General features: G+C 50.5%; 3 protein-coding genes, 1 long non-coding RNA gene and 1 other non-coding gene across 10 annotated transcripts in view; 3 read left to right on the top strand and 2 right to left on the bottom strand.

The window, feature by feature from the left end:
- The window catches only part of LOC139009056 (sphingolipid delta(4)-desaturase/C4-monooxygenase DES2-like), a 16,539-nt gene extending 7,206 nt beyond the window's left edge, over positions 1-9,333 (top strand). The window contains exons 2-3 of the mRNA XM_070412981.1: positions 6,298-7,040; positions 8,884-9,333. Of these exons, the coding sequence (XP_070269082.1) occupies positions 6,298-7,040; positions 8,884-9,030 (890 nt within the window). The 3' untranslated portion in view covers positions 9,031-9,333. The remainder of the gene's footprint in view (positions 1-6,297; positions 7,041-8,883) is intronic.
- Positions 9,334-10,617: 1,284 nt separating this feature from the next.
- Positions 10,618-129,122, bottom strand: EVL (Enah/Vasp-like). 3 transcript variants are annotated; one of them, XM_070412959.1, is made up of 14 exons: positions 128,708-129,122; positions 53,517-53,685; positions 45,454-45,631; positions 27,070-27,133; positions 23,649-23,704; positions 22,740-22,969; positions 21,950-22,071; positions 19,133-19,193; positions 17,546-17,609; positions 16,252-16,318; positions 16,095-16,157; positions 12,874-12,940; positions 12,439-12,496; positions 10,618-11,087 (listed from the first exon to the last, which is right to left on the bottom strand). In XM_070412959.1, exons 1-14 carry the CDS (start codon positions 128,710-128,712, stop codon positions 11,050-11,052), a joined length of 1,242 nt encoding a protein of 413 aa, XP_070269060.1. In that variant the 5' UTR covers positions 128,713-129,122; the 3' UTR covers positions 10,618-11,049. The 3 variants fall into 3 exon arrangements, with proteins under 3 accessions (XP_070269060.1, XP_070269054.1, XP_070269068.1); XM_070412953.1 differs by lacking the exon at positions 128,708-129,122 and adding an exon at positions 101,243-101,364; XM_070412967.1 differs by lacking the exons at positions 16,095-16,157; positions 128,708-129,122 and adding an exon at positions 101,243-101,365.
- LOC139009060 (uncharacterized) lies at positions 11,098-21,932 on the top strand. 2 transcript variants are annotated; one of them, XR_011471260.1, is made up of 4 exons: positions 11,098-11,220; positions 11,786-11,865; positions 20,987-21,281; positions 21,396-21,932. It is a non-coding gene; the product is annotated as an uncharacterized lncRNA (long non-coding RNA). The 2 variants fall into 2 exon arrangements; XR_011471259.1 differs by having other exon boundaries at positions 20,987-21,932.
- An 11,537-nt stretch (positions 129,123-140,659) lies between the features above and the next one.
- On the bottom strand, positions 140,660-286,951 carry EML1 (EMAP like 1). Of its 3 annotated transcripts, none has more exons than XM_070412933.1 (23): positions 286,847-286,951; positions 198,521-198,703; positions 189,564-189,699; positions 178,880-179,014; positions 171,227-171,255; positions 170,335-170,391; positions 167,727-167,856; positions 164,429-164,578; positions 163,114-163,183; positions 160,926-161,036; positions 160,045-160,140; positions 158,401-158,535; positions 157,568-157,667; positions 156,416-156,570; positions 154,989-155,114; positions 154,354-154,485; positions 151,479-151,546; positions 150,214-150,302; positions 145,845-145,942; positions 145,662-145,749; positions 144,290-144,385; positions 142,714-142,844; positions 140,660-142,174 (listed from the first exon to the last, which is right to left on the bottom strand). In XM_070412933.1, the coding sequence occupies exons 1-23, from the start codon at positions 286,872-286,874 to the stop codon at positions 142,049-142,051; spliced, it is 2,469 nt and encodes an 822-aa protein (XP_070269034.1). In that variant the 5' UTR covers positions 286,875-286,951; the 3' UTR covers positions 140,660-142,048. The 3 variants fall into 3 exon arrangements, with proteins under 3 accessions (XP_070269034.1, XP_070269024.1, XP_070269043.1); XM_070412923.1 differs by lacking the exon at positions 286,847-286,951 and adding an exon at positions 242,980-243,107; XM_070412942.1 differs by lacking the exons at positions 170,335-170,391; positions 286,847-286,951 and adding an exon at positions 242,980-243,106.
- On the top strand, positions 147,295-147,403 carry LOC139001459 (small nucleolar RNA SNORD67). Its single transcript, XR_011470026.1, has one exon. It is a non-coding gene; the product is annotated as a small nucleolar RNA SNORD67 (small nucleolar RNA).
- Positions 286,952-287,198: the final 247 nt, after the last annotated feature.

Raw genomic sequence — 287,198 nt, 5'->3', positions numbered from 1 at the left:
GTAAGTGCACACACCTGCTGGAGCCCTGCTTCCCAGCCCCTGAGCACCTGCCGCCTCCTCACCCCGAGGTGGCCATGTGCCCCCATCCCCAGGGCAGACCCCACCTCCATGTGCCCCCAGGGCTGTCAGAGTGGGCACCTTGGGGACGGGTGGTGAGGAAGCAGCCCAGAGAGGGACAGGGCCTTGCCCAAGGGCACACAGCCGTGGGCCTGAGCCTGGCCGCAGTGTGGCTCTCCTGAACCGGGACTGGATTCTCAGGGCGCTTTGCCCGAAGCAGCCCGGCCCCGGAAATAGCTCCTCTGGGGGCTGAGGCTCATTCCACCCTCCAGAGGGGCCCCTGGAAATTAGGTGTTTCACCTGGTGGTGGAACCTGTTTCCTCCGCTCTATGATGGCGTAGTCCCCTCCTGGGTGTGTGTGTGTGTGTGTGTGTGTGTCAGACGCCGGGCATGCGGCCCTGCTGGCCTCTGCGTCCAGGCCTGGTCCCGGCTTGCATCCTGCAGACCTGGACTCGGAGGTCCCGAGGTCACAGCTGGCTCTGCCAGCCTTTCCCTGCCTTGTCTGACGTTCTCCGGGCCTCTCTGGGTCTTAGACCCTCCTTTCTGAGCTGTGCTGGACAGGGTGACTTCTAGCAATGCTGTCACTCATGGCCAGCGGCTCTGGCCGGGCCACTGCCGGGAGCCGTCTGCACGGGCGTGTTGTCTGTGGTTCCAGGTGACCATCCACGCTTGCCCTGGGCTCTGCAGGAGGCGGGCAGGGCCTAGCCCCGCTGCTCTGGTCCTCGGGGCAGGAGGCCTGGGCAGGTCCCCCCAGGTTAGCTGAGGTCCCACGGGGCAGAGCCTGGGCAGGGCTCCTCCTGGGGCAGCTGCGGGGTGTGGTTCTGGTTCTCTCCCCCTCCCCACTCACACCCCCTCTCCTCATCTGCCTTCCCTGAGCCCCTGGAAGAGGCCCTCCTGTCAGGCCAGCACTGCTTGCCTTGTCCATGACCCCACCCTGGTGTCCTGCCCCTTCATGCCCACACACACCCTCACCACCTCACCTCTCGGCCATGTCACCCCTGGCTGTGCCAAAATGGCTCCTGCTGGGACCCCTGTGACGTTGCCAAGTTCAGTGGGCCCCTGTCTTGTCTTCCTGTCTGTGACTCTCCTTGACCTCCCCCAGCTGACACCCCTGAGTCCATGGCTCCAGTTGCCCCAAGCCCTGCCCTGCCCAGTGACCTCAGCCGGGGTCTGTGTGGCTGGTGGTCCTCGGAGGGGCTCCCCGGGCGGTCCCCGGGCTCCCCGGGCGGTCCCCAGGCTCCCACCTCGTCAGGGAACCGGAAGCTCTGGAATTGAAGAGGTTAGATATTTGTTTCCCTTGAGTGAGGATTGAGTTTCCGCCTGGCAGGCGTGGGTGAAGGGATGGGAGGTGGGGTGGGGAGTCAGCGGGCTCCTGGTCACAGGGCTGTTAGGATGGTCCAGAGGAGCCCTCGTCCTGGAGGGGCCTTCTGGGGTCTCCACTGGAGGGCTCCCAGCCTCACTTCCCAGCACGATGGGTGCCCGGCCCCCCCATGCTTTTAGCCACGGCACCCGGGACCACGCCGTAGGCCTTAGTGCCTGTTCTGCAAGGCTTCCCCGAGGGCTGTGCTGGGCCTGCGGACTTGTGGGGGCTCCTCCCTGCTCTGTGGGGGAAGGTGCTCTCAGGCCCAGTGAGGTGACCGGGAGCTTACACTCTTGGGGGTCGCCCCTGAGCTGCCAGCATCCAGCTGCCTCACCCCTTGGCCTGCATTTTTTAAAAAAAAAATATTTTATTGATTTTTTGAGAAGAAGGGAGAGGGAGAGAGAGATAGAAACATCAATGATGAGAGAGAATCATTGATTGGCTGCCTCCTGCACAACCCCTACTGGGGATCGAGCCTGCAACCCAGGCATGTGCCCTTGGCCGGAATCGAACCCGGGACCCTTCAGTCCGTAGGCTGACGCTCTATCCATTGAGCCAAACCAGCTAGGGCCCTCAGCCTGCATTTTATTGCTTCCAGCAGGATGGCCAGGTCCAGGGACCCTCTGGGCCCGGGAGCAGAGGTAAAAGCAACGTAGGCCAGATGGTGAGCAGCACGCTGGTCCCAAAGGTCAGAAAGGGGCTGTGTGTGCTCTCAGGCCCGAGAACTGTGTGTCATAACCGCAGTCACAACAGCTCTGGGGGCTCGGAGGCTCAGGCCGGCCTCGGAGGCGCTGAGCCCCAGCGGGGAGGTGGGGCGGCTGGGGGAGGGGCTGGGAACCTGGCACCCCGTGCCTGAGCTTCGTGGGAAACTATTGGGAGAGGGGGAAGGGGCAGCAGTCCCCCGAGGGTGGGCTGGGCAGGGAAGGCCCCGGGGGGTCTTCTCCTTCGCTCCCACAGGCAGGACGTATTATCTGCTCGATGGAGGCCCGGAAGCCCACTGTCCAAGGTCACCGCTGGCAGCTCTGTGCCTGCCCTGGCCCCTGGGGGGCACAGGAGTGGCCCGTGTGCTGGCCTGGATCCCAGAGCCAGGGTCCTCTCAGCTGCCCCAGAGCTTGCGAGTCAGTGCTCACCTGGCGCAGGTGTGGCCTGCCCCGCCCTCCTGCCTGGGCTTGGCCTCCTTCCAAGGGGAAGCAGGGGAGGCCCACCCTGTGGAGGCTGGTGGCTCGGTTGGTTCCCAGGTGCGCCTTGGCAGGTGAGCGCCTGGCCCCCAGGTGCCCGAGGGGGGAGGCTGCTGCCCAGAGGCCACGGCTGGTGAGCGGGAGGCTGGAGCCTCTGGGTCTGTGGTCCCCGCCCCACAGCCAGGTATGCAAAGGTACAGGGCACTTTGCCTGCGATTGCCTGGCTCCGGCTGTGGGCAAGGGCTGTGGGCGAGGGCATTCCTGATGAGGAGGTGGCTGGTACTTCCTCCTGGCCCCCGCCATCACGGGGAAACCTGTTTCCCTGCTGGATTCCCACCCGCAAGCCCCCATCCTCCGCTGGAGGCACCCATCTTCCTGGGCACACCCTCAGAAGTTCACTGTGACCCCTTTTGGGGCAGGAATAAGCTGGGATGAGGCCTGCCCCCTGCCCCGCTCCCAAGCGGGGTCCACAAGTTGTCCACCTGCCTGTGTCCCCCATCCCTCACCTGGGTCTTTTGGTCTCTCTCGCCTCACCTGGTGGGATGATGCTGGGGCGCCGAGCACCCAAGGGGACCTCTGGCCTTTCCTGGGCAGCTAGCTGACCTCCCACTGTGCAGCCACGGCCCAAGCAGCCACCGTGGGGCAGGCCTGGGAGAGCAGGTAACCAGCCTGGTATTGCCTCAGCACGGTCCCCGCCGTCTCCCAGTCCTAAAGCTTTCAGGAGCCGTGACCATCTGCAGTGCTGGTCGGGCATGTGCGTGCGCCTGAGCCCTGCCTCAGAGGGCGCATGTGCTGCCCAGCCATCGCCACGCGCAGCATAACCTGAGCCCTGCTCCCCCCTGGGCTTCCTGTGCGTATCCATTCCTCCTGCCAGTGACCGCGTCTGTGGTTCAGAGACGGCTCCTTGGAGCTGAGGTTACTTGCTTGGAGCTGAGAAGTTTTTTAAAAAGACAAGAACAAAACCAAAACATAGTTAAAATGGCAAATTTTATGCTCTATATATTTTGCCACAATTAATTCTAGAGTGAGAAGGAGAGACAGAGAGTGAGAGTGAGAAAAAAACATTGGTTTGTTGTTCCACTTACTGATGCATTCATTACTTGCTTCTTGTATGTGCCCTGACCTGGGATCAAACCCACAGCCTTGGAGTATGGGGACAACGCTCTACCAACTGGGCTCCCCGGCCGGGGCTTATATTCTTTTAGGGATATATTTAGGAGTGGAATTGCTGGGTCGTATGGTAATTCTATGTTTAACTTTTTTTTGAGGAACCATCAAGTTATTTTCCACAGCGGCTGTACCGTTTTTTGTGATCTTACCAGTAACGTACAAACAAGGGTTCTGATTTCTCCACATTGTCGTCGCTTGTTACCTTCTGCTTTTTACATGTAGCCATCCTCGTGCGGGTGAAGCAGTGTCTCATTGTGGTTTGGATTTGCGTTTCCCTAGTGACTGTGACACTGAGCATCTTCCCATGTGCTCATTGGTTAGTTGCACGTCTTTGGAGAAATGCCTATTCAAGTCCTTTGCCGGTTTTTACATTGGGTGGTTTGCCTTTTGTTGTTCAGTTGTAGGAGATCTTTACATGTTGTGGATTCAAGATTCTTGTCCAATTCTAGCCGGTTTGGCTCAGTGGACAGAGTGTTGGCTGTGGACCAAAGGGTCCCGGGTTCAATTCCGCTCAAGGACAGGTACCTTGGTTTCAGGCTCCTCCCTGGCCCCGGCCCTGGTCGGGGCGCGTGCAGGAGGCAACCAATCGATGTGTTTCTCTCATATCAATGTTTCTCTCTGTCTTTCCTTCTCTCTTCCACTCTCCCTAAAAATCAATGGGAAAATATCCTCAGGTGAGGATTAACCAAAATAAACTAAATTAAAATAAGATCCTTGTCCAGAGCTGGGATTTGAACCCACTCTGGACGCTGCTCCCTGGGCAGAGGTGGCCTGTGATTCTAGGATTCGGGGACCCCGATACCCCCCAGCATCTTCCAGCAGATGAGGGCTGTCCTGCTGTCCGGGAGCCAGGACCTGCCCGAGGGGACAGACACTGAGAGGCGCGCTGTGTCCTCGCCGTCTCGCACTGGGACACCACGGCCCACAGAGGTGGGAACGAACCCATGGCCACAGAACTCCGATTGTGAGCCCGAGTCTTACCTCTGGAACAGACTCCCTTTGCCATGTTGCTGTGTTTCTCTTTGCATACTCCCAGGGACAGGCAGCTCACCACCTCTGAAACAGCCTGGCCTATTGCTGGGTGGCTCTGACAGAAAGGATGCTGTAGCCGGACACCCTGGCTTGTCTTAGTCACTGGAGAGACGTAACTACACCTTGAAGGCTGGCGTCCCCATGCCAGAGGCACCTTCTCAAGAGGGAGGCTGGGGACATGCCCTCGGTGCTGGCTGAGCCCAGGCATCACCCTGAGACGCAGTCTCCTCATCTGTCAATGGCACACAGGATGGCAGGAGGGAGGAGGGCCTTGGGTCGGTTGAGCTGGGCTGTCATATCCTTCCGGACCAAGCACAGAGGGGGAGCCACTGCCTGGGTCACTCGAAGGAAAGAGCTGGGCAGAGCTGGGCAGGACTCAGCCTTGGCCTGGCCATTTCCAGTCGGGGCCCAGCCTCTGCTGCCGTCCTGGGACCCTCTTCATGGGACAGCCTGGGAGGGTGAGCCTGAGGCTGCCCACTCACTACTCAGGAGGGTGGACACCGCCTGTCCTGAGGGGACCCTGGGACGAGCCCCACCCTCATAGCCTCAGTTTCCCTCTCTATGCATCGTGGGCGCTGAGTGCCCACCTGCTGTGCCCGGGGAGGCGGGACGGAGCAGACCTGGTGGGCGTCTGTCACCCTGTCCGTCCCTGTCCTGGACGTAGCACCCTCCCCGGCCTGGCCCTGCCGGCCCTCCTGCCCGCAGCTGCAGAGGTTCTAGAAGGCACGGCTGTCTTGATAGAGGGTACGCCCCCCACACCCCTTTCCCCCGTTCCTGCAGGGCTTGCTGCTTCTGGGCCGGGAAGGCCCCCATGGGTTTGGCCAACCCCAACTCTCATTGTTTTTTCCTTTTCTGTGAAACAAAACATAGAAAATACAAAAGATACTATACCCCTCCCCCCCCAAATAAACACATTCAACATTTTATGGCACTTCCTTCAGATCTTGTTTTAAGAACTGAAACACTTGAGAGCAAGCCTGAGCCCTCCATGTGCCCCTCCCCCAGCCGCCTGCCCCTCCCGGGTTCCCGATATGCCTGGTCCACCCGGTCACAGTCCGCTGCACCGTGTGTGAGGTTCACTGGTGCAGCCGGCAGCTCCTGGCTCTGCAGCTGCTTTGATTTCTGATTACATTTCAGTGACCTGTGGGGACACCTGCTCTTTATATAGGCTGATGGCAAAGCCCCCCACCCCCGGGAAGTCTCCCCAGCGCCCCCAGGCGGTGGGGAGGAGGCAGGTCTGCCTGTCTGGGTGCCCATAGGCCCGGCTGGTCCTAGGTCCAGAATCACACGCAGGGCAAGGTCTTAGCATGATCCTCGAGGGCGAATTATCCCGTGTCACTGCCCAGGGGCTTAGTGGATGGCGGAGGAGGACTGGAGGGAAGCCAGTGGGACAAACGGAATGAAGGGAGGAAGGGAGGGAGGAGGGGAGAGTGGGCATATGGCTGGGGGCCTATGCGGCCGCACCCCCCTCACCACCTTCTCTCCTGGTCCTACCTGCAGCCAAGTACCCGGCCATCAAGGCCCTGATGCGGCCGGACCCTCATCTCAAGTGGACGGTGCTGGGGCTGGTGCTGGTGCAGCTGCTGGCCTGCTGGCTGGTTCGGGGGCTGGCGTGGCGCTGGCTGCTCTTCTGGGCCTACGCCTTCGGCGGCTGCGTGAACCACTCGCTGACGCTGGCCATCCACGACATCTCGCACAACACGGCCTTCGGCACGGGCCGCGCCGCCCACAACCGCTGGTTCGCCATCTTCGCCAACCTGCCCGTGGGCGTGCCCTACGCCGCCTCCTTCAAGAAGTACCACGTGGACCACCACCGCTACCTGGGCGGCGACGGGCTGGACGTGGACGTGCCCACGCGCCTGGAGGGCTGGCTCTTCTGCACGCCGGCCCGGAAGCTGCTCTGGCTGGTGCTGCAGCCCCTGTTCTACTCCCTGCGGCCGCTCTGCGTGAACCCCAAGGCCCTGACGCGCATGGAGGTGTTCAACGCCCTGGTCCAGCTGGCGGCCGACGCGACCATCTTCGCCTTCTGGGGGCTCAAGCCTGTGGTCTACCTGCTGGCCAGCACCCTGCTGGGCCTGGGCCTGCACCCCATCTCCGGCCACTTCGTGGCTGAGCACTACATGTTCGTCAAGGGCCACGAGACCTACTCCTACTATGGGCCCCTCAACTGGATCACCTTCAACGTGGGCTACCACATGGAGCACCACGACTTCCCCAGCATCCCCGGCTGCAACCTGCCCCTGGTAGGTGGCCGCGTGGGCCGGGGCGCAGCGGTGAGGGGTGCACGGTGTCTGAGGAGGCGGGAGGTGTGGCGGGGTGGACCTGGGGCCAGGCTCTGACCTCCTTTTCCTTTCCTGCTGATCATGGGGTGGCCACGTTCTCAGTTGTGGTTCCAGGGCGAAGGGAGAGGCCGCACAGGAGTGGGGCCGGGCGTGCGCCCGGAGAGTGACAAGGTGAATCCCGGCAGGGCAGGGGCTCAAGGCGCATTAACCATTTAGACGCTTAGTGTAAAGCAAACCTGATTGAGCCCAGCTATGGCATGTACTGGCTGTGCATCCTTGGGCAAACTGCTTGCCCTCTCTGTGCCTCTGCTTCCTCTTGTAAAACGGGGCAGCGGTAGTGATAGTGCGTGAAAAGTACCTCCCCTTCTTGGGTCCTGACTCCCTGTCCCTCCGCATTTCTTGTCACTGCCCGTGACTTTCCAGGGGCCCCACATGGCGGAGAGGACAGGGAGGGTTCTGTGACCCAAGGGGCTCGGCCTGAGTTGGTGCAGAGTGGAAGCCTCCGGGCTGGTGGCTCTGCCTTGGGAGGCCTGCGGATGGAGAATTTCTGAAGGAGGAGGGAGGGCAGGGCGGGGAGGAGGAGGAGTTCAGTCTGGTGTGGGTGGGATAGAAAGAGCTGAGGTGCCCCTCGGGGCAGGAGAGGGGGCAGTGGGGTCTTCTGTGTGTGCATGGTGTGCACATGCCTTTAGGGGTTTGCATGTGTGCCTATGAGTGTGCCCGGTGCGTACATGTATGTGTGCATGTGGTTATGTGTGAGCGTTTGTCTGGGTGTGCAGGTGTTTGCGCCCTGGCCTGTGTGACCGAGAGTCTGACAGCCCCGACTCTCCTTCCCTCCCCTCCCCCTCCCACCCTGCTGAAGGCACTGAGGTCCGGCTCACTTAAGCCTCACCACAAGCCGATTTGGCAGGTGCCCGCCTACCCATTATCCCCATTTCACAGATGAGAAGGTAAAGGTCCAGAGGGGAGGAGCCTGTCGCAGGAAGCAGCAGAGCCAGAACCTAGACTCGGGTGGTTGTGAGAGTGTCTTTACTTCCGGGCAAAGTGAATGGCCCCGTGCTTGCGCCCGTGCAGGTCACCTGGTCTCCCCGAGCCCGTCTGCAGCTATAACGCAGGCCCGGAGCACTGGTGTGCCCAGCGTGCCCTCCATGGGGGTGGTGGTGCTGCGGCTGCTGCAGGTGCTGAGGCAGGGAGCACTTCCTGGAGGAGGTAGCTGAGGGTGTTGTGAGCAGGCAGGGGTGAGGAGCTGAAGGGGCACAGGGGTGAAAGATAGGCATTTGGGAAACAAGTACTGAGGCTGAGAGGTGGGCAATGGGGGGTGTGGTGGGAGCCAAGGCAGAGGGTTGGCCGGCTGGGGAGGGCACTGGAAGCGGGTGCGGAGCATGAATGACCAGGCCAGGCTGTGCCTCAGAACCGGGCAGGTGCTGGAGGGAAGACAGCCGGCCTCCCCCGGCTCCTGGGTCAGAAGCTCCAGCACAGCCCAGAGACAGGTGCATATGAGCCTGGGCAGGGGGCAGAGACTGTGCCAGGGCTAGTGGCCAGCACCAGCCAGCCTCCTGCCAGGCTGAGCTGGACACAGGCACCCTGGGGATGACAGGGTGTGTGTCTCTGTGTACACACGTGTCTGTGTGTACACGCTCATGTGTCACCGTGTACATGATCACGTGTTTGTGTACCCGCGTGTCTGTGTGTACACGCTCATGTGTTTGTGTACCCACGTGTCTGTGTGTGTACATGCTCATGTGCACGTGTGTGGCAGAGGCCTGTCTGTGCCAAGGCCTGGCCTCTGACCCCCGCCTCCCCGCAGGTGCGGAAGATCGCGCCCGAGTACTACGACCACCTGCCGCAGCACCACTCGTGGGTGAAGGTGCTCTGGGACTTTGTGTTCGAGGACTCCCTGGGGCCCTACGCCAGGGTGAAGCGGGTGTGCAAGCTGGCAGGGGACGGCCTGTGAGCTGGGCCGCTGGCGCCGGCCCGTCGCTGCGGAGCTGGTGGTCACGGCCCTCAGCCTGGTGCTCAGAACTCCGTGGCTGCCTTTGGTCCTGGACCCCTGAGCTGCTGCTTGTCCCCAGGTTCCGGTACTGCGCCGGGACAGCGGACACAGGCTCTGCACGTGGACTCGCTGCTGCCTCTGGCCAGGCCGCCCTTTCTGGGCCTCCCGGGGCGCCCTGCCCCTGCGCTCTGTGCACAGCCTCCATGGGGCTGACTTGTCTGGTGGGCCCCTGCCCTCAATTAAATATCAGCGTTTCTTTCCACATCCACGACGTGCTTTTGAGGGGTCTCGGCCCCAGCCTGGGCCTGGCTGCCTGGAGGCGGTCCCCACCTGCTCCCGCTCCTGCTCCCACGCGTGGGTGCTTAGCAGCATTTCCTGAGGGCCCTGCCTTTGTGGGGGGCAGCCTTTGGGGGTGTAGGCAGCAGAAGGCTCCGCATTTTTGCCAAGCCCATGTGTCCCGAAGCCCTCCCTCCTGTTCACCCTGCTGGGTGCTGCCAACATGGCCTCCCCTCGGTCCATGTCTGCTCCAGCCCCCACCCCCGCCCCCCACCCCCCAATCCAGCCTCGAGCCTGCACCCTCGTGGGAAGCCTTCGGAGGCTTGAGGGTTCAGGCTTCACACCGTGGGGTCTGTCCCCCCAACCAGCTGAGATGTGGGACTTGAGATTCTCACAGACCAGGGGCCACAGGTGGCTTGGCAGACAGGTGACTAGTCAGAGGGAGGCGGGTGGGTGTCCCGTGTCTCTGTGAGGGGGACATGGCTCTGCCTGACTTTGGTGAGGCCGATGGCACGGCTGACCTCGGGAGTCATCCTTCCTGTCCGCCCTGGGCCCCCCTCTCCCAGCCCCGAGACTGCAGGCCTCCTGGACCGGGAGGTGGGAGGGAGCAGGAGAGCAGCTGATGCGGGCAGCCTCTCAGAGACCGGAGCCTCAGGCCCACCTCCTGGCGGGCAGATCAATCCCCTTCCCTTCAGAGCTGAGGACACTCAGTGGGATGAATATGTCCAGAGTCTGATCAGGAAAATCGGTCCATCATCAGCCAGACTGGGGCCTGCCCCACCCCCCATCCTCCCGTGGCCCTCATGCGGCTGGGCACACTGCTGTGTCTGGTGGCCGCGGCACGGTCACTGGATTTCCAGGCCTGCTCACGGGCTAGGCTGAGTCAGACCCTCCCTGGCTGGTCTGAGAAGGGCTGGCAGGTGCCTCAGGGGCATCCCTGTGGGGGCTCAGCAGATGCCAAGCCAACTAAGCGCTGGAGGGAGGAGAGGTTTATCCTCCCGGCCCTGCTGGTCAGAACGCACGCGACTCCCTCTGATGTTCCAGGCCAGGCTGCCTCTCAAGGCCACGTCCCACTCCCCTGTGGGTGTGGCTCCGTGGCCACCCCAGGCCCCCAGGAAGTGCCTGAACTGCCTGCTCACCCTCCCGTCCGTCCCAGCTGCCCCACAAGGCCCCCATCTTGTCCTGGTCACCACTGCCGGGAGACCTTCCCCCACAAGGGGTGCCCAGCCAGGAGTGACCAAGAGGAGGCGAGAGAGTGAGCGGAAGCCGGGGTGTGGACAGTAAGCGTTTATTACCACGTGGACACAGACACCGAGGGGCGTGGACAGACTTCACACCGTGACGCTGGGAGGAGCTGCTGGCACAGTGCGCCAGGCCCAGGTGCGAGGGGCACCCAGGAGGAACTCGGAACCACCTAATGAAGCGTGTGGTTTGGGGGTATCTTTTCTATAAACCAAAAGAAATGTACACTTAAATAGACAAATATAAAATACAAAAAAAGGCGAGTAGACCTGGTGTTCTGTGTCAGGTAGAATCTAAAAAAATCCAGGAATTGAACTTTTCCCTCATTTTAATATTTTCTCACAGGTTAAGACTTAAGTGAAACACATCCTAGCTTCAGTGCGTGCTCGGTGGCTGGAGGCCTGGCTGTGCTCCTCTGTCCCCGCCGTCCGTCAGGGGGCCGTGGCTCGGGCCCTGCACGCTCTACGAGGTGCTGATTCCGCTCAGCTCCTGCCTGATGGCTGAGGACAGGAGGAGAGGAGAGGGCAGCTCAGCTGTGGTGGGAACCAGCCCACCTCCTCCTCCGCAGGGCCTGCCCACCTCCGGTGAGGTCGCTCCAGCGCCTCTGGTCTCCTGAGACCCAGGCTCGCAAAGGTCAGAGGCCCTGGTGAGGTCTGGGGGGCTCCCCTGCACCCCTAGCTGGCAGTCTTGGTAGAGGCCCGCTGGGGTGGGGGCAGTGGCTGCAGGCAGCCTTGGAGCCGGGAGGGGCAGGCAGGCACCAGGAGCCCCAGGCAGGTCTGGGCAGGTGGGCACCTCCCCAACCCCCTCCCTGTCCTGAGCTCTTCCCCCAGGAGGGCAGAGATTCTGCTTCCTCCTGTCCCCACCCCGAGGATTTCCCCCAAATCTGGGCCTTTCCCTGGACCGGGCCTGGAGCCAAGGCCACCAGAGAAAGTCCGATGAGAGCTGGGCCTTGTCAGATGAAAGGCTGCTTCCGGCCGCAGAGCCCGGACTCCTGGGGCTGCTCACAGCCGAGGCAGCTCCACCTGTGCCCGCAGCCCACTGCCCCACTGCCCGCTCCCTCCCACACAGGCTGCTTCCAGCCCAGGTAGCCCCTCCTGGGGGTCGCCCAGCTATGAAGCCGAGTTAATAGTTGGCCCGTCTCCGTCCTGGCTCCAGCTCCTTCTCGCTGTCTCTATTCATTAACTCCTTATCTGTCCAGCTCAGGCCTGCGGAGACCTGACAAACAGGAACCCAGTGTTCTCCGCTGGGACCAGGACAGGGTGTGGCTCGGTCACCCAGGTAGGCTCTCACGCTCACCTCCTCTCTCTCCAGAGTTCCGGCAGCCCTCTGCCACCCCGCTGTGACTTCGTCCCCCGCTGGTGGGGAGCGGGTGGGGCCTGAGGCGCCTCCCTGCTGTCCCGGGGCCGAGCCAGCCCCGCCGAGGGCCCTGTCCTCCCCTCTGGCTCCAGATCTGAGCCGCTGTATCAAAGGCTCGGTGGGGGCCCGGGCGGGTGTGACTCACTGTGGCCAGGCCCTGCCCTCTGGAACCTGGCTCTTTGGGGGAGCGCCACCACCTGCTCCCTCAGCCCAGGCCACGCAGCTGGGAGCCGGGTCAGGGCCACAAAATGGCTCTGCTTCCTGGGAGGGGTGTATACTTAGCCAGTCCCTTCGCCATCTGAGCCTCAGTTTGCTTGGCTAGAGAATGGGGAGGGCCTGTGGGCTGTTAGGGGGAGAAGGAAACCTCCGAAGCACAAAGCCAAAGGCCTCCGGGTCCCTGGATGCCTCCCGGCCGGGCCGCCCTGGCTCTGCCGCTGTGCGGCTCTGGTGGCGGCGGCTCTGCCCTCCCTCAGGACCAGGGTGAGCCCGACTCACCATCGATGATCTCCTCCTTCACTTTGTGGAGCTCTCGGACCACCTCCTCCAGGATCTCCTGTGGGAGCAGAGCCTCAGAGACAGGGACGGGAAGGCGGCCTTGCGGGGGTGAGGTGTTGGATGGGGTGGGGGTGTCCTGGGCCTCCCTCCGGAGCCACAGCCCCTGCCTCACCCTCACACATACCCCGGAGCTGGGGGGAGGATGGTGTGCCCGGGGGATGGGACACCCTGGCCGGCCCTACCTGGCCTCCAGCACCTCAGGCCCTTCTGGAGTGGCCGGACGGCAGGGGATGTTTATTTCTGCGATGGGGGGCAGGGGTGGGCCTGGGGCAAATGCTACGACCCCCTCCACTGCTGGCTCCCTGACTGAGGGCCCCACTGGGGTGGTCCCAGCCCCGGGCTCCTTCACAGCCTCTCAGCAAAGGACACACTCACCTGCTTCATCCGGTCCAAATCGAAGGCATCCAGGGCCACGTCGTTCACACTCCCGGCCGGCTTCATCCTGGGGAGAGGACGGTGGGTGCAGTGAGGCAGGTGGCGGGGCCTGGCAGGCACGCACCACACCGGGGACCGAGCCTGAGCAGGGACCTGGGCGCACCAGGGCCTCCTGCTTGGGGCGGGCCCTGCGGGATGAGACTGCCCCTTCCCGTGGCCCTTCAAACCCTCTTTGCTTGTATCTGTGGCCGCTCCTTAGCCACGCGAGGAGGTTTCTACCGCCGCCTCCAGACCTCGGGATGCTGTGACCATGTTTCCCAGCCAAGAGTCAGGGTTCAGGGTCCAACTGAGGAGCTGCTCCCTGAGCTGAGAGCTCTCGCAGGCGGCAATGCCCATGCGGCCTCCCTGGGAAAGAAAACACTGACAAGCTAGTCCTCGGCGCGCGCTCTATGTTCCTGGCAAACGGGAAACCAGCAATGGCGGCATTGAGGACAATGCGAATCACAAAACCTGAGCAGCAAACACCCACTTAAAGGCCTGACTGCAGGCAACGCCCTTGGACATGGCTTTGCTCTTTGGAGGCCAAGGTTTCCGTTTCCTGGGCTGCGTCTTTGAGAAGTTTCTGAACTAAAGCTGGTTCGAACTGTAATGTCTCTTCCACATGAATCTTTCCTGGAAAATCTTAGCAAAACACCCGATTTCTCTCCCCACGTGGACAGAGAGGCGGGCGGGGCCTGCGTGTTCTGGGCAAGGACGTGGCTGAACCACTGCAGGGTCCGTGGACGTGACGGCTGGTGGACACACTGTGACCGTGATCGGTTGGATGAGAGCGTGTGGTGAAATCGAGGTCCACTGTTATACATGGCCATGGAGAGGAGGCGTGAAAGCTACGGTGCTGTCGCAGCCTCACTGGGAAACAGCACGGAGGCTCCTCAGACAACGAGAAACAGCCAGCAACCCCACATCTGGGTTTTATGTGAAGGAGATGCAACCGCTGGAGGAGGGAATCTTGACGAGGTACCTGCACCCCCGTGTTCGCTGCAGCATTAGCCACAGCAGTCAGGACACAGAAGCCGCCAAGTGTCCGTGGACAGACGGGTGGGTAAGAAGACGTAGAACATACACATGTGGGATTATTCAGCTGTGAGACAGAGGAAGCCACGATGTGTGGCAACATGGATGGACTAGAGGGCATGAGGCTGCTGGAATAAGCCAGGCAGAGAAAGACAGACACGGTATAATCTCACTTGTATATGGAATCTAAGAAAAAAAACCAGACTTATCGAAACAAAGAATATGTTGGTGGTTGTCAGGGGCTGGGGGGACGGGTGAGGGTGGTCCAGGGCACGCACTTCCGGTTAGCCAATGGATGCGCTCTGGGGATGGTGACTGGGTGGCAACATTGCATTGTGTGCTTGAAAGTAGCTAAGGAAGCAGATCCTGAGATTCTCACCACACACACCGGTAACTGGGCGAGGCTAACTGACCTCCCTGTAATCACTGCACAACGTACGCGCATGTCAGATACCACGCTGTACGCCTTGCACCTGCACAATGGGAGACGTCAATTGTAACTCAACACAGCTGGGAAAATCCCGCTGCCTGCCGTGCAAAACTTCGGTGGCCCAGGGCACAGAACTGAATTAAAACGAACGAATAAATTAAATGCTCCCCACCCCTCCCAGATGAACTCAAGAGAGAGGCCAAACGTGGTCCCAAATGAGTTTGTAAGTAACTGTGGGTACAGCCTGGAGACCCCCAGGGCCATCACACCCATCCTGGAGGTTCAAGTCCCTGTTGCAACGGAAACCTTCCGGGTCACCTGGGCCAACTGCCTCACCTCTGTGCCCCCGTTCTCTCCATACGAGGTATGTACACCCAGCAGCCCCAGATGGTGGCACTGTCACACCCCGTGAGCGCAGGGACGCCCCTGCCGGAGGGACGGACCGCGCTAGAGAAAGGATCTGTCTCAGGGCTGGAGAGTCCCCTTCTGAGGGGGCACGGGCAGCCCGCCCTTCCTCCAGCAGCAGGAAGTGACCACTGTGCCCCGGACACCCTGCCCCTCCATGCACCTCCCTTCACAGCCGAGCGAGCTTCCCCAACAGCTGACAGCCCAGCGCCTGTGTCAAGGGTGCGTACCTGGGCCTGCACAGAGTCCAATCACGAGACACCTTCCTACCCACTGCCCTTCCTCTTTCCTTCCCACTTTGTAGCCACAGGGCCTCAGCAGTTCCATGCCTCTGATGGGAAGGCGGTCCCCCCAATCTCAGAGCCACCCAGATGCCACTCTGAGGGAGGCCTGCCCAGCCCATTCGCTACAGCGCCTGTCCCCAGTGCTGTCTCCCATGTGACCCTCCGAGCTTCCCGAGCACCTGTCAGAACCCACAGCCGTCCAACCACAGGCCTTCCCAGCAGAGATGAGGTCCCTGCAGGCAGGATGAGCAGGACCCCGCCCAGACCTGGCAGACACTGGCCCTGGACAAGCCCTGGCTGTCCCTGAGTCCTCTCCCTGCTCACCGAGTGTGTTATCGACCCTCCGGCCAGGGCCAGGCCAGCGTGCCCTGCTCATCCCCCGTTTCGCTCTGCAAGACCAGCCTCAGATGCCACCTGCTCTGCCATACGAGGGGCTTCCCTCAATCTTGGTGGTCAATGGAGACATTTCTTACCCGGGTTCTGGAGCCTGCGGTTCAGGTCAACTTGGCCTCTGGTTACTATGAGGCTGCTAGTCTCTGACTTTTGGGGCTTCCTCAGTTTCAAATATCCTATCCTGTTACCATACCAGCTCTTGGTTTGGGAAACATGGTCAGCATCCGCCAGGGAACCTGGCTGTGCGTGCTGTACTCGGAGGAAGGCGAGGAGGCGGGGCGCTGGGCCAGGCCCCGCATGGCTGAGCTGTGGGGCGCCGCTGTGGCTAGTGAGCACTTCCTGTGTCCAGCTCCTGTCCACACAGCTGTCCACACGGCCGCCCGTGAGGCAGAGGCCGACAGACTCTTCACGGAGTGGGGGTGGGGTGTGCCCAACGACACAGCCCGGAGCTGGGACTCCCTTCAGCTCCGCTCACGCCCCTTCGGGCAGGTTGCCCTCCCGCCCGTCTCTCCCTCCCCGAGACGGAGGAGGAGCGGTCCCCAGCCAGAGCACCGTTAGACGACAGGACAGACACAGGGTCTGGTGTTAGTCACGGGCAGGGGACAACGGAGGCCCCAGAGAGGGCCGTTCGGTACCTAGAGTGAGGCTGCGACTGAAGGGGGCTCTTAGCTTCGGGGCTCTTGGCCACGGACGGGGTTCTAGGGCAGGGGAATGAAACAGACACGTGAATGGGCACTGTGGCGGCCTCGGCCCCACCGACGGCGCAGCTCGGGCCTCCGCGGGGCCGCTCACCTGGACAGCAACGAGGACACGGGCTTCTCCACGGAGTTGCTCCGCTCCCAGGGCTTCCGGCCGGCCTCTGTCAAGTCACATCAGGACGAGGAGTCTTAGGGTTGAGAGGACCCAGGCCCCCGCCCAACATCCCTGACAGGAGGGTCCCCGCTCCCCCCGTGCCCTTCAGGAAGCTCTGCTTTGGGGGAGCTGATGCCTGGCTTGTCCTCAGTCCCCCTTGGGCCCAGGCAGCTCTTGCAGGCTGTGGATGACCCTGCTGTCACCCGTGTCTCCCCGACTCAGGACCTGGCTGGCCTTGACGTGTGGTCTGGTTTCGGGCCTCACCATGAAAGCCCACCTTCCTTAAAGTGCGAACCAAGCGCCAGGGAGCTCTCAGCTACGCCCTCTGCTGTCGGAGTGGCGCCAGCAGGGGGGAGCGGGCAGAGAAAGCCACGCCAGGGGCTCGGCCAGCCTGAGGCCCACGTTTGCTTTTGGGGGCCAGGCCCCTGGGGCCCCACGAGCACCTGCTGTCCTCTGACTCGTTGGTGCTCCCCACAGGACAGCTGGCCCTTCCCTATCCTGGGCGTGAGGGCTGGTTAAATTATTAAATTATATTTCCCTTTTGTCAAGAGATCTGTCAAAATGAATTGAATTCACTGACTTTGTGGATGAGCAGAGAGGCAGAAGGGAAAATGCCCAGGCAGCAGAGAGGCCGACCGCAGGTCAAGGCAGGTCTCCTGAAAGCCACCCCGGGGACCTGCTGGCACAGGAGCTGGGACACATCCACGCTGCAGGCGTGTGGCCCTGAGCAAACCATGTAACTACACTGAGCTACGACCTCCTACACTGGGCCAACACCAGCCCCGTGGCCTGGCGGGAGGTATTTACACACTCATTCACCGAGAGCCCACGCGGCATCCCACGGAGCTGTCCCGCCAGGGAGGCAGATGCGCTAACAGAGCGCCAGGCCACGAGGCGGGGCAGGTCGGAGCCCCTGCCCTGGACAGGCTGGCAGGCAGCGCTCCTCTCGTGTGAGGAAGACAGGGCTGGGTGGGTGGGCTCTGTGGCCTGGCAGCTCCGATGCCCACAGGCAGCCATCCCCTGGACGCTAGCACTCTTTGCTCTGGCCACCAAGGGAGCCTAGGGCTCACCAGAGTGGTGGCTTTGGGGGAGGTGGCAGGGAGGCCCCTAGCGCAGCCCCTCTGGCTGTCTCTGCTCATTCGTAAAGTGAGGCGGAGGGACTGGATCATGTTCCTGTGGGAGTGCCTCCTGCTCTGAGACCCTGGCCCGCGCAGGCGGGCAGGGCACCTCTTACCTGAGGAGTTGGGTGGCTGGCTGGCTGCTCGGGTACCCGGAGATGGAGAGGTGCTGGGCTCTTCCTAAAATGGGAGAAAAGCTTGGCCGTCAGTCTGCTTACGAAGGCTGTTGGGCTGTGACCAGGGCCATCTAGAAAACGCTAGGTTTTTTCTTAGGGAACATATGTTACTTTTATAATCGGCAAAATAATGAGTATTATTAACAAATGAGCCCTAACCGGTTTGGCTCAGTGGATAGAGCGTCGGTCTGCGGACTCAAGGGTCCCAGGTTCTATTCTGGTCAGGGGCATGTACCTTGGTTACGGGCACATCCCCAGTAGGGGGTGTGCAGGAGGCAGCTGATCGATGTTTCTCTCTCATCGATGTTTCTAGCTATCCCTCTCCCTTCCTCTCTGTAAAAAATCAATAAAATATATTTAAAAAACCAAAAAACCCAAATGAAACCCCAAGTCCGGGTGGGAGGTGGTCTGGCCCATGGAACCAGGGAAGGAGAGGGCTGCAGGGAGACACAGGCTCCTGCCTAGTGGGGCAGACTCTACGGCTGCACCAACCTGATGCAGCCACCAAGGGCCCGACCCTCCGCACAACAGCGGCCTGAGCTCCTGGGTGTGCCCGCCACTCCCGGCCCACGAGCAGCTTCTGCCTTGCTGTCCACTGTGAGGGGAGTAGCCAGGTGGGACCCACCTAAGGGACCGCTGCTCTTTGGGCGGCTCCGCCTCTGATGGCTGATGTGAGGACCAGATGTCTGGGTGACCTAGAGGGTGCTGTGGCCACCCACAGCCCACTTCCCAGGGACCAGGCTGGGGGAGGCTGTGGGATGCTTCACTTGTCCTTCACCAGAGAGGTGGTTCTGAGAATCTATCCTAAGGTATCTCTGTCCCCATCAGCCCACAAGTTCATGAACACTGCTGCCAAAATGTGTTCTAAACGCTAGGTCTGTCCCTCACCCCTCTGTGGAAAGTCTCTGGAGTCACCTGGCGGGAGGTGGAGGCAGCGTGATAGGTGGGTGGGCAGAGCCGCCTCCCGGGCCCTCGGCCTATAGTGCTTTTGCCGACGCTGCTCCCTGCGCTGCGTTCTCTGCTCTGGTCTCGGCCTTGAGGCTCAGGGCAAACGGTGCTTCTCGTGGATGCCCCAGGAGGGCTTTTGGGGCTCCTCCTTCAGCTCCCAGGGCCCCTGGTGCTCCTTTTCTCTCTACCCTCAGTATTTCCTGTGTCCCCTCCCTCGAGGGCAGAGGCCACATCCTGTCCATCTCTGGAGCCCCAGCACGTGCATGGCCTGGCCCACGGCAGAGCTTCTCTGCCAGTCGCACAGCTGGTGCGGCTGCCTGGCCGGCGTGCCACAGGGCTGTGGGTGGGACTGGTCGTTAGAGCCTAACTGGCTGGTGCCGTGCCGTGGGGATGACAGTGAGTGCTCCGCAGGCCCTCCTGTCGTCCTCCTCCTGTCCCCCTGCCCATCGCTCCTGCAGATCACCTGGGGACGTACCTATCATGTGCACCAAGTGCACCGCATGCCCCAAGGCCTGGCGTGGGGCCAGAGAGCCTTCCCGGGTATTCACGCAGGTGGGGGTGCGAGGGGTGCTTGCTCACCGTTTGGCTTTCGTCTTCCTTTTTATCAGCCGGCTTGTCTGTCTGGGAGGCTGCTTTTCTCCTAACACAGAGCAAGAAGCAGCAAGTCAGCTCTGGGAGGTTCCGCACCCACCCAGACGCCTCTGTGTGGACACACTTGGTCCTCAGAGGATGCCGTGGTGGGATCGGACCCATTCTGAAGCCCCTTCTGGTCTGTGGCGAAGTGTCCAGATCTTCTGTGCTGGTCCCATGACCCTGGACACGAAACTGGCCTGGCCACATGGGACGGGAGAGGAGCCCGTCTAGGCCACGGGAACATTTCGTCTGCGGGCCACTGCCTGGTGAGCAGACCCCCTTGCAGGAGGAAGGAGGGACCCTTTTTGTTCTACCCAGCATGGACCACCACTGAGAACGGACATGCTCAGGAAAGGAAAGACTCTGAATAGCCGAGCTGATGCCTCTAGACAACTCATGTATTTCCCACGAACTTCAAAATCTCACCTAAGTGGCTGCCAATATGTGAGATGGGAAAAGGCAGCTTTGAAATAACGCCCGACTCCCAAATCTACACACGTAGACCTTCGATATTCCCCAAGACCTGCTGTTGGGACCTTCAGCTCTATGAAGCCGCCAGTGCACACAACTCTTAGATCTGGGGGGTGAGCAACCCATCAAGAAGGAAGCTGATGCCTGGCCAGTGTGGCGGTCATGGTTCAATTCCTGGTTGGGGCACATGGCCGGGTTGTGGGCTTGATCCCCAGCAGGGGGCATGCAGGAAGCAGCTGAGCAATAATTCTCTCTCATCATTGATGTTTCTCTCTCTCTCCCGCTCACTTCCTCTCTGAAATCAATAAAAAAAAATATTTTAAAATGAGAAAAAAGGAAGCCAGCCCCGCAAGTGGTGAGGGGCTGCAGGTTGGCCGTCACCAGTGGGGTGACGGAGCCCACACATTTGGCCCCTCAAGCCACACAGGGCTCCTTCTTCAGATGTCTCGTCTCAGGGAGCAGGTCCACCCACCTATCGCTCCTCAGACACCATCTTCCTCCCCACACAGCCAGGCAGGTCGCTTCTCCCCCTGCTTTATTTCGAATCTGTGTTTCCCTGTCTCACTTTGGACAACTGGTGCAAGCCACCATCATCGCTTCCTGGACGCCGGTGGTGTGCTCCCTGGCCCACCTGCTGTCACTCTGCTCCCACCCTAAGCAGGCCAGGCCACCCCAGCCCGGTGGCGCTGCATGGAGGGCGCAGAGGGAGGAGGCAGTCGGCCATTACCTGCATGAAGAAGTGGGCTCCGCCACATCCACCTCTTGGTGGACGTCAAAGAGCAACTCAAGTAATCCTGCCGAGTTGTGCAAATGTGTTTGTTCTCGGTAGAGCCCACCAGCATCTGGCGTCCCACCCGCTCTTGGCAATGAGCCTTTTCCGGTTCTCAGGAACTTCCTCTCCCTTTGGTCTAGGGGCCATCTAGGCCAAGCTGTCATTGTTAACGTGTTGGTTTTGGACTCGGGGGAAGAGTGAATGTTTTCTTTTTGAAAAACACCTTGTTTTTCCAGGAGGCCCCGTTCACCTCTCTGAGATAGAATCCAACGCACCTGCGAGGAGGCTGTGTTCTCCACTCCCAGGGCTCAGGGTGCGGCTCAGCCTTCCCAGGCACTGACCCCTCCACCCTCTGCTCTTGTTTTGCCTGGATTGCTGTTCTCTCCCACCTCAGCCCCAGAAGTGTTCTTGTCCTTCAAGGCCCAGCACGTGTGGAACCTCCTCTGAGAAGCCCTCCCGGCTCTCTCCCCCAGGGAGCTGTTCCCACCATGGTGCAGCCGCGGTCACCCTGCACCCGGTCACTGTCTGTCCCCTCTTGGTTTCCTCTATATGCTCAGGCTCCGCTGCAGGCTCAGGAGGCCTTGGGCAGGAAGTACTGGCTCTGCCCCAGCTGAGAAGCGACAGACCAGCTACCTGCACGCTGGGGCCTCTGCTCCCACCTCACCCTCACAGAGCCGAGCAGATTTAAGGAGGTGAAACAGGACATGAAGACCCCGGGCACACAGAGAGCTCGCACTCAGCTGACTTGGAGGGCAGAGGGAAGAGCCCGGAGGGTAACAGCAGGCAGGAGAGGTCCCGGCTGGAGCAAGGTCCCGGCCCTGGCTTTTCTTGGACCACAGAGGCATCCGACAGGTGAGCCATGACACTGGGACCTGTCAGGGCATTCCTGCCACCACGCCACATTAACGAGTAAAATCAAGTTTTGCAACCCTTCCGAGGAACTGTGTGATCTCTCCACCTGCTCAGGTTTCATCTGGGGAACAACTAAGAGCCGGTGACAGGCTAGTGGCCTTGGGCAAGCTGGAGCCACACCTGCGGGTGTGGGCAGAGACGTGGCTGGCAGGCCGCAGGGCCCAACAGGACACGGATGGAACTGTTCCTCCACCTCAGGGTGATGTCCTTCGGGCTCTGGCCACCTCACAGTCCCCTTTCCTGTGTCCTCCATCACGGCCCTCACGTGGGGCAGCCACACCGCCCAGTCCTGGCCCACACCTTGTTTGTGTTGGGATCCTAAGTGCAGGGAACACTCCTCATTTCCCTCTGAAACTATCACCCAGTTTCTCCCTTCTCAGGATGGCTGTACTTGAAAGATGCTTCAATACTTGTTACACTGAAGTTCACGGACCCCTTTCGGCCTGACGCCTCAGACTGACCCCAGGAGAAGAGGAAACTTAAGGGTTGTCCGCCTGGCTGAGCCCAGGTGACAAGGCGTCCTGGGCTCAGGCAAGGGCTCCCCTTCGGTGCTGGGGCCGCTGAGGTGCGCAAATACCCCGAACGCCCTAAAACCCCTAAACCCCTACCTCTTGGCCAGCAGCTTGTTCATCTCTTCCATGAGGCCTCCTCCTCCGCCCCCACTGCTCGCCCGATTGGCGTCAGACTTGGAGGTCCCGCTGGGACTGGAGCCTCCGGACGCATCTTCGGGCTGCGGGGAAGGACCAGTGTTTAGTCTGCTGTCGTGGTGGACGTCACTCGAGGGGATCATGGGGATGTGTGTGAGTGTGGACGTGTGATTCCCATGATGCAGCGCAGAAGAGGCCCGAGGGGTCGAGTCCCATCCCCCCGACCCACAGGTGACAAACAGAGAGGGACCAGGCCTGGCCGGTCACAGTCGATGCTCTCCTGGCGCCCAGCATGACCCGAGGGGAGGAGACAATCCTTGGGATGGAAGCCGGCCTCCCATCAGAGGTGTCCGAGCCCCGGCCTCGGTCCAGGAGCTCTGCCTTCCAGCAGTGGGCGGAAGGAAGGGCTCAGGAAGTAAGGCTGGGCCTGAGGGGGCTGGTTTCCATGAGAAGCACTGATGGAGGGATGGACCCGGGGCCCAAGTCCTAACTGCGCCGGATGAGGGAACCACTTCCTGCCCTGCCGTGAAGGTCACCGTGAGGATCACAGCAGGTTACAAAGCTGCAAGCGGCTCCTGGTCTACCCAGTGCCGTCCTGTCCGGTTCTCACTGAAAACAGCCGGCAGAAGTGGTGTCCAGATTGGGGAGGGCGGGGCTTTGCTCGGGGTGTCAGGGACAGGGGAAGGCTCTGTCCATTCGGCAGTTAGAAACTGGCCCCCAGCCCATCCGGCCTGTGCTCAGGGACGCTTACCCGCTGGACCCTCCTCAGCTTGGCCCCCGCCAGGGCAGCAGCCAGGCCTGACACGGAGCTCTCGTCGTGGCTGGCGCCCTGGGCTCCTCCGGCTGGCAGTGGGGGTGGGGGAGGGGGAGTGGCCCCTGTGGGTGGCGGTGGGACAGGGGGTGGGGGCGGGGGTGGAGGCCCACTACACGAGAGGGGGGCGCTGACTGCAGATGAGGGGTGCCCCGGTGGGAGGGTGGGTCCTGAAACACAACAGAGGGGCTCAGTTAGTCCCTAGCCCTCACTGTGCTTCCTGGGAGGGAGGAGGGACAGGTCAGCCTGCAGCTCTGAGGGAGCAGGGACAGCTCAGGCTGCCTCTTCCATCCCCTTGGGGTGAGCTTGGCCCTGCTCCGGTCACTCCCTATGCCAGTCCCCTGGCTGGACCCACAGTGTCTAATACCCCTTGAGCTCAGCTACCTTTGTCCTGCTCTAATGGTGGGTCTCCAGGGGGAGGAAGGTCTTTGGTGGCTCAGACTGTACCCTTTTCTCCTGTGTCCCTTCTCTGTGTCTTGCACCACCCTAGGCACCAGCAGACGCTGGTCCCTGAGATGCGACTGTGAGTGACCCTTGGCCTTTGGGGACTGTGGCAGGTAACTGTGGGTCACAGGGCTGACTGGGCCGTATCTCAGGGAGCAATGCTGAGTGCTGGTCAGTCCCCTGTCCCTATCTCCCCTCAACATCCAGCACCAGAGGCTGATGGGAGGAGCCACCAAGCTGAGCTAACCGCCCACTCTCTCCTGTTCTCTGGGTCCCCCACTGTCATCGAAGGTGACTGGCACACTGAGACCTATGTAGCTCTTCACAGAGGCCCGATGCGCACGGCACCACCTCGGTGGGGAGCTGCTACTGAGCAGTATGGGGAGCAGGCCTGCAGGCTCTCACCTGTGGCTGAGGTTCTTCTCTCTAGAGACTCCTGGCGCTGCTGCTCCATCACTTGTCTGAAAAGCAAAAGAACCAGGGGGTCCACGGAGCACAGGCTGCAAAGCTGGGTTTTGCTGGCTCTTTCTGAAGACCCACTGTGCGCCCTGGGCTGGGGGAGAGGGGCTCACAGTGAGCTTCCCTCATCCCCTCCCTGGCTCTGATGGCCACTGGGCTTGCCTCCCCCACTTAACAGAGGTGGGGCACGTGACTGGTCCATGATCTCCAAACAGGTGGGTGTCGGCAGCCTCCTGAGTCTCAGGCACCCCTAAACAGGGAGCCCCCCACGAAGGCTCGGGCGCCATGTGGACGAGTGACCACACTTTCCTCTAGGCTGGATGGGCCCCCTGGCTTCTGTGCCTGTCCCCACAGCACCTGGCTAAGACCCGGAACAATTCCCAGGCGCTGGGGGTTGTCAGAAGCGGACACTCCGCGGGCACGTGCTCATTCTTTTCAGCACAGATGTAGCCGCAGGCCTGGCCTCCACGGCAGGGCCATGTGGTGCAGGCCGTGCAGGCTGTGAGCCTCGTGGGGAACCCACACCGAGCTCCTGACGGCAGAGCACTTCGGGCACTCTCACAGGCCGGTCAAGTGAGGACACTGACCCACAAACACGTCCGCAGAATCTGGGACGGTGGCGCTGGAGCAGGAGGGGGCTCAGGAATCATGTGGACCAGGGACGGCAGCAGCCTCACTGGTGTGTGCCCACCCTAAATGCCTGCTGTGCAGCAGGGGGCAGGCGCTTTGATGCCCACCTGTCTCAGGGGAGGCTGAACTGGAGGCCAGCAGTGTGTCTGCATGGCAGGGGGGCTGTGGGCCGTGAGTCTGTGCCCTGTGCACGGCGAGCTGGCCTTTCTCTGGTGCTTGGCACCGGGTCCCACACTCAGTAAGTACAGCTGCTCACATCTTAGAGGAAGGTCACAGTTTACTGCAAAGACCATTCAGAGGGAGGGAGCTTTCTGGTTCCCATTCTGGGGTTCCTGGCTTTGTGGGCCTCCGATTCTTCTCTATAAAATAAGCATACTATCACCTGTCCTAGGGAGTTCTTTTAAGAGTTGTACCTAAAAAATAACAGAAAAGACCCTTTGGCATTAAAGATGTCTGAACAACTCCCAGCAGCAGCTCCATTAGCCTCTCCTTCTAAACTGCCGAGACATCACCCCACACTCCACCCTGCCCAGCAGAATTCATACTTAGAAGCCCTCAGTAAAATGAGGTGTTTGGAAGTCTTTACAAATCGGGTTGTGCTTATCACAGCTCATGGTGCAGGCTCCGTCAGCCACCTCTCCCTGTGTGTGAAGTGGCAGGCACCAGCAGGGCCCCTGCTCTGTAGTTTGCCTCCTGCAGTTCACAGACAGACTTCCAGGGGCGCTCTGGCCTGCGGACAGTTGACTGCTGGCAACACTGACTGCCTGCAGCCAGGGGCCTTGGACTTGGGTGGTGGGTTAAGACAATGCAGCGTGGTGATGTTCCACCAGTTCTGAGAGCCAAGGGAGGGTCTGTTTAGGCCCACATGCCCCAGTGCATTCTCTCGCAGTCTGGTAGGGCTCACTCCTGACCTCTGGGACCTGGCGGGCGGCTGAGCTGGGCTGGACCAGGTACTTGGTTCTGCCTCTAACTCCTGCCTCCTTTGGGCAAGCCCCCCCAGTGCCCTGAGGGCAGTGGGGGGTTCAATGGGGCAGAGCCCTTGTGAACAGTTGCTGTTTTCCTGAGAGGCCAGAAGACAGGCCTGAGGAGTCAGTCAATATGGGAGTTCGTGCAAAGGAGTCTGTCCAGGGAGCGTTCCCTCCCCCACTCATTGCTTGACCTGAGCAGAGTGAGGACTAAACTAACACTGTCATCCTCACAGCACAAAGGACCTGGAGGGTATTGTGCTCAGTGAATACTCAAATACCATGATTTCACTTATATGCGGAATCTAACAAAAACATACACGAACAAACAAATTAAAACAGACTTACAGACACCGAGGACTGATGATGATGCCAGAGGGGAGCGGGCTGGGGACTGTGTGACAAAGGTGAAGGGACCGAGAAGTGCAGCTCGGTAGTTAAGAACAGTCACGGGAATGTAGAGCACAGCACAGGGAGCATAGGCAGTCACACTGTAGTAACTGTATGCTGCCAGGTGGGTTCTGGGAATACGGAGGGGACCACTTTGTAAATTACATGATTGCCTAACCACTATGCGGTACATGAAACTAATACAAAATACTGATGTAAACTTTAACTTAAAAATAAAATAAAAATAGACACAAAAAAAGAATGAAAACAAAAATAAAAACAAAAATAAAAAAATCCCTGTCATATTCAAATGGGAAACTAAGGCCTGGGAACTGCCGAGGGTCCTAAGTACACGTCAGAGCAGTGCGCTCAGAGATCCTTCTCTCCCGGGGGAGGAAGAGGCTGGAGAGAACACCCTGAGGGAGCCTCAGGCCAGGCGAGGCTGGGACGTCCCTCCCACCCCAGCCTGGGGCCCGACTGGCATCTAGCCACAGCCCTTGGGGTTCTGGCCTTTCCCAGGAGCTGGGGAGCATGGTGGGGACCAGGCCTACCTCCTGGCGCAGCTCCCACAAGTGGGATGCAAAGCCTCACAGAGAGGCAGAGCCCCGCAGGGCATGGCCGCCCAGGTTCAAGCCCTGGCCCTGCCTTTCCTGGCAACGTGACCTGGGAGGCCACGCCCTCCTTGGCCACCAGGACCTCTGCTGTAACGTCAGGACAACAGCACTGCCCTTCCTCCCAGTTCGCACACTGTAGGAGCAGCTCAGAGCGGGTGGGGTGCCATCCTAGGGCCCGTGCCCCCCAGGAGCTGCCTCCTCCACAGGCTGGCCGCACAAGGACATCGCTGCGGCCCTGGCCCTGGCTCACACAGCGCTCTCATGGCCTCCGCCACTTTAACCTTCCCGGGAGCTGAGTGGGCAGGGGGCTGAGGTCATCCAGAGAGGCTGTGGCCTGCCCAAGGCCTCCTGGGTAGGGCCAGGTTTCAAGAGGCCTTCACACAGAGTGAGGGGAGACGGCACAGGACGGTGCCAAGGCCAGGGCCTCAGTCAGACAGACCCGGGCAGCCTTGGCCACGTGACCCAATCCCTTCCCATCATGCCGACTACCTCCTCATACACCTGGAAGGCGTGTTAGCTAAGAGCACAGCCCACAGGGCACTGCCTGGTTCAAGAGGGCTGCGACGGGAGGCCTGGGGCTCTCTGTGAAACCACGGCGCTCACCCCCCTGGCAAAGCAACAATGGCCTGGCTCCCTCCTCCTCTCTGCTCAGGCCTGCTCCCTGTCCTGGCGGGCGGCTCTCGGAGTCCTGGCCCTAGCTGCGGCGTGTCCTGCGCTGGCTGAACGGTGCCCTGGCCACTTGGCTGAGCCCTGCTGTGGGGGCGTTACCTTCTCTGGATGTCCATCTCATCAGGAGAGGGGCCATTCTGCACCTGCCGCTGGGTGGACGGGCCTGTGGGGCAGAGAAGCACAGAGTACGGTGGTTAGTGGAGAAGAAAGGCCCCGGCAAACACACCTGGACCTGTCTTTGTCCTCCTGGTCGGTCCCATGAGGCGTCCTTGACCTTTCGACAGGGGTTCTGACACCTGTGTAATAGCCGGCCCTATCTCAGCCTCTCAGTCACCTCTCACCCTTCCTGTGGCTCTTCCGTCAGAGCCAATAAGTGGGATGGCGTTTTCACATGGTGCAGATCACCCCTTCTGGCTACCGATGCCTCTCTAACCACATTTGCCGTTTCCACTTCCTCACTTGCCACTGTCCCCCGAAGCCACTGTAACTAAAATCGCCAGTGCACTTACTTGGCGTCATCAAACCCCGAAGACCCATTTCTTCCGACTTTTGAGCAAAGGAACAGCCCTAGAGCAGGTAAGTGTCAGAGCCAGGGTTAGCCCTGGGCTGCCTGCACCTCTGGGTCTGCAGCTGTGGGGGAGGAGTGGCCGGTGGAGGCAGAGCTGTCACTGTGGAGCCTCCCAGGCCATACCCTTGTCCTGGACCCTGAAGGCAGGGCCTGGAGCAGGGGGAGGCCTGCCCATGACCCATGTCCACATGAGGCTGATGCTGTCACATTTATAAGAAAAGCCAGGCTTCTGCCCCGACCCAAGAAAGAGCTGATTGTTCCTTCCCCTTGCCAGCTCAGGTGTCATGGGAAGTGTGGAGTCTCAGCGAGGGGGCGGGGCTCGAGCGGGTCTCTCTCTTGCTGACTAGGTGGGGCAGGGGCTTGTCTCCTCCCCAGGAGGAGGTGACAGCATCAGCCTGCGACAAAACCCACCCGGTGCAGAAGGCCTCTGGAGGGGCTTCAGGCAGAGGAGGGGTGAGCGGGCTGTGCCCTGGATCAAGGCCCTGTGGGGTAGGGTACCAGGATCTCAGAGCTGAAATGGACCCTCTGATTGCGGGCAGCCTCCTGCCCAGCACAGGAACCTGTGTGCCTCCTGGGCAGGTACTCGGGTGCACCCCACTGCCTCCCAGGTGAGCAAGGGCTTTCTTACTCTGAGGTGCCAAACCCACCCACCCTCGAAGGCCCTATTTCCTCCACCATGTGGCGCAACATGGTCTGAATGCTTTTCTCTGCTTGACAGACCTTTCCAGACCCTCCATTAGCCTCCATATCTGACAGTTTCAGACTTTGCTGTCTGGGGCCCCGGCATCTATCTGCTTCTGGCATGGTTTCCCGGAGCCATGCTTTGTGGCTTGCCCGCCCTGCGATGGTGGGTGGGGCCAAGCTGGGTGGGAGGAGGAGAGGCCGCCCAGCACTCGAGGAAAACTCCGTGGTGGACCTGCCAGGCCTGCTCGGGGGCAGCAGGGGAGAGGCCTGCGGATTTTTTTAGAGGTGACTAACGATGTCTGGCGTGGTGGCCTGGCTGTAGTAGGAAATGTGTTATTTTCTTTCCCTATCTCTAAATACTTTTTTCCCCTTTATTTAACACATAATTATGTGCTCTAAAACATTTATTTTCCTGACTATAAATGACATGTAATATATGTTCAGTCTAACAGACATTAGAAAATTTGAAAAGTTTAACAAAGAAAAGAAACATTCTCAATTAAGAAGATCCGGAGGGACAAGCTTTTCCCTCGCCCAGCGGGCCAGGCTCAGGTCCCGGGAGCCTCCCTGGTCATCAGGAACATGAGAGCACCAATGACAGCGGCAGCAGCTCTCCTCAACGCCCTGATTCTAACTCCCAGCCCTACCCGACAGCGCCGCTTGTACCAGGCAAGGAAACAGCCCAGAAAGGGGGAGTGACTCGCTCAGGGCCTCACAGACGGCAGGCGGTGAAGCCAGACTCAAACTACGTGCCAAACACACTTTCTTTCTTAAACTCAACCACACTGCGGGGTCGGATGGAGACCGGCTTGAGGAGGAAGAACACAGGAGAAGGGGCGGCTGGCCCGCTGACAAAGAGCAGGACCACAGGGTCGTAGCCTCAGGGGTGCACAGCCTCTGCCTGGTGTCCACGCAGCAGACAGGGGTCCCCCAGCTCTGACCCACCCACATCCTGGCCGAGGTAGGAGGGAGGGCGTCCTAGCCCTGGTCTCTGCTGCTGAGCCCACGGCCTGAATCTGGAGGCTGAGGCCCTGTCCCAGAGACCCTGTCTAGCGCCTGAAGCCCACCATACCCTGGCCAGGCCCCGCCCTAGGACCGAGATCTCACACCTGGGCAATACTAGCTGTTTGAAGGTCTCTGCGTCTGCTGCACTGGTCTGGTCACAGGAAGTGTTGGCCACCCTTTGTCAGGACCCCAGATGGCAGCCAGCTGTCCACACAGTGGTCTGTGCTGATCCTGTGCTTGGGTCCCTCATCGGCCTGTAGAGCTCGGCTCCTCCCAGGCCCCCGCCAGCCTGTCGTCCAGAGGTGGGGGATCTAACAGGGGCTCTCGCTGTCCCCAGGGGCTCTGGCCCCTGTACTTGAGACATGCTTTAAAATTAGACAGCTGGCATCTTAGCACAGAGGGAAGAGACAACACTGGGTTGCATAAGGCCTTCCATGAATTCTGTTCAAACTAAGAAATGTTAGTCTGCTTTGAGCTCTGAGTGTCCAGAACATTGGTACAGTCCCTCCCTGTGGAAGGGTCTGCCCAGTGGCCCACGGTACCTGCAGCAGACGGCCTCCTGGCTGATTCCCCCCACTGGCCTGGCTGCCCCCTGGCAGAGGCAGGGTGGAGGGACTGGGAGAAGGATTGCTCCCCCAGAACTGTCTGGGATCCCTTGGGAAACTGCTGGTACAGACATATGTAAGTGCTTCCCCAATGAGAAAATCTCAGGGTGGGGCACTGGGTGACTGGTGGCCACTTCCCTGTCCCGGTGTTGAGTCACCTGCATGATTCCCTGGTGGAGCATCGGAAGCCAGGGAGGAGGCCACAGGCTCTCCTGTGTCACGGAGTCACCTCTAGTCACGTCCCACCTCCAGGATCCAGGCGAGGGAGCGGGTGGGACCCAGCTCCACCTCCTCCCACATCTCGTCAGTTACCGAGTCCCATAGCTGCTGTGTCTGAGACCCCGACAGAGTCCATCGCCATGTGGCTGCCTCAGCATCTGCCTCCTGTGATGCCTCGATCTACCTCAGGAGCCTTCTCCACCTTCCCTCCTCCTGTCTGCTCTCCACACTGACAGTGCAGACTACGCTCTGGAAACATAAGCCTGACCTTTACGGGGTTCAGTCCGAGCTCCATCGAACAAGATTCCAGCCCACACTGCAGCCACTTCTCCTGGGCCCGCCTCCGCACAGACCTGCCTCTCTCCTAAGCCCACCAAATGCCCGCTCCCAGCTGGACCCCCCACCCCGGAGGGACACAGAGTGAGTGGTGGTGGCTCTGAGAGGTGAGGGGGCTGGCCCAGTGCCATGGGGCTCATGATGCTGGCCTTGGTGTCATGAGCTTGCTGAATCTGGGAGCTGACTGAAGTCGGGGGAAACAACACTGGGGGAGTGGGTCGCTGGGCCAGACTCCAGCCATGAGCCCACCTGGGCCGGGGCTGACCCCGAGCCACAGATGGGGACCCAGGCGAGAGTCAGCCTGGCTGACCGGAGGCACTGACGTGGGCCAGACTGAAGGAGGCAGTGGGGCCAGGAGGTCTGAAGTCACCTCTGTGTTGGTCAGTGGTGTGTCCCTACCTGGATCGCCCTGAGGCCTGGGGAGGCAGCCCTCAGTTTCTCACCTGTGAGCAGGTGGTAATGAGCTCAGGCAGCCTCCCTAAAGGCTTCCATCCCTATCTCTGCCATGATCTGACACAGGATCCCACCGAGAGGGATGATCATGCCCAGGACAGCTGCCCTTGTCTAACGGAGAGGGGCGGGGAGAGCAGAGCAGGCTGGGCTCCAGGAGAACGCTGCAGAGCTGGGGCAGGCAGGAGGCAGGTGGGCCCAGGTCACGCTCGCCGTGCAGGGACTCTGCCAGCGCTGGGCCCTCGTCCCAGGACACAGCCTGTACACCTCCACAGAGCCTGCCTTTTACGCTCCAGGGATAGGACTGTTCTGTTCTCCAGGTTCCCAGCACCCAACTGCGTTCTTGGCCTCTGGTCAATGCTCAGTAAATATTTGTTGACAATAAATGACTGGGCCCTGGGCGAATGGTCTGCGCATCTCCAGCCAACTGTGGAGACGAGGGCAGGTGACATTTGTACAGCTTTTCTCACCGCTGGAAACTGGTTGGGCTGGGACTGTGCCCCATAAGCCTCGAGAGCAGGTGAGACACTGCAGGCCACTGGTGGAGACACTTGGAACATACATACAGTGGGAAGGGAAAGGGAAGAGAGAACTCAAGTTTATTGGGCAGTTTACAGAGAGCCCTCATGGAATCCTCACACTCATCTCCATTTTCTCCACGAGAAGCTGGAAAGCTGGTAACATAAGTCACCAGTGAAACCAGCTCCAGCCCCAGAACAGAGGCTCTGAAGCCAATGCCCTCCACTGCTGCGTGTGACCCCAGGGCACTGAAGCACATGCTGGACTTCCCTCCAGAGGAAGGAAGGGTGGGCAGAGAGGTGGGGAGAAGCAAGGGTCCTTCAGAGGGTCAGGAAGGGCTGAGCACATGAACCATGTGGGAGAGAGGGAGGGGAGGGGTGGGGTGGGGCGGGCAGGAGCCACAGCCTCTCAGCACCTGCTGGCCTCTGGAAGTGAGGCTGTGGGTCTGCCTGATGCTGCCTCCCGCCTGTCCTTGCCCTGGTGCTCCGTCCCTGGAGCGCGTGGGTGAGGTGTGTGCAAATGAGTGCCTGTCCCAGGCTCTCGGGCTGCCCTGGTCTGGCCTCTGTGCAGAGGGCTGAAGGTGTGATGGGACTTGATCACAGAGGGGAGGGCGGTTCTAGCCGCCAGTGGCTTCCTCCCAGTGCGCTGAGACCCACCTTGCTAGCACTGCCCCCAGCGGTCCCTGCAGGACCCGACAGACGGTCAGTCTTTCCAGGGTTGGTGGCTTGGCGGCCGCTGGACAGTGAGAACAGTGCTTGTGCCCCTCCAGACCGCTGCTGCCCCTCACTCCCGTTCCCAGTCCCTCCCCATTCCTGGCTGGCCTCTTCCGGACTGTTCCAGTTTGTACAGACCCCCGCAGAGGGAACTTGGAGCCAGGAGACCCCCGTTTTTGCTGGAGTTCTGCCACAAGTAATTATGGGGAGCCCCTCTCTGGGCCTCAGTTTCCTATAAAATGAGAAGGGTGGAACCAAGGCCATTGGGTTCCAAATCTCTGCAGTGTGAAGGGACAAGGAAGAAAATGTACCAGAATGGTAACAGTGGCTATCTCTGGACTGCGGGATTACTTCCCTCTTTTCAACTTCCACATCAGGCAAATGAAGGATGCCCTACCTTATACTAAAGACAAATGGCAGAGTCCCCACAGAGGGAAGAGCCTTCTGGGACCCCAGCCCCGTGAGACTGGCGGGCGCAGGGCACAGCCTGCAGTGGGCCACTGCTGACACCTCCTCCTGAGAAAGGCCATCCTCCTGCCTACCCATTAACATTTATGAGGCTCGGGGACACCGGCCCCCCGCTCCTCTGGGACAGAGGGACGGCCAGGTTTCGAGTTAGCCTCCATAGGAAAGGCATCCCCTGGGCCTCCGGAAGGGATGGAACCTGAGCTCCCAGGAGCTCCCGAGACAAAGGATCCAGCACCTGCTCTGTGAGGCTCGATGGGATTTCTGGCCAGCACACGACAGCCACCTGGTCGGGGCTGGGCAGAGGCCCAAGCCCCGTGGCTCCCCTCCCCCTCCTCTGCCATCTCTCTGGCTGGCTCCTCTCGTTTATCAAGAAGGCCCCTCCATTTTGGACTGACTTACAGCCACACTTGGACATGGGGGAGGCAGCCTTCCCAGGCCAATTCCCTAGCACGTCTTCCTCTCTCATTTCCAGGTTCCTGCTGCCAAGCGAGCAAGTGACCATGCGGGAACGGAGCCTGTGATCTGGGCCTACAAATCAGAGCCACCCTGCCAAGGCCACACAGGAACTGGTGGCAGAGCTGGGACCAGTGCCCAGGACGAATGTCACCCAGTCCAGGGCTGTGTCTACTCTAGCATGCAGTGCCCAGGAGCACCCCCCTGCCCCCAGCTTAGCAGCAGACACACTCCGACTGCCTCCCTTGTTGAACACCAGGTTCGTGGCTTGTTTACGTTCCCCGGGGTGTTTAGTGTCCTCTCTGCCCGGTCCTCACTACTGAGTTCCTGAGTGCAGGCTGCAGTGGGCTGGAGTGGGAAGCAGCCTGGTTAGCTCAGACCAGCAGTCATCTGATGCATCACCCACTGCAAACCCACGGGAGGTCTGCACCCTGCCCCCCGGGCCACCAGTGTCCGTGCAACCCCAGGGTGACCAATGGCTGCATGACCTGTGGGCCTGGGAGGTCAGCATGTGCAGAGGCAGAGACTCAATCCAGAGGGACTAAAGCCCAAGGCCACAGTCAGGAGCGCCTACCTGGTGGCTAGAGGAAAGTCCTTTCCCTGGGACAAGGGCGGCAGGAGGCCGCTGTGCCACCCCGGGGCCAGCAAGCAGCACTCCCTCCTCGAACCTCTCCTTGTACAGAGGATCCTGAGGGAGGAACACATCCTAAACGCTGGGGGAGCAGCAGGAACCCAGGTCTCCCAGCTTCTAGGCTGGGACACGGCCACCAGCCTGTATGGCTCCCCTCAGGCTCTATCAGGCCAGTGAGTTTCCTAGTGAAACTGTTTCTTCCTTTCCCAATAAGCTCAGTTCAGGACACACAACAAGCCTTTAAAAGAATCTCAAACGGAACGAAGTGCAATAAAAACTGGCCACCCCCTGACTGTGTGACAAAGCTCCTGCGCATCATTTTTTTGATTAATCTGCTCAACTATCCAGGGCAGGGCCCATTAGACCTATTTATAGATGGGGAAACTGAGGCTCGGACAGGGCGACTGACTCACCCAAGGCCACTTGCGCCTCAAGTGACTGGAGCTGCTGGGACAAGAGCCCTCATGGCCCGAGGCCCCGTCCGCACGCTGCTGTTTCCGCCCGCCCCTCCTGCAAGGCCTGCGTGTAAACAGCTTCCAAGCCCCTCTACCGGTCAGTGGCAGGTACTTGGCCCCGAGGTCCAGAGTGCATGACCCTCCCCCCACTCCCACCCCAACCCCCAACAGCTGGGGCGGAAGGAGGGGCCCTGGGGAGCAGGAAGGAGGGAGGCGCCCGTCACCTACAGTTCACTCTGCAAAGCACGGTGCAGTCGCAGTGGCAGAAGCAGAAGCAGTGGAAGGTCCACTCCCTGCTGACCATTACGGGCAGGCCCCTGGGCGCAGTCCGGGAGGCGCGCTCCTCGCATCCTGGCCACTTACCTCTCCTTCCTCAGCTGCCTGGCTCCTGCAGTGGGAAACCGATCCTCGGGCGCCCGTCAGATGGGCTTCACGCTTCAATCTTTAATGCGGCTTCCCATCTAACCTATCAGAACCCTCCTGTCTACCCGATTCCAGGGAGCCCTGGGGGCCCGGGGGAGGGTCTGCCAGAGGAAACCTCCTGCCACGGCTCTCCTCTGGTCCCCTGTGGGCGATGGGATGAGACAGGTGGGCGTGGAGCCAAAGGGAACAGGTGACCGGCCAAAGGAAGAACCCCGGGCACTGTTCAGCTGGGCTACCCCTTCCACCTTGGGCCATCCAGGCGTCCCTTCGGGCTGTTCCTTGGCCTACCTTTCCTCACCATCGTACCCGCTGCTATCCTAACCTGCTCCAGAGAGCCCTGTTTGTTTTTTTTACCAGCACGACCAGCTCCAAGGCCCGCAGGAAATGGATCCCTCAACCTGCCAGGAAGCTCATCTGCACTTCCCCAACTGGCAAACCCACAGGACCCACAGGAGTAACTCGGGTCCAGGCTGGGCTTCTGTCCCCCTGGAGCACTCCCGGGTCCTCTCCCAGCCCCCTGCTCTGTCCTAAGGATTGCACTCACTGCCCACACGGAGCTGCAGTTCACCCCCCTGAACCGTGAGCTCCTCGACAGGGAAGCTCAGGGCCTGGCACAAAGTGCGCAGAGAATGTCTGTGGGACATGCCCAAACTCGGCATCACCTCCAGGTCTCCCTGTCCGACACCACGTCAGCACCTCACAAAAGCCATGGCTGCTTCCCAGTCCACTGTGGTTTCTCCTGCTCTCCGCCCTCTACTTGTCCCCAGAAGACAGAGACAGCAGGAAGTGCTGTTTCTTCCACAGACTGTCTTTCAGGTCACCTTCTCTGCCCTGCCTAGATCCCAGACACATGCTCTCCTACTGGGGGTCTTCCGACAGCCCTCACCTGGTCTCTCTGCCATAGGCTCGTACCTTTGAGCCCCTGCTTTCACATGAAACAGAAAGCTTAGCTCCTCCATGCTGTTCCCCAGCCAGGAAACCAGTGGTTCCCGCTGGTTCCCCTGGGAAATCCTGCTTTGGGACCTGAGGCCTCCTACACTCTGAGTTGCCTGGCCCAGCCCCCACTGCCTCCTTCAGCCCTGTGTCCCCACTAGCGACCTGCTGGGGCCAGGCACCATCTCCCTTAGTCTTTCCTCGTGGATACTGATTGCGCCCCCTTCACCTCCCTGGTCTAAAATGCAACTGTGCAAAACACGAATGAGTCTGTAAGGCACAACGCTGGACTTTAAAGGAATTTGGGGAGCCCCACCCCCTGCCTAGAAAGGTCATCTGATGGCTGGCATCTCCTCTCCCAACTCATGGTTCACACGGGCCCTGCCTATCCAAATCCTTCCCCAGACAATTAGCATATTGATTCTAGTGGGCTCTACACCTTGAGCAGAGTCACTTTCCCTCCCTGGGTCTTAATCCACGCCCCTCCCCGCCCCTGGGCTGTGCTGGAGAGGAAGCATCAGATGCTGGCAGCAGCAGCGCCCACCGCCTACTGACTGCTCACCAGGCTCCAGGCACTGATCTGAGAACGTGGACTGAAGCCATTTAGAGCTAAATGGAGCCTTGGCTCTGTCAGTTACTCTCTGACCTTGGGCAGGTTACTGAACCTAACTCTGTTTCATGTCTGAAAATTAACCAAAGCACCACTTGTCTTGGTGTGTGGATCAATGGCACGCTGATCAGCCTAGAGTGGATACAGTGCAACTCGACAATCCCTGTCTCTTTCCCTGCTCAGCAGTTCTGAGTGGTTAGCATTTCATGGTAAATGCTGTCTATTAAGTTCTCATAACACATCGCACGAAGGGGCCAGGAGTGGCTATCGTTACCCCACTGGGCCACGGATGCCCAGAGAGAGGAAAAGCTTGCCTGCATCAAATTAGTGAGTGACAGCCGGAACCAGGCCAGGGCCTGCAGCCTCAACCCCATGCGGTCCCAATAGCTCCCTGTCTCTGTGGAGCCACCTCTACCACGGGTTCTGTTGTGAAAACTCCCAAAGGAGAGGCCTCAGTGTGGTGCCCAGTGGTCAGACATCCAACTTGAGACCCGCCTGCCAGCAACGGGCCACTTGGCCTCCAGGAGCGGCACAGGGACATGTCAGGAGGAAGGCGCTGGAGAAACTGAAAGTGAAGCTGTAACCAGACCTGGGACGGGGGCTCAGCAGATCCCTGTGTTAATTCTCCATCACTGCCCACCAGAGAAGCTGTGCTGGACGGGGTCACAGACTCTCCTGCCCTCCCAGGTGGGCAGTGCCCACCCAGCAGGGCTAAGACCCTGGCGGAGCTGGATGCCCAGGAGGAGAGTAACGACATTTCAACATCAGTGTGTGCAAAAGGGGTCAGGAGGGACAAGTGCCACTGAAACCGGGCGCTGGCTCGGTGTGAGCCCAACTCTGCCGGGTCCGACGTGCCGAGCCAGTTTCTCCATCTCTAAGATGAGGGTCTTGGCTGATATGGCCCCAGGGCCCTTTCTCATACCATGAGCCTATGAGTTTGTTAATGAAATGTATTTGTTTCTTCAACAAGTACTTATTCCCAATTTTTACTCTAATGGAGGGAAGGTATTTCCAGAACAGATCTCCAAGAACATGCTGGTAATGATGCTGGCCACACCTGCTCTGCTAGAGGCCCGTGCACTCCCTGACTCTACTCCTGAACTGGAATGGCCCTTCCAACTCAGGGGTGGGCACCCCAACAGCTTGGTGTGCTCTGGGGGTATGTGGAGAAACAGGGAGAATGCTGACCACCCTTCTACGCTTAATGGTCAATAGTTCAAAACAGGGAAATATTCATAGAGTAGAAATAAAATCTGCATGAGTTTTTACAACACAAGACTTTCAAGGGCTCAGGAGACGGGGTGTCACTTTAGGCCACACACACACCAGACAGAAGAAAGGCAGGCTGACCGGGAATCAAACCAGCAACCTTTCATGCTGGTTCAACCACCTGAGCCATATTCACCAGGGCAAGACCTGCTCCTTTTCTTAAGGAGCATGGGAGTTAGCCCTGGGGGTGTCAGCACTTTGTCCCACACCCGTCACGACTCGCCATGCAGAGGGGTGAGAGCCTAGGAAAGTGTCTCGGACTGGGTGCTCCAGCAGCAGCCTGATTTCTTATGGTGCTGACAGCTTAGAAACCATGTTCCCATCTACTTTATCATCCCAGCGTCACAGCTTTGTAGGTGGCTGTTAGGTTCATTTTAAAGCTGAGGAAACTAAGGCTCGGGTGGTGAAATGGCTTGCTCAAGGCGTCAGAGCTACTGTGTGTCATGGCCTGGAGCATGGGACTGGCACCCTGTCATCTGCCCCCTGAGTCTGTGTCATTTTGTCAGTCACCGGTGTTGCCCATAGCCGCTCACTGTGCCCAACCCAAGGCTCATTAAGCAGGCCTGGCGAGACAGCATTTCGTGGGAACCATTTGCTATCTCACCACCTGACTGGGCGTGGTGCCCAGGCTGACCTATGGAAAACTAAATGCCCCAAAGACTTCTTCCGTTAGTGCCAGGGAGAGATCCCGGGGCTGCTGGAAGGAGGTACTTCTCCAGGGGCGAGGGAAGCGCACACCCCCCAGCATCTTTAAAGGAAGACAATGGCGGCAGCAGGGTGTTCAGAAGGTAGGAGTCCCCAGGAGGGACACAAAGTCCCACCAATGTGCAGAGGGAGACCCCAAGGGTCAGGCAGAGCTTCTTCTGGGACCCCCAAACCACCGAGATCTGCTTGTTCCACCAGAATCCTCCTTACCATCTGGTCCTCCCCACCTACCCTCAACCCTGCAGGCTCAGGCCAAGCCCTGCTTTCCTCACCCCACGTCCCAAAGCACAGGCTGCGGCATCACCCCAGGAACTGGTATGGTTAACTTTTCAAATATTAAAGAAAAAGAGTAGCCCTAACTGGTTTGGCTCCGTGGATAGAGCGTCAGCCTGCGGACTCAAGGGTCCCAGGTTCGATTCTGGTCAAGGGCATGTACCTTGGTTGCAGGCACATCCCCAGTAGGGAGTGTGCAGGAGGCAGCTGATTGATGTTTCTAATTCTCTATCCCTCTCCCTTCCTCTCTGTAAAAAATCAATAAAATATATTAAAAAAAAAAAGGAGTAACTTCAAGTAGCTACAGTCATTTACAGCTGACAAAGAACTTTCATAAGCATCAACTCCTGCCACCCTCACAACAACCCTGTGAGGTAGGTATGACTAACCGATTGCACAGATGGAGAAACTGAGTTTCTGGAAGAAGTGACTTGTCCAAGGGCACACCCTGCACAAGCTTTACTTGAACCGAGGTCTGAGTTCATGTCTGATGTACGCACACCTCGGGGCCACAGCAACCCCAGGTCCGTGGACACTGGGCTGCTGCTGGCTGGGCAGGTGCGCTCCGTCGTCAGGGGTGGTGCGAGTTGGGCCAAGGTGACGGGTGCGATTTCTGTGTGAGACAATTCTATGTGCCATGTCCCTCAATCACAGATAGCACCCCTCACCTTGCGCCCAGGTTCAGGCTTGAGTGCTGCTGCTTCAGGAATGTCGCCTTGGTCTTCAGAGGATGGTGTGATGGCAGGAAGCGCCAGGCTTGCGAACACACAAAACGGACGCGGGAGCAAATGGCGAGCCCCCCCCTCACCACACATCTAGGATGCGACAGCCCTTCTTCAGGGCGCCTGCCTATGAGGGCTCACAGTCTAGGAAGCAAACCACGAGTCCAACCCAGTGGGACACAGTGTGCAGAGTGAGGGCAGGTGGGCAGCAGTGGGCAGGAAGCCCAGAGCGGAGAGCATGACCCCGTCAGGCGTGGCTCAGCACAAAGCTGGGGGACGGGGGGCGGAGAACTGCAGTGAGCAGAGCCCGGCTGCGGAGGGCCTGGTGGGAGTGACCTTGCTCTTTAGAGAGGTCACACTGGAAGTGCCAGCAGGGAGGACAGATTGAAGAGGGGAGAGAGGTTGCCAGTCAGTGTTCAGAGGGGAGGCGTGTGAGTGTGGGGCTGAGGTGTGCTGTCCTGTGGATGTGGCAAGAGCTCCCAGGCTCGACAGAGCATGTTCCGAGGACCCGAGACCTGACTGGGTTCAATGCTGGAAGAAGAGGACACGCCAAGTGGTGCTGTCATGATGGAGCACAGGTGAAGCCCCATGGGGTGTGGGGAGCGGGTCCTGTCACGTGACTGCAAAGGCTTCACCGAGGAGCAGGTTTTGAGAGCAGGGGTGGGGCCTGGAGGTGTGGGGGGAGGTGAGAGGGACAGTGGTAGGGGGCATCCTGCTAAGTGCCCTGTGCCCTGTGAGACCTGGCCAGGAGCGGAGCAAGGGCCTGCCTGACCCACAGTGCATCTGAGCAGAGGTTGTGCCAGCCCCAGCCCGCCTGGCACTCAGGAGCGGCCAGCAGAGGGCAGTCAGGAGCGGAGGTCGGGGAGGGGTAGCTCCTGGGGCTTCTAGGCACCCTCGCTGGCCTCCTTCCTGTGTCTGAGGGGAGTAAGACAGCCAGGCTGTCTTCATCTTTAGGAGAAAAAAGTTCATAAAACGTTTATGAGAAGCAGAATTCAGCCCGACTCTGACCCTCTGAGGGGAACAGGGTGAGGAAGTGGCTGTCTGGCCAGGAGTCCTGCCTGGTCTCCCCTCGCTCGCACTGACCTGGACGGGGGTTAGCACAGGGACCCAGGAAAAGGTGGGAAACACTTACCACCCAGTCTCAGGACAGTCACCTCTTGAAATACAGCAGCGATGTTATCACAAGCAAACCAACAAGGGACGGCTGTACTGGTAAGTCCCGAGGCTGATGAAAACAAGTGCTTCCCTGTGTGTTTAACCCACCCACGTGCATGTCCACTAAGCCACCAGGTGTCCTCCTTTTTCTTTTTCTCTGGGCCCAGAGCCCCGTCGGTAAAACAGAGCGGAACTGCTCCAGCTGCGTCAGGGTGAGGACCCTCAGAACTCACTCACATGAAATTCACTGCATTCAACCCCAAACTGGAAACGAAGGTGCCGCTGACTATTCTGCTTCTGCTCCAGTCCTGCCCGCCCCCCAACACCTGCCTCAGCACCCGGAGGCCCAGCTCAGGCCTCTGAAGGAAACCCACATGGCGCCCTGAGCCTGCACACCACAGGCCTGAACTCCTAATTGCCAGGCCCAGGCCGCCCTGGTCAGTGCATTTTCAGAGCTCCCGCCATCAACCTGCGCTTTGCGTACACATGACCACGCTGGAGATAAACATCACCACGTCGTTTTACAGACGGGAAACTGAGGCTCGGAGAGAGTCCTGCGCAAGGTCAGACAGCCTATCTGCAACAGCCGGGTGGCTCCCGGCTTCGACCCTGTGAATGAATGAACTCCATGCTCAGAAGTCCAGGTGCTGGGCCCAGCACCCCTCCCCCTCAGCCCTGGGTACCACGGGCCCACTGGACGGGTCCCTGGGCCCAGGCCCCGCTGGTCTGAGCGGACAGCCTACTATATGCCGTGGGGGGCTCTCGGGCTTTCTCTCCCCTCTCCCTGATACGCTCAGGCTGTCACAACATGAAACGTGGCCAGCTCCCCTTGTCACTCCCGCCACCTCCTGGGAGTATCTGTGACTGTGATGATTAGGGGTTGTTGGACCTTCTGACCTGCGAAGAAGAGTTTCTTTCTTTTTTTTTTTTATATATATATTTTATTGTTTTTTTTTTTTTTTTTTTTTTTTACAGAGAGGAAGGGAGAGGGATAGAGAGTTAGAAACATCAATGAGAGAGAAGCATCGATCAGCTGCCTCCTGCACATCCCCGACTGGGGACATGCCCGCAACCAAGGTACATGCCCTTGACCGGAATCGAACCTGGGACCCTTCAGTCCGCAGGCCGACGCTCTATCCACTGAGCCAAACCGGTTAGGGCAAAGGAAGAGTTTCTTGGGGTAATCTTAGTGGGAGCTGAGACAGAAACCCTGTTTTGGTCTGGGGTCGCCCCCCTCTGTCCTGAGCTGACAGTAAGACAGGGGAGGCCGTGGGAGCGTGAGGTGAAAGATATCCTGGCTCCTGAGGTGAGAACTCGTGGAAGCTTAGCTGCAAGGGCAGGTGGCTCCACCCACGGGGAGGGTCTGCCTGGGTTTCACTAGTGAGAACTCACGCCTCCTGAATTCTGGCTTTCTGTCCTCAGCTCTCCTCCTACAGCAGTGGTTCTCAACCTTGGCTGCACATTAGAATCACCTGGGAATCTTTTTAAAATTCTGATTTCTGGGCCTCGTCCTCCGGAAATTCTGTTTCTTTGTTATGGGGTGAGGCCACAACATTAGTAACAAAGAAACAGAATTTCTGGAGGACGAGGCCCAGAAATCAGGATTTTAAAAAGATTCCCAGGTGATGCTAATTGTGCAGCCAAGGTTGAGAACCGCTGACCTACAGCCTCACAGCAGCCCAGGTCCAGGGAAAATTCTTTCTTAGGAAGCAGTGGACGTGTCAAACCTGAGCCTCCTGGGTGGGAGGGAGAAACCTGAGGTGCAGGCCCTGGCTCTGCCCAACTTACTGCCCTTCAATGGGCCTTCGTTTCCTGACACCCGAGGCTCCTTCCCCGGCCCCCACCCCTCAGCCCCACCTGGGCCTCAACTATCGTCTCCCCTCTCCCTTCTCCCCCCCAGCAGGAGCTTTGAGGATGAAGATTTTTTTAGAAATTCTCTCCCAGCGGGTGGCTGGATCCCATCAGCTTGGCCCTGTTCTCCTGGACAGTGGAGCCGGTCTATAACCAGGCGAGAAGTTTTCGGATAACGAAAGCAGTGTCCCAGACGACTACTGGACCTGGGAACAAAGGACCGGATCTGGGAAAAAGCGTGGGCAGGGTGGGGCAGCCGACGGAAACAGCTGGACAGGACAGCGATGAGGTGCCCACACAGGTATTGTGTCAGGTAATCCTCCAACCCTCAGTGCCCGACCCTATCTGCTTTACACAGGAAGGGACTTCTCAGAGTCACACTGCTTGTGAGTGGAAGAGCAGAATTTGCCCCGAGTGTGGAGTGGAGCAGAGCACCCAGAGGCACGATGCTCTTGCCCCTCCCCCACACCTGGCCCCACGCATCTCCCCCATCTGGCTGTTCCCGTTACAGCCTTTACAACAAACCAGTGACCTAGTGAGTAAAAGGTCTTCCTGAGCTCTGTGAAATGCTCTAGTAAATAAACTGAACCCCCCGGCGGGGGTGGGGGCGAGTGGGAACCTCCGATTTACAGCATGGTGGTCAGAAGCATAGGTGACTGACAGCCTGGGTCCCTGCTGGCATCTGAAGTAGGCGGGTGGGGGCGGGGCAGCCTGAGAGACTGAGCCCTTCACCTTGGGGAACCCACTCTCTGGTATCAGAAGGGAGGCACAGAGGGCAGAGGGGACACCGGAGGCAGGAGGCGTCCTCAGCACCATGACACCCAGGCTCCGAGGTGCGTGCTTCCGCCTCACCATGTTGCTTCTTTGGATGTGGATGGGAAGGAACGGTGTCCTCATCCCAGCCCCTCATGCCAGGCACTGTATGCCAAGTGCTCTATAAACATTGCAAGTTTAATCTTCACAACCCCCTGAGGAAGTAGGTTAATTATCCCTGGCCACAGGTGGCAGGGCAGAGGCTGAATATAAGCTCTCGCTGCCCCCAAACAAATGCTTTCTTCACTACTACACACTGCCCCCCACTGGGAGGGAAGGGCCAGTGAGCGGGCAGCCAGGCATCCCTGGCAGCTGGTAGGGGAGAGGCTGCCTGTGCTGAACTGCCAAGAGCTGGAAGGCTGGATCAGTGTGGCACAGCCTCACCACGGAGTCCCATCCCGCAGAGACAGGAACCGACCACGGAGACAGCGTGGAGGGGAAGAAACTGCGTGGAGTGCATGCACGATGAAGTTCAAAAGCCGGCAAAACTGCTGTTGTTAAAGATTCCTGGCGCCACGTGTGAAACCTCAGCTGCCCATCTCAGACCTGTGCCAGCACTGCACAGGCTGTGCCTCAGGTGAAGGACCCGCACAGCTCTCAGTGGGCGCGGGGCCCCCTCCACTGCCGCTCACCGCATGCAGAAGCAGACCTGCCACAGCCAACGGACCCAGACGGGCACCCGCTACTCAGGATGCAAGTGTGAGACCAGGCCACTCACACTGTGACCCCCGCCCCGCAAGAAAGACACCCCTCACCCCGGCAGAGGAGGTCTGGGTTCTGAATCTGAGCTCCTGCCTGACACCAGTAAGTTATTCCTCATAAGAGGTCACAGGTTTCTTATGTGAAAACAGTAACAGGTGGATTAACTGATTTCCTTGTGATTCTAGGGTGAACTTAATAAAGTAACTAGATTTTTATTTAATGTAAGCAGCTGCTTTGAAAGAGTTCGTTGTCTGACTCAACTGAAACCTTTTTCTTGTGTTTTGACCCTCAAGGTGTCCAGATGTACAGTTAAAAAAGAGCTGAACTCACATCCCGGGGCAGGTGAGGCAGTTCAGGTCAGAACCTTAAACTCAGCTCCTTTTACCACGAGGCCCAAGGCTCTTGGGTGGCAGCGTTTAACGAGCACTTGTTCATTTGGCGCCTACAAGGTCTCAGGCCCTGCTCTGATCACTCCACACGTCATGGGTGAGCAGCTGTCCCACCACACACCCCAAGTTCGCAGCAGAAAATCCACACACTGGAGCCACTTCAAGGCAGGAAAGCCTCCGCAAGTACCTCTCTGTGTACGACTTATGGGAAGCATACTCAAAACATGTCCTTTATTTACAAAACAAAACAAAACCAAACAAAACAAAAACCACACAATAAACTGCCCCAGGGCTTAAACTGGGTCGCACAGCTGCAGAGTATCAGGACAATAAATGTCTGCTCGCTCTAAGTACCACAACTCCCCGCTTCCCACTCCAATTCTGGCAGCAGCAACAGCAGTGACAGAATACCCACAATACTAACACGGGGGTCGATATGTGTCAGGCAGTCTGCTAAACGTTTTACATTCTAGTCAGTGAAATGTAAAAATAACCCCGTAGCACTCCCACTTTACAGATAAGGAAGCGAAGCACAGAAGAATGAAGTCATTGTCCCGGGGCCCCTCAGCAGAACCAGCGCTCATGCCCAGCCGTGGGTCCCAGGCTTCAGCAACGTAAGGTCTCTAGCCAAGTGCAGGACCATGCCTGTGGCCACTGAGTCACCCACACCCGGGAAGCCTCCATCCTCACTCGAAGCTAACGCTGCACATTTCCAATACAAGCTGCATTTATTTTTTGCTCGTTGCTTTAACTGCCTGCTTAGGAACTTTTGCTAGCAATGCCCTCCCACCCACCGTCTGCAGAAGTACCAAGTGCACCCAAGTCTTCCAGGTTGTGGGGCCTTTCGCTGTGAGCCCCCCACCTTCTGGTTTCCTTTCCAGCCCCTTCCCCACCTGCACCCCAGGCCTCGGGAATGCTGCAGGGTCTTCCCAGCACACGCTGCGCTCTCATGGTCAGGTGCCCTGTGTGTACTGCTCCCTCTGCCCCAGGCCCGCCCCACCTCTGTCTTGTGACCTCCTCATCCTTCAAATGCCTTCACCTGTCGAAGCCTCCCTGGCAATCCAGATGGGCAGTTACTTGTTTCCCTTCCTGTGCTCACACCAGAACAGCGTAATTGGCAGCTTATGATTCCTCTATTCGCTTCTTATATATTCTGCCTACCAGGTTCTTACACTTGGTCGATGTTGAGTAAAAGTTTGTTAGGCATAAGTCATCGAATTAAAGAATAACTGGCTGCTCGCTCCCTCCCACCTCTGCTGAGTTTGGATCTGGAACCTGGAATCAGGTGACCACCGTGACAGGCCTGGACATAGACTCTAGGAACACATCAGCGCAGATCTGTACCTCACCAACGGTGAGAGATGTCAACACCATTCACCTCCCTTTAAACCTACAGTCAGGCAGTTCCTGTGAGCCACGTAACACCAGCTCAGCACAGGCGGGAAGGAGGGCGCCCGAGAGCCAGAGCTGTGGGTGCCTCGGGGAACAGGAGAGAAACTCAGCGCAGCCCAGCTGGGCAGAGCGCGGCTTACCTCCTTCCTGGGAATTCATGATGTTAAGGGCGAACAGCATGGCGTTGGAGAACGTGGTCGCCTCCTCCTTACTGGCGAAGTTCAAGCCATAGACCTGGCGGGCGTCTCGCCACTGGTGGAAGGTTGGTGTCGCCTGATTGTACTTCAGCCCTTTCACGATTGAATAATTGATCACAACCTGGAGGAAAAAGAGCGACAAATACATGTAAATAAATAAAAGGTAAGTGAGCTGGAGGGAGCGGCTATGGGGCAAGGATAGTGTGTCCCCAGGGGCTACCAGAGGACAGGAAGGTTGGAGGGGGTCATAAGAAGGGGAAAGCATGCCCAGGCAGCTTTCCCACAGGATCCCTGGTCATGTCCGTTAACTGTAATGCTGTGCAGTCACAGCCTCCAGAGGAGAGCCCTGAGCTGGGAGTCAGGTTCCTTGGGTCCTCCCAGCTGTGTCGCCCAAAGTGGTCACTGCATCTCTCTGGGGCTCAGTTTCTCCAATTATAAAAGGGGGATGATAATCCTGGCTGTACTGCCCTAATGGATTACTGCAGAGGTCCCATTGTGATGCACAGCTTATTTAGACTTATAGACACGGGGATCTGAAGGGCAAGAGTCTTTTCAAATTCCTACTCATGCCTTCCAGGGCCCTCTGCATAAAGTCTAGTACTTGGACTGCATTAATAAATGGGTACCGTAGTTAAAAGGATCACTTGGAAAGTTAAAATGTGCCAACCAATGTAGAGCATTATTAATATCTTTATTATTAATCAAGAAATATCAACTGACTGCCAGCTCAATGCCAGGCCCACCAGGAAAAGCTACAGAGAAGAGCAGCTAGAACCAGACATTCAGGTGCTCACAAGCAGGCAGGGGATTCCACACCAGGCCCGCCTGACCTCTAACCTTTCTCCTTCAGACACGTAACAAATTATTTAGCTTGAGGGGCTCACGAAGGGGTGGGAGGCCTGGAGCCATTATTCTGCATCCCTGATCCCTCTGCTTAGGTGACTGAGTTTCTGACCATTATCACCATGAGTTACTTTCACCTGTTCTTGAACTATATAGACGTGGATTCTTATGGTATATACCAGGGGTGGGCAAACTTTTTGACTCGAGGGCCACAATGGGTTCTTAAACTGGACCGGAGGGCCGGAACAAAAGCATGGATGAGTGTTTGTGTGAACTAATATAAATTCAAAGTAAACATCATTACATAAAAGGGTACAGTCTTTTTTTTTTTTTTTTTTAGTTTTATTCATTTCAAACGGGCCGGATCCGGCCCGCGGGCCGTAGTTTGCCCACGGCTGGTATATACTCTTGTTTCTTTCACTCAACATAATGTCTATGAGATTCATCCATGTTATTACATTTACAAGTATTTAATTCTTATTTATTGCTACATAATATTTCACCTTATCTTTTAGAAAGAGGAAGAGAAACATCAATTAGTAACATTTCAACTGTTTAAAAAAAATCCTCACACAAGGATGTTTTTCATTGATGCTAGAGAGAGAGGAAGGGGGGGGAGAGAGAGAGAGAGAGAGAGAAAGAGAGAAAGAGAGAAACATTGATGTGCGAGAGCAACATCAATAGGTTGCCTCACATACACACCCCAATGGTGGTAGAATCCACAACCTGGATATATTTCCTGACTGGGAATCAATCATGTGACCCTTTGGTGCTCAGGAGCTCTAACCACTGAGCACAGCAGCCAGGGCATATTTCATCTTTTGATATACCATAAATAACTAATCCATTGTCCTGTTCATAGACATTTGTGCAGTTTCTAGCTGTTGGTTATTAATAAAACTATGAGTATTTTCAGACATATCTTTTAGTGGATGCAGGTGTGTACTGAGTTGATGCCGTATGTCTAACTATTTTTCCGAAGGCTCTATCAATTTATGCTTTCCAAAAACTCTTCTCACATCAGCATCATGGCAGAGTGAGAAGAACCCTTTGTATCTCCCCTTAAATTTCCATGTCAGATATCTATAATCCAACAAAGATTCCTCTGCTCAGCACAAAAACATGCCTGAGAGATCCACACAGCAGTACAGCTGAGGGTGGACGTACTGGAACCTGCAAGGGATGCGTGACAGAAGGAAGGGCAGGGACAGTGTCTGCAGGTGTAGTTCAGCAGCTGCCAAGGCCCCAGCTAACACAGTAGCAGTGGAGGAGTCAGGGGGTGGCCCCCACACTATGGCCCAGAGGAAGGTAAGCAGGGCAGAAGCAGGGTTGGTGCCCATGAAGCCAGCTTCCTCTCCATCTTCTCCCCCCACTGCTGGGGAACACAGTAGCAGCAGCAGTGGTTATGGAGATGCCTCTAACAGCACAGTGGTGCCTGGGGCTACAAGGCCACTAGTACAGGAGTCAGTGCTGCTGCTCCAGAACCTGGCTCCCCCATACCTGCCACAGTGGTGGTGCCCTGAGACTGAGGCAACCTGGACGCAGTGGGGACACCCACCACCCCGGTCACCCAGGAGTCAATTTCCACAACACTAACACCCCCTGTGGCAACCCAGGAGGTGCAAGTAGTGCTGGTAAGAGAAAACAAAACTTGCTCTACAGCACCATCTACTGGGAAACAAAAGGAAGATCTCTAATGATCAATTTGCTGAATTAAGATCAAATGGTATCTGAACAAGAAGAGTCTGTCCCAAGTGTACAGAAAATGACAAGTCTCCAGAAACCAACCTCAAAGTCATGGAAGACTGAGATGTAAGTGACAGAGAATTCAAGACGCAGTAATGAAGAAACTCAACGAGATACAAGAAAACTCAGAAAGGCAGTTCAATGAACTCAGGAATGAAATTAATGAATTTACCAAAGAGATTGAAACTATATTAAAAAAAAACCCAAACAGAAATTCTGAAACTGAAGAACTCAATAAATGAGATGAAGACCGCATTAGGGAGCACTGGAAATAGAGCAGGCGAGATGAAAGAGAGAATTCATGAGCACGAAGACAGAAATCTGGAAATGATTCAGGTGGAATAAGAGAGAAAACTAAGAGTTAAAGAAGTGAAAGAACTCTATAAGAATGATCTGACTTCATTAGAAAAATGGGTACCCCAGAAGGACAGAACAGAGAGCCTATTCAAAGAAATAATTGATGAGAACTTCCCAAACCTACGTAAGGAATTGGGTATTTGAGTATGAGATACTAATAGCTAATTATCTCAACACAAAAACTCCTTCTCTAAGACACATTATAAATTGTCAAAAGTTAATGGTAAAGAAAGAATTCTCAAGGCAGCCAGGGAAAAAATGACAGCACCTACAAAGGAAACCCCATTGGATTATTATCAGATTTCTCAGCAGAAATCCTGTAGGCCAGAAGAGAGTGGAGTGATATATTATAAACTAGAGGCCCGGTGCACGAATTCATGCACGGGTTGGGTCTGGCCTGCCCTCCCCAATCGGCCCAATTGAGCTGGGACGGCCAGGGGAAGGGGCCTCGGGTGGTTGGCCCACTGGCCCTGCCCCCTAGTTAAACTTCCAGTTGAGGGGACAATTTGCATATTAGCCTTTTATTATATAGGATACTGAAAGAGAGAAACCACCAACCAAGAGTACTATATCCAGTAGAGTTATTCTTTAGGTGTGAAGAAGAAATAAAGGCTTTCCCATATCAACAAAAGCTGAGGGAATTTACCACAAGATCTTCATTACAAGATATATTGAAAGATGGTCTTCTACCTGAAGCAAAAACACAAATGTATACAAAACTTTGAGTAAGGTGACAGACAGAATCACGATATAAAGGTTAAAGGGAAAGTAAGCATTAAAAATAACAATAGTTAGTACAATATGGTGATAATTCTTGTATCATTATCCCCATGGAGTTATTGAGAGACTGAAATAATAGACATGAAAAGTGCTCTATAAGATATACTAGTAAGGAGATTAAACATGTAAGATATCCCTATTTGGTAAAATACCAGGAATCTGTACCCCTTAAAATGTCCGACCTTGTACTCCACATTGACTGGGAGACAGACCTGTGAAAATTAGTCTTTACTCTTGAGGTCCATAAAATCACTGTGAACCAGGTTTCCTGCCACTCTCACAATGCCTCGGCTTATTAAGAACCTCTTTTATGTTCCTACTAGAGGCCCGGTGCATGAATTTGTGCACCAGTGGGGTCCCTCGGCCTGGCCTGCAACATCCCTCGAGCGGTCCTGGATTGCGAGAGGGTGCAGGCCAGCCTGAGGGACCCCACTGGTGCACGATCGGGGCTGGGGAGGAACTTGGGAGGTTGGCCAGCCAGGGAGGGACCGCGGGAGGGCTCCAGGGCGTGTCCAGCCCATCTCGCTCAGTCCCGATGGGCCGGACTCCAGCAGCAAGCTAACCTACTGGTCAGGGCGTCTGCCCCTGGTGGTTAGTGCATATCATAGTGACTGGTCGACTATCTGCCCCCTGGTGGTCAGTGCATGTCATAGTGACTGGTTGACTGTCTGCCCCCTGGTGGTCAGTGCACATCATAGCAAGCGGTTGAGCGGCCTTAGCATATCATTAGCATATTGCACTTTGATTGGTTGTATGGCCGACCGGTTGACCGGACACTTAGCATATTAGGCTTTTATTATATAGGACTACAGGCCCAATGCATGAAATTTGTGCAAGGGGCTTGGCCCCTGCTTCCGCGGAGGCTGTCTCTGCCTCAGCCACCGCCCACCTCAGCAGCCAGGGGCCTCTGCCTCGGCCCCGCTGCTGTGGCTTTGTCCAGAAGGATGTCTGGTCTAATTAGCATATTACACTTTTATTATTATAGATTGCATGTTTATGAACATGCAATTCCAAGCACAGGGCTGTGCTGGTAACTTCTCTGCCAGACTCTAGGTCTCCAGGTTAGAGTCACCACAGCCTCTCTGCATGCACCCAGGAGTCACTGAGGGCTGCTGCCAGAGTCTCCTGCACGGGAAGTCCTCCTCCCAAAAGAGCCCCGCCATGTGGTTTCCTCTGCAGGAGGCAGCGAGGTGTGGAGCCTCCTGAGAACAAGGTGCACATTAGTTTCCGGGAATCCTGTTCTCCAGGCCCGTGCCCCCTCCAGCACACCTTCCATCTACCCAGAGTACCCTGAAGGCAACCAAGAGGCATGAAGGGAGTGGAAAACTGGTCATAATGAAAGCAATCCCTTAGGGACACCCACTATGATTCGGAAACTGCACTGGGTAATGGGCCTTATGTCAAAGGCGAGTACCAGAGTGGTATGTCCATGTCATCCCCCACCCATGGGTATGTTATGAAAATGGGTAAGATGTTTTGGCTGCCACCATAATGGGGACTCAGGATGCTATATATCCTTCAGTGTACGGTGCGGTGTACCTCTAATAGGCAGAGCTAGAACTGATGACCTGGAAGAACAGGGAAGCAGCTTCCAGGAGGTTTTGAGAGAAACCTTCCTATCAGTAAGCTTGTCAACAAGGGAAAGGGATGCCTCTGAAGGTACCGAGTTCCAGGTTAGAGAGACTACCTTTAGGCAGGAGTCCTGAAGTGGGGATGTCCCTTTTAGCCACAAGATTCTGAAACTTAACAGGGTTATTTTGGCCAAAGCAGAAACACAGTCAACTGGCAGCCACTAAAAATAGTCTTAAGTTTCTGTTCTCTCTTTTCTTTTCTTTTTTTTAAAATCCTCACCCAATAATATTTTTCCCATTGATTTTTAGAGAGAGAGATAAGAAGGAGTGGGGGCCGAACCGGTTTGGCTCAGTGGATAGAGCGTCGGCCTGCGGACTCACGGGTCCCGGGTTCGATTCCGGTCAAGGGCATGTGCCTTGGTTGCGGGCACATCCCCACTGGGGGGCGTGCAGGAGGCAGCTGATCGATGTTTCTCTCTCATCGATGTTTCTGGCTCTCTGTCCCTCTCCCCTCCTCTCTGTACAAAATCAATAAAATATATTTAAAAAAAAAAAAAGGAGTGGGGGCAGGAGGGGGATAGAGAGGGAGGGAGAGAGAAAATGAGAGGGAGAGAATGAGAGAGACTGGTTGTTTCCCACACGTGCCCGGACCGGGCTGGGGACTGAACCTGCAACCCAGGTCTGTGCCCTTGACCAGGAATCGAACCTGTGACCTTTCCGTGTGTAGGCTGACACTCTAACCACTAAGGCACACCAGCCAGAGCTGTCCTCTCTTTTCTAATTGCTAACGTGCTGATTCTTGCAGATAGCAGCTAACCTGCTGCTCAACTTAGCCAAGGCCTGGCCAACAGAGGATGCCAGAGATGCTATTTAGGTCGAGTTTTTCACAAATGCTGAAACCACAGGTCTGTTGATTTCACTGCTAAATGTGTCCCTGTCAATCTCTAAGCGAGGGGTGAGCACTGAAACACTAACCAGAGTCCCTGTGGTTAAGCCACACAAGCCCTTTCTCCACGTCTCTATTCTGGTCCCTGTCACATTAGCCAGTGGTCGGCAAATCGCGGCTCGGCAAACCGCAGCTCGCGAGCCACATGCGGCTCTTTGGCCCCTTCAGTGTGGCTCTTCCACAAAATACCGGCTCTTCCACAAAATACTGACTTCTGCGCATGGGCCACGAAGTTTCAATCGCACTGTACGTGCGCGCTCGCACGTGGTATTTTGTGGAAGAGCCACACTGAAGGGGCCAAAGAGCCGCATGTGGCTCGTGAGCTGCGGTTTGCTGACCACGGCATTAGACTGATCCGTCTTAGTTATGTGTGCACAACTGTTCCTGACATAGGTGGACTTACCCTCTATTTGTGGAGGTACTTACCAGGTTCACTCACAAACTACCTTATCTGATTTGTCCAGGATGTACTATTAGGAAGAGAAATGCTCCCAGATTCTTCAAATCAACTTGCTGTTCCTTCCAAAGACAGACTTAGGGCAAGCATGTCGAACTCGTGGCCTGTGGGCCGCATGTGGCCCACAACGAATATTTTTGCGGCCCAGCCAATATAATGGTATGTAAGAAACGTTTTAATAAAAATTTCATAACTTAATTTTTACAATATCCTGTTATACATAATTATTAATAACGAACTATAATGTTCACTAATGACAGATTACTATAATCATGTTGCATTCATTTCCCTTATGCGCAGGCGCACCATTTCTCTCCACTAATACTAGCAGCGAATATTTTAGCAGCTGACTGCCACGTCATTAGCCTTGTACTGACTTGTTTGGTGTGCGCAACAGGAAATATTTCGCTTTCAGAGAACAAGAAAAATAGGTTTATTTGCATTATGCTTATTAACTTGTGCAGTTATTCAGTGCCTGGTAAGTTATGTTCAAAAAATATTAATTTTTATTAAAATGTTCTATTATGTTATGTTAACGATTACTCATTTATTTCAGCCCTTTGTATTCAGCATGTCTCTACTGAAATAAACCTACGTTTCTATGGAAATTGAAGCTTTTTTTTTTTTGCGGCCCACATAAGCTTACACCTTATTTATTTGGCCTGTGTTAGCCTTTGAGTTTGACATGTTGACTTAGGGCCATTGTCGGCAAACTGCAGCTCGCGAGCCACATGCAGCTCTTTGACCCCTTGAGTGTGGCTCTTCCACAAAATACCATGTGCGGGCGCACGTACAGTGCGATTGAAACTTCGTGGCCCATGCGCAGAAGTCGGTTTTCGGCCTGGGCGAGTCTATTTTGAAGAAGTACTGTTGATATTTGGCTCTGTTGACTAATGAGTTTGCTGACCACTGACTTAGGGGGTTGATGAACAAAAAAATTTTTATTGTCATATTACTCATGGATATGTAGGCATAGAATAAAACTAATATATTTGTACAATATATTTTTCAAAGCTGTTTCACATCTATTATTCTAATGTTACATTAACACACAGAATTATGCGGGATGTGGGTTACTGTCTCTATGAGACAGATGTGAAAAATGGTGTTCAGAAAATATAGTTTGCTCAAGATCTCATAGGAGAATGTGGGGTCAGAATCTGAACCCAGATCTTCTGACTCCAAACCTGACCTTGTTTTTTGGACCTCTTTCACTATACCGTGTGTACGTGCGTGTTTATGCGTGCACGTGTGGGTGCGCATGCGCGGCACAGGCTGGGGTGCCACCGGGGGCTCCGGCACTCACCTGCTGATCCTGCAGCTTCACTCCGACGACTCTGAAGGTGCTGCTGGCAGTGTTGTGGTAGATGTTGATCCGGCTGAAACCCTGCTGGCCGGGTTTGATGGGTACCCATTTCTTACTGGTGTCATCGTAGACCATCACGGAAGCCCGGGCTTGGCAGATACTCTGTTCACTGCAGAGCAAGAGAAAACTTAAATGTCAGGGGCAGCCACGAGGGATGGAAGCTGGCTTTGCCCTTTTCTGAGCCAGAGGCCACCTGCTATTGCCGCAGAGAAACCTCCTAACTGCCAGAGCTCCCCGCAGTCTGTGGGAGGGCTGCTCCGGGAGGTGGACAGTCATTCTCCAGAGACCCCGGGGCTGCAGAGGAGTGTGCTGTGCCAACACTCTCAATAGCGCGGAAAAGACGCACAGCTTTCCTTTTAGGGGAAAAGGCGCTTGAATGTGGAAGGAATGACAGCTGGCCAACTGTCTCCAGTCCTCCAGGCACTGTGTAAAATAAGGCAATGCTGGGCTTCACAGCCTGTGAAGTAGCCACAATCACCCCACTTTGTAGATGAAACAATAGAGGCTTAGAGACTTGGGAAAACTGATACCAATTCACACAGGAGTTCAGTGATTACATTTGGGATTTCCCATCAGTTCTGTCCGACTGTGGAGCACACGACAAAGACCATCTTCTTTACAACAGCCAACGAAACGCTCTGTTTGTGATACTGTGACAGGGCACCATCACACAAGCTCCATAGACAACAGAACACGAGGCGACCTTCTCCGAACAGAGCGAGAGCAATCCAAATAAACACCTGGCTGCGCCTGCTTTGCTGTACACATTTAGTAATAAGCGACGTCATCTGTTCAGAATACGACAGGAAACCAGGGAAGAAGCAAAAGAAACCCCTGCGAGAGGAAACAGCCGTCGCTGAAACCAGGCACTCCTGCCACGAACGCCAAGGAAGGCCGCTGCCTTTGCACAGCGGCCTCCTCATCCTGAGCAGCTACTTTCTCGGTCTTCAGCGCATCAGAACCCCAGGTTAGAAAGGTAAGGTCCGGTTTTAAAGGTAGGCGCACCGACAACAGTGAGGCGTGGCCGCTATCAGAGAGGGAGGCCATATGAACACAACTGCGTTAGAATTAGAAACAGAAGTTAAAGCCCAACAATTTGAGCCCAAATAATTTATTTTTAATTTTTAAAAATATATCTTTATTGATTTCAGAGAGGAAGGGAGAGGGAAAGAGAGATAGAAACATCAATGATGAGAGAGAATCATTGATTGGCTGCCTCCTGTACATCCCCTACTGGGGATTAAGCCCAAAACCTAGGCATGTGCCCTTGACCAGAACTGAACCTGGGACCCTTCAGTCCACAGGCTGACGCTCTATCCACTGAGCCAAACCTGCTAGGGCGAGCCCAAATAATTTAGTATGAGAGGCGCCAATATAATCAGGTCAGAGAGGTCAAGGAACAAACGGCATCAAAGCGTTACCAGAGTGTTACATTTAACAAGCACCAGGGCAATCAGGAAGGTTAGGAGGGGGAGATGGAACAATCAACTTTTATGGGACACAGCTGCAGCCAGGGAGGTTACGGAGATGGCTGCAGCCCGGGAGTAAACTGAAAAGCAAGCAACCTGATAAGAAAGTGGACAGGCATTAATTCACAACGGCGCCAAGATTCCCAGAAGAGTGACCCCTTTGCTTCCCCCGTTTGCTCCCCCCGTTAGCTAGAAAAAGTATATAACCTATGCCTGAACCCTTAGTCGGGGCTCACGGCCGCTGCTCTGCTGCGTTCAGAGTGAGTTGTTGTGGGCCCCAACATGTTGGAAGCTAAATAAACCCCTTGCGTTTGCATAGAAAGCGTCTCTTGGTTCTTTGTGACAGCGGCTTGCACCCCGGACTTTACATTTGGAGGTTCCACCGAGATACCGGCGGGGGTGAGAGGGACCCCTTATTTAGGGCTGGAGGCTCTCCCCCTGCGGGGAGGAGAGGGACCCCCTATTTAAGGCAGGAGGCTCTCCCCCACTTGTCGCCGGGCACGCAGCGAGGTATTTGTTGCAGCCGCCTCTGGGTTCCAACAGACGCTTCTTGGGGTAAGTGACGGCGCCTTTCTGAATAGCGATCGCTTAGATATTGGAAACACAAATTTAGTTAGAGCTGGCAAATCTGTTTGGTCGGGTGGCTGTCGGGGAGGGGCGTGAGCCTCCCCCGACTGCGACAGACAGACTTGTCGGGAGGTCGCAGGCCACAACCCCGGGGGACGCCCTGGTGGAGTCTGGAGAGGACCAGGGACGCCTGGTGGACTCCTGTCTGTTCCGTCAGTTAGGTACGGATTCTGATTCTGGTTCTGTAGTTCTGTTGCCAGCTAGGTCAATTGGTTCTGTAAAACCTTCTTTTTGGATCCTTCGATTTTTGTCTCAACGCGTTGTGTCTGTCTTTGTCTTTTGTTCTTTGTTTCTTGTCGTTGGTGTGTTGGTGTGTTGGTGTGTGTGTGTTCTCTCCTCCACCCTCTGCTCCCTCCCTCCACCCTCTGCTCCTCCTGGATGGACGCTGTGGAATGGACTCAGACTGCTCTTTTGGGTATTGTGATTGATCAGTTCAAGGAGATTGCGGGAGGCTTTAGAGCTCCCTCAGAAATTGGGAAGTTGTTAAGAATTGAATGGATTGTTTAAACTCTGAATGAATGTCGGGTGAAAGTATGTGAGTGTAAAGACGGGGAGGGAGGGGGGAGGGGGCAAGTGTGCTGGAGCGCGGTGCGCGGTGACCGCAGCCCTCGCCCCGGAGCCTGGCCGCGCCACGGGCCCAGGCAGCTCGGCTGCAGCGGCTGAGGCCCGGTCGGCGGCGGGTGCTGGGCCGGAGCTGGAGCCCGAGCTGCGCAGCCTGGAAGAGGCCGGAGGCCGGGAGAGGCGGCGGCAGCCCAGGCAGCCCGAGCCCCGCAGCTTGGGCCTGCGCTCGCTCAGCGCCATAGGCGGCGGCGCGCCTTCGGGGGGCGGCGCTGGGGGGCTCGGGCCGGGCGCGGACTCGTTCGCGGAGCCTGGCGGCGGCGGCTGCGGCCGGCGGTGGCCGGCGTTGGCCCCGGGCTTGTGTGGAGCGCGGGGGGGCGGGGCCGGCGAGTCGCTTGCAAGAGGCCGGAGCAGCGAGGCCCCCGGCGGCGTCGGGTCCGGGGGAAGGTCTGGGAAAGGTCCCGCGCGGAGCCCACGGGCCGGACAGCTGGGGGCGGCGCGGCTACTCTGGACGGGAGCAGGGCTCTTCCCATGGAGATCGCGCCAGCTAGATGACAAAAAGTCCTTCTTGTAATTGAAAAGTTTTAAAATGTGTCTGGTATTTCTGTTCACATGTAAAGAGAAAAGCTGGTTTAAAACTAATGCGCGCAATTGTCCTGTTTTTGGACATTTAGATAGAGTTTTGAACTAGAGTCTCTTCACACATGTACAGAATAAAACCCAAGACTGATTATTTCCTAAGGAAAATAGCTAATTTTACCCAGGGAAGCAATGCAGGCTTGTTCTAGCAACAAGCCTCCAAAAGAAAATTCAGTAAGATTGCCTCTGTTACAAAATTTGCCAAAGTACATGCCTTAATAATAATAATTGGATTTGAATCTCAAGAAATTATGTAGCTACAAATTTGCCTCTTGACTTTCCCGAGAGAAAAATGGTGGTTTTAAAGTCAAGGGCTGGGCCAGGCCTGTTTGCCAGCCTCAGGTGTGGTTTTCCATAGCTGCTGGAAACTTGAGACCTTAAAATTTACTGAGTCAAACAATAAAAAAAAAAAAAAAAAAAAAAATGTTCATCTAGGTATTATTAATCTGAATGTGCCTCATACAAAATCTAGAGGGTAGAATTGAATCTATTGGTTAATTGTGCCTTATATTTTTGAAGTTTACGAGAAGTCGCTGACCACAGAGAGACAGACAGCTATCCCAAGATGACGTCAACAAGGCCTGTATACTCACAAACTGATAATTGCTAGCTGTGGTGATTCAAAGTTTTAATGGGGAATGTTATCTGTCTTTATTGTTTAAGTATATGTCTTTGTTGTTTAAAATTGTTTAGCTAGTGAAATTTTTGTTTGTATCTCCAAAAAAAAAAAAAATGATGAATGTATTGCTAATCTGAGGAATGTTAATTACTTACATGTCACCTTAAAAATTAATTAAGGCTCAGAGTTCTAACTAACTAGAATGTACAGCTTTGATGTGATGGAGAAAGGTAAAGAAATACTTAATGGAAGGTCTGAGGCATGGTTATGCATTTTTGAAGGACATAGAAAAAAGGTTTGAAGGCTAACCTAAAAGAATGAAATTTGTAAAGATTGTGTATGTAATAAAAAGAAAAAGATAAATGTTAAAAGAAAGATGAATGCATGATAGACCAGTAAGCTGGGACAAGTAGAATAGGGAAACTAAACAAAAATCCTGTTTTCCCTAAACCAAAGACATTTGGAGTAAATGCTTTGCATTTGCCTCCCTAAACAAAGGTTAAATCGTTTATGTCAATCTGATTAGTGTCATTTGTTGTCCATGCCCAGGGACAAATGAAGTTAGAAAATAAGCCTTATTTTGATTAGTTCTTTCATTCAGGAGGAGCTAACCCGGTCCCTCCCTGCAACATGAATGATAAAATGTATGTTAAGAAATTTTAAAATTGCTCAAAACTCGCTGCCTTGGGTCCAGTTCTGCATGTATAAGAAGGGACAGAGTAAGGTTTAGTAGCAGGAGTGGAGAGGCAGGCAGGGCAGGAGCAGGCCAAAAGAAGCTGGCGAGGCCATCCAAACCACCCAGCCGCTATTGGCCAGAGCCGCCTGAGGCAGACCTCCTCGGACTGGCAACAGCTGACTCTGACTAGGACAGGCTGGGCTCTTTCCAACTGGGCCCCCATGAACCGATGGTCGAAATGAAAATCGGGGGCCAGACTGTGAACTTTATGGTTGGTACAGCGGCAGAGCACTCGGTAGTTACTCAGAAGGTAGCTCCCCTCTCAGGACAGGAAGTCACCATTATTGGAGCTACCGGGACCACAGCTGCAGACTGTTCTGCCGCCCCCGCCAATGTCAGTTAGGCGGCCATCAGGTGGTTCATGAATTCCTGTATTTGCCAAATTGCCTGGTCCCTCTAATGGGCAGAGACCTTTTAGCCAAAATGAAAGCAGAAACCACTTTTGCCCCAGATGGTTCAGCACAGCCCTGCCTAGGTGAAGAGACCTCTCCAATGATCCTGCCCTTAGCAGTGCCGAGGGAGGAAGAATGGAGACTTTATACCCCCCCAGCCAAAGGCCCCCACATCTGTTCCTGTCAGGCCCCCATCAGGGGACTTGGATGATGTTCCTGTTATCTGCTCAAGAGCCCAAGACTGTAAAGATACTTGTTCACTAAAAAGATAATTGTCTCTTTTCTTGAGAGGGCTCCAGAGGGCGCACAAGGACATTTGGCTGCGCCTTGGCGCCACCCAGGCAAAAGGCACCTCCTGGAGCCTCGATGGAAAGGTCCCTACACCCAACTCCGTGGTGCTGACGACCCCCACCGCTCTCAAGATAGACGGTGTCGTGACCTGAGTCCATCACACCCACGTCCGGTCAGCGGACCCATCCATGATCCGGAAAGACTTCGTCAAGCTACAGCGTGCTCGACCTGCCTGATGCTGGTAACATTGAATAGACTTAGATAATGCCTGCATCTTCATGGACATGGCTCCAAAGAGACAAGGACAATTTATAGAATCACATGTTTAGTAGCAGAAGATGTGGCTGCCTAAAGCGGCCATGATGCCTATATTATGTTTCATTGTCACATTAACCTTTAATTCTCTTGCAGGTTTAAATGTATGTTGACTATCCTGGAAGGGTACTATGTGGGGTGAGCCCCAAAAAGTAAAGGGTGCCTAGCTGCCAAGAGGGCAGGTGCCCACCTGGGCAGGGAACAGTGCCCATCAGGTTTTGGTCTCTGTTGAGAGACAGCTAATAGTTGGCAGCCTGTGTACTGCTTGCAGGCCTTTATGACCATGCCCATGTCAGGGGTAGTCTGAAAAGAGAAAAAAAAAAAAGCCTGTTTAGAGTAAAAAGTCTGAAGCATAGTTATACATAAAAAGAAAGTTTAATGCCAACAACTAAAAGGAATTGGCAAGGAAAGTCAGAAAATCTTAGAGTAGATCAGTATGTCTTTCTTCTTATGTAATTCCTCCGAAATTTGGCGATGCTAACATGGCAATACATTTCTTTGCATAGATTCAATAAGACCGGTTCCTAATAGTGGTTTTATTAACGAAAAACTTTGACTGGAGTATCATGTTTTAAAGAGCCCTGTCTAAGCTCTAAAGACTTGAAGCCAGTAAAAATGCCACGAAGGAAGCCTGGTATTCTGCTTGGAAGCCCTGAAGATGGCTGGCGCTGGAGTGTCAGGCCGATGCCCTACCATCACTGGCGGTTGGTAAGAGTAAAAGGGGAGCAGTAGGGATGCCTCTACGTTCCTGCGGAGCCCCCACACGCTCTGGGCCGCAACAAGTAGGAGGGCTACTGAGATGGGCTTAAAGCCTGGAGCGTGGGCTCAGGTGGAATTGCTACAGGTGAAGAATTCACCTAACTCAGCAGATACTGCAGGCGGGCCTGATGGCAGCTGGGTGGCATGGCTTCCTAGCCCTACGGGGCACATTAAAATTCAACCATGAAATTCCAGCAAAGGTAGTCAGTTACCATTCTTGTTGTGTTTATACAAACATCAGGACAGTAGATAAATTAATCTTAATTTGGCTTTTTAATAGCCATGGAGAAATTTTAAGAAGAAAAATCCTATTTCAATAGAAGTTGCTAAAGCTAAAATAGTTTCTTTCCTTATCATCAGGCAACAGTACTCAGCCTTAGCTGAGCCTGAGGGTCTCTAAGATTAGAAACCGTCCACAGAAAAAGGGGGGAATGAGAGGCGCCAATATAATCAGGTCAGAGAGGTCAAGGAACAAACGGCATCAAAGCGTTACCAGAGTGTTACATTTAACAAGCACCAGGGCAATCAGGAAGGTTAGGAGGGGGAGATGGAACAATCAACTTTTATGGGACACAGCTGCAGCCAGGGAGGTTACGGAGATGGCTGCAGCCCGGGAGTAAACTGAAAAGCAAGCAACCTGATAAGAAAGTGGACAGGCATTAATTCACAACGGCGCCAAGATTCCCAGAAGAGTGACCCCTTTGCTTCCCCCGTTTGCTCCCCCCGTTAGCTAGAAAAAGTATATAACCTATGCCTGAACCCTTAGTCGGGGCTCACGGCCGCTGCTCTGCTGCGTTCAGAGTGAGTTGTTGTGGGCCCCAACATGTTGGAAGCTAAATAAACCCCTTGCGTTTGCATAGAAAGCGTCTCTTGGTTCTTTGTGACAGCGGCTTGCACCCCGGACTTTACAAGTAGAAGCAAAAGTGTGCGCACTAATGGACGGTCATCAAAATGAGTCCAAGCTGTTGGGAAAAGTGACATTATGGTCACCTTACCATATTTCTTGGAGGGAAATAAAATACTTGAAAAAGGTCCCACTCCCAGCCCCAGTGGTTACTGAATGACGAATCAGTGGCTTTTAGGAGATCGGCCCTGGGTGACTTGGAAACCCCCACCTGGCCAACGTAGTGGGTGCCTAAGTGTCCCTGAGGGCTGAGCTTCCTCAGGACCTGCTCAGCTCCCTGCTGACGTGGATGGCGGAGGATCAGTGTACAGATCATCATCATCATCATCACAGTGGCTCAGTGGACAGTGCAGACAAGCCTTCCCACATGTCCCCTCACTTCCTTTCCCATGAGTCCCTTGCACATTTCACGGGTCCAGCCAGCGGCATCACGTGCCAGTGCTAGGTGTTGAACCCCCTGGGAAAGCCTATGCTGGGCCTCAAACTTGCTGTCGACCCCCCAGCTCTGTTCTGCGGTTTCGAGGTCCAGGGTACATTGATGTCAGCTGTCCACACCTCACGCTGGGAGTTCTGTCCGGGAACAGAAGTGAGTCGCAAGGGCCTTTTTGTGCAATTGTGCCGCATCTTTCCCCCATAGTTCACCATTCATTTAACAAACATTTAAGGGGAAGTGGGTGATGAGCAAAATAGGCATGGTCTTCCCAGAAGAGAGCCATGTGATACCCTCAGGGAGAGAGAAACCAGCGCTGTGCTCTGCCTTCTGGCGCCTGAAACCTCACTCGATTGTATTTTTCTATTGATTTTTAAAGAGAATGGAAGGGAGGGGGAGAGACAGAAAGAGAAACATTGATGTGAGAGAGACACATCAATTGGTTGATTGTTGCCTTCAGTATGCACTCCGACTAGGGCAGGGATTAAGCCTGCAACCAAGGTATGTGCCCCTGATTGGAACAGAACCCATGACCCCTTCAGTCCGAGGGATGATGCTCTATCCACCGAGCCAAACCAGCTAGAGCCCACGTGTCTTTTAAAAAAGAGAATATGCTTAGGCAGAGGTGCCCTCCCCCTGGCTAGCCCTTTGGGTCTTATCTTCATGAAGTCTGGTAGAAATTACACTGTACACAGAAACAGACAGACCTTGGATTAAATCAGTTTCCTTCCAATATAAACTGACCAGAATCAAGTTACGGGCTAAGCTGTGTCACTGCCGAGCTCAGCCGCCCTGGACTGCCTCAGGGGCTGGGAGATCCGGAGGTGCAGGCTGGTGTCAGTGAACAAAACTGAGCCTGAGGGATGTGGGCTGCAACCCCCGCTCCACCGCTTGCTGGCACGTGACCACAGAGGCCCTGCGGTGCTGTAGAGCTGAGTGTGACAGCCACTGTCCTCACAGGGCAGGTGCCGGGTGGCAGGGCAGCGCTCTCCAGAGCCCCTGGGTGGCGGCCATGGGAGTGCCTTTCAGAGCTCCAGGAGAGCCTGTGACGGAGCAGAGGTGACCAGTGGTCCCAGCGGCCACCTGTCTGGATGCCACCATGTCGCACAGAGGCCATGTTTCTCCAGGCTGCTCCGTCAGTGCCCGACACAGGCCTCCTCGATGGGGAAACCCTGCTGGGCCTCCTCAGCAGCCTGTGCGCTGTGGTCTGAGAGGCTCCTACTCAGTCCGTCCTTCCTGCTCTCTCGCCGGCACAGATGTCGGACCTGTACCCTGGCCTGAAGCCCCCTGCCTGCTCCTGCTCCCTCCATTCTGCATTGATGTCCCCAGGGCCTTGGCCGCTGCTTCTTGGAAGATCCAAAGCGACATACCTGCTATAGTGTAGGTTCCCCGAGGGCAGGGGCAGACCCGCCTCATTCTCTGCTGTGCCCCTGGAACCTGGCACAGACCAGGTGCCTCATAAATGCTTAGGGTAGACTCTCAGGGATGAACAGAATCTCAGGGCTGAGAGCAGGAGCCTCTTAGACCACAGAGAGTGGACGTCCCGATCCACTCTCATGTCCAAAATGACATGCCTTCTAAGTGGCCCTAAGTGGACGCCGAGCCGGTGAATGAAAACTGCCAGCGCGGGAAACCTGCCCCCCAAAGCAGCCCACCCTGCTGAGGAGTGGTCTCGGCTGGGAGGCATCCCTGCTCTTCTGGGTCAGTCCACGCCCTGCCCTCCAGAGTCACAAAGGTGGACAGCGCATGACAGCCCAGTAGACAACTGAAGGGACACCTTGGTTCTTCCATCCATTATTCCCAGGACATCGCCCCCTTGCCACCTGTCACTCTCCTCTAGTGAGTCCTGACTTGTCACATTTTCTCTGAGTGTCTGGGCCCTACGATTGGATACGACCATGGCATCTTAGTCTGACAAACACAGATGCCAGTGAGTCAAAAACATGTAGTGACGCAGAGCCGAGTGTAACAGCCACTGTCCTCAGAGCTCACGGCCACTCAGGAAAGCGGACAGATGATTACACCTTCCAGGGCCTGGAGGGTGGGGAGCTGGGGAGCCTCACTGCAGATGGAGAGCTTTCAGCCCAGCGAATCAGGAAGGGGATGGGGGGTGGTGGGGAGAGCAGAGGCAGGGAGGCAGGGCCAGGGGTGCTTGGACGGAGATATAAAGAAAGTACCCACTGCTGTGCTTGCCCCTAGTAGGTGCTCAAACACCAATAGTGATTTTTCTTATTGTAATTATTACCATGGGTTCCTTTTCCTGCTGCTGTTTAACACTAGGTTCAAACTGAACTTGTGGTTAACCAAAAACCCTGCTGTGGCCCCGCCTCCATGTGAACAGTGTTTGTCTACCTGCTTATTTTATTCCCACTGACAAAACCTAAGTGCCAGGAAAGACCCACTCACTTATTCTGCTTCAGGGTTGTCTTGCTTACCATCCGTTTGGGGTTTTGTTTTAATAAAATCCTCACTGTACCCAAAGGCTTCAGAAACTCCATCTGTCTACATCACGTATCATTTGAGGAAAGTACCTTTGACAGACAAGTATTTACATCATGTATCATTGAGGAAAGTACCTTTGACAGACAAGTATTTTCTTTTTTAAGTATATTATTTTTGAATGACTGCACTGTTGTTGTTTTTTTAACACAAACACACAAATATCCTTTATTAAGTTTAGAAAGTCTGCCCCTACGTCCTCTCCATGGGCCCCATACACTTTGTGCCTGTGTAGATGCGGCCTCAGCGCTCCCCATCCTGTCTGGCTCTGAGGAACCATGTGGGGATGGAGAAAAGCTACAGCCGATACCTACAGGGCTACTTTTATGTGATCAAACAACCAGCTGAGAAAGTGGGAATAATTAGTGAAAATGCAGTTGGGTTTGAGCTACCAGATGGATGCACCCCCTTCTCCCCTCCCATCCCCCCGGGGCCTAACAGCTGCTCCGAGCAGTGTCACTCGCTCAGTCTAACCCTTGGGAAAGCGCAGGTTCCTGCCCCACCACCCCACTCGCCTACTGACCAGGAATGAGTTTCTGAATTTGTCCCAGGTCGGCAGCCGCCAGCCCAGCCACACTCTGCCTGTGTACAGGCACCTGGACTCCCTCCCCACCCTGTGAATACCCGTCAGGGCTTTTCCAGGTATTCCCTACGAAAACCCGAAGAACGGGGTAAGTTCACAAGCCGGGCAGAAGGGTGTAAAGCCAAAAAGGCGACAGAAAGGAACAGGCTGGACACAAGAGGCTTGCAGGTGGAGAGCATACGCCCAGGGTTGAGTTGGAAGAAGTCCAGCACCTAGGCCTGTGCTCGCGTCTGCCTCTCAGCACGGAACTCACCAGTCTGTCCTGTTTCTCAGGGTCTGCCCCACTGGACTGTGAGCTCCCTGAAGGCGGGGCTCGCTTTTCCTTTGTCAACCCAGCCCTGTATGTTGTAGACACAAGTGCTCGCTGAAGAAATGACTGTGAAGAAGAGCGTTCATGATGGTGTGCCCACAGGCACGTGCCTGCAAACCCTACTCCACTTATTCTCAGAGAGCAGCTGCCAAACAAGAGCGCCTGCTATAGACGAGCATCAGGTTCTCTGTCTCACCACGGCCTGGGATCAGTCAGGAAATGCAACTCTGAGGGTGGGCCTACTGTGCAGGGCGGGGCGGCTGCTGCCTCTGACAGTGCGTCTCACTGGCCAGTTCTGGGGAACGCAGAAACGCAGGCACCGGCCTCCACTCCTCCGGAGGCTCAGCTGAGGAGCCACATTCTTTGCAGCCTGGATCTCTTACTGGAGAGGCAGGCTCACAGCCTCCCTGTCTCTCCCCAGCGCTGGCAGTGGCCCTGCTCGGCCTGATGCCCTGACTTGGTGGCTCCCTTCAGAGGGAACAACCCATCTCTCTGTCCATCATGTCTCCCCAGCAGACTGGGAACCCGGTTCGCTTAGGATGGAGGGACTTCCTGGGAGGTAGGACATTCAGCGTAAACCCAGGATAGTCCCAGCAAACCAGGGTGCGTGTCACCCTGCTGGGAACTCGTGCTCTCTCACCCCAATAACGATCACAGGGTTGAGCACCTAATGAATCGATGGGAGCTGGCTGCTGCGAACTGGCACCTACTCTAAACCCAGCTCTCCCTTTACCTCCCGTTGGCTGCCCACTTGCTTCCTCTCTAGGTGTCTACTGGCACCTGGCCTCTGTCCCTAATATACTCATGGCCCCTAACAGATCCTACTTGATGGCCCCTTTGCTCTAACTCATGCTGTTCCCTCTGCCTGGGTGCTTTTCCAGCCTAGGCTGCCAGTAATTGCTACGTATCCTAACGTCACCTCATTTAGAAAGGCCTCCTGAAGATACAGGGCAAGGGCCACTTCCCCTCGACTGGCTCCCCTGCAGGGCGATCAGGGCTCAGGCCACAGTTCCCTTCCCCATTTATATCTGGATTTCTAAAACAGGGCAGATTCTTTGCTGGTTCCAGGAACCTCGTCCTTGCTCTCCTGTGATGCTACCCACACCCTGCCTGGTGCAGATCAGGGAGGGAAGGGCAGTCTGTCCACACAGCCCAACTGGCAGCCCGGTGGTAAGGCCTGGTCTGACAGCAAAAGCATCCTCTGGACATCTGGGCCAATTACAATGACTTCCTGGTGTTCCTCAAGCAGTTAAAGAAGATGCTTCTTCTGCCTCATATGCGTTCTCCTTCCTACATCCACAGGTTTGCATCTCAGTGTTGCTCAAAGCCCAGGTCGTGTCTCTGCCTTCAGAGAACACCTGTTCATTCATTCCCACTCACTGGTCACTACCAAGAGGAAGGCCTTCGGCTGGGCCCTGGGAAGGGCGTGGCGTGTCTCTGCCCTTAAGGAGACCCCATCTAGCAGGAAAACCAGGCAGTTACAAACTGGCACAGGACAGTGCTATTGTGTTTTTCTATGAGGGTGCCCAGTACCCAGCTGGCGCTGTCTGTGCCAAGGCCCCGGAAGCCTCTGGTTGCTCTCCAGCTTTCACGGGGGCCAGTTAGAGCTCATCTTCTTCCCGAGACCAAGAGCCTCCTGAGGGCAGCCAGGTCTGACCACCAGGTCCCCCTCCACACCCTCTCGGGGTGGCACGGTAGGTACTCATTAACAAATACGGGCTCAGTAGCTGCCAAGGGAATAAGCGAGTGAGGGAGCAGTGGGAGGCCAGAGGGAAGTGGCTATAAATAAATGTTCCCAAAGCCAAGCAGAAGCAGAGCCAGTTTGTGAAATCCTGACTTGTTTACTTTCAATATACAAGCCAGGAAAGTGAACTTGAAAAGCAGGCTGAGAATCAGAGCAGCCACACCAAGAACGCAGGCTCTGGTTACCTGTCCGGGGCTGCAGGACAGGGCGCGCTTGCCCTCACCTCCCAGGACCACGGCTGGGAACAGCACCTGCCAGTTCAGTGGCCCCTGCAGGTCAAAGCCTGTGATTTCATGTGATGCTCAAAACAATGATTAGGAGGGAGTGATCACCTTTACCCACTTTACACTAAGTGACTGATCCAGAGTCCCCCAAGGCAGGGAGACACCCCTGGCCGGGACCCCACCTTCCTCCTCCTTTCTCTGGAGGTCTCTCCTTCAGGCTTCTCAGGTCTCGCTCCCTCAGTGGGTCCGTGGACAAGCTGATGCTCTAACCACTGAGCCACACCAACCAGGGCTAAATGCTTGCTTTGAGTTTGCCTAGTTTTGCCAGGTATTGTATTTCTCAGCCTTCAAAGATTCCTTGGGGGTGGGAGGGACCACAACTCACCTTCGATCTGGCCACCCCCATTTTTCCTATCTCTTTTCCTGCATTCATTTACAAAATAAACCAAGACAACACCCCATTTAACACCCCATTTACTGAGTACTGACCATGTACCAAATATATTCCAAGGCCCAGTACTCAGACAAAACTCAACCTACCTTCTCTTGAATAAAAGATGTGGTCTCTGTTAATGGGGGGAGCAACAGTGTACAGGTATGTGTCAAGTGCTGTGGGTACAAGGAAGGGCATGCTTCATCCTGCCAGGAGGGAGTGGACCATTTCAGGCAGAGCGAACAACGGCAGCAAAGCTCGGAGAGGAGAGCGCAGCATCCTCAGCCATCAATCACCTGGGCCCCGTAGCTGCTCCAGGCTCATCAGGGGGAATGAGAAGACCTACACCAGGGGTGTCATCACCAGGTCCCGTCAGTGACTGAGAAACAGGCTGGAAAGCACAGCCTCATCAGAGCTGAATATCTGCGAGTACTTTTTTTGGATGGAGGAAACAGGCCTGGAGAGGGAAGTTTCTCAATGTCCTGCGGCTAATATGTGGAGGGGCCGGGACTAGGTTATAGGGCTTCCTGCTTCACTTAGTAAAGCATGTTTACTACACGTGACATCACCTTTTATATGTCATTTTCCCCCAGAACCATTTGAAAGTAAGTTGCAGATATACTGCAGTCTTAAGGGGTTCAGCCTACATCCTTTAAAATAATGACATTCTAATATGTAGCTTAAATACCATTATTGTACCTAAGAAAATTAATAATTTACCCAATTGTGCCTAAAATGTTTTAATCTTTAGCAATCCAGTATCCACTTCACGTGTTACATTGGGGTTGTCTATTTACCCTCTTTTTATTTTTTATTTTATTTTAAAAAAAAATATTTTATTGATTCTTCACAGAGAGGAAGGGAGAGGGACAGAGAGTCAGAAACATCGATGAGAGAGAAACATCGACCAGCTGCCTCCTGCACACCCCCCAACCGGGGATGTGCCCGCAACCAAGGTACACGCCCCTGACCGGAATCGAACCTGGGACCCTTGAGTCCGCAGGCTGACGCCCTATCCACTGAGCCAAACCTGCCAGGGCTACCCTCTTTTTAAAGCTGGAAAGTTAGGCCATTTTTTTGTTTGTCATCGATACTAATTTCTGTGTGTGAAGAGTTTAGGCCAATTATCTTGTAGGCTGTCCCCATTCTGGGTTGTTTCCCCTGATTAAATTCAGAGCAAGAATGGGACACAGGTGACAGTGGGGACCTATTGTGTCATATCCCACCAGGCAGCCCCTAAAGCCAGTTGCCTTCTCTCTGAGAGGCAAGGTGGGTGCAGAGGGTGATCGCCAGGTCTCTGCAACAGAAAGGTACATTTCCTCTGGGCAACGGGTGAGTCACCCGCAGGGTGACTGTTTTTCCTTAATGGGGACAAGCTTGAGACAGATTTAATGTGTTCTAATGTTCGTTCTGAAATAGTTCACACCTGTGAGGAGGTTCCCCTGATGCCACCACCCAGACTAGGACATGTGCTGCCTCCTAGGCGGTGTGTTCAGGGGGAGCCCCTGCGTCCCCTCCCAGTCCCAGCCCCCTCCATGTCTCCATCGTGCTTTTTGTAGTACAGTCATCACTGAACATTCCCAGTGGCTCTCAAAACTTTTTGTCTCAGGACCGCTTTACACAGATGAATATTACCGAGTTTGTCAAAAAGCTTCTGTTTTTGTCAGTTATGTCTGTCCATATGTACCATATTTGAAATGAAAACTGAGAACTTTTAAAACACAAGCACACATTGCGTTACTTGTCACAGTGATAATGTCAACACATGTCATGTGGCCTCTGGAAAATTCCACTGTTCACTCATGACATAAGAGTGAAAAAGGCAAATAATGTCTCAATATGGTTATAAATACAGTTTTGAGTCATAGACCACTAAAAAGTAGGCCTCCTGACCACATTTTGAAAACAGTGAATTGGATTTGCATATATTAATATGCAGAAATTTGAATGGTGATGTTCAAGCCCCGTTTTTATGAGCATGAGAATTGAAGAAAGGCTCTTGGTAAATAAAGAATAAATTTAGTGTTAAACCCGGACATCTTTTCTTCCATTCAGATTGGGTGGGACGATCAGACTGTGAGTCATGTTACTCAAGATGTTCTTCACCTTTTCTCCACTATAGCTCTGTCCCAGATGCTCAGACAGCTGGTCTCGCCTCTCTGGGAAAACATCTACCAACTGTTGGGAGAGTCTGAACCTGTCTCACACCCACACCTTCTTTCAAGGCTCCCAACACAGCCCTTCCCTTGGGGAGGCATCTGACAGGCCATGTGGACATTAGGGCTACTATTACTTGTACACATTCCAATATATCCCCAGAGTCTGTGACTCTGACCACTTGTGGAAGTGGAATGAGTTTCAACACAGCCTTGGGACAGCTGTGAAGAGCTGGCTGGGCTGAGGACTGGGGCAGTATGCTCATCTCCGAGGGTGAATTAACAGCCCAGCTAACATCCCTGCCCATCAGCATGGCGACTCGGCTCAGTTCAATGAACACCTGTGTGAGGGCACTGTATTACCTAGGCACAGCGATGGTCAGAAATGAGTAACCCTGCCTCCTGCCCAGAAGAGTCTAGGCAGGGAGGGCAGATGGTGAATGAAGGTATGATGGGCAGAGAAACGCACGGGAGCTACAGGACAGAGAAGGCCTCTCTGTCTCATGGCATCCACCATGTGAGATCAGAAACTACAAAGGGTAACAGAGACCAGGAGGCCTCGACTCTAACCCCTACTCTGCAATTTCGGGCCAGTTCCTTCGAGAGGCTATAGCAAAGTCTAGCTTCTGAAAATACAAGGGACCTAGCTTCACGTTTCAGCTCTGCCAGTGATACCAGTGGGACCTGGGATGAGTAACCTCACTTTGCTGACCCTGGTTTTCTTGTCTATAAATGGGAATGACAGCAGAGCACCCGGAGGATGAGGATTACATACAGTGTATGCAACATAATTACGTTAGAGGACTCTAGCATGATGCTTGGCACGTAACCCAAACGGGGAGGGCTGTTGTTATTTTCTCTTTTATGGGTTCAATTTCCGAAGAGAAGCCACTGGACGAGACCAGTTCCCAACCACCTGGCGCCCAGGACACCTGAGGAACACGAACATTCTCATGAGATCACTCGGGTCCATTATGCTAATGCTGCTCACGGAGAGCACACAGCATTCTCTGGAACAGAAGACAGAGTAGCTCCAAGAAGCTCCCAAATGATCTGGCTGCACATCCAGGGGAAGAGTAATGGGACCCCATGGCCTCCGAGACCCCGGGCCTCAATATCCCGATCTGTGTACCTCTCAGCTGGAGCAGCCGGGTACTATCACACTTCAAATTCATCACCAGGAGCAATGCAACTTTCCCCCTCTCAAAGAAATATTGAGGAATACTTAAAAAAGATGAAAGAGAGTTAATTTGGCTGAGGTGGAGGGTAAGGCCCTGAAGCACCTCTAACCTAGATGATCTAGTGCAGACAGACCGTCTCCGGTCTCCTAGGTCCTTTCAAGATGGAAACCTCTCGGATTTCTACAATTTACTAGTAAAAAGACCTTTAAAAACATCGCATGGCTTCCTCCCCACTTACTTCTGAGACCATTCCCTGCAGTCAGCAGCTGACATTTAAAAAAAAAAATCTTTTTTAATTGATTTCAGAGAGGAAGGGAGAGAGAGATAGAAACATCAATGATCAGAGAGAATCATTGATCGGCTGCTTCCTGCACGCTCCCTTACTGGGGATTGAGCCCGCAACCCAGGTACATGCCCTTGACTGGAATCGAACCTGGGACCCTTCAGTCCGCAGGCCGGCGCTCTATCCACTGAGCCAAACCAGCTAGGGCCAGCAGCTGACATTTATAACTGAAAGAGACTTGGTTCCTCCGGACTCGGGAAGTAAGCATGCCCCTGAAGTGGGAAGTTTTCTGTTCTCCACAGCTGCACCCATGAATTCTTTAACACTCAAGGTAAATTACTAAAATGATAGAAAAGTGGCTGGAAAGGAACAGGCGTAAAGCCAACCATGAAAACCCAGCATGTGTGCCCGGTCCTGTTAGATCCTGGGCTCTGGCCCCCGGAGCATCATCAGGCAAGTTCTACTCACTGTGATGTCAGTTTTAGCAACTCACACAGCTTGCTTCCACAGAGAGCCTGGGAGTCCTGGAAAACTCCAGTCCTTCCTCAAGACCCACATGACTGTGAGCAAGTGCCCGGGCCGGGCTGCCTCACCCACAAAGCCAGTGATAGCACCTTCCTCATCTGCCCAACAGGGTGAAACCAACCAAATAAGAAAATTGGGCCCTGACCGGTAGGTCAACTGGTTAGAGCATCATCCTACTATGCCAAGGTTGCGGATTCGATTCCCAGTCAGGGCACATTACAAGAATCAACCAGTGAATGCATAAATAAGTGGAACAAGTAGATGTTTCTTTCTTTCTTTTTTTCTAAAATAAAAGTTGGTAAAACTGCACTTTGGACGCCGTGAAGTGCTTTCTAAGCAGGGATTAGAACTCTATGCTAAGACCCAAAGCCGTAATGAGTTAATCAAATAAACGCCCCAAGTCCCAGGAGGCAAAGCTGTCTTATCACCCACCATCTTTCTTGGAGTTAGCTGTAGGGCAGAGGAGTCCTGTCAGATGTAACGTCACCTTCAGAAAGCCCTCGCCCGGTTAACCACGCAGAGGTTGACCTGCTGTGGCCCACATTCGTGCCAAATAGCAACAGTCCTGGTGCTGACAGCCCAGGGAGTCCAAGTCTCAGGCTGAGGTCAGGACTCTGTCTTTACAGTTCATGAAGTTTCCATTGTGAAAGGAACCTCAGTTCTTCCCTCTTTGCTCCGCATTCAGAAAAAACAACCTGAATGTTTCCAGGCCATTCTGGAGAGACGAGCCAGGACCATCCATAGCACCTGAGCCAAACCACAAGCCCCTTAGACAGATCAGACCCCCTCTACACAGAGAAGCCATTAAAGGCCACAGGCATCCAGAGACACAGGCCGTGCAATGGACAGACCAGCAGAGGGAAAGTGCACGGCTGTCAGTATCTTGCTGTGTGACCCTGGGTAAGTTCTATGCCCTCTGCTCTGTTCCTGGATCTCCCCACTGTACAACAGGGGGCCTGGGATGATTTCTATGGCCCCTTCAGCTCTGTACCATTATGATTTAGGTTTTCTCTTGACATCCCTCTGTCCCCTTTTTGGTCCCAGTACTCACACCATGGCCATGGCTGGAAGGCTTTAGCACAGGGAACCTGAAGAGGTGAGTCCTGTACTCCTACCAGGTTACGTTGATCACAGGACCACAGACCCTCGGGAGGCAGCAACTTGATTTTCAGTCTCTACTTAAAACCAAACAGGAAAAGGAAGCTGAACCAGAGACAAAGGGGAAACAAACCCCAGTTGGAAACTGAAAGCTAGGTAGAAAATGGAGAAACAAGAGGCTCCCAGGCAGAGCCCCACCAGCGTGGGTGGCCGAGAGCCACTGTGGGGCCTGAACCACCACCCACAGTTGCAACCTCAGGTCTCCAAATGCTTCCTGCAGAGGCAGGGGCCGGGGTGGGGGTGGGACCGGGCTGTGGTGCTGCCTCCACTGCTAACCCTCCAGCCCTATCTCAGAGCCCCCTGACAGGGCCAGGCTTGGGCTCTCCCATCTGTTATAGGTGGCGGCTCAGTGCGCATGCTCCCTACAGGCCTTTATGAAAAGCTCCAAGACCTCAGAAGCATCCTCACTCATCTTCCAGAGAAGAAGACTACATGATGATGTTGTAATAGCTTACTTAATAGTTTACTCTGGTAACCATTAAAAAAAATATATATATGTATATAAATTGTTTTATTGCTTAAAGCATTACAAAGAGTATTATATATGTCTCCTTTTTTTTTCTCCCCTTGACCTTCCCCTAGCCTCCCATACTCCCCAGTGTCTTGAGTCCATTGGTTATGCTTATATGCATGCATACAAGTCCTTCGGTTGATCTATTACCCACCCCCACCTACCCTCCCCGGCCTTCCCGCTGTAGTTTGATAGTCTGTTCGATGTTGCTCTGCCTCTGTATCTATTTTTGTTCATCAGTTTATAATGGTCTTAATTATCCCTAAATGAGTGAGATCATGTGGTATTTTTCTTTCATTGACTGGCTTATTTCACTTAGCATAATGCTATTTTATTGATTTCAGAGAGGAAGGAAAAGGGAGAGAGAGAAATATCAATGAGAGAGAATCATGGATTGGCTGCCTCCTGCACACCACACACTGGGGATTGAGCCCACAACCCGGGCATGTGTCCTTGACCGGGTATTTAACTGTGACCTCCTGGTTCATAGGTTGATGCTCAACCACTGAGCCACACCAGCCGGGCTCTGGTAATCATTTTGCACTTCTTTTGGGGAGCTGCTTCTCTCTAATGGTGGTATTTCAGTCAGTGACTTAGGGCCTGAAAGGCACATGCTTGGGGATTATGGAAACCTGGTGTCACTTGTTCTGTAAGTAACCTGGGCTTCAGTTTCCTCAAGTGTGAAAGGGGGCTGCACAGGGTCCTCATGAAGATGGTAAGATCCATTCATTCCCAATCTTCCATTCAAAATTTCCTAAGAACCCAGAGTTACACATTGTGCTAGAAACTAGACAAAACACGGAAAAGAACACAACACTTGTCCTAAAACAGCTCCCACAGTTTAGCAAGGAAGAGACTGACATGTTAGCAAATAGATGTAATAAAATGTTGTTATTGATAGAGTAAAAGCCAGCTGTACAGAGTACAGTACAAAAGAAAGATCAGCTCTAACCGGGGAGCTGAAAGCACTTTGAACGTTGACGGTGTATCCTGCAAGGCTTTTAGCACTGCACAAGGTGCAAACCACAAATTTTGACGTGCTATGGCTTTTGTTTTCTTTTAGTTCAAAATATTTTCTATTTTTCCTTGTGATTTCCTCTTTTATCCATACATCATTTTAGATTTTGTTTAATTCCTAACTATTTGGTGTTTTCCTACATCTGTTACTATTATTTCTTTTTAAAAGAAAGCTTGATTTATTTATTTTTATTTAAGAAAGAAAGGGAGAGGGAGAGAGAAACATCAATGATGAGAGAGAATCATTGATTGGCTGCCTCCTGCACACCCCACACTGGGGATGGAGCCTGCAAGCCGAGTATATGTCCTGACTGGGAATTGAACTGTGACCTCCTGGTTCATAGGCCGATGTTCAACCATTGAGCAACACCGGCTGGGCTGTTAAGTTATTTATTTTTAATTTAATTCTACTATGGTCAAACAACATACTTAGTATGATTTCTTCTTTTGTTTTTCCTGGTATGATTTCAGGCCTTTAACATTTATGGAGACTTGCTTTAAGGCCTGGCATCTGGTCTACCTTGGTGAATGTACTATGTGCACAAGGAAAGAATATGCATTCTGAAATTAGGGGCAGCGTTCTAGAAACGTCAATTAGGTCCAGCAAGGCCATTCAGAGCTTCTACGTCCTTACTGGTTTGTTGTTGATTTGTTTGTTTTTGTCTAATTGCTCTATTAACCGCTGAGAGAAAGGTTTAAGAAGACCTCCAACCGTGATTGTGGATTAGTCTATTTTTCTTTAATTCTGCCCATTTCTATTTCAGGCATTTTGAAGCTCTTGTTAGGTACACATACTTTTATGACTCATATCTTCCTGATGTGTTGACCCTTTTCTCAGTATGAAATGTCCTTCTTTATCACTGGCAGCACTCATTGTCTTTAAGTTGATTTTATCTGATATTAATGTAGCCATTTGAGGTTTTTAATGCTATCTGCTGGTTATACCTTTTTCCATCCTGTTGCTGCTGTAACACATTACCACAGGCTTATAGCTGGTAACAACACAAATTGATTATCTTCGTTTTGTAAGATAATAGTAGGTGAGAAGTCTGACACAGATCTCAGGTGTTACAAGCACTGTTTCCTTCTGGTCAGGGCACATATTCTAGAGAATCATTTCCGTGCCCTTTCCAGCTTCCAGAAGCCAAATGACCCCCCGGCTCAGGGCCCCTTCCTACATCTTCTCAGCTAGAGTGCAGGATCACTATGACTTCTCTTCCATCCCAACATCTATTTCAGACCATGGCCAGAAAAAGGTTCTCCACTCTTGTCTCTTTTTATGGTCATATTTTAATTTCTTTTTGATTTTATTTTCCCCCCCTATCTTTATTGAGGTATAATTGTAAAAAAAACCCCACCCTGTATATTTAAAGTATATGACTTGATGTTTTGATATATGTATACATTGTGAAATAATCACCACAATCAAGCTAATTAACATATCAATCCATATCAATCATCTCATAGCGTTATCTTCTTTTCTGGTATTCGCCCTGACCAGGAATTAAACCTGTAACCCTTTTGGTGGATGGGACGACACCCAATGAGCCCACACTGGTCAGGGCTAGATACTCCACTTTTAAGGACTCATGTGATTAGACTGGGCCCAATGGATAACCCAGAATGACTGCCCCATCTCAAAGATCATAACTTTAATCACATCTGCAAAGTCCCTTTTGCATGTAAGGTAACATATTCAGAGGTTCTGGAGATTACGGTGGGGTGATAGCATTGCTCTGCCTACTACACATCTTTTTATCCTCAACCTGCCTAATTCTTTGTATTTAAAGTGTTTCTTGTAGACAGAATATGATTTTCATCCAGTCTGATAATCTCTATCTTTTAATTGGAGTATTTAATCTATTTAACTTATTGGTATGGTTGGCTATTGGTATGACATTTTGCTATTTGTCTCATCTGTTTTTAGTTTCTTTCTTCCTCCTTTCTTACATTCTTTTAAGTAAACTAAATACCTTTTAGAATTCAATTTTAGTTTTACTATTGTCTTTTTAGCTATACGTTTTTATATTTTAGAGGTCTTTCAAGGTATTACAACATGCATTCTTAACTTTGAATACTTAGAATTAATAGTGTACTATTTCATGTAAAATATAAAAACTTTACAACTGTGTAAATCCACTCCTATCCTTTATGGTATAGTAGTCATATGTATTACATATTCACAATACAATGTCATATATTTTTGTTTTAAATGATCACATGTACATATATATAAATATATATTTAATTATAAAACATTCTTTTATATTTACCCATATATTTATCCTTTCTGGTACTCTTCATCTTTTCTAAACATCTGAGTTTCCTAGTATAATTTATCTTCTGCCTGAGGAACTTCAGCATTTCTTATACATCAGGAATGCTGGCAATTCTCTTAGCATTTTTTTTTTAATCTGAAAAAATATATTTATTTTACCTACATTATTGAAGGTACTTTTTTCTGAATAGAGAATTCTGAGAATTGTTTTTTCTTTTAGCACTTAAAAAAAATGTTGTTCTACTGTCTTCTGGCATCCATGATTTCTGATGAAAAGTCGGCCATCGCTCATATTGTCATCCTCTGTATATAATGTATCATTTCCTTTGGTAACTTTTAATATTTTCTCTTTTTCTTTGGTTTCCAGAGTATGACTCTGATGAGCTTAGTGTGGTGTTCTTTATATTTACCCTGCTAGGGGTTTGCTGAGGTTCTTGGATATGTCAGTTAAGGCTTTTCACCAAATTTAGGAAATTTTTGGTAATTATTTCTCCAAGAATTATTCTTCTGCCCTCTGGGACTACAATTACACATATATAGATCTTTTGGTATTACCCACAAGTCATCAAGGTGGTGTTATTTTTTTTTAATATTATTTCCCTGGTTTTCAGATTTCATGATTTCTATTGCTCAGTGTCCAAGTCCACAAACCCTTTCTAATACAGTCTCTGAGCCAAGTTTAATCTCATCCAGTGAATTTTAAAGTTTCATTTCTAATACTAGAATTTCCATTTGGTAAATTTTTTTATAATTTCCATTTCTCTGTTGAGATTCTCCATCTATTTACTCATTATATTCACCTTTTCCTTTAAGTCTTTGAACATATTTATAATAGCAACTTTGAAGGACTTGCCTGCTAATTCCAAGTTCAAAGTTACCTCAGGGTCTACTGATTGTTTTTGTGTGTTTTTTTTCAATTAAATACAGGCAACATCTTCTCTTTAATGTTCATTAACTTATGATTGTATGCTAGACATTGTTATTATACATTGCAGAGAGCCTGGGTTGTATTGTTTTCCTTTAAAGGCATTGAGTTTGTCCTGGCAGGCAGGTAAATTATTGGCAGGTCCTTTAGATACTGTGAAGCTTGGATGAATTATTTTTTAAGTTCTATTTCTATTTTTTTTTAAAAAATATATTTTATTGATTTTTTACAGAGAGGAAGGGAGAGGGTTAGAGAGTTAGAAACATCGGTGAGAGAGAAACATTCATCAGCTGCCTCCTGCACACCCCCCACTGGGGATGAGCCTGCAACCAAGGCACATGCCCTTGACCGGAATCGAACCTGGGACCTTTCAGTCCGCAGGCCAACGCTCTATCCACTGAGCCAAACCGGTTCCGGCCTATTTCTATTTTAAACTTAGCTCTAGGGTGTGACCCTTACTCGAGGACACAGTCCTTACTGCTAAGGTGTGGCTGTTCGGGGGTGCCTGAGGTGCTCAGTAAGGTCTCTTCATTCAGGTTGACTGGGATCTCCAACATCTCCTAGCAATGCATGACCTTTAGCATCATCACTCATTTGTTAGCCCTACAGTGTGCAATCTGTGCCAAGCCTCATGGATAGTCTCATTCTATACACATATAGCTGGCCCTCAGCCAACAACCCAAAGTGAATACCTACACAGACTTTGCTATCCTTGCCCTTACCATGAAGCCGCCTCTTCTCTATTTCCTTGCCCTGCCCTGCAATGTCCAGCTACTTCAGTAGCCTGGAGTTCCAATGTCTGCCCCCTGAGCTTATTAAGATTAGCATTGGTTTGAGCCCCACCATTCTGTGCCAAGACCAGAAGAGACTCCAGCAGAAAGCCAGAGCTACTGTGGGGCTTATCACATGTGTTTCTTTACTCAAGGATCAGAATCCTGTGCTGCCTGCTCAGTGCCTGAAACACCAAGAATTTAGTATTTTTTGTGAGTTTCAGTATCTTTCGTATAGTAAGGTGTTCAGTATATTTTGTTCAGTTTCATAGTTGTTTGTCAAGAGAACAAGTCCATCATCAGTAGTCTCATGGCCAGAAGCAGAAGTAGATTTACGATTCTTAAAGTACCAAAAGGTATTCTTTTTCATTTTGTGAGGAGTTCCTGAGGATGTTAACCTGGGTGTAAACACCTTCACTGTGAGAATGTGCCTTTCACTTTCATCCCTCATTTCCTGTCCTCCACACATGCTACTACTGCCTTTTCTTGGTTTCAGAAGTAGGTAACAGGTAAGAGTAAACTTTTGGGGGGCATTCTTTTAACTCAACAACCCAGCTTTCATAAGGCACTTGAGTAGAATTATGAGAAAGAGCAAGAAATGTGGAAAGATTTCTGGCCAGGGTGTTATGAGATATGGAGTCTAGCCCATGCTTTATTACTGACATGCTTTATAATGTCCCTGGGCATTCACTCCCCACTTTCCACCCTGGATTCTTCCTCTGTTCAGTGCAAGGGCTGGTTATGTTAATAACTATGGATTGCAGGTACAGCACCAATCCCTAAATCAGTTGGGTCAGGGCAATAGAAAATGTTGGAAAAATAGGATGGGAGCTATTGGCAAAGAGCAATTTAGCGAGAAAGTTAAGAAATGTCCTGTTTTGTGTTACTATAAATTGAGCTCAGCACCTCCTATACTGTTTAGGATATAGTAAGTATGAGGTACATGTTGATTGCATGAATGGATATATGAATCAATGAATAAATGAAAAGGAAGTTCATGTTCTTGTCTTGAAGCCTGAGCACTTGGACTTAGCTGCTGCATTCTGCAGCTAAGGTTGTTGAAGAAAATCGTCCCACCATCCTGACTCAAATCTCACACAGGAAATTAAATGCTAAGGCATCTGGCTCTGGATCTTGAATAAAGTAAATATTCAATAAATGACAACTATATTGACTTGAATTGAAAGAGGCGTTTTCCATGTGTCTAGAGTCCAATGGCAAAGCAGAAAGGTAGGAACCAGGTCAGGGAGCTATACTAAAAGACACTCTACTTAGTAGAGTTACTTATCTTAGTTTCTTTTTCTGTAAAAAGATACTCCTCTCTCCCTTGGTAGGATGTTTGAGCATAAAAGGGTTTATCACTAAGAAAAATAAAAAAATTGTGCTTATATAATACTGGTTTTTCATGAGAATTTTCATGACAAGGTCCTTGTGTCTTAGGAGTGCAACAAAAGGGAATGGAGAAATGGCTACACAGAATTAGTTACCATCACTGACACATTATGAAAACCTATTAACAAAAAGCTGCATGACAATTGTAATCCAATTTGGGTTTGCCCTTCAAGACCCAATACATATATCACCTCTTCACTGAAGTGTTTATTAAACCCCAAAGATAGATAAAATTATTCCTACTGCTGTGATACTTCTGTTACAACATTATCAATTTAGTTGTCACAGATCACTGACCTTTAGCGAGGGGCTATCATGTTTTAGTCGTTTCAGAACCATTCATGCCCGCCACAATTCTTGCTACATAGTGGGTTTCCTTTTGGGGTGACAAAAATGTCCTAAAATTCATTGTGATGATGGTGGCAAACTGAATATACTAAAACCCACTGACCTGTATACTTTATTTGTTTTGATTTTATTTAATTATTTATTTTATCTATACACTTTAAGTGGGTGAACTTTATATCTCAATAAAGCCATGGTTTTAAAATGCCCCGAATGCAGACCGAAATAGAACGCTTTAAAATGGGTTATGAATTAACAATAGGCCTTTGAGATTGTTGAAGAAAATCGTCACACCATCCTGGCTCACATCAGAAACTAGTAGAAAGGACCTCATGGAGGATGACAACTGTCAAGTCATTTCAGTTCTAGAATGTGAAGAGAAGGAACGAAGCAGGGCACTCTGGCAGAATGCAGCAGCTAAGTCCAAGTGCTAAGGCTTCAAGACAAGAACATGAACCTGACCTGAGAACTAGTTGTTTCTCAAGCTATATGTTGGGTACTTTAATGTTTCCAAACCTTTTGCCCCCTTTCAATGATTTCCAATGGTTTTAGTGAGCATCTGAAGAAATAGGACACATTGGCTACTTTTGGTTAACTACAAATTAAATAAAACCAAAGGAACATAATGAGAAACCATTTTTTCATCATTCAAATTATAGGAGCTTTTTGTTTGTTTCTCAGAACTTTTGGTTTGGTCTGGTTTGATTGGATTTTATTTCTATGAATGGAACACCTGGATGAATCTGCGTAACCACTACCACAATCAGAAGCTAAAGTTCATTACCCCCACAACCCCCTCTAACTGTCCCTCAGAGGTCACACCCTCCCCCGCCACTCACTTCCAGCAACCCCTGACCTGTTCTCGTTTTCTACTATAGAATATCATACTAATGAGATTATATGGGATGTAAACTTAAAAAAAGTTTTTACTGATTTTTAGAGAGGAAGAAGGGAGAGGGAGAGAAACACTGATGAGAGAGAAACATTGATAGGTTGCCTCCTTCATGGTCCTTACTGGGGATCAAGCCCGAAACCCAGGCACTTGCCTTGATCAGGAATCGAACCAATGACCTCCTGGTTCAGGGATTGACACGTAACCAATGGGCTGTACCAGCTAGGCTCTCCTTATAATTTTAATCTGCATTTCTCTAATGAGTAATGGTGCTGTGTATCTTTGCATGTTTTCATGTGCGATCTGTATATAGTCACTTTGGTGAAGTGTCTATTCAAGTCTTTTGCCCATTTTAAAAAAATTGGGCTGTTTTCTTACTGTTAAGTTTTGAGAGTTCTTTATACATTCTCAAGACAAGTCCTTTGTAATTTGCAAATATTTTCCTGAAGTCTGTCTCTCGTCTTTTCATTCTCCTAATAGTGTCTTTCACAGGATAACAGTTTCAATTTTGATCAAGTCAAAATTATTTTAATTTGATGAAGTCCAATTTGTCATTATTTTTCCCCCCTTTTTATAAGGAATGGAGCTTTTGCTGTCACATTTGCAAACCCGTTGCCTAGCCCTAGGTTGTGAAGATTGTCCCAAATTTTCTTCCAGAAGTTTTGTATTTTACATTTAGATTTAGAATCAATTTTGAGGTAACTTTTGTATAATGTATGGGGATTAGGTCAAAGTTCATTTGGGGGCCTATTTTGCATATTGTTCCAATTCCATCTGTGGAAAAGACAATGCTGAGTTCACTGAATTGCCTTTGCACCTTTGTCAAACACCAAGTGACATATCTGTCTGGACCTACTTCTGGACTTTTGACCCAAGTGTCCAACATCTCTATAAGTCATCTTGAAAAATCACGAGGCCAGCTTGTTGGTGTCATATACATGTCTCATCATCAGAACTCAGAACCTGAATCAGGAACAGTGATTGGGTACCTGATTCATTTATTTTGTGATTCAGATGGTAGAGTATGTAATCCATTCTCTCTCCAGCCTGGACCACACATAGAATACTGAGATCAGTGTTTGATATTCCAATACAAGAAGTACTGGCAACCTGGAAGCATTCTGAGAGGGTGACTAAGATGCTGAGGCAAAAGGAATTAAAACCCATGAGGACTGACCGAGAAACCGGGGTTGTCCAGCCTGGGAGATGAAAGGAAGATGTGAATACTATTTCTGAGCCTGTGGAACGGAGCTTGCTGGAAAGAAAGAATCCTTCTGTATGTGATCTCCTGGGAGCTGGTTAGGTCCAGTGCTAGGTGCTGGGAGTCCATGGTGGGCACTGCATGCTTCTTGCTTTCAGAGAAGAAGCCATAGGAACGACGATCTTGCTGTGATAGAAGCCACCCAGCCGACTGCAGGTGTAACACACATCTGTGTTAGTAGAGGGTTGGATCCAATGTTTGCGTTGACTCTGATTTTGGATGGTTGCCAAAGATGGCCCACAACCCTGACTATTTTGTACAAATGACCTGTTTCTGTCTGTGGGTTTAATGGCTTCATGAAGAGCCCGAGGTCATGTGAAGGAAAGGTATCTGCCCAAGGTCTCAAAATAGTGGTTGCAAAACTGAATTTGGAAACCAGCCTCCTGAAGCTTGGTCCAGGCCTCGGCTTTATTCTCTGTGTTTGCCAAGGGACAAATAACCCAATAGCTCCTTCAGTATACACTGTCTCCTGGGTCTCCAATTTTGCAGGCTCACCCTCGCAGAGGCCTTTAAAGACAAGGGCAGCCTCTTATTAGAAATGTTAACACTTTTTTTTCCTCAATGACAAGATGGGGAAAAAAATCATATCAAATCAGAACAGTCTCTTCTGCTCTGAGCTGTTTTGGGGTGACCTACTGCTCTAATTAGGCTGGAAGTAAACCTGGGTTTCGTGAGGTTCGGAATATCGCTGGAGGAAAAACTGTCAGGGCTGGTTAAGTTCATCAGTGCCCCGCTGGCCTCAGCATTCCAGGGATTCATCGATTCATTCCATAATTCATTCCACTGGTGAACCACAGACACAGACATGCAGGGACAGCGAACACCATGGCTGAGCTAGTCTGACTAATGTACCCAGGGCAGCGCAGAGCAGAAAAACAGTCACACTTCATTAATTGCTGGCCCTTCACCCCACACCTCAACCCCCCAAGCTCCTCGGATGATGGGGTGAGAGTGCTAGAGAAGGAAATCAGGACTGAGGTTCACAGCCCCCCCTCTTCCTTTCTAATGTGTGTTCACCTACAAAGGGCAGACACAACACCAGTCCTTTCTTGCTGACAGAGTTCTGGTGATGAGCAAAGGAGACGGCGGGTGGAAAAGTGCTTGGCAAAGTGAAAAACACTGCACCTACGTGAGGGTTTATTCATCTAACAAGCATGTGCTGGGCCCCCGATAGAAAACATGCACTGTGCTAGACACCGCAGAGCCTGCACCTAGAGACAGCCCGGTACGGCTGAGGGTGGGAAGGCGTAGGTGCCGGCGCTGCCTGTCCTGATAGCGACAGAACCACAGAATCACCTTAAAAAGGGCCCTTTCTATTTAAAATTCTCTTTTCCTGAAGCCAATAATACTGTCTTCAGTACGGCCAGTGAAAACTGTTATTAGGAAGGCAGCTAGTGTGGCTTAGTTCCTTAGTCTATGTCAGTGGTTGGCAAACTGTGGCTCGCGAGCCACATGCGGCTCTTTGGCCCCTTGAGTGTGGCTCTTCCACAAAATACCGACTTCTGCGCATGGGCCACGAAGTTTCAATGGCACTGTACGTGTGTGTGCCCGCACGTGGTATTTTGTGGAAGAGCCACACTCAAGGGGCCAAAGAGCCGCATGTGGCTTGAGAGCCGCAGTTTGCCGACCACTGGTCTAGGTGGACAGGAAATATAATTACTTTGTTAATGAGTTAATTTTTCACAAAAAATCCCAAACTAAATCCTTAAAAAATCTTTGTCCAAGTTTCCTGACTGATGTTTCAAGCAAATTTGCTGCCAAGCTTGGCAGGAATCGCACACAGATGTGTGCTGAGTGGCACGTGCTAGACGGACATGGCACTGAGCTGGGAGTCAGGAGACAAATGCCATCTGCTCTCGGCTCCCAGGCGATCAACTTCCCTTTCAGGCCTTAGTGTCCTCATCTATGCAGTGAGAGACTCGGTTAGCAGGCCACCCAGCACGCCCAGCCCCTCATCTGGGTCTCGCTTTCCCCATTTCTACTCTGCTTATGAAGATTGAATTTAAAATGACCGGGAAAGACTGCTGAAAAGCAGAACTCCCACTTGTCAGAGAAGCCTGTCAGGGGGGTGTGGAGCTCAGCACGTGCCATTATTGATCTATTTATTTTTTGTTAATCCTCACCCAGGGTATATTTTCCCCACTGCTTTTTATTTTATTTATTTATTTAGAGAGGAAGCGAGAGGGAGAGAGAGATGGAAACACAGATGAGAGAGAAACATCGATCAGCTGCCTCCTGCACATCCCCTACTGGAGATCAAACCCACAACCCTGGCACCCAGACCAGGAATCGAACCTGCGACCTCTTGGTGCACTGAGCCACTCCAGCTGGGCTTCCATTGTTTTTTATTTTTTTAAATTTTTAAAAATATATTTTATTGATTTTTTACAGAGAGGAAGGGAGAGGGATAGAGAGTTAGAAACATGGATCAGCTGCCTCCTGCACACCCCCACCGGGGATGTGCCCGCAACCAAGGTACATGCCCTTGACTGGAATCGAACCTGGGACCCTTGAGTCTGCAGGCCAACGCTCTATCCACTGAGCCAAACTGGTTAGGGCTCCATTGCTTTTAGAGAGAGTAGGAGGGAGGTGGGAAGTGTGTGTGGGGGAAACATCGATGTGAGAGAGATACATCGATTGGTTGTCTCCTGCACACACCAGGACCAGAGTCCGGGAGCGAACCTGCAACCCAGGTAACACGCCCTTGCCTGGGAACTGAACCTGAGACACCTTGGTGCGTAGGCTGATGTTCTATCCACTGAGAAACACTGGCCAGGGTGCATGTGGCCTTATTAATAACACGAAGGACCACTGGGACTGGTGCCAGCTTCCTCATGCCTGGGGATTTCTAGCAGTGGTTCTAAGGAACTGCGGCTCACTTGAGTGTGCAGGAAAGGTCTACAGAAAAACTGCACTGAAAGTAATGACTATGAAGGATCAGCATTTGCAAGAGTTCCTTTTCCCATTGCAAAGCCCAATCTCTCCCTCCAGAGGCAACTGCTGGTACTAGTTTCAAGTATATTCTTTCCCTGCTATCCTTCACACATTCAGGCAGGTTTGTGAGGCTCCCGGCCCCTTTCCTTCCCCATAAATGGGCGCACATCAGCCCCTCCTGTTCTATACCTGAGGTGCACAGGTGGGCTTCCACACAACCCCTGACTGCCTGCAGTGTTGTGGTTTAAAGCATGTTGCACTTCCAGGGGACTGTGTTAATAACTTCATTAATATTTCAAAGGTGCTCTTGATCTCCAAAAAGTGACTGTCCCTCCACAAAAAGCACATGAACTGCCTGAGCCCAGGGCTCGCTACCGAAGCCCTGTCACAGCATGTTCCCTTGTTGGGGGTCACTGAGCCCACGGCTGAAGGGGCTGAAGAAGGCGCATCTCCACTGGTCAGCACCAGAGGAGCTAGGAGCAGTGCACAGTGCGACATCAATGCAAATCGATGAATATTGCACACATCTGGAAATTCTAGAGAAGTGAAGTCAGTGTAAAAGCCAGGTTTCAAAGACCTAATACAAGAAAGTCATTGGTAGCTCATTCATCATTTTCCCATTGATTACATGTAGACATTATAATATTCTGGATATAGTGGTTTAAATACATTATTAAAATTACTTTTACCTGTTCTTTTTACTTTTCTTAACAGGGCTGTTAAATATTTAAATTCCCCACGTGGCTTGCACTGGTGGTTATGGTAGTGCTGCTCTGGGGAATGCGGCACCACTACTCACTCTCCTCTGTTCTCCATCAATGATGACAGATTGAGCCCCACCTTAGAAATGTTCTCTTCTTGCCGAAGCCGGTTTGGCTCAGTGGATAGAGCGTCGGCCTGCGGACTGAAGGGTCCCGGGTTCGATTCCGGTCAAGGGCATGTACCTGGGTTGCGGGCACATCCCCAGTGGGAGATGTGCAGGAGGCAGCTGGTCGATGTTTCTCTCTCATCGATGTTTCTAACTCTCTATCTTTCTCCCTTCCTCTCTGTAAAAAATCAATAAAATATATTAAAAAAAAAAAAAAGAAAATGAAATGTTCTCTTCTTACTCACAGATACAGAGAATTGTTGGGGGTTCCCAGAGCAGAGGGAAAACGAGAAGGGGGCGAAATGAGTAAAGGGATCAAGAGGCACAAACTTCCAATTGTAAAATAAGTCATGGGGATGTAGTGCACAGAATGGGAATACAGCCAATGAGACTGCACTGACTCTGTACTAGTTGTACACATGAAACTAATGTAACATTACATGCCAATTCCACGTCAATAAAAAAAGGAAACGTCCTACTCTTTGCAAATCTAAAGCAAAGATTTCAGAGGATTTTCTAAGTCAGGTGTTATTACTGGCACACAAATAAAAAATCAGCTCACCAGAAATACCTGGGAAAACGCATCAAGACAGACACATTTGTTTATAGTTGTCTAATTCCATGGTGAAATCCATTTGGCAACACCCAGTTAAAATGTCACCTCCAGGATATACGCCTAATAACAATCTCTTTTTAAAGACATTTAATGAGCACCTACAGTGTACTGGGTTCTTCACATTTATTACCATAATTTCCATTTTATACGAGGGAACTGAAGTTTGCAGAGTGGCTCAGGCCACCCAACTAGTAAGTGGCAGCCACCTGGAACCCCGGTCTTTGTACACAGCACACTCTGCCCATCTATCCCTCTGCCTTTTAAAATGTTTACACCATACAAAGAACTTTCAGATATATTGTATCAGTTAATTATTCAGACTATTCTTTGGCTATAAGAGGGGGCATATGCCTGGTGTGAAGGACTGGCCCTGCATCTCACAGCTCAGCAGTGTATAACCTTACACCCAGGAGTTCTGAAACACAGGTTGACATCTTCAGAAGTATCCTCTCTACTCAACCCACACTACTTCCTCCTTTAATACTGATGGTTTTCCTGGGCTCGGAGTTCAAGGGAGCAATGGGAGGGGGACATTTATTAACAACTAGAGGCCTGGTGCACAAAATTCGTGCATGGGGAGGAGGGTCCCTCAGCCCAGCCTGCACCCTCTCCAATCCCTAACCGGCAGTCGGACACCCCCCTCTCAATCTGGGACTGCTGGCTCCCAACTGCTCACCTGCCTGCCTGCCTGATCGCCCCTAACCGTCTCTGCCTTGGACCCCGCCACCGTGTCTTTCTCTGGAAGGATGTCTGGTCTAATTAGTATATTACCCTTATTTTAGTATAGATAAGCATACAAATTCAAAGACAAGTGCCACTATTTCTAAACACATGTGACTGCACATTATATATTCATATATTATTATTATTATTTTAAATTTCTTTATTGGTTAAGGTATTACAAATGTGTCCTCATCCCCCTACATTCATATATTATTAACGAAGTAATAGCACCATAAATTTAAGGTGTGTTATTTTATGGACCAAACAAATTAAACACACAGGTAGAGGTAGTGAAGGTAATGAAAACTTAAACAGAGAAGCATCGTGGAGAAACCTGTCCGCTTGGTCTCTAATGGCCCAGGGAAGGTGTGTGCTAGAATGTAAATTCTCTGGTCGGGAGGGGAAACGGAAAAGCAAAGGGCAGGAAGATCACATAAAGGTGAATTCCTCGGGAGGGAACTGCATTCGCTGTGTAGGAGTAAGGCGAGTTTTCTGAGGAGCAGGTGAGCAGCCACACACTACCCACTCTCTGCCTTGGTGCTTAAAGTCAAAACCTGGGGACCAGTGAGAAAGAGACATCATCCACCCACAGAGGAGGCGGAGGGGCCTGTTGCAGGTCAGAGAGGAGGCCGGGCCAGCCCGGAGGGAGAGGTGCACCAACCCCATGGCCTATGAGGAACAGGGGTAAGGAGGAGTTCAAAAAGGAAAAATACAATGATTTTCAAAGTGCACAAAAGCAGGGAGGGGAGAAAGCAGAGCAACAAAAGGAGCTTGTAAGAATGTGTGGAAGGGAGCATCATGCCAGCAACACAACTGCCATGCACTGAGCCACTTGCCGAGTCGTCTCGGGGCCAGCAGCCAGCACGCAGAGGGGCCGGGACCAGTGGGAGCAAGTGATGCCGCCGCCTGGACACCAAGCCAGGGAGGACTGAGTGGGTTCAGATGCTGACCAAGTCAGGGCAGGAAACCATTCACCACCCCCTTGGTCTGGGGGATGGACTGCAGATGTCGTGTAGTTAGAACTTTCCTGCATGTTCATTCAATACCGGTAAATCCAATTCTTTATCCACACTGTTCGCCCTAGTCATTCATTTTACTTAAAGTTCCACTTTAAGAAGGATTTTTAATATTAAGAAAGGACCGAACTTCATCCTAACCAATAATGGGAGAGTAGGAAAGCTGAGATTACAGGGTAGTTCCAGGAGGGGTCGTCTCCCTCCCATCCTTCCCCTTCAGGTCTCCTGCGGCTCGTTACCTGCAGTTAGGCCTCCTGGGGAAACTGGAGGAGACGGCCCCTGAGCTTGAGGAATTCTGCTTTTGGGAGAGGCACCATATATTCAAGAGAACCCAAAGGAAGTCATAAAGGTAGTCAATAACCCAAACCTTGCCGCTGAATTTCTAGTCTGTCAGTAAACAAAGCCATATCCTCTTGACAGCATCACATACACACACAATCCCAGGCCACACAGGGTCCTAGGTTGTATCTGAGACCGTCTCAGGTGGCTTCCTACCCGAGTGTTTAAGGATCTTGGTGAAGTTCTGTCATTGTTCTCTTTGAACTTTTTATTATAAGCAGTTATTCATTTTTCAATGACTAAAACCAGCTTATTGAAAAACAAACAAACAAACAAAAACTCTTAAGGGTGCAAAGGAACAAGTGCAATGAAAATGGGGCCTGGCCTGCTCTCCATGTTAAGACAGTCACTGATTGTGCCTAAGGCCCTGGCCATCCCGATGCTTGGGCATTCAACACAAGGGAGGAGGTTCGGTGGCCCACCACGCCTGCCTGTCTGGGTCCATGGCTCCTGCCCGGAAGGGCAGGGCGGGGTATTCACAGCCCACCGGAGCTAAAGTCTGTCCAGAGAACAGCGTGATGAGAGCAGTTGGTCTCAAACCTGCCATATTTGCTTTGCCTGTGCTTAACAATTCTCTCCACTTGCCACAACTCCTTTAGATTTTAATTTCTTTTCTTCTCTTAATTTTATGGGGCATGGCCAATGTGGTGCTTCATTAAACCACAGTGCTTCCGCTCTCTCGGCGGGGAGCCAGGACCCTCGGGCCACCTTCAGTTCCCCCACCCGCTGGCCCCCACGCAGCACTGATTTCTGTGCCAGCTTCCAGCCTCCCGCCTCACAGGGCCAGGAAACAGGAGCACCAGAACAGGAATCAGGCTCCTTGAGCTCTAGACTGGGTCCTGGGGACCATGACCACGTTCTGACCCTTTCTAGGTTTGTTTCCTCATCTGTAAGGGAGTATATTTCTAACTTGCTGAGTGTGGTGTTAATTAAATAGCATATTGTAACTGGAGCTCTCGGCACTTAATAGCTGAATTAGACGGAAGCTATCCGGCTGGATCCCTAAGGTCTAGTGCTGAATGAATGAGAGCGAAGAGAGGGTGTTCAGTAAACATTACTTCCCTTTCCCGTTGGAAATGCCTCAAGAGACCCTGACACGTCAGCTGCAGGAAAGTGAAAAGTAAATGCTGTGTCCAAAGAAGTGCCTCCTAGAGCTCGGAACCAGAGGCTACCAAACAGCTGTTTCAGCTCTGACACAGCCTTTCTGCTTCTTTAAAACATATTTTTATTTTTTTAAAAAAATACATATTTTATTGATTTCAGAGAGGAAGGGGGAGACAAAGAGATTGAAACATCAATGATGAGAGAGAATCATTGATCAGCTGCCTCCTTGCAGGCTTCCTACTGGGGGTTGAGCCTGCAATCTGGGGATGTGCCCTAACTGGGAATAGAACCGTGACCACCTGGTTCATAGGTAGATGCTCAACCACTGAGCCACACCAGCTGGGCCTGCCTTTTCTTCAAAAAGCACACGGCATGCCCTCTATAGAGTGTCCCACAGATAAGGTCTCGAGTACCCTCCCCACCCTCTTCTCTCTTTTAAATGTGCCTGCATTCGTCAGCCCGGGCTGCCATAACAAAATACCAGTCCGGGCGGCTTAGCAACAGAAATGTACTTTCTCTCAGTTCTGGAGGATGGAAGGCCAGGGTCAAGGCGTCAGTAGGCGTGGTTTCTCCTGCGGCCTCTCACCTTGGCTCAGAGGGCCACCTTTTTGCTGTGTCCTCACATGGGCTTTTCTCTGGTGTCTTCCTCTTCTTATAAGGACACTGGCTCTACTGCTCAGGGCCCCACCCTCCTCACCTCATTTAATCTTCATTATCTCTTAAGCCTTATCTCCAAATGTGGTGGTCACATTGGCGGTTAGGGCTTCCATCTATGAATGTGGGGGACACAACTCAGTCCAAACCAGGGTCCCAGGCCACAGTGCTCTGTTAAACACCCAGATGAAACACAACACTGCAATGTGGTCTGACGATTCTGATGATGACGAGTGTGCTCACCTCCAGAGGAGGAAAAAATGGTACAAGTGTTAGTCTGCTTTTTCTTTATCCTGCGCAGTTTTGTATTATTTGGAATTCTTTAGGTTGTAAGTGACAGATTCTGATGGGGAAAAAAGTGGAATCTGTTATTTCATATAGTGCAAAAACAACCACCCTCATGGAGATGCCTGGCTTAAGCAGGGCCGAATGCCATAAGCCCCGGCTCAGTGATGCCATGAGAAGTCGGTTCTTTGGCCATCACTGAACTCTACCCCATCACCCGGCTTTGGTACCAGAAGGCTACCACCAATGACTTGAGGCTTTCATCATCCCACACAGCTCTTGGTCCCAGAAAAAGCAGCATCTTTCCTCACAGATCTAGCCCAAGACTCTTCCCTTAAACCAAGCATGTCAAACTTGTGCCAGCGGGCTGAGAGTTTGACATGGTTGCCTTAAACCAATCACCACAGCCAAGGGATTGAGTCACGTGTCACCCCCAAAGAGGGGGTGTGGGGATGGGCCAGGTCAGATCACTGTGGCATGGACTACTGATTCCCCTCTTCTTAACCCTCCTCTCTAAACTGGATGCTGGGCAAACAGTATCTTTCTAGGAATAACAATGCTAGTAGAGGAAAGAGAAAGGCATGCTAAAAAATTACCCGCCTCTCTCTTTTTAAAAAGTACTTGATCTTTGCACAGTGTTTTACTTATCAGAACGATCTCCAACTCATTCTCTGCCCAGGTACTAACAAAAGACTGATCCAAGAATGTCCTTGCACATCTCAGCTCTTTCCATCAGTGAGAACTGCACAGGTGTGTGAAATCACAGCAGTTTCTCCTCTTGGCAGTCCTGAGAAAGAGTCCGATTTATCATGGACACATCAAGAGTAATTATATCAAGTCAGCCTGTGTAGCTCAGTGGTTTAGCATTGACCTATGAACCAGGAGGTCACGGTTCAATTTCCGGTCAGGGGACATGCTGGCTTGAGGGCTCGATCCCCAGTAGGGGGTGTGCAGGAGCCAACTGATCAATGATTCTCTCTCATCATTGATGTTTCTATCTTTCTCTCCCTCTCTGAAATCAATAAAAAAATATTTTTTAAAAGTTCACTGCCAATTGTATCTTAATAAAACTGAATGAAAAATATTTTCAGTTGCAACAGACCAATTACAGAACCCAGAGACCACTCATTCATCCAACAACCATTAACTGCCCTTCAGACAGCTGGAAGGTGCTGTGCTAGGTACTGGGACAAACATGAACAACTCAAAAAAAATTTTTCAGGGGGGAAGAGAGAGGGGAAAATGGAAGGGGACATAGAGGGGATAAATGGTGATGGGAAAAATAAAAAACAACTTTCAGTTGTACTGCTTACAAAGCATTTTTGCATATATAATCACATTTTTCCTCACAGTGAACCAATCCTATATAATAAAAGGCTAATATGCAAATTGTCCCCTTGACCGGAGTTTGACTGGGAGTTCAACCAGGGGGCAGGGCCAGCCCTCCAACTATCCTCGGCCCCTCCCTCTGAATGGCCCCTTCCCCGAAGGGTCCCCCTCACCCAGATTGGGGGCAGGGCCGAGCGGACCCCACCAGTGCAGGAATTCATGCACCAGGCCTATAGTTTTACATATTAGGCAAGTGAAACCCAAAAAGAATAAACAATTTGCATGAAATTACACAGCCAATAAGTGCAGGAGTCTGAACTTACCCTCCAATGAGATTTCGCATCTTACACTCTTATCTTCTTCCTTTATGTATTTTGCCTAAAGATTCTCTTCTTCCCCATTTCTAATTCCCACACTCAGATTACCCTTCAACTACAGCCGTATTTTCCTGAGTGTAACTAAAAATTAAGAGTTAAGCAATAAAAGTTCCTTCATCAAACAGATGTGGGAAGTTCAGGGGCAAAATTCCTACCCTCCACCCTCTACTCCCTCGAGATTTCTCATGCTCCCACACTGACCTTGCCCAGAGGAGTGGGGTGCACAGTGTTTGTCAAACAGCTGTCTACAGGCCCTTCTGCTTCCCATGCAGCCTCCTGCGTGACTAAGAGCCGTCCAAAGCACAGGCACCAGAATCGGGTGGAATTGGGTTCAAATGCCGGCTCTGTGTGATGCTGGAGAGGTTAAGCCAGTGCACACCTTGCTTTTTTAAAAAAACTGTGGAACAGATATGACAGTAACAGCAGCGATCTCCTAGGAATCTTATGAGAACAACAAAATCAGGGTCAGAGGCAGCTATGGAGTACCAAAGGCAAGCATGGACTTTTCAGTTAGAAGACAGATCCAATTCCCACTCTCCCAATGAAGCAAACCGTGTCACTTGGAGAGTGAGCTATTCCCGGAATCTTCTCAGGCACATGCCTGTCAGGTGAACAGTACTGAGCCTACAGGACTGGTATGGAAATTGGGGAAGATAACAGGTCCTGGAACATGTGCCTACACTTGCAATGTGTCTTGTTTGTATCTGAATCTAGAAGAACCAGAAAGTTTACATTTTAATACGCAAGGACTTGTTAAACTTCCTATTTGGTGCTAGCTCAAACCCTTTTGTAAATCCCCACAGCTCTGAAATCTACCATGTGGCCCTTTAGTCCTTGCTGCTGACCTGCTGCCTGGACCAGTTCTGCCCATGCAAACTACTCAGCAGACTCATTTTCCCTCAAAATCCCAGTCATGCCTCATGTGCTGAAATGAACAGACACCCAAGAGGCAGCGACTGCCTTGTTTCCTGCCATTTCCCCTCCTAAGGCCTATAACAATAGCATGTGGCAGGAGTTTTAAAAAAAGCCCATAAAAATGAATAAATAAGAAGTGCCGAGAAGTCACGATGCATCCGGCTCTGTTCAAGTGTGACAGGTGGAATGACAAGGTATCAAACCTTCTTTCTGCCTTCAAGTAACCCTCAATCAAGTCAGGGAAATACGACAGGAAAATTAAGTCCTAGAGTATTTTCTATATGTCCGTGTTGTATGGAAGTTCAGAAAAAAAAAAAGACATTCATGTGGGCTGGAGTGGAAAAAGGTTTCCTGAAGGAAGTGTGCACAGCGCTGGGTTCTGAAGGATGTCATGGGGAGAAAACATAGGGTTGGAGCCAGGGAAACCACAGGGTGTGCGTAGATCCCAGACTAAATCAATGTGGAGCAGAGGGAAGGCTCCTGTGACCGAGGTCCCAGAGAGCGTGCAGTCAGGCCAGGGAGGGCTTCGCTGGCAAGGGACAGGGCTTTATCCTGTCACCTGGTAAGGGACTGGGAGACGGCCCTCTCTTTGCCACCCTTCTCTGAAACAAGCTGTGTTTAAGTTCTCACCCAGGGCAGAATGAGCTGATTCGCACTTCATTCACCCCAGAGATCTGGTTATCAGGAGGGTCCCTACCAACACCAGAACAACGATTCTGTCAACTATAGCACGTGTGTCCACCTCCCTCCACCCTGGGAGCTCTACTTCCCTCAGTCTTCAACAAGGCGGAGAGTAACGAAGGTGGAGTCTTCACTCTCCGGCTCTGGAAGTGCTCCAGTTCATCTGATGGGAGAGCATCCTCCCGGGAAAAGGATTCCATAGGATCCCCAAGTTGAAGCTCTTCAGTGGCTTCCCCTGAAGACCAACGGAACCACCAGGAATTACCCATCATTTATTTCTGCAACAGCTGCTTCTGGTTGGAAGGGTGCTCACTACCGAGCTCTCGATTGTAATTCACTTTGTCCCCCTTCCCCCAGTGAACAGACCTCACACATCAAACTGTCAATGCAGTCCACACAGTTCAACAGACATGTGTATCTTGTGCCAGGCTCTGGAAATAAAGAGCTGTGAGGCCAAGCATGCACTGCTATGCCGGCCCTGGGGAAATGTCAACACTTGGTGGTGGGCTCTGGCTGTGTCATCGTAATTAGACGGAAAGCACTAGAGTCTAAGTTTGTCAACTGCAAGGAATTTAATTAATCTCTCAGGCCAGCGAATCTGCGTGTCAACCAAGCCCAGATTCAAGCTCTCAGCTGATTAGTCACATCACAGTTGGTTCATTGTGTCATAAAATTTCAACAAGCAGGACTGTCATCCAAGGACTGCATTCTGGCGTTCTGTGTCTGAGCACCCAGGAAGACGGGAGTCCAGGGCGCCCCACCTGAGTGTCAGGCCTCTCTTCTGGCTCCTGAGCAATTTCTAATCAGGATTAGATTAGAACAGCATTTCATTAGTCTAATTAAATGCTTTGCTGCTTGAGGGAAATTAAAGGAATTAATTTATTATCTACTAAGTGCCAGGCACCTTGCTAGATGCTTTAGCAAGTAATCTCATTTAATCAATGCAGCAACTCTGGGAGGTAGGTAATATCCCCATTTTACAGAGAGGCAAACTGAAGCACAAAGAGCTTAACCAAGCTGCTCAGGTAACAAGGCCAGTGGAAAACCAAAGGTGCCAGCGCTGCAGAGCACTGAGCAGATGTCCCCGACCACATGGTCCCTGAAGGTGAAGTGCTTACCTCTGCAAGGCAGTGAACTTCAGGGCAGAGAAAGTCACCAGTCATAAGGAAAAGGCAATCAGACATGGGTAACCCTGAGGAGAAGGAGGGAAGTTGCTCCTCCTTGGGCTTTGTCAGCCCATTCCCCTGACTCAGCCCCTGCACTGCTCCCAAAAGCCCTTCCCTTTATTTTCGTCCACCCAAATCCTACGCTTCCCCAAGACTCAGATCTTCCTGAAAGTCCCCGTACCCCTCAATATGCAGAACCACAGCAGGTCACCTGTACCGCTAATGGGATCTACCCCACCTCACCTGCCTGCCTGTGCCTTGGCTGCCCCACACCATGTTTTGGTGTTGGTTGAGGACAGCAAATTCCTGAAGGCGGGGTGAAGGATCACACATATTTGTACCTTTTACTATGGCTTATAGTTAGTAGACGTCCATGAAGTGTTTTTTGAATGAATGTTCTGCTATCGGCATAAAGGCCCTCCCCACCTCTAATAAGACATGGACAAAATTTCCAGAACCTACACAGCGGGTGAAACCTTTGCAACTATCCTAAGTAGAGACAAGCAGCGTGTGGAGCCAGGCTGGTATCCTGTTCTGGACTCATTACTTGCCGAGTCCAGTTAAAGTCCCCTCCCCTCTTCTCTCTCTCTCTCTCTTCCTTTCTTTTTCTTCCTTAAATTTCTTGGGGGTGCCATTGGTCATCATGAACATACAGGTGTCAAGTGTGGGTTTCTATGTTACAAGGTCTGTATATTGCACCATGTGTCCACCACCCAAAGTCAAAGCTTCTCCCTTCACCATCTATTAGGATCTTCTCCCCCAACCTCTCCCCTCTGGCCAGCCATCACACTGCTGTTTGTGTCCATGAGTTTCAGTTTTATATCCCACATATGAGTGAAGTCACATGGTTCTTCACTTTTTCTGACTTCTTTCACTTAGCATAATGTTCTCAAGGTCCATCCATGTTGTTGCAAATGGTGCTATTTCATCCTTTCTCATGGCTGAATCCATTGCGTAGATGGACCACATCTTCTTTATCCAGTCCTTTCTCGTACGACACTGTGGTTGTTCGCATGTCTTGGCCTTAGTTTTCTTTCGACTCATTGTTTTTAACATGAGATGACTACTGTGCTATGCAAAAAGCGTGAGGAATGGGAATGAGACTGAACTGGTTAAATATTAACGGATAAAGCTTCCACTAATTCCAAACTATAAGTACAAGCATTATAGCAAAACTTTATAATTTATACACTTCTGTCTTACATACTATCCTCAAAGTAGCCTTTTCCCGTAAGTGCAGAAACTGCGGTCTAGAGAAATCAAGTGGCTCACCACGGTCACAGCTTGTAAGTTTACATTGTATGAAGTGTATCCAAATCTTTGGACCCCGATTCCTAGCACTGCCTCTCTTTGAGTAAAACTCAGCAATAACTGTAACACATTTAATAATGCAGAATAGACTGGTATTTTTAAATATATCCACTTTGCCATCCCAAGAGCTAAATTATTTGTTTCCCAAAATAACATTTTGCTTGTGGCTTGTCAGACAAACAGGCGGAACTGCCAAGTCCATGAGATGTGTCTGTCCCCCCCCCCCCCCGCCCCCCCCACTTGCTTTGTTTTTCTCCTTCAGCTCTCCACCCACTGCCTACTTCCTCCAACCAGGTGCTCCTGGGATGGGTCTGGGTAAAAGTATACAGTTGGGGGTTTCTGTGTCCCTGAGCCTCCGTTTTCATTTATAAGATGCGATGTGATTAAGGTTACCAGGGGAAAAGCACCTAGCAGTATATGGCGCCTAGGAGATACTCAATAATCAAGTTGGGTACCTTCCCCATCCTGCCCAGCCCAGCCCAGCTTCCATCTCCCGTTGACCTGAGATGTATTTCCACACCACAGTGGAATGTCACTGGACCGAAACACCTGTTTCTTCAAGGATTGCAGGACCCTGGGGAACGAAAGTGAGGACTCTCCCTGCTTTTGAACTTCAGGGGTTCCCTGAAACCACTTATTTTAACTGGTTTCAATATTCCAGTGGGAGGGCAAGAAAAGGTACATCTTTTCCCAAAACCACATATCAATTTGCATGAATGAAGATAAAGCTAGTTGGAGTTTGAACCTCAATCGGTCAGAACATTTAAAAATTAAAACAATGAAAACAGACTCAAAGTCGTAACTTCCCATTTTCACGTGACTGACTCATCCCACCTGCGGATTTGAGATCTGGAGTTGGTATACCACATTCCCCAGGAAGCAAGTAGGAATAAGTATCAGGAACTTTGAGAAACAGTGGTTTCTGATTTTGGTTCCACTCTCACTTGAGGGATTATGGAGCCAAAATCACATTGAAAACTCTCCGTTCTGGAGATGGGAAGAACATTAGGTCATGGCTCTGGGTCTCACGGTGGGGAGTAACAGGTAAATGTTTACTTAGACCAGTGGTCGGCAAACTGCGGCCCGAGAGCCACATGCGGCTCTTTGGCCCCTTGAGTGTGGCTGTTCCATAAAACACCACGTGCGGGTGCGCATGTACAGTGCGATTTGTGGCCCATGCGAAGGAGTCAGTATTTTGTGGAAGAGCCACACTCAAGGGGCCAAAGAGCCGCATGTGGCTCACGAGCCGCAGTTTGCTGACCACTGACTTAGACTATTCATTCAGTACACTTCTCGTCTAAGAAATTTCTTTAAAAAGGCAAAACCACAAGAAAAGTGTGTCTAACAACAGCCAGCTAGGATAGCTTGCCTGGTGTGAGAACGATGCGGACTGCAGTCAATGGGAGGCCAGAGCCCCTGATCGCTGGAAAATGCTGGCCGGACCTCTCATGCTCTCGGGGTTCTCCAGCTCTCCAGGTTTGGGCACCAGGCCCCAGCGAACCATTATAACCAGCAGCAGGTTGTAGAGTGAGGTCACTGCAGAGTCCTCAGGTGACGCGGCCAGAGCTCTCTGGTGCTCCAGCAACTGGGATGTGCTGAGGACATGTCACATCTTTCTCCGGAGGTCAGTGGTCAGCCTTCAACATTCTTTTCTAAGTGAGCACACCAGCCGGCACCATGAGGCCTGCACGGAGCTCACCGGAGAGCTCGCTTGCTTTTCCTTTTTTGGTAAATCCTTGTGAGACAGTCAACTGCTTATTAAGGCCTTACTGTGTGTCAAGCAGTTTTAGGCATGCAGGACCCAGAACGCATGGATTCACATTGCCCTGGCTGGTTTGGCTCCATGGTTGGAGCGTCGGCCCATGCACCAAGGGTCCCGGGTTAGATTCCAGTCAAGGACATGTACCTTGGTTGCAGGCTTGATCCCCAGCCCTGGTGGGGGTGCATGTGGGAGGCAACCAGTCGATGTGTCTCTCTCACATAGGTGTTTCTCTCTCTCTCTGTCTCTCCCCTTCCCTTCTATTCTCTCTAAAAACAACAATAAAAAACCTATGAATCACAAAAGTTCTCAAGAACTCCTAGTCCAATAGGGAGTCAGAATGTACACGTGTCCATGTCAAAATCTGACCTCCTTTTAACAATGAGTGTGGGCCTGTGCCCTCGAGTTGGGGTGTACGGAGGCCTGTAAATGTGTGTGGATAAGAGGACGGAGTCACTCCCGGCACCCTTTCCTCCCTTATGTTCATGTAGAAAGAGTGCTGTAATTTATCAAGCAAGTTTATGTTCTCATTTAATGCTGACAGACAGCATTAGAGATTTGCTTGTGGAGACCTGCTATCCCCATTTTCCAGTTGAGAAAATGGAAACAAAGAAAGGTCCAAAGACAGTACATGGCAGAACCAGGCTTATAGTCAAGACGACAATCCTAAGATCCTCACGTCAGTGTGCTCTCCACCGCTCTGAGGCCTCCCAGGAGGAGGGCTGTGACCCATGCGGCCCGTTTAATCTCCTACGAGCGTACGGCTCGGGTCCACCTGCCTGTGTGCTGCTCTGGCTCCTGGTTTCTTTCCTACCTCCACCTCCACCTCCACCTCCACTCTGCCTTTGCCTCACACTTCCCATCTCAAAGACAATCTGCCTGCTTTTCCCAAGCCAATGGTTCTCTGGTTCCCAGACCTGCAGCATAGGAATCACCTGGGAACTTGTTAGACATGCAGGTTTTAAACCCCAACCTAGATCTACTTACTAGATCCGAACCTCTGGGAGGGGGCCCAGCAATGAGTTTTCAGAGCCCTCCAGGTGATTCTTCTGCCTCTTACAGCTTGAGAACCACCTTGGCCTCAGTTAAAAAAGCTAACCAGCGGTTCTTAACCTGTGGGTCGCGACCCTTCTGGCGGTCGAACGACCCTTTCACAGGGGTCGCCTAAGACCATCCTGCATATCAGATATTTACATTACGATTCATAACAGTAGCAACATTACAGTTATGAAGTGGCAACGAAAATTTTATGGTTGGGTCACAACATGAGGAAATGTATTTAGAGGGCCAGAAGGTTGAGAACCACTGAGCTAAGCTCCTCTGTAGTTCCTGTGCTGCCCCACTGTGATCACCTGGCTCCACACATGCGGACCTGGTGACTAAAGAAGACAGCCACTTGTCCAGTACTGTGCAGCAGTCACAAAATGCAATCACACCCAGCAAAGTGCTCAGGGCTAGCTCAGGCAGGAGATTGAAGCAGGGGTAAGAGATGAGTTCTTTTCTGGCTTACTTTCCATAGAGGGCCCCACTTTCTCGGGTCAGCAGTGTGGTGGCCTTTCACTCTAACCCTTTTCTACCTCTTCAGACCCAGCTCTTGGGCTAGGAGCCCACCACAACGGGAATGGCTTTTTGATACACATCCCTCTTCAGGAAATGTAGGGAAGGGCTCCAAGATCTGTTCAGTAGCTAAGGCTTACTCCACAGAATAAATGCTAACAATAAAATATGAACCTTACAATCTTACCACTTTCTATAATTCACAGAACTCTTCCGAAACTCTCACAAGGATCAGAGAAGCTAATTTTGAAACTGGGATTAGAACCCAGGACTCCTGTTTCATTCTTTTTTTTTTTTTTAAGTGTTTTTATTGATTTATTTAAGAGAAAGAGAATAACATCAATGTGAAGAGAAACATCTATCTGCTACCTCCTGCATGCACCTTGATCCAGGATCGAACCTGCAACCCGGACATGTGCCCTGACCGGGAATCAAACTGGTGACCCTTCGGTGCACGGGACAACACTCAACCGAGTCTCACCGGCCAGGGCTCCTTTTCCATTTTTAAAGGACAGATCTACTGTAACCTGTCCAGCATTAAATAAATTCTTGTTAGCTGTTAGTGGAGCTATTAGAAAACAATAAGCCTGGTCCCTGTGTAAGGGCAAAGACCCCATGTCACCAGAGCATGTTGCCACATGGAAGGAATATCCCTTTCACAAGCCCGACCCATCCGGAATAATGCAGGGGCACACTCTTAAACAAAGGATAACTTCCTGGATCCAAAGCCCCACGCTTACAGGAAGGGCGGGGGGCCTGTGTGCACAGCTGATGATTCTCTCAGCTACTCCCTTGATTTTGACTAAAAGGTTTCTAGTTTCCTCTTGCAAATAATGAAAAGTGGTTATTCCATTATCATTTTAATGTCTGTTGCAGCAACATTTGGAGGGAACAAAAAGGGCCTATAAGAAACAGAACTGAGGTTCCCACACAATCTTTGCCCATAACATGGCATTTATGCTCAATTCTAAGATACACAGAAATCCCATGTGAGAAACGAGAAGCTGTCCGAGGTCAGAAGCAGACACATATATGCTCTCCTCCATATGTTCCACAGACATGGAAACATGCACATAAATGACTGGTGGCCCTCCCATTCCACCTCCTTTATTTTAATTTCTTAGAAACTATCTCTATTGGAACATCCCTTCCCACATTCACCCCCAGACACAGATTCCCAGAGAAGAGATGGAGGAAAGAGTGGGAGTAAGATTCACAAAAGACTACAATTTGCAGCATCAATAATTACAGCAGCTGAAAAGCTTACAAAAGCAAAGAAGGCTCCGGTTAACAGAGCACTTCCCAGAAAACCGCCCAGCCATGAGATTGCTATCGACGATGAGGAAAATCAGAGCCAAAATCAAATCTCAACTAAGCAGACACACTTGCAGAATTTCACCTTCACTGCTACGATTAGCATTTTTTTAAGAGAGCAGTCGACTCCATGAGTTTGACAAAGGAAGAAAAACAAAAGCTATCAACAGACTCATTCTGGATAAACAGTTGCTATTCTGTATTCTTAACTCTACACCTGCAACAGCAGCTCAAATGAGGCACAAGGTGGGGCCCTCGGCAAATTCACACACCAGCAAACAATTACCCACGCTGCATCCGTGCATGCAGCAAACACCCTGACTAGCACCACTGTGCACCTCCGACCCCCATGCCTGGAGAGACCCCACCGAATGCAGAGAAGAGCCCTTTTTGTGTGTGAGAACCAGCCAGAACCTAAGCTGTCATTACACAGCAAAAACCTAGCGAGAACAAAAACCCAGCGGCAGGCAGATGTACGAAACCAGAACATACCTGAATTCTTCAAATGCGAACATGACCTAGACAGAGACAATTTCCTTAGATTGTCTGGTAGCCTTTTTGGTTCGGAGGACAACCATTTAGTCAGTCAGATGGTGCAAAGTGCAGAAAAAAGAGGCGGGGTTTCCACACACCCCAATATTCCGAAGTAAAAGGCTTTCTGCAGACAGGAGCCTGCAGCCTCCAGCTCCGCCAGCTGCTGACAAGCGGCAGCTAACAGGGGAGGCAGCGAGAAAACCATGTGATCATTACAGCAAGTCTGATTAATGCAGTGTGTGCTCAGGCTCCAGGCTGGGAGCTGGATTAGTCCAGAGAAAAAAGTGGAACCCGGGGTCCTGGGTAAACCACAGATCACATCCCACCTCCAGACCAGGATTTCGCTGAGTGATAAAAGCTTAACGGGATGAGAATACAACCTGTGCCACTGTGACCTGCCTGATTACCTCATCTTCCTGTGCCTGCTGCTGCTGAAATGACCAGGTGTGACCAGTGTGGTCAGTAAAGAGAGTGGACAGTGATACCTGCCTCCATTTCACTGACAATTCTGCAGAATCCCATATTATGCCTGTCCACTACCAAACACTACTTTATCACAGATGCATAAACTGCTGGGGAATCAGAAAGCCACGCTGTATGCCCACCACTGTCTCATGAACCATATGACCTTGCAGTCGATTGTGATGGTGATCTCATTTCTTTGATTATTCATTTATTGAAGCTCTTACCAATTCCTTGAAGTACAAAAATTACTGTAATAATTTCAGAAGTTAAAAACAGTGAAAAAGGAAACGAGATGTCAGCCAAAAAAAGAGCAATGTTTTCCAGTTTGTAAAGCCCAAGTTGGTAAAATCTGGCAAATGAGCTGAGGCTGTATTCTAAAACCTGGCGTTAAGAAGAACCTTCAGCATTGGGGCTGCAAACCTTTATAAAACAAGGGGGACAGATCGCCAATGAAATCCTGTGAGTCGCTCTTGACTTTTTTTCTCTCCCTCACACCACAAAGATAATCAGTCACTAATTTAAATTCTACCTCACGAAAGTTCCCTTTGCCCACTCCCTGCCTACCGCCTGAGCCCCCACCTTTGGCATCTCTCACCTGGTCTGCTGCATTATAACTGGCCTTTCTCTCTCTGTCCCTTCTCGCAGATTCTGCCAGGGCAGTGTTTCTAACTCTGATTCTCATGCCCCCTATTTGAACCCTGCATCAGTCCCTCAGTGCCCATAGTGTTACGGAAAACCCCTCAGCCAAGCATACAGAATCTTATTTCTCCAACTCCTTTTTCCCATTAAAACTCTTAATAATCCCCAAATCCAGCCTCACATTCCTAGTTCCCCAAATATGCCAGGACCTCCTTTCTTCAGCCCAGGGGCCAACTGCCTAAATTATTCCTTGCTCCCTCCGTGACTTGCACCCTTCCACGCGGCCCACACTGTTCCCTCGGCTGTCCGTTCCCAGGAGCTGAGTGAGAGGAGTTACTTAGTAACTGTTTGCTGAATGACCCTCCTTTTGCCCCAGCTTTCCACCAGGGAGAAAGGGACCCCGTTCTCACATTAGGTGGCCTGGGATGAACACACCCCTCTCCTTATGTTATCCCTATCTGAAGAGAAGTGAGAGCCCAGAACTTGCCTCAAAGAAACGAAGTAATAACAGCCAACTGAGGCAGACGGATTAGTAAGAAATTTGGTGGAATCCTGCGGTCCCTCAAACCATGTAGCAATCAGCAACTAAGCTGACCCAGAATGCCTTTCACGATATTCCTGACTAGTCTCCGCCCGAGACCCTCTACTTGGCAGAATCATGATATAACAGGAAACACAGGAGAGTCAGAGTCATGCAATAACCCGTTGGAAGTCCCAGGGCTGCCACTTAGAGCCTGTGACCACAGGCAGCTGCTCTAATCCCGCCTTCTCCCCACAGTGATCATGGAAAGTGTGCTTCTGCGCCCAGTCTACTGTCCACCTGGGAAGCCTTGGGCACAGTCTCACCTGTGTAAGCCTCAGTGTGCGGGGTGCTGTACAGACAAAACTCGGGCACATGGAACCACCACTGATGGTAGCTAATATCACATACCCTTCAAAACCCCATCCAGTCCTGTCCCTGACCAAAACCAGCCTACGATGACCTCTAAAACTCCTGAATTCCTAGGTACTCAATATTCCTATATAATAAAAGGCTAATATGCAAATAGACCAAACGGCAGATGAACCACAACAACCGAACAACTGGTCGCTATGACGTGCACTGACCACCCAGGGGGTGTGTGCGGAACATGGTGGGCGTTGGCCGAGGCAGGATGGTGGATCAGGTGAGCAGGGGTGCCAGACCAAGGCAGGGCGCCAGTTGCTGTCATTGGGGCGAGCCTCTGGTGGTTACTTAAAATTCTTTGCTCCCGCATGCTGTGGTCCTACTGGGCACAGTCCTGCCCAGTGCTCTGACCTGCTCCAGTGCTGGAGCTGCCGCTCACACCCACTGCCGATGCCTGGTGCTGGTCCTGATCACTCAGCACCATCAGTGGGTGTGAGCAGCGGCTGCCAGCCCTGATCGCCCCTGAGGGCTTCTCCACCTCCCCTGCTCCTGAGGGGTGATCAGGGCAGCAGCCCCCGCTCGCACCCGCTGATGGCACCGGCCCCGCTCGCACCTGCTGCTGGCGCGGGCCCCAATCACTCTGCACCGTCTGTGGGTACAAGCGGGGCCAGTGCTGTCAGCACGTGGGAGAGGCAGCGACGGGAGTGGGGCTGCTGGCAGATAGGGGGCCAGGGCCGCGGTGGGAGGGGCTGGGCTGGGGCACGTAGATGGGCCGGGACTCGCCCCTGTGCCTACTGCAGCCTCGTGGACCATTTTCTTTCAAGGTGCACGAATTCATGCACAGGACCCCTAGTGTATACACACACACACACACACACACACACGTATATAGATAAATATACATATTTAATCTCACATGTCATCTTGTGCTGAGGAGTAGCTTCTGTCCATTCCAGGTCTCAGGCTTCTAACCAGGTGAGTTCCTGGGGAGAGGGGCTGAGGGGACTGGCAGGAGGAAACCTAAAGAGTTTAGTCCCTCATAACCTCCATCAGAAACACTTTAAGTAAAAACTGCATGCTTGCTATGCAGAAAAATAAATTATAATTTTGGGTCACCATCCCCAAATTCTTCTATTTTGTAATTATGGGGGCTCCACTACCAGTGACCTTCATTTTTAGTCCTTTTTAAGCCTTCCCCCAGGTACAGCACACTCCTGGTAATAGTAGATCTCTGGTCAAAATATGTTTTTATTGATTTCAGAGAGAGGAAGGGAGAAGGGGAGAGAGATAGAAACATCAATGATGAGAGAGAATCATTGATCGGCTGCCTCCTGCACGCTCCCTACTGGGGATCGAGCCTGCAACCCAGGCATGTGCCTTCACTGGGAATCGAACCGTGACCTCCTTCCTGGCTCATGGGTTGATGCTCAATCACTGAGCCATACAAGCTGGGCTGGTCAAGATCTCTTTTTATTTCACTCAGTGCGTTTTTTAAAAATATATTTTACTGATTTTTTACAGAGAGGAAGGGAGAGGGATAGAGAGTTAGAAACATCGATGAGAGAGAAACATCGATCAGCTGCCTCCTGCATACCTCCCACTGGGGATGTGCTGGCAACCAAGGCACATGCCCTTAACCGGGATCGAACCTGGGACCCTTCAGTCCGCAGGCCGACGCTCTATCCACTGAGGCATACCGGTCAGGGCCACTCAGTGCGTTTTCATTCCAATTGAATTAACCTTTCCAAAAATTAAAAACAAACAAAAAATGCTTCTTGAATTGATAAGAAATGTGAGTCCTACACTGTGAACTAATTCTTTCCCTCAGATTACATAATTCAACTGAGCTTCTACAGTGACATTTAACTTTAAAATAATAGTTTTAAATAAGCTACTAACTGAAAGCTAACCCCCAAAAGCATTCTACTGTAAAGCAAATCCAACTGCAATACATCTTTCAATCTACCACTTCTCAAAAGCAGGAGTCTACTACTAATTATTTCTGCATTCCTGTCCATGTCTCTCTATCTCCCCAAATAAGTGCTCTCTAAATAGCTGCCTAGGTCACTGCATTCACTCAACAAGTGATGGAAGGGCTACCATATCAGATACTATTCTAGGTGCACTGAAAACCCTGAGCTTCTCAGTGCATCCGGTCTAAGGAAGGAACTCAGAGACTAAAGGGTGAGAAAAGGATAATAAAATAGGGCAACGTGCCAGAGAGTGACTGGGGCTATGAAGAGGTGATGGGAAAGGCCCCTCAGGTAGTGTATCTAAGCTGAGATGTGGATCAACAGGGGACAGTTATGCAAACATCAGGGAAAGATCACTGCAGGCAGAGGAGACAGCTGGTACAAAGGCCCAAGGTGGGAGGGCACCAGCCTGGCATCCCTCCCTCTCCTACGGTGCCGTGGTTGGCCTAGAGCAGCCAACAAGAGTAGAGGGAGATACGACAGAGCTAAGCAGGGCTTTATCAGCCAGGAAAGCCCTGGAGAATCTGAGAGGGCAGTAACATGACCTGATTTTCTCTGTTGGAAGGAAAATGAAGCGCGAGACCAGTCAGAAGCCGCTGCAGCAGTTATAGGAAGCGACGGGGTCTGGACTCGGTGGCACCAGGAGACAAGTAAGAAGCTGATGGGTTTCAGGTAGGTAGGGTTTAGAGATGGTCTTCCTCACAACTCAGTTGTTTCATGTGGTTCTTAGATTACTAGCAAAGCAGAACAAAGGTTAAAATATTTAAACAGAAACGCTATGGCCACCACCAGGACCAGAAGCCAAAGAAGTGTAAGGACCTTTCTCATCTTTCTCATTCTATCCCAGGGTCCAGCACCAAATCACTCAATAAGTACCTGCTGAATTAATGAATCAGCAGTTTGTTGATTGAGAGAGAAGATGTCATAAAGAGATGAAACTGGATTAGGTCAGCAGTCCTCTTTCTGGTGCAAGCATCCAATAAAAGGGCAGATCATCCTTCTGAACAGACGCATGCAGCTGCTCCAATGTCACTCAGATACACAGAAACTGGCCAAGAAAATCTTACCAGGAATAGAGGAAGAATCAAGAAGATAAAAGCACGTAAAGCAAATTCCCATATTCAATCAAGAAAGATTTCCTGGGCACCAGCTTAGAGTCTGCACCACTCTATCCCTGAGAGGGGAGGGAGGCCCAAGGAGACTCAGGCCCACTTCAGGTCGGGAACAGACCACACACTCCAAACACTGAAACAAGAGTCCAGATGGTGCATCGGCAGGCACTGTGTCTGAACTCAGTATTCGCGTTGTGGTCCCACTTCGACTCACTGTTCTTATCAAGACCCCCTTGAGTCCTGGTTCCGCCATGAGGTGTCCATGAGCGTGGAGGGTAAAAGCAGGGCAGTCTCAGCGCCACTCCTCACCAGCCGAATGTCCTTTGGCAACTGACTTTACCTGCCAGAGTCTAGAGCAGCGGTTCTCAACCTGTGGGTCGCGACCCCTTTGGGGGTCGAACGACCCTTTCACAGGGGTCGCCTAAGACCAGCGGAAAACACATATATAATTACATATTGTTTTTGTGATTAATTGCTATGCTTTAATTATGTTCAATTTGTAACAATGAAATTGGGGGTCACCACAACATGAGGAACTGTATTAAAGGGTCAAAGCACTAGGAAGGTTGAGAACCACTGGTCTAGAGTCTCAGCTTTTTCACCTAAAAATGTAGATAATCATTCCTGCCCTGCTCCCTCACAAAGAAATTGTTAGGGCCAAATACAATAGCAGGTGTGTCAACGTTCTGTAAATTACAGGTGCTTTATTTAGAAATAATTGTACTATCATGAACAACAAAGGAAATTATCCTTTCCTACTTGGTGGCTCTGAGATCTTGATAATGCAGGAATTTTAAGTATTCACTGGGCCATATAGTTAGATGACCCATAAATGCAACTTACTATCCAAGTGACCAAGAGGGAATTTAGATAAAAACCTATAATTGTGGGTATTCAGGGCTAAGATGACCTTAAAGGCAAATTACTCAAACCCTACTCAGCCTAGCACCCTAAGATGCTTATTCCTCAATATGTACTCATCCTTTTAAAGTGTAATTTTAAAAAAGCTAAAAACATAACTCCCACACAAACAGACAGTATGAATGTGTCAAGGATTGATGTAACTCATTGGTGAGGGAACCAGCAGGACGCAAGGCTGGTGCAAAGATCACATGCATATATGCATGACCAATGGACGCAGACAATAGAGTGGTGAAGGCCTGGGAGGGGCGGGTATTGAGTGGGGTATTGAGTGGAAGGGGTCAACGGAGAAAACAACAACAAACAAACAAAGAGGACATGTGTAATACTTTCAACAATAAAGATACATTTTAAAAAACAAACAAAAACAAAGGTAATACGGAAACACACATAGTCAGTGGACAAAAAGAAAGCTGTGATAATCTTTAAAGTTAGATACAAAACTGGTTAATATACCACAGAGCAATTAAACCAAAACTTCTGAGGTTATCTTTTCTACTAAACAGAAATCAATTTTAGATCGCCACTGGACAAAAAAAAATCATTCGTAACTTGCCAATTTTCTACAAGTTAAGATTTAACTTTAGAAAAATAAGTCTCCAAGAATATCCTTTCAGCGGTTCTCAACCTTCCTAATGCCACGACCCTTTAATACAGTTCCTCATGCTGTGGTGACCCCCAACCATAAAATTATTTTCGTTGCTACTTCATAACTGTAATTTTGCTACTGTTATGAATCGTAAAATATCTGATATGCAGGATGTATTTTCATTGTTCGCGACCCACAGGTTGAGAACCGCTGCCTTAGATGACTTGCTGAACAATGCTCCGGAAGGATACTGAAAGGCACACAATAATCTTTTTGCCTTTTCTCCAAGTTTTAGATACTTTTCCTAAAATACCTTTTAACTTTCTGATCCATCCCAGTGAACTGCATGATAAGAAGTTCTTTCCTATCTGGTCCATTTTTGCTCCTGCCTTATTTACATCCTCTTAATTTCTGAAAATCCTTCAAATGAATGAAGTCGATTCCAAGTTATTGCTTAGTCTTCCTGAAATTTGGGGGGCCCTATTTTCCAGAACTTCATCTTCAACATTTCTCTGAATTCTAATTATCACATGCACGGGTCTCTTAAAGAGGAGAAAGGAACGTGTGGGTCTCTTAAGGAGGAGAAAGGGAATGTCTGATTCATAGAAGCTGATTCAGAGTCCCCTCCGCCAGACGCTGGCTATTCTGAGGCAGTTACCACAATTAACTTTAATTTCCTAACTTCACAATTCCACCCCATCACCCCTTCTTTCCAATATAACCCTGCTTGAAAGTCACAGATCAAACCCACAACAGAGTCACATATAAACTCAACCTACACTACCAGGTGCAATAATATCAAAGAGGAAATCTAGTGAATCAGAGAATGTCTTGTTCAAAGTCTGCATTTCCCACAGAGACTGGGAATTGGAATGAACAGATGCACAAATCAAGTGATCTAAAGAACTGAAAGATGACTCGATTCGAGGGCTCTGGCATGCCACGTGTCTTTCAAGAAGCTAAGTGAGGAAGGGAATTTCTGGGGACTAGTCCCATGGGAGCCTTCAGAAATGGAGCCTGTCTTAGTCTATATGGGCTGTGGCACAACAAAATACTACAGACCGGGGGCTTATACACAAAGTTATTTCTCACAGTCCGGAGGCTGAAAGTCTGAGACCAGGTGAGGGCCTTTCCAGGTGGAAGACTTCTCACTGTGTCCTAACTTCCTGGAAAGGCCTGGGAGCGTGGCCTGGCCTCTTTGATAAGGGCACTAATCCCATTCAGGGGGGGTCCACCCTCATAACCTAATCACCTAAAGGCCCTCACTTCCTAACACCATCACATAGGGAGTTAGGATTCCAAAACACCCAATTTGAGGGGGAGTGGAGCACAGCATTCAGGCCATAGTAGAGACCAAGTGAATGAACACTGGGAAGTCCTAGCACCTACTGGCAAGGCAGGAATGAAGGTGTTTTGTTTTGAAGGTAGGGAAGTAAAGGAGAGGAATAAATGTGTATTTCTAAAATCAAACCACACAGGTCAAAAGGCACCTCTGCTGCCCTCAAAGGGAACAGTTGTCCCTATTTGAACCTAAGGCAGGGAGTCTGGGTTCCAATCCCGACCACGCAACCTGTTCCCAGCCTGCAACCGCACTGCAACCACGCTAAAAAGGAAAACCTTCACACAACACATCTGCTGACTGGAGAAGGACTTAGAGGGGAGCCAGAGACGATGCTAAAGCAATGGCATGAATATGTGGCTATGAGAGTTGTAATTTGAGAAGTCCTGCTTTATGTAAATGTATTTTGTTCCCTCAAAAAGCTAGTTTTTCTTTCTCACATTTTATTTCTGAAAATCAGGCTTTTTCTATTTCTGACTTCCTACTAAAATATACAAGGGTGGTGTTTTTTCTCATCCAAAATAGCACTTCGCCTTAGTTTCTAGAAGAGTTCCCATTTGCATGAGTCTTGCAGTGTGTTTATATTCTTTCTTACAAAAAGCTCCGGCCCCAGCAGATAACTCTGGGTGTGTTTGTGTGTGTGCGTGTGTATGTGCGCATGCGTGCGTGGGCACACATGCTCATTTTCACTAGAAGCATTGATCTGAAATACCTCGTTCACCATTACTGGAAATGGCAGGTCTCTCTGAGTGGTTTTTTAAGACCTCTAATCACATCATGGCACTCTAGAAAATGCTACTATCTATTTGCCACACTAGGGAATTGGATAAAGTTGCTTACAATGGGAGTGACTGGCCTTGGGGTTGGGGCTCTGCCTCACCGGTGGTCGAGGGACCCAGATGCCAGCCCACCTTCCCTGGTGGTGGAGGCGCACAGCTTGAGAGGATGCACTAACCCTCCACTCGAGGGGACAGGCACCAAGAGCGTGACACTGACAACGCTCCGCTCTCCTCTGCCCTCCCAGCAGCAGGTATGGGGCAGGGTTTCTGCACCTCCCACTATCGACACTGGGGCCAGGTAAGTGTTTCCTGTGCAGGGCTGTCCTGTACAGAGCAGGGTGGTTAGCAATATCCCTGGCCTCAACCCAATAGCACTCTCTCACCCCCAGCTACAACAGCTAAAAATGTCTCTAGTGCAGAATGTCCAGAGGCAGGGTGCAGAATGCTCCCTCCCCGCCTTGTTGAGAATCACAGATGTCCTTAGAGCAGCCAGTGGTCCTCAAACCAGACCGAGCAACACAGGCCCCTGGAGACCCTGTCCAAGCACAGAGTGCTGGGCTCCATTTCCCCCACGTCTCCTACTCAGTCTGGGGAGGGGCTGAGAATTCTCATCTTTGATAAGAAATCTCTCAGGTGATGCTGAGGCTGCTCATGCATCCTCTATTGCACTGTCTATTTTGAGGTAACTTCTGTATACGGTGTGAAGTTAGTCCTTCAACTTCATTCTTGAGAGCCACTGGCGTGAAGGAAAAGCATCACCTTAGAATCAGGAGACTCCGCCCTGTTCCATCTCTGACAGTAGTTGTGTGACCCTAGACAGGTGCTATGTTTTTCTCCTTTGATCAAAATGAGATTGGGCTGACATTTTTCTTAGGTCGCTGCTGCATTAGTGCGCTCTATGCAACCTTTAGAAGCCCCTGTCCTGCTGTAACACGGTGGGTCCTGAAGTTCCGTTCAATCAGTGCCCGCCTGCTTTTGCTCTCTCTCCTCTCTTCCCTTTGTTCAGCAGTTTCTGTGGGACCCAAGGAAGGTAGTATCGTAGGAGAGCTGAATGGTTTCATAATGATATTTAGAAAATAACCAAGTGCTCATTTCTCTCATGTTATCAAGTGTACATCTTTTAAAAAGTACTCTAGTTCCAAATTTAACCAGCTACCTACCAGGTCCCAGCTCAGCAGCAGCCATCCATGAGAGGTCTTATACCTGTTCATGAACCCAATTTATTTTTTTTCTTTTATCATTTGTTTTGGTGTCATTTCTAGGAATCGGGTGCTTAAACCTAGGCCATGAAGATTCACTCTTATATTTCCTCTGTAAGAGATTTAAAGCTTTAGCGGCTCATATTTAAGTTCACTGTCTATTTTGAGGTAACTTCTGTATACAGTGTGAAGTAGTGCTTCAACTTCATTCTTTGGTAGGTGGATATTCAGTTGTCTCAACATTTGTTGGAAGGCTATTTTCCCCATTGGAAAATGACGTCCTTGTGAAAAGCCAGTTGCCTAAAAATTCAGCAGGTAGTGAGTCGTTTTAGACTTGCTGCAATTGAGCTATATGTGTAGGAAACCATGGCTTCTACATGGAGCCCAGGAATCAGCAGAGTGAGCTCAGCAAATGCTCGGGGAATGACTATGCACCTGTGTGTTCACAGTGGTGCTGCCTCGTCACCCATAGACTTGGCACTCTGAAGCATGCCACTCTGGTTTCTCTTTCTAGTGATGCTCTTCTGTTGGGGACTGTTTCTTTCCCTGGTCCACTCTGTTGCTTACAGTTCTTTTTTGCATAGTGACACAAATCCAGGAGAGCATTTTCCTTCTTGCCAGAAAGGAAGTGTTTATAAACAGTGCCCTAAAGCTGCTCAGTTAGACATCTCAGCTGGTCCAAGAAAGCTATGTCAGTGGACACATCTGATTTTGATCTGTCCACAGGCACACAGGCTCCAAGGTGTGGTGTGTTGCTATTTTCTGTAAAGGGTTTCATTTGTTTGCCAGGCCCGGCGTCTTTCTGTGTGTAAGCCAAAGTTAGAGAATTTAAATGTTTTTATTGCTAATGGGCTTCGGTGGGTCAGAGCTGAGTGAAAGGAAAGTCCTTAAAAGGGCCACTAATTAGAGCTATACCATGAGTAACTGCAGAACAGAGGACATTTAAGTTAGGCGAGGCAAGCCTTTCTGAAGACCACGGTCTTTAAGGAACTGAAAAGCCAACTGGAAGAAAGAATAAGCTAAGTCAAAGAAGTGCAGCAGGGAAGACCCAGAGCAGAAGATAACATCTCCTGGCCTCATCCGCCGCAAACACAAATCAATCTAAGTAAAAATAAATAAATAAAACGGTGTTGCTCAGACCTCTTTTCTGGCACTTTTATCTCAATGCTCTGTGTGCCCCTTCTGGGCTTTATACTCCTTAAGGCCCAACTCTCACTCGTGTCTGTAGTTCTATCGCTAGCCCCACTGTCTTGCATATGCTAGGCACTCAATATACATCTTGCAAGTAAACATTTAAGCAAATATAATACATGAAAACATACATAAATAATCCTTCCTATATAATAATAAAAGGGTAATATGCAAATCAACCAAATGGCGGAACGACTGGTCACTATGACGCGCACTGACCACCAAGGGGAAGACGCTCAACGCAGGAGCTGCCCCCCGGTGGTCAGTGCGCTCCCACAGTGGGAGCGCTGCTCAGCCAGAAGCCCAAAAGCCAGGCAAGTGCAGTGGTGGTGGCGGGAGCCTCTCCCATCTCCGCTGCAGTGCTAAGGATGTCCGACTAACGGCTTAGGCCCGCTCCCTGCAGGGAAGGGCTCCCGGACTGCGAGAGGGCGCAGGCCAGGCTAAAGGATTCACCCCCCCCACCGAGTGCACGAATTTCATGCATCGGGCCTCTAGTGTATTTTATAACACAGAAGTTTACACTTTAAAAAAATTCATGTTTACTGTAGTAAATTTAAGTTTTTAAAGTTTTTAAAGTATTCATTTACTGAAATTATGCTAACATTAACTATTTCACACTACCTTTGTTGTGTAAAATAATATCCACATGTGTTGACATTGCCTAAATCAGTGGTTCTCAACCTTCCTAATGCCGCAACCCTTTAATACAGTTCCTCACGTTGTGGTGACCCCCAACCATAAAATTATTTTCGTTGCTACTTCATAACTGTAATTTTGCTACTGTTATCAATCATAATGTAAATATCTGATATGCAGGATGTATTTAGGCGACCCCTGTGAAAGGGTCGTTCAACCGCCAAAGGGGTCGCAATCCACAGGTTGAGAACCGCTGGCCTAAACCAATCACAATGTACACTTCTCTCAAAAACAAAAGCAAAATAAGGTCAAAGGGGGCTCTTCCTACTCAAAGATCTAAAAGCCTACGATCATCGCTCCAATTTATCTCCTGTCCCAACCTCTAAACTACCCACCAGGGGACTAAGCAAAATGTTTACAGCCATGCAAACACACCGAGCACCTGTGGCAGACACGCCTGGTCACACATGTCCACCACACACTATAAACACTCTTGTCTGAAGGCTAGTCAGCCTCTCAGCTGGGATGGCCATGGTGAACAAGAAAAGGTTCCACACAATTGATTTCCTTAAGCATACTGCTTTCAGTTCTTTTAAAATCCAAGTCTGATCATTTCCTGTTGTCTGTTTTCTCCTGGTTTTTGTTAAATCTCATCTTCTCAGAGATCGGATCGTTTCTGAGTGCCGCTCTCGGTATCTGAAAACTCTACAGACAACTTGCGGCTCCTCCAGAGAGGATTTTCTTTTGCTCTAACGGGCAGGTAGGTCAAGGGTAAACACAACCCCAGGGCACCTTAATGTAATCAGAGACCCGATGATTCAAAGCAGTGCTCCAGTTCTGGAGAGGGCCCTCCGACTTCTGGTTCACCCTTGTCCCTACACAGAGCCCTCAGGACAAACCTGGGGTGTTTACTAGGGCTCCTCCTCCTGGCAGGTTCTGAACACCAAGTTGTTATTTTTCCTCCTCACCCAAGGACATGTTTTATATTTTTATTATTTTTAGAGAGAGAAACATTGACGTGCGAGACAAACATCGATCCATTGCCTCCTGTATGTGCCCCAACTGGGGATCGAACCCACAATCTGGGTATGTCTCCTGACTGGGAATGGAATCTGCAACCTTTTGGTGGATGGGACGATGCTCCAACCAATGGAGCTACACTGGCCAGGGCCTAAACACCAAATTTTATCCCCCCAGTCCCATGAATCTGCCTAAAGCTCTAATCATCTTCTCAGCTGACAAGCTTCATGGGAAGAAATGGTGCCAAGTGCCAGGGTCACTTGTCCATCCTCTCCCATTGAAATAAAGCATTAATCAAAAAGTAATGTCATCAGGTATTCTCATCTACAATCTAACATGCTTTACTGCTGGAAATGGGGATGCGGGACTCCATTCAAAAAACGCGAGAGCTGGAACCCCCAGCTCACACAGCAGGTGCACAGCAATGTCTGCTTCCTGTGCCTCCCCATCAGTGTCAGCCTCGTCCGATGATCTTACCACCTTCTAAAGCTCGTGCCCAAGTTTCTGCTGGACTGGGTAGGAGCTGGGGTCAAGGCCACAAAAATGGACAACCCATGAGTCAAGAGAGCAAATGCTCTTGCCTTCTTCTGCCCATAACTGAAGAGGAAACATGATGGAGGAGAGTGAAAAAAGACCAGTCCGAGATGAGGAACCTGACCGTCATGTCCCTGTGACCCCACTGTCTGTGCACCTGAGGCAAGCGACCTCTGGAGTCTGTTTTCTCATCTGAGCAGTGAGGGACTCGTACATCATTCAACAAACATTTACCGAGCACTTCCTATATCCCAGGTACAAAGCTAGGTGTTGAAACCACAGAGCTGAGTAAACTAGCCCTGCTCCTGACCTCAGGACTAGGTCAGCAGTCCTCAGCTCTGACTGTACATTTAATAGCCTAGAGACATTGAAAAGACAAGGCACCTCACTCCAGATTAATGGAATCTCTGAGGTAGGGCCCTGGCACTGGGGGGAGGGAGGGCAGGGAAGAGGGCTTTTCAAATGTTTCTGATGCCCAGTGAGGGTTAAAAACCACTGGACTTAGAGAATTTCTAAGTTTCTGAATCTAACTTTCTATGACTTTACCAATGGGTACTTTTTTACAGGTCAAAAACCTCCAAAAAAAATCCTGTGGTTTCATTATTAATTTGGGGGAAGGGTGGCTAAGGGTAGGCAGTACCTTGCCGTGCCAACAATCCTATGCTGAAAGGTCAAACAGCCCGTGAGTCACCTCTAGTCTCAAGCATGCCTCCTGGGATTCAAATTCAAAAGCCACAGGCATCAAGTCATAAAAGAGATCCCCCACCCCCACCCCCAAAGGGGCCACAGATGCCTGCATCTTGCCCTTCTGGGTTTGTTCCTCTGGGTTAAAGTACTACTTACCAAACTTGGGTCATTCACAATTTTTGTCATGTCTGTTTACCACAAATGCTATTACTTAACCTTTTTCTTTAAAATCAACTCACTAGAACAATAAGAGTATTAGCCCTGCTGAATATTAAAACTTAGTACAGAGCCTCTTTAATTAAAAGTGAGATGTTGGCACATGAATAAACACAGACCAATGAAACACAATAGAAAATCCAGAAATAGGTCAAATTAATTAAATCTGATAAAAGATAGCATCTCAAAACACTGGGAGAAAATGGGATTTAATTGATTGACTGTGAAGGTCTAATTGGCTTTATGAATGGGGAAGCATCTCATCTAGCAACTAGAAGGGCGCTCCCAGAAAATGGAATTTTATTATTATTATTATACTCACCTGAGGATATATTTTTATTAATTTTAGAGAGAGAGGGAGGGAAGGAGAGAAAAAGAGAGAGAGAGAGAATGATTGGTTGCCTCCCATACTCAACCCAACCGGGATCGAGCCTGCAACCTAGGTATGTGCCCTGGTTGGAAGCGAATCCGCAACCTTCGGTGTATGGGATGATGCTCCAACCAGCTGATCCAACCAGCTGATCCACCCAGCCAGGGTGAAAATGGAATTTTTAAAAAATTGATTACAGAGATGAAAAGAGAGGGAGAGAGAGAGAGAAACATCAATGCTGCAAGAGAATCATTGATCAGCTGCCTCCTGCACACCCCCCACTGGGGATATGGCCGCAACCAAGGTACATGCCCTTGACTGGAATCGAACCTGGGACCCTTTAGTCCCTAGGCCGACGCTCTATCCACTGAGCCAAGCCGGTCAGGGCCGAAAATGAAATTTTTAATAAGTGGTATTGGGATAACTGAAAAATTAGATAGAAAGGATAAAGTTGGGTCTAGCCCTCAAGCCATATATTTTATCCCACAAGGATCAGGAAAACAAACAAACACCCCACTATGTAAGCAAGTACCAGAAAAAACACAAGTGAATTCAACCTAGAAGCGTAGAAAACTTTCCAGCAAGAAGCAGTGAGTAATGGTCAATGGGTTCATGCTGCCTGTCACTACTTGAGCCAGTTAAGCAGAGACAGGGTTGAATCCTATATGAGCGTTTATGCCAATCCTGCAGGCAGTATGGGAGCAGCAGGTCACCCACAAACATCTGCTCTGCCTCTCCCCATAAGCCAGCTGCTTATATTGGGTAGAAGAACAAAGATTACGTGGGGAAGTAGGCTAAAGGTTATGCCAAATGGGCAGTTAACAGATAATGCAGGCTGGAGATTTGCAAAGGTCTGTGGGTATGCAAAGGCAGGAGGTGGGGGGGTCTTCAAAGGGCTGGCAGCTTTGGTTTTTCCAACAAGGTTGAGTTAATCTTTCCATGAAATGGGCCGAGTTTCCAGTGAGCTCCCAGGTCCCAGGTGCAACTCCCAGCCAGGTTAGAATGTGCTTTCTTTAATCAGAACAAAACAATTACGGTTAACAGAGCATGATTGATATTTCTTACAATTATAGCTGGACCCCAATATCCTATTTCTGCCCCTATCAAAGAGACTGGAAAAAGAAATCTACTTACTTTCTCTTTAGTAATAATATCCACAAAATCACATGCATCAAGAACCCCTTCTGCATCATTTGGGCGCCACCTCTGCAGAACCAGTTTGCCCAGGCTCTGACCTGCTGCCCAGGGGATGCCATGCGAGCCCTCTCAGAACCCACGTGGGAACTCCTGTAGTGAGGACAATCCTTTGTCACATGAGACGGCATGAGAGATGCTTCTCCCTTTCTCCCCGAACATCAGTCCTCACCCATAATGGACACCTGTACCAGCTCTTCCTCCTCCACTTCACGCCCCTCTCCCCATTCCTGCTCCCAGAGGTCACACGCCTTCTAAAACTGCTCTCCCAGGAGCCTTTGTCTTGGGTACGGCTTTCTGGAGAATCCAGTTAAAATTAGTGGAGTTAACACACTAATGTTTCTAATACACAGAAAAATAAAGACTTTGCTATTAAAATTTAGAAAGCATTCCTCAGGAGATTAGCATGCTTCCCTACTCCCCGAGAGTGGGCTGTGAGTAGAGACTTTCCTGGGAAGAGGACAATAGGAAAGGGGGGATAAATGAATGACTTTATATAGTGATGACACCTCAACAGTCGTAAGTCCTGCGGTAGTAGCTCCCTCTCTATATGTGATGTATGGGACTTCATCACTGTGTCTTCCTCCCTAAAACGTATCACCCCAGTCTAATCATGAGAAAGGCACAAGAGAAATTCTAATGAGGGGCTCCCCACAATATGCCTACCCAGCACCAAACTCAAGGAAAGTCTGGAAAAGGACCACAGCCAAGAGGAGCCTAAGGAGGTATAACAACTCCTGTCATGTGCTGTCCTAGATGGGACCCTGGGACAGAAAAAGGAAATGAGGAAACTTGAGTGAAGGATGGACTTTGATTAATAATAATGTATCAATATTAGTTCACTAAGTATAAAAAATGTTCCTATGTAAGATGTTCACAGGGGAAACTGTATATTTGGGACAGAGTTTGGAAACTCTCTGTAGTATCTGCTCAATTTTTCTGTAAATCTAAAATTGGTCTAAAATATAAAGTCTATTAATAAAAAGAGAACAAAAGCTTTTAAAAAGCTTCCTCCACCTCTGGCAATGGGGCCTGGGATCTGCATTTTGGGAGGACATACACACAGTGATTCTTATGCACAGTGAAGTCTGAGAAACACCTGGGATACTGAGAGTTTTATTACATTATGTCCTTATAAAGAAATAACGGAAAACACCCTCCAAATCATGCCTCATGGCAGCGGTATGGAAACACAGACAAAAGCCCAGTCCCCCCAGCAGTGCATTAATCCATTAAGCAGGTAATGAAACAGCTTTCATCTTGGATGCCAGCTTCAACTGCTTGGGGTGGCTGCCCGGAATGTTGCACCTGGAAGGACCTATGCCAAGCGGAAAGAATGGCATGATTTACAGTCCATTTTATGGTGCCAGTGTCAATATTTACTAAGCATCTAGCAAGTGCCAGGCACAGTGCTAAGCTCTAGGGATCCAACAGAGATCGATACGGCCTAATCCTTTATGAAATACAGGAGAGAAAGTGTAATTACAAATACAGCTACAGAAGAAATGTGAGATGCCATAGCGACAAATAACAGGGAAGGGCCCTCAGGCAGCCTAGGGGCCACGCACTGCCTCCCTGAGGAGGTGGCATTTAAACAGATTTGAAGGCTAAGAAGTTAGCAAGGTGAGAGGAAAAGGAGGTGGACTTTGGTCAACGCATGAGTTAGTTCATTAGATCTTTTCTTACTTAAGGATTCCCGGAGAGAGAACAAAGAGAAGATCAGAGCAGTAGACACAGTTCCTCAAAGAGGCCAGAGTGGAGGGCAGACCCAAGAGAAGGCTTAAGGGTGCAGGGAGCCTTGAAGGAAGGGACTTAGGGCAAATATATCACAAGGGGGAGAGGATGGAGGTGTGTAAGAGGCTTCCAACTCCAAGCTCACATAAGCTCTTGTAAGGTAAGCTGTCCAGTGTCTCCAAAGATACGGGAAAAGGTGTCTCTGGAGCTTTACAAAGCCACGTCTGTTTTACTCTAGAACGAGAAACACACACATTGGCACACATTTCCCCCTTTCCCATTGCTTCCATGAATTTCATAGCTAAGTGCACTCAATTACATTAACTTTCTTTTTTTTAAAAAAAAATATTTTTCATTGATTTCGGAGAGGAAGGAAGAGGGAGGGAGAGAGAAACATCAATGATGAGAATCAATGATCGCTGCCTCCTGAACACCCCACACTGGGGATTGATCCTGCCACGCAGGCACGTGCCCTGACTGGGAATAGATAGAGTCATGACCTCCTGGTTCATAGGTCAAAGTTCAACCACTGACCCACACCGGGTGGACACAGTAACAATTTCTTAATCTAAGTACTCTGGTACAATGATCTCTACCCCAAAGTAGCATGCCTCCAGTTTTGTCTTTATTTCAATAGCTCTATTTTGTGTCTCTTAGAGAGAATGTCCCCAAATCTTTTTTAGAAGTTGAAGCATCAATAGCAGCTGTGGTTTTTAAACCAAATACTAATGATCACATATGATCAGTAAGTCACACAGTGATCTGACAAAAGGGCAGAATATTTGAAATCAGAATCGTGCCAGGTTTTCCTTCCTCACAGACACAACAGACTGGGGTGGGGAGGTATATCACTAACCTCTACGGAGCACTATAAGCCAAGAACCTTCGAGGTGTCCTCATTTGACCCTCACAAAACCCTGTGAAGGTGGGGCAGCTCTTCAAAGAGCTCTAAAGACACGTGCTCTGAGTATCTTTAGAGACAATGGACAGCCCACCTAAGGCTTGGATTTAGGAGCCTCTCACATACCTTCGGACTTATGTTTGAGAAGGTTAAGAAATCTGCTCCATTCAGCCAGCCTTAAGGAGTGGCTCTGGGGCAGAACCCAGGTCTGTCTGACTCTAAAACCCAGCCTGTTTAGAATACAGGGGGCAAAATGTGACCTAAATCAGTTATAACAAACACAAACTTCATTCACAGCTACATTATCTCCAAAGCAAGGAGTAGATGATGTCTTTCACATGGCCTTAAAGATAAAGACAGTGCATCTTCAAACACAGCAGCTAGAGAATTCAGGAACAGGGCTCCCTCCACTGGCAAGCACAGGGAGCCACGCCATTTCCTTCTTTTGAATCCTTTCCTAGTCCTTCCTTTGCTTTTTTTTTTGGGGGGGGGGGGGGGGGAGGGAGGGAGGGGAAGGGGACCTCTAAGTTAAGACCAGGATTAAACTTCCTTTCATTAACTTTATCTCTTTCTTTCTATCTTCTTTGTTTAAATTTAACATTCTTATAATATGTATCAGTAACTTTAAAAATGTTTATAGCCTTTGGCATCAGTAATAATACCATTTTGCTAATTAACCTTAAGAAGATAATCAGAGAAGCATGCCGAGATGTATGTACACAGACATTTACCATCAAGGTATTTTCTCTTTTTTTTTTTCAAATATATTTTATTGATTTTTTACAGAGAGGAGGGGAGAGGGATAGAGAGTTAGAAACATCAATGAGAGAGAAACATCAATCAGCTGCCTCTTGCACGCCCCCTACTGGGGATGTGCCCGCAACCAAGGTACATGCCCTTGACCGGAATCGAACCTGGGACCCTTGAGTCCTCAGGCAGACGCTCTATGTATTTTTAATGATGGATTGCTCAAAACAAGCTAACTATCCTAAAACTGGGGTACTGGTAAATAAATTATGGTATATCATGTGATAAACTATTATTAACTATTTAAAATGTTTTCAAAGAATATTTATGACAAGGAAATGCATACGTTAAATGTAAAATTTCCAATACAAATGCTTAGTACAATATTAAGTTTGTAAAAATGTTACACTTAATGAAAAAATTAAAGAAACTAAATCACATGTTTTACGGGATTATCCCTAACCAGCAGGATCAATACTGATTTTAAAAAAGTGGTGACTTATGCCCTAATCGGTTTGGCTCAGTGGATAGAGCATTGGCCATGCACTTGACCAGGGTCAATTCCTTCTTTATACCTTTCTATGTTTTTTAATTCTCTACATTCAACATATATTTCATTTAAATCAGAAAAAAATTATTTTTTTAAAAGTAAGAGAAAATTGCCCCAAGAATTATTTCTATGGGGATCTCCTGCTTTTGGGCTAGGAAAGAGAAAACGGTGCCCTTGATGAGGGACCAGAGCCCTTCCCGAGCCAACCCTGAGTGCTGGAAGTGCTCCTCGATAAGTTGCCAGGGCGTTATTATTGCACATCTGCTGCTCACCCGATAACCTGGAGTCATCAGGCGTACAGTCCACCGCAAGGTTGAAACCTGGGTAGTATACATGTTCCCTTTAAAGGGAAGCAATCTTTATGTGAAACAATGCTGACATAATTTATTTTCATGTAGTTTATTTATGTACAATTATAAACTAGGTCTAAATTTTTGGTTTACATAACTAGACACAAACAACCAAACCAGTAAGATTCAAAATGACATTACTTTAAAACAGTGGTTCTCAACCTTCCTAATGCCGCGACCCTTTCATACAGTTCCTCATGTTGTGGTGACCCCCAACCATAAAATTATTTTCGTTGCTACTTCATAACTGTAATTTTGCTACTGTTATGAATCGTCATGTAAATATCTGATATGCAGGATGTATTTTCATTGTTACAAATTGAACATAATTAAAGCATAGTGATTAATCACAAAAACAATATGTAATTATATACGTGTTTTCTGATGGTCTTAGGCGACCCCTGTGAAAGGGTCGTTCGACCCGCAAAGGGGTCGCGACCCACAGGTTGAGAACTGCTGCTTTAAAATGAAAGGATGAAGTAGCTCAAATTAAAAATCATCACCCACAAGGTAAATACAGTAATGGCAGTGGCCTAAAAACAGGTAGACAGAACAGAAGAGAGCCTAGAAAGATGCACACACACAAGTCCCATAGCCCCTAGAGCTGGCCTTCCTGACGTGACTTCTAAAGACATCTGGAGGGATGCTCCCCCCTCCCTCATTCTGCAGCACTAAGTTCAGAAATGTACTTGGACCAGCTGTTAGCGCAGGCTGCTGGTGTTCCACAAGGGCTGTGTTTGTGCCTGTGTGTCTTATACTGTACCTTGCAATCACATTGCACTCTGTAGTTACTCCAAGATTGATGAAGTGCCCTTGGCCCAGATGACCTCCAATATGCTAGTCTGGCCATGACTTACATCTACAAGGCTGGCTTTGATGGGGGCAGGTAAGCTTTCTGAGGATTGGAGGTGATCCTCACTCAGATGTTACCAGCTGCGACTATGCACCCCTGAAGAGGATTTTGGGATCCAGGTGTTTGTACAGCCATTCAACTTAGAAAACATGGCTGCCAGGTATCTACTGATATAATCAAGTATCTGATCAGCAATTTTGAAGAAAAATGTAATTTTAACTTTTATCTCATTCCAATTATAAGAATAACTTTAAAAAAAATTCTTACATATAAAACAGAAAAACAACTTAATATGTAACCCATCTTCTAGAAGAATTCCGTCCTAAACATAGGAAATGATGGGGGGTGGGGGGGTATCACAGAGAAAATTATTCAATGACATAAAACTCTCAAACTTCTTTATATCAAATCTTTAAAAGATAAAGGGAGATAGTGGGAATGTTCACAGAAGAGACTGTTATCAACAAATGACTAAAGTATATAAACAGAAATATATTCATATACTGTGTATCTGGGGTTTCTTGATGTTGTTTTGGTAGAAAAGGGATGCAGAAAGGGATTCAGTAAATGTCAGTGAATCTTTTAGGGATGGGGGATATTTGGGGGAGAGAGAGGTCTGGTTCCTTCCACCTCCTTACCCATATAATCTAGTACCATGGAACAATAAGCCCTCAAAAATGATTTATGAAAGAAGATATGAAAATACATTAAGGTCTGTTACAAAAAGAATTCAGGCAGTAGACTAGAAAATAATGAAAACTTCAGACACAGCTTCTTCTTTTTTTTTAAATCTTCACCTGCTAGAATTCTTTTAGGTAAGAGTGGAAGGGAGGGAGGGGGAGAGAGAGAATGATCGATGTGAGAGAGACTTATTGGTTGGTTGCCTCCTGCAGATGCCTCAACCCGGGAGGGAATGAACCTGCAACCCAGGTACCTGCCCTTGACTGGGAATTGAACCTGAGACCCTACGGCGCGTGGACCGATACTCTAACCACTTAGTTCACCGATCAGGGCAGACATAGCCTTTTTTATCTGAGTAACTGATTTAACAGGACTTTTTTGCTAAAACGTGGACCAGTGCCACAAGTGTTCAGCTTATTGGTTAGAATGCATCTGCAGCCAAGGCCTTTCTGAGACACTCCTTCGAATGGAGAGTTTGGAGACTACATTCTAGACCTTTATCATTGGGTCACTTCTAGGTAACCGAGGTTACCTAGGTAAAATGATGTGTTATTTTCATTTTAAAAATTCAGGATTGGACAAAAAGGAAAGTGCTTTTCATGGATAAGACAAATTGCTTATACGCATCCAAATCAAATGAGCTGACAACAGACGTGACGAACAGACATAATGAATAGACTCCCTTGATTTTGGGTCCATTTGAAAGAGCCAAGTATTTGAGGTCCATGTAAATATACTTATATAGATGTTTAACTATAAATAGTCTGCAACAGAAAATCATGTTAAACTGTCACCAGCATTTAAAAAATGTGTAAAAAACCAATGACTTAAAGAAAAAAGAACTGGCTGACTCATTTTGGAAAAAAAATTTAAGAACTTTCATTTCTATGTCCATGTCTTTTTTTTAAAAAAAAAATCTGATCCAGCCCAGCAGGCGTGGCTCAGTGGTTGAGCACTGACCTATGAACCAGGAGGTCACGGTTTGATTCCTGGTCAGGGCACCTGCCCAGGTTCCCCGCTTGATCTCTAGTGTGGGGCGTGCAGGAGGCAGCCAATCAATAATTTTCTCTCATCATTGATGTTTCTTTCTTTCTCTCCCTTCCTCTCTGAAATCAATAAAAATGTATTTTTTAAAAAAAATCTGATCCAAGCCCTAGCTGGTTTGGCTCAGCGGATAGAGCGTCGGCCTTCGGACTCAAGGATCCCAGGTTCGATTCCGGTCAAGGGCATGTACCTTGGTTGCGGGCACATCCCCAGTGGGGAGTGTGCAGGAGGCAGCTGATGGATGTTTCTCTCTCATCGATGTTTCTAACTCTCTATCCCTCTCCCTTTCTCTCTGTAAAAAATCATTAAAATATATTAAAAAAAAAATCTGATCCAAAAGAATGGGACCTAAGAATGCTATTCCACTATTGTTGATAAAAAAATTAAATGTTCTAGTCAAGGGGACCAGATAAACGGTAATTTTTATCAAATAAATAATAAAGGAAATCAAGACAGGAGAAAGATAGATCTATGGAAACAAGAGAGGAAAGCACCCACTTCTAAAATCCTTTGCTTCACAGTAATAATCTGAATTAAATTACCATATTTTCAATTAATTAGATATTAAGAGGAACTAAAATGTATTCTTAAAATTATTTTGATTCCAGATCTTTTCACTGACAGAGACAACCTAATATAGTTCCAACAGAACAAAAAGAAAAAAGTAATATTATTCTCTGCAGCTTCTGAAGCCCAGCAACTTAAATCCCCTCCAGAATTGAATAAAGACTCAAACTGCCCCTGAAAATGCAAACATCAGGGCTTCTTATTTCCAGTAACCATGGACTAAGTAAACCTGAACAGAGAACTAGAAAAGCGGGGAAAAATAGAAAAAATATCTGCTTGGAGGCTTCAGGGAGGAAGGCATGTCAGAGACTCCGGGAGGTGAACACAGTTTTGGGGGCTACTTTTCCTGGCGGGGGGTGGAGGGAGGGTGAATGCTAAAGGCTGGGTGTTGGGTTGGGGGTGAAGGTGCTGGGAAGAATTGGACACTAGGAGGCTGGACAGAATGGTCTGGCTCTCACAAGGACTGCAGCTCCGCTTAAAAACATCTCAGTCCCTGTGACTGCATTGAAGTGACTCCAGATCTTAAGTGCCCCACTTGCCCGACAAAAGCAAATGTGAGTTATCACTAAAAGAGAAAAACATCATCTTCGGCCTCTAAATATTTCCACAAACAATTTTGCAAATATGATGTCCAGCACACAATTATAAAACAAAACAAGGCACATAAGACAAGACAATAAGAATGAAAACCAACAGAAGCAGACACTGGAAACGACTCACACATACTACCATAATCAAACTTTAATTATACATTCTGTAGTCAAGGAGATAAAAGACAAGATTGAGTGTTTTGGCAGATAACTGTAAACTATAAAATGAATAACAAGTAGAAATTAAAGAATAAAAAATATGTACCTGAAATTAAAAACTCAATTGATAGGTTTAATAGCAGATTATTCATAGTGGATGAGGAAGAGGTAAGTGGGATTATCAGAATGAAGGACAGAAAGACAGACAGAAAACATAGAAGAAAGGTTAAGAGACACAGAAGATACAGTGAAATGTTCTAACATGTATAATTGTAGTCCCAGAAGGAAACTCGAGAGAGAATTGGGCAGAAACAATATTTGAAGTCCTAATGGCTGATGACTTCACAAAATAATGAAAGACATGAAGCCACAGATTCAAGAAGCCCTAAAAACCTTAATTATATATTTTTAAAAATTGTTGAAAACCAAACACAAAGAAAACACTTAAAAAACAGCCTGATTAAAACAGACAATTGATTTCTCAACAGAAACAATCCAAGTCAGAGATAATATATTTAAAGTGCTAAAAGGAAACTGACAAATCAGGAATTCTGTAACTACTAAAAAACCATTCAAAAACGGAGAAAAATGTTCTCAAATTAGACTGTGGTGATGGTTGCATAATTTTTTGAAAATACCAAAAACCACTGAACTGTACACTTTTTTTAAAAAAAATTTTAATATCCCAAATGGGAATCAAACCAGTGACCCTTTACTGCATGGGATGACGCCCAACCAACTGAGACTCAGGGACCAGGGCACTAAAAAGCACTGAACTGTACACTTTAAATGGGTAAATTTCATAGTATGTCAGTTAGACTCTGATAAAGCTGTTTTTGTTTTAACTGAAGGCTAAATAATGACATTTGGCAATAAGCACTATAAGAATCTGTCACCAGCAGACCTGCACTAAAGAAATCCTAAGGGTATTGTTCCAGCAGAAAGAAAATGACCCCAAATGGAAGATGACAAATGTGCAAGGCAGAGCTATGGGTAAAAGATGACCCTTTTGATAAACACTGCTCTGAAAGGGTTCACTGGAGAACACAAGGCTTGAGCCTTACAAAACCTAACCAATGTCAAGGGGAAAGCTCGTTCTGTTAGCCTAAGCCAGTGGTTCTCAACCTTCCTAATGCCGAGACCCTTTAATACAGTTCCTCATGTTGTGGTGACCCCCAACTATAAAATTATTTTCGTTGCTACTTTATAACCGTAATTTTGCTACTGTTATGAATCATAATGTAAATATCTGATATGCAGTATGTATTTTCATTGTTACAAATTGAACATAATTAAAGCACAGTGATTAATCACAAAAACAATATGTAATTATATATGTGTTTTCCGATGGTCTTAGGCGACCCCTGTGAAAGGGTCGTTCGACCCCCAAAGGGGTCGAGAACCACAGGTTGAGAACCGCTGGCCTAAGCCTTGCACAACATGCTCCCCTTGAATGGTTATTTTACAGGAATTCCTGAAGACCATCACTCCTGCACAGCCCCCCGAGAAAGGACGTCTGGTGCCTGCAGAAGGACAAAAGACAAGGCCATAAAACTAGGATGGGAGGTGGACGGGGGGAGTCCTGATACCTGGGTCAAGCGGAAGCCCAGTCTGCAGCTCTCCCGAGCGCATAAAAAGCCTGCTCCCTCCCCAATTCACCGCTGGCTCTTTCTCAAGTCAGACCACCTGCACCCAGGTGCCTCGAATAAACATTATTTTGATTACACTAAACCTTGAGTCCGTTCTGTGTGACCCCAGCCCAACCCCGAACCTTTCATGCTCAATAAGTGGTGCTGATAAGAAATAAAATTTGAACCCCTTTTCACAAGTTACACAAAAATCAATTCCAAGTGGACTGTAGATCTTAATTTGAAAGACAAACCAGTAAGATTTCTAGATGTTATAGAAAACTATCTTTTTTTAAAAAACACATTTTTATTGATTTCAGAGAGAGAAAGGGAGAGGGAGAGAGACAGAAACATCAATGATGAGAGAGAATCACTGAAAGGCTTAGGGGGATCAAGCCTGCAATCCAGGCATGTGCTCTGATGGGGAATCAAACCCTGACCTCCTGATTCATGGGTCCATACTCAACAACTGAGTCTCACTGGCAGGGCAGGAAGCTATCTTCTTGATCTACAAACAGAACTCTTACAAATTAGGAACAAAAAGACACATAAACCCCAAAAGAAAACTGGGCAAGACATTTGAACAGGCACTTCATAGGACAGGATACCAAATAAACATTAAAGATATCCAACCTCATTAGTCAGCAAGAAACTGCAGTTTAAAACCACTCACCAGGATGGCTAAAATTTAAGGCTGACAATACCAAGTGTAAACAAGGATGTGGAGCACAAGAACTCTCACACACTTGCTGGGAGGAGTGTAAATTTGTAAAAACACTTTAACAACTTGGAACAGTATTAACTACTGAAGTTAAAGATAATGCATACCTTGTGAGCTAGAAATTCCACTGCTAGGTATACACCCAAGAGAAACGAATGCAGGAGACACATAAGAGTAGTCATAGGAGCATTAACAGCCAAAAGTTAGCTCGTGGTGCATTAATACAATGCAATACTATCTATAATAATAAAAGCGTAATATGCTAATTAGACCGGATAGCCAAACGACCTTCCAGATGCCATGGCTGCGAGGGCTGAGCCCCTTGCACGAATTTCGCGCATCGGGCTTCTAGTAGAGCAATAAAAATGAACTACAACAGAATAAATGCATTTCAACAACATCTTGAGTGAGAGAGCCAGACACAAAAGAATACAGGTTGTATTACTTCATTTAAATAAAGTTCACAGAATAGGCTAAGTGAAACTACAGGCACTCTAGTTTTTATGGCGCATGTGTTCAGAAGGTAAAATTACACACACACACACACAAAAGCAAGGGAGTGATTATCTCCCACACGTCGGGCTGGGTTGCCTCTGGAGCGGGACTTCCGGGCTGCTGGCAATGAATTAGTTCCTGACCTGATGACCAGCAGGGCTGCTGGCAATGAATTAGTTCCTGACCTGATGACCAGCAGACCCCCGGCTGGGCGAGACCCACAATTTAGGTCTTGCACTTTATGGGCGTTCGGAAGGGAAGGGAAAGGGGACGAGGCGGGGGAGAGGAAGAAAGCAGCCCTTCACAAGTAAGCCGAAGGCGGCTCTGAGAGCCGGCAGCGGGCGGCGTGGCCCAGGGGTCGCCAGCCCGAGAGACGGAGGCCAGAGGGGCTTCGGGCCGGTCTCCTGGGGGCTGCGAGGCGCCCATCCGGGCTTCGGCCACCATGTGGCACCGCGCGGCCGGCGCGCGGCCACACCTGCCTGGGGCGTCGACACCCCGCAAGGCCGGCGCGCTCGCTCCCTCCAGCACGCCCCCACCTCGACACCCCCGGCTTCCCCCACCGTTCTCGACGCCCCCACGACTCCCCCGAAGCCAGCCCCGCGCCCCGCGCTGCCCGCCGTGTCCCCTCCCGCCGAGGCGTCCGCGAGGCTCACCTCATTGTCGCTGCCGGGGCGGGCGCGCGGGGCCGGGCGCGCGGCGCGGGGCGCGGGGCGTTAGCGGGGGAGCCGGCCCCGGGCGCGGCGGCTCCGCGTCTCGCTGGGCTGCGGGGGGCAGCGGGGGTTCATCTTCTCGAGGCGGGTGTCCCGGCCGCTAGCTGCGGGGATGGGCTGCGGCCGCGGCGCCTGACAGCTGGGCCCCGGACCCTGCCATCTTGGCGGGCGCGTGCCCGGGCCGGCGAGTGCGCGCGCCGCCGGAGAAGGTGGAAGGAGGGGAGGGGGCGGTGGCCCCCAGACCCACGGACGGAGAGGCGGGAAGGCGAATTCAGCCCCAGGGCCGAGACGGAGGGTGCGCCCCTCCGCCCGCTGAGGGGGTGCGCGCGCGTGCGACCCTCCGCCCGCGGCCGCTGAGGGGAGAGCGCGCGCGGCGGTCCAAGCCCGACACAAAAGGCGCGGGGCCCCACCGCCCGCGCCTCCGGGAGACGGGAGCGGGGAGCTGCGAGGGGCGGGGCCTTGAGCGGCGGGGTCGTGATGGGTGGGGCGGAGCCGTGAGAGGCGGGGCGGAGCCGTGAGAGGCGGGGTCGTGATAGGTGGGGCAGAGCTGTGAGGGGCGGGGTCATGATAAGTGGGGCGGGGCTGTGAGAGGCGGGGTCGTGATAGGTGGAGCAGAGCCGTGAGAGGCGGGGTCGTGATAGGTGAGGCGGAGCCATGAGAGGCGGGGTCGTGACGGATGGGGCGGGGCTGTGAGAGGCGGAGTCCTGTGAAGAGGCGCGGGGACTTGGGAGACCGGGTCGTGAGAGGTGGGGCGGAGCTGTGAGAAGGGGATACGGGAGGGGCGGGACTTAGGGTAAAGGATGAGCGATGAGGGGCGGGGCCTAGGGGCGGATACAGGAGATGTGGGGTCGTGGGTGGGGCGGAGCCATGGTGGGGCGGGGCCTAAAGGAAGTGGGCCGTTGGGCCCGCACGTGGCGCGCTGCGCCTCTCCCCGCGCTGGGCGCTCCTGCACAGATAGAAGCCGGTGAATGCGCCAGCGTCGGTGCGCGGTGGCTGGAGAGTTCCCGCCACCTCCGGCGCTGCCTTGCGCCCCGAGGGGCGTCGAGGTCACCGACTCCTGACGCCTCTCTTTCTAAATAAAGAGCCACGGCTGGGACTGGGAGTCGCAGCTTTGGGGAAATACCAGCACCGGAAGGATTTCCCGCGGCCCAACAAGAGCCCCACCTAACGCCCCAAATCTGTGAAAAATCACATCCAAGTAGGTCAGACCGGTTTTCTCTAGTTGTTAAATCCCCATCCTTCTTAAAGGTGAGCGCTTCTTGCAGCTGGCTGGAAACCGGAACCCGCAGGGTCTCACTTCCCCTATCCAGGTGGACACCTTCCCCTCTGTCACCGCACCATGGACATCACGTCTACCTTTCAATAAGAAGCTGTCTGGCGTGTGGCAGGGCCTGGCTTACCGCAGGTGGGCCCAGATGGAGAAGAGGTTGTGAGTGCTGTGGTTTTGCCCACGATAAGGAAGCGGTGGGGCCACTTCTCCCGCCAAGGTTTCTCTGACTCAGCATCCTAGCGCCCACCCATTGGTTGTCTGCGGTGGCACATCATTCCCGGGTGTTGCAGGTTGGTGTCTACATGTTTATCCCCCTCCCTCACCATCTACCTGTCAGAGTTCCTTAGTGACACGCTGTCGCATCTCCACTTTCCTTCTCCTGCTGGTTTGAACCTGAATCTTTAAACTCAAAAGGGCACCTTGGTTCCCTAGTCTTGGCAGCAGCCCCAGAGGGCATCAGCCCCTCCTAATCGGATTTGTCCCTCTCTCCCAAGGGTCAAGATTGGTCCTTCTTGGCCAATCAGAAGAGAGTTGTTAAGCCCTAAAAATTACTAAGATGGACAAGCCCAGGTCACTTGGTGTCATGTCGGTGTGCCCTGCAGAGGCAGGGTTACCCCTGGTCAGTGCATCTCGAAGTTCTCCGAGAAGATTCCCTGGGATATTGGCCTGTGTATTCCCAGCTTGGTTTGTGGAAGCACGTGGCCCACACTGACCTTCCGGTCAGGCACTTTCCCTGCTGACCTGGAGTCTGACAGGTTGTTACTATCCGGTAACTGGACGAAGGTTTGCTGGGAAATATCGATGGTAGAGTTGCTATAGAACACTAGCACCAAAGGCGAGGGGTACGTACCCACCCCCTCCAAACCCTTTCCTGCTACCTACCAATCCCCTGGAACAATAAAGACATCCACATTCCTTTTTTTTTTGGTTAATCCTCACTCGATATTTTCCCCATTGATTTTTAGAGATAGTGGAAGGGAGTAAGAGGGAGAGAGAAAAACATCTATGTGAGAGAGAGAGACACACATCAATTGGTTGCTTCCCGCACACGTCCCAACCAGGGTCAGGGGTTAAACCTGCAACCCAGGTACCTGTCCTTGACTGGGAATCGACCCGGGACCCTTTGGTGTGCGAGCCAACGCTCTAACCACTGAGCACACCAGCCAGGGCAAGACATTCGCGTTCCTTTTAGGGGGATCCGAGCATGTTGATGCTAGAAGGGACCTGCAGATGCTGCCGGTGAAGGGTGAGGGCACAGCACACTGAGAGAGGGAAAGGGACTGGTCCAGCATCTCTCAGTGCGTTCATGAAAGTAGCTGTGTTGGGCTCCCGGAGAGGTCGTTTTTTGCATCTGATGTATGTTCCTCAGGGCATCATGAGCAGCAGGAAGGGTCAGGGAGGACAGGGGGCCACTTGTGCCCTAAGCTGAGCCCCGATTCCCCATGAATGGATGTTGGTCTTTGTCTAACCCGCCGAAGGAGGGGAGAGCGCGCAGACCCAGCTGCAGAGCTCTCTGAACCTCCGTTCTCATTCGAGAGAGGGGACACCTGATTCTGTCTTGCGGGCCCTGCTGAGAATCAGCACAAAGCAAGCTCCCTAAGAGCAGCCTGTCCGCCCTTCTCCAGCACCTCACTCACGTCCCCACCCCCTTTCCCTTAACGGTGCATCCTTAGAAACAGGTCTTTTTAGCGTGTTTCCATTTACTGAATAAAGGCGTTCTTCCTTAAAAGCACATGAATTCATGTGTTCCATTCTTCTGATAAAAAGAAAATGAACATTTTGGGGGAATATTTGGCCCCTAAATGATTCGTTTGTGGAGGTCACCAGTTTTTGGATTTGAAAAATAGCTCACAGAAGTCAGTGACTTTGACACAACAGTTGTTTTCTGGAAATACAACACAATTTGTATTCACTCATTCATTCATTCATTCATTCAGTGTTTATTGAGCACCTACACATTTTTGCCTCCTCTCCCACCCAGGCAGGCCACTGCCTTAGTCTACATGGCAAATCACCTTCAGACCCCGCCCACGTGATCTTGCTCCTGGAGCCCTGAGCATGCACCATTCCCCACGTGGCTTTGGGGCTTTGGGCTCAGCCCATTTTCCCTGCCACAACGGTCTTAGTGGCTGGCTCCGCCCCCAGCCTGGGAACTTCATGAGGGCAGCAAGCATGTTCTATTCCTCTTTGCCCCCCTGCGAAGAAGAGCCGAAGACACCCTGCGGAAGCACCGTCCTCATCGAGGAGGTGCCTGCGGGGGTCGGACCAGCCAGTGTGCACAGGCATCACCTGTGGAAGCGGGAGTTCCTGCCTGTATCCTGGTTCCATCTGGCAGGAAATAGAAACAGCTTCCAGCCCATTTTGCCTTCCTCACGCTTGAGGAGGGGTCACAGCTGGCGCTGCTCATTTCACTCCGTGTCAGGGGCTCTTTGGCTCAGAATACAACTCTCCTTAAGGTTATGGTTCACCCACTTTGAAGACTCAGGAGGGGGTGCTCTTGAGAAAGGAGCCTGCTGGTGTCACACTAGGGGGAGCGACCCCAGTTTCCTGGTGGGGTAACTCAAAGACCTGGGCCAATCAAGGGGAAGCTTGGCCAGATGTGGAGGGGACCTTGGGCACTCGCCCAGCAGATGACAACTTCTCAGTGCCATTGTTGGCAATAGGAGGAGGCCTGAGTCCCAGGCTGGAGCAGGCCTGCCTTTCTGGAGGGGTCTGGAGCCACGTCCTGCCGTCCCAGACTGCATGAGTGTTCCCACTTCATTAAGTAAGAAAACGAAGCCAAGTACATGCCTCAGGTCAGCCTCCCGGGGAACCCAAAGGAGAGGGAGCTGCTGACTGCGGGAGCCTATGCCATTTCCCAGGAGCCCAGGACTCTGGGAAGGGATGCACCCCCACCCCAACCTCAGAAAGCCCCCCCCTCTCTAGTATCCCAGCCTCAGTCATCAGGTCCCAGCATGGCGTGTGTGTGTGTGTGTGTGTGTGTGTGTGTGTGTGTGTATGGGGGCGGGGGGAGGAGCAGTGGGGAAGGAGGGAGGGGGGAGGGGTGTCAGCCCTGGGGAAGAACTTCCTGGTCACTTCTCCCTCTTGGCTGTCTCACACTGGCCTCGGCCTTGGAGACCCTGGCAGCCAGGCCTTTGTGGGGGCCGATGGAACTCACTCCCACGTGGGGCTGGAAGGGCTGTTTTAAAAACAGTACGTGTTTTTAAAATGTAAGCTTTAATTAGGGGCAGTGAGAAACAGAAAACTCACTGATCTAAACTCGGTTGGCACACTTTCTGCAAAGGGCCAGGGAGTACATGTCTCTGGCTTTTTGCAGGCCCTTCAGTTTCTTTTATAACTATTCCACTGGGCCTTACAGTTTGAAGGTTGCCATAGGCCACATGGAAATGAATGGACATGACTGTTCTCCAATAAATGTTGTTTATAAAAATAAGAGGCAGGCTGGATTGGGCCTGCAGGCCATTGTTTTGATCCGGGACCTAGAAGATCAAATGAAAAAAAAATTCCCTCACAAAGCAGAGTAAAATAGGAGGAAATGGAAATGATCATTTTGACAAAATGAGACACCTAAGTGATAGATTTAAGGGGCCCAACTTCTCAATAATAGCAGTTCCAAAAGGGGTGAAGGAGCAGAAGCCATAATTGAGGACAAAATAGAGTTTTTAAGATAAAAGAACTCACCAGAAGATTGGGTGTTTTCCCCTAAGGGCAGGAACAAGACAGGTTACCTATCTCATCACTGCTTCTCCATGTTGTACTGGAGGCTCGTCAGGGCCATTAGGCAAGAAGACAGCACGAATGGAAAGCAAGTAAAACTCTTATTTGCAGAAGACATGACTTTGTCTAAGAAATCCAGTAAAAAACTATTTAAATAAACAAGTTCAGTAAGGTTGCAGGATTCACAATTAATGTACAAAAATTAATTGCATTTCTAATCACTTGCTTTGAACCTCCGAAAATAAAATTAAAACAATTTTATTTACAGTAACTTCAAAAAGGAATAAGATACTTAGGTATAAATTTAACAAGAGAAGTGTAAGACTTATACACTGAAAATGACAAAATGTCATTGAAAGAAATTAGAAACCTAAATAAATGGAGAGACATCCTTTCATGAATTGAAGGGTTTAATATGGTTAAAATAAAGAGAGTCCCCAAGTTGATCTACAGATTCCACACCATCCCTGTCAAAATCCTAGCTGCCTGTTTTATCTTTTTGCAAAAATTAGCAAGATGGCCCTAAAATTCATTTGGAAATGCAAAGGACCTAGACCAGCCAAACAATCTTGAGAAAGAAAAACAAAATTGGAGGAGTCATATTTCCCGATTTCCAAATTTATTGAAAAAAATGATAGTAATCAAGACAGTGTGATTGATGGAATGGAACTGGGAGTCCAGAAATAAGCCCTTACATTTATGGTTAATTGAGTTGTAACAAGGGTGCCAAGCTAATTCAGTGGAGGAAAGAATAGTTTTCAACAAATGGTGCTGGGACAACTAGATAGCCACATATTAAAAAAAATGATGCTGGATCCCTCTTTATATCATATACAAACATTACCCCCAAGTGGATCATAGCCCCAAATGTAACAGCTAAAACTATAAAGCTCTGACGAGAAAACGTACAGGGTGCAGTAAACATACAGTCCTTTGTATGGAAAATGATACAATAAACCTATATAATAAAAGGCTAATATGCAAATTGACCAAATGGTGGAACAACCTGTTGCTATGACGTGCACTGACCACCAGGGGTCAGATGCTCAATGCAGGAGCTGCCCCCTGGTGGTCAGTGTGCTCCCACAGGTAAGTGCAGCTGTGGTGGCAGGAACCTCTCCCACCTCCGCGGCAGTCGGACATCCCCCAAGGGCTCCTGGACTGTAAGAGGGCGCAGGCCTGGCTGAGGAACTCCTGAGTGCACGAATTTCGTGCACTGGGCCTCTACTTAATAAATAATAATACAAGAATAAACTGTGTTTTGTGGACTCACAGCTGTCATCCTACTTTGGCCCATCCTGCATGTGGAAATCTTCATAACTTTGAGGTAGGCAAAGGCATCCCAGATATGACACCAAAAGCCCAAGCAACTAAAGAAATAACAGATAAATTGGACTTCATCAACGTAAAACACATTTGCTGGAAATAATACCATTAAAGTGAAAAGACAAACCACAGAACGGGGGAAAATATTTGCAAATTATATACCTGAAAAGGGAATCCAGAGTATATAATGAACTCTTACAACTCAATAATACAAATACAAGTGAGCCAGTTCAGAAGTGGGCAAAGGACCTGAATAGCTACTTCTTCAGAGAAGATACACCACTGACCCACAAGCACTAACAAGATGCTCAGCATCATTGGCTGCCAGGGCAGTGCTAACCAAAACTACAGTGAGACGCCGCTTGACGCCCACGAGGTTGGCTGTGAATGTAATTCTACCTGAATTTCCCTTTGCCATGGCACCTACATATAATTATGAGGATATCACGGCAGTTTTATCTCAATACATTTGAGGAGCCATGTGAAATGGATAATTTTTTAAAAACACAAATAGGTAGAAATGCTGGTAATAGAAATTGCAGTGAACCTTAAAACCAATGATTTTCAACCTTTCTCACCTCATCGCACACCTAAACCAATTACTAAAATTCTGTGGCACACCAAAAAGTATATTTTTTTGCCGATCTGACAAAAAAATAAGTGTAATTTTTTGATTCATTCATACTGGACAGCGATTGTTGTACTGGCTGTTGTCATTATTTGACAATCTTAGGGGAAAGAGGTTTATTGTATGTTTAAAACATTCTTGCGGTACACCAGTGTGCCTGTCGTGGCACACCGGTTGAAAATCACTGCCTAAAACCAGATTGATAGCTGGGGACCCCTGGATGGTGAGCGTTGGGAAGCCAGCCAGCTCCGGGACCAACTTGGAGAAATGTTATGCACCACCAAGCAGGCTCGGAGGCAAAGACCGCAGGTAAACAAGGCCAGGAGCCCAGCAGGTGGCCCTGCTCTGCCACCACTCAGTGAGTGGCCCTTGCTGGGCTTCTACATGGTAGACTTTGGTGTCACTGGGGCAGCTGGAGGTGGCCGGGGACTGTCGTGGGTGGGAGAGAGAAACGAACATAGGATGAGAGTATTCGTGGTTACCTCCACCCCCACTCTTCAGCCAGAGCAGCAGCATTCTCGCTCATATCGCCGAGTGGATCCTGTGCGATTTTATCTGAAGAAAGCTTTTGCTGCTAAAACAAAGTTTGAAAGTCAGATACCCACGCCCCAGCCCCCAAGCTGCTTTCCCCTCTCATCTTTTGATAACATTCACCTGCCACAGTTCTTCGGTTCTGCCTTGATGACTTCCTGGTCTGTTAGAATTTTGAAGACGTTAATAATGTGTGAGTTTTTCTCCTTTTACAAAACCACTGCTTAATTTGGAACATAATTTAAACCTGCTTTTCCCCAATGACCTAGAACTAGGCTAGTGCGCAGGGCTGACGGGCTGGGGAGGCGGGTAGTTTCTGCAGGGCGCCCCACTCTCCTCTGAGAGTGATGAGCTTTACAGCCGCGAGGTAAAAATAGCTTCGAGCCGCTTCCGGCAGGAAGATACTTACAAAGGGAAAAAAGGATTCATTTGCTAAAAAAGGAAAAAGGCTCCCAAATTGCTACCATAATTTTGGAATTTATTTTTGCAAAATGTATCAGGGGGCAGAAAGATAATCTTGCGCTCAATTCAGCCCGTCCACTTGCCCTGAGGAAGTAAACCTAACTTTAAAAAAGGCCCGCTGGCTAGCTGTATCCTCCTAAGAGGGCCACAGCTTCTGCGGGGTGGCACCACGCAGACCCCCTTTCTGGGTTCTGTCAACTGCCCCCCCGCAAACTCCTTTAGTGGGGGAGTAGCCCCACAGCATTGCAATATCCCTTGTCCTTCATCCTTAAATTCTGCCCACACCTTTGTAAACACCTGTAGACCGTTATTAAGCCCTCCTCAGACTACCCTGGTTAAATGTGCTATCTGGTTCCTACCAGGACCCTGACAGATACTGGTAAAATGTATGCATGACCCCTAAGTGCATTTACTCATTTAATCATAACAATGACCCGGCAGAGGTAAGTCACGTTGCTTTAGAGATGAAATAAATGAGCTATACAGTTGCCCTAGATCAGTGGTTCTCAACCTTCCTAATGCTGTGACCTTTTAATACAGTTCCTCATGTTGTGGTGACCCCCAATTTCATTGTTACAAATTGAACGTAATTAAAGCATAGTGATTAATCACAAAAACAATATGTAATTATATATGCGTTTTCCGATGGTCTTAGGCGACCCCTGTGGAAGGGTCATTCGACCCCCAAAGGGGTCGCGACCCACAGGTTGAGAACCGCTGCCCTAGATGGTTGGGCAGTGGGTTGGTCAGCAGACAGAAGGATTGCAGCTTTGATCCCTGGCCCCAATTGGGGTGCTGGGTGTGTGCGGGAGACAACCAATCGATGTGTCTCTCTCACACTGATGTTTCTCTCTCTCTCCCTACCTTCTCCTGCCCTTCCATTCTGTCTGAAAAAAAAGCCCACTGGACAAAGCTGTTCTTGGCAGTGCTGTGGGCAAAAGTGAAACAGTGAAGCAGGAAAAAATACTCAGGGTTGAGGGCAGAGGTTTAGGAATCTCATTCATTCATTCATTCATTCTCGTCCACTCAACACCTACTGGTCACCTGTCCACACCTGGTCCTGTGCAAAGTGCGGGAGGCAGAGCATTCATGCCTCAGGGAGCTGAAGGGTATGAGGGCTACACAAGGCTTACAATTCAATGTGATCAAGGAAGCACAATGAGCAGGGATACAAAAGAGGGACCAGAACTCAAGGTTAGGTACTCAAGGAAGGCTTCCTGGAGGAAGCGACTTCTCAGCTGGGCTATGCATGTTGTGGCGGCTGGCAAGGAAATACGGAAGGAAGCGTGTTAGGACAGAGCGTGTGGAAAGACTGCGTGGTAGCAGAGAGCAGACTTAGTGTCAGGACAGACAGCTTGGCAGCGGGAACAGAGCCGGTGTTGCAGGGACACAGCCCACCAAACAGGCCCTGTGCGCCACGTGAAGGAGTGCTCCCTGAGAGCCACTGCAGGCTTTAACCACGAGAGGGACATATTTCGAAAGCTCGCTCACTGCCAGCGAGGCCCGTGCAGCCAGGCCAGCTGTGATGGCGGCCGGCCAGGGCGGAGGCAGCACAGATGGGGGGGTTGGGGGGGCGGAGAGCCTACATAGATGCAGGTGACAGTGAGTGTTGGGGAGGCAGAATGGTGCTGTGGTTAGTGAGAACTCAGGACCCGACTCCATAGGTTCCCATCCAACTTCCTTGTTGTGTGGCCCCTCGAAGTTCAGGGTCACAGTCAGAAGCCATCTCACGGGCTTGCTGGGAGGATGGAGGAGTCCCCATGTGTCAGGCACAGAGAGAGGGCGAGACGGATGCCCGCGGTGCTGGTCTGGGCACTCGGGAGGACGGAGTGCAGATGTGCGGGAAGAGGTGGGCGCAGTGGTTTGGGGCATGAGTCTGAGGCACTCGGGGGACAGCAGGGGTGAAACTAAGGAAGCCGAGTCAAATACAGGGATTTGGGCCTTAGAGAGGCCTGCAGAGCACAGAGGGCTAAGCGACAGACAGGGAGGGTCTTCTTAATGGGAAAGAGTTGAGCTGCCTAAACGCTGGTGGGAAGAGCCTGGGGAGAGCACGCCGAGGACAAATGCCCCCAGTGGGCGTGGCCTTTATGATTTTTCTTGCCATTATCATCACCGTGAAAGGCCTGGACAAGGAGCCATGATATTAATCACAGCCGCCTGTTTTGCCGCTAACAGGAATCATTTATAACGAGGTTATAATGACATGGAAAAATTGCTTATAAAGTGATAAGAAAAAAGCGATATAAAGCATTGTATATGCAATATGTCAACTACGGAAACACACCTAAAATGTATGTGTGGAGAACTATGCAGGGAGAGATGCCTGGAAGAAGTGGTGCTATTTCTGGGTGGTAGGGGTCGAGCAGGCTTCCCTCTGAATCTGCCAGAATGGGTGTATGTTGGCTTTTTCATTAAAAAGTCAAGTAAACTTTATTTTATAAAAGGAAACCAACTAGGGTGGCTAGGGGCTGCCCCTGCCAAGATCACCAGGACAAATCCTTGCTCTCTGAGGGCTTGAGTTTCTACATCTACAGAAAGAAGGGGCTAAAGAAAAGGTTCCCCAACGTGTGTTTCTGGAGACTCTGCCTTCAGAGAGGTCCCAGAGAGGAAAGGCTGTGTAGTCAGGCTTTGGGAACTCTGTGAGCTCACAAATTCTGAGAAGATCCATCCCCCCGCCTCCCCGCAAAAAAAAAAAAAAAAAAAAAAAAGCCCTGCTCAAACCTGTTTAACTATCAAACACAAGGTTTATTAACACCCTGTAGAATGGTGTTCCAAGGAACACACTTTGGGAAACACTTCCCCAAGTTCCCCTGCAGCTCCACCATTCTACAAGGTGTTCAGATAAACATCCTTTTGTGAGGTTGGCAGAGCAACTGGGGGACCGGGGGGAAGGTGAGACTGTGGTAGCTGCTTGGCTGCCCTCCTGGACCCCACATCCCCCCCACCAATGGCTGTGCTGAGCACCTGTGTCCTCCCAGCCTCTGCTCCCAGCTGATCCTCCGTTCAGGTGTTGCCTCGGCCTGGGAAGGAGACACGGAGGAGGGAATGTGCCAGAACAGGGACAATCCTCTCCTTTTCCATCGCTGCAAACTGCATATCTGAAAATGCTTTCCTATCACCTGATGCCACGACCCCCAATGACTGATGTGAGGATGGGGCAACCTGGGGTGCCCCCAGCCCGGAGCTCTGGGATGCTGCCTGGCTCCTGCCCCAGTGGCCAGGGCCATTGCTTGTTATGCTAATGAGGGAGGGAGTGAATAATGAGTACCCACAAGGCTAATCCTGGTCTATTTAAAGAATTTCATTTAAATGCAGGCAAGTAGGAAGACAGCAATAATGGTTTACAATACCCCTTTTCTATTATTGAGCTTAAAAAATGGTGGAAGTATACAGAAATAAAAATAGATTTTTATAAGTAAACTAGAGGCCCGGTGCACAGATTCCTGCACTCGTGGGGTCCTCAGCCTGGCTTGTGGGGATTGGGCTAAAACTGTCTCTCCAACATCCCCCGAGGGGTCCCAGATTGCGAGAGGGTGCAGGCCAGGCTGAGGGACCCCACTGGTGCACAGATTCATACACTGGGCCTCTGACATTCCCCAATGGGTCTGGGGTGCAGGTGAAGCAGATTCGGGGCTGACAGTGCCCCAGCAGCAACCTAACCCACGGCCGATTCTGCGAGGAATCGGGCTCCCTCCTTTACCAGTTGGAGCGTCTGCCCCCTGGTGGTCATTGCATATCATAGCTACTGGTCAAATGGTTGGACAGTTCCTTAGGCTTTTATATATATAGATAATGGTTCCCGTTTCCTTCCCTGATATGGTTATTCCCTCAATTACTCATTTGAAAATGATTATTTTGTGAATCTGATGAATGTTTATATACCATATGCAAATTATAGCCCCCAGGTGAGTAAAATATCTATATATGAAACAGAATATAGTGTGAATCATAGCTAATTTTAAATATTTTAATTTATATACTTTCATGATTATAGGTCAATAAGAAATCCACTTTTCAGATTTTATTTCATTACAGAATATATTTGATAAGGATACATACAAACAGATTCACCTTTAACACATGTTCACTGGCGCCCTGTCCGCAGCAGCCGGGAGCTGTCTGTCATCACAACGCTTCGCAGTGTCGTGACCAATCGGCTGGCAGGACAGCCAGGGCTGAGTCCAGACAGCTCAACATTTACTTGCCTAGAACAAGTAAAAACCTTAATATTTGTTTTTAAAGTCTGCTTATTACTCTTCTATTTTAAAATCTGAGATACATTCCTCAATGTAAACAATACATTTCAGTCTACCTCACAATCGAAATGGATAAGGCCTTCTTGACAAATGGACGCCGCCTACGTTTTACTCATCAGAACGCAATCTCATGTCATCGCCAAGCGAGCCGGCCAGGCACAGAAGACAGGAAAGAAGCTGCCTTGCGTACCTGGCGGAGCCTCCCAGACTCCCTGCTGCAGGTTTGTGGTATCTTTCTGACTTGGTCTACTTGGTCTTAAAATACAAATATACAATGTCCATAAGCATAAAATAGTAAAGCCTAGCCTTACGTATTTATTTTGAATCCCTAAAATCCTATACAAGTACAATACCATATCATGCCAATTAATATACAGAGGAAGGTGGCCAAATGTCTCCACTCATGGGGCAGGTGGACGGGGACCACAGGGGGCGCCATTCACGAGGGTGTCAGGGCTGACTGCACTGGGCTCGGCGGGCAGTCTAGCTGCAACTCTGAAATGCCTGTATCCCCGGCTGAACTGTTAATCAACCCCCTTCCCACCCGCCTCCCAGAGGGAGAACTGAATGGAACCGTAGACAATGGAACCAAAGAAAGTCATAGCTGCATTTCCTGACTCAGCTGTGCAGTCGGTTCTTCCCTCTACTCAATCCGCGTGTCCCTTTAGGACCAATTAAGCAACAGTGATCGTGATTCAGTACCTCATTCTCATAAATCCCGGCCTCGCAGGCTCCATGGTGAGCGAGTCAAGCCTACGTACAGTATCTGAAGGCATTCTGTGACCGTTTCAAAGAGTTTATAGAAAAGGTAGGAAGGATATATCAGTTAACCTGTTGATGTCGCCGTGCTGTAAACCTTGGCTTTTTTTTTTTTTTTTTTTTTTACATTAAATATGTTTTATATATTGTACAACAGAGAAACCTGAACTGCTGATCCGACGTGGCGCTCACTGATCCACTACGCTAAGGTAACCGGTACAGGGAGTGGTTTTCCTGAGGTTTGTGAGAACTTTTCAAACAAAACAGAAATCACAGTGACCGAGTAACTGAGTCTGTGCCTCGGGGCCTGTGCTGCTCCCGGGTCCCCGCCGGCACTAAATGACCCGCCACTGCATGATGCTGGTGTCTTTGCCGCCCGTGGAGATGAGGTGGCTGTCATCACAGAGGAAGTCAACGTTGGTGACGTGACTGCTGTGCCCACTGTACACGTGGCTGGGGGCCTGGGAAGAAGACAGGAGGGAGCTCAACGCAAGGCGCACCATCTGGAGCCGACGGTGTGGGAATTCTGCGCGCGTTCCCGCATTCCTGCATCTCCCCTCACTGGGCTGTGTTCCTTTGCACCGTTGGCGGGACCCAGACACAACCACTGGGGGACAGACAGGGGCAAGGGACTGTCCTGGGTGGACACATTCAATCCCAGAGATGCCAGCGGTGGAGGGTGAGGCGTGTCCTGCGGAAGGAGGGTCAGGGAAGGGAAGAGCCAGGAGGGGCGAGCTGGGCAGAGGTGCTGGCTCAGCACAGCAGGGCTGCAGCAGAGGGGCTGTGGTGGAGGGGAGAGGATCCCCACATGAAGCCACAGAGGTAGCAGAGCCAGGTCTAAGGGCTTCCTGGAGGGCAGCGGGAGCCCCTGAAGTGCTCAAGGGCAGCGGTGACAGGGCCAGGTCTGCACCTGTGATGGGTGACATGCACTCATGGGCCTTTCTATGTAAGTGCCAAGCGCATCCCACGAGGGGTAAGGTTTGTGAAGACCGGTCCTTACCCTGAACTGCGAACAAGGGTAAGAGAAGAGGTGCACTTTGCCGAAGTCATCGCCCGTCGACAGGACTTTCTTCTCGTGGGCCCGACAGACGGCATTGATGTCGGTCCCGTCCGAGCCTTCGGGCCACACTCCTAAAACGAAGACCATAGACAGCATGGGAAATACCAGAAACACTGGCCTCTGCGTGGGGACTGCTTTAAACTCTCACCAGAGTAAAATCGCTCACGTCCCGAGCTTAGACCAGAGTCAAGAGAGCGCTCTGTCTGGTTCCGGCCTCTCCCTGTTCCCGTGAGCGGCTGACCCCTTTAAGGCTCAGCCCTGCTCTGTGGCAGGGCAGGAGCAACAACAGGCTTGCTGGGCTCCTACCTTTTGGGGCCCCTTCTTTTTTGCCCTTTTTTTGGGGGGGCTTCCTGACAAGACAGCACAAAGTGCGCCAGAAACCCTGCTTCTGGGCACAGCGCCTTTCTTTTGTCCCCACGTGTCTGATGGGAAGCTGACTAGTCCTCACGCAGGCAGTGTCCTAACTGTTCTTTTTTCCAGGCAACTCTTTAAATATTTTTTAAAATATTTTTTTATTGATTTTTTACAGAGAGGAAGGGAGAGGGATAGAGAGTTAGAAACACCGATGAGAAAGAAACATCGATCAGCTGCCTCCCGCACACCCCCTGTTGGGGATGTGCCCACACATGAGGTACATGCCTTTGACCGGAATCGAACCTGGGACCTTTCAGTCTGTAGGCTGACACTCTATCCACTGAGCCAAACCAGTTAGGGCCAGGCAACTCTTTATATGTGAAAGTTTCTCCCAAGAACTTTTTAACCCTGAGTCTGAGTGTGCCTTTCAGACATTTCCTGGGGTCAGCTCTTCGTGGCTGCTGCTTGCTGACACCGGGCAGGTGTCGTGTCTGCCTGCCGTGGGCCGGGGGAGGCAGCAGCTCTGGCTCTGGTGGGCTGGAAGCCTGGTCTGGGTGGTGTTTCCTGACCATTGCTCCAGGAAACCCCTTTGGTCCCAGTCACTTCGGCTCTGAGAGAGCTGTGTGTGCATTAGTTTCTCAGCTGGAAGTTCCGCAGTAAACCCGGGGATCCTTGCTTTTAATACCAGAAAATGGTAAAATGCCAGCTCTAAGGAGATTTGTGAAATTCTCACCAAATGACTGACCTATAGTCTTGCAGAAAGAGGTTATAAATACTGCTTTTTTCCCTACTATATTGTGGCAATTTAATTTAGATCATTTAGGAATATATTCCTAATCTGAACTTATAAGTGAAAATTCGAGTTTAAGGACCAAGAAGGTAGAGTAATAACTAACAAAGGACGAGTGAATTGACTGAGTGCCGTCTGCTCATCTACCCAGGAACTCGGGCACAACCTTCACACACAGGGAAAGGGTGGACACCATGTCCTGGCTCCTCTCGCCCGGCCTTCCCGGAGCTGCAGGGACTGGGTCCTGCGGCCTCACAGAGCGGCTCAGCATGCTGACGAAACTGGCGACTCCGAGCCTTCCTGACGGTTAGGGGAGTATTCTGAAAGTGGACACACTTACATCTGAACCGCGTGAAAGCTGCGGAAACTTACCAAAGACGTGGAATCCCAAAGTGCAGGTGTATGTAGCCCACTCGATGTCTCTTGTCGTTTCCACACTGACGACTTGCTTGCATGCGGAGGGAACCCCTGGCAAAAGCAAACGCAGGTGTGGTGACACCTGAGCAAAAGCCCCCTCTCCTTCTGGGGTGAGGCAGGGCCCTCAGGAAAGGGACCAGATCCACCTCCCAGCCCAGGGGAATCGCACTCCTGGCCGGCACTGAGCCCAGCCCGGGGCCTGTGAGGGGCCCACCTCTTCCTCGCTGTCTTCCCACCTCCCTCCCTGGGTCTGTTTCCCCCAGTCTGGCTTCTCCTCTCTTTGACCATCCTCTGGCTCCTAGGCCTTCACCTGCTCCTGTGCCCCCTGGAGCCCTGAACACAACTTGAGCTCCCTATCTCTCCCCCTCCCCACATACAAGCGCGCACACACACACACCCCAATCCCTTTAACTCCAAGCTTATGAAAACCAGTCGACCAAGTACCTATGGCCTCCCAGGTGACTGGTTTGTTCCCCAAATGAGCTCTTACCAGTGAAGTGTGAGACTGTGTCTGAGAAGAGTAGACCCAGGGCCTGTCCCTGAAAACCTTTCCCCGTTTCTGCCCTGCACAAGGCAGGACCTTGGAGAGGGCGGAGGGCTGCCCCTGGCTGCCTGCCCTGCTGGAGGGGGCACTGTCCTGGCCCAGGTATCTTCTCCTTCCCTCCACCTCCAGCTGCCCTGCCTGTCCGGGCTCTTCAACAACTGGGTGATCACCCCCCTTCCCCTCCCCCCGCTGGCCTTGACGCCTATGGCCTCGTGTCTGGGCCCCGATTTCCTTGTCTACAAAAGGGGATGAGCCTGAAAGTGCTGCGGCTCATGGAGGAGATGGAGGTCAGAGCAGCACACTTTTTAGTGCCCCCTTGTGTTTAGCCAGAGCTGGGCATGCGGCAGGTGCTTGGCAAGTGTTCGCAGAAGCAGAGCACGGCATGCACCATGTGCTCAGTAAGTGCCAGCCATTATGACCCTCACCACTCCCAGGTCCTGCCTGGGCACAGACACTGGCCAGAGGGGTTGGGAGAGGAGGAGGGGTCCCAGGGGGCTGCTGTCACCCAGGTGGGAGAGCCTTCATGGTCTGCCTCTGCCACAGCTGCCCCCTCCGGCTTCTCTCTGCAGAGCCTGGCCTTCTCCTTCCCGGGGCCCTTATCTTCTCGAGAGGACTGTGGTCGGCCCGGTCTCAGGCGTCTCAGTATTGGGAAGGACTTGCGAGGGGCCCAGCCCACCTTCTGTTTCACAGAGGACAGAGCCGAGGCCCGAGGTGTAGGGGAAGCGGGTTTGGCAGGAGGCCAGCATTGATCTCAGAGGAAACGTAACCCTGGGTGCTACTCACAGTAAAGGATTTCGTAGTCTCCAGAATTTGACACGAGGAACTGTGAGTTTACAGACCAGTCTAGGTGAGTAATGAAGCTGGAATGACCCTGCGAGAAACACAGCCTATGAGGTTCCCTTGTCTGATGAGCTCCTGACCAACAGTAATGACCCCCGACACGGGCATGAGAAATCGCGGGCTTACCGAGCATTTGCCAACTCGCGTGTACTTCCGCCCATTGTCACTGACTCCGTAGATATAGATACAGTTGTCATGGGAGCCTATTGCTAAGAAATTCCCGTCTACAAAGATATGGCAGATTATAATTCAATTATTAAAAATAAACACTTGATCAATTATAAGGGGTAATGCTAGGTGCCATCACAGATTTAGAAAACAGCCAGATTAATGAGTTATTTCAAAAAGAAAATGTGCACTTGAATGACTCCTCTCCCACTTCTAGAACTACCTTTTGGAAATCGCACCTGGCCAGTTCCTCTCCTTATAACACCCTTTTCCGGCTCAGAAGCGGAGGGGGAGGGACTGAGGCTCAGTTTATAAGTGGGGCCACAAGGCCCTCCAGGATGTAACCACTCACTGCTCACTGAGCTGCAGGTTCTCTTAGGCCTCTAAACACATCATCCCCCTGAGGCAGACCCAGCCAGGAAGGCCCTTCCCGCCTCATCTCTGTGCACACTGCCCCCCTCTGCCTGATTATTGAAAAGATAAGCAAAGTTGACAAATCTGTAACTAGGTTGACCAAGAAAAAAAGGAGAGAAAAAAGTTACCAGATTCAAGAATGAAAGAAGAGACTTCACTACCAACTTCAGAAAAATGAAAAAGGATTAAAAACCAATGTTATGAACAACTTTATGCCAATAAATTAGACAACTTAGATGTAATGGAAAAATCACCAAAACTGACTTAAGAAAAAACAAAACATTTGAATAGATTTATAAGAAGCTGAGAAATTGAATTAGAAATTAAAAACCTTCCTACAAAGAAAAGCCCTGATAGCTCACTGAATTCACATGAATTCTATCAAATATTTAATAAAGAAATAACATCAAACCTTTATAAACTCTTTCAGAAAATGAACAAAGAAGAAACATTTTCCAAGTTTCCCTATAGGCCAATAGCAGTCTCATAACGAAGCCAGACAAAACCATCACCAGATAACTTCAGACCAATATCCTTCATAAACATGGATGTAAAAATCCTTAACAGAAGATTAAACAGAATCCAGCAAAATATAAAAAGGATTAGATACCATGACCACGTGAGATTTATCCCAGGAATGCAAAGATGGCTTAACATCTGAAATTAATGTAATGCACCATATTAATAAAATGACAAAAACTACATGATCATCTTGATAGATACAGAAAAATCATTTGGTAAATTCTAACACCCATTCATAATAAAAACCAACCAGATTGGGAATGGAAGGGAACTTCCTCATGATATTTAACAATAAATGACTGTTTCACCCTAAGACTGGGAGCAAGGCTAGGACCCATTTTACCATTTCTGTTCATCATCACATTGGAGGTTCTAGCAAATGCAATAAGGAAAACAATAAAGGCACCCAGATTAAAAAAGATGAGTAAAACTGTCGTTGTTTGCAGATGACATGCTCCCGTATGAAGAAAATCCCGAGAGTGATGAGTTGCACACTGGTGGAGCCAAGTATCAGGTGATACAGGCACTACTCAGTACCACCCTGGTGACAAAATCAAGTGCACAGGAAAAAAAAAATCCCAAGAATTTTACACACAAAGAAACCTACTAAAACTAATAAGAGTTTAGAAAGGTCACAGATATAAGATCCATGTGCAAAAAAAATTTATTTCTCTGTACTAGCAAACTACACTTTGAAAACAAAAGAAAAAACAACTTCATTCACAATGGCATAAAAAGCAACTTGGGAACAAATTTGACAACAGAAGTATAAGACTTGTGCACTGAGAACTGTAAAACATTGCTGATAAAAATTGAAGATCTAAATAAATGGAGAGACATTCTAAGTTCGAGGATTATAAGACTCAATCTTGTAAAGATAGCAATTCTCCCCATATTGATCTATAACAGCGGTTCTCAACCTGTGGGTCGTGACCCCTTTGGCGGTCGAACGACCCTTTCACAGGAGTCGCCTAAGACCATCCTGCATAGCAGATATTTACATTATGATTCATAACAGTAGCAACATTACAGTTATGAAGTAGCAACGAAAATAATTTTATGGTTGGGTCACAACATGAGGAGCTGTATTTAAAGGGCCAGAAGGTTGAGAACCACTGATCTATAAGTTCAACATATTACAATCCCGGTAGATTTTAAAATTAGAACTTGACAAGTTGATTCTAAAATTTACATAGACATGATAAGGACCTAAAATAAGTAAAACAATTTTGAAAAAGAACAGAATTGGAATAATTACACTATTCAATTTTAAAAATTACTGCAAAAGTACAATAATCAAAATTGTGTGGTATTGGTATATGGATAGATATATAAATGAATGAATAGAACTGAGAATCTTGAAATTAACCTTTATATTTATTGCTAATGGATTTTCTGTTGTTGTTGTTAATCCTCACCTGAGGATATTTTCCATTGTTTTTTAGAGAGAGTGGAAGGGAGGGAGAGAGACACAGAGAGAGAAACATCGATGTGAGAGAGACACATCAATTAGGTGCCTCCCACATGGGATCGAGCCAGCAACCCGAATATGTGCCCTTGACCAGAATTGAACCCAGGACTCTTCAGTCTGCGGGCTGACACTCTATCCACTGAGCCAAATCGGCTAGGGCATGTTAATGGACTTTTGACAAAAGTGTCAAGATAATCCAATAGGGATAGAATTGTATTTTCCACAAATGGTGCTGGGACAACTGAATATCTTCATGCAGAATAAATAAACTTAGACTTACCTCTCACCATACACAAGCATTAACTCAAAAATGGATCATAGACCTACATATAATGGCTAAAACAATAACCTTTCTAAAAGTAAGCATAGGAGAAAATCTTTGTGACTTTTGACTATGACACCATAAGCAAGATCCATAAAAGAATAAAATGGATAAACTGGACTTCATCAAAATTAAAGCATCTGCTTTTTTAGACCCCATTAAGAAAATGAAAAGACAAGCCATACACTGAGAGAAAACATTTGCAAATCATATAGCTGATAAAGAACTCACAGAATATAGAAAGAGTTCTTACAACTCAGTAGTAAGATAAGCAACCCAATTAAAAATGGGCAAAATATTTGGGTAGAGAGTTCATCAAAGAAGATACAGAAATGACTGGTAGATACATGAAGAGATGCTTAACCTCTCCGACAGTCTTTATGGAAATGTAACTTAAAACCACCTGAGAAACCACTACACCTCTATGACGAGGGCTCTACTGAAAAAGACAGACTATGGCAGGTGTTGGTGAGGATGTGGAGAAACTAGACCCCTGACACAGTGTTGGTGGGACTGTAAAGTGGGGCAGCCACTTTGGGAAGCATTTTCATCAGATGTTAAACATAAATTCACCCTATGATCCACCAATTCCACTCCTAGGAATTCACCTGAGATAAATGAAAACAATTGTCTACAAAAAGTACATATCATAACTGTTCATAGCAGCGTTACTCCTAATAACCAAAACACAGAAACAATCCTAGTGTCTGTTAACTGATAAATGGATAAAGAAAATGTGGTATATCCACAAAATAGAATACCATCCAGTAATTAAAAAGGGACATATAGGGGGGATAAATGGTGATGGAAGGAGACTTGACTTGGAGTGGTGAACACACACTACAATATATAGCTGATGTATTATAGGATTGTACACCTGAAACCCATAATTTTATTAACCAATGCCACCCCCAAAATTCAATTAAAAAAAGAATAAAGTACGGATACATACACAGTAACATAAATTAATCTCAAAAACATTATTCTAAAAACAAGAAGCCGATGTAACAGGCTACATGTTGTCTGATTCCACTGATATGAAATGTCCAGAACAGGCCATTCGCAGATCAGCACAGCGCATTAGATCAGCCAGAACTGGGGGTGGAGGCGGAGATTAATTGCTAACAGGCAGGAAGGGGACTTTTTGGGGGTGCTGAGAAGGTTCAAAAATTGGACTGTGGTGATGGCTGCACAACTCTACTAATTCACTAAGAATCAATTGAGTTATACGTTTATAATGGGTAAATTGTCATATGTAAATTATACTTCAATAAAGCTGCTAAAAAAGAGTCCTCACTTTTCTGAGACACAGCGATACTAACGGAAGAAAGGATAAGATGTCTGTGAACTGCTTCAAAATGACATGGGGGCAGCGGGGCTCTAATAAAGCACATGAACGAGACTGGCTGAGAGTCCGTAGTGCTGCAGCAGTGACGGATACACGGGGGCTCATGCTCTTCTGTCCAGTTTTGTTTGTTTAAAAATTTCCATAATAAAGAGTTAGACAACAACACAAGCATAGTGACCATTCTGGGGAGGCGTGTGAAACTTCCTGTAAAGACATCTGCACAGAACCTCCCGGGGCGGCGCGCGCTCACCTGGCGAGTACCGCATGACGGACAGCTGCTCGTTCCCATCCGTGTGCACGGTGACCAAGTCTTTTGTTTCTGTGTCAAACACAAACCACCTGTTGCCAGCAGGAGAAAAGTACAATACGTGGTTTAGTGGGAAGTGAAGCAAGACTATTACAATAACAGTCAGACTATTAGAAACTTTAACCTAAGGGCTTAATACGTCCTCTGTATTACTTAGCAAGAACACCACTCCCAGCTTCCATGTACAGAAAAGGTCCTACTTGCGAGCACACCCTACCATGGAGCACACCCTGCCACCAGGAATGATTGGTTACCGAGGCTATGACGGCTTCCTTAGGTCTGAGTTTTGTCACTTCCATGTAAAAGGAGGGGCAGCTCTGGGCAGAGAAGTGGGACCAACACCTAACTCGGGGCTGTGGCCACAGGAAGTGGCAAAGGGACCCCCTGCATGGCCCCACCGCAGGGTGAAGCAGAACAGGTGCCAGAGGTGGGGCTGGGACACCCTCAGGGGTGGTGATGTGCCCAACTGCGTGGAGTGTCTGACCTCTGGGAATGCTGGTGTGTAACCAGCCGGTGAAAGAAACGATGGAGGGAACGGAAGAGCGAGCAGAGGGCTGGTGTCTGAGGTTAACCCCTCTGGGCTGTTCCCTCAGCTGTCAGGGCCCAGAACCACCGTGCAGACCCAGGGCTAAGTCAGTGCAGGCTGTAACAGATGCAGAAATGGTTCGAATCCCTAATGAGAACACGGCGCTCGGCAAATGTCCAACAGCGGATGACCCACTCTCCAAGTGGAGAGACGGGAGCTCCAGCACCGATCTGCTGCCTGGCCTTCGCAGGCACATGGTCAGTAAGTGTGAGCTGAGTCTAAATCTGAGGCTCGGGATCGGGGCGGTTTCTAAAATTCTGAAAGGGCAGCAAGAAAAAGCATTTTAAATTCTCAGTGCTGTGAAATGCTTCCTGGCCCGATTCCAAATTGAGGTTCCTCCCACCACGGGCAGCAGAGGGCTCGAGGAGCAACTCATCCTGTGAAACTGGATACAAGGGTGTGTGTGTGCGTGCGTGCGTGTGTACATGTGCACGTGTGTGCATGTGCCTGTGTGTGCTCCTCCAGGAGGGGGCCACAGCTTCCCCCCGCTTTCCCCAGGGCCAAAACGTGAAGGACCCTGTCTTCATTTCCCTTTGGGGTTCTGGCCTCACTTGGTAAGTCACCAGAGGCTGGGGAAACACACTCCCTGAACCGTGAGCACAGCGCGCTGCTGTGGACTTACCTCCCGGTCAGTGTTCCAACTGCAACCACAGACCCTGAAGGATGAAAACCAGAAGACTGAGCTGGATCCTAAAATATTTTAAAGGAAGTGTAAATTGATGGCCAGACAGCACGGTAGCATAAAAACACAGCACAGCCCTAGTCCCTCAGGGCCGTGTGGCCCCGTTTTAAATCTCTTTCTCCAGGGAGGAAACGGGGACTTTCCCTTTCTGTCTCACACCCTTTCACAGCTACAGTAGTCAGGTGGCAGGCAGGAAGTGTGCGCCCGTCCTCTAAGTCCTGGGAGCCGGCACAGGTGACCCCAGGCCGAGGGGTGAGCGCCATCTGTTGGGACGCATGCCCACTGCACCTGTGCCGTTAGGTGGACTCTGGTTGAGTGTGGGGCAGCCTGGAGCCCTGGAAGGATCAGAGATGAGCAAGGCCCGTTCCCATTTGGGTCTGGGGGTACACACACGTGTTCAATGCTAACTGATACAAGATGGAACGTGGTGGATGACAAGCTGTGGGGTCCCAGGAGCCGGGAGTCAGAGGAGTTAGACAGGGAGGCTGGGCGGAGGCTGGGTGGAGGCAGACGGCCTGACTCCACCTTCTGCCACAGGAAGACCCATCGGTGGTGAATGTGGAAGTAGACACACCAGTATTTTGGGGGATCAAGGGGACAGTAACGTGATAAAAAAGGTGGAAGCAATGTAGTTTGGGGCCCAGCTGAGAAACGGCAGTGGGTTTACAATGCCGAGTTCACGGGGTGGGGGACGGGGAAGCGTGCGGTGACACTGGGAATGGGGCTGCGTTGCTATGCTAAGGACTGTGGTCACTAGGAAATAGCACAGTGAGTGGTCTTTTTCTTCCAGGAGAAAGAGTGCAGGATGGAATCTGTGACAGACAGAGGGTCACCTGGCAGGGTGTTTAGGACACACTGAAGTGAGAAGAGGTTAATCCCGGGAAGACAAGGAAAGAGCAGCAAGGGAAACGGAATTAGGAGAAGGAGAAACTTCTGGATAAACTAAGAAGATGCGACCAGAAGCTCTTCCGGTATTGATTCTGTTATTGCGACGCTTTTTCCAAAGTGGGAGCTATAGTGAAGCTCAGGCCGCCACGGTCACACAGACAGAGGTCACGGCCACTTGACGCTCCAGCATATCATTCGTGAGATGAAGGCACTGAGGTTCAGGGAGGTCTTGTCCAGGTCACATGGCCAGAGGAGAAAGGCGGCAGGACTTAACTCTGGATGTTTCTGGCGTCCGGGTCAGTCCCCACCCTTATGCAGGCGGAGGGAGCTTACAGCCTGGTGCAGGAGCGGGCGTGTGCCCGGGTTGCTTCAGCAGGGCTCTGTGCTGGCAGAGACCTCAGGGACCGCCGCCCTCCCGCACCGCCACTGTCCCTGCTGTGCCGGTAGTTGCTGTCAGGTCGGCACAAACCCCTCATGTATTTTTCTTTTTTTTTTTTTTTAAATATAGTTTATTGATTTTTTACAGAGAGGAAGGGAGAGAGATAGAGAGTTAGAAACATCGATGACAGAGAAACATCGATCAGCTGCCTCCTGCACATCTCCTACTGGGGATGTGCCCGCAACCCAGGTACATGCCTTTGACCGGAATCGAACCTGGGACCTTTCCGTCCGCAGGCCGACGCTCTATCCACTGAGCCAAACCGGTTTCGGTGCCTCATGTATTTTTCATACATGAAGCCCCTCCGTGGGGACAGGTACAAGGCACGACCTCCTGTAGCCATGCCCTGCCACCTCGGGCCACCCCTCAGGCTCTGGCATCCCATGATCTGCTCTCCCAGCGACCTGACCTTCTCTGAAAGCAAAAAGCAGGCGGCTGAGACTCAGATCCGGCGTGCTGGGGCATGCTGGCAACTGTGCGGGCTGCAGGGCGTGTGGGTCACAGAGGAGCCCCCTAACACGGGGCCCTGCAGGATGTGCTCCTGGCCCACAGCAGTGGGAGCAGTGGAAGACCCTGGGTTTGGGAATCGGGCTGAGCTGGGTGAACACTGACTGTCACCAATTCAATGACCTTGGCAAGCGATGTGACGCCTCTAAGCCTCAGTGTCCGAATCAACAAGAGCAGGGTACAAAGACTTCAACTGGCAGGGCTGCACCAGGTTCGTTAATGCACCCATGGTGCTCGGTATGCAAACAGCGCTCAATACGTGCAGTCATGGCTGCCTTACGCGTAGGAGGACGGTTCAGCGCTGTGCTATGTGAACTGAGGCCTTTCATAAAAATCACAGAGATGCGGACTTTAAAACGAAAGCTTTGCCGTTATCATTGTGTTGTAGAGAGAAACTGTACGCTTTTAGAACAGTTTATAATTCTCATTCCAAAGGTACATTGTGAACAGAATGCAGGCTCAAACAAGGGCTTCTCAGCTCTAAGCCAGTGGACGGGCGCAGTCAGGAAACCCAACCACCGACTCAGAGGGACTGACTTGCTGTCAAAAAGTTCAGCAGTGCCTGGCTGGTGCAGCTCAGTGGTTGAACGTCAACCTATAAACCAGGAGGTCACGGTTAGATTCCTGGTCAGGGCACATGCCTGGGTTGCAGGCTCCATCCCCAGTGTGGGGCATGCAGGAAGCAGCTAATCAATGATTCTCTCTCATCACTGATGTTTCTCTCTTTCTCTCCTTCTCCCTTCCTCCCTGAAATCAATAAAAATATATTAAAAAAAGAAAAATGTTTGACAGCAACCTTCACAATTACACAGGTGAGACCACTCAGGAACGCTTAAAGCAACACAATTCAAATCGAAGGAGATAAATTAAGTGACATTTGCATCGGGACAATTTAACATCTATCAATTTCATGCAAATAAATAAATGAACATGTTCCAGATGAATTTCTACAAGGAAAATGGATGTAACGTGCACACCTACCTCTATTATCCTGTCCCAGACGGGCCGGTGACCGACGGCGTCCCAGAGAGTGGCATGTCTGTCGTGCCCACAGGTCAGGAACTGGGGCTTTGAGGCGTGGATGGCCAGTCCCCAGAGCTCGTCAGTGTGACCCTAAAGAGCCAAGGCAAATGCACGCTCTCTGAAACACTACAACCAGCACTCGGGAGCTTTCCTTTTCATTCTTTTTTAAAATATATTTTTATTGATTTCAGAGAGGAAGGAAGAGGGAGAGACAGAAACATCAGTTGATGAAAGAGAATTATCGATTCTCTTGCACTCCCCACACTTGTGATCGAACCCACAACCCGGGCATGTCCCCTGACTGGGAATTGAACCGTGACCTTCTGGTTCATAGGTTGACTCTCAACCACTGAGCCACGCCGCTGGGCCCGGGAGCTTTCAAGGATTACAAACTAGGCTTGCTGCATGGTTTACAGTTAATCTCATCAGAGTGTCTTCCTCCCCCACCTCAGTCAGGACAGCCAGTGGGAACTCCTGCAGCGCAGACAGGCTGTGCTCATATAAAACACAGCAGTAGCCCCCTCTGTATGGTGCTTTATCAGCTTCTAACATTCTGTAACAGGGATGTGTGGGGTGGGCCTGCTGGGACGCACCTGAGTGATGGCCGAGAAGTCCCCTGACAGCGTGCCCTGCAGGACAAAGTTCCTGGTGGTGCCTATCAAGATCACGTCGCCTTTCCCCTCGGCCACCGTCCGTATCGGACCAAACTGTTCTGGAATCTGCATTGAAAAGAGAAGATGGAAGGCGACATTAAAAATACTTGCTTATATACCATGACGACAGCTCCTGTCACAGTCACACACACACACACACACACACACACACACACACACACACACAGAGCTATACACGGAGAGACAGGGAAAGGTCCACAATCAAATGGCTGAGTGAATGATCAAAATCCCAAATCTTACTTTTAAACTCTGAACATTTTATATTCCTTAAAAAACCCAGCAAGAGTAAAACTGTTAAAAAAATAAAGAGTAAAGCATTTTTTGCCTGGCTGATGTAGCTCAGTGGTTGAGTGTCAACCTATGAACCCAGGAGGTCACAGTTTGATTCCTGGCCAGGGCACATGCTGGGTTCTGGGCTCCATCCCCAGTAGAAGGCATACAGGGATGTGTGTCTCTCTCACATTGATGTTTCTTTCTATCTCTCTCCTCTCTCTCTCTCTCTCTCTCTCTCCCCCCTTCTATCCCCTTCTATTCTCTCTAGAAAAACAACAACACACAACTCCGTGAAAGGGAAAGTGATTTCCAAGTTCAGATGAAAGCCTTCCTTTGTTAAGAGCAATAATCAGAAAGCCAAGTTCTTCTACAGCCAAAGCACGGTGCGGTGCTCTCTGATGGAACTCGGGCTACAGGGTGTAACGAGTGTGAGAACCTGCTTTCTAGGTAGGAAATGCGCTCAGCGTGCCCACTCTCCGGTGGGGAGAAAGACCATCGACTGTCAGACTGATGCGCTATCCGTCTGCTCATAATTTCCTGGGGCCTGGGGGCGAGTATGGAGGGAATATTGGATTTCTCGCCTCTGGCTCCTGCCATCTGCAGGCTGTTAACCAGGTAAAAGGAAGTGAAAGAGATAGCCAAGGACTCAGAGCTCACGAGAGAACATGCTGGCACTCAGCCAGGTGCAAAGTAGATACTCAATAAACATGAGCTCAAAGCAATAATGTCTCCAAAGCAACACCCTGGAGATTACAGTGAATGAAAGGAGAGAGATTTTAATGGTAAGTAAGAACGTAGACAATATTCCCTTGGAAAAGTGAGCTTGGTTCTATTATAAAAATATTCTATATGTGAAATATGTTACCACCTCAGATTTTATACATCGAATTCCATGTTAATAGTTGTACTTACACTGCCTCCAGGATTTTAATAAAATACTACACTACTTAATAAAATTTTATCTAAACAACTTTCAAAACTGTAGGCTAAAGATTTCAAACCAACAAGGAAACTGGTTAGGACAACAGTTGAAGGTTCAAAACGGATGTCAATAGTACTGCTTGCTGTCTTACCTCAGTTTTATGAAGTTTCTGATAGTTTCCATTCCAAGAAATGAGCTTCCGGTCCTTCCCGCCTCCCGACACCAGGGTGCCGTCCCTTAACATACAAAGTGCAAAAATACCACCCTCGTGGGCCCCTTGAATGGCATAGCTTATTCGATTCGTACCTAGACACACCAAGAAAACCATCCTTAGTCCCTTGCGAAGAGGCTCACCTCTGCCCGTCGCTTCCACTCTTGTTTTAAAGTTGACATTGTCGGTTAGAACATCACTGACGTGTAAATCTAGCTATAAAGGGTCTGATCTGCAGACGTGCACAGAGCACCAGGCAGGCACGGGCAGGATTACTGTACAGTTAAGGAAACTTGCTGATGGGAAGGCAGTGTGACGAGAACCCAGGGACCCGAGCTCAGAACGGGGACTCGAGTCTGGGGACCTGTGTCTCTGGCCAAGCGACTTACCTGCCCTACCTCAGTTTCCCCTCTGCTTTTCCCACTGGCCTGTTCTAAGGGGGAAGAAAACACTGTAGCAAGCACCCGGCACCCAGAGGAGCGGGGACTCCACAGAAGTCACCCCATTGGCTGGAAATAACATTGATGGGTCTCTCCCACCTTCACCACAGCCCAAACTCTAAGGTCCTGCGCCCGGGATGGTGCACTTTTCCTTATTTCCTGGCACACGGTGAGCGTGCATGGACGCTCACCATGGACGTTCTCTGAGTGACGGCTTCTCCGTACCACGCTGTTTGCACACTGGCACGGGGACTCGGGTCTGACTCATCTGTATGCCCCGGCGTCTAGCACGCTGCCTCTCGCATACTGGTGATCGATAACGTCTGCCAAATGCTACGTGAACCAGACACTTATTAAATATTCCATAGCTAAGCAAACAGTCATGGATGCCTTCATGCTTACAATATGCTACTAGATCTCCTAATAAAGCTATTATTCCATCATAACATCTGGGCTTAACGAGTCTTTTAGGATGACGGAGGGTCACGGACCCTTCCCTCCCTTTTCCTCTGCTCCTGTGCATGTATGTACCTGCATACCGTGGGGTTTCACAGTCAGCCTGTGGACTCACTGAGAGACAATCTTACAGAAGTCGCCTTTGACTTCTCAGAACACCGCCAAAGCGTCAGCTCTGGGAGCAACCAGGCGTTACCTTTTCCCCAGACCAGGATGTTGCCACTCGAGTCTCCGGTAATGGTGTCGCCGTTTTCAGAAAAAGTCACACAGAGGACAAACTTTGGCTTCTCTTGCTTCTGCAAATGTTGTAAATACATAAATACAGTCAGACAAGGCAGCCTTTCGTCTGTATTAACACTCTCTAGACTCACGATAATCCCAGCTGGATGGAGCCCCACACCAATGCTTTTCATGTTCATCTACCGTTATGTCACTTACGCTGTGAGATGACCTGCTCTAAAGAAATTCCTGGGGTGTATAACGTTGCAGACAGTTCGAGCGGAGGAAGGTGTTGGAGGGGCTTAGGGGTGGGTGGTGTTGTCATGACTACAGTCCGTGGGGCGGGGTCCGGGCCCCAGAATAAAGATACTCTAACTCCATCTCCGGGTGTAGCAGCATCGTCCCCACAGAGAAGATGTGCTGTTCCCCGGGCTCTCACAAGGCCCCACGTGGCCGGACTAAAAGGCAGAGTGTCACCACCCTTGGCAGAGGTGGGCTCCCCAGATGACCCCTAAGTGCCTTCTCGGCTGCTCTTGGCCATCATGCCGCTCCGGGCATCCTTTCCCTGTGCGCCCCGTGTCGGCCCACCTTCCCCCTCGGCATCACCACTGTCATCCCCCTGACACAGGGGCTCCCCAATCCTGTTAGGGATCCGGATCTGGGAATAGTCTTTGTCACGACACCCCCACTTGCACCCCCGCACTGGCCACTGAAAAAAATGCTGAGACCGGATGCCTGACAGCTCCCTGGTCATAAGCAAAGCTGGTCACCACTCAGTGAAAACAAACTACCAATGTAATTGAACTTCACCTCGAACAATCCTTGCTTCTTAATGAGGCAGTTTCCTTCTAGCGTCCAAAAGTAGAGGTGTGATTTTCCGCAGGTGACGATGATGTTGGTGTCCGTGGGGTGGAAGTCCACGGCAAACACAGCTTCATTAGAGCACTGAGCGAGACAGGACACTCACATGTCTCAGATCTCGCAAGACCCCACAAATAAACCACGCCCTCAACCTAAGCCCCAGCCTCTCCATTTTCCCCATTGAATTTATCGTCTATAAACACCAAGCCTGTGGCCTTGACCTCTCCTGTCTCTCTCCCCCACTGGCCTGTGGCCTGAGGGCAGGGCAGGGGCCCTCTCTCCGTGAGGACCCATCACAGGAGTGGGCGCAGAGCAGGCCCGGCAGCGGGCGTTCGCTGAAGGAGGGGCAGGGGCAGGAGGGGACTTAGCAGAAAGCATCTGCCCTCCTCACCCAGGCATGGATCCCAGCCCTGCCCAACAGCAGAATCAGCTGGGGTGCGTCTCGTGCAGGTGCCAGGCCTTGCCCCCATCTAGTGACGGGACCTTGAGGAGGGCCTAGGAGTCTGCGTGTTATACAGCTCCACTGCTCCTGGACATTCGGCACCACTCGCCCTGGGAGTCCCTCCTGCTCTAATTCCTGGGACTGGGCCGGTGGGATGCAGGAATGCAGCTCTTTGGGTTACCCTTCACCCCGTTATCTCGTTCCTATGCACCCTGGCCAGAGGAACGAGACCCTGCCTGCTCCTGCCACTTGATAATCAGTTACACCTTCTCACACCTGGATAACAACTTGCCTCTGGTTACTGCCCACCTAGCAACGTAGTAGGAATGTCAGCACTTGACCAGATACTAGAGGCATGAACACAGGTGCCAGGAAGTGGGAGATGAGTATACAGGGTCTGCACCCAGACTCGCAAGTAAGGTGCCCAATGCTACCCCTCATGTCAGGTGAGATGACTCAATGCTAATCTTAATGTGAGGGAAGCAAGGTTACCTAAGGTTCATGGATGCTGGGATGAGAAATAAGAAGTTGATTCTATAAAGTAGACTGAACCATGACTTAACGGGGAAACATAAGAAAGGGTTGGGGAAGTTCACTGCTGTTTTGTGCGGAACGGATCAAAGCTGGGAGAGAGAAACCCTAAGGGCACTAGCACGATGATCCCATGGGAGCCTGGGACCCGGCGTGGCCCCTCCTTCCCCAGTGCTGAGCTCTGGGCCCTGGGCTGGCGGTCAGACCTCCTCCCCCCACCCCTCCCGGCCCCTCCCTGCCTGGGACTCAGTGTCACTGCACCTCCAGTGCCTGCTCGCTCGACATTTGGGTACACAGGGGACACTTGGCATTTGTGGAATCAAAGCGAGGAAAAGTGAACAAATGAATTTAAAGGGCCGTGGCTGTACAATGAGGTCGGCAAACCCTGGTAGACATTGTGAAGAGAGGAAGCAACCTGCCAGGCTTGTGCATGGCATCCTGGGAGGGGAGGGGTAGGGTGGGGCAGGCCACAGGGATGCTGGGGCAGGTGTCCCCCGAGGCTGCCGTGGGATGGGGACCCGCAGCCCTCTGAGAAGTAGGGAAGTGGCCAGCGGCCCGTGGCCCGAGAAGGCTCCACATGGAGAAGGACAGCGTGGCCAGCGCCAGGCTGGGAGAGAGACCTTGACGTCCGCCAGCCGCTCCTCCCGCTGCCAGTCCCACACCGACAGCACGTGGTCGTTGGAATCGTCCACAGCACACAGGTTGCTCCCTCCATTCTGAAAAAGAGAAGTATTCCCGGGAAGACTACATTTGAGGACAAACAGGTCGAGCGTGATTAAAAATGAACGGTAATTTTACTTTTAACATGGAGTCTGCCGCATGTCGGCTAAAGAATATTTGCCGATTGCCTTTCAGACCTGCTGACTTGGGTGGACAGATAAGGAGAGCCGGTGAAGGAGGGCTGATGAAGGGACAGCAGCAGGAGAGGGGCTTCGGGGGGCTCCCCCCAGCAGGTCCACTAAAAACAGCCTCCTCAGGGCTGCCGAGCCCTCCCCCGGCACAGCACAGACCTGGTGCTAATGGGGTTACTGAAAGGCTGTGCCAGGAGGGAGAGCACTGGGGTGGAGCGTGTGCTGCTTGGAGGTGGACACAGGCATGCGCCTTGGACATAAGTCTCTGAACTGGATGAAGACGTGGTTGACAGCGAGAGTCTGGGGGAGACCCTGGCGCCATCCAGCTCTGTGACAGTGGACCAGCCTGTGAGGACAGCAGGGGCATGCTGGGGTCCCCTAGGGAGGGGCAGGTGACATTCAAGGCCAGAGCAGGCCAACGGCCTGCAGAACCGGAGGACAGCTGCAGCAGGCCCTCCCCTCTGTTCGCCCCACGGATGGAAGGCTGACTGGAGGAGGGTGGCCTCTGAAGGTGGGGATGGGGAAGCGGGCAGGTTTCGGAGTCATATCTGCACACACACCCAGGAACCACCCATAACTCTCTCCCTCTTTGGCTGCGAGCTGACCCCTCCCTGTGGACAGAGTGCGCCACCAGCAGGGCTCAGACTTACAGATTTAGAGAACGCGATGCAGGTGACCGCTCGGTCAAAAAACCCGGCCCCAATGACGTGCAGGGTGTTCAGTGTCACAGAGTCCCAGATGCGCACGTGTGGGGGCAATTGCTGTTGAGGAAAAACGCAAAGTCACCAATTGTGAGAGTTCCGCAAATATACCTTTACCTTGAAGCTACAAGATGACTTCAATTTTGTCAAGACAAAAGGTCTTTTCCTGCCTTTGATAATTCTTTTAACATAAATGACAAATTCCCAATGTCTTCAGGAAGTCCTGGCCTCTGTACCATTTAACCATTTAACCTCAGGGGAGGTCTGCCAAGTTTTAAATGTTGAATAGCCAATGCTTTAATCACACAGGAACTGATATTCTAATGTATACACCTGGACGAAACTGAATTTTAAAATTAAAAAATGACAAGGAGAATGGAATCTCATACAAGGATTAGTCTTACAAAGTTCATATTGTTATTAAGGTAGGTGTGTGTGTGTGTGTGTGTGTGTGTGTAAATTCATCAAGACAGTTACCACCAAATCATTTTAAGGGCTCTGTGGACCCCATAAGAGCAAAACAGGCCATTAATTATGCACAAATAAAATTTAGAATTGCTATGATTCAGTTCAATACCCTCTCAATTGTGTTTCACGGGGATTTATACTAATTTTTTTCTTCCTCAACAGAGAAAAGCAGCCCAGAACTATCAGCAGATTTGTCAAGGAAAGGCCCAGCAGTGCACAGCAGTGCACCTCGAGGACAGTGGGGTCAGGTGAGTTAGGTTCTAGGGTAGACTGGTCTCTAAGCAGCTGGGCGGCTGCAGACAGTCACGTGACCACTCTGGACTTCTCCGCTTGTAACTTGTAATGGGAGGCTCAGATAGCCATCACATCTTCTCTGGCTGCAAAGTTCTGATTTCAATGCCAGAAACAGAAATACACGTTCAATTCACCAGAGGGAGGAACAAATGGCTTACTACTAATTTCAAAGAACTTCTAAGGTCATTTAACATTTAACAAAAACAGGTGACTCTGTTCCACGCATGTGTATTTACATGATAGTGGTCTGATTTATTGTTCGTTACTTCAAGTGTAGAATTTTAATGGAAAATAGAAAACAGTTAATATTTAAGAGTTGATGTTATTGAAATATTTTCCAAAAAATGGTAACACTTGGGTTTGCTGGAAGGCAATGTTTTTTAAAATTTAAATTTAAATTTACATTTTTATTTTTTTATTGCTTAAAGCATTACAAAGGGTATTACATATGTGTCCTTTTTTTTCCCCGCCCTTGACAATACCCCAGCTTCCCCTACCCCCTAGAAGGCAATGTTGATAAAAATGGAAATATTTCATGTGATGAGTATCAGATCATCTATTGCTCCATAATAAGCTATCCTTAGGCAGGTATCAAAAAAGCTACAAGGAGCCCTAGCTGTCTGCTCAGTGGTAGGAGCATTGGCCTGAGGACTGAAGGGTCTCGGGTTCAATTCCAGTCAAGGGCATATACCTCAGTTGTAGGCTCAATCCCGGGCCCTGGTCAGGGCTCATGCAGGAGGCAACCAATCGATGTTTCTCTCTATCTCTCCCTCTCTAAAAAACAATTATCAATGGAAAAATATCGAGTGACGATTAACAACAATCACAACAACAAATAAAAGCTATAAGGAGTTTTGAATTAGACGTGACAATGACCACAGCCTGCAGTAAATGAGGAAGGGGCAGCCAGTTCTGAATTTTTCTCTGTTGAATTCTACTAGTTCCCCCTCCGATTACAGAACTTGTGTGAAAGCCCAGCGGTCTCTGTGGATCTCACACAGATGCAAACTCTAGGGCTAAGGTCCTGATTACAGGGATCAAGAGAATGTATCTGAAGTCACCGGAGAGGCAAAATGCCCACTTCAAATCATGTCATTATGATTTTAACTTTACGCATTAAATGTGTACTTGGTATTTTAATGTTTATCCTGTATGTGAATATCTTAAGAATTAGTGAATTCGTAGGCAAGAATGATGTTATTTAAAAATTGGCTGAAATTAAGGTGAATTTAAAGGGTTTTTAGGATTACTGTAAAATTTTTAATTTGCAATTAAAAGTTCTAATGAGAGATTAAGAAGTGTTCAGGTGCTTTATATCTAAGCAGGCTTAGCAAAATGTTATGTTATACAAAGAGGAAGAGATAACGTAACTCACTTTCCCATCCTTGGAAGTGCCCGCGACTTGTCCTGTTGCTATTGTAATCTTATCCGGATGAACTGCTAGGCTATAAAAAAGATACTTATAAAATTCTTACTCTTTAAAGGTAAGCTTTATTTTTTCCTTGATCAAATATAATCTAGCTGACAATCTATATATATAAAAGGCTAATATGCTAAGTGTCTGTCCAACCGGTAGCTATGACATGCACTGACCACCAGGGGGCAGACACTCCACGAGGAATCAGATTCCCTCTTCTCTGGTTTCGGGGTGTGTCACCTGAGAACTGCCACTGCCAAGTCACTGCAGCTCTCGCACTCCGGGACCCCTCGGGGGATGTCGGAGAGCCAGTTTCGGCCCAATCTCTGCAGGCCAGGCTGAGGGACCCCACCTGCTGGAGGGACCCTGCTCACTTTGCAGACGCCCTTTGAGACACGGCACCACCCCAGGTGCGGCTGGCAGGGAGGGACCACGGGAGGTTGGCTCCAGAATGTGTCTAGCCGGTCTTGCCCAGTCCATCCCTGCCAGCCACTTTCTAATTAATTTCCTTTCAATGTGCATGAATCCGTGCACCAGGTCACTAGTTTAAATATAAAAATATAGAATGCCCAATTTCTTACAGACTCAAAGTAAATCATCTGAGCACTCCAATGACTTTAGACAATTAGTGCCTATTTCATTTCATCTTGATTCCTTCACCTCTAGAGAATTTCCAACTCAAGGAAAAAGCATTTTTTTTTTTTTTTGTTGCTGGAAAATATCATTTCAATCTCAGAACTGCTTAATTAGTCAGCAAGCTTTCTTAAAAAAGCCATGCTGAGTATATCAAATAGCAAAGACACCACTGTTTTCAAAAGGACTTTCATAACAGACTAGGGACCTAGGGCAAATAGAAAAGCATAAATCCATCACTTCATCCATCCATCTTTCCAAATACATCCATCTTTCCCCACCGAAGGCTGTGAACAAATTATGGGAATAGCAGAGTCAGCCCAAAACACGAGGCAAAACATTTTACTTTTTATTAAAAAATAAAGACCCAAATTAGAAGCCGTTAGCATGAGATGTGTTAAGAAGGCCTTCTAATCAGGGGTCTATTAGAGCTACTGGTTCAGGTAAGGTGGTTGGTTAAGATTATGGGTTATAAAAACAGAAAACTCCAAAGGTGTCTTAGAGGCCAGGGAGCTAGTGGGCAGCACAGAACACGAAATGCTTTTCTCAGGTCCCTTCTGTTTAGTGATGCCCCGATTGGAGCCCTTCCTGCTAACAGTGCTACACAGGAGCAGCCTGCCTCAGGGCTTGGGGGACTCACCACTTCACGTCGTCATTGTGGCCGGCGTAATGCCTCTGGAGCTGCTCCTCCACGTTGTACAGCACGACCACGGACGCGATGAAGTACACCGTCTCGCCCGTCGGGAGCAGGTACAGGTTGTTCCGACAGTCCCGGCCCCTGTACCCGTAGCTTCGTGTATGTCAAGAGAAAACTTGTTTTCTCCTGAAGAGCTGACAAACATCAGCTTTATCTAACAGGCAAACAATTCTACACGACTATTACCATCAATTACACAAAATGTTACCTAGGGGGCCTAAATAGGAAGGCAATGAAGTTGGAAATGGCCATTGATTTAATGTGAACACTTATTTTTAACAATATGAAGATTTGGTTTTATTTTAAGAGTGTGTGTGTGTGTGTGTGTGTGTGTGTATTTTTAATTGATTTCAGAATGGAAGGGAGAGGGAAAGAGAGATAGAAGCATCAATGATGAGAAAGAATCATTGATCAGCTGCCTCCTGCACGCTGCACACTGGGGATCGAGCCCACAACCCAGACATGTGCCCTGACCAGGAATCAAACCGTGACTTCCTGGTTCATAGGTCAACGCTCAACCACCTGCCACACCGGCTGGGAGAAAGTAAATATTATATTTTGAAAGCTGAATTGTTTAAGCTTGATCAAAAGTGGTAACTTATTACTTTATTTACGAAAGGTAACTAGATCATTCGTGACGTCACCGGCAGACGAACTCTTTCTGACTCAGCCTGTTAATCCTGGTTCTGGGGAGCGACAGCCGGGGCACATTTTTATGTTGAGCTGTTGAAGTTTTACGTGGATGCCTGTCTTCTTTGCACCTCGTCTCCCTTTAAATTTGGCCAAGCTGGTGTTCTGAACGGCTGACAACTGTGACATCCTGCCTCCAGAACTAAAGTCACCTGAAGCTGTAGTCACTCATTTCACAGGAATGCTAGAATACTTGGCGCCACATTTTGCCCCTCGTTCCCTCCTGCTGCCTTCCTGCTGCCTTCCTTGTGTAGCGTTTATCTCCAGTTATCACACTTGCTCAGATCTGCTGAACCGTCACCGGGGCCGGGGCCCACGGGGTGTTCACTTTCCCTCTGCTCTTTAGAGGCGAGGCCTGACGCTGGGAACCAGAACCAGAAGGAGCCACAGGCCCAGCAGAGCCTGCAATCATCCACGTCTCCATGTCACTATCGTCTTGGGACACAAACCTTCAATGGGGACCTGAAATGGCCTTACTCTGTGGGTTAACGAGAAAGCAGGCCTGGTTCTAGACCTAGAGCAGGGGTGGGCAAACTTTTTGACTCGAGGGCCACAATGGGTTCTTAAACTGGACCGGAGGGCCGGAACAAAAGCATGGATGGAGTGTTTGTGTGAACTAATATAAATTCAAAGTAAACATCATTACATAAAAGGGTACAGTCTTTTTTTTTTTTTAGTTTTATTCATTTCAAACGGGCCGGATCCGGCCCTCGGGCCATAGTTTGCCCACAGCTGATCTAGAGTCATGGTTGGGAAATTAACTGAATCCTATTATAGTTCGTGTCTTTGGTAGCTTGTATGGAAAACAAAATACATCTCAAAATGTTAAGTGAGGCTATCAATCCCACTCCAAGAAAAAACTTTGAGCTTTGATAATTCCTATGTTTTATTTTTTAAAAAGTTAAGATGCTGATAATGGACTTTAACATGCTACGGTTATTAAGTCAATTATGGGTTTGTTTCTTATTGTAATCTTGGAGCTCAATCTTTATAAAAGTACTTGTAAAAGGTGCAAACCACACTCTCTCACACACACACACAAATAAAAAGTAAAACATTTAGGTCCTTCCTCCAACCACTCCCTGCTGCTTAGGCTAATTACCACTGAGATTTTGGCATGAATACTTCCAAACCTTGAAAACTATTTTGCGAGCAAAACATGTGAACTTGGATGTGAAAAAGTAACCTGGCAAAAAACCCCACTACTTATTGGGAGCAAATTCCACTGTTTTATATTTTCTACAATATAGACAGGGAGTAGGCTGGCAAATGCGATTTTTCCAATAATGCTTTCCAGATCTGATTTAGCCAGTTTAACAATGACTGACTTAAAGAACTCCAACTCCATGAGCCAAAATAGATTGAAAAATAGGGGCAGGGAAATGCTAATGACATCTGAATCTGAAAAATAAAAAATATATTTTGGAGGGAGAAATTTAGGTACAGATGCTAATTCTAAAAACATTCTAAAGAACCTGATTCCATAACTTCAAATACAGTAGCAATTCTCGTAAGTCAAAGTGCAACAGCTTCTGTTTAAACCTACTTCGTATAACCTGTGTTTAGGGCTTTGCATTAAACTGGAAATCAATCCATATCTGTTTGAGGGGGAGGAAGGGTTTTTGCTTTGTCTTAAAATCTGCGTGGATTGGAAGGTGGCCTCTGCAGGCTTCCTCTAAAGCACAATAAAGTAAAATAAAATAAAATAAAAAATAAAATAAAGTAAAATAAAATGTTAACATTTAATCCAGCCCTTCCCCAGGCTCTCAGCGTCTCCCCTGGGGAAGCTCCTTCACTTTCCAAATCTCACCCCACGAAGGCTGGGCAGCAGCTTAATGCCAAGGACGGTAGTCATATGGTTGACTGGCATTTCCGTGGCCTAGATTTGGGGGTAGGGGAGAGGATTTTTATAGTTTTTAGATGGTATCATAGCTATGCCACGTGGGGGTTCCGTGCAGGACGTGGGTTCTCGCTGACAGAAGCCCCTCAGCGAGGCCGTGTTAACCTGCAGTCCGGCTCGGCGGCGGCCGAGTCCCTGCTGGGCTGGAGGGGGTATGTGTCCTTTCTTCCGCGCTCCCATGTTCATTAGAACCCTAACCTTTACCCACTGAGATGATTTCTGTTAAATTTGCTTTTCTAGGAGTTTTTAACTAACTTTATTCTGTCAGAAAAATTGAAATACAGGCCAGAAACTAGCGATGCATTTTCCCACAACTGTCCAAAAGAATCATTCAGCCATATAACATTTTAATATTCTCTCTTCAGGAAGACGATGTATATGTATTTGAGTGAGGACCATAAATATTAACCTCAGGAATGACAAGTTGGTGCCCTTCATCATCGCTAGCTCTGATGGAACGACTTTTCTAGTCTACGGTGTGCTGACTTATGGCCGATCCTGTTAAATTAATTTTAAATAAGAGAAGTTTTTTGGTGTTTGTTAAAGAAGCTTAAGAGAAATTAAGTTTTAAAGAGTTTCTACAGTTGAGCATCAAGCCCAAAGCATGATCAGCGATGGCTCGTGCGAGCCCTGCACGAGGGACGAGGATACACCCACTCCAGCTTGAGCCTCTTGGTTGGAAGGTCCACTTTGGCTTCCAAGTTGTAGGACTCCACCTGGTCCCTGGGCATGTACATGGTGACCGGGCGGCCACGGAGGAACATCTTCACGTAGCCCTCTTCTGCAAGGAGAACAGATGCGGTGAGACAGCTCGGCGCCAGGGCACCTGCGAGCCAGGTCCCTTCCTAGCCTCTCAGTGCAAAGGGAAATCGCTGCCCTTTCCTGTCGCTTCTAACGAATGTCTAATGTCACCTTGTCCTCTTTGACCTTCTGCTCACTAAGTACATGAAGTATATAAGAAGCTGTAAAAAGCAGGCAAGAACTGGATTCCATTATTTTTTCATGAGAGATTTCATCATCAGGAAGGAAGAAAATGGTACTCCTCCCATATTATAACTAACACGAGAAACCCACTGAAACTTTCTCAGCTCCATGTATATATAATTTCCACATCGAAAGTCATAAGATATCCTCCAATGTTTAAATTGGCTGGTTACATGGCGATGTAAAAATGTGTCTCTACGTGTCTTTTACGTGGGACAACGCTGTCCCGTGTAAAGAACCTCAAAGCAGAAGTACATGCTAGGATGCATGCAAAAAGGGAAATGCTCAACGAAAAGCTAGAAATGGAAAACAAACGAGCAAAAGGCCCACCAGAGAGGGAAACTGGGAAATAAAACTTTCTGGCGCAAACACTTTCATAATAAAATAACTTTTGATGTTTTCATAAATTGTGGGGACAAAAGTAAAACCCAGGGATATATCGACATGGCATCGCCTGGACTTTGGGAAGGAAATAACTTGGGGTTTTCCGGTAGCGTTTTCAGGTCATGGTTAGACCAAAGGAGGTTCTGGTGGGTGCTCCTGAAGAATGCGGTTCCCCGTCAGCGCTCGCTGCGCTCGGATGCGTCACTGCGGATCAAAGGACCAGCTGAGAGGCACTTAAATCGGGCAGCTGGGAATAGGGAGATCTGTGGTAACCCACAGAAACCATCCTCAGGAGGAGGTGGAGAGCAAACAGGAAATCATTCCAGCACCGCCAGGTGCCACCGTCACACGTTAGTTTTGTCAGTCTTAGCCCCAAGGGTGTCAAACCACGCTGCATGCAATGCTGCCCAGCGGCCCGAGGCCAGCTCCGCTGTTGCCGTGTGCGTGCCCCAGGCCTGATGCATGCATGTGACACACTCTTCACTCCACACGTGCAGGGGGCTCTGAGGTCAGAGCAGCACGCGTTCATCCTGCACAGGGAGCCACCGCCGGGCTGTGGATCCCGCTGGAATGCTTCACTGGGTTCCATCCTCCCAATGCACTGGGACCAGCCCACCTGAGACTCGGCACTGCAGGCTCTCCTATCGGTCCCCTAGGCCTGTGGTCGGCAAACTGCGGCTCGCGAGCCACATGCGGCTCTTTGACCGCTTGAGTGTGGCTCTTACTAAGCCTTAGGATTACCCTAATTAAGTTAATAACAATGTACCTACCTATGTAGTTTAAGTTTAAAAATTTTGGCTCTCAAAAGAAATTTCAATCGTTGTACTGTTGATATTTGGCTCTGTTGACTAATGAGTTTGCCGACCATTGCCCTAGGCCATCTCACATTCTGTGGCCGAACCCATGAAGGCCCAACCTGGGCTTCACGGAGTCTCTACCCCAAATCCTCAACTTGTCTCTGACGTGCTGGATGCAAAGGTCTAACTGCTCGGCCACAACCACCCATGTGGGTTCTCCTCTCTGGCCAGCTGCGTTCCCGGGCCACCCCACACATCTGTCCTGCTCTGGACCCTTAACAGGCTCTTCTCCTGGCCTCAAACCTCTTCCCATCCTTAACCCCTCACCCAGATCTGAGCTTACGCGTGGCTCCCACTGGAGAGCCTAAAGCACCCAGCAGACTGACAGCCGTGAAGAGCGGGGCCGGCATGACAGAGCTTCACGTTAACTCGGAATGAGTCCACCCACTCTCCTTGTGAGAGAGGAATCAGACTGCAGGTCAGGGGTCGAGAGAACACAGCGCCGCTTCTGCAGCACACGCAGAGCCCCGTGGCTGTGTTTAATCAGTGTCTGAATGTGAGCAAGTATATCTACTTGCGTATACTGTAGTAGGTGCTGCTGACGAAGGCCTTACGACTGAGGTTCACTTCCTGCACCAATCTCAACTGCTGTCTCTGTCCTACGAAAACACTGGCCTTGGCCTGGTTTTGTCCTGGGAACGCAGATGGCCTACATCTAAAGGCCCGAGCAGCAAGGGGAAGCAACGTTTCTCAGGCGTGTTAGGTGACAGCACACAGCCAGCACACCAGAGGCGGGGGCAGGCCAGCAGGGGTGCAGGGCCATCGCACACAGTGGGCGCCGGGCCTTGTCCTATAGCTCTCTTAAGGCTTAGACAGATTTTTGGGGAAAGTTCCTGTAATCAGCCCATAATCAACCAAGACCCGAATGACAGCTACTTAGTAAAATGCTCAGGGGCTCAACTTCCAGCCAAGTGTGTGCGTCGCAGAAACCCTCTCACACGGGGAGAGGGTCTGGCTGACGTATGAACAGCGTTTCTGGAGCCTGGGCCACAGCTTCGCTCAGAGAGCTATGAGGGTGCAGACAGGCGGCCTACCTTGGCAGTGCGTCACCCGGCGCTTCCCTTGCGATTTCGGAGACAGAGACAGAAGGGCTAGATAAAGAGACGCGGAGAACTGCAGGGGGCTGCCTGCCTGGGCGAGCGCTCGCTGGCTCTCGGTGGGAAAGGCTACCCTCCCCCGCCCCCAGCAGAAAATCCCGGACACATTTCAGGGGTTCCGACAGGGAAGCCTAGCTCTGCAGGCCTGCGGTCATGGCACCGTCAGTGAGCGATGTCATGCTCCCTGAAAACGCAATAAATACGACAGCACTTGCTGACACACCAGAACTCTGACTTCTACGCTTCAATTCCAAATTGGAAAACACTGGGAAGACGAAACTTAAATGAGTGGATTTACCCAGTTACTCACGTGTCCATTTCTCTGCATTTTAAATGCACGTTTAAATAAGGTTAATACCCTATAGATAGCGTGTACCTTATGATGAAATGTGTTTTAAAAAGCTCTATGGAAAGGTCCAAACGAACTATTGGTTTGCAGGTTAGGAAACCACGGGCAGGACAGGAAGAAAAGCTCCTGCAGACAAGTTACAACTCAGTGCATGGGAGACGCTCCTTGTCAGGGAAAGGCAAACACTGATGCCAGGAACCCCCTGAGCGGGAAGAGGCGGCAGGTCTGAGGACCCGAGTGCCCTGCGCTGCCCGCTGGCATCTTCCTCCTCCTGGTGGACGTATCGGAAACCAGCTCTTAAAGGGGCCAATAAAGGTTCGGTCTGTATGATCTGAGCGGTGGGCCCCCGGGACCGGCCGACATCAGCCTCACCACGCAGACACCCAAGTTCTGGTGTCGACAGCGGCCCAGGCCCAGCTGCTTCTGAGCTGTGCCCGGGCTCCGAGGGGAATGAGGGCACCGGCAAAGGTGCGGACTTACCCGCGCTGAAGACGGGCTCCTTGGGTTTGCTGTGGAGAAAAGAAAACCAGATTTTAGAGGGAGGCTGACCCCATGCATGCGAGACCCCACAGTGGTCAGCTGGCTTGTCACACGAGTGCTGCGTGAGGGGCACATGTTAACGAGGAAAACAGAACCATGTAACTAAAAAGGAGCAAGCGTGAGCAAAACCTTCCAAAACCGAGGCAGGAGGCTGCGATCCCGCCTCCTCCCCAAGCTGTGCTCCTTGCGAGCGGGTGAGGTTGGAGAGGAAGCCTCTGGTTCACCGAGGCGGGCACGGCCCAGCCTAAGGGTGTAGAAGGTATGTTTTCCTCCCCGTGCCCTTCGGAACGGTCACTTAAAGAACTTATTTAAAACGAGCGGGTTCCTGGGAGAGGGGCTTGGTGAGGAGTTTCAGAGCCGGACTCCGCAGGGAGGCCACGGGGAGGGAGACAGGAGGGAAGAATAGTGAGGCTTGGGGGGCATGTCATCGGAGATGTGGGGACCCCACTGTGGACTTGGCCAGGCTGAGGCCGCCCCATGACTGCACCCGGGAAAGCAATCCCCCGAAGCCTTCAAGGTCGGGCCACAGAGGGACGGAGGTCACCCCTGGGCAAGCTCCCGACAGGACGAGCCCCCACGGGGAGTCCGGGGGCCGGGGAGACAGCCCCCCTGTGGGGCAGCCCCGCCAGTGCAGAAAGGGAGCTCAGGCGGGGCAAGAAGTGCACCGTTCAGACCAGAGCCCGTACGTGACCCAGGTCAGCGAGGCTCCGACATCCAAGCAGCTTCCCCGGCCAGCAGCCTCCTGATCGCGTCCCACTCTGGGGTACAGAACGAGACACCGTAAAGGAAACCCCACCTAAGGGAGCCTGGAGGGGTGTGAGCCTGCGGGGGAATATGAACTCACTGATTTCGTGTGTGTGCATATTTAAGAAAATGTCCCTGAGCAGATATCACCCTAATATGACTTCTCTCCTTAATTTTAAACTTGAAACACCAGCCGCAGAATTGCCCTTGCCCCGCGATGTGATACATAATGGCTTGGAATGCTGTTGGAGCAGAGGTACTGGCTTTTGAAAATGACTGGCAAGGCTGGACCAAGGAGGAGACCTCTGCAGTCTAACATCTTATTTCCCTGCGACTTATTGCCTGTAAAAACTTCCTCATTGCGCATTCCATGACTCCTTCTCCAAAGAGTTAGCTCAATGAAATAAAATTCCTGCCGGGAGTCAAAATACTGTCCTATGCAAGCGAAGATTCTTTATAGAAATAGCCCCAAGCGGCTAGAAATAGGATCATTTAGGAACCCGTCTATTAAAAAGGGTTAGAAGTCACTGAAGACCTTATTGGGGACAAAAACTGCTGCTTCGTAGGCTTTTCCCACCACGACTCCCAGCGTGCCATGGGGGTGGAGCACGGATGGTGAGGTCAGCTGACCTGTGCCCAGTCGGGCAAGTCGCTTCCCTCCACAGGCCAGGCCTGAGTTTCCTTCGTCTACAAAACGGATGAGACCACCGAGGGGCTTTGTCAGAATCAACTAAGTCAGGTACAAAGTGCCCGGTGCATGGTGACCAGTTACTATCACTTCCCTCTGCCTCCTGACTTCACTGACACGAGTATATGTATTTCTGGGCTCTTTACCTAACAGCCTCAAAACTAAAACAATGTAAGAATATTAGCATTTATTACTTTAACATTTATTAAAGGATAAATAACCCCCGGGGCCCAAAAAATGAAACAATCTGATCAGTTAAAAAAAAAAAAAAAAGCCACATTTTAATCACCTAATTTCTAGTGCAAAATGTTTCAGAATCTAAAATGCCGTGTTAAAAGCATCTGCCCATAGGTGGCGCTGTTTACACACTTCTTAAATGGTTTTAAATTAAACAGATACTATCCTTGCATTCATTCAACGGATATTTATTGAGCAGCTACTGTGAGCCAGGCACTGTGCAAAGTGGTAGAGATGCAAGAATAGTAAGTGCCGCAGCTTCTGCCTCCCAGAGCCCCGGAGGGCGAGGGTGTGGGTGTGGGGAGTGGGGAAGGAGTTCCAGTTCCGGACAGAGTGAATGGGCTGCTCCAAAGCCACCTGACGGCACCTGACTCGGCCCCGAGGGCCAGGGCAGCTTCCCAGCGAAAGGGGCACCCTGCCAGGACTGGGAGGACAAGCCGGAGCTCCTCCGCACATACCCGACACCCTCTCCCGGCGAATTCCCAGACACATATACAGGGTGTCCCCCAAAATGCATGCACACACTTTAACAGCTGGTCTGTTAAATGAAGATGAGATGTATTTTACCAAACACTGCCTTATAATTACTCAAAGTGTGTGTATACATATTTGGGGGGCACCCTGTACATATATGTCACTCAGGAGAAAGTGCTAGAAAGTTTAATTCATTAAGCTATGCATTTGTGTGTGTGTTTTTTTGGTATCTGTGTTTTATAATAAAGATTTTTCTAAATACGCTATCTTCTTACTTAGGTTTGCATTTCTTTAATTAAGACTTGAGTTTGACCATCTTTCCATTAGTTGGTATTTGTATGTCTCAGAGAGAACCTGTCCAAACCCTTCACCCATTTTTCTACTGAGTTGTTGTCCTTTTTCTCACTGTTTGTTTTTTGTGTGTGTGTGTGTTGAGTCCTTTGGGAAGGAGGGAAACTAGCCCTTTTCACTTGCACGTGTCACTAATGTCTGTTGAGAGAATGAATATTTGTGTGCAAACCCTTTCATTTACCACCAAGCCTTGCACCGTGTTCTGCGCATAGTAGGTGCTCAGTAAGTTAGGCGGTGCTGTGGAACTGAATGAGTAAGGTGACAGAAATGTCCAGAACTTCTGATTCCTCCCTTTCCCAGTGGGGGTGGAGGGGTGAGGGCCGAAACAGGAGTTGGAAGATTCCAAAATGTCCCAACGAGGAGAGGGGCCTCAAGACTGGGAGGTGGAGCTAGCAAAGGTGTGCACACAGCAGCACCCACACTTTGGGAGAGAAAAGGAGTAACTGCAGCTACCATTTACCGAGGGCCAACGGTAGCAAGCTCCACGCTAAGGATTCCACATACAGGACTTATTTAATCCTCACGGCAGGCCCGGGAGGTAAGTGCTGATTTTACTGGCTCTGAGGAAAAAAGCCCAGAGGCATTGAGTATTCTGTCCACAGTCACACAGGAAGTGGCGGGGCTGGGCGTAACACTGGCTTACGGCTGTATCGCCTGTCAGTTTAACCTGTTTTGTTATATCGATTGGCGTGAAAAGATACACTCAACAAATGTTTATTGAGTCCCTACTATGTGCCAGGCAGTGTTCTAGACGGTGGGGCTGGTCAAACTGGATTAGAAAAACCTTGTTGGTAACTGAGCGTGAAACTAAAGTGCATTTGCCTAGAAAAATGATGATCCGAGTCTAAAATAAAGTTGGAAGAGTATATTTACTGACACAAAGACCTGGTCATAGAGCAAATGAAAAAGAGGGCTGCCAAACATATGCTGAAGAGTATAATTTTTGTCAAAATTATACGCTACACCCCAGAAACAAAACCAGATAGAAATATAATAAAATGTTAAGCTATGAGTTCTCTGAGTGGGTGAGATTATAGGTAATTTCCATTTCCTCTTTTTTTTTAAACATCTGGGTTTCCTAAAACACATGTTACTTATGAAATAAATAAGTTTCCTCAAAAACAAACAAACAAAAAACCACACACACACACACACACACATGAAAACCACACACCAAAAAATAAAATAACCAAAAACAAACAAAAAACCTTGCTGGGGAAAAGTGAGAGCTGGTGTTGAGAGGCGTGGATCTCAGGGCACAGGGAGGACGAGGAGTCAGGAGGTGGCTGGAGGCCCTGGGGGAGGATTAGGAGCGAGGCTGCACCATCAGCGATGCTAAGACACAAATCTCAGGGCCTCCATGTGACACTCAGGATGGAGCTTAGAGTGTCCAGCCTGGTGGTCTGGACCTTACAGGCCGGATAACACGGCCGGTACAGGTGCACAGGTTGTGCAAGGCAAAAGGGCATAGAGAGGACCACTTCCACACATAGATATCTTTATGATTATTTAATTATTTTAATTGATTTTTAGAGAGAGAGAAAGGGAAAGAGAGAAACATCTATGTGAGAGCAAAACATCGATCAGCTGCCTCCGACACGCCCCTCCTGGGGATCGAGTCTGAAACCCTGGGCATGTGCCCTGACCGGGGATTGAACGGGCAGCCTTGCCGTGCAAGGACAGCACCCGACCACTGAGCCACACCAGCCAGGGCAACATCTCCGTTATTTTGAAGTTTTTTTCATATATGTTGACTCCGAAGAAGGACAGCTTATATGTTTGTTACAACAAGGTTTCTAGCAGATGGCTGAAACATTTCTTAAAATCAAACCATTAGAATAGCATTTTGATGGAAACAAAGTATTTTTTTTTAGTTGCTATGTCTCATTCCCAGCAGAATTACAAAGGGGGAACCAGTTTTTTAATTGAAACAATTTATCAGTCTAACATCTAACATAAATGATGCATTCTAAATAGTAACTTTTTCTGTCTGAAATAAAAGACTTTTTAAAATTAAAAACAATCCTATTGGATTGGTATACTGGCTACATTAGATAGTCCAGGTTGTTCATCAGGATGTTGTCGATTCCCTATTTAAATTTAATAAGCACTTCACTGTGACATGAATCACTATATAATTGTTAGCATTTATTGTCATCAATAATATATAAAGAAAATATTACATTGCCATATATTGCTGTTGTTTTTCTGGAAGTTTTGTCAGTGCAAAGATTAAGTGCTATTAAACTTTTGTGGCTTGTTACTGCCAAGTATTATAAAAACGTTAAGCATTCTAAGATAAAAGTCTACAATGTCACACGGAAGACTGTCAAATCCAGTGACCATCTCCAAAGAAAATGAGAAACAGAAGCAAGAAGACTGACACTATCATAAATCATAGAGTGTCTATGAAAGCAAGATGGAACGATTTGAAAATGAATCACATCTTAGAAAATGTGAATGGTAAGATCTCAAGAACACTATTATTTTAGGTTCAACAGTAAGATTTGCACAATTTATATCGACCGGCTTTTCACTCGCTGTAATCATTGTTATTGAGAACTATATATGCTTGATGTGCAAAAAAGCCTCCTTTTTCTGCAGTAAGAGGAGCCTTTTTCTAATTTTCGCAGAAGAGTCACACGTGCTAACGACAGCTTGCTTATGGCGTGTGGTGACTCTGAGCTTTACAGCAACTAACGGGTGACTGACACCAGTTAAAGCAGCGCCGGTGAATGACTTGTCCTACAGATCAGGGCAGATCCAGATTCTCCTTCTGAGAGCATCACCTCCCACCTGCATTCTGATGAGTGGTCCTGAATCACCAGACCTGCAGACCAGCTCATCGCCCCCCCCCCCTTTTTTTATAAAGATATACAGTCTTCCAGATGCCCCAGTGCTGAGGACCAGGCTAAAGCCAGTCTGAGTGTTGAGCCTTTAGTATATGTGACCTATTTTCTTTTGCGTCATTTTCTGTTGTCAAAGCCTGGCTTAAAGGACTGGCACCCTCAGCCCAATGTCAAGGTATCTTGGTTTCTTTTTTAAAAAAATTTCACCCATGTCCCCCTTCCCGCCGCTGACAACCATCAGCTTGTTCTCTCTATGTGTCTGTTTCTGTTTTGTTTCGCTTGTTCATTTGTGTTTTGTGTGTGTGTGTGTGTGTGTGTGTGTTTTTGCTTGTTTTTTTGATGCTGCATATAAGTAAAATCATACAATATTTGTCTTTCTCGGTCTGATGTAGTTCCCTGAACACAGACCAGCTCATTCTAATGTGACATTAACGGCCGTGGGAACCTCGAGGATTTACCACACTTGCTCCCCACCTAACCACTTTTAGATTTCGTGGCCTCCTACCCACCACTCACTAGTATTTGTCCGTGGTTCTGGAATGCTGTCTTACTTTTAAAAAGGATGTCCTGTTTGGTTACTGTCCGCAGCCAGGCGTAACGGAAAGGGCACAGGCTCTGGAGTAAGAAAAGGGTCTGGGTTTGTACATCAGTTCTGCCACTGAACGCCTCCGGGCCTCGGTGCTTCCCTCTGTGAAGTAGGTACTTTATATCTAATGCCCTTGAGTCTTAGAAATTTATAAGAAACGGTAGGAAAACACCCAGCCCGGCGCATGGCCCTCAGAGCATGGCGTCATCCTGGCAGTTGCTGCAGGGAGACCTGAGTGGAGGAGGTTCTAATAGGACAGGGAATTATTTTTAAACGGACACATTCGGTTGCTTACATTATTTTGAGAACATGACTAGTAAATTTACTCAGACCCTCATTTCCAAAACAAAATGTCCTACTGTGGCATTTATTTTTTGGAAAAAAAAAAATCCCTTTTAAAATCCCTTTTATGGAAATATTTACCCAGCATATTCACCAAAGCCATAGGATTTAAAAGATAAAACCGATATAGAGTTTGCACAATGCAGACTCCTTTTGGAAATTCTTAATAAAATGCAGATGTGCATAGAAGGGGCCAAGTTTTCAACAGCTGCCAAAATCTAGACCTCTCAGGTCGACTTGCAAGCTCACCCTGAGCTCAGAGGCGCCCACAGGCCACTGCGTGCCTGCTGGACTCGCCCTCTGTTGCCATTGTAACCACTTGGCCTTATTTCCAGGGTATTATCACCCAATTAACATAATCTTCTGATAAGAAGCACTAATAGTCTTCATTAGAAGACAGAACCCATGTCAATGGTTTAATCGGCCATGAACTTGACCTGCTGAGGATGTGAGAAGTGCTCGCTTCTCTTCGGCAAAAGATATCTTTCAGAGATGAAATGGAAAAGGGTTTAAGCTTCCTTTACGGGACTGAATGGGGATGGGTTTACAAACTTGGAATTTTTACAGACTGTGGGCTGGAGCTGATTGCTTGATGACTAAGCTTTTTCCTTACATGAGCACTTGCAAAAACAAAAAGCGTTATTTGCCTCTGAAGCTGAAATTCCTTCCTAAGTCTCGCTCAACAGAGAGAATAAAAATAAAGCACAATGTTTAAAAAGGCAGACCAAAGTACATTACGTCGCTATACACAGAGAAAGGGACCTCATCTACACGATACATTCTTCAACATGAAAAGCCATTAAAATGCCAAAAATGAGCTCTCACTCACAAAATGTTTCTATTAGTTTATAGATATTTGTCAAAATCCACTATACACTAACCTCAAAGAAAAATTCAAATTAGGAGTAACTGTATTTCCTGAAACCAGCAAATAAAAAAAAGGTTCCTGCTTCTGGCATTAGTTCAGATGGTTTCTGACAAATCATAAAAGTACAACGTTTCACCCACCCGACCTGAGAAAATGCTGCTGACAGACTCAGCAATGCGCTCACACTAGCTTTCAGGGTGTGCGGGAGACACACAGCGTTGCCTGCGGAAATTCGGACCAGCCCCCCAATTCCATGAGCTGGTGGAAACAGGCCCTCGGGCCCGGCTGGGCGTCCCCGGAGTAACTCCCACCCGGACAGGAACTGCCGCAGCCTGAGCGGCGCCACCCTGACCTCGGGCCTCGGCGCCCTGGAGGGCCCTGGCTCGGGTGTGTGGTCGGGGTCTCTGCTCATCTTTGGGGAAGAGAGGGACCCAGCGGGCTCGGGGCCCCGTACCTTTCGCTGTTCTTTTTGCCGCTCGAAGAGCTGCTGGTGGACCCCGTGCGGTTCCGGTTGCCTTTGGAGTCCCCGTAGCTTTCCCTTCGGCCGCCGGGGGACACGCGTTCCGAAGAGCTGGTCCTCTTGATGGTGCTGAGGTGAGATGCAGAGGACGGTGAGAGCCTTACCGGGGGGCCTTCCTTGTGGCCGAGCATAAATATACGCCCAGAACACCCCACTTCCCCGTGGATGCCTGGAGGACGGGTCCCGTCTCAAGTCCTGACTATGGAGATCAAAAACCACTTTTCCGAATGTGACTTGGACCCTGCCTCTGCTCACTGTTTTATAACCTTGGCAACCAGTAGTGTTCAAAGGCACAGAGGACACTGGAAGGAAGAAGCCCACAGCACGGGTGAGAGAACCCCAGGGCGTACGGGAGGCCACCTGTCCCTGGGCAGCTTCAGATTAGCCCCGGGTGCTCAACTCGGCTGGCTGTGCCCCTCGGACACTGGGCACTGGGCAATGTCGGAGACATTTTTGGTTATCAGGCCAGGGTTGGGGCGGGGGGCTGCTGCCCACATCTATTAGACAGAGGCCTGGGATGCCGCTCAGCACCTGACTGTGCCCAGGACAGCCCCCGACAAAGGCGGTGCCAGCCCCCAACGTCAATGGTGCGGACACTGAAGAAATCTGGTAGGAAGGCACACGTGGGACCAACACGAACAGGATGCCACGGGCCGTGACGGAACAGCCCAGCTGTGTCACGCCTGTGCTTAGAGGTGATGCCATGGAAGCACTGACTTCCCTCTGGAACACTGAGGACTAGGGTGGAGGCGGGATGGTTAGATGTTAGTAGAATTTTTGACAAGAAAAGGGAAACTGAGCTAGATGGTTAGACAGATGGGGCCAAACAACTGGAGCAATTTACAGGCAGCTAGTAAACCGCAAGATCTTATCTTCCCCGCCAAGGGCACGAGAGCAAATGGTTACACTTCTCTTTTCTAACCGGATAAGTAAAGAGCTTAAACCACCAGGTCAGGGAGGTAGATACCAGAGACCTGACTAGTGCCCTCTGTGCCAGCCAAACCCAGGGACGGGTAAGTCAGGGGGATAAATAACAACAAACCCAAATAGGACCAAGCAAACCCACATAGAGGGAGAGCGGACCAGAAAACAGCCCGGTCCCTCTTTGCGCCGTACACTTGGGCATGTCAGCATCTTAAAGAACACACCTGGGAAGCAGAGGAACATTCTACCGAGACCCTCCGTGGACCTCCCCTCGGATGCCCACCTTCGGAAAGTAGGTAAGAGCCCTCCAAGTAACTGACTCCATGCAGGCTCTCTCTGGAGCATGCCCATGCCTCCCCCGCCCCCTTTCTCTTTCCTAAACTCTCAGGGCCCCACAAGATTTGCACCCGGGGGAGCAGCGGGCAGTGGCAGCTCGTCCCAAAGCTAATCCCCTGAACTTGTCCCCAAGGCCCCCTTTTTCTCTGACTCTCAGTGAGCCGGCAGCAGCCCATGTGGCTCACTTCTCTCCCACCACGTTTCTAGAGCCCGGGCAGCCTGCCTCGTCTCTTTCCTGTTGCTGTGTCTCTCCTGGGCCCTTCCTGTTTCACTGTTGCTCCCAGATTTAATAAACGTCCTCTCAAAATCACCTGGACTCGTGTGAATCTTTCCTGTCCAAAGTCAAGAAGCCACATGCTACCGGCCAAGGCAGACCACGTGGGGCAGGTCCCTTTCCGGGGACAGAGTGGTTGGGAACTGGGGGGAATGTCTGGGGAAGACGCCTGAAGACTGCCTTTCTGGGAGAGATAAAGGGCTTTAATGAACTGAAATGACACAGTGGGGAAGAGCCGTAACCCACAGGCACGCCCCAGACTCAGGAAACTCCCAGGTGGGGGCAACCCAGGGCCGGGCAGGGGCGCACGCTGACTGCTCTGCTCTTGGGTCATGTGACTGTATCACAGGTGCCTGCGGAGTTTTGAAATCACCACCGGCCATACATGTCTTGAGATCTGATCTCACTTATCATGCTTGTATACTTTTTGGCACTGGAGCTTGATAAATATTCATTAGGAAAGGGTGAAACAGTGACTAACACAGGGCGCCTCGTGCTTTGACCCTGTCACAGGAAGAGACTCGAGCGCTTCAGTGAGCACCTGCTCTGGAAGCACGAGGGGCGGAGAGGCTGGTGGGCAGGCCCAGGGCTGGGGCTGCGGGAAGACGCGGACTTGGGGGGAGTCAGGTCTGGTGCCTGTGGAGGAGCCTGTGGGGGTGGGCGTCCTCATGCCAGCCTGTGACCACGCGGCGCTCAGGGCAGCACGGAACCACAGCCGTGGAGGAAACCACGCGTGAGGAAGGAGCTGAGAAGAATCCAGGTCAGTAAGCTGTCAGCTGTGGGCCGAGAAACTGCCCAGGAGCCTGAGGTGCAGAGAAACCCCGAGGGACAGGAAGGCAGGAGCCAGGAGAGCGAGGCCCAGGCAGAGAAAATGCGGCAGGACTGGTTCGGGGCTGGGCGCTGCAGGAGGGAGGAGAGGTGACAGAGAAGTCTGCGCGGCACAGGCTGCACAGCTCCAGGGGAGGGCGGGAGACGGCCAGGCCGTCCCCTGGGCTGAGCCCCCATAATTACAACACCAGTGCTGCAAGCCCAGCCTGCGCAGGTGGGCTCCCGGCTCCGCTCTGTCCATCCTCCCTCCGGGCACCGTGCAGTCCTCCTCCCTTCGTGACTTCCATCCTTCCTCTTAGCATGTTTTTAAAAACCGCACGGTGTGCCGGTTTGAGAAACCACTCCCTCTCTGCGTGAGCAAACAGAACTAAAATGAGCTCCCTGCACGCCCCGCTGGTGGCGGAGGAGGCTCTGAAGGCGCAGCCCAGCACCTCCCAGCGATCAGCAGGGCGGGCGGCCCCAGCCAACGGGAATTTTTAGAATGTGCAATTTGGGGACAAGGAAATTACAGATCTTAGGAGAGCGTGACATTTCTGAAATGTGGGGATTGACATCTTAAAATGATAGAAACCTTTGTGCTTAAAGTTCAAGATCTTTCACTGAGGAAAAGCACAGGCTGACGTGACGTCAGGGGTCATTCTGTGCCAATCATCCCGTAGGAGGCTCCTAGGCACCAGGAGGCAGCCTCCGCGGGGTCCTTGTGGGAGTTCACGGCAAGTTCACAGCAATTTAACGAGGGGGAGGGGAGATGGAGACGGGAGAGGACTTCACTTGGGGTGGTGTGCACACGGTATAATATACAGACGATCATTATAGAATCATGCACCTGAAACCTATGTAACTGTGTTAACCAAAGTCCCTCAATAAATTCAATAAAAACTAAGGAAGAGGCCTGTAGCACGGTGGGCAGTCGGTCGGCTTGGCGGCAGAGTGCCCTGCTTGCTGGCTGTCGCTGTTGTACGGACTGAGTCTCTTGGGGGCGGGGACCAGGCTGGCTGCCTGCAAGCCCCGGGGGGCAGTGCTGATGAGTCAGGGACCTTGGCCTTGGAAACGGTCCTGAAACTCTAGGCTCAGCTTCCTCACCCAAAACAGTAAAATAAAAAATTTAAACTCTCAATGGGATGAAATGCCCTGAAAAAAGCCTGGAGAACAGACGCTCGTTGGGCAAACCTGAGCTTCCCACCCCTGCCCTTGGTCCCTTTCACAGATGGACTGTCTTGATTTGCAAAGTGGAGAAAGGGGCCCCTAAGGTCCCTCCCAGCTCAAACGGTCTGTGAAGGGCCTTTGAACATAGAAGGTGCTCGGGAAAATAAATAAATAAAGGCTTGGATAAACATGCCTTAAAGAGCCGAAACCCAATTTTCTGGTCATTAACACAACCTGGTGGCTGGAAGCGTTAACAGGGAATAGTAATGATGGAAACCAGCGCGACAGCAACAGGTGACGTATATTAAAGACCCTGCCTTTTACCTGTCACCTAATTCAAACCTCACAAAGCCCCTGCAGAAGCATCATCACCCATTTCACAGGCGAGGGAACAGACTCGGGCACAGAGCCACCCGCTGCAGGTCCTTCACCCCCGGCTCTCTCCCCTGAGCCCCCTCGTGACGCCCTGCAGTCCATGAGAGCCTTCGCTCAGGAGCTCTGAGACCTGCTGAGGTACAGATCTGAGACCTGATGAACGGGAGGCACTAAGATCTCTAAGCTACTGTCTAACAGGGAGCTGAGCCCGGCCAGTGTGCCTCAGTGGTTGAGTGTTGGCCGAGGAACCAGGAGGTCAAGGTTCAATTCCCAGTCAGGGCACACGCCTGGGTTACCGGCTCAATCCCCAGTAGGGGTGTGAAGGAGGCAGCCAATCAATGATTCTCTCTCATCATCGATGTTTCTCTCTCTCTCTGAAATCTATCAATCTATCTATCTATCTATCTATCTATCATCTATCTATCTATCCATCCACATTTAAAAAAAGGAGCTGAGGTTACTGGGGAGGCAGCCAGGGTTACCAAGTACAGCTAGGTGGCCCTCCCCTGGGTGGCACCTACTCAGTTTGCCTGCACTGAGGAGACTCACAGGCCCGTTCCATCTGCGTATAAGGGCGCAGAAACAAAGCGGAAGAAACGCCAGTGCCATCATCAGGGCTGGGGAAATAGCTCGGTGAGCTTCCCTAAGTTACAGAACTCACACCACACGCTGGGATGGGAAAACGCGCGGTTTGCATATACAGACGTGGGTATAATCCATGCAACTCTTTCTGCATACTGGTCCTTCACACATTTGCATTAAAATGTAAAGCTTTTATTTTTTTAACCTACCATTGTTGTACGCATAGAAGAAACAAGACATTTCCTTTTGAGAGCCAGAGCTCTTATGCATGCAAGGATTTACTAGGGCCCAGAGTGAAGGACAGAAAATAAGGTGGAAGACAAGACATTGGCAGAAACCGGGGCGGCAGAGGGAGTAATACTGTGTCCGCAGTAGGAGGCACCTCCATAGTAACCAGCGGGGTGTTCCCTCTGGACAGCAAGTGGGAAGAGTGGCCTTTATTCTGAGGGTCGCAGGAGTGCTGGCTGGTGACACAGGCGTCTTTTTAGAGGCTTTCTGGGGCAGAGGTCCACAGATGCCACCCTTTCTTCTTGTTCCTTCTGGTCTCTGCTACCTTTTCAAATAAAACACCTAAGTTCTGAAAAGATCACACACAGCTCTCCAGACTTCACACTTACATATGCATTCGATGGTTTTTGTCAACCTAATGAAATTTCTGCCAGGGAAATCGGTGAGCAGAAAAAAAGTGGCAATCTTTTTTTTTTATGATCAGATAACTCTAAGCATAATAAACTATCATTATGTCTTTCTTTTGTATGTGACTTGGAACTGAGAACTGGTTTTACAACCTTTTGCCAAATGACCCCACATTTTTTACTGTAGAAAAACTAGAAACCTGTCAGGTAGCTATTGTGCAAGACCAGAGATTCTCTGACAGTGTCACGGCAGCCGCGGCACTAACTCTGGATTAAAACGATTATCCACACAGCAAACCCTTACTAGGCACCGACCTTATCCTGGGCGCCACGCAGAGCACTGGGGAGTCAACGTGGGGCCACAGCATGGCTTTTGTCCTATAAAGTCTGAGCCCCGTGGTCGGCAAACTGCGGCTCTCGAGCCACATGCGGCTCTTTGGCCCCTTGAGTGTGGCTCTTCCTAAGCCTTAGGAGTATCCTAATTAAGTTAATAACAATGTACCTACCTATATAGTTTAACTTTAAAAAATTTGGCTCTCAAAAGAAATTTCAATAGTTGTACTGTTGATATTTGGCTCTGTTGACTAATGAGTTTGCCGATCACTGCCCTAGCCCGTTTGGCTCAGTGGACAGAGCGTCAGCCTGTAGACAGAAGGGTCCTGGGTTTGATTCCGGTCAAGGGCATGTGCTTGGGTTATGGGCTCGAATCAATAAAAACATATTAAAAAAAGAAAAAAGAAAAGAAATGCCAAGAAAAAAACCCAAAAAACAAAAAATCAAAGCCTGAGCTAAATCTGACAGACTGAGGTCACTGCTTCAAAGATTAAAAACAGCTCTTATCTCTCACTGTCTAAAGACATAATTTTATGGCAAAAATCAAGTGATTTCCTAAGAAGGCTGGTGGTCTTGCCTTAGCTGGTTTGGCTCAGTGGATAGAGCATAGGCCTGTGGACTGGAAGACCCTGGGTTTGATTCCAGTCAAGGGCACACACCTCGGTTGCAGGCTCGATCCCTGACACTGGTTGGGCTGCATGCGGGAGGCAACCAATCGATGATGTCTCACATCGATGCTTCTCTCTCTGTCTCTCCCTCTCCCTTCCACTCTCTCTAAAAAAATCAATGCAAAAATACTCTCTGGTGAGGATTAACGACAACAAGAAGGCTGGTGTTCTTGGAGAATCGACAGATCGCAAGAAGCGTGTGGGGTTTTTCTGCCACATGTAGCCAACGACCTGCGCCCAGAGAGGAGAGGGGGTCACGCCTGCTAACGGGTAGGAGCCGAGTGGTCTTCCTCTGCTCACAGGAGAATATTTCCATCTCTATTCCGCGGCCGAGAACAGACTCAGAGCATGAATTTCACGCCTACATTTCGATGCACCTCAATGATAAACATTTTAGAAATAAACATTTAAAAACAAACAAACAGCGGATTTTGTTTGTCTATTCTTTAAGTCGTGCACGGTCCGTATCTGGCTGTGGTGCATCTAAAGAAGGTGCGTTTCTAACAAGTGCGACTCCCTTTCCTGAGGACCGCCAGCTGTCTCTGGAAGCAAGCGCGTTGGCCATCCTGCCTTCCACCCCGAGCAGAGTGATTGTAAAATCATGCTCTCCTTCTGCACCTGCTTTGTTCTCTCCATCTCCCCTCTCACAGCGCCGCCCGTTGTAAAGCCCCACGTAGGAGTGGGAAGAACGAGTGATGGTCTGTGCTGAACTCGTGGAAGTGTTAGTCTATTGTCAGCTTCAGCACTCCCACCGAGCAAGGTATGACCTACAACATCTTCCCGGATTTTCTGCCTTTTTTCCTTTGACTAATGGAAACAAAGCTTTTCCCAAGGAGGCCAAATCCAGCCCCCCATCCAAGTCTTAATTGACCACACAAAGCACAACCACTGGGCCCTGGACAATTTCCAGGGGATTTTGTTCTTCAGCACTGGGCTGAGCCCCCAGGAAAGAAAACAAACAGACCCATCCACACACCACAGATGCTCCAACCCGGCTAATTTGGAGCTCCGATGACAGGAACGTTTCTACACGGTTGTAAACATATTTGAAGTCCTTGGAAGTTGTTTTAAATCCTAATATTTACAATGTCTGTCTTTGCTTTTTCTTCTTCTTTGTTTTCAAAATTCTCTCCTAATGAGAGACTATAGGAACTTTACAAACATGGAGTAACCATCAGATGCTACTGTCTGGGTTTCCAACTTCCAAATGATGGGAACGCACATCCACAGAAGCCCATAAAAGCCAGAGAAAAAACATAAGTGAATCCCTACACTCTACACAGAAACCAAGAGTCTTGGACACTCCATCTTAGAAAACTAGGTATTTCTAATTGGCAGCTAGATAATAACTTATACTTTCATTTTTTTTATTTTTTAAGCTCTGAAAAGAATGTCTTTTAAGTTCCAAGTATATAAAAGAGGCATAAATTATAAAATTATATTTTCTTCAAGAAAAAAGGAAATCTCGTTTTCTTCCCCATTAACTATTTGCTTCTTTAAAAAGTCAATCTAAAAATTAAACAACTCACTCTTAAACAACCAATGGGTCAAAGAAGACATTAGTATAGAATTTAGAAAATATCTGCAGACAAATAGAAATAAAAACAAAACATACTAAAACTTATGGGATGCGTAAAAGCAGTATTAAGAGGGAAATCTATAGCCATAAACACATACACTAAAAAGAAAAAGGATCTCAAATCAACAACCTAATTTTAAACCACAAGTAACTAGGAACAGAAAAACACAAAAGTTAGCAAAAGTAAGGAGATAAAGAGTACAGCAGAGATAAATAAAATAGAGAAGAAATACAAAAAAAAATCAGTGAAATCAATAATTTTTTTAAAAAGTTCAACAAACTTGACAAATCCTCAGCTTGACTAAGGAAGAGAAGACACAACTAAAATTAGAAATAAAAGTTGTCACAGAAAAAAGATTATAAGAGACTACTATGAACAAATATATGCCAACAAACTGATTAACCTAGAGGAAATGGATAAATTCTTCAATACATGCAACCTACTAAGACTGAATCAGAAGCAAATAAAAATTCTGAACACATCTATGATTGGACGGCCATTGAAGCAGTAATCAAAACTCTCCCAACAAACAAAAGCCCAGGGCCAGATGGCCTCACTAGAGAATTCTACCAAATATTTAAAGAGGAATTAATACCAATCCTCTTCAAACTCTTCTAAAGAACTGAGGGGGGGAGGGGGGACACACACTTCCAATTTCATCCTATGAGGGCAGCATTATTCTGATACCAAAACCAGACAAAGACACAACAAGAAAAACTACACAGACCGATATTCCTGATGAACATTGATGCAATAAGACCAAACTGAATTGAACAGTACATTAAAATACTTATATATACCATGACCAAGTGGGATTCACATTTGGAAAGCAGGGATTGGCATATGAAAAGCAATCCATGTAATACACAACATTAACAGAATGAAGGACAAATAACAAATGTTTGTCTTGATGCAGAAAAAGTACTTGACAAAATTCAACATCCTTTCATATTAAAAACACTCAACAAGCTAGAATAGAAGGAAAATACCGTAACATAGTAAAAGCAATCTATGAGCAGCCCACAGCTCATGTCATATTCAGTGGTGAAAGACTAAAAGCTTTTCTTCTGAGAACAGGACAAAGCAAGGATACCCACTGTCCCCACTGCTACTCAACATAGCACTGGAGGTCCTCCCAGTGCAATTAGACAAGAAAAACAAATAAAAGGCATCTAAATTAGAAAGGAAGACATAAAGTTACCTGTTTGCAGAGAACATAATCTTACATGTAAAGAACACTAAAGATTCCACACACAAACAATTTAAAACTAATAAACAATTTCAGCAAAGTTACAGATAGAAAAATCAACACACAAAAATCAGTTGCATGTCTATACACTAACAACAGCTAATCCAAAAAGGAAACTAAGAAAACAATCCTATTTGTTATAGCATCAAAAAGAATAAAATACTTAAGAAAAATTTAACCAAGGAGGTGAAAGACTTGTCCAAAAAAACTACATGGGAGGAGATAGAAGAGGGTAAAGGGGGGATAAACGGTGATGGAAGGAGACTTGGAGTGGTGGACACACAACTCAATACACAGATGATGAATTATAGAATTATACACCTGAAACCTATATAATTTTATTAACCAATATCACCCTTATAAATTCAATTAAAAATAAAGAAAATGACAAAACATTGCTAAAAAAATGAAAAATGATAAATGGAAGCACATCCCATATTCATGGATTGGAACTCTTACTACTGTTAAGATGTCTATCCTATCCAAAGTAATCTATAGAGTCAGTATAATCCCTATCAAAATCTCAATGGCATTTTTTTGGTAAAAACAGAAAAAAATTGTAAAATTCATAAGAAATCTCAGGGGACCCCAACTAGCCAAAATAAACTTGAAAAGGAACAAAATTAGAGGCCTCACACTTCCTGATTTCAAAACATACTGCAAAATAACAGTAATCAAACTGCTGTGGTGTCTTTATTGGCATAAAGACAGATAATACAGACCAATGGAATCGAACAGAGAGCTCAGAAATAAACCGTTGCACATACGGCCAAATGACTTTTGGCAAAGATGCCAGGACTACACAACGGGGAAAGGACAGTCTTTTCAACAAATGGTACATGGAAAATTGAATATCTACATGCAAAAGAATAAAGGTGGACTGTAACATGAAGGCTATGGTAACCTGAATTTTGCCATGTGCCAAGTGTAGGCCTGGGAACAGCATTTTCTTTTGTACCTGGGTTATACCCCCATTTTTTTTTTCAAAAGAGAATTGTAAGTAAAAAATACAAGACGGTACAGTGTAGTTTTAGCTAATAGGTTTTTCAAAGGTACTATGATTAAATTTTACAGGGACGTGAAATACGGCATAGGGAATAAATCAGTAACATTGTAATAATGATGTACGGAATCAGCTGGGTATTGGACTTACCAGGGGAACATTTTGTAAATGGTATAAATGCCTAACTGCTATGCTGTACACCTGAAACTAATATAAAATAATATAGAAATGTCAATGTAATTGAAAAAGTAAATAAATAAATAGCAAAAAATGTAATTAAATTTTAAAAAGTGGAATAATAAATCTATATGATTTCTATTATGGCAACACACCAAATATTATACTTTTATAAGCTTTAATCAGAGGAGAAATCGTAAAGTGTCATATTAGAACAGAAATACACTTTTTTAAAGATAGCCTCTTTTTAAAAATATTTTTTTATTGATTTCAGAGTGGAAGGGAGAGGGAGAGAGAGATAGAAACATCAATGATGAGAAAGAATCACTGATTAGCTGCCTCCTGCATGCCCCCTACTGGGGATCGAGCCCGCCCTTGACTGGAATCGAACCTTTAGTCTGCAGGCCCACGCTCTATACACTGAGCCAAACTAGCTAGGGCAGGAATACATATTTAAACATCTGAGATGGATTTCTTTTAGACTTCCTTTAAGTCACTTTGTGCCTACCTTTTGGTTATTGCCGGCATAGCAGTTTCTTTCCTGGTCCCGGAGGGGGACGGCAGAGAGCCACTAGGTTTCTTTGGTAACACGGTGCCGTTGTTGACGGTGGTTCTTAAAGGCAAGGTCTGCACCAGGGGTCTTGCTGTAAGACAAGCAGAAAAGGAAATCAGAACGTGCCCCTTGTCAAGGTACCTCTTTAAGATCCGTAGAAAGGCTTCGATGTTTACCAATGCGAGCAAAAATGAACAAAGGTGCAAAGGCAACTCACTCAATGGGGATTTTTACCAAGTGGTGCTGGAACACAGAACCTAGACACCACCCTCACACCTCATTCAGAAACTCACTCACAATGGACCGCAGATCTAAGTGTCAAATGCAAAGCGATAAAACTTCTAGATGAAAACATGGGAGAAATGGGACCTGGGTTTGGAGATGACTTTTTTTTTTTTTTAGATACAACACCAAAAGGCCAATCCATAAAGAAAAAATTAATAGCTTGGACTTCATTAACATTATAAAAATTTTCGCTCTGTAAAAGACATTGTGAAGAGGATAAAAAGAGAAGTCACAGCCTGGGAGAAAATATTTGCAAATCACATAGCTGATAAAGGATTTGGACACAGAATATTAAAAACACACACACACACACACACACACACACAAAAACCTCTAAAAACTCAACAGTAAGCAAACAAACAGCCCATTAAAAAAAAAAGGCAAAAGATCCGAACAGACCCCTCACCAAAGAAGATACACAGATGGCAAATAAGCATATGAAAAGATGCTCAGGATCTTTTGTCACCAGGGAAATGCAAATTAAAACAGTAATGAGCTATCTCTATACACCTATTAGGATGGCTATCCTCCAGAAAGCAGACAAAACACCAACTGCTGGGCAGGACCCAGCCACGGAATTCATGCCGTGCTGGTGGGATGCGAAAGTGCAGTCACTCTGGAAGACAGTTTGGCAGCTGCTATACATAGTCTGACCATCCAATCCAGCAATTGAGTGACACGAGGTATTTTCCCAATGATTGGAAAACTTACGTCTATATAAACCTGCATTTAATATTTATAGCAGCTTTATCCATAACTGTCAACAACCGGAAGCAACCAAGATATCCTTCCACTGGTGAGTGGACAAACTCTGGTACGTCCATACAACGGAATATGACTCGGCCAAAAGGGCAATGAACCAATCCATACGACAACAGGGATGAGCCCTATTTCTATGTTGCTAAGTGAAAGGAGCCAGTCTGAAGGCTACATACTGTAGCCTCCCAGGACAGTCTATAAAAGGCAAAACTATAGGGACCAAGGCCGGGTCAGAGGTTGCCAGAGTTTAGCGGTGATAGCGGTGGTGGCAGTGAGGGGAGGGGTTGACCAGGCGCAGCATCGGAGACTTTTTAGGGTGGTCAAACTCTTCTGAACACTACTGTGGTGGTGGAATGTGACACTATGCATTTGTCAAAGCCTAGAGTGAACTTGAATGTATGCAAATAAAGTCAATTAGGAGATGGGGGGACCTCAGGATGGGATGCAGATTGTGACAAAAGAATCTAACTTACTACAAAGATATGCTCTAGCCCAGCCGTGGGCAAACTACGGCCCGCGGGCCGGATCCGGCCCCTTTGAAATGAATAAAATTAAAAAAAAAAAAAAAGACTGTACCCTTTTATGTAATGATGTTTACTTTGAATTTATATTAGTTCACACAAACACTCCATCCATGCTTTTGTTCCGGCCCTCCGGTCCAGTTTAAGAACCCATTGTGGCCCTCGAGTCAAAAAGTTTGCCTACCCCTGCTCTAGCCTCATGGATGGGAGTGGAGAGGAAAGGTGCTGACAAGTAATCCTGGAATCGAGGGGAGGAGGTAAGATTACAGAAGGAACTGCACGGAGCCCTGTATTCTACTTAGTAAAGTTGCTTCCCATGGGGGCACAATCCTGAAACCACTATACATAAATACTAGATTGAACAGCTGAGCGAATGCATGGAGGATGGGTGGAGCCAGGCTTCTCGCTGTCGGAGAGGGTGGTAAAGACCAGCAGGGGGCAGGCTGGAAGGAACAGGTGGTGATGGGGCCTAGGAGGAGACGTCGGATGAAGCCACGTCTAGCTGGACAGAGCTACAAACACAAAATCGGAGACACGTGTGTGTACACAGGCTAGTGCAAACACATGGCTTTTCCAGCTCTGTCTGCTGAGAGCCTAAAGCAGGGACACCCAGTGCCCAAACCTTGGTTTCTAATATCATTCTACAGTGAAAGGAACAGGGCCCCCTGGGGAAATACCTGCATCTAGGGCAGTGATGGCGAACCTTTTGAGCTCGGCGTGTCAGCATTTTGAAAAACCCTAACTTAACTCTGGTGCCGTGTCACATATAGAAATTTTTTGATATTTGCAATCATAGTAAAACAAAGATTTATATTTTTGATATTTATTTTATATATTTAAATGCCATTTAACAAAGAAAAATCAACCAAAAAAATGAGTTCTCGTGTCACCTCTGACACGCGTGTCATAGGTTCGCCATCACTGGTCTAGGGCCAGGGCAGGAACATACCACATGAGCCTGGAGCATCTTATAGTGCCAGAGAGTAAGGAAGTTCTCACAAAACAACAAAACCCCAAAACTCTGTATTGATGACGGGACGGTGAGTCAAAGGGAGGCGGGAGCCAACAGAAAGCCCCCGACGGCCAAAGCTGGAACAATTTGAGCAACAAAATAAATTAAGCTGCATTGGATTGTAGCCCCAAGTTTAAAATAAATGCCACGAGTCCACACTGATGCACATAAGTGACTGAGTGAATGACAGAAGGAGGAGAAGAGATAAACGCCCCACGTGGTCATCCCGTGTCTTGGCCTGGCTATCGGACTGGAGGCTCCCGGAAGTGGCAGCTGTGACGACACCCCACCCAGAGGTATTCGACATGTATTTGTGGCCCCGGCTGCATAACAAAATCCCTGCTTCAGAGGAAAGGCATTATGTTGCCACTTCTGAGTCACTCCCTCGTTTTGTGCCTTTGGGCCCAGTGGGCCTAGCACACCTGACGGGCAGTGTGACCGCAGGCAAGACCCCCGGGCCCATTTTCCTAACCCATCAAGTAGAGGCTTCAGTCTGCAAGCGCTCCAAGGGCGTCCCCTCCCGCTCTGAGGCCTATGATCCTGACTCATGTGAGAACGGGCTCTGAAAAGCAACACCTTGGTGGGTTCTCTTTGACTTGCCAACCCACAGGAAGTGAAAGGAGAAGAGTCCGAGGCGGAAGTGGACAGGCCCAGGGGGTGGGGAGAGGTGAGGAGAACGGGGAGCTGGAGACCCAGGCACAGGTGTGGCACTGGGGCCAGCAGTGACTTGGCATACATGCAACAGAAGGTCCCCACATACTACCTGGAGTGAAACTCCTGCACACCACCCACAGGGTGCTGACGGGACTCTCTGGCTGTGAGGTATTCCGAATGTCAGGTCTAAAACGTGCACACGGAAGCCTGAAAGGAGCATGTTTCTCATCTTTCTAAGTGGTCGACTGGAGGAACCAGACTTCAAAAAGTACTATCCATGAGAATATATTTTCAAAACTACAGTTGATGCAAGTATGGAAATTCGAGTGTAGCTGGTCAAATCTACCAATGTCTATTGTGACATTGATACTAAGTTATAATCTAAGATCAAGACTGACATGAACAACTCAATGTGCAACATTTGATAAGTAAAACTTCCCACTAGGCCTAAAAATAAATTCAATTATGCAAAGCATGACTATGTGTGTGATTACATGTGAAATCCACAGTTTAGCTTTAGCATATCTGGCAAGTGTGGACCTAGAATTCCCAATTACCTTTTTAAAAATTTAAAATATGTCTATATTTGGAATTGGAGAAGGCTACCTGCTTTTGCTAAATTGTAAGCCAAAGTAGATAACTGATTAAGTGCTGGGGACGATTCCTGTCACCAATACCCAGGGAAACTGCAGATGCTTCTAATTCTACCTTTGATCCAGTAACCCTACTTCCAGGAATCTACCCTAACGATGTGCTGGAATAATACAACATGGCATATGTACAATTATTTTTAAATTATTTGTAAAACAAAGGACCGCCAATAGGGACTGGCATCAACCATGGCTCATCCCCACAGTGGAGTACTATGCAGCGATGTAAAAGGAAAGAGGTATTTTTCTTTCTACTTTTATATACATGTGAACATTTTCATAAAACAAAGTTCAAAAACAATCTTTCTTGGTCTCTGAAAAAGTGACTATACCTACTAACCCTTTTCTATAAATCACTAAAGCATTCCTACCTAAACTGGGGAGGGAGTGAGAAAACAGAAGGAACTGTGGTGTGCTCTGCGCAATAGAAAGCAGAAGTTACTTTCCCTAATAATGGATGGGTAAGGCAAGAGAAAAGGAGAAAGCACAGTCGACGGGAGAGAGGGGAAAAACTGCGCTGTAATTGTGGTTAACCAGGATAAAGAACTAAGTTCATGATTCTTTAATTTAACTCACTGCAAATTTGCTAGTTGTCTCTATCTAATAAGATTTGTGAAGGGACCATAACATAGTCTTTCACACAATTATGTGCTGAATAGGATCTACTGTACTTGGGATACTTTGCCAATCAAATCAGACCTTGAGAAAAGAGCCCTCGTTCCCAGTCATATAGTTATGCATTTCTTAAAGATTTGACTTGATTTGCATAATGCGAATCTGAATAACATTGCTAAGAGGTGAGCACAGCAAAGCGGCATGGGTGGCGGAAAGAACCCCCTCATGCGTCCAGTGGCCCTGGGGTCCAGACCCAGGTCCCCCCTCACTAGCTGTGTAGCCTGGGGCAGATTATTCCGTCCTGGAGGCTGCTGCCTCCTCCGTGAAATGGGCATGTTAATACCTCCCTCAAAGGATTGTGGGAGGTGAAATGAACTGGTAGACCCAATATCTACTGCAAAGCCCAGCCCCTAGCGGCTGAGTGGTAGCTACGGTGACATTTTAAACATCAGGAGAAGTGTCCGCAGCGGAGGCTACACAGTTAAAGATCACCAGCACCGCCAGCAGGGGTGTTTGGTTATATTTATTAAGTCTCTGATCATCAATGAGCCTATTGATAAAAAAGTCTGCAAAGGTACATGAAAGTTTTACAAAAGGCAAGCTGTCCAATCGCAGCCAAATTAAAATGAGCAACAGGAGCTACTGGCTGGTTAATGTCAACAAAGCCCACGACCCAGATGCTGGGGCAACAACCATATTGCAACCCACATTTTACATGTGGAACCCCATGACGCTCTCCTGGCGCTGACAGGGAAGTTAGCCGAGCACGTGTACAATGGATCCGTTACTCATTTAACAAATTCGTGAAGCACATGAGCCAACTCCAGCCCTGGAAGTCAGCGGAGAGCCTGCTGCTTGCCTCAGAGCAGCGAAGGTCAGATTCGGTGAGAACGGAGTCACTTTTAAACATAAATGTCTTTTGCTTATGAAGGACTATGCACCAAAGAACATTCAGAAGCCAACTAAAGTAGAAATGTAAAACATCATACTCCTACCACTGAGGGGAAAACCCGATAAATAACTGTTGGTATGGTTCTTTCAAATGTTTGCATAGATTTGGTCTATGTAGTTGGAATATACAGTCTATACAGTTTGATATCCTGCTTTTGACTCCTAATATAATACATAATACATGAGCATTTTGCTGTTGTTTCCAATCAGATATTTTTAAAGATACACAGCGTCCAATCAGGAGGTGCCACAGTTTTCTGGCCATGCCCTGCGCTTGCTTCCCCCTATTGTTTCCCATCCAATTCCCCTTGTGCATAATGCCACAATGAACCCCTTTATTCACCAAGCGTTTTCTGTATTTACACTCACAATAGCAGCAGATAAAGGGGTCAGTTCATGTCATTCTACCAGCAGTGAGTGCAGCCCCACTGCAACCACAACGCTGAGAAAACATGAATACTAGCGAGAGTTTTAGAACACATGCCCCGATTGATTCTCTCTTCTCCGCTCTATGGTAAGCCAAGTTCAGCAAATCTTCCGTCTGCACGTGGATCCAATGTGGACAAAGCTAACTTTGCAGGCAGACATTCTCTACAGTAAAGACACAGGCGAGGCAACCAGTTCTTAATATTAAAAAAATACATAAAAGGAAAAAGAGATAGCACGGCGTGGGGGGCTTGGCTGAGTTTGGCTATGAGCCAGTATCGCTGGGCTAAGAAGAGTTGGGGAATGAGTGCCGGAGGCCATTCTAAGGCAGGAGAATATTGTAAAAAGGACGAGTAGCCCGAGACACACTCCCTCCACTTAAACTAGGTCCACAGGCACTTGTGGGGGTGGCCGCAGTCTTCCGTCTCAGGAAGCCTCACACTTGATCTGAGTGAATATTTAAAAGTTAGAATGCCACGTGTCCAGGCTGGTTCAGGCCTGTATTAGGATGGCCAGCCAGAGTGAAGTGATAATAATGTGGCCTTTTAGAAACCAAAGGAGGTTTGTCTAAAACCCATCTTCTCTAAAAGATGCCCCAACCAAACCAGGGCTGCGGAGTACCAGCTTTCCAGGCAGGGGGTGCGCGTGTGGGCCAACGTGGCCCTCGGAAGCAACAGCACCCAGAGCTGGTGAAGGACACCTCCTCCCAGCTCCAGTGTCCTGTGTGGAGGGAGCAGCAGGTGAGCCGGGAGAACCACTCCTCCCTCAGGGCTCCACCCGGCACCGGCCTCTGGGTCTTTCTCCGTTTCTGGACGTGACCTTCTGGCTGTTCTGCTTTGATTTCCTTTCACTTATAAAAAGGATGTTATAAGAAACACCAGCTCTAACCATGAAAAAAGTGATTTCTCCTAGGAGTTTTATAAAAATCAAACTTCACTCTTTTTTTTAAATCCTCACAGGAGGATATTTCTTCCATTGATTTTTAGAGAGAGTGGACAGGAGGGAAGGAGGAAGGGAGGGAGGAAGGGAGAGAGGGGGGATATAACCTACAACTCAGGTATGTGCCCTTGACTGGGAATCAAACCTGAGATCCTTTGGGCACAGGCTGACACTCCAACTACTGAACCCCACCACCAGCCAGGGCGAACTTTACTGTGAATCAAGAAAAGGTAACTCCTGGACAACCTTCTCTTATTATCTCCCCCCCCCCCCCCCTAATTTTCTAAAAATAAAGACATTGCACAAGTCTGGAGTTTTACATGAAGCAACTACTTCGAATGTACCCTTTAAGATACAGTAGTCATCACAATTATTTTTGGAAAGCTGAGTAGGTCAAGAATACCTAAAATAACCTGGTTTCTATTTAAAACGCCAGATTGCTTTGGCATTTAGTAGAAGAGAAAGATTACTTGAAAGAATTATTCAAAATGCAGACGTTGCTAACGTGTGTATCTCATAGGAGCTGGCAGTGACGACCCCAAAGCACAAAGAAATAGACTTCCTTCCACAGGAATGTGAACACAGCCAAGTCCTGGAGGAACAGCTCGCACCCGCGGGAGACAGGCCCCTCCTGACTCCAGGAAAGCATGGGAACTGTCAATCACCTGTCAAATCCAACTGAAATAAGAAAGTCCATTTTAAAGGGACATTACAGCCCGGCTGGTGTGGCTCCGTGGTTGGGCATCTATATCTATGAACCAGGAGGTCAGGGTTTGATTCCTGGTCAGGGCACGTGCCCGGGTTGCCGGACTCGATCCCCAGTGTAGGGTGCGCAGGTGGAGTCGATCAATGATTCTAATCATTGATGTTTTATCTCTCTCTCTCTCTCCCTTCCTCTCTGAAGACAATAAAAAAAAATAAAAATAAAAGAAAGGGACATTACAGGCCACAATCTCAAATGTCCTAACCCAGTGGTTCTCAACCTTCTGGCCCTTTAAATACAGTTCCTCATGTTGTGACCCAACCATAAAATTATTTTCGTTGCTGCTTCATAACTGTAATGTTGCTACTGTTATGAATCGCAATGTAAATATCTGATATGCAGGATGGTCTTAGGTGACCCCTGTGAAAGAGTCGTTCGACCGCCAAAGGGGTCGCGACCCACAGGTTGAGAATCGCTGTAAATCTAACCGAAGGAATTCCACAGACAAGAGGAATTTAATTCCACTTCGGAGGGTGGCCACGAGGAAAAGTCATTCTGGCAAAAGGTGAGCCACGTGTATGGGCTGGAAGCAGACAGCAGGGCACTAACCAGCCGGACAGAAGCTGTCAGGAGGCAGTTCATTCCCAACATTCCAAAAAGAAGGTCCCTACCAAGTGACTTAAACAAAAACACTGCCGTTGTTATGTGTTGTTCCCAGTGCCCCGGGAAATGAGTGTCCATTTCCCAGAAGCCCACGGGGCACAGGAGCCTGGGGGAGGCTGCGCTCACGGAGAGCAGAGAAGGGGATTCAAGGGAAACGGGGTCGCCCAGGAGGAGCTCACTAGCTAGTGTGTGTGTGTGCGCGCGTGCGCGCGTGTGTGTGCGTGTGTGTGTGCGCCTGTGTGTGTGTGTGCGCGCGTGTGTGTGCGCGCGTGTGTGTGTGGGGGGGGGTGGCGAGGATAAACCTCAGGGCTCTGAGCGCCTCAGGGAGGGCCTGGCTCCGAGCCTGGCATGCGGCCCAGCCTCAGGTGTAAGGTGAGCACTGAGAAGGGGCGGGGAGTTAGCCAACGCCTCCCAAGGGCACCCACGGGAGGGCGGGGTTTCTTGCAACTGAACTCTGTTCCAGAGAATCTGGATGAACAACTATTCTCATTCCTCGGCCCCCCGAGCATTTACTGGTCACCGACAACTGTCCCCTCTGGGCCGCACGTCACCGACATCAAGGAGAACACTGCCCTGCCCCGCGGGGTGACTGTCCACGCTGTGGCTGGGGCTGGGGCTGCGGCTGCACTCTTTCTGCGTGTGGGTCCCTGTTAGTATCAGAGCAGTGCAGCGGCCCGGGGAGGGGCCGACCAAGAGACCGACCCTCTTGCACTCCTGGCGACACGAACACCCACCTTTGGTAGGTCCTTTCCTGCTGAGCACGGCCTGTTGCTCCTCCGTGATGTTCAGCCGCCGCACCACGTCGGCCAGAGCCGACTTCAGCAGCTGGATGTCGTCCTCTTGCATCTGGACCCGCTGCTCCAGGGAGGCGATGCGGTCCGTCACCTCCATGCTACTTGCCGCGGAGGCGCTGTCATCTGAACCCAAGGAAAGGAGCAAGTGAGTCTCACGTGCACCCCAGGGAAGCAGCCCGGCACACACGCCAGCCCAGCCCAGCCGTCGCTGCAACAGAGTAATTAAACCCAAAGGCGGCGGCCTCCCTGCAGAATCACCTGGAGCCTTCAAACAAAAGGCTGCACTTCCTTCGACTAGTCTCCCTCCACCTTGGGAGTGCTACTCACTGTTTATTTATTTATTATTTTTAATGCTCACCTGAGGATATGTTTTCATTGATTTTTGGAGAGATAGGAGAAACATCGATGTGAGGGAGAAACATGGGTTATCTCCCATATGTGCCCCAACCAGGAATCGAACCTGCAACCTTTTGGTGTACGGGATGATGCTCCCACCACCTGAGCAACCCAGCCAGGGCAGGGCTTCTCATGTTTTAGACTGTGTTGTAATTGCTACTGTATTTTCTAGATGCAGGCCGCCTTATCTCTTGCATGATAGCAGAGGACCTCGGAGGTAGCGGGGTATGGGAACCTGTCCATTTCAACTTCCCACACATGGCCCAGTCCACGCACGGCCTCCCAGCTTTGGCTCCAACAATGCACAGGTAGGTCAGATAGTCACGAGGCCACACCACCCATCGGGCAAGACCTTTAGGGACTGGCTACGCTGACCAAGCAGTATGAGGGGTCCATCTGTGCGGTGTGCGTACCCGTAGGACCATGGTAACCACATTTTCTTGTACGGAACCGCTGGTCCCCATTCCTCCTCAAGGGGCACCAAGCCCTGCGTGATCTTCCCGCCTCCCTGACCCCGTGTATGTCGTCTCCCCTTGGGCACCACGCTGCGGCCGCGCTGACCCCCCTCCCGCCTGCAGCTTCCGTATCTGCTGCTGCCTTTGCCTGAAACATTTCTCAACCAGCTTTTCCCATAATCAAAGTCCTCGATCTTTGTGTCTCCACTCAAGTGGGAGCCCTTCAGAGAACCTTTTTAACAGCTTTACTAATGCTGCCACTTGGCAATACTTCAACCTTATTTCTTGCTTCAGAGCTTCACTGCAAACTCTGACTGCTCCTGTGCCTACTCACTGCCTCCGTCTCCGAGCTAAAATGTGCACATCAGAGTCGCTCTGCTTCCAGGTACAACAGATCCTGCTGGACAGCACCCCCTGCAGAAAGCAAGTATGAAGCCTGGAAACACACACAACAGCTTCCTGAAGGTTCTAGAAGCGGGCCCCGCAGCACAGACACTCTGATGGGGGTTTACATGCGCTTGGCAGAGGCAGATGGACAATGACGCAAGTAAATTCCCTCGTCTGTGGTGTTCAGCCAGAGCCAGGTGCACGTATGCATGGAGCCACTATAACACGAGTGTTCACTTCTCTAAAGTCAGTGCCTAGATTTCGAGGTCACATGGTAATAAGTATACGTTTAACTTTATAAGAAACTGCAAAACCATTTTCCAGGGAGGCCATACCATTATGTGTGCCCACCAGCCATGTAGCAGAGCTTCCTTTGCCCTATATTCTGCCTGTGGTTTTGTCAGTATTTTATATTCTAACCATTCCCACAGGTGTGTAGTGAAATCTCACCGTGGGTTTCATTTGCATCTTCCTAATGGCTATTGACATTGAACATATTTTCCGAGGCCTGTTTGTTCTCCGTCTCAGACTTGGTGCTCGTGAGAACATAGTCAAATGCCTCTTCCTTCTTAAAGTGATGTCATGGGTCCAGGTAGCACCTACATCACCTCTGGTCCCACAGGCAGAAAGAGGACCTTGAGGCTCTGCCCTTACTCTGGATCTTCAGGTGGCTCCTGTGGCTATGACTTTTAAGTTGAATTACCGTCTTACGGTAAAAAGTGGCACAAAAAGATCTCCCAGTAACCTGGCTGTTTCATTGTATTCAAAGGGCGAGGGAAGCGCACTCTGTTCTCCGTTCCCAGGACTGTCTCGTTACCTAGAGATGAACACAGCTGTTGGCCCTGCAGGTCTGGTGCGGCTGCCTGAGTGAGTCCCGGAAGTCTGAGGGGCTATCAATTTAAAAAGGTTCACTTAGAATCTGCCCTTCACCTTGAGATGTTCCTACTTCCTTCTCTCGAATCACTTAAAACAAGAACAGCAGCCCTTTATTCCCACTGTGCCTGACGCTTCGCCTCTCGGTGTCTCTCCAGGCCACATAGCATCCTCCCATCGCCCGGTGACACTGGAGAAGCGTCCACCTCATCTCGACTCACGCAGCAGAAAGCGACAGGCTGGGGACCAGTGGAAGGCTCGGCTCTTCCCACTGTATCGCGTGGTCCACCCAATGACGGGCATTCATTCCAGTGGGACTTGCATGGTACTAAGTAAAATATGCATCATTTTACCTTTTCCAAAATATTAGACAGATGTATTTGGGGGGGAGGGGATCTTATTACAGGGTTTAGTATTTTAGAACCAGTCAGGTGAGCCGGGAGGAATGACAACCTTTCACTCAGCAACCTGCAGGTAGACTTCTCATGACAGCTGGCTTTCCATGGTGGCACTGTTTTCGGAAAAGCTGTGTTATACTGTCACACCTGGACCATCCTGAAACAGAGAGGCCGTGTGGGTAGGCCCTACCTCCTCTGCTGCATCAGGGTCTGGACTGGCCCCTCGGATGTGCAGCTCTGAGCCCCTGCCCTGGCTGGGGGGCTGCCGCTGCCTCTCTCCTAAGACTCCTTGTTCTCCCCTGATCGTGTGGGTCAGTCAGGAACCCCGAGCCTTGTTCGTCCCTGGCCTGGACCTGCCACGTGAGCGTCAGCCCTGAGATTCATCACAGAAAATCAAAAGAACAGACCCTACCCAGTGGTCCACCTGTCTCGACAGCTACCGTTCGCGCCTGACTGTCAAGGGATCCTACAACAGCCCTCGGCTGGAGCGGATGCGGCCTCTGCCTGCTGATGACAGGAACTTCAGCAGAGCCTCTCAAATCTGGGGCGGGGAAGGGGAATGGTATGAAGATCTTTTCTGAGTCTTTGGTTGTGAAACTGGAGACCAGGAGAAACACATACATCACCTTGAGAAGCAACACCCGACTATGCTGAATTCAGATGACATGATGTGGTTTAAAGATAACCCATTTTTTTAAAAAATATATTTTATTGACTTTTTACAGAGAGGAAGGGAGAGGGATAGAGAGTTAGAAACATCGATGAGAGAGAAACATCCATCAGCTGCCTCCTGCACACCCCCTACTGGGAATGTGGCCGCAACCCAGGTACAAGCCCCTGACCGGAACCGAACCTGGGACCCTTCAGTCCGCAGGCCGACGCTCTATCCACTGAGCCAAACCGGTCAGGGCAAAGATAACACTTTTTTTAAAAATTTTTTTATTGATTTCAGAGAGGAAGGGAAAGGAAGAGATAGATAGAAACACCAATGATATGAGAGAGAATCATTGATCGGCTGCCTCCTGCATGCCCCCTACTGGGGATCGAGCCTGCAACCCGGGCATGTGCCCTTGACTGGAATCAAACCTGAGACCCTTCAGTCCACAGGCTGATGCTCTATCCACAGAGCCAAACCAGCTAGGGCAAGATAACACATTTTTTGTTCAATTCAGTAACATATGATTGACCATCCTTCTGGGCCAGACCTCGTGCCGGCAATGCAGTGACCATGCAACCTTCTAAACTGTAGGGCGCTCAGTCTGCCAGGGGAGAGACTGGCCCACAGATAACCAGCCCAGAAACAGAGGACCCAGTGAGAGCGACCGATCACCAGCTCGGCAAGAAGGCCGGCTCCACGAGGACCAAAGAAACCCAGACCAGAACACAGGTGCGGGAGGAAGAGCAGGATTTCAGGTGAACTTCTGAGTTTCAATGAATGAAGCAAGAATAAGAATAATCACAGAAAGAACAGCCTGGACATTCCCGAGTTGAGTATGTAGGAAACAATGACCTTATTTTGAAATATACTCTCTTTTCATTTTTGCCTGACAAAGACCTCCCAAGGAAGCCTGGGAGCCTTCAAAGTCTTTAGAGTGTCCTTTTAATACCACACACATACATGTACACACACACAAATGCACACACACCACACACACGAGCACATGCACACACACATGCACTCACATATGCACACACGTACACACACACCTCTACCTCTGCAGAAGTTATCTTGCTTCTTGTTTCTGTGAGAAACTACAAGACCCAGGTACTTCAAAGCTGTTCAACCCTTTTCCCCGCGGTCTTAAAGCAAACACGGGATCCTGCCTGCAGCTGAGCAGAAAAGCGGCCCCCAGTGACGTGTGACACAATATGCTTTACAACGTGGCCTCTGTGCTGGGCCCAGCGGCACAGGGAGCACAGGCAGGAAGGGCGCATCCAGCGTCTGGGACAGCTGGGATGACAGAGGAAAAAGACTACAGCCTTTCAGCAGCACTCCTAGCAAGTCTGGCAGGTTGCCAAGTCCTAACCATAGAAGGAAAGATGAAAATTATGGAGGTGGGGGAGGGGCGAGCAGACAAAATAATGCGCATGCGCGTAGGACTTGGAAAAGATCTGGCGCTGTGGTCCCAATTCTATTTTACAGGGAGAACAACTATTGCAACATTCGCCCGTTACATCTCTAGATAAGATGTCATTCATTGGCTCCTAAACTGACTTAACAGAAAGTCATCTAAAAAGGTAGCTTTAAGAAGAGGTTATTTGCTACATCGTTTCAAAACCTCTCAGCAGAAAGAACATGCGCCTTGGCTGGTGCGGCTCAGCTGGCCGGAGCATCATCCTGTGCACCGAAGAGTCTTGGATTCCACTCCCAGTCAGGGCACACACCTGGGTTCCCCAGAGGCAATGGATTGATGTTTTGTTCTCACATTGATGTTTCTCTCTCTCTATCGCTTCCTCTCTTTCTCTCTCTCTCAAATCAGTAAAAATATATCCTCAGGTATGCATTTTGAAAAAATAATAAAATAAAAGCTATTATTATATTAGATTTTTCTATTAATATTTCCATTAGTACAAAATGTTTCTGTTTGAAGTACTATACAGTTACATTATCATAGGACTGACCGTCTTCTAGACCAGTGGTTGCCAACGGGTAGTCCATGGACACTGGTGGTCCATGAGGTCGGAAAGGTTGGCGACTGCTGTTCTAGACTGAATAGTTTGGATTAGTTTCAGACAATATCCCCTCACATGAAAGTTTGTCCTTTGATAGTTGAGATGAAAACTCTTGCCCGGCTGTTGTGGCTCAGTGGTTGAGCATCAACCCATGAACCAGGAGGTCAAGGTTCAATTCCAGGTCAGGGCACATGCCCAGGTTATGGGCTTGATCCTCAGTAGGGGGTTTGCAGGAGGCAGCTGATCAATGATTCTCTCTTATCATTGATGTTTCTATCTCTCTCTCCTTCTCCTTTCCTCTCTTTGAAACGTGAAATCAATAAAAAACATATTTAAAAAAAATCTGTACATGTGTCCTCAGCTAGTGACCACATATTAAAAATAAAAATCAGAAAAGAATAGTTCAAATGTTAAAAATCCACCAATGGGGCTAACGCCAGGTAACTGGTTCTCCAGGACAAAACTTCCTAATACCCATTGATGCCGGTGGGCCGTCTTCGGGATAATCCAGTAGGTACGTGGCTCGTGGCAGACAGGAACCCTGAGGACACCTGGCTTCTCGTGTTCAGCTCACCTGTTAGGTTCCTATCAAAAAAGTGGGGCTGCCACAGGCTAAGGTTAGACCCTAAAGCAGTGATGGTGAACCTTTTGAGCTCGGCGTGTAAGCATTTTGAAAAACCCTAACTTAACTCTGGTGCCGTGTCACATATAGAAATTTTTTGATCTTTGCAACCATAGTAAAACAAAGATTTATATTTTCGATATTTATTTTATATATTTAAATGCCATTTAACAAAGAAAAATCAACCAAAAAAATGAGTTCGCGTGTCACCTCTGACACGCGTGTCATAGGTTCGCCATCACTGCCCTAAAAGAAGGTCCGAGTCCTAACCTCCCACCATCCACATCCCTTTTTAGTGGTGGTTGTTATGGTAAAACTTTTTCTCAGCTTTTCTTGTTGACACTGTGTAACTACTTCTTAAAAAGTGCCATCAACTTCTGCTTCTAGCCAAGATGCAGTGACAGCTGCCCCTACGTGAAACAGCTACAATGAAAACTACATGACACAGACAGGCAGGGACAGCGATCGCTCCCAGGTGGTGAGCAGGAGAGGAGACCCCGAGGCAGCTCCCAGGAAGTGATGTGGGGAGGGGACCCCCTCAGTTGGGGAGACCGAGCTGGAAGCCCAGAAACCCACCAGGACTAGAGTTCACGGGACAGAGGACTGAAGAGGAGGGAGGGGCTGCAAAGAGGGGAAACTTCGGGAATGAGCCTTCAGCTGAGAACTGACCAGTAGGGATGCGGGAGAACATTCCCCAGGGCGGGGAAGAACTATCTGAAGAAAACAGACAGCAGGGCTCACCCAGCGCTGGGCAGAGTTCCTGCCACCACCAGCCTGAGTGGAGACCACAGAATCCACAGGCTGTGGAGAGAACTCGGAACATTTCACCCGAGGCCGAATGCTGGTTCCCTGACAAAGCTGCTTCCAAGTAACACAACCACAGCCCAGAACTGAGCTCAGGAGTGTTTATAGGAATACTAGGGGCCCACGCACGAAAATTCGTGCAAGAGCAGGCCTTCCTTCCCCCGGCTGCCAGCACAGGCTTCCCTTTGGCACCCGGGACCTGGGCTTCTGTCCTCCAGCCCCCGGCAGGCACCCGGGACTAGGGTGCCTGCCGGGGGCTGCTTCCCTCCACCCCGGCTTTGTCCAGAAGGACATCTGGAATGACGCCTGGAAGGACATCTGGTCTAATTAGCATATTACCCTTTTATTATTATAGATAAAAAGATCTGGCCCCCAACAAGGTAAAATTCACAATGCCTGGTACCCAATAACAATGGCCAGGCAGGAAAATATGACCCATAGTCAGGAACAGAATCAAGCAAGCAAGACTAACCCAGAAATGACACGATAATAAAATGATTAGACAAGGAAAAGTAGACAGTTATTTTAACTGTATTATGTATGTTAAAGAAGCCTGGGAAAGGCTGAGTATGTAAGGTAGAGGTATGAAAGTGTGTGTGTATTTATTTTACATATATACCATGTTTCATATTATGTATTTATATTACATATTCTGCATTTTATGTGACATTTATTTACATATATTTATGTTATATGTGTATATTACATAATTTTTAAAATCAAGCTTCTAGAAAGCGACAATGCACTGGATGAGATTAACTGAAAAGATTAGTGAACATAAAGAAACAGCAATAGAAACTATTCAAAATGAAATACTGAGAGAAAACAGATATGAGAGAGAGAAAGAGAGAGAGAGAGAGAGAGAGAGAGAGAGAGAGAGAATGAATGGATGAATGAATGAATGAATGAATATGAATAAGAATAGAGCACCAGGGAGTTCGTAAGACAACCTCAAGAGTCCTAATATCTATATAACTCAAGTCCCAAAGGGGAGGAGAGAGAGGAGAATTTAAAAAATCATTAGAAAAATAATGGCTGAAATTTTCCAAATTTGAAGGAAGTGATAAACCCACAGATCAAGAAGTTCAGTGAATCCCAAGCACAAGAAACATGAAGAAAATTTCACCAAGGCAGAGCGGAATCAAGCTGCTTCGGACCAGCGGTAAAGAGATAACCTGGTGAACTAGGGGCACAGAACCCCCTCACTTACTTCACGATGAGAAACGTGCTTCCCCCTGAGAACGGGAGCGAGGCGAGGAGGCCGCCTCCCATCGCCCCTGTTCGACCTCTACTGGAAGTCCCGCTGGTGCAAGACAGGAAAAAGTAAAATACACAAACTGGGAAAGAAGAAATAAAACTGCAGATGACACAGTTATCTATGTAGAAAACTCCAAAGAACAGATGAGAAAAACTCCTAGAATAAGTGATTATAACAAGGTTGTATGATACAAGGTTAAATATAAAAGTCAACTGCTTTCCTATGTGCCAGCAATGAACAATTTGAAATTAAAAACACACCACCATTTGCAATAACACACAAAAAAAGAAAGATACATAGGTAGAAATCCAACAACATATGTATAGGATGTGCATGCAGCTAACTATAAAATTATGATAAAAGAGATAAACAAAATGAGTTAAGGATCAGCCCTGGGCAGGTAGCTCAGTTGGTTAGAGCGTTGTCCTAATACGCCAAGGCTGTGGGTTTGATCCCCAGTCAGGGCACAAGCAAGAAGCAACCAATGAATGCACGAATAACTGGAACAACAAATCCTTGTTTCTCTCTCTCTTTCTCTCTTTCTCCCTCCCTTTCTCTCTCTCAAAATCAATTTTTAAAAAATGTGTACAAGATCTATATGCAGAAAACTATACAATCATGATGAAAGAATTAAAAAAGATCTGAAGGAATGGAGAGATATTTCACGTTCATGGATTAGGAGTCCAACTATTGTTATGTTAATTCTTCCCAACTTGATCTGTAGAGTCAACACAATCCCAATCACACCCCAGCAAGCTATTTGGTGAATACTGACCAACAGATTCCAGAGTTTCCATGGGAAGGCCAAGGCCCAGAATAGCCAACACAATGCTGAGTGAGGGCGACAACTCTGAGAAATGACACTCCCCACACATAGAGGCAGCTAATCTCCGACAAAAGAGCAGAGGCAACTCGAGGGAGGAAGGACAGTATTTTCAACAAGTGGCACTGGGACAATCAGACACCCACAGACACAGACCTTACAACGTTCACAAAATGAACTCAGATGGCATAGCATGGAAGATCAGGAAGCGTTTTGAACTGAATGAGCGTGAGAACACAGCATATCAAAATTTGCGGGATGCGGCTGAAACAGTTCTTAGAATTTTAAAGCACTAAACACCCAGAATAGAAAAGAAGAAAGGAGAAGGAAGAGGAGGAGGTGGAGGAAAACTACCTGAGCTCCTACCTTAAGAAACGTAAAGTAAGCCAAAGAGAGGAGGTGCTACACAGCAGAGCAGAAACCAATGACACGGACAGAGCATGGGGGCAATGAAGCCAAAAGCTAGTTCTTGACAAAGCAAGTAAAATGGACAAACCCGCATCCAAATTAATCAGGAAAGTAAAAGAGAAAGGACACAAAATACCAGCATCCAGAATAAGAAGTGACAGCACTACTGACCTACAGATCCTAAAAGGACAGGGAGTACTAAGAAACGCTCTATGTCGATAACACACTAATTCTTGGAAAAACAAGATCTACTCAAGTTCATGCAAGAATAGATAACCTAAATCGCTTTATTGAAATTTTTGAATTTGGGGTTAATTTTCCCCCCACAAAAAAATCCCCTAGACCCAGATAACTTCACTGGTGGATTCTACCAAACATTTCAGGAAGAAATGACACCACTCTACACAGACTTCTTCCAGATAAGTGGAGAGGAGGGAATATTTCTCAGCTCATCTATGAAAGTCAGCCTTATTCTAATGCCAAAATCAGACAACTATATTACAAAAACAATGTTGGTTAGCACCTGGACCTGTTACACTGTGTGGGAGAGTAGGTGGAACACTACGTGGGAGTGCACGCGGTACACTGCGTGGGCGTTATGTGTTATACTGCGTGGGAGTGCACGCGGTACTCTGCGTGGGAGTGCACGCGGTAGACTGCGTGGGAGTGCACGCGGTACTCTGCGTGGGAGTGCACGCGGTACTCTGCGTGGGAGTGCACGGGGTACTCTGCGTGGGAGTGCACGCGGTACTCTGCGTGGGAGTGCACGGGGTACTCTGCGTGGGAGTGCACGCGGTAGACTGCGTGGGAGTGCACGCGGTAGACTGCGTGGGAGTGCACGCGGTACTCTGCGTGGGAGTGCACGGGGTACTCTGCGTGGGAGTGCACGCGGTACTCTGCGTGGGAGTGCACGGGGTACTCTGCGTGGGAGTGCACGCGGTACTCTGCGTGGGAGTGCACGGGGTAGACTGCGTGGGAGTGCACGGGGTACACTGCGTGGGAGTGCACGGGGTACTCTGCGTGGGAGTGCACGCGGTACTCTGCGTGGGAGTGCACGGGGTACTCTGCGTGGGAGTGCACGCGGTACTCTGCGTGGGAGTGCACGGGGTACACTGCGTGGGAGTGCACGGGGTACTCTGCGTGGGAGTGCACGCGGTAGACTGCGTGGGAGTGCACGCGGTACTCTGCGTGGGAGTGCACGCGGTACACTGCGTGGGAGTGCACGCGGTACTCTGCGTGGGAGTGCACGGGGTACTCTGCGTGGGAGTGCACGGGGTAGACTGCGTGGGAGTGCACGCGGTACACTGCGTGGGAGTGCACGGGGTACTCTGCGTGGGAGTGCACGGGGTAGACTGCGTGGGAGTGCACGCGGTACACTGCGTGGGAGTGCACGCGGTACTCTGCGTGGGAGTGCACGCGGTACTCTGCGTGGGAGTGCACGGGGTACTCTGCGTGGGAGTGCACGCGGTACTCTGCGTGGGAGTGCACGGGGTAGACTGCGTGGGAGTGCACGCGGTACACTGCGTGGGAGTGCACGGGGTACTCTGCGTGGGAGTGCACGGGGTAGACTGCGTGGGAGTGCACGCGGTACACTGCGTGGGAGTGCACGCGGTACTCTGCGTGGGAGTGCACGCGGTACTCTGCGTGGGAGTGCACGCGGTACTCTGCGTGGGAGTGCACGGGGTACTCTGCGTGGGAGTGCACGCGGTACACTGCGTGGGAGTGCACGCGGTACTCTGCGTGGGAGTGCACGCGGTAGACTGCGTGGGAGTGCACGCGGTACACTGAGTGGGAGTGCACGGGGTACACTGCGTGGGAGTGCACGGGGTACTCTGCGTGGGAGTGCACGGGGTACACTGCGTGGGAGTGCACGGGGTACTCTGCGTGGGAGTGCACGGGGTACTCTGCGTGGGAGTGCACGCGGTACTCTGCGTGGGAGTGCACGGGGTACTCTGCGTGGGAGTGCACGCGGTACTCTGCGTGGGAGTGCACGGGGTACTCTGCGTGGGAGTGCACGCGGTACTCTGCGTGGGAGTGCACGGGGTACTCTGCGTGGGAGTGCACGCGGTACTCTGCGTGGGAGTGCACGCGGTACTCTGCGTGGGAGTGCACTGGGTACTCTGCGTGGGAGTGCACGCGGTACTCTGCGTGGGAGTGCACGGGGTACACTGCGTGGGAGTGCACGGGGTACACTGCGTGGGAGTGCACGCGGTACTCTGCGTGGGAGTGCACGGGGTACTCTGCGTGGGAGTGCACGCGGTACTCTGCGTGGGAGTGCACGGGGTACTCTGCGTGGGAGTGCACGCGGTACACTGTGTGGGCGTTATGTGTTATACTGTGTGGGGATGTATGTGGGAGTGTACATGGTGCAACCACTTTGGGAAACAGTTTGCACAGTTCGCCTACAGTTCGGTCCAATCATTCTACTCCTATGCATTTACCCAAGAGAAACGAAACCACAATTTCATGCACAGACCTGGACACAAGTGGTCAAAGTGACTTGACTTGTAATGGCCCCAAACTGGAAACAGCCCAAATGTGGCCCCAACAAATAAATGCATAAACAAACCGGGGTATGTCCACACCATGGAGAGCCTGCTGAGTAATAAACACATTTCACATGGGTACACGCAACGACATGGGTGAGTCTTAAAATAATTACACTGAGTGGAATAAGCCAGTGAACAGAGTCCGTGCTGTGTGACTCCATTTACAGGAAACGGCACAGGCGCAGACCAAGCTGTGGGTGGTGAAGGGGCACAGAGAACCCTCAGAGGAGGACGACCACGTCACTGTTGTGATAGTGGCTGTGGTTTCAGGGGTACATGCGTATGTCAAACGTACCCACTTGCTTACTTAGTAAGTCCCGATTGTTATATGTCAACAATACTCCAGAGAGCTTTTTAAAAAGGGAGAGGAAAGTAGAACAAAACCCACACAAAAAACACCAAATATACATGTGTAAATTATTTCAGAAAACCTACGTAAGTGTCACAAGATATCAAAAACTCTTCTTCATTAAATGAGACAGGATACAAAAAAAATGAAAATACTCAGCTTATAGCATTTTTTTCTTAATAGACCTTAAAAATATTTTAAATCAAGGCCAGTGCTACATATTAGTAAAACTTTGTTTCCACCCCCACCCTGCCCCCCATCCCCAGTTTTACTCTCTTAGACTAGCTTTGAAAATCCCACTGGGAATTTCCAATTCCAAATTCCACGGAAGATACAACACCCCTCCCCCTCCCACCGTCCCCCGACTCCTGTCACAGCTGCTGATGGTGCCCATCCCGGGGGCTGCAGCTTCCCCACCCGCTCTCTTCCCCTTAGAGGTCGGAGAGTGAGGCTGAGGTTAACCACCAACGCAGCCACTCAGCTGGATATTCTACCCAAGAGGACCTGTGCCTCTCTGCCTGCTTCCAACCCCATGCAAAATGCGTGGGGAAGTCCCACTCAGACTACGGTTCCATACCATCACGTCTAAGGAGCGTTCAACACCCTTTGAGAGGATACCTGGGCAGCGAAGTGGAGCATTTCCCACGTGACATTCTGCCGGTTGGTTCTTCGAGTACCATTTGAAGTTTAATTTGAAATGTGAATACAGTATGGGGGGGAGGGGGAGTGAGAGAAAGTAAAACAGTGGGGGAGGAGGGGGCACAGGAGACAATTAAAATATCCTTGCCAATCTGGAACCCTCAAAGAAGCAGCGTCCCAGAAAGCCAGGCGTTAGGAGGGTCCAGCCTTTTAAAGAGCCCACTTTTTAAAGTCCGAACCATTTCGTTCAATGATGAAAAGATCATCCAGTTTCAGAAATGGGCAAAGGACCTGAACAGACATTTCTCCAAAGCAGACACACAAATGGCCAACGGGAACACGAGGACATGTTTAACATGGTTAGACATCAGGGACCTGTAAATCAAAGTCATGAGACGCCCCCTCACACATACCAGGATGGCTATAACCAACAAGATGGAAAATAGCAAGCTTTGGCGAGGATGCGGAGAAACGGGACCGTACATCGCTGGGAGGGATGGAGATCGGTGCAGCCCTGTGAACACAGTGTGGTGGTTCCTCGGGGAGTTAAACATAGAATTACCATTCCACCCCCAGGTGTGCACCCAAAAGGATGGAAAACAGGGACTCGAACAGACTTACACACTTGTGTGTTATCACAATGGACAAAAGAGGGACACACCCAAGTGTCTACAGCATATTCACACACCACAAACGCACGCCGGCCTACTGGGTCCCGGCGCTCTCCGAGGGTGGGTGAGCTGCCAGGGCTGCCATAACAAAGTCACACAGGCGGGTGGCATAAACAACAGACATTTTTCCCCCCCACAGTTCTGGAGGCTGGGAGTCCAGGACCAAGGGGTGGGCAGGGCTGGCTTCTCCTCAGGCCCTTCTCTCTCCTCGCCGCCTTCTCTGTCCTCACCTGGTCTGTGTCCTACTCCTCCTTCTTTTAAGGACACCAGTCCTACGTAACCAGGGCCCATCCTAGCGACCTCTTTTTAACTTCCTTATCTCTTTAAAGATCCATCTCCAAAGACAGTCACTTTCTGAGTTACAGGGTTAGGGCTTCAACATATTGGGAGGGGGGGGGGGCGGTGGTTATGCAATTCGGCCCCTAACACACGGTGTTCACAGCACCCAGGCCTTCCTCTCCGAGGGATCTGCACACACTGCTTCCCCCTGGCTCCCGCGGCCGCCAGGGTAGCTGCAGTCCCCAGAGGCTCCCTGTGGAGCAGGACGTCACTGTTGCATTTATTTTGCACCTACTATGTGCACAATGCCTGGTTTTGAATGAATAAGAATGGGTGGATTTACTGACACTGTCCACGGGCTGAACCCAGTATCTGGAGCCGCCCTGACTGGTCTCCCCCAGTGTTCACGGCCACAGTGCGGGTCTGTCCTCGCCACACCAAGTCCTTTGCTTGTGGAACATTCCTGGTCACAACAGAGTCCTAATGCCCTCTGCTCCCGACTAGTTTCTTCCCTTTGTCATCAATGTGGACTTCAGCCTTTTCCCTCTAGAATGGAATCGAGTTTGTAACACCCACAGAGTCCTCAAACAGCCTAAGAGTCTTTTCTTTGCTCTATTTTTTTTTTTTTTTTTTTTAAGAAGCAGGGTGATACTAAAATCGGACAGGACCCTGTGTGTAAGGTGGTGGAGACACCGGATTCAGGGAACAAGGGAAAGTCTCCATTCGTGGTGGGACCCGAGCCACAGCGCTCATTCCCCGAGACCAATGGGGACTTCGGGCCACTGCAGCTGCGGCTTAAAGTGACGATGCTGATGCTCCAGGAGATGCTCCCAGCAGTGCTCGGAGCTGAGTGGCACTGCAGGCTCTGGGAGGGAGAGATCAGGTGGAATTCCTGCCCTCCTCCCGCGTGCTGGGTGCTTCCTGGTTCATAGGTCAACCACTGAGCCACGCCTGCCAGGCAGGACGCGGTGCTCAACCTGGCAATACCCTGGGCCACCAATCTGAGTCACTCAGTCACTAGCTCATGTACTTCAGGCTCCAGCGAGAACCTGCTCATCGACTTTGCTCACCTGTTCACTGTCCCTCTCCCAGTAGGACAGGGTGGGGAACCCGTCCTCTGCCCAGGGCCATTGGGTTGTGTAACAACATTCACGGGCCAGACAACATTATCCACTCAAAAACCAGCCTGTGCCCAGCCAGCGTGGCTCAGTGGTTGAGCGTCAACCTATGAACCAGATCACAGTTCATAGACATGTGCCCGCGGAGTATCAGGGCCCATGCCCAGGTTGCAGGCTCGATCCCCAGTGTGGGATGTGCAGGAGGCAGATGATCAATGATTCTCTCTCATCATTAATGTTTCTATCTCCCTTTCCCTGCCTTTTTGAAATCAATAAAAAAATATTTTAAAAAAGAAAATAAAAACAGAGAAAAGTTAGCCTGCTTTATTTGGTCAAACATGTAATTAGCTCCCACCTAATGCCTTGGCAGAGCCAGACCAAATGATTCCTCGACCCTTGCACAGCCCCTGGGCGGACACCCCCACCCCGGCACTGGGATAGAAGGACCTGTGCCCAGAGCCTAGAGGAGGCGAGGCTCCCCGGAGGCGCTCAGGAAGCACCCCTGGAGGAGGAAGCACTAACACTTCCCCAGCGCCTGTGTTTTCGCAGTCTGTCCACATACATTGTTTCACTTGCTTCAGGAACTGCTCATCACTTAATCCAATTTCATAGACGGTGGAAATGCAGGCTCAGAGAGGGTCCAGACTCGAGGCCTCATACAGGTCTCATGAGGCCGCCTGGACCCGCTCCACCCCACACCACACAGGAAGGACTGGCTCTGACTCCCGACTGGGCCAGGCTCCAGCGGGGCCAAGCTCTCCTGCTGGCAGCAGGGGCTCCAAGTGGCAATGTTATAACAAGAAATGGAGCCGGTGTAAAAGATGCTGGTTACACTTCCTAAGCCAGCCCCCTCCCAGCCCCTGGAACGGAGGGGCATGGCAGGATGGCGAGGCTCGAACTAGAAAGGCAGAGGGGGGTCTTGGTCGCCTTCCCGAGGCGGCGGCTTGAGAGGGCCCGGCACGCAGGCACGCGGGACCAGCCTGTCCAGGCGCTGACACTCCGTGTGCATCCAGAAAGCACAGATGGACTGGACTGGCGACAGCCAGCATGTCTGCTAGGGCAACGCAGGCCAAGAGGGAGTGTGAGAATACGAAAGGGCTAGAGAGAGGTGTCAGCTGCCTGAAGCGGGGCCCAGAGGAATGGAAATAGGAGACACAATGGAAGGAAGGAGAAGAGAGCAGGGCTGGCCGGGCCGTCCACCCCGCGAGCCTCCTGCACCGCTAACCGAGTGAGCACATTCCAGCTCCAGGCCTTCATGAGGGACCCACGGGGCGACAGAAGGAAAAGAGATGGTGTTTTTAAACGAAAGAGACAGGCTGGTCTCAATCACTCACGTTCTACGAGGGAGGCAGAGAAAGAAAATGGAGGGGGGTGTATTCTACGAATGAGTGTGAAGCACAGGAATCAAACAGGAGGTAGAAGGGGCGAGGGGACGACAGACCTCTACCCCCCACCCCCCAGCTGGGGGCTCCACTTCCTCACAGCCCTGATGGGAACAAGAATGACATGAGCCCTGTGATCAAATGACATCCGTGAGAGCACTGGAAAGTGAACGCACCTTATCAATACACGGGTGATTACCAGTGTCAACTCCAGCAGCTGAACGTCGTTACATGATTATTCATCGGCTGCCAGGGTCCCCACGCTCGTGTGCACACAGGCTCCAGCCACTGACATTCAGAAACACCACTGAGAGGCAGCGCTGTGGTCCAGAAAGGCGTGGGGGGCGGGAGGGGGCGAGGCTAGCATGCTAACAGTGGGAACGGCACTGAAGATGATGCAGTCCGCCCTCTGGTCAGATGCCAGAGCTCCGTTCACCATCACTTGCAAGCACCTCACAGGCTGCGAAGCGCCTTCGTACACAGAAGCGCAGCCGGGACCTGGTTGTGCGCCAGGCTGGCTGTCTTCTCCCGCTGCCCCATGCTCCACGGCGACGACGTGGCACCACTGGAGGCTGCGCTCCTGACTCCCTGCCCTCCGCCGGGTGGCGGATATGCTGGCTACCTAACCACAGACACACTGCCTGGCCATGGCTGTGGTCAGCCACAGACGTAATCAGAGAACCGACAGACACACTAGCAAGCAGGAGTGCCACGGCAGATGCGGATCTGCATGCTGCTCGAGTGGCTCCTGTTCCATCCGTCTCTTCTGTCACCTGGTGCAGACGGCCCGGAGTTGGCAGAGACCAGTGTCTCCTTCTTCTCACCCAGGAGGCAGCCAGGGCGATAAACAGAGAGCCGGTGAGAAGACCCGGGCGAGGGTCCTGTTACCACGAAAAAGTCCTTTAACCCTGGACGCAATGTCCTCACCTGTACCACAGGGACAATGCCCTGACCTCACAGGGTCACTGCTGAGACCGCAACCATACACAGCTCTAACCGCAGCAGGAAAAGCGCACAGTCAGCGAGAATCCCTCTGCAAGGACCATGTTCATTGTCGCCCGGCCTCTGCTCCCATCAGCACCCGGCACCGGGCAGGGTGCCTCCTGAGGCAGCGAGTCCATGGTTAGGAAGTGTGCTGGTGTTTTAAAAATAGGTTTTTATTGATTGATTTTATTATTTTTAGAGAGAGAGGAAGGGAGAGGGAGAGGGAGAGATAGAACATCGATGAGATCTGAGACGAGAGAGAAACATCATCGATCTGCTGCCTCCTGCACGCCCCGCACTGGGGATGGAGCCCTCAACCAGGCATGTGCCCTGACGGGGAATTGAACCTCAATCTCCTGGTTCAGAGGTCGATCGATGTTCAACCACTGAGCCATACCAGCCGGGCAGCAAGCAGTTCTTAAAGTCTGGTCCCAAGACCCCTGAATATCCCTGAGCCCCTTCAGGAAGTCCATGAGGGCAAAACGATTTTCATAATAATACCGGGACGCTTGCCTCTGTCCCTGCGCTGACCTGGAGCGTAGCCCAGTTGGGGGGCGGGGGGCGGGGGGCGGGAGGTGGCAGCAAGCCCCTATGCTCTTTGCTGTCCCCGACAGTAAGAAATGCCCAGCTCGAAAAGAATGTCTTTGACGAAGCTGCAAAACATGTTAATTTTATTAAAACTCAACCCTCACGAACATGCGCCTTTATATTCTGTGGGAAGGACAGAAGCGCTCACGAAGCGCCTTGGCGGGAGCAAGAGCACCAGCCTCGGGGGGCAGAGCCTGGGCCCTGAGCTGCTGGGCGGGGAACCGCTTCCACTGTGCAGAGCAGCCCCGACGCGAGGCCTGGAATCACTTCCCCAACAGCCAATGGAGTGAGCCTGTCGCTTCAAGAAAACAATGGGCAGAACTTGCTGCCAATGAGAGGATGTGAACTTTCCAGAAAACCAGGGCCCTGGGAGACGCAGCACCGCGGGAGCCGGACAGCTTTCCTCCAGGCCTTTCGGACGCCCCGCGGTGCATCAGCCCCTGTGACTCTGATACACGTAATGAAACGTGTCAATATCAGTGAGACCTGCCCAGGGAGTCCCTGTTTTTCCAGTGACGCTGCAAAATCACACACGGGTCAGAGCGTTCAAAGGCAAGAGGACTCCAAGGTTTGAGACCCCCTGACCTCCCGTGTCCACCTGAGGGACTCCGAGCAGAGAGACGGGCTCACCGACCTCCACCAGAAAACACCTCCCTCTCCAGGGACGGCGTGGGCCCGCAGCGGAAACAGAGCTGGGACTCCCACCCACCCTGTCCCACCTGAACCCACTTTCTTCGTTTCGAACGAAGCACACAACCTTTCAAGGTGGACCGAACCGAGAGGCCGTGAGACACCTGCGGACCAGGCATCCCCAGAACGACCCTCCAGCTGCCACCTGGGGGCGCCAATGCCAGCGGGCGAGCCGAGCGAAGTGCCCAGCCCCGCGATCGCGATCGCAGTGTCCTGTCTGCAGCCCGAGGAGCACTGTTTGCCCACAGTGTGCGGGAGGCGAACAAACCGCGAGGGGGGCTCCCCTCCCCAGTCACAGACGGGCACAGGCGCTCCCGGCTTCGCTGCAGGGTCTGGTCTCGGAAACCCCCTCCCCCCGAGGACGGGGTGTGACAAGTAAAGAGGAAGCGTGAGGACAGGTAAAAGGAGGTGAACCTCCCTCCTGCTCTGCGGTGTCAGCGGTCAGCAGGTCGGAGCACCTGCCTTGCAGGGAGCCCCACCTTCCTCCTGGCGGGTCGCCTTGCAGGAGCCACCTTTGGCCTCTAAGCAAACACAGGGCTCGGCTTTAGGCGTCTCCGCCACGGAAGCCACACCAGAGTCACCACGTGCTTCCCCTCTCAGATCATAAAGAAGACAGAGAGGAAATATCACAAAACCCCAAGACCCACTCAGAACGGTCCTCGGTGATCGCTAACGAGCCTCCAATCGAAGCTGCCCTTCCAGGCGCGGGAGCTTCAGAGCTGCGACCTGGCATCTAAAGTGAGTATCTCCTCACCCCGTCTCAACAAAGACAACCCCCCCCCCCCGCCAAGAAAATTCTCTACAAAGAATCCATGTTAACCTGACACAGTCCGTACCCTATCAGAAGGCGGACAGTTTGTTGTTAAGACAAAGCCTCCTCCGTTCAGCAGGGAGGGAATGCAAGCTCGGATACCACGTGGCTCCGAGCTGTGGTTGCATAGGATGGCTCTGGAATAAAGAAACTGGAGCTGGAGGACTGGTTCTGCCACGCCCTGGCTGTGTGGCCTGGGGCAGGTTACTCGGCTTCTCTGAGCCTCAGCTGTTCCAGGTGGAAACCCAGTCCCCAGCCTGCCTGCCACGGAATCGCTGGGAAGAGGAAGGAGCGCACAGACCCAGCACAGGGTCCGGCGCAGGCCCTCCCTGGGGGTCTGACTTTGCAGGAACAATGGCCACCGAGACACGCCTGCGTGGCGGCCTGGGAAAGTGGAAGGTCATCTCTGGGCTCTGCGCTAACTGGTCCACTGGGGGTGGGATCCCCAAGGGAGGGAGGGGACGGGAGGGGGCCCGGCTGACCAGCACAGCCTCTGTGTAACTCACGTCTTCACTCGCTCCACTATGTAATCCGCTCTGCCTCACAGCTCTGTGACCTGTTCATTCAAAGCATGCTTTATAATAAACTGGACTCCTTCATCTTCTCTTTGGATTCGTTTTTTAAGAAGGTGAGCTCAGCCTGAGTTCCTTTAGGTCAGTGATGGCGAACCTATGACACGCGTGTCAGAGGTGACACGTGAACTCATTTTTTTGGTTGATTTTTCTTTGTTAAATGGCATTTAAATATATAAAATAAATATCAAAAGTCTTTGTTTTACTATGATTGCAAATATCAAAAAATTTCTATATGTGACACGGCACCAGAGTTAAGTTAGGGTTTTTCAAAATGCTGACATGCCGAGCTCAAAAGGTTCGCCATCACTGCTTTAGGTCCTTCAATCTCCAGGTTTCCCTGAAAATGACAGCAGCGCCCAGCCCCCTTCCCTTCAGTGTTTGGGGGAAGAACAGGGTCATCTCTCAGCATCTTGGGAACAGGACACTGTGGGAGCTACAGATGTGTCAGGTACCTGGGCCTTCAGGTCATGTAGGTCGTGGTGTGCAGTTTGCAGTGCCAGGAAGCTGAGGAGGGTCCCCAGGCAGCACCTGGTCCCTGGGCGGCTGACTCGGCACCGGCCACCGCAAGGTAGGCGTGGAAGGGCTCTGGGGTCAGAGTGTCCACAGCATTAACACGAGTGTCCCACTGATCTGCATTTTAATTAATGTTGGTTGCTAACTAGTCATTCATTTGGGTTGGTATAATTACAGTCACGCACGGCTTAACGACGAGGCTACATTCTGAGGACCGTTTCGTTAGAGGACGCCGCCGCTGTGCGAACATCAGAGCACGGCACACACACCGAGGTGGTCCGGCCTACGACTCGCCTGTGATGCCGCCCACGCACCCAGGCGACACCTACGCAGCAGCCACTGTACAAAGGAACACACAGTTAGATCCCGCACGAGAGAACAGATGTGAGCGGGAGCCGGATGCAGCGGGAACGATGCGATCGCAGCGAACGCCAGGCGTGCGAGGCTGCTGGGGCGCCGCACACCCTTTTACAGAAACCTTCTCTTTATAACTGGAAGGAGTGCGCTCGAAATAGCCATAAACACTTAACCCGGTAATGCGGCCGCTCGTGCTCATCACCGAGTGCTGTGTTCTGTACACGACGGGCCGGGCCACACTCTCATCTGCCGGGCAGCCGTAGGTGTGCTCACAACCGCATCACCTCGAGGCCGCAGGGATGTCCCAGCTCCGTGACTCTTCTGAGACCACCTTGCATATCCGGTCTGTGGCTCATGACTGTGCACACAAAGTTTACAGTCTCCTTATGTCTCTACATTTTTTTAGTTATTTTTGTCAGTTCTGATAATCTACCAGATTACCTGTTCCACAACCAAAAGACCACATAAATGTCTATGCTAAGGCATTTACATTTTTTCCTTAAAGATTAAAAAAAAAAGAGAAAGCTAAGTGACTATTTTATCCTCCCCCGCTCCCCCCCTCCCCCCCCCCCCCCCCCCCGCCCCGCCAAACACACCCCTTAACTCAAAAGCCAGCATTTCTCTTGCACAATTTTGTCATGTGTTGCTCGGTCACTGAGAAACCAAATCGACAGGCTGGTATTTCACAGCACACAGAACAGGTTTGGCCATAACCCTCCTGCGGCATAACAGCTCAATCTCCTTCCTCAAGAAAGGTAGCTCGGGAGATTCCTGGGCCGAGCAAGCTACTCCACTGCCAAGGGCGGCATCTGTTTATTCAGCCCTGAGGAGGAAGATGTGGAGCTGTGGACCGGATTCCCTCCTGCACACCCCCACTGAGGATTGAGCCTGCAACCCGGGCATGTGCCCTGACCGGGAATCAAACCCTGACCTCCTGGTTCATGGGTCGAAGCTCAACCCCTGAGCCACACTGGCCGGGCTGGACCAGATTCCTGGCAGAGTAAAACAGAGGTCCTTTCTTTGGTTTATAGCCCCTCTGCCCACTCTCCAGTGGATCAGAAAAGATAATTATTACACTTAGAAACACTTTATCCCTTCACCTGCTTTTAAAACCATGTAATAATGTTTAGCTACAGAAAAGCAAATTGTAACAAAGCCGTTGATAACAGAGATGTTGGCCATTGGGAACTCCAACAAACTCTTCAGGAGCCTCTACTCCAAGGTTTACATTATTTCCTTGACCCTTGGAACCTGGGGCCACCCTGCAGGGAAGCCTGCGTTCCCCTCCCCCATCCACGTCAGAGGGCCGTAGATCTTGACACTGAGCCTCTTTGGTATGGAGCCGGACACCCTGTGGAGGGGCCGATGCAGCCTGGGGTGCACAGTGCCACGAGGAGGGTCACCCCGAGGCTCCTAGCAGGGGACGAATCGTGAGGAACACCTGAGTGCCGTGCGGCTCCTCCAAAAGCCACGAGGTTCTTAAACCAACGCCGGCCTCGCACGGGCCGTCCCTCATTGCAGCACATCAAACAGCAGCCACCGCTGGACGTTGCCTGAAATCGGCCTTTCCAGGTTGAGGTGAAACATTCATTTGCTTGACTTTTTCCGTCTACACCCAGTTGTTTGGGTGTCAGACACATGTGACTCAAGGGTTAGGGGGCCATGCCTGCTGAGGCACAGTCAGCAAGACCAGGCCACCACTGGCACACCACCCACATCTCGGGGTGCGACTCCCAGCAGCTCACTGCTCAGCACGGGAGGCTGCACAGCTCTCCACTCCGTGTGAAGACAACAGAGGCCTTGCTCCGGAGGATGTCAGGGGGGACAGTGTGGAAAGAAGTACATGAGATGAACCCCAAAAAGACATGGGGGAGACCAGGGGGGCCCCAGACAGACTTATCTGGGTGTGGGAGGGGAGAAGGGAGAGCCGGGAGCACTTCACCGCGTGGCCAGGCAGATTCTGGGGTTCGCCAGGCAGACCCTGACTGTTTCGCTAGCAAGTACTCGAGAGCCCACTCCATGGCAGGGACACCGAGGCCCAGTGGTGTCAGCGTTCTGTCCGGGACTCTGAGAAGAGCCACCACTTCACTTGGACTGGGTTTTGAAGAGCTGCATCCCAGAGGTAGAGACTTGGTCCTAATCACCAAATAACTGGGGGGGGGGGGGGGGGGGGGGGCGGGGGGGGCGGGGGGGCGGGCTCGGAGGCAGCAGGAGAGGAAAAGCACAGGCCTGGGACCTGCAGGTGGAGAGGGGCATCCTGGGAGCACCGGCCCTCACTGCTCCGCCCTGAAAAGGCCAACCCAGAACCACGGAGCTGCTGTGAGGACGGAGAAACTACAACCACATGGTGAGCTGCAGAGAGTGAGCAGATGTGAAGTCTCACCGCTCCCAATGCCAAGGACCAAGCTGATGCCAGTGAACAGTAGACACTCAAATCCTACGGCAGGGAGGAAGGGAGGGAGGAGGAAGGGAGGGAGGAAGGGAGGGAGGAAGGGAGGAATGGAGAAAGAGAGGAAGGAACAAAGAAGAAAGGAAAGAGGGGAGGGACGGAGGGAGGGAGGGAGGGACGGAGGGAGGGAGGGAGGGGAGAACTTAGCGAAGACAGTGGACTCTCCCCGGACTTTGCTTTCTCGGGACAAAACCTGGCCCATCTGGCGGCCTGTGCTGGCGGCCAGGGCTGGCTCTAGAGGTGCAGGGACAGGTGGCTGGTCTGGCCTCAGGTTCCCCAGGCCGCCATTCACCTGCAAGCCAGGCTTCCCACTGAATGTCAGTCAGGCATAGGACCCAGATGGAGTCTCGTCAGGAACCACCCCGGCCCAGGGCCCGCTTGGCTATTGGGTTCCTCTCGCCCAGAGCCCTCCCCCACCCCTCGGACGCTTCTGATTCCGGTTCTGACCGCAGAATGGAAGTGCGGGGCATAGATCATATGTTACCCAAACCCCAGAGGGCCTGGGGCAGCACCTGTGGTCACACTCAGACACACTCCACAGAAAAGCAGAGGAAAGTCCACGTGAAAGAAATAAGTGTAATCCACTAGAAGCCACATGTACCCATTCAGATGAGTTTCCCACCACCATGGCGAGATGGCTTCAGATCCAGCCAAGTCTAACCAATGAGCTACCAAAACACACTTGGTCGTCAGGGCCTTCTGGATTCTGAGATCCCAGATAAAGGGCTGTGGGCTGACTTGGAAGCTCGCTCTCCCGCGGGGCTGCCGAGTAAAGGCCACGCTGGGCGTGGGCATCTGGGTTCCGGCCCCACTGCCCCAGGATGGAAACGGGCACGAGGAGGGAGGGCCCACTGCAGGCCAGCAGCTCCCCACCTCCAATGCTCAGCAGTTGTGATTCAAAAACAAGAACTTTTTTTTTTTTTTTTTTAAAGAAGGCACTTTACCCAGGATGTGCCCCTGAGGAAGCAGGTAAATGTCTGGTAAATATATTTAAGCAGATAAGGAAATTTACAGTTTTAAGAAAATGCTATGGAATCTTGTAAATACTCTTATCATGGCTTATATTTTATGCATCCAGATTCTTGGATGTTGGGTTTTCTTAAAGCAGGGTGCATCTATAAAAAAATTGCAGAACAAATGATGCAATTATCTATATCATATTTTTCTTTTTAAATACAGCAGAGTGCTCTTGTAAAGGTAGATTAGCAGATCAACACAGACACTAACGTGAAGTCAACAAATGAAAGGCAGGGCACAGTTCAAAGGGCCCGGGTTTTGCCAGGAGACCTGTCACTTAGTTAACTGTGTGGCCCTGGTAAAGCTAGTTAACGTCCATCCGTCTACCTGTGATAAAACAGGACTTCACCAACCTTGGAGTTCAGTTGTGGGAGGTAAGGAAGAAACAGATCTGAAGGTGCTTTTAAAGCTATGGAACACGACAGTGGAGATTAGTTTAACTGGCTTATGTACTAGGTAAATGAAAGTAAAATAGAGAGTCTCAATATTACTCTGGAGAGTTCCAGTGAAGAGGGTGGAGTGGGGGAGCACTGTGCTTGGCACGCCCAGGACCACATCAAATCACAAGCAAACTACGGGACAACCAACCTGGAGAGCCACCTGGAGACGGCTGAACAGAGCCCATCACTAAGGATGTAAAGAAGAAGCCGTGTAGAGAATGGTAGGAGAGGCAGAGGCATGAAAAGGGCTGGCCCCACACCCACGTGTGGCAGCTGAGAACCAGGAGGAATAGCTCAGCTGCAGAGGCACCCCTGAAAAACGAGGGGGCCAGGCTCCATACCGAGCTCCCCAGCCAGGAACACCAGCACCGGGAAGAGAGAAGCCCACAAAACACCTGGCTGTGAAAGTCGGCAGGGATTCCGTGTCCAGGTGAGACGAGAGGGCAGGCTGATGGAGGCCCAGGTGTCCTCCTAAAGGGTGGCTCACAAACTCCCGCTTGCAAGCACTCACCCTGGGCTCTGGCGGAAGGACTGCAGCTTCGGGGGGCTCAGCTGTCCCTGTGTTGAGCCCTCCTCCCACAGCCACATCTGGATCTGCATCAGCCTGGGCTCCACCCTGATGGCTCTTTGAGACCTTCCCCACCCACCTTTCGGACCACCTGAGGCTCCTTCACTGGCAGCCAGCCTGGGCCCACACTGCAGTCTTCCTTAAAAAAAACTCTTGAGGAGTGAGTTCCAGTCAAGATTGGGGGGTGCCAGAGACATACAGGGAGTACCTGATCTGTGTGACTTCAGTGTGAGGGCTGGAGAGACAGCCACCATCGCCTCCATGTTGAGCCCTCCCCCCACACGGCCAAATCTGATGCTCTCTGGGACCCCCCACCCCATGACCAAGGTCCACAGGCCCCAGGCGGGTGGTGGCTGGCCACAGTGTACCCTGAGACTTTTGCTGAGTGGCCTCAGGCTCAGCACTGGAGCCAAATCTGAATCTGCATGAACCCTGGCTGCTCCCTGAGGCTCTGCCTCACCCACCTGCATACCACCTGAGGCTCTGTCAGCAGCAGGGCAGGCCGTGGCAGGGCTCAGTGCCGGTGCCTTCTGCTGGCCTGCCCCAGGCAGGTACTGGTAGAGCTGGTCTCGGTTCACAGGGTGGCCTCTCCCACGCACATCCAGGTCCAGCAGGCAGCTATCAACTGCAGATCACTTTGTGGTTCCTAACAGGTAGCCCCAGGCTGTCACAGACAGTGACTGACATTGGCCTTTACTAGAGACCCTCCCACGAGGCCCCAGAATCAACACGCCCAGTGGCCGGCTTCAGACCACAGTAGAGCACCACCTGATTAGCTCCTCGAGCAGCCACCCAAAGGGTGGTCTCGGCCAGCACTGGTTCCCCCTGGTGGGATTCCCCCTCTGTGGTTAGCCCCTGCACAGCAGCTCATATGCTGTGGCTGTGGCCAATTCTCACAGCCAGTCAGCCTGTAGGTCAGTCCCACCCACTGACATGCCAACAGCATTTAAGACTCAACTACAACAAGAGAGCACACAAGGGACACTCCTAGTGCACCTGGCTCAGGTGATCAGGGAGGCTGTGCCCCTGGGCCCCTCGGACACCTACTACTTAAGGCTACCCTGTCAAGACTAGGAGCTGCAGCAGACCTACCTAATATACAGATACAAATACAGAGAGGCAGCCAAAACAGGGAGACAAAGAAACATGTCCCAAGTGAAAGAATAGGAAAAACCTCTAGAAAAAGAACTAAATGAAACAGAGGCAAGACATATACCAGATAAGAGTTCACAACACTGGTTTGAAGACTGTGCAAGGGTCCCTGGCCAGGTAGCTCAGTTGGTTAGAGAATCATCACGATATGTCAAGGTTGTGGCTTCGATCCTGGTCAGGGCACATACACGAAGCAACCAATGAGTGCATAAGTAAGTGGAACAACAACCTGATGTTTGTCTCCCTCCCTCTCTCTTAAATCAATACATTAAAAAAAGGTATGCTCAAGGAACTGAGAACTTCAATAGAGATATAGTGAGCAAAAAAGGGACACAGAGCCCAGCTGGCACGGCTCAGTGGTTGAGTGTCAACCTATGAGCCAGGAGGTTGTGGTTCGATTCCCGGTAAGGGCATGTCTGGGTTGTGGGCTCAATCAATTCCCAGTGTGGGGCATGCAGAAGGCCACCAATCAATGATTCTTTCTCATCATGGATGTTTCTATCTCTCCTTCTCCCTTCCTCTCTTAAATCAATAAAAATATATTTTTTAAAAGGCCATAGAAACCATAAAAAGGAACCAGTCAGAAATGAAGAATACACTAGAAGGAATCAACAGCAAATTAGATGAAGCAGAGGATCCAATCACAAATTCGGATGACAAGACAACTGAAAACACCCAATCGGAAGAGCAAAAAGAAAAAAAATGATGACAGTTTAAGGGACCTCTGCAAAACCATCAAGTGTAACAATTTAGAATGGGTTAGCCATGAGATCAAGGAAGAAGTCAAAAGATACCTAGAGACAAATAAAGATAAAAACACAAAATCCCAAAATCGTTCTAAGTCCCCAAATCTACAGGACACAGTGAAAGTAGTCCTTAAAGGAAAATTTATAGCAATGCAGGCCTACCTAAAGAAACAAAACAATCTTAACACTACGGTGTCGGGTGAATTTCCCGCCAAAATATAAGATGGCGCGGGCAATTATTTAGGTTTCCCGCGCAAAATCAGAGTTAGTTTAAAATGCCTATATCTTTTGAAGTATGGGTTCGAAGTATGGGTATGAAACGGTTCGCATACGCAGGTAGGTATCTTTGTGAACGGCAAACAAACAAATATTTGGTAATACGCAGTTACAATCGGCCCGAGTTTACACGTTTCCCGCACTCCACCGCAAATCTATATGAACCGAGTTAAGACGGCTCCCGCGGAGTACGCGCAATTCACGAGAGCCGACTTAACTCGTTTCCCGCAATCCAAGTGTCAAGTAAACAATCTAACATTACACCTACACAAACTAGGAAAAGAACAACAAAGCCCAACGTGAGAAGAAGGAAGAAAATAATAAAGATCAGAGCAAAAGTAAATGAAATAGAATCTAAAAAAACAATACAAAAGATCAATGAAACCAAGAGCTGGTTCTTTGAAAAGATAAACAAAAATGATAAACCTGAAATACCCAAGAAAATCAGAAATGACAACTGACACCACAGAAGTACAATTATAAGAAAATATGATGAACAATTATATGCCAATAAAATGAACAATCTGGGAGAAATGGACAAATGCCTAGAAACATAGATTTTTCCAAGACTGAATCAGTAAGAAATAAATAATCTAAGCAGACAGATTACTACGAGCGAAATTAAATCAGGAATCAAAAAAGTCCTGATAAACAAAAGTCCTGGACTGTATGGCTTCACAGGTGAATTTTACCAAACATTTAAAGAAGAATTAACACCTGTCCTTCTCAAACTATTCCAAAAAGTTCCAAAGGAGGGAAGTCTCCCAAGCTCATTTTACGAGGCCACCATTAACCTGATTCCAAAACCAGATAAAGACACTAAAAGAAATAAAGTTATAGGCCAATATCCCTGATGAACATAGATGCAAAAATCCTCAACAAGATACTAGCGAACTGAATTCAGCGATACATTAACAAAGACCCTAAAACAAATAAAACAGAAACAGACTCATAGATACAGAGAACAAACTGATGGCTGCCAGACGGGAGGGCATTTGGGGGGTCTGGGTGAAAAAGGTGAAGGAATTAAAAAGTACACGTTGGCAGTTACAAAACAGTTGCTGCGATCTAAAGCACAGCACAGGAAATAGAGTCGATAATATTGTAGTAACTGTGGTGTCAGGTGGGAACTGGAAATATCAGGGGAACACTTTGTAAAGTATATGATTGTCTAACCCAGTGGTTCTCAACCTTGGCTGCACATTAGAATCACATGGGAATCTTTTTAAAATCCTGATTTCTGGGCCTCATCCTCCGGAAATTCTGTTTCTTTGTTACTAATGTTGTGGCCCCACCCCACAACAAAGAAACAGAATTTCTGGAGGATGAGGCCCAGAAATCAGGATTTTAAAAAGATTCCAGGTGATTCTAATGTGCAGCCAAGGTTGAGAACCAGTGGTCTAACCACTACGGTGTACACCTGAAACTAATGCAAAATAATATTGAATTCATTGTTGTTGTTTAAAAAAAAACAACCTATAATAGCAAAAAAAAAAAAAATTACCCTTGAAAAAGTCCTTGGTCCCCGTGGACAGCATGCGTGGTCTTGAGTAACTAGCACCTCTCAGTAAGTCCCTCCAGTGTTGGAGGAGATTACAGCGGTCGGCCTGTGTGTGGAGGCCCCCTCAACCAAAGAAATAGGTAAATAAACAAACCAAACTGGTATAAAAAATACATGGCTTTTCACCACACACGTACGCATGCAAATATGTGCACTCCATTCTACGGTCACAGAGGGCTTTGCTACCTACGACTGAGTGATTTCACTATGTAAACACGGAAATGTGTTCTGGGTGATCCAGAAGAGCCCCCAGCATCCGGAGGTCCTCCCCTGCCTTCCATGAGCGTTTGAAGTGAGCACGGCCCTTTGAGTGGTTTTAGTGTTTGACTTGCCATTCAACAAGCATTTACCAGGCACATACTACATGCAAGGCGCCGTGCGGAGCAATGGAAGGGAGCAACACATAAAGACAACATAGGGCCCCTACCCGTAGGAACTGACTAGCTGGCAGCGGAGGCAAAGGTTGCACAGCTAACCACATGCAGGCGTGTGTGTCCTGCTGTGGAAAGGCAGAGGAAACCCAGGGACCCTGGTAGATCGGGAAGGGGTCTGCAGGCTGGGCCCCAGGGTGAAACAGGAGGGGGGAGGATCTGCGGGGCATGGCCGCAGAGCCATGGGCATTCCCGGCTTCCTGGAGGGACAATGCGCTCAGCAGGCAGAGGGATGTGCTGAGACCCCGACCCAACGTTCATGGGTCCTCACTTGGCCACGGAACTGGGATAGAGCAATGTGGTTGCACCCATGAAAAGGTGAAGGCAACATGTATTACAAGTAGGAATGTCTGCATTGTAGACTGTACCGCTGGCCTCTTGTGTTAGCTCTCCAGACCTCTCTCCCCTCCTCTGCCGCGTCCCCCGTGCTGGAGGTCCACCCAGCACCACCCGCGTGGGGCTGCAACATGCTCGCTTGCTCTCAGCTTTCCTCTGGGTGTGCCCAACAGGGCACAGAGCTGGAAGAGAGCGGGGCCGGGGCATTTATTCCCCCAGCTTCTCTGTAACTCGCAAAATCAAAATTCAAACCCAGACCTGTCACCAAAGCCCCCGCCCTGAACATCGGGAGAGAGTGCGTTGGTGAAAGATTCCAGCGGGTCTTGAAAGACAAGTGTGCGATTTTTTCTGCTGATTTTCGGGAGCTGGTTCCTTTGGGACACATGTAGCCTGTGCCTGCTTGTCTTTTTAAACAAAAAGTCCCGCCTAGTCGATGTTCCAGCCAGACATTCCCGGGAGGGGACGGTGCCCATGTGCAAGGGCAATCTTCAAAAACAAAACCAAAACAGAAAGTCAGAGACATTCCAAGCCTCCGGCCCACATCTCGCCTACGTCACGGGCCCCACATCTGCTGTTGCCTTTCTTAGCGTCTCAGCGAGGGAGCGCGCGCTGTTGGTGATGGGCAGGCACATGTCATGGAATTTCTTCAGCAAACACAGGCACCCCCCTCGTCATTTTCCCAAACTGCTCTGCATGCTTCCCACCTCCCCCGTTCCTAAGACAGCCCGGTCACTTGTCCCCATTCTCCGCGTGTCAGAGGAGCCCTTTGTGGCTGTTCGCTGGGCGTAAAGGGCATCGCGGGGTCTGAGCCCCGCTCCGGGACTGGCCTTGTGCTGACGCCAGCTCAGTAGTGGGGGGGGGGGGGTGCGGGGGGCGGGGGACATGCTTTGTATTACAAGGATTCCAGAGATAAGATGCTTAGACTTTACAGGGCGGAGCAGAGCGCCAGCAGGACATGTGGGTGTGACCTGGGGACGCCTCGAACATGAAGGTGATTAACCCACTCTGCGCCTGGCCTGAACCCTTACTTAGACACTGTTCACTCTGGATTCTGGAACGTCACGAAACTATAGTCTGAGAAAGGGGTTTCTGCAAGGGACATAAACCAGGCACAGAGGGACAAAAACCCTCTGATTCCACTCTCACGAGGGGCTGGGAGCAGTCAGATTCATAGGGACCGACACAGAGTGGGGGTTGCCAGGCTGGGGGAGGAGTTAGTGTTTCATGGGAAGAGTTTCAGTTTTGCAAGATGAAGTTCTAGAGATGGATGGTGGTGATGGTTGCACAACACGAATGTACGTCTGCTACTGAGCTGTAGGCTTGAAAATGGTGAAGATGGTCCCTGGCTGGTGATGCTCAATGGTTAGAGCGTCAACCCGCGCACAGGAGGGTCACCGGTACAATTCCCGGTCAAGGGCATGTATCTGGGTTGCAGGTTCAATCCCTGGCCTGGGTCACGCATGTGGGAGGCAAGCAATTGATGTGTCTCTTTCACATTGATGTTTCTCTCTCTCTCTTCCCCCATCCTTCCACTCTCTCTAAAAATCAATGGGTAAACATCCTCAGGTGAGGATTAAAAAAGAAACAAAATGGTGAAGATCATAAATTTCATGTTAGGTATGTTTTGTAATAATTAAAAATAATAATGTTCTGGGAAAGGAGGAGACCAATTACTAGAATAAGGCCGCTGGAGAAAAACCGAGAGAACCAGAACTGCTAACGGAGAGAAGAAGTTTCATTAAAGCTCAGCTACAGCAGCAGCCGGGCTGCCCACAGAGGATGCGAACGCCTGCCCCAGAGGCCATTTCCAGACCAAAGTGACCACTTAGCGTTTCCACTCGGAACTGGCTCAGCTCTGGTTCAGCACACACGGCGGGTCCTCTGGGCGCTGCTGGTCCAGAGGGAAACCGAGGTCTGCGGGGCAGTGAGAGGCGTGGCCTGGGGCCTGGGCACCCCGTGCAGCCACGCTGTGCACCCACGCCGTGCACCCATGGCGCCTAAGTGAAATCCCAGCCAGAGAGACATGCAGGAGGCAGCCTATTGATATGTCTCTCTCATCGATGTTTCTATCTCTCTAACCTTCTCCCTTCCTCACTCTCTAAAAATCAGTAAAAGCATATTTTTTAAAAAATTATAGCAACTCGATAAAATTTTGAAGGAAGGCAAAGAAATGACGCACCGGGCCAGATTTCAGTCTGTGAGGGCAGTGGAGCGCGGGCAACGCAGGTCATGGCTGAGTAAAGGCCCAGTTCGGCGAGGCCTGGCTAACAGGTCATTATCTCCATTATAGAGCCCACAGGGTACCAGGGAGCGGTTTCCACGGTTCACCCCGGGAGGTAGCATCACAGATGATAGAGGGAGAAGCCCACTCAAGGGCTCTCCGCTGGAGCACGGTTTCCTCAGAATGGTTACATCCCTGTTACACAAAATGACCTCTGGGGGCTGATTTCACAGTCAGACCATTTTTAGTGCTAAACCTGCCGGTTTTGCCAACAACTACTTTATTGTGTCAACTACTTTGCTGAGAGTAATTGTTTTGGGCTTAAATCACCCAAGGCTTTCTGCAAATGTTTCCACTTCTTGATTCCAGTGACCCCGTGTCCGGCTGGGGGCGCCCTATCACGTGTGTGCAGATGAGTTCTGACTCCATCAGGCCTGGCTCCTCCCTGTCCCTGTGCATATGTTTCTGAGTTTCACCCGCCGTGTTCCTCGCCTGGAGTGCCTTCCCTTCTCAGTGCCCACGTCTACTAGTTCTCTGATGAGGGACCATGTCCCATATAACGTGTGTATGTGGACACACATGTGACACGTGTACATGCATGTGCACACGTGTAGGCATACACACGTGATACTTAGCATGTGACTATATACACATTGTTTCCAGCACACAGAAAAGTGGCGGGAGTGCTTTCTCTCTTTAAGCAGTCAGTGCACACCTGTTACAGGAGCATTCTGCCTGCTGTGTGTGTGTGAGGAGCCGCCATAAGGAAACGATTGTCCCTGATTTCATTCCTCTGACATCCATGGGAGCCCCTCACGGTCAGGTACTGCCCAGGCCCCAGCACGAAGGCGTCCTGCCGGGAAGGCGCGGAGTCTTACGGGAGACCTGTAAATAGCCCCATGACGGCCTCTGGGCAATCGTGAAGACAGAGTTTTACACTAAATAACCCGCGGACACCGAGGAAGCACCGCTCACTGCCCGGGGAGCGGGGACGGTGGCAGGGCACGGAGCTGGGACGTGCTGAGACGGGCAGCCGCCGTTGAAGGGCCCGCGTGTCCACGTGGGAGGAAGGGACGCTGGAGACTTTCACGGAGGCTGTCAGGCTCAGCTCTGTCTCCCAGGAGGAGCACGCTAAGTGCCCGGCTTGCCTTCGTGGGCTCATGCGGGCCAGGACCAGTCACCATCTACCTACCGACGGCGCTCCCATTTCATCTCCAGTCCAGACGTCGCCCGGGCTCCAGGCCCTGCCTCCCATAGCCCGCTGGGCCCACAGCTCGATGTCCCACAGGCCCCCGATGCCCCATCCATCCTTCCAGCTCCCTCTGTCTGGGCACACAGCACCCGCTCAGGAGAATGAGCCAGACGCCTGGCCGGGCAGATCCTCCCTGCCCCAGCTCCTAATGACACAGTCCAGGCGAGGGGAGCCCTGGCATCCCCGGCAGTGGAAATGCTGTGGCCTCTCCCCTGCACTCCCGCAGCAGATGCCCGCCTCCACCCCCCCTGATCTCCCAGCCCAACCTCCTTAGAAAATCCCCGGAAATCTGACCACGCCACTCCCTGGACTCAAAATTCTCCGCCACATTCTCTCTGCTCCTCGGAATAAGATCAACCTCCTTAACATGGCTGAGGAGCCCAGAGACCCCACCCCACCCCACCCCAGCCTCATGTCAGGCCACTCTGCTCCTTTTTCTTTTAGGAGATGTTTCAGTTTCCAAAAGGTCCTTTCTCCCTCGGGGCCTCCGATACACTCCCCCTGGGGACTGCAATGGCCTCCCACCCTCTCCCAGCCCCTTTCTGCTCAGCCCAGAAGGAGGAGCGCCCATGGGCCTTCCTTCGGAAGCACCAGCACCCAGCCCAGCCCAACGCCGGGCAGCACCACCACTGCTCCACACGCTTCCTCTAGGACCACCCGCCACTGGGGTCTTTAATACCCAACGGCGAGCAAAGGGTGAAGGCCTAGGTCCCAACAGCAATGCGGGCCTCCTGTGCGCTGCTGGAACCGCAGGTCACTGTCTATGAGCACAGCGGCTCCCACGGCTGGGTTCATAAAAGGGAGAGGCCTGGAGGGGCCGAGGCTGGAGGCAGAAAGTCTAGGTTGGGGTTGCGGTTTTTATTTTTATTTATTTATTTATTTATTTAGTTAGTTAGTTAGTTAATCCTCACTTGAGGATATTTCTCCAGTGATTTTTAGGGAAAGTGAAAGAGAGGGAGAGACAGAGGGAAACATCAATGTGAGAGAAACACATCGATTGGTTGCCTCCTGCACAACCTGGACCAGGGCCACGGCTGGGGAAGAGCCTGCAACCGAGGTACGTGCCCCTGACTGGAATCGAACCCGGGACCCCTTGGTCTGGAGGCCGACGCTCTATCTACTCAGCCAAACTGGCTAGGGCAGGGGCTGCTGTTTTTAAAAACAAACAAAATCCCAGATGAGAGCTGACGAGGGTCCGAGCTAAAGCAGGAGCAATGGAGAGAGCTCGGACGTAAGCCCACGCCTAGAAGGTCAGTTAATATTTGACAAAGGAGGCAAGAACCTGCAGTGGGGTAACGACAGTACAGTCAGTGAATGGTGTTGGGAAAATTGCACAGATACATGCAAAAGAATGAAACTAAACCACCTTCCTACACCACATATAAGAAAGAACTCTTTTCATTAAAGACTTGAAACCATAAAACTCTTAGAAGAAAACATAGGCAGTAAAGTCTCTGATATTTCTGTTAGAAATATTTTTTCTGACGTACGCCCTCGGGCAAAGGAAACAAAAGAAAAAATAAACAAATGGGATTACAAAACTAAAACGTGTTTGCACAGCAAAGGAAACCATCAACAAAACTAAAAGACAGCCTACTAAATGGAAGAAGATATTTGCCAAGGACACATCCAATAAGGGGTTAATATCCAAAGTTTATAAAGAACGCAGACAACTCAATACCAAAAAATAAAAAATAAATTACAAAATGGATAGAGGACCTGAATAGACACTTCTCCAAAGAGGACACACAGATGGCCAGTAGACATATGAAAAGATGCTCAACATTACTAATCATCCGAGAGATGCAAATTAAAGTCACAATGAGATCCCACCTCACACTTGTCAGAAAAGCTATCATCAATAAATCAACAAACAAGTGTTGGCGAGGATGTGGAGAAAAGGGAACCCTCGTGCACTGTTGGTGGGAATGCAGAGTGGTGCAGCCACTGTGGAGAATGATGTGAAGGTTCCTCAAAACATTTAAAATGGTCCTGGCCAGTTGTTCAGTTGGTTGGAATGTTGTCTTGTGCACCAGAAGGTTTCAGATTTGATTCCTGATCAGGGTACATACCTAGGTTATGGTTCAATCCCTGTCCAGAGGTAACCGATATCTATATCACTCTCTCTCTCTCTTTCCCTCCCTCCCTCCCTCCCTTCCTCTCTTTAAACATATCCTTGGGTGAGGATTACAAAAAAAAATTAACAATGGAACTGTGCTATGGCGCAGAGATTACACTTCTGGGTATATAACTGAAGAAAGCCTAAACCCTAATTCAAAAGAATATATGCCACCCCATGTTCATTATAGTGTTATTTGCCATAGCCAAGATATGGAAGCACTCAAGTGTCTAACAACAGACGAGTGGATACAGATGATGTGGTACACATACACAAGGAAATGTTACTCAGCCATAAAAAAGAATGAAATCCTACCATTTGCATCAGACCTAGAGGGAATTGTGCTAAATGAAACAAGCCAGTCGGAGAAAGACAAAATACCATATAACTTCACTTATATGTGGGATCTAAAGAACAAAATAAGTGAACAAACAAAATAGAAAATACTCATAGATGCAGACAACAGACTGAGGGCTGCCGGAGGGGAGGGGTGTTGGGGGGCTGGTGAAAGAGGTGAAGGGATTATAAAGTACAAACTGGCAGCTACAGAACAGTCTCGGGGGTGTAAAGTACAGCATGGGGAGTACAGTCAGTGGTACTGTAATACCTACGAACAGTGCCAGGTGGGTGGTAGAAACATCAGAGGAAACACTTGGTGAAGTATACATTGTCTAACCACTGTGCTGTATGCCTGAAACTAATACAAACTAATATTGAAAGTAAATATCCTATCTAATAAAAGGGGAATATGCTAATTGACCCTCATGCCAATAAGGAGGGATATGCTAATTGACTGCCCCACCCTCAAAGATGGCAGCACCCACAGCCACAAGATGGCTGGCAGGGAGGGCAGTTGTGGGCAATCAGGCCAGCAGGGGAAGGCAGTTGGGGATGACCAGGCCAGCAGAGGAGGGCAGTTGGGGATGACCAGGCCAGCAGGGGAGGGCAGTTCGGGGAGACCAGGTCAGCAGAGGAGGGCAGTTGGGGGCGATCGGGCCAGCAGGGGAGGGCAGTTGGGGGCAATTGGGCCGGCAGGGGAGCAGTTAGGCATTGATCAGGCTGGCAGGGGAGTGGTTAAGGGGTGATCAGGCTGGCAGGCAGGTGAGTGGTTAGGAGTCAGCAGTCCCAGATTGTGAGAGGGATGTCCGACTGCCGGTTTAGGCCTGATCCTAAACCGGCAGTCGGACATTCCTCGAGGGGTTCCAGATTGGAGAGGGTGCAGGCTGGGCTGAAGGACACCCCTCTAGTGTGTGTGTGTGTATATATATATATATATATATATATATATATATATATATATAATAAACTTACAAGTCAGCAAATAAAACATTAAGCCTCTCTACTGGAATGGTCAAAGGACATGAATGAATAATTCAGGAAAGAAGGAGTAGAGATCGCTGAGAAGCATAAAATGTTCAAATTCTCAAGTAATGAAGAAATACACATTAAAACAACAATAACATACATGTAAGACACCTCAAGTCTACCCACTTGATTATAAATACTTAAAATAGACATAACGTTCAACGTGTGTGGAGGGAGAGTATGACAGGCAGCTCGAACGCAGTGTAGCAATGCACCTGTGATCATTGACTCAATGATCCCACTGCTAGGAGTCTAAGCTAATAAAATTACTAGAAATATAGCGAAATACAGATGTACAAATAAGTGGCTCAGGAAATGTTTTACGTTAAAATTAAGTAAATAAATAAAGCAGGAGCGATGGATGTCAGAGATATGGAAGCAGAATCTACCCACACGATTGAGATGGGCCGTGTGTGAGGAAGCAGGGTCTGGGATGATTACTGGGAAGCCCATGTTTTGCACATTTTTAAAAAATCCTCACCAAAGGATATGTTTTTATTGATTTTTATAGAGAGAGGCAGGGAGAGAGGGAGAGAAACATTGATGTAAAGAGAAACATCAATCAGTTGCCCTCCCCATTACACACCCGACCAGGGATTGAACCCATAACCGGGGTATGTGCCCTGACCGGGAATCAAACCTCTGACCATTTGGTGTCTGGGACAATGGTCCAACCAGCTGAGCCGCACCGGCCAGGGCTGGACATTCTTAACTGCCCTACACTGTAAGGATTCACTGGAAATAGGTTCCATCTGCCAACCGGGCTTAAAGGCCTTAAAACTGACCTGCCCGTTCCTATCCTCAGTCCCCTTAACTGTGAGCGGGCCCCTGTCCTTGCAAGGTGGTGTGTGGGGATCAGCTGCAGGCCAGGACGGTGATGCACAGGACGACGGTGCCCAGAACGAAGGACACCCAGTCCTGGACCACATCGCAGGAAGTGCGCGATCTGGCCGCCATCCGCCCCGCAGAGGCCAGCATGGCCGGTTCTCCCTCCTCCTGCAGGTGCCCGTGCCTCCCGTCAGACTCCCCACTGGCCAGGCTCTGGGCTCAGAGTGCTTGCCCTCCGGCAGCATCCAAGCCTCTGAGTCAGATCCGTGCCTACACAGTGTGGGGAGTTTATAAAAGACAGAGAGTTTACAGCTTTTCCAGAAAGCTGGCCAAATAGCCATGCTACTGCATTTTTATTTTATTTTTTTTTTTTGGACACAACTAAGTACTCTGCAGAAATGTGGTTTTCCAAACCCACACTATTTTCCAGTAAAGATACAGCTGACAAGGAAACAAAAGTGCGAAGGATGTCCACCTAACTCTTAGTTACAAAGTAAGTACTTGGAGGAAAGATAAACTCTTCTAAAGAACTCTTCCTTTAAAACCAACCACAGAGGGTGTGCCTGGCCCCTCCGGGCACCTCGGACGCCCAGTGCTGCCCCACCCAGTGCTGCCCGGCCGCACAGCAGATGTGCCGTTTCAGCATAATACTGAATCCACGTCAGAATCCAGTGAGAAAAACATGAAGCTCTGGGAGGATTTTGTTGATAATAAGATTACAGCATACTTCTTTTTACTATCAATGTTGCTGACGTCATTTAAAACATCTTGCTAATACTAGACAGCCTCTCTCTATTAACGAGCAAGGATTTTAAAGAGGAATAATAATATTTCTCCTGAAAAAGATTTTTAAAAAAATATATTTTATTGATTTTTTACAGAGAGGAAGGGAGAGGGATAGAGAGTTAGAAACATGGATGAGAGAGAAACATCGACCAGCTGCCTCCTGCACACCCCCTACTGGGGATGTGCCCGCAGCCAAGGTACATGCCCTTGACCGGAATCGAACCCGAGACCTTTCAGTCTGCAGGCCAACGCTCTATGCACTGAGCCAAACCAGTTAGGGCGAAAAAGATTTTTACACGTAGAACAAAATACCCTTGATTTTAAGTGCTTGGAGAAAGAAACTTCTTACTGGTAAAAGCAATACTTTAATGTATACTTTTCAACGCTTTCCATGGGTAAGGTTTTCATGCTACCAGGTTTATAGCACACACTGTAACAGTAGAAACATAGAGGTTATTTCTCTTTTCTGATCCACCCTCCACTTCACTAAAACGTTTATTTTGTTAAGTGACTATAGGGAAAGGCCTACACTATCTCAGATATTAACAATAACCAACGAATGGTTACTTTTTAAACACAGTTTCTTCAATTTTCCACCAAAATGCTTGGGTTTGTTTATAATGTCATAAATGCTTGTGGTTTGGCTATAAAATAAATTCCTTGCGGGTGGAGCACCAGGTGCACCAGTTAAAAGCTGCACGCGACGCAGCGCGGTCCTGCACTCTCGCAGGAGAGCCTGGCCTGAGTTTGCCCCCTCTCGAAGCCCAGGGGGCCTCCGTCAGCACGGGCGGCTGCAGGAGGGGTGTGGAGACGACTTCCTTCCACGCGTTCCCGGACCCTGCTTTAAACCCAACTGTCCGCCAACCTGAAAATCCTGTCACCGAGTTAAGAGGAAGTCATCTCTATGACAGATGCCAAACGCTGTTTAAGATCTTAAATAAATCATTTCTAATTCCCCAAACAGAAATGCTTGGAAATGAACACTATTTTCCATTTCAAAACTAGGAAATAAGTCAATGGCCAATAGCGCAAAAGATGATGAAAGTGATTTCAAAATGTGTCTGAGAGCAGCAGGAAGCGGGCCTTGTCCTCCCGCGGCTATTAGGGTAGCACCTGCAGGAGAAGCCCGGTATCAGGGAACTTCTAGATGCACGATGGACAGGCGGTGGAAGGAACATAATAAAGTCCCTCATGACCCTTCCAAGGCAAAAGGAAAAAGAGGTGATTTGTCAGATTCATACCCTTTAAGGCAATGACCAACTTCCAAGTTACTGTAATGCTGAAATGTGTTCCAGGAGGGCTGGGGTGATTTACAGCATTACAATACAGATTGCAGTTGTGTTATTTATAATCTGATGGGGTTCTGTTCAAAAAGAAAAGTAAGGAAAGGATTTAGCCATGGTACATGTAAACAAACAAGAATTTTAGATGAAAATCCGTAAGAGGTTAACAATGTGAGGTGACCGACAAAAGAGCACATGTGATCTTGGGCTGCATTATTAGAAATATAAACTATAGAATAAGGGAGGTGAAGTATCCTGTTCTCCTCTGCTCTGTTTCAAAATCCTACCTGGGATACCACATTTGGTTGTGTCTAGTTTTAAAAGGCATATAGACAGAAGAAAAGTATAGCTATGGCAAACCAGGGTGATTAAGGGTCTAAAACTGTGTCTTGTGGGGAATTTTTAAAAAATATATATTTTATTGATTTTTTACAGAGAGGAAGGGAGAGAGATAGAGAGTTAGAAACATCGATCAGCTGCCTCCTGCACACCTCCCACTGGGGATGTGCCCGCAACCAAGGTACATGCCCTTGACTGGAATCGAACCCGGTCCGCAGGCCGACGCTCTATCCACTGAGCCAAACCAATCAGGGCAGGAATTTTTTTAAAATATAATTTTATTGATTTCAGAGAGGAAGGGAGAGGGAACGAGAGATAGAAACATCAATGATGAGGGAGAATCATTGATTGGCTACCTCTTGCACGTTCCCCACTGGGGATCAAGCCCGCAACCCGGGCATGTGCCCTGACCAGGAATTAAACCGTGACATCCTGGTCCACAGGCAGACACTCAACCACTGAGCCACGCCGGCCAGGCAGTCTTTGGTTTTCTTAAGCATCCCAGAGGTACAGGGCACGTGCAAAAGGCAACCTATCGATGTGTTTCTCTCACATCGATGTTTCTCTCTGTCTTTCCCTCTCTCTTCCACTCTCTCTAAAATCAGTGGAAAAATATCCTTGGGTGAGGATTTAAAAAAAAAGAAAAGAAAAATGAAAGTAAACCAGGAGCTGAGATGATCTGTTAGGTCCCTTCAACTGCTGAGAGTCTTATAACCTATGGCAACTAAGCAAGGGTGTGTTTGACACCTCGGTGAGCTGTGCCAGGGGCAAGTGGTGAAAGTGAAACAGAACGGCAACATTTTGTTCTTCCCACCTGCTCCTTGGTCACCCAGGACCTTACTTCCCTATTCTTTTTACTAGCAGGTGTGATACAAAGAGCTGATATTTAGATTTCACAAACTCCAGGCTGATTTCTCAAAAGTGTTCAACCCTGAGTTACAATATAACCCAGAAATTCCACTCCTAGGTATCAACCCAAAAGAAATGAAAATATCCGTCCACACAAAAACTTGTACACGAATGGTCTTAGCAGAATTATTCATGATAGTCATCGACTGGCGAAGGATGAACAAAATGTGGCCGACCCATCCAATGGGATGTTATTTGGCCATAAGAAGGAATGAAGTACTCACTTCAAGAGGCTACAGCTTGGATGAACCTAAAAACAAAATGCTCTGTCAAAGAAGCCAGACACAAAAGGCTGATGATTGTGAGGCTCCATTTACATTAAACACCCAGGATCTAAATTAGAGACAGAAAGTAGATTTGTGGTCATCAGAGTCTAAGGTGATGGGGGAATGGGAGTAACTGCTCCTAGGTACTGGGGTTTCTATCCAGAGTGATAAAAAATGTTCTAGAATTAGAAATGTTGATGCTTGCACAATGCTGTGAATATACTGAAAGCCACTTCATTGTATACTTTGAAGGGGTGAAATTTTATGGTATGTGAATATCTCAACAACTAGAGGCCTGGTGCACGAAATTCATGCATGGGTAGGGTCCCTAGGCCTGGCTGGCGATCAGGGTCGATTGTGGCCTGCCGGCTGCCGGCCGGGGATTTCCTTCATCCCGCGCCGCCCCCTGGTGGTCAGCACTTGTCATAGCGAGCAATCGAGCTCCGGGTCTCCCAGTTGAACTCCCGAGGGGACACTTTGCACATTAGCCTTTTATATATATAGATGCTGTTATCAAAACAAACAAAGTCACACTGGTATCCAAGCCTTAGCAGTTGTGTGGCCTTATAAACTTATCTAACTCCCTGAGCCTCAGTTTCCTCATATGTAAAAAAGGATAATGAGACTCCCTCCCTCAAAGGGAGGCCTTGAAGAAAATGTGGAGGAAAGGATGGTATTTCCCAAGTCGTAAATTGGCTGACAAATGATAGCTTTTCCCACTTTCCAACTGCTGTTGGTTTTCTTAGAGCAATAAAGGAAGTTTGTGATTTCTAGCTCGCTTTACAAAATTCTAAATGCTGAAGAAAACACTGCACAGATTTCCTGCTTCTGTGAGAAAGCTGGTATCTAAACGCTGAGAATGGCTAGTCTTTCAGGAGACTAGACACTGCCAGACTTTACATGTAGCATCAATTACAAAGGAAGTAGGAGAAATAGCAAGAAAAAGAGCACGAGGTGAAGATAGAAATGTCATTCATTAGAACAAAATCTCCTCCTGCCCCGTCTCATTTAGATACGATCTTCTCTCTTGAGTATGCTCAGTGTGACCGTCGTCCAAGTGATAAGTATGGGTTGTATTGTCTGAAGCTAATAACTAACTATACTTTTTAGTTCCTGTCACTATCAAACGCATGGAGCTGTACTCAACATATGAAAATTCATGAGTTCATACAGTAGGCTGTGTAGTCTTGCCATTGTAATGTAAATCTCTAACTGAAAAAGAAAAAAAATGTTTCAATGCAGCTAATAAAAAATCCAAATGTTTCCTTTAGTTCTTGGTGAAATGGTGTTTCTGTGACCCAATGTTTTAATTGAATCACCATAGTAATTAACTGAATTGTATTTATTTACATTTTCACTTAATGGGAGCCTCTTAAATTGAATAATCTCAGATCAAAACATCTGTTGCTTAAGACATCATCAGTGAGCGTTCATTTCTGCCCCACAGGCGACTCTTGCTTTAAGCTGTATTCAGAAGGTAACCCAAAAATAATAACAGAGCGAAGAACTTTTTGAGAAAAGTAATTCAACAGTCACGATTCACTCCACTGTGTTTTGAAGTGATCTTATTGTTTGCCTCTGGTTAAAGTGATTTTTCTTTAAACTGCTACATACAATAGGTAAGAATTGGTTTTTACTTTCTTTTAGACAGCATTACCAGGAAAATATCTTGCCAATATCTCTAAACCAGCAAATAACAAGAGAGGGCAGAAAATAAAAAAAAAACCTCATGAATATAAGTTCAGGTCAACCCTATGACTGAACTGCTAATTTAGGAACAATATGACCAGGCCTCCCTATCAGCTGCTCCAATAAAAACATCGAGGCTCATTCCATAACCTAAATCAAACTGTCAACATATATGACCACATAGTAATTTTTAAAAAGCCTCCATGCCTGGACTGCCGAATCTCAGAGGGAAGGCGAGGGAGGGTGGGCCGGTTGGGAAATGATTTTTTAAAAAAACACACCAAAACCTCTATGCCTGGAAATCATTTAACATAATTTTTCAGCCACATGCCTTGCACAACTAACACAGAGGGAATTCTACCATAAACACGTAGGAGGGGGTACTACCGTTTACATCAAAAATAGTAATTCAAATATGATTGATTTTAAGTCAATTAAGAAAAGTATTCAAAATTTATTGGAGAATAAAACCGTTCCCGTGACTAAACTATGGGGGATTCCAGTGGCCAGCTGAGGAGCAAATACCCTCCCTCTGCCTTCCCACCTTCTGAGGACCGAGCCACACAGGGGCTCTGAACGCTCCGGGAAACTGCTGTTCCACTGGAAGAGAGTCCACACGTCCATTCCCCTGCAGAGGGGGAGGGCAGCACTAAGTTAGGGAAGGCCCCAGGGGATTCATCTGAAAATTATAAGCTGCCAAAACCTCTTCCATGAAAAGGCAGTAAGTTCCACCAGAGATGAAAATGCCATTACAGAGGATGAATCGGCACACTCACTAATATTTATTGCTACACTATTGCAAACAGGTGTTAAATGCCTAGAAAATTTCCCCTAAATCACAGTTGCAAAATAAATAGCTTGAGTCGTCAAAGCCTCTAGAATTCCAAATGATTCCAACTGCATTCCAGACAAATTCTTAAAAAAAAAAAATACACATTTTTTATTTCCTTTACAAACTTTTGGGGGCTCTCTGATAAAGCAATAAATCCAAGATATGTATAAAAAAATCATGTCGTTAATGTTTGTGCATGAACTACCACACATCGTGTTCTGATAAAACAGGTAGTGTGCTGTGGAGATCTTTCTGAACCCTGCTAGGGAGAGTAAAAATTTTAAAGATGCCATATTGGTCGCTATTAATGTTTACTTCCTGTTAAAAAAAAAAAGAATTAAAAATATTTTTTAAATCCAGCACAGTGTGAGCAAAATAAGTGGAAATACTTTGAAGGCAGGTCCGCGTTGACTGCCCATTTAGATGGCATTCAACTGGGGTGATTGCATCAAAGTGGAACTGGATGGATTCTGAGGGTCCATCCGCAACAAATGCGCGTGCATCCCCGCAGCAGGGTTTTGTGATTAAGTGATCTGTTCGCCGAGTTCTTCCCCCCAGACCTTTCCAACCAGATGTGAACGTGGAAGCAGAACGCAACCGCCCCCGGAGCCCCCGGAGCCCCCGGGCGGCCGGGCCTCCCCACGCGCTGCGGCGGATGCGCTCGTGCGGGAGGCGCCCCGACCAGCCGGTCCCGCGCGCACTGGCCGGAGCCGGGCGGCGGCGGCGGCGGGCAGGGGCGCGGGGGGCACGGGGGGCGCGGGGAGCGCGGGGAGCTCGGCCCGGGCCCGCGGCCCAGCACAATGCGTCCCGGCGGCGGGAACCGCGCGCCCCTCCGCCGCAACTTTGCGCGGCCTCCCCGGCCGCCCGGCCTCGCCCCTCGGCCCGGCCCCGCCGCGGCCCCCGCCCCCGCCCCCGCCCCCGCCGCCGCTCACCGTTGCAGAACTGGAGCAGCGAGGACGTGTCGTACAGGCTGCTGTAGCTCGAGAAGCCGTCCTCCATGCTGAGGCCGCCGGGCAGCGCCCGCTCCCCCGGCCCGGCCGCGCCGCCGCCGCCGCTCACCCCACACGGAGCCGCCCGAGCCGCGGCCAGCGCTGGCGCTGGGGCGGCCCTGCTGTGGCGGCCGCTGCCGGTTACCACGGCAACCCCGGGCCCGCCGCCGCCGCGCCAGGCAGCGCGGGTTCTGCCCGCCAGGGGGCGCCCGCGGCGGGGACGTGGCCGGGCGGGGCCGGGCGGGCGGGGCCGGGGGCGGAGTCGGGGTCGGGGTCGAGCCCGTCCAGTGCACAGAGAGGAGGGAGGGCGCGGGCCCGGCGGGCGGGGATGCTGCGGGGGCTCCGCGGCCAGGCCCGCCTCCTCCGCGAGGCCGAAGCTCGGGGGACGCGGGGACAAAGGCGAGCGGGGAGGGCGGCGGCGGCGACGCGGGAGGGGCGGGGGACCCTCCCGCGGACCCTACACTCCCTTCGGGCCAGGGCAGCCCCTCCTGCGGACGCCAAAGCCCGCGCTCCCTGGTGGCGCTGTCCTCTGGCCCTCGGCAGCTGCAGGACCAAACATGGACAACTTGCGAGCCCCATTCAGCTGCCTTTCCACCCCAGAGCAGCTCCGCTTTTGGCCGCGTCCTGCGAGGCGGGCCCCGCGGTCCCCACGGTCTTCCTTGCAGCAGGGCCCGCCTCCAGGGAGAATGAGCGCCTGGCTCCTGATCCGCAGGAACCTTCGCTCACCAGTGGCCAAAGATGCGGCGTCCCACTTAAAAAAGCAGAAAGGCTGGGCCGTGACAGGAGTTAAAACATCTGCTTTGTTCGCTCCCCTTCTACCAGCCCCCGGGGCGCAGACTTGCTACATTACACACTAGCTAACTTGTTACGGGACCAAGGAAATCAGGAGTTATTCTATCTCAGAAGGAGACCCCCCTCCCCCCGCCACACACACACACACACACACACACACACACACACACACTGGTTTGTAACTTTTCCAGTCCACCCATGCACAGGCGAGGCGGACCATGTGAATTTCACCAACCATAGCCTGAAGTCAAGGCGCTGGCCACCAGGAATCCCAGAGTCCGCGGATTGGACCATCTTCTGGCTGCACAGCAAAATCGGAGTGGCTTCGAGTTGTAGGTTGAACACAGGTGAAATGAAGATGGAGTAAAAAGTCCCTCTTAGGCAAATCTGTGCTCCTCCCTGTGGTTCCGAGGTGGAGGGAGGCCTGTGTTCCACAGCAGGAGGCAGGGTGAGGCCTGGGGTTCTGTGGCTGTGTGTGGCATATTGGGCTCCCGGTTGGCCACGCCTGGCATTGGATGCCAAAGGCAGAGGGAATGGTGGGCGTCCTTGCTCCTGTCCTTGTCAGAGAGACCAAGCCCAGAAGGCAAGAGGGATTGTGAAGGAGAAAGGTGCATGCAGGAGGCTGAAGGCTACAGGTGCCATCGGTTTGACTGTGGCCTGGTGTTTGAAGGACAGTGGTAGTGAAAGGGGAAGGAAGGGAGCAGGGCCTGTTGATGGCCAAGGGCTGATCGGACGTGACTGGACAGCTTGTCTGGCAGACAGTGGGAAATCAGAGTGGACAGAGAGACTGGGTCAGGTGGGAGACCCGGCAGCGGATGGAGGGAGGGAGGCAGGCGATCTGCACGCAGGCACGTGGCTGAGCAGAGCACTGATGGGGAGATGAGTCTGAGTGTGAGCTGTGGCTACTGGCGGGGCAAGATCAGCTCCTCGGTGAAAGAATTGAGATTTGAGAGCTGCTGGCAAAGCGGTGGTGAGTGAACTGCCTGAGGGGGAGAACAGGAGCCGGCAGGAGCTGGGCAGAGCCTTGGGAAGGGAGGAGGGAAGCAGATTCCAAAGGCACAGTCAGAGGGGCACGAAAATCAGCCGAGGGTGTAACCCATTAAGCTAAGAGCACAGAAGCTGCAAAGAGGCGGGCCTTGTCACAGAACAGGTCAGGAGGGCGAGGCGGGGGAAAGGCCCTTCTGTCTGGTGACCGAGGGCTTGCCGATGACCTGGAGCATCTTAGTGGGCCCTGGGGACAGGAGCAGGGCCGCTGGGCAGTGAAAGGGGAGTACATGCCTGTGCATATTGGAGAACTTCTGGCAGGAAAGGAAATGGGCCAAGCACAGAGGGCAGGGGTGCCAGAGGGTTACCTAGGTGTCCCCCCTAACTCCCAAGTACTGAAGGACCCCCTGCATCTCGAAGGCAAGAGACACGTGTGATGGAGAAGGGGCCTTTGAAAGGTGAAACTTAACACAGAGACTCATTTGAACTTTGCCCTTTCCTGTTTTCTCACTCCCCCGCCCTCCCCTTCTGGTCCCATCTTTACACGCTCTCTACTCCACTTTATGATTTTGTGTGTCAGGAAACGTTGAATAATTGATATAAAAAGCTGAAATATATGGCATCTTGAACTTGGAAAGGAAATGAGAACCATGAATAAATGATTAGGAGATGGTTCTCTTTAAGAATGTTGGGATTGTTGATTTATAATGTTAAAGGTAGATATTTGGTGACCCGCCAACTAAAAGAGGTGAGGGAATAAAGAAAATTCAGAAATGGGACAGGAGAAAGATTCAGCTGGGCATTTCCTTAGAACAGTGGTCGGCAAACCGCGGCTCGCGAGCCACATGCGGCTCTTTGGCCCCTTGAGTGTGGCTCTTCCACAAAATACCACGTGCGGGCGCGCACATACAGTGCAAAGTTGACTTAAAACTTTAAATAAAGTTTATTAAGTTAATTTTAGGGAACATTGTGGAGTGAAAGAAGATGTAGTGTCAAGGATTGAGAAAGGTATGTTGAGATGGTTTGGACATATAGAGAGGATGAATGAAAGGAGATAGACGAAACAAGTATACAAGACCAGTGTGGATGGGAGAGTTGGAAGGGGTCGACCTCAGCGAACGTACCTCAATCAGATTGAGGACGTTTTTAGCAAAGGCCAGCTTAGGAGCACCCTAATTAAGTTAATAACAATGTACCTACCTATATAGTTTAAGTTTAAAAAATTTGGCTCTCAAAAGAAATTTCAATCGTTGTACTGTTGATATTTGGCTCTGTTGACTAATGAGTTTGCCAACCACTGCCTTAGAAGATTTTACTTCCACTAGAGCAAAATGACAAATAACAATTAAGAACTCAGTCCACTTGCTTTGAGATGATAAAGATCATTATCACACTCTTTGTTTGTTTTTGTTTTTAATATATTTTATTGATTTTTTACAGAGAGGAAGGGAGAGAGATAGAGAGTTAGAAACATCGATGAGAGAGAAACATCAATCAGCTGCCTCCTGCACATCTCCTACTGGGGATGTGCCCGCAACCCAAGTACATGCCCTTGACCGGAATCGAACCTGGGACCTTTCAGTCCGCAGGCCGACGCTCTATCCACTGAGCCAAACCGGTTTCGGCCATTATCACACTCTTAACCTAGAGTATTGGACAACTATGTTTTCCCCACAGTAGTAAAAGTGTACTCTAAACACACGCACACACAACAGCAAAATTTAGTATAATTATAAGGATATGCATGTTAAATCAATTAGGTATAATCTACCCAGCATTTTTTTAAAAAAAGATCTATGGAGAAAGTTCAAGAAAAATCTCTGAAAACTTAATAATGTGAGGGTTTGTGCCCAAACATTTTTTAAATATATTTTTTATTTATTTCAGAGAGGAAGGGAGAGATAGAGACATCAATGATTGGAGAGAATCATTGGTCAGCTGCCTCCTACACGCCCCACACTGGGGATCAAGCCCACAACCCAGGCATGTGCCCTGACCAGGAATAGAACCATGACCTCCTAGCTCATAGGTTGACGCTCAACCACTGAGCCACACTGGCCAGGCTTATCCAAACTTTTTAACAGACCATTAGTCTACATCATTTTGAGATAATTTATGGCCTGAGTCCAAAGAACGTTGTCATTGTAATAAGGAATGTCAGCTCTCTGGGGCAATATAACCGTCGTGTTCCACACACTACATGCACGCCTGTGCAACCTGCGAGAAAGAGAGAGGACAATGGGAGTCTGTCGCCTTTGTTCACCGAGAAGTAATACAAGTGCCCAGAAACATGATCGATCATCTATTGTTTAACTCAACATTCTTCCAAACATAGTTGCCCAGTGATCTTGGGGCTGGGATACACTCCCGGCAGGTGGCTGTGAAGTCGATTTAAATAGTCGCGTCAGCACTTCAAACAATGAATAGAAAATTCCACTCTGGGTCCCTCCCCAAAGGAATTGAAAGCAGGGCCTCAAAGATATACTGTACCCCCCTGTTCATAGCAGCACTAGTCACAACAGCCAAAATGTGGGACCCCCCGAGTGTCCACAGATGGAGAAATGGGTAAGCAAGAGGCGCTCCATCTGCACGACAGGGTACTGGTCCGTCTTACGAAGGAAGGAAATGGGCATGTTCTACAGCGTGGCTGGGCCTGAGGACACTGTGCCGAGTGGAATAAGCCGTCACAGAGTGACAGATGCTGTGCAATTCCACTTCTGTGAGATCCCAAGAGCAGTCACATCCATAGAGACAGAGAGTAGAAAGGTGGCGCCAGAGGCTGGGGGAGGGCGGGCTCATGGGGACAAGTTTCCTTTTGGGATTTCGAAAAAGTTCCGGAGATGATGGCAGTGATGGTGGTACAGCAAAGTTAAATGTACTTGATGCCACTGAACCACTTAAAAATGGTTCAAGCCCAGCCGGTGTGGCTCAGTGGTTGAATTTCAATCTGTGAACCAGAAGGTCACAGTTCAATTCCTGGTCAGGGCACATGCCTGGGTTGCAGGCTCGATCCCCAGTGTGGGGTGATCAGGAGGCAGCCGATCCATGATTCTCTCTCATTATTGATGTTTCTATCACTCTTTCCCTCTCCCTTCCTCTCTGAAATCAATAAAATGACATAAAAGAGTTAAATGTTATGCTATCTATAGTTTACCACACACACACACACACACACACACACACACACACACAGAAGAAATGTAATAGGAAATGTCAGAGTGCATGGAGCAGAGTAAGAGCAAGGATTTTGCTCGAAGTATTGTCTTCACTTGAAATGTCCTCGCGCTGAGCTGTGATGTCAGGTGTATTTCTCCCTATAGGTCCCAGAGTCTGGGGAAACATTCAGGCGTATGATAGTCATACAAGGACAGGGATCATTACAAATTGCAGTGAGTGCAATGAAGCCAAAGAGAGGGGTTCAGGTGATTGGGGAGCGTCTGGATTGGGCTGAGCAGGGACAGGAGGAACGCGTAGCAGAGGACAAAGAGCAGCGCCGGCTTATCTGAGGGACCCAGGAGAAGACGGGCAAGGGAGGGAGCGGCCTGTTCACGAGGGAGCTCCGAGTGTACTCTAAGAGCAAAGGGAACTTGCCCTTCAGTTAATATTAGGGGTTACATTGTGTCCTCCCCGCCCTGTCCCCCCACCACACACACAAATCCACATGTGGAAGCACTAGCCCCTCGTACTTTAAAATGATTTGGAAATGGGGTTTTCACACAGGTGAGCTAGTTAAGATGAGGTCCCTCTGGTGGGCACTAGTCCAATATGGCTGGTGTAACACAAGAGGAATTTGGGGCACAGATACCACAGGGAAGACCTGTGAAGACCCCGGGAGGGGACGGCCACCCAAGGAGCGAGGCCTGGGCTAGATCTTCCCCTCAGAAGGAAGAATCCCACCCTGATGTGGGATGTCCCGCCTCCAGCCCCATGGACAAGGCGTTTCTGAGTTGAAGGCTCCCAGTTCGAGGTCCGTGTGCCAGCAGCCCTCGCAAACTAATACAGCTAGTCTGGCTCTGCCACAGAGTCCGGACACCGCTCGTTACCGATGGTAAAAGATAGCGTCTGCTTTCCCGAGATAGGATTGTTACTCTATAAAATGGGAGGTAATCACAGTCTCTTAGCGTCAGTAGAGAACGTGAAATTCCGTGGTCCCCAGCCCTCCAGCCCACCCGGCTGTGCTTTGCTGCAGCATCCCTGACGCCTGGGCACGCAGGCCAGCGCCAAGGTGAAGAGCTCGCACCGTTAAAAAGATAGTTGGGTATTTTTATCCCAAACCGTCCTTCCCAAAGCACCCTTCCTGGGTCCTCCTTTTGTCCGGTCGATTTCATCTCCCTCCGTCCTGGTGCGGGCTTTGGTCTATTCTGAAAGGTTACCTACGGTAACAGCCCGTGTCCTGGTTTCCACAGCCCTGAGCGCTTAACTCGCCCAAAGAGGCCTGAATGAGGTCATTTCACCCTCTGTCGCCTGCCCCATGAAGTGCAAGCAAGCATCTTGGCTCAGACTTCACGTCTGTGTTCCTGCCCCAAATGCTGTCTTTGGCATCGGACACGCGCCTGCCACACCACGCTTTCAGCACCTGCTCCTCACGATGCTCAGGCCGGCCAGGTACTTGAATGCCCGGGACCTCCGCCCGCCAGTGTAGAAGCTGCCCATCATCTGCATGAACTTGGCGGCCTCTGCGGTATTGAGCGATGCTGTCTGCTGCACCCCCACATCCGCTGGCACTTCGCTGTATCCCTATGTCAGCCTCATGTCAACCCACCTCGCCTGGTAGGAACTGGTGTGTGTGTGTGTGTGTGTGTGTGTGTGTGTCTTCCGGGAAATTAGATGCCTCTAACGCCCATCATGCTTGACACAATGTTGAAGTAGTTGGCACTAAGTAAACAATGAGAGAGTGAATGAATGAATGAATGAATGCACAAACCCTCTAGACAAACTCAGTTGCCCATCACACACGACAGGAAGTTCTCCATTTCCTCCCTATCCGTCATGTGACAGTTTCTAGACCCCGCCCCCCTTCATCGGCATAGATGCCCACCCCACTCCATGGGCCTCTTTTCTACTGAATCCTGGTACCCAGAACTGAAAACAATAACCTTGGAGGACTGACCCGGGCGGCATTTCCCTTTAATAACTTGGATATTATGTTTCTTTTGATGCAATTGACGTTTGTATTGATATCTTTTGAGCCGCCAGCATATATACTGTCGGCTCCTTTGAAACATCCCATCAATTATAAACTGATCAGTCTTTGCAAATGAACTGCGGTTGGGTCTTCTCCATCCTGTGCTGAGCTAATTGATTTTTTTTTTTTTTTTTTACATCTAAAGACAGGATTATCTTTATCCCTGTTAAATGTCATTTTGTTGGTTCCGGTCCATCCTGTTAGCCAATCAAAATCTTTTAAAGTCTTAAATCTGGCATCTAACACATCAGCCTTTGACAGCAGCCAATGTGCCACAGCAAACCCTATAATGTCTCCTTCATGTTGTAACTGACAAGCAGGAGGGGGGAGCCCTGTGCACAACCTCAGGACCCCACCCCCACTGCAACTCCATCGATCTGTCAATACTCTGAATATGTTTGTCCAACTAACTACGAAATTGGCCCAATTGTGCGTTCGCCCAGCTTGTCTTTCTCTCTCCCATCCACGGGGGTTTGGGAAGGAGTTTCACCAGCGCTTTGTAAACGCCGTGAAAAGAGAGAACCGCGCTGTTTTGGCTCCTGGTAACCAGCTTTCCTTCCAAGTCATACGTACACACATTTGTGCTCTGAACCCATATTAACATGAAACTCATCATCTATATTCTCCAGAACCCAACTTTGTCTGCTTTTTGGAAAAGTATGACATTTTCCCTTCCCAGTTTTCTGAGACTCCCATCTGGCAAAATCTCAGATGGTTTGCCGAGGCCTCGAGAACGGGTTCGCAGTAACTCAGCAGCCCCCCAGCCCTCTCTCACTGTCGTGGGCTCTTGACAATTTCTCATAAAGGCCGTTACTTCAAGCCTTTCCAGTTTTAAATTTATTCTCCTTATTGGAGAAAAAGAAACCAGCAAAGTCCTAAATATGCAGACAGGCGCTCAGAGTCCTTCGCGAGCCCCGTTCCTCAGCCCCCCACCCCATCAATCCACGCTGCTGCTCATCCCCCAAACCCCCCACAGCTGCCTGCCCCTGGGGCTTCGCTTGTGTGATTTCCTCCAGAAATGCCCTTCGACTCAGTCTGTGCGCTCAGCTCAGACACTGCCCCCCTGCCCTGCCAGTGTGGCTGCCCCCTCGGATGCTAATGGCCAGCAGCACCTGTCACCTGTGCTGACCACCCTGCCTGTGAAGCGCTGTAGACACTGGGCTGTGGACACCATGGAGGCAGAGCTGTGCTCTTTACTGCGTGTTCATTCATCCTGCGTGGTGGCCAGCGTGGAGGCTTCCCAGGGTCTCCCTGGCCTCGCCCCTGGCCGGGAGCCTCAGCCTCAGGGGTGGAGGCAGGCCCTCAGCTCACCTCGAAAAGGGGAGGCATTCCCAGCCTGAGGCACCCGGCCCCTGCCCACCTGGCACCACCTGCCCTGGGCGGGCCGGGTGCGTGAGAGGCGCTGGACGGGAAGCACTGTGATGAGCAGGTCTTATGGGGCTTTCCCGCCGCTTTATCCCATCACTAAGCTGTCCTTGCTGTAGGGCTGTGGACTTCAGAGCCTCCCCAGGCAAGCTGTTCATAGTCCAGACGGCTATGAAAGCGCCTTAATCGCTAAGAAACCAGTGGCTTTGCCCCTCGTAGGTTATTCACTCAAACGCCTTCTTAATGATTTGCATCCATCAAAAGAACTGGCATATCTGGAAGTGTCTAAAGGGAAACGTTAAAAGCGACATCCAGTTGGTTTTCTCTTGTAAAAATGGGCGTTTTAATTGTCTCTGAGTCACGCAGGTGCTCCCGAGGACTGCAAACAAAAGGCCCACCCCAGGCTCTCCCCCGGACAATGTCACTTTCAGGAATTTTCTGTTCATCTGCTCCGTCGTGTTGCGGTGAGGTTTCCTGGCCATTCTTGGCTTACCGCCCAGCGACCACAGAGTAAATACGCTAATATTAGGTCAACTACTCACCCCTGTGCTGGGGCAGCTGGGTGGATGCCGGCGTCCGAGCCCTCACCAGCCAACCCCCTCTGACTCCGAAGTATTCTGGTTTGGATGACAAACCCTGTGGTCATCCTAGCCAATACGGAAAGACCTAGAACACGGAAACAATCATTGAGGTTCTTACAGGTGTATTTAAAATGCCATCCTGCGCTGCCTCACAGCATCCGCGTTGTAAGAAATAGAGAGAAGTCGCTGGACATCTGGGTAGTTATCAGGAAAGTCAAGTAAAAGCCCTGCTTCTGAGGTTTGCCCGTGGTGGTGGTGGTGGGAAGGCCCAGGCAGACCTCAGAAGCAGTCCAGATACACAACACTCATCTGTAATTAACCAAGTATCCGGGAACCCTTGCTCAAACTTGGGCCCGTGGAGTCCAGACTCCAGTTCTCCCACTGTTTAAGGCAAAGATTTAGGGTCTTCTGATCAGAGGTCAGTGGTGAGGTGCTGCCCCCCCACCCCCAGTCATGGCTCCTTCATGGTGTTCTTCCTCACAGACTAGGGCTGACCATTGCTTCACTTGTTCACACACACCAAGTGCCCACTGCATGCTGGGAAGAGGGGGCACAGAGGGAATAAAGCACCAGCCTGCCCTTGAGGGTCTCGGGTCCAGGAGGGGAGAAAACATGTACAAACACACCGAATCCCACAGGAGGGCCCCGGCACACCAGAGCGCGCTGGGGGAGCGTGCGGTCACCATCCAAGCCTCTGCTCCAGTCCAGTCTCTCTCCCCCCGTCTCTGCCATGTGAGGACGCAGCGAGAAGGTGGCTGTCTGCAAGCCGGGAAGAGAGCTCTCACCAGGAGCCACCAGGCTGCCATCCTGACCTCGGCCCTCCAGCCTTGGGAACTGTGAGAAATAAAGTTCCGGTGGTCCTGCCCCCAGTCTGTGACATTCTGTGTTGGCTCCTGAGGTCACTAATAGAGAAGCAGGTCGACCCCTCCCCCGTTTCCTTTCTCTCCCTGCGGAAGATTGGAGATTTAATCTCTGAAACAGGTGAACTAAGGGGTTCTCTGCACAAAGCGATACCAGGGGACCATCCTGAGCTGAGGACAATGGGCAGCCTATTCAGGCAAAGATTGAGGGGCTTCTGATAAGAGGTCAGTGAATGGCGATGCCTCCCCCACCCGCAGCTCCTGGAATCCTGGCTGCCAGTGTCTGCTCTGCAGACGAGACTGTGAGGACCCTTTTTTAGGGGATATGACAGACTCTTGGGAAAACGCCTGGAGGTGTGGAAGGTCAGGAATCACCAGGAAGTCCTCATGGTGACAAGTCTCATGTGTGTACTCAGAGCTTCTAGGCAGCTATTGAATGCTCCTCTCTACACCTTGAAGGAAGAGCCAAGAATCTCTAAACATTTGGGGAAGTATAAAAGGAGGAAAGGGAGGAGGACTGTGAGTTAACAGAGGACAGAAGGAACTAAAACTACCATTGACATCCTCAAAGGTCAAAGCCATTCTAGCCACGAAACAAGGACAAGATGCTAAAATTAGACGATAAAAAGGAGTTTTTGGAAATGAAAACTATGACAGTAGAAATAAAATCTCCGCGGAAGACTCTAACATAGAGTTAAGGAAATCCCCCAGAACAACAGAACAAAAGGAGAAAGCAATACAGAATACAGGAGAAAAAACTCAGTCATCATATTGGGAAGTTCAATATCTGAATAACAGCAGTTCCAAAAGCAAGAAGGAAGTGAACAGAGGGAGGCGAGCCAACCAATAAATCATCCAAGAAAAGTTCCCAGGACAAAGGGACATGAATTTCTAGATTGAAAGGGCCTACTAAGTGCTTAGCACGACGTGGAAAGAAAGAAACATTTCTATCCCCGTTATGTTTTAGAACACTGGAGACAAGGAAAACATTAAAAAAGCTTCCAAAGAGAAAGGACAGGGCTAAGACAAGGATTAAGGCTTGGAATGGCACTGGGTTTCTGAACAGCAATGAGAGGAGCTAGGAGACCATAAGAAATGCAAAAAGTGGCCGAAACCGGTTTGGCTCAGTGGATGGAGCGTCGGCCTGCGGACTGAGGGGTCCCGGGTTTGATTCCGGGCAGGGGCATGTACCTGGGTTGCGGGCGCGTCCCCAGTGGGGGATGTGCGGGAGGCAGCTGGTCGATGTTTCTCTCTCATTGCTGTTTCTGGCTCTCTGTCTCTCTCCCTTCCTCTCTGTAAAAAATCAATAAAATATATTTTAAAAAAAAATTAAAAAAAAAAAAAGAAATGCAAAAAGTGAAGTTTTTGAGGGAAAATGATTTTCAACCAATAACATCACAGGCCCAGACAAACCAACAATTTGGGTGTGTGAGCAGACAGAAGATATTTTTTAGTCATGGAAGGTCTCAAAAACATAGCTCTTTCTCAGGAAGCTACTGCAGGATGCGTTCCACCAAAACGAGGGAGTGGCCAGAAAGAAAAAGACATGGGATCCAGGAAATGAGGAATCAAACCCTGGAAAGAGATGAAAAGAATCCCCAGGAAAATGGACCCAGAGACCCTAAGACACGGACTGTGCAATGACCAGTAACAACTGTGAGCAGAGGCAGCCAGATGGCAGTCCGAGGGCAGAGGCTCAGAGAAGAGCCACCTAGACCAGTGGTCGGCAAACTGCGGCTTGTGAGCCACATGCGGCTCTTTGGCTCCTTGAGCGTGGCTCTTCCACAAAATACCACGTGCAGGCGCACACGTACAGTGCGACTGAAACTTCGTGGCCCATGCGCAGAAGTCGGTATTTTGTGGAAGAGCCACACTCAAGGGGCCAAAGAGCCACATGTGGCTTGAGAGCCGCAGTTTGCCAACCACTGACCTAGAAGATGAACCTAGAAACGACTGAGAGGAGATTTTCACATTAGCCAGAGTATTTGCGGACGACTTAGTCACACACACACACACCCACACACACATACTCCAGAGGATAGTTACTTGCTCCAGAAAACAACAAATTGTGAAAGAAAGGAAATTCAATCATATACTACATGGTTTAACCATGACCAGTGTTTCATAGTCATAACCATGTAAACATAAGCATCAAATAAAACATGGCGACCTAACGATATTGGAAAGTCGGGAGAAGTGCGTGCACGTGTGGGCGTGTAGCGAGTGAGGTGAAAGCCCTCATCTTCCCTGGGGGACGTCAGCAGAAAACAAACTCCTGAACCTGGGAAATCAGGGAGTATCCGCACACGCATGTTATTTCTAGAAAGGTAAAGGGGCGCCAAAAGAAATGGGTAACATATTTGGAAGCGGCAGTTGCTTCTGGGAAGCGGGAATGTGGGGCTGGCACGGGAAATGAGGGAGGGGAACTAATTTTTTTGGTACTAAGCCTTGTAGAGCTACTTGAGTAAAAAAAAATTTTTAACAAGTTTAAAATTATGTGTGCATTTTAATCTAACTTCTTGATTATTTGCTCTTCAGTTGGTTCATTCGTTCATTCATTCATGCATGTGTGCATTATTCTATGAACATTTGCTATGAACCCTCTTCTGAAGGTTAGGCCCTGTGCCAGGTGAAGACAAAGCCTCAGTTACTGCCCCTTACTGCCCTTTCCTTAAAAAAACAAAAACAAAAAAAACTTCACCGGCCAGCGTGGCTCAGTGGTTGAGTATCAGCCTATGAAGCAGGAGGTCGTGATTTGATTCCCGGTCAGGGCACATGCCTGGGTTGCAGGCTTGATCCCCAGTGTGGGGCGTGCAGGAGGCGGATTCTCTCATCATTGATGTTTCTCTCTCTCTCCCTTTCCCTTCCTCTCTTAAATAACTTTTATATATATATATATATATATATATATATATATATATATATATCTTCAAGGGGTTAAAGCTTTATGTGCCTTTTCACTTGTTTTGCCTGGGAGTTGGATTTCCCCAAGAACTCTAAGTTCTGCATTTGCAAGTCAATTTGAAGTCTTAGGACAACGAGGGGCTGAAGCTTGTGATTTAAAGGGCTCTTCTGATCAATCTTTCAGGGGGAAAAGGCCCCCATAGCATATCGATGTGAACACTCGCACCGGCCACTTGGGTGAGAAATAAATGTGGCAGCAGGAAAGGTAGTCTGACCACTCCTTTACGGGCGACACCCGGCCATGTAGGAAGAGGGGAATTCATTTATGGCCAATATTAGTAATGACAACAGGTTAGAATTCATGAGGTGCTTAATCACATTATTATGCACATTCTTCATGACGCCTGTAATGATTAAAAACTAACCCTATCCAATCAACGGGATAGTAAAATGCCAGCGACGCGTCACTGGGGTTCTGCAGGCGTGGGTTCCACAGGATTGTAATTATTATGTCTGTTACAGACGCACAGCTTCATCCACAGGGGCACCCAGGAGAACCTCTTCTCTGTATTTCACGTGCGGCAGCTGTGACACCCGCTAGGATTTTATTTTTGCCTGTGAGACACTTTACGGCACAGCGGAGAACAGCTGGGAAATATCCTTTTTAAAAAATATATATATTTATTGATTTCAGAGAGGTAGGGAGAAGGAGAGAGAGATAGAAACATCAATGATGAGAAAGAATCACTGATCGGCTGCCTCCTGCATGCCCCACACTGGGGATCAAGCCCACAACCCGGGCATGTGCCCCGACGGGGAATTGAACCATGACCTCCTGGTTCATAGGTCGATGCTCAACCACTGAGCCACACCAGCCGTACAGGAAAATATTCTTAAAAGACAACCATCGTTTGGAGGAACCACGTGTTTTAGTTGGAAGAGGCTACACGTTAACTGCGCCATGAAAACTTGCTGTGAAAATGCTCTTTCTCCCAACGTTGCCTGGTGTGCCGCGACTATTTATACTGTCCTGGGTGAATCTATAAAATGTTTTATTCCGAGTCCTCGCTGCTGTCCCCGTACTGTGGGCATAGAGCAGGCTCCTCGGTCATCCCCGTGGATTAGGCATGCCTTTCAACTTGGAACAAACATGTCATTAAGTAAAGTACACCCCACCCACCTGGCTCCTCTCTAAGGCCACTTACTCACACGCCCCCTCCTCTGGGGACCCTCCTGGCTCTCCCTGCCTGATGGCCCGCCCCTCCTCTGTCCAGGTGAACCCGGGTCCTTCGAGGCCCTGCCTTGTCCACCCAGTGGGCTCTGCGCTCCCTGACGACAGAGACTGAACCCCTCAGAATCTCTGTGATTAGGAGACAGGTTTGACTTGGAGACAAGTTCTTGTAACTTTTCAAGAAGGCTGTGACGCTCTGCCTGTGACTCGGGCCCTGTGCCAGCAAGCCGCATCCCTAATTATAAACCAGCATCAAAATGTAAAGCGTGTGTCAGTGCGAAGAGAGGAACAACTGCTTTCTTTTTTTCTCTTTTTATTGATTTTATTTTGCAACCAGAAAAGCTCCTTCTGATCACTGGGCTAGTTTCCATTTTAAGCTAATTAGTAAATGGCATTTTTGGCTCTTTAACTAACTAGGTTAAATTTAGCTCATCTTTTCCCTGCAAGTCAAGCTGTCAGTGGGATTTGCAAGTAAAATTTTCACTCTCAACTTTCTTTCCCATTCAGGGGATGTTGGCAACGCACCCCCTCTTCCAGCCCTTTCTCCCTGCAGCCTCTCCCCACCTGGGCTGCCCGTGGACACACAAGCAGCTGTTAAAAATGTGCAACAACCTCAGGGCCAGGGCTGGAGCAGGGGCCTGGAGGCCCCCTGATGTGTGAGGCAGGAACCTTTTTCCTGCTGAACATGGGGAGGTCTAGGGGAGGGGGCTCCTAGAGGAGGAGGAAAGGGTGCCGTGGAGGGAGGACTGGGGGTCAGGTAACATTGTAGAAATACTGAGCACCACCAACAGTATTTGAACACATGTGAATCTTTCGACAATCGCCATGGCCAAGCCCTGGGTGTACCAGCTGACTCTGGCCCTGCCAGGCCCCGAAGATGCCAAGAGCATCATGGTGAGCGGCGTGGACCTGCGTTAGTGGGTAGCATACCAGCCCACCCCGCACACTGCCTCTACTGACCAGAGTCATTCTGAGAGCCAGCTGAAATCCCCCTCCCCGTCCTAGAACCCCATCCTCTCACCTCCAGGCCCCCTGTTCTTTGCTTGGGACTTGGCTTCACCCTCCCACCTGCCTCCCCTTGAGCCCTACAAAGGGCTCTCCCTGCTCACACATATCCCCTCCCCTCCCCGCCCCCGACCCAGTGCAGGTCAGAGCCCCCATGGCCCAGCACCCAGCCTGCAGCCGCCTGCCTTACGGTGGGAGGGGGAGATGCTCATCCAGCATTTGGCGGAAGGAAGATGCCAGGCCAGGTCCTCACTGCGCGAGCAGCCAGGCCGGCCCTCCTCCAAGGAGAGATGGGGAGGCAGAGACCAGCCTTGTGCCCAGAGTGCCTGCGTCTGACTTCGCTCCTGGCCATTAAACAAGAAGGGCTGGTGACTGCCGGGCGGAAAGGGGCCTGCAAGATGCAAGCACCACTGGGTCTCGGGCTCCAGCGCCCTGGGGAGCTGGGTGGGCTGTGAGGGGGGAGCAGCACCCGCCTCGCCGGCTGGATCCCTTCCCATCCACCTCTGCTCTCTGCCCCGAGACCCTGCGGGTCTGGTGGTGGCACGTAGGGCAGAGGAGGCCTCCTCAGGGGACCGACTGCTGTTAATGAGATGAGCTCAGTGGCTGGGAGTCCAGGAGCAGAGAGGGGTCGGGGAACACGTGTCCAGGCCTCTGCAGTCGGGGCCACCTGAGATTTCGGTGAATTACCCGTGGAAAAACTGGAAAGCATTCCTTCTCTCCCAGATGTGTGCCCTTGGGCAGATGTTCGCCCCTCTCTGGGCCCGACCCCAGGGGAGGTGCATTCTGGGACCTCCCAGCGTCTCTCTAGCCCTGAGGTTCCCAACACCTGTGGGGCGTGGGGGTGGGGGTGGGGGGGCGGAGAGAAAGAAGGATGGTGAGAAAAATGGGAACTGTGTTTGTCGTGGCACAAAATGAATTTAATTTTAGGACTTTGCCGAATTCTGAGATTGTCCATCTGACATTTTCATAGCATTTCTTTTATGAAATGGTGGCCAGAGTAGAGAGCCATCATTTTTAAAATTCCTTAATTAGCACTGTAAGGAGTTGGCAGCCTTATGTGGCTCCCTGGGGGCTCCGGGACATGTACCGTGTGTGAATGATGGTGAGCAGTGAGGCCGGGCCCCTGAAGGACTCTCACTTGGCCTTTGGTCACTGTAGGCCCTGGAGGGGGGCGTGGGGGAGGGGACACAGATGTGCACCCCATCTGTGGGGACAGCACTGTGACCACCCTGCTCCCAGTATGTTCAGGACCCAGAGCCTTGGGTGGGGGAGGGGAAGCGCTTGCATTTATCTTCTCAATGAGCTTGCAGACAGAGCACCTGCTCCTGGTCAACCAGCCATTAGGGAGCCAAGGGTCAAACTGTGGGCCGTGCCCCACTCCTGGGTCATAAAATCAATTTAGCAAGAGACCGAGACGAGCATCTTAAAAATGAAATGTTGTGGAGCAGAGCGGAAAACATCTGGGTTTATCATACGTCCCTATGCAGTAAGGTGAGTATACATTCATGAACCTGTTGCTTCCAATATACGTGTATTTGTTTTTGTTTCAAATATATATATTCAATACGTGTATAATGTATATAGTCCTCTCTGTATGGAGAAGTAAATTCTTCACAAGTCAACCCTGCAGCAGGCAACATCTACAAACTGCAGACAAAATAACAGAAACAACACCCTGAGGGCCCTAGAGAATAAACAAAAGCAGGTGGGGTTTGGAGCAACATCAAAACCTGGAAGAATCAATCACATTTGGGTGGCTTTGCGCTGAGCGCAGCCACATTTGTGGTGGCAGCGCAAGGTGGTCCCTGCCAGTAGGAGGCTTCTGTCCCTCTGGACGAGGAGAAGGGGCCTTGGGCCACCAGGGTAGCTGGAGAGTGGGGAGGAGCCTCGTAAAGGAGACAGCCAAGGAAGGAGGACCCCCCTTTTTGTGCCCCACAAGTGTCACAGAGTTTGAAGTTTGCGTCTAACAAGTGAGTTGCCCACTGAAACAAACCATCAACACACTTCAAAACAATATCGCAGAATCCAGTTTACACAACAGAACGTTCACAATGTCCAGGATACAATTCAAAATCCCTCTCCACATGAAGGGCCAGGAAAATGCAACCCATTCTCAAGAAAAAGCCAATCAACAGATACCTCCCCTAAGATGGCCCAGATATTGAAAATATTACATAAGAACCTTAGCCCGGCTGGAGTGGCTCAGTGGTGAGTGTCAGCCCATGAACCAGGATTCATGGTTCCATTTCCAGTCAGGGCACATGCATATCTCTCTTTGCCTGTCCCTTCCTCTCTCTGAAAAATCAATAAAAACATTTTTTAAAACGAACTTTACAGCAGCTATTATAACATTTAAAGAACTTTAAAGCAACTTTACTCAATGAGGTAAAGAAAAATATGTCATACAAAGAATAGGACATCTCGATCGATAAATGTAAAATATAAAAACGAACTAATCAGCAGCATTATTCATAATAACTAAAAAGTAGAAGCCATCCAAACGTCCAGCAACTGATGAGTGAGTAAACGAAATATTGTGTATTCATGTAAGAGAATATTATTCCGTCATAAAAAAGAATAAAGTACTGACACGTGCTACAACATAAATGAACCTGGAAAACATTATGTTAAGTGAAAGAAGCCAGTGGCAAAACACCCCATCTTATATAATAAAAGGTTAATATGCAAATCGACCGAACAGCAACACGACCGGTCACTATGACACGCACTGACCACCAGGGGGCAGACGCTCAATGCAGGAGCTGCACCCTGGTGGTCAGTGCGCTCCCACAGGGGGAGTGCCACTCAGCCAGAAGCCAGGCTCAAGGCTGGCGAGCGCAGTGGCGGTGGTGGGAGCCTCTCCCGCCTCCATGGCAGTCAGACATCCCCTGAGGGCTCCCAGACTGCGAGAGGGTGCAGTCTGGGCTGAGGGACCCCCCCCCCCTGAGTGCACGAATTTCGTGCACCAGGCCACTAGTATTGTATGATTCCATTAACAGAAATGTCCAGAATAGGAAACCCTATAAAGACAAAAGGTAGATTAGTAGTTGCCAGGAACTGGGAAGAAGGGGAAATGAGGAATTATTGCTAATGGGTATTGGATTTCTTTTGGGAGTAATGAAATGTTTTAGAATTATATAGTGGTGATTATTGCACAACTTTGTGAACATAGTAAAAACCACTGAGTCACACACTTTAAATGACAAATAAAACATTTAGAACTGGAAACCACATTATCTAAAATAAAAAAAATTCCCAGAATGAGAATGGAAATGACCAGGGGGGATGGAAGAGGTGGGAATCAGTAAACTTGAAGAGAGGTGAATAAAAATTTTCTATTTTGAAAAAGAGAGAGAGAGAGAAGGTGAAATAGCATTAACAGAGCCTTGGGGACATGTAAAACAACCCCAGAAGCCTAAAAGTGCCAGAAGAGAAAAAAAGAGAAAATGGGGCAAGGAAAAGTATTTAAAGGAATACTAGCTGAAAACTCTCCACATTTGGAAAAAAACATAAATTATAGTTCCAAGAAGCTCAGCAAAATCTGAGTAAGATAAACGGAGAAAAATATGCCTTAGGCACATCGTAGTCAAACTGCTGAAAACCAAAGATAAAGACAAAAATCTTTAAAACAGACAGAAAAATCATACATCACATACAGGGGATCAATGATTTGAATGACTGTGGACAGCTCATCAGAAACCACGGAGATCAGGATATAGTGTAACAACATCTTTAAAGTATTGAAAGAAGAAATGTTGTCAATTCAGAATTCTATAGCCAACAAAATTACCTTTCAAGAATGAAGATGAGCCTACTGGTATGGCAAGGTGGTTGAGTGTCATGAACCAGGAAGTCACGGTTTGATTCCTGGTCAGGGCACATGCATGGATTGCGAGCTGGATCCCTAGTAGGGGGCGTGCGGGAGGCAGCTGGTCAATCATTCTCTCTCATCACTGATGTTTCTTTCTCTCTCCCCTTCTCCCGTCCTCTCTATGAAATCAATAAAAACATTCTTTAAAAAAACAGCTTTTAAGGAATGAAGATGAATTAAAGACATTTTCAAATAAAGGAATTCCTCACCCCAGACATGTACTATAAGAAATGCTAAAGGAAGTTCTTCGGTCTGAAGGGAAATGATGCTGGAGAGAAACTCGGGTCTTCATGAACAAATGAAAGCCATAAAAAATAGTAAGTATTTGCGGAAATATAAAAGACCATTTTTTAAAATCTTATTTAAAAAATTACCTGTGACTGTTTGAAGCAATAACTATCACACTGTTTTATGGGTAAAGGGTGGTGGAAATTAGGATAAATGGTCCTACATGGTGGCAAAGTTCCTACATTTTATCTAAAGTAGTGTAATACTAATTTTAAGAAAACAGTGAAAATTAAGATGTATAATCCCTAGAGCAGTGATGGCGAACCTTTTGAGCTCGGTGTGTCAGCATTTTAAAAAACCCTAACTTAACTCTGGTGCTGTGTCACATATAGAAATTTTTTGATATTTGCAACCATAGTAAAACAAAGACTTATATTTTTTATATTTATTTTATATATTTAAATGCTATTTAACAAAGAAAAATCAACCAAAATAAATGAGTTCGCATGTCACCTCTGACACGCGTGACATAGGTTCGCCATCACTGCCCTAGAGCAACCACTGAAAAGGCAATATAAAGAGGTATGGCTAAAGTCAATTGGTAAATTAACAGAATCCCCAATAAAGGGCAGGAAAGGTTAATAGAGAAATTGGAAACAGAGGTGACACACAAGAAATAAATAATAAAATGATAGACCCATATTCAGTGAAGCCATAATTACATTAAATGTTAATGGGCAAAATAAACACTCTAGTTAGAAGGCAGAGATTACTGGAATAGAAAAAAACAAGTAAGATACCACTGTATGCTGCCCTCAAAGACCCACTTTAATTATAAAGATATATGTGGATTGAAAGCAAACAGATAATAAAAAATGATGTAACATGCAAACAGTAAGTATGACAAGGTTGGAGTGAATATATTAGTATCAGATAAAACAGACTTCAGAACAAAGAATAGCTACTAGAACTAAGGAGGGATACTTCATAATGATTAAAAGATCAATGCATCAGGAAGAGATAACATAGTAAATGTATATGTGCCAAATAACAGAGCCTCAAAATATAGAGCAAAAATGGACAGCTTTAAAGGGGAGAAACAGACAATTCCGCAATCACAGGCTTCTCTCAGCAATTTATAGAACAGTTAAACAAACAAACAAAAAATCAGTAATGACAGAGAGTACCTTGACCTACTTGATATTTATACATATGGGTTTTAATGTAAAACCTTTATTTTTATTGTGGCTCATTTCTTAAAAAGGTTTGAAAACTACTCTTCTAGGGCAAACACAGAGGACTGAATCAAAAACCCCATAAAATTCAACATCTAGTGGGTGAGGCAGGTCATTATAATACTAATGGGAGTTGCTATAAAAAAGAGAAGGAATTAATGTTTATTGAGCATCTATTATGTGCAAAGACCCTGTGTTCAACCCATTACACCGTTAAATAGTTCTTGTTACTTGGACAGGTGGTATCATCACCCCTGCTTTTCAGATGGGGAAACTGAGGCCCGCGGAGGTAAACTAACTGGGCTAGTGTCAACTGGAATTTGAACTAGCGCTGACTCCTACAAAACGACCATGTAATCCTTTACTTGGGAGGAAAACGGGGAAGAATGGTATAATACCACTTAGGTACTAGAGGCCCGATGCACGAAATTCATGCAAAAGCAGGTTTTCCTTCCCCTGGCTGCTGGCACCGACTTCCCTGGGGCACCTGGGACCCGGGCTTCCCTCGCAGCCCTGGCTTCATCCGGAAGGTTGTCCAGAAGGACGTCCGGTCTAATTAGCATATTATGCTTTTATATTATAGATTATTGGGACTGGGTGGGTGAGGAGAAAAGAGCAATGGCATGAGCGAATGTGAGGAGGAGGGAAAGTTTGTGTGTGACATTTATGGATGTCATGTGGCAGGAACTTGGAGGACACAGCAGGGACTGATGGGAAATGCAAGGGGCTGACAGGGGCTAGATCACGTCCAATTGAGCCTCCCTTTCTATTCCCAGGCAAAAGGAGAGAGGGAGGCAGCAATGGAATAAAGAGGACTTGGGGGTCTTGCTCATCTCCCCTCTTCTTGGCTGGCTGATCTGGGAGATACAGCCTCAGAGTAATTTTCCCTGCATTTGAACTGAGTGTCCCCAGTGTAATCTCCTGAGAAAACCTGACAGTTAAAGGCAGGTACATCCAGAGGGCATCATGACACCTGTCCACATGCTGAAACACATACGGCCCGTCCTTGGTCCAGACGGGTGTACTGGAGGAGGGGATGGGCAAGTGTGGAGGCATGCACACAATTAGCATCCCACTCACTAGATGTGAGACCCCAGGAGTGACATCACACTGACCACAGTAACCAAGGAAGCTGAGCTCAATGCATGGCCGGGGATAGAGGGACACCCCCAGAAGGGAGAGAGGCACTGTCTGTCTGCCCACTGCCGGGAGGCCGCGGTGACAGGCCTGGGGCCGGCGCTGAGCCCTGAAGATGAGCTCTGTGGAACTCGGGTGCACGCCCCACCTTCAAAGGGGCCGCCTCCGCAGGTGTTCCCAGGCCTGCACCTGCTGCTGCCTCTGCCGCAGCCCCGGGCCAGAGCCACGCCCTGGAGGACAGTACTTTCCTCGGCATCTCGGGAAGAAGTTCTTCCCACAAGAGGACCTGCTTGTGGGCCAAGTGTCCCCACAGGTGCCTAGGGTGCCACCTGCAGAGCAGGCCTTGCTGTCTGCACGCTGACACCCCGCAGCGCCCCAAGTGCCCAGCGTGCTGCAAACCCCTGCCTAGCTGCCCTGACAGAGCGACGCTTCATGCTGCTCCCCCTCTGCTTCCCGGGCAAGTCCCGGGCAAATGTGAGTCTCCAGAGGCCGGCTGAGGGGGGAGGAGCAGCAGGCTTCCCTCGACGACATGGAGGGGCCTGCAGTACTTGGATGTCTTAATTCCATGTCCCAAACCACGGACCAATGCCAGTTGGGGTCATCCTGGAGCCCCAAACTGCTGACAAAAAAGACACAAGCAGCAGTGGGGGGTCTTTCAAAGGCATTTCTGAGTCCCCCCTTGAACCAGCTGCCTGGTGTGCGTGCACACAATTGGAGGGCGGGTGCCTGCCAGTCGGTGCTGTGGTATGTGGTCATTCCTGGCCCGGGGCCTGTCTGACTTCCCTCCGCCTCCTCCCTTGTCTGCACTCCAGCCACGGGGAATTACTGAGTTCCTTGAATGGCGTCGAGCCCCGTCAACGCCGTGGCCCTTCACCCTCCAGCTCGGACATCACCCTGGGACTCAGGTGGCCGTGGCCACTCCCTGGACCTCTCCCTCCTCCGCATCACCTCTGCCCTCAGAGGATTTCACTTAAAGTGGGCAATGTGATGGCCGCGCGTCCTCAGCTCTGAGACCCGCCTCTGCTCCCAAAGTCTCTGAGAGAAGGTTTAAAGGGCATCTTACTTGGATGCCCTTGAAAGTCCGGGTGCTTCTCTCTGTCCCTCACCCCCAGGAAACCCAAGGCAGGTCCCAGAATCAGGTGACTGAGGCCCCTCCCTGGGTTATCTAAGTGACCCCGCAGCCTGGTGCAGGCTGGGCCCGGCTAATATTGGCTGGATTCCCATGTGAATTCAAGAGCCCCTGAGGCCTGTTCCGAATGAACTAATGAGCAGGGCAGTAAGGAGGGTTTGGGATAAATACAAGGTAGATTTCTTGCCCTCCAGGTCCCGGGTGTGTGTGTGTGTGTGTGTGTGTGTGTGAATGAGGGGCTGGGGGCGGCCATGAGGAAAGCAGCCACCATAATGTGAGGCAGAGCACCTGCCACAGCACCTTGCCCCGGACCACGGGCTGTGCCATTGTTTTCTGGGTGTGATTTTTTCTGAAAGGGGATACGGTTTTACTATTTGTCAACATCTTGCAGTTCCTCAATCAGGTCCACAGAGAATCCCAATTCCCATTGTCCCTCTCATCTTACAGAGAAAGGAACGGAGGCTAAGGGAAGTAGAGTCTTGCCCATGGTCAGCAGGTAGAGAGCGCCAGAACCAGCTAGAAAGCGCCGGAGCGAGGACCCGCTGCCCGCCGTCTCGGTCCCTGGTCCCCGCTCGCTCGGAGAGGAAACGCTGCCTAGTGGAGCCCAGCTCTTCCCTGTAAAATATGAACACACAGCCCACCCTCCAGCAGAAGTCCAACCTCCGTTCTGTGAAATAAGAATAAACCCTGCCCTGATCGGTTTGGCTCAGTGGATAGAGCGTCGGTCTGCGGACTGAGGGGTCCCGGGTTCGATTCCGGCCAAGGGCATGTGCCTTGGTTGCAGGCACATCCCCAGTGGGAGGTGTGCAGGAGGCGGCTGATCGATGTTTCTAACTCTCTATCCCTCTCCCTTCCTCTCTGTAAAAAATTAATAAAATATATTTTAAAAAAATAAAAGAATAAACCCTGAAGTTTCTCACTACGCCTTCTTCTCATGCCGTCACCATGGCGATGGGAAAATATTATGCAGGGAAGGAATGATGGGAATATGAATCAGCAGAACCAGCAAAAGGGCCTTTGGAAAACTGTGACTCCCAGTGGACTTGCCGCGTTTTCCAAGTGCACAGTCTGCGATGATGGATGGCACTTTGCTTCCTACAGAAACCCGGCGGCCAGCCTTGTTCCATTAGCGACAGACCTGCTGTCTCTGTGCCAGCCCTGGTCCCTCCTTTTCTCAAGAAAAGCACTGGCCGTTTCTGAGCACGACTGCTGCTTGGCAACACGGGGTTGTGGATATCTGCTGGCTTCGCGCGATTTCAAACATTTTTCCTTGCCAAGTGGAACAAATTACTGGTGTTGACTCTGGTGGATGTGCAACATTGCCCAGTGGAATTTCAATGGTGAAGGGTTCAAACCAGTTTCTAAGCCGAGAGTGATGGCGCCACTCATCAAACACTGAGTGATGTTAGCCTGCGACGCCTGGCTTATCCTGTCATTGGTAAGTTTCCCTAAAACTGCTAGTTAATCTAGGTGTGATTAAGAAATAGTGATTGGGTTCCTCAGAAAAGAACAAATCACACCACAAAAACAGAATTACCGTGTGATCCAGCAATCCCACTTCTGGCTAAACACTCAAAACAATGGAAAGCAGGGGCTCAGACAGACCGTTGTACAGCCCATGTTCATAGCAACGTTATTGACGGTCGCCGAAACGTGGAAACAAATCGAGTGTCCATGGATAGCTGGATACATAAACAAAACATGGTCCCTCCACACAATGGAATATTACTCAGACTTCAAAAGGAAGGAAATTCTGACACATGCACAGCATGGATAAATCTTGAGGGCGTTATGCTATCGGAACTAAGCCAGTCACCAAAAGACAAATACTGTATGATTCCACTTATGTGAGGTCCCTAGAGCAGTCAAAGGCATAGAGACAGAAGGCAGGATGTCGGATGCCGGGGGCTGGGGAGAGGGGTGGGGCCTGAGTGTTGAATGGGGACAGGGTTTCTGGTTGACAAGATGAAAAGTGTTTTGCAGATGATGGTGGTGATGGTGGCACAGCAGGGTGAATGTACTTCATGCCACCGAACTGTACACTTACACATGGTTAACATGGGCCCGGCCACGGTGGCTCAGTGGTTGAGCATTCACCTATGAACCAGGAGGTCATGGTTTGATTCCTGGTCAGGGCACATGCCCAGTTTGTGGGCTCAATCCCCAGTGTGGGGCATAAAGGAAGCAGCTGATCAATGATTCTCTCTCATCACTAATGTTTCTATCTCCCTCTCCCTCTCCCTTCCTCTCTGAAGTCAATAAAAAGTATATCTGAAAAAGAAATGGTAAATTTTCCATGTGTATTTTATCACAATAAAAACTTTATTCTTTTTTTTTTTTTTACAATAAAAGTTTGAGAATTGGGCCAGGCAGTGGTTTAGGGGTCCCTGAACACAGACTTGGACTTACTCCTGGCCAAGCCAAAGGTCTATCAAGAAAGTTGAGTCCGGCCCTAACCGGTTTGGCTCAGTGGATAGAGCGTGAGCCTGCGGACTCAAGGGTCCCAGGTTCGATTCCGGTCAAGGGCATGTACCTTGGTTGCGGGCACATCCCCAGTAGGGGGTGTGCAGGAGGCAGCTGATGGATGTTTCTCTCTCATGGATGTTTCTAACTCTCTATCTCTCTCCCTTTCTCTCTGTAAAAAAAAAATCAATAAAATATAAAAAAAAAAAAGAAAAAAAAGAAAGTTGAGTCCGTGGCTCACCACGCGGGCATGGTTCTGTGGGCCTCGTGTGTCCCCTGCTTCTTCTGCTCTGTCCCTGGGCTGTGATGCAGGTGTGGCCTCTCTCCTTTCTTCCCCCATCAGCCTCCTCCTCCTTCTTTTCTCCAGCGGCACCTCTGCCGGAGACCCTGCAGGAAGCCTGCCGGACCCCTCCCTCCCCTCCCCCTGTCTGCAAGGCCACGCGCTCCACCAGGCTGTAGCAGGATGTGGTGCCTTGGGGCCCAAATCCATCAGTGACGGTGCTGGTCTGTGTGTCAGCCTCCGCCCGCCCCCACGGCTCTGCCACTGGCCCTGGCTATCCAGTGTTACCCATAAGCAGCACATGGGGCCAACGGGCCTCCATCCAGCAAACACTGAGCACCCCCCCAGGAAGGCCCTGTGCCAGCCGCAGGAAGGGCAGAGAGGTGGGCTGGCGCTAGCCTCACAGAGCCCACAGGAGCGAGGTGGTTTCCATGATGGACTCTGGAGCCCGAGGGCCTGAGTTCAGATCCTGACTCTGCCGTGAAAGCGGTGTGACTCTCAGCCTCTCTGAGCCGCGGTGTCCTCGTCTGTAAGGTGGGGGAATAATGGTGCCCTAAGAGCACGGTGAGGATTGAGTGAGTTGACCTTTGGAAAGCTCTTCAAACACAGAAAGTGTTTCACAGCCTTGGTGGACATTCGGGGCTGCCAACAAGGGCTTCTGGATCCTCCCCGGGAGTCCTCAGTTCTTCCGGTCCCCCGCCTGGCTGCAGCTCCCCCAGGGCCAGGCCTTGGTCATTTCTGTGGCCCTCGGGCAACAGAGAGCGAAATGCACACAGGAGGCACCCGCGTGAGGCGATCCCAGCTCAGCACTGGCTGAGGGCACGTGTCCAGGTTTGCTCAGCCTGGGATGGGGCCGGGGAGGCCGGAACGGGGACCGTCCAGCCCGGGAGGTGCGGACTTGATGAGACCATGATGGATGCTGGCGGCTGGCGGCCTGCATTTGGGGCTTGAGCCCTCATAGCGAGGCCGGGAAGAAAAGTGTGTCGTGTGCCATAGGAGGCTGGCTGCGTGGAGGAGGGGTCCATAGACGGCCTCCCCTGGTAATGTGACGTCAGAATTAAGTTAGCAGACGGTCGCAAGTAATTTTTCCCTTGAACAGTGATGTGATAATCCGGCACAGCAACGCCCAAGGTAAGGAATGGTCCATGCATGATGTCCAGCAGTCGGTAAGAGCTGTCACCATGGAGATGACACAGCAATGTGGGGACCGCATGTGACATGGTCAGGGAGAGAAATGGGAGAATTGGGCGATGCCCTCGTATGGGCGGCTTGATCGGGCGGCTCTGCTCAGAACCGCGGCGCTGGGTTCCCGTGGCGCCACCGCAGCGGATCCCATGGGCCTTTCCTCCGCCTGGAGCCTTTTCTGCAGAGGTGCTGCTTGTTACACACCTTTGGATGCTTTTTAAAGGAGTGGTTGAAGCCTGGCCCCTCGTTCCTGACCGCGAAGATTCACGGTGTCTGCGGTGGCTCCGCGGCCCTGCGGCAGGTGAGGTGGGGAAGGCTCAGCTGGGACTCCACCCAGAGCCACCGCGCTGGGGACAGTGACTCAGCTTAGGTGACATGCTCTACACCCTCAGGGCCCCCTCCCTGGCTGAGGCCTGGTCCGTAAGACATGCACGGATCCCGGTCCGGGCTGCGAGGGGGATGGGGGCAAGGAGGCTGGCATGCCCACGCATGGTGGCTGTCGATAGCAGGAACGGCGCCGGCAGTCACAGGACACACACAGAGAGAAGTGGTCCCCGCTGCACGCAAGGCGGGCTGAGGCGTGGCTACAGGGAGCACTGGGCCACCAGAGAACCTCAGAGTCAGTGAGACAGGAAGGTGGGCAGGTGTGGCAGCATCTGGGCAGGAGGAGGGAGGGCCCCTGGGGAGAGCCAAGCAGGCCCTGCAGGGACCCCCAACCCTGACTGGCACGCCTGCTGTGTGCCCTGCAGCACCTCTGGGAGGCCCAGGCTGGCTCCAGGGAACGCCGGGTGCCCCTTGCTGGCTCGACACCTGTGGTGGGTCGAACAGAACCCCTCCCTCCCCCTCCTTCTAGAACCTGGGCCCCACCCTGACTCCCTGCCCAGTGCTTGTTGGGTGGTGTCAGGGCCACCTGGACCCGAGTAGGCTCCAGTTCGGAGGAACGTGAGCCCTAAATCTAAACACGTCAATCCCACGACTGGGTGTCAGCTTTCCCGCTGTGGGGCCTGAACTAGCTGCCCGCAGGGCCGCAGCCGAGAGCAGGCCTGACCCCGACGCCCTGCAGGCGCACCCCCACTGCACCAGCCAGGGAGACCCAGATGCTCTGAGAACCAGAGTCCCGCGTGCGAATGAGCCTGACCTCGCTCTGCGGTCATTGTGACCGGAGGGAGGGCGGGCAGGGATGTGAGCTTTACGAGAAGCCCTTGTGCAGGAGCCTTCTGTCGCCGGACTGAGCCATTCCAGCCCTCCTAGCCTCCCCAGGAAGCCCGGTATCCAATGCATAATTTATGAGGATGAGCCTATGCATATTCATGAGCTCATTGCCTTCCAAGGTCAGTTGCTGTCTGTGAAAAATCCTCACATAATGAATTATTGCCTGAGGGGAGGTTCTGGGTTCAGCACAGGCCTCCAGGCCTCAAAATGACTCCAATCCCTACACCTTGCTTTGAAGAAAATGCTCCCGTCGGTGCCTGCCTTGGGTCAGATGTGGGGAGGCGCAGAGAATGAAGCCTCCACCTTCGGGAATCCCTTAGCCCCCAGGCTGCCCAGGGGAGGCCACACCAGCAGCATTCCAGGGAAACTGAGGCAGGTGTCTTTCCCCAAACAACCCTGCACACACAGTGGGTGGAACTCAGTAATCAATCCTCCTGTGCCTCGGATCACATAATAGCAAGAGCCAAAACGCCACTTGGCTGGTTTTTACTCTCTCTTGGCCTCGGTCTTGCCATCTGTTGACTGGGAAGGCTGATGCCTCCTTCCAGGGCCTCTAGGACTGGAGTGTGGCCCCTCCTTAGTGCCTTGCTGGGGCCCGGGTTTGCCCGGCAGTGCTTCCTCTTCCTCAGCGGCCAGAAAAGGGTGGGCATCGCACAGCCAGGGGGATCCTGGGCTCTGATGAAACACAGCAATAAGCACTGACTGTATACCAGGCACCGTGCCTGGCACTTACAAACAGTGGTGCATAGATAATGTGTGCACATCACACAGTTTGCAGTACAGGGGCCGGCACATAGTAGGTGCTCAATGAGTGTGAGAAGTCCTCTTCTCCGTCCTCAGTAGGACCGGTGCCCCCACGTATCGGAATTTGTCGGGTAGAGGTCTGTCCACGGAACTCCATACGGTGAGCTTCGTGGCGTTTGGACTATGAAATCAGGGCCGGTTCGTGTGGATTTGGGTGGGAGCGGGGGAGCTGAAAAGCTTTCCCAGACTAGTCAGAACCCAACCAAAATGTTACTCACGAAACCCAAGACACTGATTCATTTCATACCCCATCTGGTGCTTCTTGCTTACAAGCAATTCACACATGACTCAACTCTGTGCCTATTAAACATTCACCAGCCCACTTCCTCGTCCCGATAAACAGTCCTCCTGAAAGACAGGCCACCCACGGGAGTGGGCCCCTGAGCGTGTGCGGTGCACGCTGTGGGCAAGGTCACCCCCGAGGGTCCCTGGATGTGTGACCCGAATGTCCTCTTTGTTCAGGGGTGACCCCTGCTGTCACACAGGGCCCGTGCCGGTTCAATGTTCTGCTGCTACCATCTCAAAATGTGCATAACATTCTCGAACGTTATGCACAGGGCCCTGCAGATCTTCTGACCGGTCTGTGTGCACGTGTGTATGTCTGTGTGTCTGAGTGGGTACCAGGCCCACACGACCCTGGGATCATGAGTGTGAGTGCACACAGATGGGGTGTGTGAGGACTGTGTGAGGACTGTGGGGGTGGGGATTGGAGAAAGTGGACGTGATTGGGCATTGAGTGAACGTGCTGGAGGGTGCCTGAGACAGGGGCGTGTGAACCACGTGGGAAGCCCCAGATTCCACGGCCTACGTGGGACTCAAGAATGTGTCATTGTGGGGGGCCTCTCCCCCAGGGGACCTGCATGCACATCAAGATCTGAGAACCACTGGCCTTGGGCTTTAGGCGCTGGAAATCGAGGCTGATAAGGGTCACGCACATCTCAGTTTCCCCGCCCCACCTGGCACAGGGTCACGCAGCTCAGAACCCCCACCCTGTGATCTGAGTTCAGGTTCTAAAGAAAGAGAAGTCGCCGGGAACGCCAAGGAGCTGCACCGAGGCTGCTGTCCAGGGGAAGCCCAGCCAGAGGCCTCCCGCTGCTGCAGGGACTCCCGGCCCAGCAGGACGAAGAGCCTTGGTGGCCAGCCCTCCGCCTCCTGCCTCCTGCCTCCATCAGCAGGGCAGGGCAGGGCTGCCACCCTGATACTTTTCTGATTTATCACTGTGGGTCCTACCCTGAGCCCTGCTCCCCGGCGCCCCACCCCGCCTGGGTTCCTGGCCTGAGTCCCCCCGCAGGGAGGGAGACCCACCCTCAGTCAGAGGTGACTCATATTGGTCAACACTCCCCACCCTCAAAGCCATTGGGGGTGCCACCTCCAAAAGCACAGGGGTTCCTCACTGCCCCCTCCTGGGGCCCACGTGCTGACCTCACCCAGACAACTCCACTCCTAGACCCTCTTTTTTTCTTTCTCTTTCTTTCTTTCTTTCTTTCTTTCTTTCTTTCTTTCTTTCTTTCTTTCTTTCTTTCTTTCTTTCTTCCTTTCTTTCTCTCTCTCTCTCTCTCTCTCTCTCTCTCTTTCTTTCTTTCAATATATTTTTATTGATTTCAGAGAGGAAGTGAGAGGGAGAGGGAGGGAGAGATAGAAACATCAATGATGAGAGAGAATCATTGATCAGCTGCCTCCTGCACCGCCCCCATCGGAGGTTGAGCCCACAACTCGGGCATGTGCCCTGACGGGGAGTCGAACAGTGACCTCCTGGTTCATAGGTCAACACTCAACCACGGAGCCATGCCGGCCGGCCCTATGCTCCTTTTCGCTGCAAGTCATCCCAGGGGCAAGACGCTGTCCCTCACTGAGCACATCATGGCTGGGGCGGTGGCCGTGGGAGGGTCACCTGGGCTCTCTGAGCCTCAGTTTCCTCATCTGTGAAACAAGCCTTTGCCTGTGTGGACCCTTGGCCTAGGGCCTGGCTCCTGCCCTGTACCCTCCTTCAGGCGGCACCTTCCCCCTCACTCCCCCGAAGGCCCCTCCTCGGCCAGCAGACGCACATCTCAGTTTCCCCGCCCCACCCAGCACAGGGTCAGGAACAGAGCTGCCAATCAGCATCATTGTCAATTAGAATTGGAGTCCTGAAAGGTTTGGGGGTGGCGGGGAGATCAGCACCTCCACCGGCCCCAGGAAAGAAAGTGGTCCAGGAGGGGAGGATGTTGGCCCCCAAACCATCAAGAGAGGTGGGTAGGGATGTCATCGGTGAGGAGATGAGGGCTCAGAGAGGTTAGGTGTCTTGCCCAAGGACACACAGCTCGTGAGACCTGAGGTGTGAGCCCAGGGCCTTAACAGTGAGGCAGATGCAGACACGTTGCCTTTCTGAGAGGCATCAGCCCAGCCGAGCGCCCCTGGGCCTCTGGGATCGGGAGCCATCAGAAGTTGCCTGTCCCCTGTGGCTTAGCCCCTGTGGTCCCTCCCCTCAGCTCCCGACACAGCCCGGTGGCCGGGAGCCCGTGCCAGCCCTTCTATTATTCACGCCTCCGCTCGGCTGCCAGCGGGCCTGGGCCCAGAGGCCCGGGCTCTGCCAGGAAAGATAAGGAACCGACACCTGACTGGCCGCTCGGAGTTCCATCTCGATTTCCCCAAAGCACACAAAGGCCTGTTGTTCCCGGCCCAGCCCAGGCGGAGCGGGACCTCCTTCTCAGGGAAGGGAGATAAACGACCAGCGGGATGGCAGCCGGTTAGATTTACAGCTTTTCCTGCGGCCACCTGTCCCCTCCTGTGGCTCTGCACGGGTTGGAGCGGCCGGCGCCTGCCGGGGGAGGGCGAGAGCGGCCCAGGGGGGCTCTGGGGGCGGGAGGCATCAGCTCTCACGTGCCACACTTCCTGGGGCCAGTACCCCAGTGCCACGTCCGAGGTGGGGAAACTGAGGCCCACTCCGCTGGTGAGTGGCTCGGTCGGTGCTGCCTGTCCCGTGTTGGGTGCCCAGCTGACCCATCTGTCCTCAAACCAGGACTTGGAAGACGTGGATTCGCATGTGCGACCCACATCTCTGCCTCCAGCTTTACAGCCCGTCCAGTGGAAATTGAAAGCAGAAAACAAAGACGCAAGGTCACCGAAGGGAGCCCAGGGTCTCTGTGGCCCCGCCTCACGTCCCTCCCTCTCCAGTACCCAGAGCCGGGCTGCAGGCAGGTCTGGGAGCCGAGTCGCACCCTCCAGCGGCCTGACAGAGGTCCCTGGGCGTCACAGGGTTCCCTTGGTCTCTGGTCTCCCAGTGTCATGGGTGCCGCCTCGGGGGGAAGCAGGGAGCGGGGGGAGAGGAGACCCCGCCAAGCTGGTGCTGACTCGGCCAGCCACAGGACTGGGCGACAGCAAGGGAGGGGCTTAGTGCTGGGACACATGGGCGTCTTCATGGTTGGCATTCCAGGAGCAGAGATGTCTTGTGCCTCCCCCCTCTCCCGCTGTGGTGAGGCCTTCAGAGACTGTCAACAGCAACCCCCCATTTCACACATCAGGAAACTGAGGCGCAGGGAGGGGACGGGATTCATCCATGAGCCCCCAGTGATGCAGGGCCGGGCCAAGGAGGGTTCAGACAGAGCGGCGTGGGGGCGCTAATGGACAGCCCTCTGGTTTTGTGGCCTGGCAGGTCTGCCCTTGAACCCGCACTCCTCCCTGGACTAGCTGTGTGGTGGCTCACCTCCTCCTACCCCCAGCCTCAGTTTTCTTGTCCATGAAATGGGAGTGACGATGAGACCTCGCTGAGAAAACAGCGCGCAGCCGGGCCTTGCAGCCAGCGCTCAGCCTGCGTGCTCCGTCAGGCCGCCGGAGGAGCACGGCTGGTGACATCACAGGGACAACAAGACCAGATGCTGAGCACCTACTATGTGCCAGGTGCTGGGCACAGAGGTGACTCAGGCATGGACACCGCCCTCGAGACAGTCGCCATCTGGCGAGGGGACAAGGAGCAATGGAGAGACAGGGAGCAGACCCCGCCTTGGTGGGAAGGGCGAGGGTGGGAGAGAAGGAGATGTTCTGGGAATGATGAATTCTTCCAGGAAGAGGGACCACAGGGCAGAAGCAGGTGGGACTTGTGTTGTGCCCTGACCGGAATCTGCCTGGCTGCACTTGGGGTGCGGGTGTGGGGAGGCTGGTGCTGAGTGCTGGGCAGGGAGCCTGGGGCGGCCAGCGGGGTCAGACCACCCAGGGAGGCCCCTGTGTGCCAGGCCTACTGGCTCAGGTTTAACCCCAATGGGGGATTCTCCCTGAGGGTCCCACTCGCTGGGTGTCAGGGATGCCAGGCCCCTGGGCTGAGATGAGCGGGAGTAGCTGGAAAGGGCCGGGGTGTGTGTGTGTGTGTGTGTGTGTGTGTGTAGGGGGGCGCGGGGAATGGGTGCATTTCCTGGGAGTCAAGACAGTGACACCACAGGTCTTTGCAGGCTGAATCCCCGCCATGCGCCCTGTGCCCACTGTGCCTCCGTCCCTGCTTCCCCTCACGGCCATCCTGAGGGGCCTCGGGTATAGACGGGGACACCGAGGCCAGCCAGGTGCAGCCACTCGCCCACACGTGGAGGACCCCCTCGCACCAAAGCCCCGCTCCTTCCCGCACAGCCTGCCTTCAGCTTCCTGCAGTGGTTCTGCCATTACCCACACAGGTCAGGATTCCTTTCCTTTTTCAGGCTTCACTATTAACAAACAAACAAAAACACAAGACACCCTGCTGGTTCTAAGATGTGTGCTTTTTTTAAATGTGTATTTTTAAAAGGCAGCAGCGGATTCTTCGAGGAGTCAGGCCACCCCGTCCATTGCCTCCCACTGACCCGTTTCCTCAGAACCATAAATTACTTTCTCTTTTTCCTTTTTCTTTTTATTGATTTCAGAGGAAGGGAAAGGGAGAGAGAGAAACATCAATAATGAGAGAAAGTCACTGATCGGCTGCCTCCTGCACGCCCCACCCTGGGGATCGAGCCCGAAATCCGGGCATGTGCCCTGGCCAGGAATCAAACCCTGACTTCCTGGTTCACAGGTCGACGCACAACCACTGAGCCACACTGGCCGGGTCATAAATTACTTTCTTAAGGGGCCAGGAAAACCAAGGGGAGAACGTGCACCTTTGCAGTTGGCAACCTGCCATTCACCAGCCAAAGAGGGTTTGGGTCTGGGCTCTGGAGCTCCCGGCACATCTGAACCAACAGGGCAGGCTGGATGGCATTTTAAACATCGCAGGGTCTGTTCACGGGGCCTCGGGGCAGCTCCATCGGGGACGCTGTGATTAATGACTCCAGCATGTGGGCAAGGAGGCCTTGGGTGTGGTGTCCCTTATCTTCTGACTCTGGGAATCACTGGAAATTAACATCCCCACTTGCTACCTTGCTGGTAAAACCCAGATGAGAGATCTCATTCCTCCGCTGCTCAAGACCCTCCCCTGGCCCATCTCACTCAGGTCAAAGGCATCTCACTCAAGGTCAAAGCCAGCTCACTCAGGGTCAGAGCCAATGTCCCTGCCGGGAATGCCACAAGGCCCTTCACAACCTTCTCTGAGTGCCTGTCCTGCTCTCCCCTTCGCTCTGCCCAACTTGACCTGCTGGTGTTCTCTGAAAAGACTTGGCACGCCCACCCCAGGGCCTTTGCACCTGCTGTTTCTTCTGCCAGGAACACCTTCCCTCAGCTGTTCCCAGGGCTCGTCCCTTAGGTCCTTCTCCAGTGTCACCTTCTCAGGGAGACCTTCCTGGCCTCTCTCCACAGCACACTCTCTCCCCTGATTCACTGCCCTCCATCCTTATCACCCTCATCACCATTGCACGTACTCTGATTATTTATCTTGTCTGTTGTCTGTCCGACCCCTCTCCACCTCTGAGTGTCAGTGAGTGGTGAACGACGGGTTGACTAAATGCTGCTGCCGCCTCTGCTGCTGGGACAGGGCTCCCAGCGCTTTCACACGGCGGGCTTCCCTGGAAGGGCTCAGTCCTTAAGAGGCAGGCCCACGTGCAGGGCTGTCCCCACCACGCACATGGTACAGCATCTCCCCGGGCCCTGGGTGGCTGTGCTGCCCTGGGATCTGGAAGACCCTTCCCTCCCTTGTCACCTCCCACTCATACCTCAGACCTGGCTTGGGGTCACCTCTTCCAGGAAGCCTTCCTTGACTATCCCTCATCACTCTCCCAGCACACACTCGCTGGGTACTCATTGTCCATCGGCTGCGACAGGCTGTCCTCTGTGCCCCAGGACCCAGCTGCGGCCTGACCAACAGCAGGTGCTTGGGACACAGTGGGTGGCTGAGTGATTGCTTGCATGGTTCCTTCACCTGGAAGGTCTTTACAGACCTGCTCTAGACGGGTTCCTCTCACTGCTGGGGAAACTGAGGCCTGGAAGATGGACGGCATGGGAACTAATTCGTGTCCGGCATCTCCTCTGAGCCAGGCACTCACGTCTGAGCAGAGTGGCTCCTCCCCTGGGCACCCCTGGCTTCTGTGGAACCCTCGGTGGCCGTTCCTTGGGGGGCAGAGGTCATAGCCCCGAACTGAGGCCACGACCGTGGCATGCTGGGATGCCCAGCTTAGACTGGGTCCTTCTGGAGACTTGGGGTCCAGGTCTCATCAATGAAAGGGGTTTCTAAACCCCAAAGCTTCTCTTTCCCTATCGAGAGAAAAGTCTGCAAGGCACGGAGACGGGGAAGCAGGAGTGGAGGAGCGGGTGGGGGGGCGGGGGGAGAGGGCAGGGGTCACAGGCAAGGAGGGCACCAGCTCTCTCGGGGCAAAGCCACCTGGAGGTGGGTTCCTGAGACCCTTGGCTGTTTTCCTTGGGTCCCCAGCTAGACCCTGGGGTGGGGGAGGGGGTGCTACCGCTTCTCTGAGGAATCCTGTGTTGGTGCCTATAGCGGGCTCACGGGTGGCTCCGGGATGTCAGGCCCTCATCCCTGGGCCCTTTGAATGTTTCCAGATGTGATTAGATGAAGGGTCTCATGACAGGGAGATCCTGCTGGGTTGTCGGGGGGCCCTAAACACCATCACATGTGCGCTCATAAGGGAAGCGGGCAGAGGTTTGCCAACGAAGCGGAGCGGGCGAAGCGGCCACAGAGGCTGCCTGGAGGGATGTGGCCAGGGGGCAGGAGCACCTGAGCAGGAGACGCTGGAAGGGGCAGGGGACGGACGCATTCCCCCCGAGGATCATGACCGTGCTGACACCTCCACTTTGGCCCTAATCCCAGACTCCGGGCCCCCAGAGCTGTGAGAGAATAATTCCTGTGGCTTCAGACCCCAAGTCTGCGGTTGTTACAGCAGCCCCCAGGGTCTAATACCAGGCCGTCCAGGCCAGCCTGTGCAGGGGCAGAGGGGGCCGGGAGGAGGTGAGAAGCTGGGGGGCCCTGGGGGACGGAGCCCCTTGGGACCAGGCTATGTGGAAGGTCCTGTTGTAGTATTTCAGTCCCCCTGGGCAGCCATCCTATTGGTAGCGTCAGAGGCCCATAGCGATTACATGACTTGCAAAGATCCTACCGCACCAGGTGGCAGAGCGCGAATGCCAAGGCCCAGCAGTCTGAGCCCCGGCCACGCCTCCTCCCTGCTTCTCACCTGCTGCCCGAGGGGCTGGGACGCAGTGGCAGGATGAGGGAAGAGCCTGGGACTCCTGGCTGGGGCAGCGGCCACCCCAGCCCGAGCCTGGGGTCACCTTCGGATAGGACCGGCCATTCCCGGATTAGAGACTCAGCAGAACACCCAGGGCCCTCGGGGTGGCCTCTCCCGTTTCTCCCTCTGGCTCCAGAGCAGAACGGAATTGGACCCCTGGGCGTCGGACGGGAGCTGGGTGGCAGTGGGCGAGTTTCCCAGCTGTGATGAGCTGATCCGCTCCCTGGACTCCCGCCTGACGCTGGCTCAGGTTACTCTACACAATCAGCCTGACCATCAGCACCTCCACGGGCCCCAGGCCCCGCCCAGCCCCATGGGAGGATGCTCCTGGCCTCTGTCCAGGGCTCGCCATGACACACGCAAGCTTGCAGGTCCAGGAAGCGCAGCGCCAGCCCCCTCGGGAGCAGCCAAGGGGAGGAGGCCAAGGAATTCCAGACAAGAAAAATGCAAGGGGCCTCTTGACCAGGAACCTGAATGATGGGCTGGGCTCGTCTTCACCGAGCCTGTGCCCCGGACACCCACCTCCGGGGCTGTGTGGACGCGGCCGGGTCGCCTGGCCTGCCCACCCGAGCAGAGCTTCAAAGCTGGGGAGGAGTCACCTGGGCTGGGCCAGTGTCTGGTGATGGCATCGCTTTCTAAACAGGCTTGGAACTTGCAGAGACACCGAGATTTCCAGCTTTCTCCACATCCCTCCCTCCCACCAGCCTTCAGGGGAAGGACTCCAAGCCCAGCCTGCAGCTTCAAGCAGCAAACGTTTGCTGGATGGCCACCCTGTGTCAGAACCCAGAGCATGTCTTTGCCCCCATTTTACAGATGAGGAAACTGAGGCCTCAGTCCCCAGAGCCGAGAAGTGATGGCGAATAAGTCCAAGATGCTCGACGCCATGAGTCATGAGGGTAAGCGCCTATAGAAACCACACAGAGATGCACAAGCACCGAGACACATGGATCCCAAAGAGAACAGCAAGGGTCGGCGGGGCCGGTGGGAGCCGGAGCCTTCATTCCCCGATGGCGGGAATGCACCGGGGCGGCCGCTGTGGAAAACGGTCCAGGGCCCTCAAAAGGCGAAACGTAGCGTCACCATATGACCCAGCGATTCCACTTCAGGTGCACACCCACAAGAGGTGAGAACATACCTCACACAGCACCTGGACACTAGTGCTAGGGGAAGGGAGCCCACATTTCTTAGCGCCTACTGTGTGCACTCTCGGTCACTGCTCTAGCCACCTCAGTCTATTAACCCCACGAACGAGGAAACGGAAGTGTGAGGTGAAGGCAAGTCCCCCAGCTCTTCCCTCGCACCACCGTGCCAGGCAGGACACCCGGCACGTAGTAGGTGCTTAGTAAGCACCTGTCAAACCAGCATGTGCACTGGGCTCAGGAGCTCACGCTTTCAGTGGGAAGAGCAGGAAGGGTGTTCTCTGCCGCCGAGCCAGTGTTTTGACATGTTTTTCCACCAGAAATAAATGAGGCGAGATTCCTAGAGGATGTGTTTAAACTTGGTAGAGTTCTCCAAACAGTTTGGCTTGGAGGTTGGCATGTAGGACCCAGAGCTGCAGGAGGGTCGGATCCCCCACGCAGAGCCCAACCGTCCCCAACCAAATCCCAGCTTTATTCCTGGCCACTCAGTCCACATCAGCGGCTCCGAGGGACAGCCTCTGGTCTCGGAAAACGTTCTTTTTAAACCAGGTTTCATCTCAGCCTATGAAACGATGTGTGCTATCCATCGCCACAGCCCTCTGTGGGGCTGTACATTTTCATTTAAATTAGTTTACTTATATGCTATGAAAAGTTAACTGGGAAGCCTGTTATTAAAGTGAGGCAGCAGCCTCTAGCTGGTGGGGTCATACAGGCAAGGAAACGGCGTCTGCATTAGCGGGATGAATCACAGACTTCTCATCGTCCTTATTTTCCAATATTTTTCTATAATCATTTCCTTCTCAACTCATATCCCATTTTTTAAAAAATACGTTTTTATTGATTTCAGAGAGGCAGGGAGAGGGAGATAAGAAACATCCATGATGAGAGAGACTCATTGATCGACTGCCTCCTGCACGCCTCACGCTGGGGATGGAGCCCGCAACCCGGGCCTGTGCCCTGACTGGGAATCGAACCATGACCTCCTGGTTCATAGGTCGACGCTCAACCACTGAGCCAGGCCAGCCGGACCATCACCCATTTTTTAATGTTGACTACATTTATTAAACAGACTCATGAACTAGCCATCCCAACTCCCTCTTTTGAGCCTTAGCAAGTAATAAATCAACGGAGCTTTAGGGCAATTAATAGGTATTGCTTTTCCTCTGGTGTCCTGACCAAATCTCTCAGAAATTTGTTTTTGTGCTTTTAAATGCGAATTCGAGTCTGCAAGAGAGCGATGTTTTGGAAAATCTGGCCCCTCGCTTTGTGATTTGCATGTTGGAGGCTTCATGAACTGCCTCTCAGAGGCTCCGGACCACAGAGCATGTGATATGCTCTGAGCATTTCTTAATTAAAATGTGTCACTTTAAAAAAGGAAGTCACCCGGCCGGTGTGGCTCAGTGATTGAGCGTCGACCTATGAACCAGGAGGTCACGTTTTGATTCCTGGTCCGGACATATGCCTGGGTTGGGGGCTCGATTCCAGTGGGGCACATGCAGGAGGCAGCCTATCAATGATTCTCTCTCATCATTGATGTTTCTATCTCTCTCTCCCTCTCCCTTCCTCTCTGAAGTCAATACAAATGTATAAAATAATAAAAATAAAAAAGGAAGTCAATGGCAAGCAAAGCCAGAAGGGGCAGATATGACTACTGGTCACTGATGGAGGGCTGTACTCCGCCCTCTGGCCGTGTGGTGTGGCCAGGTGACTGCTTGAGCCAATGAAATGCAGGTAGCAACAAGATCAGTCACTTCCTGGTGGGAACATTTAATGCCAGTGTGGCATCTCCGCCTGCCTCTTCTGCCTCAAGCCCGGGGATGCGTGGGACACACCGCGGCATCGGGCTGAGCCACTGGGCAGGGGAGCTGCCCTGGGAGTGCCCAGTCTGCATGGCAGTCCTCTGTTGCTTTAAGCACTGAGATTTGTTGACTACAACCTCCCCAGCCCATCCTGAGGGGTAGAGTCAATAAAACACAAAGGGGCTGTTTCGGTAGACACAGAAGTGTGGGATCAGCGGGTGGGTGACAGTGCATGTGTGACCTGTGTCAGGACCAGCTTTTATTCTGATGGCATCGTTTCAAGAAAAAACAATCAAACAGATAAGTGGTTGCAAACACTAACAGCTTTGTTCCATTTTAAAAACACAATAAATCAACACATAAAATCTATCTTATTATGTCAAGAAATGGATCAATTAGAATGGATCCAATATTTTAAAAGAGCAGAAATGGGTAACTTCCGCTTGCCTGTTGATTTCCCAACAGCTTCAAGAGAGAGTGGAAAAAAGGGAGGGGGTGAGGGAGAGAGAAACATCTAAGTGAGAGAAACACATCGATTGGTTGCCTTCCAAACGCGCCCCACTCAGGGCTGGGGATCGAACCTGAAACCCAGGTGCATGCCCTTGACCAGGAATCGAACCTACAACCAACCCTTCTGTGCTCGGGCCGATGCTCTATCCACTGAACCACACCGGCCAGGGCCCACAGCTTCTAACCCAGTGGTTCTCAACCTTCCTAGGGCCGAGACCCTTTCATACAGTTCCTCATGTTGTGGTGACCCCCAATTTCATCATTACAAATTGAACATAATTAAAGCATAGTGATTAATCACAAGAACAATATGTAATCATATATGTGTTTTCCAATGGTCTTAGGTGACCCCTGTGAAAGGGTCGTTCAACCCCCAAAGGGGTCGCGACCCACAGGTTGAGAACCGCTGTTCTAACCTGCCTTTCTGGTCAGAGGTGTAAGAGCCTCAGGGTCCTTGGGACACTGGGAAAAGGACTCAGCCACAGGACTGAGCCACTCGCTGCTCGGAGGCACTCTGATTGCGAGAGGACAGCACATGGCAGGTTCTCTCTGCAGTCCCTCCGCCCCCAGCACTGAAGCCATCCCGGTACCTCCTTGGCGCCAGAGTCTACACTGGCTCCCGATCGCCCAAGACACGTAACTTGAACCCGATTTTCCCGCCTAGAAAGGGGGCAGCCCTCACCAGCATGAGGGGAGCAACCTGGAAAGATGCTGAGGCCCAGGGACCACGCCCGCCTCTCCTGGGAGAGACCCTCCCTCCCCACCTGCGGCCTAAATAACTGACGGGCTTTCCTTTCCTCTCCCAGGCCAGTCAGTGACTAGGAGAGCACCCTCCTTGCACCCAGGCCGAGGGAGATGCCGTGAGAGCCAAGCAGGGGGGCCTTTAGGGGTGTCCAGAGAGTTTTTCAGCACCACCACCCCCCCCGAGTCACTTGGAATCCCTCCAGGAGCTCGGAACACTCCCCACTCTACAAACGGGGTGACTGGTGCCCAGAGTGGGGGGCTGGCGGGAGGTGACAGGAGGAGAGAGAGGGTCACTCTGCTGGCTGAGCATGTGCTCGAGTTAGGGGTGTCCATTCTCACCTCACCCCCGAGGCAAGGCCAGTGCCCACCCAGGGGAGGCTCAGAGAGGTTCGGTGACTTGCCCAGAGCCACAGGCAGGGAGTGGCAGCACGGGGACTCGAACCCTGGGCTCCGGTGGACGGCTGAGGATGCAGCGGCTGCTCTCTGGTGCTGGGAACTGTAAAGTGGCTTTGCTGGAAACTTTCCCAAACACCAGGGGACTGACAGCCCAGAGGCTGGGTTCTCTTCCGGCGGAGCTCTGTGGACGGGAGAGCGGGCGGGTCCGGTCAGAGGCAGGAAAAGACCATCAACAGACCCAGGATGCTTGGAGCCGGCACTTCCGGCCCCCCATCCAGGCAGTGCCAACTCAGACACCGTCCCCGGGACCAGCGAGGGACCGACAGGGCCCCATCCTACAGATGAAACTGGGCCTCGGCGGGGGAGTGACCCGGCCATGCCCCACCTCACTGAGGGGCAGAGCCAGGCCGGGATCGGGGCAAGTGTAAGGGCAGCACCTTCCCTGGACGTGTGTGGGGCTGGCAGTTGGGGGTGCAGCTGAGTTTCTGCTATAAATACGATGCTGACTCGGTAACCTTAGCCGGCAGGCTCCCGGCCCAGGCCTGGGGCCACACATCCTGCAGCCGACAGCCTACACTGAGCTCTGCTCCGTGGGATGCTCCTGCCGCCCTAACAAGGCGCCACGCTTTTTGTGTTTCCCCCCCCACACACACACACACATTTTGTTATAGGCTCCATGTTATTGGGAGACAATGTCGAGCTGCCATCTCTGAAATGAGGAGCCCGAGGGCCAAATACGCCTCTGAGACCACCTTCCCCAAGGGTGAGAGCAGCCCCCCCCTCCCCCCCCGCCGAGAAGGGGCACCGAATCTGAGTTCTGCACAAACAGGGTCTGTGGAGCTGGGTTCGAATCCCAGCCTTACCGTTCACCAGTGTGGTGATGTTGGGCGATGTGTTTGCCGCTCTGAGCTTCAGTTTCCCTGGCTATACTGTGGGGTTCACGCCACGCCCCCTCTGGGGGTGGAACGCTGTGTCCAAAACGGCCAGGACACGGGACACAGCAGACGATCCGTTCCCTGCATTCGCGCGGCGACCGCAGCTCACTCGCTGGTGGAACAAGGACACCTACCACTGCTCACAGAAAGCCTGGCATTATTTTAACAGCTTTACATGCTTTCAGTCACTTAATCCTCCCTGGAACGTGAGAAGCTAATGTCCCATTATTGTCCCCATTAACAGATGAGGAAACTGAGGCACAGTGCCCTTGAGTAATCTGCCCAAGGTCACTCAGGTAGCAGGTGGGGAGCTGAGAATTTTGCAGCTGTTGACACAGGCCCAGGGATTGGTTCCTGAAAATAGGCACAACTATGTCCCAGCAGCCTCCTCGGCCCTATGGCTTCTGCGGTCCCTATAGGAGACCGCCCCCCCCCCCCCCCACACACACACACACACAGCCCTGTACCCGGGCGCTGTCTTCACATCTACCAGCCAGGTCCTACCACAAGCCCCACACAGCGGAGACCAAAGGCCAGCAGACAGCATTTTACAGGCGGACGGGCCCCTGCTCAGCCAGGGTGGGCAGAGCCAGGATGGTGCCCGAAGGCCCCCAACCCAGGTGACCCTCTTCTAAAACGGTGAAGGGGCATGCAGGCTGCCTCCCCCAGCCTCCTGGACACACAGGCACCATCAGACACACACATGCTCAGGGCTCATTCCATAGCCTGGCGGCTAAATATTATCCTGGCCTTCCTGAAATACACATGTCCAGGGGTGGCTTTACAAGCTGCTAAAAGCAGGGCCGTGTCCCTGGTGGAGGGAAAGAGCTATTCCGGGTTCGTGTCAGGTGTGGACAGAGCCAGCCAGAAAGGGCCTGTCTGCCCCCCTCCACTCCCCCCCCCCAATGCTGGCTCCTCGGCCTTCACAGCCACGGCGGACAATTCCTGGCAGTCAGCACCACTGGCGCCCGGCGACAGAGGGTGAGGTCAGGCTAGGTTTGTCGGGGTCCCCCCCAACACACACACACACACACACACACACACACACACACTGTTCCAAATCTGACTCAGCCAGGCCCAGGCGCCGGGACTGTCCGTCAGACACCATTCAGGGCGGGGCCACACCACCAACACCCCCAACTCAGCCGGACCCCGGGGACAGCGCCAGTGATTCTCCCCAGCGGTTTGACAAATAAGGAATCCACAGCTGTGCAGCGGCGTAGGCAGGGTGGCCCGGCTGGAGGGGCCGGACCAGGACCCATAGGCCCCTGCACCCCTGGACTCCTGCCCAGACCCCCGCCTGATGCTTCACAGAGGCAGCCTGGGGCGCTCCCTGCACACCAGGCACCGGCAGACGCTCCACAGGCTACCGTTCCCCCTCACACCTCCTGTGCTCAGTCCCGTTACCACTGTCCCTTCCCCTGGGGACACTGAGGCTCAGAGCAGTTCAGCCACCTGCCCAAGGTCACCAGGTTGCAAGTGAAAGATCTGAGGTTTGAATTCACTCCAGAGTCCTCCATGTGCCCCCTGGGATTTCACTGTCCCTGGCCCAGCCCCACCGCGGCGAGCTCAGGGACATGTCTACCTCACAGCTTTGCCTTCAACGGGAAGGAGCCAGGCGCAGCTGGCCAGGGACCCACCATCGCCCTCACCAGGGGCAGGACAGAGGGCACGGGGCAGACCCAGTGTCTGACCGCCTCTCCGCCTGCCTGCGTCCCCAGCCGTCTCCAGCCTGGAGGACCTGGGGGTCCATGCTGGCCGACCAGGGGCTCAGAACTCCCCCCGGGTCTCAGACCTTCGGGGAATTGGTGGAAACTGTGGGCTCCCCACTCAGATAAAAGTTCACACACTCATTTGCCCACAGTTCCTGCTCCATGGCACCCTGAGCCCACCCCGGGGTCCAGCCACAGCCCAGGACGCCCCCCCCCCCCCCCCCGGCACTGTGGGCCAGCTCTGGGCACCCTGGCTGACAGCGGCAGGGTTTGTAGCAAGCACAGCTTCCTGCTGCAGCCTCCCAGGGAAGCAGGGGTGCGGCGGGGGGCAGAACTTTGCTTTGAAAGTCAAGCTACCCCCTCCAGGAGCACAGGCCACCCCCTGGGCATCAGGCCAGGAGGCAGGGGATCCAGCCCCACAGCTGCCTGCAGCCTGGGGAGGGGGGCAGAGCTCCCTGCGACCAGTGGCCTTGACTCTGCAACCGGACCTGTGGTGGGTAAATATAGCGCTGCCACTCACCGGCGGAGGGGCCCTCGCCGTCCGACATGGTGCAGGAGAGGCTCAGGCAGCAGCCGCCGGCCTGCAGGGACGCTCGCTGGGAGCCCTCCCGGCTGTCACCCACCTGGTGGGGCTTGGGGCTGCCGGCCCTGCTCACGCCCAGTGTCCAGGCAGCGTCCCGCCCCCGCCAGCCAGGCCACCCCCCCATGCTGGGCTGGGCAGATAAGAGCGAGTTCCAGGGGCCCGTGCGATTGGTGGATAAATCTGGGCACTGCCCTCCCTGCCCGGGCCTCTCTCAGCGTCTCCGAATGGTGCCTGAGGAACCACGGCACCCTTGGGTGCCTGGTCAGCCCCCCAAACCTCAGCCCCAGCC

The sequence above is a fragment of the Myotis yumanensis genome, unplaced genomic scaffold (assembly GCF_028538775.1).
Source record: "Myotis yumanensis isolate MYYU_CA2020_CCGP unplaced genomic scaffold, mMyoYum1.0.hap1 SCAF_1, whole genome shotgun sequence".
Classification (NCBI taxonomy): domain Eukaryota; kingdom Metazoa; phylum Chordata; class Mammalia; order Chiroptera; family Vespertilionidae; genus Myotis; species Myotis yumanensis.
The sequence above is the reverse complement of the archived record's forward strand: the minus strand, read 5'-3'. Positions and strand labels throughout refer to the sequence as shown.

What these genes read in the sequence shown, in the direction of transcription:
- EVL (XM_070412953.1), bottom strand. Translation starts at nt 101,265, where the DNA reads ATGTTCGCATTTGAAGAATTCAG. An exon ending in GAGATGGACATCCAGAGAAG is followed by an intron (nt 23,705 to 27,069) that starts GTAACGCCCCCA and finishes TTTGCTTTTCAG; the next exon opens with ACAAGTGATGGAGCAGCAGC. An exon ending in AGGAAGACGAAAGCCAAACG is followed by an intron (nt 17,610 to 19,132) that starts GTGAGCAAGCAC and finishes CTCCCATTTTAG; the next exon opens with GAAGAGCCCAGCACCTCTCC.
- EML1 (XM_070412923.1), bottom strand. Translation starts at nt 243,046, where the DNA reads ATGGAGGACGGCTTCTCGAGCTACAGCAGCCTGTACGACACGTCCTCG. An exon ending in GCTGCTCCAGTTCTGCAACG is followed by an intron (nt 198,704 to 242,979) that starts GTGAGCGGCGGC and finishes CCTTGGGTTCAG; the next exon opens with ATGACAGCGCCTCCGCGGCA. An exon ending in CATCCTGGTCTGGGGAAAAG is followed by an intron (nt 156,571 to 157,567) that starts GTAACGCCTGGT and finishes TGGTGTGTCTAG; the next exon opens with GTACGAATCGAATAAGCTAT.